The 288,358-nt window shown below is 35.3% G+C and overlaps 1 protein-coding gene, 2 long non-coding RNA genes and 1 pseudogene across 6 annotated transcripts; 2 read left to right on the top strand and 2 right to left on the bottom strand.

Moving 5' to 3' along the window:
- Positions 1-57,656: 57,656 nt before the first annotated feature.
- LOC131504259 (uncharacterized) lies at positions 57,657-61,159 on the bottom strand. Its single transcript, XR_009257887.1, has 3 exons — positions 61,047-61,159; positions 60,515-60,557; positions 57,657-59,786 (listed from the first exon to the last, which is right to left on the bottom strand). It is a non-coding gene; the product is annotated as an uncharacterized LOC131504259 (long non-coding RNA).
- Positions 61,156-271,333, top strand: LOC131504246 (cadherin-10). 4 transcript variants are annotated; one of them, XR_009257886.1, is made up of 14 exons: positions 61,156-61,530; positions 135,375-135,730; positions 197,070-197,364; positions 198,872-198,991; positions 199,409-199,576; positions 225,159-225,346; positions 227,306-227,559; positions 232,517-232,653; positions 244,953-245,074; positions 249,278-249,386; positions 254,792-255,043; positions 258,016-258,539; positions 259,099-259,151; positions 270,859-271,333. XR_009257886.1 is itself a non-coding variant. In XM_058716302.1 (12 exons), the coding sequence occupies exons 2-12, from the start codon at positions 135,500-135,502 to the stop codon at positions 258,504-258,506; spliced, it is 2,367 nt and encodes a 788-aa protein (XP_058572285.1). In that variant the 5' UTR covers positions 61,157-61,530; positions 135,375-135,499; the 3' UTR covers positions 258,507-259,068. The 4 variants fall into 4 exon arrangements, 3 of the variants coding, with proteins under 3 accessions (XP_058572285.1, XP_058572294.1, XP_058572302.1); XM_058716302.1 differs by lacking the exons at positions 259,099-259,151; positions 270,859-271,333 and having other exon boundaries at positions 61,157-61,530; positions 258,016-259,068; XM_058716311.1 differs by lacking the exons at positions 61,156-61,530; positions 259,099-259,151; positions 270,859-271,333 and adding an exon at positions 90,981-91,153 and having other exon boundaries at positions 258,016-259,068.
- On the bottom strand, positions 73,637-99,816 carry LOC131504262 (uncharacterized). Its single transcript, XR_009257891.1, has 3 exons — positions 99,587-99,816; positions 92,364-92,440; positions 73,637-74,152 (listed from the first exon to the last, which is right to left on the bottom strand). It is a non-coding gene; the product is annotated as an uncharacterized LOC131504262 (long non-coding RNA).
- Positions 271,334-286,077: 14,744 nt separating the features above from the next.
- On the top strand, positions 286,078-287,129 carry LOC131508830 (heterogeneous nuclear ribonucleoprotein A1-like; annotated as a pseudogene).
- Positions 287,130-288,358: the final 1,229 nt, after the last annotated feature.

The following is a 288,358-nucleotide window of genomic DNA, read 5'->3' as shown; positions in this document are numbered from 1 at the left end:
AACAATGTTTCAGAGTCAGCCAAAGCCTTTGCAATCAACTGTAACTTGAAAGTTACATGTGAATTTGCAAATTGAAGATAAGGAAAATGGAGGCATTGGGTCTTAAAGAATTCTGGATGAAATGATTGTCCCAAATAGAGTGAACAGCTTTAACCAGACTCTGAGGCAAAAGAGAACATACAGCTCTAGAAGAACCTGGTAGGGGGTGGAGTACAAGTGTTTTACCCTTTATTGAAAAGGGTGAGGGAGAATAGGTACCGATGGGGTTTAGAAGGATTATTGAGACAAAAGGTTGGACTCAACTGCCACACTGAAGAAGTGACATGACCACTTTTATATTTTAGGAGAAATAGACACATAAGAAACCAGAAAACAAATCATAAATTCTTTGGTTTCAGAGTTCAAGTGCAAAGATTTTCATAACCAAGCTCCTGCCTGCAGTCTGTGCCTCACCTTCCAGTCAATTCTGGCAGCCCCATGCCTCCAATTACAGTTACCTTTTACCAAAGTTAACAGGTGTTAACTTTTCCTAGTGTCTCCAGTTATGGGCCTCCACATCTATTGAGATGCTTTTTCTAGCTTTTAAAATTTCTTTTCCCTTTTCTCAAACTATGAAAACCTACTTCATCCTACAGAGCTAGCTCAAGCATTTTCTCCTCTGTGAAGCGATCCTTGACTTCCATATATACAAGTATACCCACTTTTTGATTTCCTGTCCCTACACTAGAATTACAATACCTGGATTCACTGAATGTATTTTTAACTGTTTATCCACTGCACTTAGCACAGTATCTGGCACTTGATGAAATGAAGGAAAGGAGGAAGGAAGGCAAAGAGGGGGGAGAAAGATGAAGGGGATAGGGTAGAGAGAAAAGTTACTTGATCAATGTGTGGTATTTTTCTACTGTTTCCATTATAAGGGTAGAATGCTGGAGAAGTGAAAAAAAAAAAACATTCCCATGGAAATAATTAATCTTCTCTACAGAATCCTTGAAAGATGGTCATATAGACTTTGCTTGAACATCCAGTAACTTGAGACCCATTCTTTCTAAACCAGACCATTGTTTAAAATGTTGGATTTTGGGGCGCCTGGGTGGCGCAGTCGGTTAAGCGTCCGACTTCAGCCAGGTCATGATCTCGCGGTCCGTGAGTTCGAGCCCCGCGTCGGGCTCTGGGCTGATGGCTCGGAGCCTGGAGCCTGTTTCCGATTCTGTGTCTCCCTCTCTCTCTGCCCCTCCCCCGTTCATGCTCTGTCTCTCTCTGTCCCAAAAATAAATAAAAAACGTTGAAAAAAAAATTTTAAATGTTGAATTTTTAGAGCTGACATTTGCCTTATAACTTTTGTCCATCATAACTAGTTTTTTTTCCCCCTGAAAGTATGTGGAATAAGTGAAAGAAAGTGTCTTTAGGTACTATATGTTATTCAGAGCACTTCTCTGGAAAGTTCCTATTTGATAATGCCCAGCATAAAATAAAACATTGATTAAACATAATATGAAAGCCATATTTAAAGCTAATACTGTCTGATTATTCCATTCACTACCTGATGGTAGTCATGATTCACTCAAAATCTTAAAGATGTGGCCCTTAGTTTTCTGACATTCTTTACAATATCTCTTTTGTCCTGAACTATGATGATTGTAATGTTTCCATAGATGATCTTTCTATTGCCCTTAACTTGATATTCTCTACTCCAATAAATTTCTCTGCCACCCATGCTAAGCATGGTCATACCTGAAACTCCATTCTAATAACTGATAATCCTCCACAATCTCAAATTCAAGAATTCCCTTCTCATATTTACCTGCTCCACTTGTTTTTCTAGGTGCCCAACTTCAGAATTGTTTTCTTTTCCAATAGGTTGAACAATCTATTGGTTTTTAGTACCCTTATAAGAAGAGATATCAGAGAGCTTTCTTTTATTTTTTTCTGCCATGTGAGCACATACTAAGAAGTTTACTATCCACAAGCCAAGAAGAGAGATCTCGTCAGAACCTGACCATGCTGATACCTTGGACTTCCAAGCTTCAGAACTGCAAGGAAATAAATGTGTATTGTTTAAGTCACCAGTCTATAAAGTATGTTGTTATGTACCTAAGTTAAGACAGTACAGTTCTTTAAAGAATATGGGGAGAAAAAGAAAATAATGTTTTAATTGTATTATGTTTTATAATAAGGCATAATTTTTCTTATTATATTATGCCACTATTCTATTTTTATCAAACTTTCTAAAAGCTTGCTTTTGTATCTTCTTCCCTCCTCCCACCCTTCCTTCCTTCCTTCCTTCCTTCCTTCCTTCCTTCCTTCCTTCCTTCCTTCCCTGGCCTACTTCCTTAAAGACTTTTTTCCATTTTGTCTAGAAATTCTTCCTTTCTCAAAGACTAGAGCATATGGTTGCTTATTTTAAGAACTTACTATTTCTTATCTATCCATGTGATCATTCTGCTTTTATTGCTCACAAATTTTTTTTCCAATATCAGACAGGAAAACAGAGATACCTGGTTGAAGATCACTTTACTGCTTTCTTCAGGATCTATAATTCTTAGATCTCAAATTGAACAATACTTTTCTAGGCCCATTGTAAAAACAGCAATTGCAAATTACCACTCCAAATTATCTGCATTTCATATTTGTTGTTTTAAGAAATTCATTGTGGAGAGGAATTCTTACGGATGGGTTTATTATCTGATTCAGTCAACAAAAATACTCTAATACTTATAGTTATCTCCATCTAACTAACTGAAATTTTATTATTATTTTATTGTATAAAAATATGGTGTTTATCTACAAGTAAAGAGAAGTAATTCACCAATCTTTCTTTCTATATAATTAAGCAGCAATATTAATGGATTCTCTGCTTGTTCTGTTCTCATGCTTCTATAGCTAAAAAATAAGATTCACTAAAAAAATAAGATATTTCACTGTGAAAACAGACATTTGTGTTTTTTTAATGCAATTCACCAGGATGGTAATATTTATTTTTATTTTTAATTATTTTATTAAACTATTTTATCCAGTGCTTAAAGGTTAATGAATTGAAAATTACAATGTAGAATATGAAAAAATTACTAGAGCATAACAGTGAACTGGAGATTGCAGAAAAAAGATAAGTAAACATCAACAGATTAATATATATTATCATATTTGAAGCATAATCAGTAAAATAATTTGTTTGAAAGCAATTAACAATTTCTTATTTTGGACAATTTCAAGCATTATAATCTAAATGTAATTGGAATCCCAGAAATAAAATTATGCAGAAAAATATTTGAAAGCATATTACCTAGAAACTTCCCAATTTTTTTTAGAAACCTATTTATCCAAAAGTTTGACCAATGTTAACAGTAAATACTGAGAGAGAGAGAGAGAGAGAGAGAGAGAGAGAGAGAGAGAGAATGATGCTTAGGTATGAAATAGTTAACATGTTGGAAGCCAACAGTGAAAAAAATAAAGGTAAAGAAGGGAGGGAGAAAGGGAGGGAGAGAGACAGAGAGAGGGAAAGGGAGAAGAAAGAAAGAAAGAAAGAAAGAAAGAAAGAAAGAAAGAAAGAAAGAAAGAAAGAAAGAAAGAAAGAAAAAGAAAAGGCAACCAATGAGTAAGCTATCTTAAATATAGGGAACAATATATACTGATAGCTTCATTTTCATCAGAAACAGAACAAAAAACAATAGGATAACATTTTTAATGTGGGAAAATAAAAAGTCAATCTAGAAGTCTATATCACTCTAAAATTTATTATAATTTATGTAAGTGAAAAGTTAGAGAATGTTATGCCTACGAACATACACAAGAAGAAATGCAAAATAAAAAAATTTAATTAAACCCCAAAAAGGTGAAAGGAAATGAAATGAAAGAAAGAAAGAAAGAAAGAAAGAAAGAAAGAAAGAAAGATTTTCTTTATTATTTTGTTCAATAAAATGCTGTTTATTTTTTTTTAAATTGTTGACAAAATTAGTAAATCTGTAGAGACACTTATCCAGAGAAAAAATGGGAAAATGCATTTTAAAAATAACAGGAGTGAATTTGAGGCGCCTGGGTGGCTTAGGCCAATAAGTGTTGAAGTCTTGATTTTGGCTCAGGTCATGGTCTAGCGGTTGGTGAGATTAAGCCCCTTATAGGGCTGTGCTCTGACAGCTGGAAGACAGTTTGGGATTCTTTCCCTCTCTCTATGCCCCTCCCCTTGCTCATGCTCTCTCTCTCTCACTCTCTCTCAAAGTAAATAAAATTAATAAATGACAGGAGTAAAAAAGAAAATGTTTTCACCAACTCTACCAATAAAAAAATAACACAGGAATATTATGAAAATCATAAAGCCAATAATTAGGAACTTAGAAGAAATGGTGCATTCTTTGACTATACAAATTACCAAAATTGACTCTGAAAAAGCCAATCTGAATAGTCCTATAGTTATTCAATAAAATAGATATTTAAATATTTATATTTAAATAATAAATATAAACATTTTAAAATAAAAATAATAAATATTTATTATAAATAAAGCATTTTCCTACTATGGGAAAATGTGTAGTTTTTACAGATTGCTTTGCTGTTGAATTTTTCAAACATTTAAATTATTCTTTTTTTAATGTTTATTTATATATTTTTGAGACAGAAAGAGAGACAGAGGTGGGGGAAGGAGAGCAGAGAGAGAGAATCCCAAGCAGGGTCTGCACTGTCAGTACAGAGCCCGACGTGTGGCCCCAGCCCATGACACTGAGATCACCACCTCAGCCCAATCCAAGAGTCTGATGCTTAACTGATTGAGCCACACAGATCCAAGAGTCTGATGCTTAATTGACTGAGCCACCCAAGCACGCTGAATTTTTCAGGTTTTTAAAGAAGAAATACTACAAGTCCTAGGCAAATATGTTGAGAAAATGGAGGAAGAACAGAATATTTCCAAACGTATCTTAGGAAGACAATATTACTCTGATAACAAAAGCAAAAGAACATCAAAGGAAAAAAAAAATCAGATAAATTTTGGAAAATCATGCATTATATAGATAAATGTGGTGGCTATGACAAAAAAAAGAATTGGATTGAGAAAATGGAATAATGTAGATATAAACAAATTAAAATTAGAAGTGAACCCACAACACATATTTTGTGTTCTCTGGAAGTGAGAATGTATAATTTTATTAAAAGTAGTCCAAGCAGGTTTAGAGAAATTATAAAATGGAAGATGTAGCCAACATCTTGGTCAAAGGGGGGAAAAGAGAAATCTGGGTAACAAATATTCTCATCTTACATAGTCTAAAGTAAAACAAACAAACAGACAAACAAAAAAAACACTTATCTCAAGGGCACTTGGGTGGCTCAGTTCATTAAACTTCCGACTTAAGTTGAATATGTTTGCCTCTGAAGAATGTTTGAAATGAAAGAACTTTGAAATAATTTTTAAGTTATTCTAGGATAGTTGCCTCTTTTGGGGGGATAAAGTACCCATATAGTTAAAGAAAACAGTGCAACAGTATTTCAGTAAAACTAAAAAAAAAAAAAAATGCTAGATGATAGTAGAACTAGGAGATATGCCAACCAGCCAAACTATCAATTATTAGAGTAGCAGCTATCCTTTATTTTCCAGAGTTCATGTTAAAAGGAAAAAGCATACAAAAATTATGTTGAAGATTGTTTATTCAAGAAGGTTTCAATCTAACACAGCAGGACATACTGTGTGCACATGCAAATACACGTATGCATATCCTCAAGACCATGTACAAGTTCAATATACTTTCTGACCTCTGAGTATACTGCCTCATACAGAACAAGATGTGTTACAATAGCTTATGACAATGATATTTTCAATGCAAAAAAAGAATCCCAAAAACTTTCTGTGGAACAGGTGTATATTTTTTAATAATACATCTTAATATTAAATTACATTTAAAATATTTTAATATAAACATTTAAATTACTGCTTTAAATGATAACTTCTAAATAACCTGAAAATATTAGCTTTTCAATTTTTGCAAATCCTCAAACAAAATGCATTTTGATTATGCCCCTCTTCCTAGTCACCTGTATTAAAGTGTATTGATAAGTGTTTAATTTTTTTAAGTTTTTTATTTTAATTCCAGTATAGTTAACATACAGTGTTAATTAGTTTCGTGTGTACAATGTAGTAATTCAACAATTATATACTTTACTCGGAGTTCATCTTGATAAGTGTAGTCTTTAATCTCCATCATCTATTTCACCCATCTCCTCCCCACTTCCCCGCTGGTAACCATCTGTTTGTTCTCTATAGTTAAAGAGTCCATTTCTTCGTTTCTCTCTGTCTCTCTCTCTGTCTCTCTCTCCATCTTTCTCTCTGTCTTATTCCTTTGTCCATTTGTTTCATTTCTTAAATTTCACATATGAGTGACATCATATAGTATTTTCTCTCACTGACTTATGTCAGTTGACATTATACTCTCTATCTCTATCCATGTCACAGCAAATGGCAAGATTTTGTTCCTTTTTATGACTGAATAATATTCCAGTGTGTGTGTGTGTGTGTGTGTGTGTGTGTGTGTGTGTGTATACCACTTCTTTATCCATTCATCTATCGATGGACCCTTAGGCTGTTTCCATTTTTGGCTGCTGTAAATAGTGCTGCATGTAGCCCTTTGAATTTGTGTTTTTGTGTTTTGTGGGCAAATACCCAATAGTGCAACTACTGGATCATAAGGTAGTTTTATTTTTAACTTTTTGAGAAACTTCCATACTGTTTTTCAGAGTGGCTACACCAGTTTGCATTCCCATAAACAGTGTACAAGGTTTCCATTTTCTCCACATCCTCGCCAACACTTGTTTCTTAAGTTGTTGATTTTAGCCATTCTGACAGGCGTGATGTGATATCTCATTGTAGTTTTGATTTTCATTTCTCTGATGATGAGAGATGTTGAGGATTTTGTCATGTGTCTTTTGGCCATCTGTGTCTTCTTTGGAAAAATGTCTGGTTGTGTCTTCTGTCCATTTTTTAAATGGGTTATTTGGTTTATGGGTGTTGAGTTCTATCAGGTTTTTTAAAAATATTTTGGAATACTAACCCTAAACAGCTGTTTTTGTAAGTTGTAACAGGGATTTTTGTTCATTTTGGGCAGACCTATGTTCTCAAGATTTTTTTTTTTAATGTTTATTTTTGAGAGAGAGAGAGAGAGAGATAGAGTTCATGAGTGGGGGAGGTGCAGCGAGAGAGGGAGAAGTGGGTTCTGTGCTGACAGTAGAGAGCCCAACATGGGGCTCCAAGTCAGGACCATGAGCTCATGACTGGAGCCGAAGCCAGATGCTTAACCCACTGAGCCACCCAGGCCCCCCCAATTTATTTTATTTTTAAGGAAATCTCAGAATTTCTGCAGGTGCCCTGCGAGTCTCAGGAAACATCCCACACCCACTGACTGCTTTCTAAAGAGATTCTTACAAAAGTGAAAAAGCAGCTAAACTTTAAACAAAATGAATATGTTTTACACTAGCTAAGATAGAAATCAAGTACAAAATTTACAAAAGCATTTCCCTTTATTACAAAAAATAGTGGCTCCTTTATACCTATTAGATTGTTTTTAGATAGTTTTACTTATTGGTATTGTTTTGAATTAAATGGAAAGCACTCGTGAAAATGAGGGCTATGTGTTTTCCAAGCCTGTTTATTACATAACGACCAGATCATTCCAGCATCGCTCCTGTTTGTAGAAACTCCTAGAATGACTTTTCAGGTCAGTTCACATCAAGAATCTGTGTCCAGTCAGTGCCTCCTTGTAGCATTCAAGTCCATACTTTTAATATCACTATGTGTACTTCATGATCTCTTACCTGCTTTTTATTCTCTTTCTTGCTTCCAGCCTTTCACATATGCTCTTTCTTCTGTCTAGAGTATTGCTGACTCCTTTTTATTTCTAAACCTGATAATTCTCTAGCCCCTCATATAAGCTGGATTAAATCCTCAAATTTGGTCTAGGTTGCAGATGGGTATGAATGCTGGGCTAGGTTCAGCAAAATTAGTTTCTGTGTGTTTTTGCAATAATTAACAAGCTAAGTGCCCAAATGATGAACGAAACAAGGATACAAAGGAAGAGATTATCACCCTATGTTCTCTCACTGAGACGTTTAGACATTTGGTCAGTTTGGAAATTCAAGTAAACAGAGAAAAAACTGTGTTTTTTAAAAAGCCCAGATTACTTATATGATTCACTGAAATACATCATTTGTTTGCTTCCACAGAGAGAACTTTATCGAATCCCTAAACAATTGTAACTCATTAGTCCTTATAATGAAATGTTTAATTGCCCACTTTACTTACCCTACTCTAAATTTAATAAGCAGGCGGTAAAGGGGCTTAAATTTTTATCTAGCAGAGTAGCCATCATTGGTAGGCACTCAGCAAATATTTATTTTTGTATCCTGATTATTTCTCATGTGCCTACTATGTGTCAAGTTGTTAAGGGAAAATGAATAGAGAGTAGGAAAGGCAATATCTGGATAAAATCCTATCTTCCATGAATTAAAAAAAAATGAACCACCTTTTAGGAAACAACTGATTAGCAAGAATTTTTTAAGGAACTTTTCATTTTCAATAATAGAAGGTGGAAGACAAAGGGAGAACATCTATAGACTACTGAGAAGGTCAGATTATGATTCAACTATCATGTCCCCAACCAAACTACCAAACATACCAGGCAAAAGAAAGGCATTTGTGAACAACAACAAAAATTAAAAGAGTGTACCTTTTAGGTATCTATTAGAAGGATATCATCAAAGAGTAGTCTTAATGAAAATATATTTGAATTAATAACATGGATTTCAACAAGAAAGTTAAAAGGAGAGGGGAAACAGTGGTGATGATCAATGAGTCTTGAAGTGCATTTAGTTTACAGTAAATGCATGAATGTGCAATATAAGTGGAAAGTAAGATTCTCATGATGGAAAAAAAAACATTCTCATGATGAAAAAAAACAGATAAGAAAAACTAAAAAATACCCTGAAACTAAACTAAACTTAACTAAACCATCCCCGCACAAAATAAGCAATTGAAGGAAGGGCTCTGGGAGGTGGATGAGATCAATAAAGTTTATTTCCCTAAAGGGAAATTGTCTTATTTCATAGCATTGCCCCAATAATTTTTGCTGCTCATTAGTCATGCATGTGCTTCATTGCTTAGTATGTGAGCAGAGCATTCTTGACAGAGACAATAAAACTAAATAGTAGGCACAACTTCTGCTGTTGAAAGGTTGTCAGATGATGGTGGGAAAAACACATTTTTAAATAGAGAATAGAAAAATGCTCAGGAAGCTGTGAACTTTAGAAGTGACTTTATGCATGCAAAAGGGAGACCAGGAAGACAGATGTTTTCTGGAAAGGGATCAGTATGAAGGGGGGGAAGGGTAGTAAGTGGTTAATAGGATTGAGTTTATTGTTTTAGGTTAAGTCTTAGCTCTCTGCTGTTTCCTGGAAGCATGGCTATCAGAGAAACACTACCAGCTGCCACCACAGACTCCTGAAGCTACTGTGGAATAGCAAATAGCTAGACTGTCCCTGAAAAAGTGCCAATTTGCATCTCTCCCCCCACTTCATGCGCGCATGTACACACACACACACACACACACACACACACACACACACACACACAGAGAGAGAGAACAGATTTACTGCACTTTTTTTAATTGAAAGGATGCAAATGTGTCTTTTTCTTACTATATCAAAATTGAATATGTATCTTCATAAGAAAAAAAATCACTCTTTTTAGACAGATAAACTGAAACCATCTCTTGTAGAGAAAGGATTTAGGTCTCAATGCCCTGCTGCAAACACGGTCATTAGAATACAAGGATAATTAAGCAGTTTTCAAATCCAATGGGAAAAAGTGGGATCAAATGTACCCCCAGCTGGCATGGGAAGCTGGGAACTGGCATCTGTGGTTTATAATTCCAACCCTTATGTTGTAAGGGAAAATTCTCATACTCTATTAGGGTCTATTTTCAATTGATCATTGTCTCTTTCAGTTGTGTCACTTAAAAGCCTTGTAATTAACCTTTACCTAGAGGTTTCATTTGCAGAAATGGATGGCATATTTTTGGCTGTGTTGTTTGAGGAGCAGAATGAGATCAATATAATCAATAAGATTAAAATAGAATGTATTCAAATTGTTCAATGCAATTGGACACATTTGACATATCTTAGCATATTAAAGATGAGATTGAGGAAATAAGTTAATTTCAATTTGTAATAATAATGAAAGAGCAAACTAGATGAAAAACAAGCTACCCAAGGGAAAAAGTCTTGCAGGGTTTTCTTTTGCCTCACTAAATTGAGTTGACAACTGTGCTGGGATATCTAGTCCACTTGTTATCACTGCCATCACTATCACTGGGTCACCTTGTCATACATCACATTAGTTACATGCATTTCTGTAGAAACTGCAATAATCAGTATACACCCAGACAGGTTTCACTGTCATGTCTCCAAAATATTATTGACCAAATGGAAGCAATTCAATGTATTAGCCAAGATTAGAACCTTCAAAATTCAATCAGATATCAAAACATATACACACGCGTGCACACACGCACACACATACACACACACACACTTGAAGTTTCTAAACAAATTGAGATTTAAAAAATAGCAACGTTTTGATAAGGTCAAATTCACTTACCTATTTCTCTTGTTCCCTCCTTCTCTATCACTTGGGAAAAGGTGGCATCAGAACAGCTAATCATGAAACAAATAAATTTCATGAACCAATGTTATACCAGTTCATGGGTTTTGCCAGATATTCTTCTCTTGTTTGTTATTTGTATGACAGCAATAGTGATGATGTGATGAGGAGAAATAGAGGTAGTAATGTAAGTGGGGAAAAAATCCAAAGTTCTGGATGTAATTTGCAAATAACTAGCCTCAAATGAAAAAGAAATTTCCATATGATTCATCAAATGTCATATATATATATATATATATATATATATATATATATGTACGATTTCTCTTAGTTTATAAAGTAAATGCTACAAATGCAAAAAAAGTAAAGAAAGACTTATAGTTTCTCTGCTATTAGAATGAACTGGTTTTGTGTTATTAATAGAACCAAACAGCTTTTACTAGTATCACTCCCATGTCACAACGCGTTGACACATTATGTATTTTCTAACACATTTGGAATGCTAGGTTTCCCTAGTGAATCTCAATATCTCAGAGGATGAAAACAAAATCTGAACACTGTCAGAAACTTCCAAATCTGCTCTAATTTAGAGACTCAATGGACTGCCCAATTGCCTTGAGATGTTCATTATGTGAGAAGATATAAACCTTTTTCAAGTTTTTACTTATTTAATTATTTAACTTTCATTTTTGGCACTTCGTTTCTGTTATTGTATTTGTCATAATTCTTGTTTGCTAGCTCACATAACCAAAATAAATAACAGGAAACAGGAAACTTGAATACATAGTAAAATTATTTTTTATTAATTTTTTTTTTAATTTTAGAGAGAGCACACAAGTTGGGGAGAGGGGTAGATGGAAATAGAGAAAAAGAGAAAGAATCTTAGGCAGGCTCCATACACAGCATAAGCTGGACATAGAACTCAATCTCACACCCTGGGATTATGACGTGAGCGGAAATCAAGATTCAGAAGCTCAACCGACTGAGCCACCCTCATGTCCCCAAAATACTGAAATTATTTTAAAAATAAATTATATTATAAGTTATTATATTTATCATTGCTGCTAGCTTTTTTAAACTTGTCCCCATCATTATATATATGCATACATATATAGAGAAAATTAATACTGCCTGTGTCATTATTCTTTGAACACCTGATTCTCTTTTTTTATATGAAATTTATTGTCAAATTGGTTTCCATACAACACCCAGTGCTCCTCCCAAGAGGTGCCCTCCTCAATGTCCATTACCCTTTTTCCCCTCCCTCCCACTCCCCATCAACTCTAAGTTTATTCTCAGTTTTTAAGAGACTCTTATGGTTTGCCTCCCTCCCTCTCTTTTTTCCCCCTTCCCCTCCCCCATGGTCTTCTGTTAAGTTTCTCAGGATCCATATAACAGTGAAAACATATGGTATCTGTCTTTCTCTGTATGACTTATTTCACTTAGCATAACACTCTCCAGTTCCATCCACGTTGCTACAAAGGACCATATTTCATTCTTTCTCCTTGCCATGTAGTATTCTATTGTGTATATAAACCACAATTTCTTTATCCATACATCAGTTGATGGACACTTAGGCTGTTTCCATAATTTGGCTATTGTTGAGAGTGCTGCTATAAACATTGGGGTACAAGTGCCCCTATGCATCAGCACTCCTGTATCCCTTGGGTAACTTCCTAACAGCTACTGCTGGGTCATAGAGTAGATCTATTTTTAATTTTCTGAGGAACCTACACACTGTTTTCCAGAGGGGCTGCACCAGTTTGCATTCTCACCAACAGTGCAAGAGGGTTCCCGTCTCTCCACATCCTCTCCAGCATCTATAGTCTCCTGATTTGTTCATTTTAGCCACTCTGATTGGCATGAGGTCGTATCTCAGTGTGGTTTTAATTTGTATTTCCCTGATGAGGAGTGACATTGAGCATCTTTTCATGTGCCTGTTGGCCATCTGGATGTCTTCTTTAGAGAAGTGTCTATTCATGTCTTCTGCCCATTTCTTCACTGGATTATTTGTTTTTCGGGTGTGGAGTTTGGTGAGTTCTTTATAGATTTTGGATAATACCCCTTGGCCCAATATGTCATTTGCAAATATCTTTTCCCATTTCATCGGTTGCCTTTTAGTTTTGTTGATTGGTTCCTTTGCAGTGCAGAAGCTTTTTGTCTTGATAGGTCCGAATAGTTCATTTTTCCTTTTAATTCCCTTGCCTTTGGAGATGTGTCAAGTAAGAAATTGCTGTGGCTGAGGTCAGAGAGGTTTTTTTCTGCTTTCTCCTCTAGGGTTTTGATGGTTTCCTGTCTCACATTCAGGTCCTTTATCCATTTTGAGTTTATTTTTGTGAATGGTGTGAGAAAGTGGTCTAGTTTCAACCTTCTGCATGTTGCTGTCCAGTTCTCCCAGCACCATTTGTTAAAGAGACTGTCTTTTTTCCATTGGATATTCTTTCCTGCTTTGTCAAACATGAGTTGGCCATACTTTTTTGGGTCCAATTCTGGAGTCTCTATTCTATTCCATTGGTCTATGTGTCTGTTTCTGTGCTAAAAACATGCTCTCTTGATGATTACAGCTTTGTAGTAGAGGCTAAAATCTGGGATTGTGATGCCTCCTGCTATGGTCTTCTTCAACATTACTTTGGCTATTTGGGGTCTTTTGTGGTCCCATACACATTTGAGGATTGCTTGTTCTAGCTTTTAGAAGAGTGCTGGTGCAATTTTGATTGGGATTGCATTGAATGTATAGATAGCTTTGGGTAGTATTGACATTTTAACAATATTTATTCTTCCAATCCGTGAGCACAGGATGTTTTTCCATTTCTTTGTATCTTCTTCAATTTTCCTCATAAGCTTTCTATAGTTTTCAGCATACAGATCTTTTATATTTTGGTTAGGTTTATTCCTAGGTATTTTATGATTCTTGGTGCAGTTGTGAATGGGATCAATTTCTTTATTTTTCTTTCCATTATTTCATTATTAGTGTACAAGAATGCAACTGATTTCTGTATGTTAATTTTGTATCCTGTGACTTTGCTGAATTTATGTATCATTTCTAGCAGACTTTTGGTGGAGTCTATCGGGTTTTCCATGTGTAATATTATGTCATCTGCAAAAAGTGAAAGCTTGACTTCATCTTTGCCAATTTTGATGCCTTTGATTTCATTTTGTTGTCTGATTGCTGAAGCTAGAACTTCCAACACTACGTTAAACAACAGCGGTGTGAGTGGACATGCCTGTTGTGTTCCTTATCTTAGAGGGAAAGCTCTCAGTTTTTCCCCATTGAGGATGATCTTAGCTGTGGGCTTTTCATAAATGGCTTTTATAATGTTTAAGTATGTTCATTCTATCCCGACTTTCTCGAGGTATTTTATTAAGAAAGGATGCTGAATTTTGTCAAATTCTTTTTCTGCATCGATTGACAGGATCATATGTTCTTATCTTCTATTTTATTAATATGATGTATCACATTGGTTGATTTATGAATATTGAACCAGGCCTGCAGCCCAGGAAAGAATCCCACTTGATCATGGTGAATAATTCTTTTTATATGCTGTTGAATTGGATTTGTTAGTATCTTGTTGAGAATTTTTGCCTCCATATTCATCAGGGATATTGGCCTGTAGTTCTCTATCTCTTTTTTTTTTTTTTTTTTTTTTTTTTTTTGCTGGGTCTCTGTCTGGTGTAGGAATCAAAGTAATGCTGTCTTCATAGAATGAGTCTGGAAGTTTTCCTTCCCTTTCTATTTTTTGGAACAGCTTGAGAAGGATAGGTATTATCTCTGCTTTAAGTGTCTGGTAGAATTCCCCAGGGAAGCCATCTGGTCCTGGATTCTTATTTATTGGGAGATTTTTGATAACTGATTCAATTTCTTTGCTGGTTATGGGTCTGTTAAAGTTTTCTGTTTCTTCCTTTTTGAGTTTTAGAAGTGGGTGGGTGGTTAGGAATTTGTCCATTTCTTCCAGGTTGTCCAGTTTGTTGGCATATAATTTTTTATAGTATTCCCTGATAATCGCTTGTATTTCTGAAGGAGTGGTTGTAATATTTCCTTTTTCATTCATAATTTTATCTTCTTGGGTCATCTCCCTTTTCTTTTTGAGAACCCTGCTAGAGGTTTGTCAATTTTGTTTATTTTTTCAAGAAACCAACTCTTAGTTTCATTGATCTGCTCTACAGTTTTTTTTTTTAGGTTCTATATTGTTTATTTCTGCCCTGATATTTATGATTTCTCCTATACTGCTGGGTTTGGGGTGTCTTTGCTGTTTTGCTTCTATTTCCTTTAGGTGTGCTGTTAGATTTTGTATTTGGGATTTTGCTTGTTTCTTGAGATAGGCCTGGATAGCAATGTATTTTCCCAACAAGACTGCCTTCACTGCATCCCAAAGCGTTTGGATTGTTGTCTTTTCATTTTCATTTGTTTCCATATATTTTTTTATTTTCTTCTCTAATTGCCTGGTTTACCCATTCATTCTTTAGTAGGGTATTCTTTAACCTCCATGCTTTTGGAGGTTTTCCAGACTTTTTCCTGTGGTTGATTTCAAGTTTCATAGCATTGTGGTCTGAAAGTGTGCATGGTATCTCAATTATTTTATATTATGAAGGGCCGTTTTGCGACCCAGTAGGTGATCTGTCTTGAAGAATGTTCCATGTGCACTTGAGAAGAAAGTATATTCTGTTGCTTTGGGATGCAGAGTTCTAAATATATCCATCAAGTCCATCTGATCCAATGTATCATTCAGGGCCCTTGTTTCTTTATTGATCCTGTGTCTAGATGATCTATCCACTGTTGTAAGTGGAGTATTAAAGTGCCCTGCAATTACCACATTTATATCAATAAGGTTGCTTATGTTTGTGATTAATTGTTTTATATATTTGGGGGTTCCTGTATTTGGGTCATAGACATTTATAATTGTTAGCTCTTCCTAATGAATAGACCCTGTATTTATCATATAATGCCCTTCTTCATCTTTTGTTATAGCCTTTAATTTAAGGTCTAGTTTGTCTGATATAAGTATGGCTACTCCAGCTTTCTTTTGACTTCCAGTAGCATGATAGATAGTTCTCCATCCCCTCACTTTCAATCTAAAGGTGTCCTCAGGTCTAAAATGAGTCTCATGTAGACAGCAAATAGATGGTCTTGTTTTTGTTTTGTTGTTATTGTTGTTGTTTTTTAATCCATTCTGATACCCTATGTCTTTTGGTTGGAGTATTTAGTCCATTTACATTCAGTGTTATTATTGAAAGATATGGGTTTAGAGTCATTGTGATATCTGTAGGTTTCGTGCTTGTAGTGCTGTCTCTGGTACTTTGTGGTCCTTGCAACATTTCACTCAGAGTCCTCCTTAGGATCTCTTGTAGGGCTGGTTTAGTGGTGATGAATTCCTTCAGTTTTTGTTTGTTTGGGAAGACCTTTATCTGTCCTTCTATTCTGAATGACAGACTTGCTGAATAAAGGATTATTGGCTGCATAGTTTTTCTGTTCATCACACTGAACATTTCCTGCCATTCCTTTCTGGCCTGCCAAGTTTCAGTAGATAGGTGCTACTATCCTTATGTGTCTACCTTTGTATGTTAGGGCCTGTTTATCCCTAGCTGCTTTCAGAATTCTCTCTTTATCCTTGTATTTTGCCAGTTTCACTATGATATGTTGTGCAGAAGACTGATTCAAGTTACGTGTGAAGGGAGTTCTCTGTGACTCTTAGATTTCAATGCCTTTTTCCTTCCCCAGATCAGGGCAGTTCTCAGCTATGATTTGTTCAAGTACACCTTCAACCTCTTTCCCTCTCTCTTCCTCTTTTGGAATTCCTATGATGCGGATATTGTTCCATTTGATTGCATCACTTAGTTTTCTAATTCTCCCTCATACTCCTGGATTTTTTTTATCTCTCTTTTTCTCAGCTTCCTCTTTTTCCATAATTTTATCTTCTAATTCACCTATTCTCTCCTCTGCCTCTTCAATCCGTGCTATGGCCACCTCCATTTATTTTGCACCGCATTTATAGCATTTTTAAATTCCTCTTGACTATTTTTTAGTCCCTTGATCTCTGTAGCAATAGATACTCTGCTGTCCTCTATGCTTTTTTCAAGCCCAGCGATTAATTTTATGACTATTATTCTAAATTCTTATTCCATTATATTGCTTAAATTGGTTTTGATTAATTCATTAGCTGTCGCTACTTCCTGGAGTTTCTTTTAAGGAGAATTCTTCTGTTTCATCATTTTGGCTAGTCCCTGTAGTGGCTCCAAACTACCAGGCACTTCCCCTGTGCCATTGGGAGTAACTCGTGTTGGTGGCAGGGCCGCAGTCAGACCCAATGTCTGCCCCCAGCCCACCACTGGGACCACAGTCAGACTGGTGTGTGCCTTATCTTCCCCTCTCCCAAAGGCAGAACTCACTGTGGAGTGGTGTGGCCATTGTCGGGGCTGCTTGCACACTGTCAGGCTTGTGATGCTGCTTCAATGGCATCTGGCCAAGGGCCAATTAGCCAGGGTGGATCTGCAAGATGTACAGGGGCAGGAGGGGCAAGCTTAGCTTGCTTTGCCATTGGTAGTCCCCTGCAGGAGGGGCCCTGCAGCAGGGAGGCAGGCCCATCTGATGGATGGATCCACAGAACCACGCATTGGGCGTTTGCTCAGTGCAAGCAATTTCAGTGAGAAGAACTGGTTCCCTTTGGAATTTTGGCTGGGGGATGGGAGAGGGTAATTGAGCTTGCCAGTGCCTTTGTTCCCCTGCCCAAGCTGTCCTTCTGGGGCTCCAGAACTCTCCCACCCAGCGTCCTCTCACCCTACCCACGCTCAAGAGACAAGCTTTTGACTTTAACATCCAGATGTTAAGTCCCACTGGTTGTCAGAACTAATGCAGTCGGCCCTTCTGCTTTTGCAAGCCAGACTGCGGCGGCTCTGCCCTGCCAGGTGGGCTTCCTCTCTACCGGCCCGACTCCCTCCTGCCAGTCCATGTAGCACACACTGCCTCTCTGCCCTTCTTACCCTCTTCTATGGGCCTCTTGTCTATGCTTGGCTCTGGAGAATCCGTTCTGGCAGTTTTCTGGGTTATTTAGGCCGATGTGGGTGGAATCGAAGCGACAAGCAGGATGAGGTGAGCCCAGCATCCTCCTAAACCCCCATCTCCCCCATCCCCGAACACCTGATTCTCAATAACTACACCAGGATTTTGGATTTAATAATTATCTACAGTTAGATATTTGAATTGCTTCTACCTTTTTGCAATCAGGGTTGCCAAGTACATTCACAAATATAAAATACTGTCTCCATTTATTATTTCTTTAGTAGAGGTTACTACAAAAGAAATAAAATGGTCTACATACTGAATTTTTTACTGTGCATGCTCTAATTTACTTTAGAGAAAGACAGTATGTCAAAGTGCAAAAGCTACAAAACTACATGAGTTAGGGATTTTGTACCCAGTTACGTTGTTTAGCAGTCCTATCAACTTTGGAAACTTAAACTATTTGTTTTCTTTTAATTTTTTTAATGTTTATTTTTGAGAATGCAGGTGTGGGAGGGGCAGAGAGATGGACACAGAATCTGAAGCAGGCTCCAGGCTCTGAGCTGCCAACACAGAGCCGGATGCGGGCCTTGAACTCATGAACCGTGAGATCATGACCTGAGCTGAACTCTGACAATTAACTGACTGAGCCACGCAGGTGCCCCAACAAACTATTTTAATTTCGGTTTCCTTGTCTAGTCCAAGAAGAATATAAACTCTACTGTAGAGATAACTTGACATGTCATATATAAGTGATTACCATAATGTGTGGCAAAACATAGTGTTTATAAATGGTAAATATTATTACTGAAACCTACAAGCACTGCGTTATGGTTGAGAACTTGACCTCCAGAGCAGACAGCTTGAAAATGAATACTGGCTCTTCTACTCCACTGATTATAAAAACTTAAACAAGTTTTTAATCTCTCTGTGCCTCTACTTAACAACAACAACAATAATAATGATAATAATAATTATAATAATACCTATTTCATAAGGATGCTATGTGGATTAATTGGTGGTACAGTGTAACTGAAGTCCTAGAAAAATATCCTGCACATTATGTATGTTCAACAGATATGTGCTATTACATTGTTTTTAATACTCCCATGTTCACCTGTTACCCACTTAAACCATATCTTATTTTTTAATAAAATAAGTTTTTTGCAAATTAGTCTTAGTTATAAAAGGGTAATTTCTTTTTATTTGTCTTATTTAGGTTACTGTTGTATTGAATTCTTGGAATGGACTAATTCTATACATTTTTCTCTAGAAGATGGTAATTAAAAATGTTTATGTATATGGATTCTAACCCTTTGCCCTTCATATTTTCTTGCAATTTTTCCCAAGTTTCTCATGTTAACATTGTTGATGGCTTATTGTCATATTTCCTTTGTAGATTGTCAAATCCAGGAAGTATCTTTTAATATTGCTTTCCTTTATTCAGGAAAGTGGGAGTTTGTTGATGTTCAATTTAGAAAGAGTTTACTTATTTTCAGTAGAAGTCTGAACATTATATTTTGTAATTTCATTTGCTATATTTATCTCTTTAGTGTTATTTATGCACTTTATGTGTTTAATATGTTGATACTGCATGCTTCGGACTGAATGTTTGTGTCCCCCCAAATTTATGTTCCATCCCTAATCTTCATGCCAAGGTGGGGCCCTTGGGAAGTAATTTATTCATGAGAGTGGAGCCCTCAGGATGGGATTAGTATTCCTATAAGAAAAGACAGGGGGAAAATGAACTCTCTCTCCACCATGTGAGGATCCAGCAAGAAGGTGTTTATCTACAAACCAGGAAGAAGGCCCTTGCTAGGAAACAGATTGGTTGGGACCTTAATCTTGGGCTTGCCAGCCTGCAGAATTGTGAGAAATAAATGCTGTTCATGGCTTAAACATACAGTCTATGACATTTGTTAGTGTAACTTGAGTTGAATTAAGATACTGGGGAAAGCTTAATATAAAATTTATATTAAAAGAGGCAGGTTGTATGGAACCACAAAAGACGCTGAATAGCCAAAGAAACCTTTAAAAAAAAAAAAAAAAAAAAAAAGCAGGAGCACCTGGGTGGGTCAGTAGGTTGAGCATCTGACTTCGACTCAGATCATGATCTCATGGTTCACAGGTTCGAATTCCACATCAGGCTCTGTGCTGACAGTTCAGAACCTGGAGCCTGTTTTGGATTCTTTGTCTCCCTCTCTCTCTGCCCCTCCCCTGCTGCACTCTGTGTCTTTCTATCTCTCTGAAAAATAAATAAATATTAAAAAAAAAAAAAAAAAAAAGAAAAGCTGGAGGCATCACAATTCTGACTTCAAGTAGTATTACAAAGCTGTAGTAATCAAAACAGTTTGGTACTGGCACAAAAATAGATTTATAGATCAGTAGAACAAAATATAAAACCTAGAAATGAACCCACATCTATATGGTCAATTAATCTTGGACAAAGCAGGAAAGAATACCCATTGGGAAAAAGATACCATTCATTAAATGGTCTAAGGAAAACTGGACAGCAACATGCAAAAGAATGAAACTGGACCATTCTCTTACACCACACACAAAAATAAATTCAAAATGGTTGACCTCAGGAAAGACCTAAATTTGATACCTGAAACCATAAAAATCCTAGAGAACACAGGCAGTAACTTTTTGACATCAGCCATAGTAACTTCATTCTAGATATGTTTTTGAGGCAAGAGAAACAAAAGCAAAAATAAACTATTGGGAGAACAGCAAAATAAAAAGCTTCTGCACAGAAAAGGAAACCATCAACAGAACTAAAAGGCAACTACGGAATGGGAGAAGATATTTGCAAATGACATATCTGATAAAGGGTTAGTATCCAAAATCTGTAGAGAACTTATCAAATTCAACACCCCAAAGTGGAATAATCCAGTGAAGACATGGGCAGAAGACATGAACAGACATTTTTCAAAAAAAGACATACAGATGGCTAACAGACACATTAAAAAATGGTCAACATCACTCATCATCAGGGAAATGCAAATAAAAACTACAATGAGGTACCACCTCACACCTGTCAGAATTGCTAAAATCAACAACACAAGAAACAAGTTTTGGTGATGTAGTGGAGAAAGGGGAACCCTCTTACACTTTTGGTGGTGATGCAAACTGGTGGCACTCTTGAAAACAGTATGGAGATTCCTCAAAAAGTTAGAAATAGAACCACCCTATGGTTCAGCAATTTCACTACTAGGTATTTACCCAAAGATACAAAAACATTAATTCAAAAGGGCACACACACCCTCATGTATAGCAGCTGGTGTCATTATCTACAATAGCCAAATTATGGAAACAGCCTAAGTTTCCATCGACTGATGAATGGATATATACAATGGAATATTATTCAGCCATAAAGAAGGAATGAAATCTTGCTCTTTGCAATGACATGCACGGAGCTAGAGAGTATTATGTTAAGCGAAATCAGTCAGCTGGGGAAAGACAAATACCATATGATTTCACTCATATGTGAAATTTAAGAAATAAAACAAACAAGCAAAGAAGAAAAAAGAGAGCGGGTGAGTAGCAAGAAACAGAGTCTTAATTATAGAGAACAAACTGATAGTTACCAGAAGAGAGGTGGGTGGAGGATGGGTGAAATAGATGATGGAGATTAAGGAGTGCACTTTGATGAGCACCGGGTATTGTATGGAAGTGTTGAATCACTATATTGTAACCTGAAACTAATTTTATGCTGTATGTTAACTAACTGGAATTTATTTAAAAATTTTTTTAAAAGGATCCATTTAACAAAAGCCACTTCTAAATAGTTATCTCCATCTCATATATTTGTGATGATTTCTAAATTATATTAGTCTATCTCTTTCATTCCATTCATTCCTCATAATTACTCTTAACAGTGCCACGCTATTTTGATTTTGTGGCTTCTATGTTTTTATACTACAAAAGAGAAGTCTTATAATTTATTCCTCTGTTCTGAAGCATTTAAGCTATCATACTTGTTTTTATTAGAATTTAGAAATATATATATACATACATATATATGTATAAAGGATTGTAATCTCAATATCTATTTTTCTTTCTATTTATTTATATATATTAATTTTGGAAAACAGTATATTTAAAATCTTATTGTAAAATTGAAATATTTATCAAACTTCCACAAATCCTTGAAAAAATTTATAGTACGGTGAAAATTACTGAATTCATGTTATCTGATTATCATTTGATTCTCAATTTGAAGAATATATTAATAACTTATTATAGAAATCAGATTACTTAGTCAGCAAAGCAGAGTAATTTTACCTTTCAACCAGTGTTATGAAAGACCCTATTGGATTATATTTGTATACAAAGGGTTAAAGCCCTACATATCTTCTATCCAACTGAAAAGATGGCTAACTCATGAGATTAGTCTCAGCAGAAGTGATAAAAGTAGAAATAAAACTTCAAATTTACCTAATCTTGGATAAAGAGAGATGCGTAAGTTTTGAAAAAGAAAAACCACCTGCACTTTCTTGATATCATTGAAGCAAGTAATTTAGTGGTCTTAAAACCTCTAAATAATTATCACTTATCCACTTTACCTAGGAAGAAACATACAAGAGAGCACTACATCAGATATAAATGATTTTAAGGTTATTCTTGGATCATCTCATCCACAATGTTTTAAAAAACATAATCAACAGATAAGACTTTTGCTCCAATTAGTGCTAATTTCTCACTGAGAAAATATATAAAACAATTATCTGCGTAATGTCTCTAGTTTAATATATGCTAATATTTAATGAGGTAAGTGTATTCACTCAACATTCATGAAATACCAATTTTCTTTAAATATTAATGAATTCAACTTCAAACATACTTAGTAGCAAACATATTCAACTTCCTTATTTATGTTATTTCAAAATACATAAACTATGCATATCCAGCATAACTTAATTAAAAACAGTGATCATGCCATTATCTATAAATGAAATTGTTAAACTAGGATAAGTTTCCTTCCAGAAATAAAAAGTACATATGGTCTTTATTGTGAAAATATTAAATCGTAATTCCATCTTTTCATAGTTTTAAAAACCTTAAGCCTATTTAACCCTGTACATTTATTCCAGCAAATCAATGATCACTTAGCTAGAAAAATTAAATATATCAGATGAACATACTCCAAAGCTTTCTTCTCATTTTCATTTTCTCATCTGGATTGTGAATCTGATGTTTTAAAGACAATGTTTAATTTCTGTATAACCATTTGCAAAACAAAATAATCATTCTCTATGAGTCTTACTATTAGAGAACTTTATAACAATAACCAAAATCATAGCTCACTGAATTTCTAGGATTATTGTTTTTGTAGTCAGTCTATGAATAATGTTATTATGTTGTCCAAAATAGTGTTAACAGACGGAAATACAAAGTTGCAAAAAAAAAAAAACAAACACAGTACATAATGTTCTTAGGTGTTAAGTTTAGTTCTTATGGATTTCAAAAATAGATTTATTTACATATACAGTGGGATAATTTGAATATATGATAAACTTAAATGGATAATGGCAATATATAATTTTCTTATTTTAATTTTTTTAAGTTTATTTATTTGAGGGAGAGAAGCAAGTGGGGTAGGGGTAGAGAGAGAGGGGAGAGAGAGAATCCCAAGCAGTTTCCTCACTGTCAGTGCAGAGCCCGATCGGGGCTTGAACGCACAAAATGTGAGATCATGACCAGAACTGAAATCAAGAGTCAGATGCTTAACCGAATGAGCCATCCAGGTGCCCCAAATATATAAGATTTTCAGTCAAGATCATTCTCCAAGACCACATACTGAAGACAACCTCAGACACATACGCATACAGACATACATAAAACAGATAACCCTCTCATAATAGTTACAATTAATAACCCAAGATTTAGAAAATAATCTGCTGAGTTGACCTATTTCGTGACCATTTCCATAAACCATAATCAAAATCTAAACATAAATTAGACTATGGGGATGAAGCGTCAAGCCTCCTGACCCTTAGCCGTCAGACAACAGAGAGGAGAAGAAAGTTTCTCTCTGTAATAAGCCATTCTTTTTAAAGCACAGTAGTAAAACAAGACTCCCTACTCTAAACCAGGCATCAGGGATAGAACCTGTTGCTGAGAAGTAAATGGAACAAACTGCTGATTATCACTCCTTGAGGCTATGAATGATTTGGAGGTCCTGGAAGAGGTGGTGATTGAAGCAAATGACCATGACTGCCTTGTGATTGACTCTATAGCATCCACTATCACCAAGTGACAGGGTCCCCAACATGCTTTTGCATTTCCAGGAACTGGAGTTGATTGAAGTCACTGTCAATACTTGTAGACAGAGAAAGTAAAACATAGAGATGCAAAAGGGAAACTTATCTTACATCTTGAATGAGTCACAACCACAAACAGAAATGAGCACCTGCAATGTCATGAAAAAAACTTAGTCAATACAGTTTTCTCCAAATTAAATTAAGTAATGACATAAAATTAATTTTTATTAAGTATAATTTTAATCTTCAAAAATAAATGGATGAATAATTTCTAAAGAACATAATATCAACAAAAATCATTATGAAACAAACAGGTAAAAATCAAAGATATATGTATATAATATATATATGTATACAGAATGAATACAGAAGTCAGAAATGTTAGTGTGTGTGTATGCGTGTGTGTGTGTGTGTGTGTGTGTTTTAAAAAAAATTAAGGGCTTTTAGATAAATGTAACAAGAATGTAAAAGACTGAACAGTGGGAGTAGCAATATTTCAGCAGAAATAGCTACAGAATTTTAGAATTAAGAAAGTATATGAATTCTCAAATTGAGTGAATACTCTAACTCACTCTAATACATTCATATTCTTCTATAAGCACTAGACTCAAAGAAAAGTTTAAAATTATTATAAAGAAATATGAAAATAGTGAGAGCCAGACAAGTGTCCCAAATCTTCTGCAGTAGGAAAGTAGACCTTATATCCTAAAATATTTTAAAAATCACAATCAATACTATGTTGCAACCTAGTCTGCTGTTTGCTTAATTCAGAGGATTCCATCTTCCCACATTCAGAACAAAGAGGTTCTGAATACATTAAACATGAGAATTAAATTTGTCAAAGACCATTGCATCTGAACACAGTTACCATTAGATAGTGAAAGTGAGTCTATTAGTGGCCCTGCCAGTTGAAATTCATCCTGTTCAAAGAGGAAAATGTAGGTGGAAAAAAAGAAAGTTCAATCTGAAAGAAAATAAAAAGTACTCTTTGTAATTTGTCGAGCCACATCCTTAAGGTGTTTAAATTGCTCTTTTTTTTATACTTCAACAATTAGGCATATTTCAAGGATTTGATCACTATTTAGGACCACTGGAAGAATATTTATAAGGAGAGCAGTAGCAAACTCAAGAGTTAATAATGGCCATGTGTCCTGAAGGAGTTAATATAACTTCCAAAGAAAATTTACTTTGCAGAAGACAGTAATGTTACCATTTACCTCATAGTACAGCAAGTTCACATTATTTGGTTCTAGGCAAAGGGAGAAATAAGAAGAAAATACAACAAAGAAATCATGAAGCAACTATCCTAGAGCAATTTGTCTCAAATATGTAGTGTGCATCTTAACTCTCCTTCCTCTTTGCATGGATATATCCCCTTTGAAGATATATATTTTGGACATTGAAATTAGACTGAAGAAAAACGTTAATGTATAAACAATTGTAAAATCATGTATTAGACTTGTAATCAATTACATTCAAGTGTGGGATGGTTAATTCAGTGGGAAGAGAAAAGAGAATTTTTGAGAAATCCACAGCTATGTCCTGATGCTTAAACTGCTGACAGGACCAAAAATATACCTGGGAACATCGCTTAGTACAGCTGGCAAGTCAAGGGAAGAGATATTTAAGTAGTAAATAGTAGAAGGTCACACACTAGTGATTACACACACATATGCTGGAAACCCATGGGGTGTCAGGGGGAAACATAAAGTTCAGTGGAGCTAATACAACCAAGAATCTATATACAAGCATATCATTTAGCATAGATTATCAACACAAAATAATTTCTGACCCCTGTCTTGAATTGATCTGTCCTCATAAGCAGTGAAATAAAATGTAAAAAAAAAAAGTGGCATTTCCCAATATGGTATTATTTATAGTACACAAAGGTCACCTTACACTTAAGCTGTACACTTTTAACTTGTTCTCTGCCATAGAGGGATATTTTTCACATATGTGAGTATTTACATAATAATGATGCTGTTCTAAATCCATAAGCTTGCAGCCTTTTTAGTTAATCTGTGGAGAATATGGATCTTATCTATGTTCTTCCCTGTAAACTGATCAACTCCACAAATGAAAAGAGACAGTCAGGAGCAGAAGGAGGCAGAGAGAGAGAGATGGGAAAACAGTAAAAAGGTAATTGCGATGATTCCCAGTGTGGGGATAGATACAACTTCCGAAGAAAGGTGCTCAACAATTGATGTGGTGCCCGCAAGTGGTGTTTGATAGACATGTCAAGAGTCGAGTTATTTGTCTCTTATATAAAAATTCTCATATATACCCAATCTTGTTTTATATTTTGTATATAATATTCAGCATCTGCAGATTATATTATTAATACTGTTTGCAAAGCCTTGCAACAAAAACAAAATAGACTTATTTTTAACTAGAAGACAGCTTACCCTGAAGCAGGGCTATTATCATCTTCTGGGATCCATATTCTACATTTACACTCCATTGCTGAGCAAAATCCTACACCAGCTTATGTGAAGTGGAAGTATCATTAAACCATTGGCAATAACTCCAGAGGGATGCTGGCCCCCTCTGAGTATAACAGATAAGCCTCCATGACAGAATTGATTCTCCCAGTCAATTCATTCTTCCGGTATATGTGTTCCTCATTGCTACTGTGGATCATTTACTGGATCAGCAGAGAGAGATCTAGGACAAGTCTCTACTGAGACTGTTGCTATTGTTACTGCTGTATGTGGAAATATACAAATACCATTGGCAATCTAAGGGTATCCCAGATGATACTCAAATTATGCTTTATTTTGGGGTTAGTGCATTTAAACGCTTTTGAATATCAGTTGAGTGATAAATGATTAGTGAATGTATCTGAACTCCTTTGGTTCAGGAATAAGCTTCTTGCTAGACCTTTTATGTTTTCTCACACTTCTGGAATTTGTATCATGCTCACATTTTTGTTGTTGTTCGATGTCCTTCCATACTTTTCTGCCTAAACTTCACTCATTTTAAGCTAGCAATGAGTTTTTACAATAAATAAATCTGTAGGGCTATGTCGGGACCATTAATGCATTAGTAGAAACCACTGGTCTTTGTTACTCTCCTTTCCTATGCATAATAGGCATGCATTTTAAGGAGATGCTTATAAGGCCTGTACCTTTGGAGTTTAACACACTGATATTGTAATGACAGAGATATTGATTCAAGCATCTGTGGTGGGAGGTGTTTCTGTAGATAGGCTCTTATAATGTTCCTATCTCCTCTTCCTATCCCAAGCCAAATCATACTATGTTCATGGATGCATGTTCTCTACTCCCGGAAAAGATTATTGGTTTCAATTATTTGCCAACTAATATTTTACAATTATGCACAAAATATGTCTAGAACAAAGGCTCCAGACACATAGGTGAATGTTTATTAGAAACAAACTTGTTGGTTTCTTCAAATCTGATTCAGTCAGTGGTCTTATTCATTCATTCATTTAATTTAAAAAAAATGCATCTCGTACCTACAAGGTACAAATGTGCCTGTAAACACTAGGTATCATCTAGTGAATAAATCCTAATCCATTCTTCTGGGGTTTCCAATCTACTAGGGATGGTGGGGTAGGGGTAGACAATAAGGTAGGGTCAAACAAATCAAAAGGGAATTTTAATAGTGTGGCAATTTCAATGTTGCTAAATCAATTCATATCTCATAATCCATATTCCACCTATTCAAAATTGCCTTTGATATGAACACACACAGAAATTCTACTTTGATAGATAACCTCTTAAATGGCTCAGAAAGCTTAAAACTACCATTTCTTCCTTCCTTTCCACATATGATAAAATCACAAACTATAGTCAGGTCAAACTTCTCTTTAATCTAGGATTTTTTTATCTCCAGAATGATCACAGTAGTTCAAGTGCCCTGAATTGAGGCACTAGTGTGCTAGCAGGGACTGTGATTCCACATTCACCCCAACTTCCCAATATGAACTACTCCATGAGGAAGGAAAGAAGTGACAGCAACTACCCAGTCCTGCATTATCCAACCCAGTCAGGGATTGTTCCTGAGGAAGGAAGTCACTAATGGCACATTAGCTGCTAGCTCCTCGGGACCTAATTCAGCCATACAAGTCCCCATTTATTTTTCATCCAAAGAGTATCAGAACAATTCATTTAGAAATCACAATTATATAAATTGTAGGAACTCAAGTTTATAAAAATCAGAGCAGAACAATCACCTCAGTGCTAATGTCCTAAAAAGGTGGTTATACCAGAAGCCAGAGCCAGCATGTATTGGCTCATTTCCTTCTAAGTTCCAGTCATAGAAATTGCAACTGAATTATATTGGTGATGTTAGTAAATCATAATGTTTTTCTCTTCAACATATGCAGAACCATACTGTGTTATCCCTTAATTATTTTACATTTTAAATTAAGGTATTCTCAATAATTAAACAAGTTCACTAGAACAGAGGCTCTGTGAGGACAGGTGATTTAAAAAAAAATTCATTTGCTTTTACATCCTTAGCACATAGAAAAATGCTAGGCACATGATAGGTGCTTAACATATGCTGAATGAACAAATACATCTAAGTATTTTTCCCCCTCTCCTTCCACGAGAGACGAACAATAGATTCTGAAGAAAATTCTTTTTGCACAGATTTCCACTTTCTTTCATTCTTCCCATTTACCTCAAAATGAGAAAATTAAGAAGCACACTTTAGGAAACGGGGTAAAATTACTACCACTATGGGTTTATATGATCCAGAATGCATAAGGACTCTTTCAGCTGTCAGTAACAAAAATCCAACTCCAAAGTTTAATATGCAGCTAAATTATTGGTTCACAAAGCTGACAAAAACCCAATGATATATTCTTCAGACATGACTGAATAGATGTTCCTATCATGTCCTCAGGGATCTGACTCTTTTTTTTTCCTCCTATCTCTTTCCCAGTAATGTTTTTCTTTCCACTGACCTTATTTTCCAGCAGACTTCTGCATATGGATTCAAGATGCCAGTGGCATTTCCAGACTCACATGACATTATGGCTCGAGTTTCCAGAGAAAGAAGCAGTGTGTTTCCTGATATCATTGCTCTGGTAAATGTCCAAGGAGAAGTAAGATGGTCTCAACGTAATTTACATGGAGAGGCCTGGACCAACCCCTGGACTGCTAAGCTTGGTGCTCCTGCTGATTTCTGGACTGGAGGGAAATTTCTGTAAGATTAATTGCAGCCATGAACTGGGTAGACAGAAAAACATTGTCAACCGCTCACAGCCCACAAGATGCTGCAAAATCTTATTCTTGATTTCTTCTCTTGTCACATCTTACCTCACTTTCTTTCTAGTTCCTCTCTCTCTCTCTCTCTCTCTCTCTCTCTCTCTCTCTCTCTCTCTTTTAAGATTGGTCTTAGTTTTCTTTTCCTAAATGCATTAATGTGACTTCAGTCCTGAAAGATTTTACACATGCTGTTCTGTCTATCTGGAATATTCTTCCTTGTATCCTTTTCATCCTGAGCACTTCGTATTTGTCGGCAACACTCAAGTTAATGATTACATTCTCCTGAAAGCCATTGATGGCATTCTAGTTCAGAATACATACTCCCTGTTAAAAAATGTGTCTGCTTCTTTTCAAAATTTGTCGTTATTGTGATTACTTATTTTGTAAATAGTTGTTGACTTTTGATCCCTTTACCTACAGGAGGACAGTGTTCCAGACCATCATCTTCCTCAGTGTTGCTCCAGTTTGTGACACACTGTCTGGCACATGGCAGGCACTAAAAACACTTATCAATGAATCAAATAAAGAATTGGATTAATTAAATATTAATTTAGCCTAGTCTAGGGGTGTCTACTCTAAGGGGAGAACTTTTTTTCATAAAAGGCTAGGTAGTAAATATTTTAGGCTTTTTAGCACCTACTGTTTCTGTCACATATTATTCTTTGTATTTTTTTTTTTGTTTGTCTCTCTGCTTTTTTACAATCATTTAAAATGTAAAAAAGCATTCTTATCACTAAGCCATACTAATCTGGTCACTGGCAAGACCATGGCCGTGGGTCATAGCTTGCCCACCTCTGCCTTAGTATCCTAGTAGTTCTAATTCTTCTTGCAATTGTGTAATTATAGTGAGATTTTAACTCCATATTTTTATTTGTTTGTTTCTTTCTTTATTTTTGCTTTGGTTTTCTTTCTGAAATGCACCCTTAACTTCTACTCGACATAAATACTAATTCTGTTCTCAGCAGTAACCAAGCCAGGATCATATTGGTGTGCTTTCTTTTCAAACCTATTTGTTACCAACTTTTTCTTTCTACAAAATGCCTATGCATTTCTTGTAATCTCCTGCTATCTCTGCCACACTGTGCCTTCTCCATTCTTCAGCCAAGTGCACCTGCTGCCCTGGGTTCTTATTGCTGTTTCCAGTTTTTATGCTGCATCATCATCCCCTCTGCTTTCTGCAGGATAGAGGATAATATTTCAGTAGAAGGAGAAATGTTTATTTAAAATACACTGAGTAAAACAGACATTCCTAGATTCTGACACCAGGGAAATAAGCATGCCATCTGCCCTCCATAAGGAGCTCTTTGCCTGAGGGACATAACCGTATCACCCAGGTAAGCTCTTACTACTGTGTAAATTGTACTGCAACCTACAAATCGTGGTTGTCATTCTAGACCTTCTGTTCTTTTGCTGCCCTAAGTTCTATAGTTCATTTTCAATTCTTTTTTCCCCCTACTGTATACACGTTGACACCTCTTCCCCTGGAATACAAAAACCACTAGTCTTGTGAATGGGAAACTTAGAACATCTCACCCATTAGTTTCTCAGTATGAATCACAAGATTGTTTTTTAGGGGAAAAATGGCACATTTCAAGTACTGCTGTCACATAATTAGAGGTAATAGGGGAAAAACCCAAAGCATATACATATATAGGTATTTTAAATTCCATCCCTTGTGAATGCATGATTTATAAAAATAAGTGAGCATGCTATGTCTTGCAAACTTAAAAAAAAAAGATAATCTGTCATCAGCTTACTCAAAAAAGAATCAAACTGTGGCAAAAATCAATTGCTCCCCAATATTTACTATGTGAAAACACATAGTTTAATAGCTCTTCATCCAATATGACAAATGTTAAACTAAGATAAACTTTATAAAGAATAAACTTGAGAGGACTTAATTTAATAAATTTGTATAAATGCAGACACCCATGTAAGGATCAACACAATTAAGATGAAACACGTTTCCATCTCTCTACAAATTTCCTTTATGCTCACTTCAAACCAATCCCCATCCACTCATAACTAAATCCTATTCTTGTTTCTATTTCCACAGAATTAGTTTTTCTTATTCTTGAACTTCATATAAATTGAATCATAGAGTATGTATTATATTGTTTCTGACTTTTTATCATAATGTTTTGAGATTTGTCTGTATTTTGTGTTTTAAAGGTCCAGTCCTTTCATTGCAAAATATTATTCCATTGTATAAATAAGGGATCATGAATGTATTCAATTAGTTCATCCATTACCCAGTTTAAGAATGTTTGAGCTGTCAGTTTTTGTCCCTTATTTTTCAAAAATAAATTTAATATTTATTTATTTTTTAAGAGAGAGAGAGAGAGAGAGAGAGAGTATGAGCAGTGGAGGGGCAGAGGGAAAGGGAGACACAGAATCTGAAGCAGGCTTCAGGTTCTGAGCTGTCAGTACAGAACCTGACACAGGGTTCGAACCCACAAACTGTGAGATCATGACCTGAGCCGAAGTTGGATGCTTAACTGACTAAGCCATCCAGGCGTCCCTGTCCATTTTTTTTCAATATTGATTGATTGAGAGAGAGAGAGAGAGAGAGAGAGAGAGAGAGAGAGAATTCCAAGGAGGCTCCACACTGTCAGTGCAGACCCTAATGTGGGGCTTATCTCTCAAACAGTGAGATCATGACCTGAGCCGAAATCAAGAGTCGGATGCTTAACCGACTGAGCCACCCAGGTGTACCAGTTCTTGTCCATTATTTTGTCCATTTATAGCACCTTAAGAAAGGTTTCTTAAGGCACTTTCTTAAGGCACTCATGAGAAAATTTTCTTTGGTGGGCCTAGGTGTTTATTTCACCTAGGTAAATGCCTAGGAGGACACTTGCTGCATTATAAGGTAGGTGTATCTTTAGTAGAAGATATTGCCAAACCCTTTTCCGCAGTAGTTGTGCCATTTTACATTCTTGTCCACAGTGTTTGTGAGATTCAGTTGCTCCAATCCTTGTGAACATGTGGTGCATACAGTGTTTTTAATTTTACCCAGCTTATTAGGCATGAGGTAGTTTCATATGTATTTCTCTGATGACTCATGATGTTGAGTACTGCTTACTCAGTTGCTTCTTTGCCTTTCATATAATTTCCTTTACAATTTTTAAGCAACTTTATTTTTTTATTATTGGTATTATTATTATTAATTTATAGGAAGTGTTTATAAATCCCAGATATAACTATCTGGCATACATATTCTTGTCTAACTTATTACTCATTTACTTAATTAAGTTTCAAGAAGCAGTGAAAATATTTTCTCAATAGGATTTTTATTTTAAAGTAATTTTAGATATACATAAAATTGCAAAGACAGTACGAGAATCCCCATATACTCCACATCCAGTTTCCTTTATTAATAATATATGAGTGTAGTATATTTGTTATTGTTAATGAAACAATGTCAATACACTATTACTAACTGAAATTCATGCATTTTCAGATTTCCTTAGGTTTTCTCCCCCTAATATCCTTTCTCTGTTGCAGGATTCCATCCAGGATAACATATTACATGTAGTAGCTTTGTCTCCTCATGGTCCTCTTTCTTGTGACAGTTTCTTAAGTGTCTTTGGTGGCCTTAACTGTTTTAAGAAGTGCTGGGCAAGGATTTTGTGGAATGTCCCTCACGTGGGATTTGTCCAGTATTTTTCTCATGATTACACTTAAGTTATGTATATTTGAGAGGAGGACCATGAAGAAAAAGTGCCATTTTCATCACATCCTTAGATATGTACTATCAACCTGACTTATCGTTGAGGTTGACCTTGATGAATTGGTTGAGGAAATATTTGTCAGGTTTCTCCACTGTGAAAGTTATTCACACCCCTCCCCAACTCATTCTTTAGTATATTATTTGGACGAGATTCATTAAACGCAACCAAAATTTAAGGGGTGAAAAGTTAAGGGTGCCACTCTAAAGGCAATGTTTACATAAATGATTTGGAATTCTTTAGCACTGGAGATTTGGCTTCTCCCTCATTACTTATTGATTCAATAATTTATTTTTATCAATATGAACTCATGAACAAATGCTTAATACTTTGGGTTAAAATACAACAATACTAGGGTGCCTGGGTGGCTCAGGCTGTTAAGTGCCCGACTGGTGATTTTGGCTCAGGTTGTGATCTCACCATTGTGAGATCAAGGCCCGTGTTGGCTGTAGGTGGAGTTCTGCCCTGGGTGGGAAGCCTGCTTAATGATCCCTCTCTCCTTCTCCCTCTGCCCCTCCCACGTGTCCTCTCTGTCTCTCTCAAATAATAATAATAATAATAATAATAATAATAATAATACAATAATACCTTTTGAATTTTTGTTGCTCAAAATGTTCTAGCTTTGGCTATTGGGAAATTTTTCATTTGGTCTCTGTATACTGTTAACATGGTATCTCTCTTTTTTTTTTGATTGTATGTATATGTGTTTCTAATGTATTTATCTATAATTAATATAATTTATCTTTGGAATAGTTTTAGAGTTACAGAAAAATTGAGCAGAAAACAGACAGTTCTTATATTTCTCCTTTCCCCCTTACCAAGTTTCCCTTATCATTAACATTTTTCATTAGTGACATATATTGTTATAATTGATGAGTCAATCTTGATACGTTATTAACTAGAGCCCATAGCTTACAATACAGTTCATTTTCTGTGTTGTACATTCTATTGTTTTTGACAATTGCATGATGTTATGTATCCACGATTACAGTTTCATACAGAAAGTTTTAATACCCTAAATATCCCCTGTGCTCCCACTATTTATCCCTCCCCCTGTTTTCTGAACCCCTGGCAAATTGTTCTCCTGTCTCTATAGTGTCATTTAGTTGATATGATACAGTATGTAGCCCTTTCAGATTGTCTTCAGTCAGCAACATGCATTTAATATTCTTCTATGTCTTTTGTGACTTGATAGCCCATTGCTTTTTATTATCAAATAACCTTCCATTGTATGGACATACCACAGTTTGTTTATCCATTCACTTATTAAAGATTATCCTGTTTTTTTTCTAGTTTGGGGCAATTATGTATAAACTTGTTACAAGATTTTATGCAGATTTTTGAATGGACATGTATTTTCAACTCATTTGGAAGATGAATGATTAGAAGAATGATTCCTGTGTCATATGTGAGGCACGTATTTAGCTTTGGGAGGAACTGCAAACTGCTTGTAAATAGCTGTTAACATTTTGTGTTCTGTCTGCAATGAATGAGAATTCCCGTTGCTCCATATTCATGCCAGCATTTGGTGTTCAAAATGCTGAAGAAACCTGGTTCCCACAGTCTGTCAACAATATACTTATTTGCTCACTTACAGTATACTGTCCAGGTATCAGAATTATTTTTTGTTAATGTTTATTTTTGAGAGAGAGAGAGAGAGAGAGAACAGAAGGGGCAGAGAGAGGGAGACAGAGCATCCCAAGCAGCCAGACAGCAGAGAGCCCAATGTGGGGCTTGAACTCATGAACTGTGAGATCATGACCTGAGCCAAAGTCAGACACTTACCTGACTGAGCCATCTAGGTGTCCCAGGGTATCAGAATTATTAACCAATATCTCCATGTGAAACAACTTTATCAGCTAGAGTACAATCCTTATGTACAATCGTTTTTGCTTTTAGTCTTACAGAATCCACTAATTTCCAAAATTTTCAGTTCTTTTTTTCCTGACACCTTTGGGGAGGTGGTTTAATATATTTGTAATGCAACTGGTTGTTTGGTCACAGTCCAGATACAATTCTTAGATGCCCAGACCTCCTAAATGATGTTTTAAAATTTCATACATGAGCATTTTACTTTTTGTGCTGCCATGTTCTTTGGGTTTTGATAAATGCATTATGCCCTGTACCTACCAGATCATACAGAATAGTTTCATTACTCTAAATTCCTTGTGTTTCACTTATTTAACTCAATTTCCTCTCCAAACTGCTAGAATCACCAATATTTTTACTATCTCTGTAATTTTCCTTGTTCAGAATGTCATATAATTGGAATCATAGAGGCTACAATGTAGTCTTTGAGCAGTGACTTTTTTACTTATCAATAGGCATTTAAGATTCATCCAAGTCTTTTTGTAGTTTAAAAGCTGAATTTTATTCACTAAATAATAGTCCATTCTAAGAAGGCACTACAGTGTGCTAGAAGAATGTGTATCCTGCTGTTGTCAGGTGGAATATTCTATAAATGTCAATTAAATCCAGTTGATAGATGGTGCTGTTGAGGTCAATTGTATCTTTACTGATGTTCTGTCTACTTTATCTATCAATTACTGGCAGAAAGCAGGTGAAGTCTGATTGTAAGAGTAGATTTCTTTATTTTTCTCTCAGTTCTATAAGTCTTGGCCATGTGTATTTTGATGCTTTGTTGTTAGTTGTATATAGATGTTTAGGATTGTTCTATTATCTGGGAGAGTCACCCCTTTCTCAAACTATAATATCTAGTGTTACTTGAAATTAAAATAGCTATTCCAGGTATTTTTGTTTGTTTGTTTGTTTGTTTTATTTGTTTTAGAGTTAACGTGGTATATCTTTCTCTATTCCATTACTTTAACTTGTTTTTTATTTATTTATTTATTTATTTATTTATTTATTTATACTTTTTTAACATTTATTTATTTTTGAGAGACAGAGTGAGACAGAGCACGAGTGGAGGAGGGGCAGAGAGAGAAGGAGACGCAGAATCCAAAGCAAGCTCCAGGCCCTGAGCTGTCAGCACAGAGCCCCACGAGGGGCTCCAACTCAGGGACCTCGAGATCATGACCTGAGCCAAAGTCAGTGAGCTTAACTGAGCCACCCAGTCGCCCCACTTTTTTTGTCTTTGTATTTAAAATAAGTTCCTTAAAGAAAACAAATTGTTGGTTCTTATTATTGTTTTATGCCCTTTCACAAGCTGTCTTTTAATTGGTATATTTAAATAATTCACATTTTATGTTTTTATTTTCTATGTATTTTTAGAGAGAGGGAGACCAGTGGAGGGATCAGAGACAGAGAGAGAGAGAGAATCCCAAGCAGGTTCCGGGCTGTCATTGTAGAGCCCAATGTGGGGCTTGAACCCATAGACCATGAGACCATGACCTGAGCCAAACCAAGAGTCAGACACTTAATTGACTGAGCCCCACAGGAGTCCCTAGATAATTCACATTTTAAATAATTATTGATATAATTGGTCTAAGATCTACCGTGTTGTAACTGTTTCCTATTCATTAGTTTTGTTCTTTGTCCCTCCTTCATTGTCTGTTTTCTCTGATTTTAGTTGGGACTTTTATGAAGTTTTATTATCTTCTCTTTTTGCACTAAGAAAAAAAAAAGTGTTTGCCTTAAAGTTTCCAATATACATTTTTAATTAATCTAAGTCTACCTTCAACTAACACTATTCCGCTTTATATATAGTACAGGTACCTTATAACAGTGTTTTCTTAATTGCTTCCTCTAATCCCTTATGACATTGCTGCCATTAATTTCACACATTTTTGCTGTAACACCCAAAACTTTGTTACTATTATTCCTTTAAACAAACATTCATCTTTTACATACAATGAAAATAAGAAAAATAAAAGATCTATTTTATCTTCATTTATTTCTTCCCTGACATTATCAAATTTACTGACTTACATTCTTTACTTGCCCCCTGAAGAACTTCTAACATTTCTTGCATGACTGTCTATACTCCATGAGTTCTACTGCATTTTGTTTGTCTGAGAAAATCTATTTCTCCTTCACTCTTGAATGGAAATTCTTGACATAGGATTCTAGGTTGGTATTTTTGTTTTTGTTTTTGCTTTTTTTTCCCTTGGTTTTTTGTTTAACATTTATTTACTTTTGAGAGAAAGAGAGAGAGAGAGAGACAGAGGCGTGAGCAGAGGAGGGGCAGAGAGAGAGACACACACAGACTCCTAAGCAGGCTTCAGACTCTCAATCTCAGCACAGAGTCGGGCTGAAATTCACAGACCTCCAGATCATGACCTGAGCTGAGGTCGGAAGCTTAACCCACTGAGCTACCCAGGTGCCCCTTGTTTGTTTTTCTAATAATTTAAGTATATTTGTTTTCTATCATGCTTGCATAGTTTCTGATGAGAGGCCCATTGTAATTCTTACCTTTGTTCCTCTTTACCTATGGTTTTATTTTTCTCTGACTTTCAAGATTTTCTCTTTGTCATTGGCTTTCTGCATTTTGAAAACTTAGGATATGTATTTGTTTATGTTTCTGAATTTATTTTGGTTGATGTTCTCTGAGCTTCCTAAATCTGTACTTTGGTGTCTGTCTTTAATTTTAAAAAGTTGTTGACCATCAATACTTGGAATATTTCTTGTCATCCACTCTCTTTTTCCTCTTTTTAGTAAATCAATTATGCATTATACCTTTTAAAATTGTCGCACATATCTTGTATGCTCTCTAATATTCTTTTTTTTTTCTCAATTTCTTTATCTTTTATTTCAGTTTAGGAAGTTTTGTTGACCTATCTTCAAGCTCACTGATTCTTTCATTGGCTATGTCTGGGCTACTGATGAGTCTGTCCCAAACATTCTTCAATCTGTTATAGTGTTTGTAATTTCGAGAATGTATGTCTGATTCTTTCTTAGTTTATATCTCTCAGCTGGTATTACCCATATTGAATGTTTCCTATTATTTCCATTAGAACCCTTAACATATTAATCATAGTTACTTTAAATTCCTTGTCTGATAGGGGCGCCTGGGTGGCTTGGTCGGTTAAGCATCCGACTTCGGCTCAGGTCATGATCTCACGGTCCGTGAGTTCGAGCCCCGCGTCGGGCTCTGTGCTGACAGCTCAGAGCCTGGAGCCTGTTTCAGATGCTGTGTCTCCCTCTCTCTCTGCTCCTCCCCTGTTCATGCTCTGTCTCTCTCTGTCTCAAAAATAAATAAACGTTAAAAAAATTTAAAAAAAATTCCTTGTCTGATAATTCCAACATCTGTGTCATATTCAAGTCTAGTTCTGATACTTGTTCTGTGTGTTCAGATTGTATTTTTTTCTTGCCTTTTGGCATGCTTTCTAATATTTTTGGAAAGCCAGACATGTTCAAAGGGTTCTAGAACCTAAGGTAAATAGGCTTTTAATGCAAGGATTTGTGGTATTCTAGCTAGGAGTTAGGCTGGGTTTAATGTTTGCTGAAGGTTTAGGTGCCAGAAGCTCCACATTCCTCTTGTGTTTTTGTTTGTTTGTTTATTTATTTGTTTTTGTGTGCCAGCTTCACATTGGGCTTCCCTCAGAGTGCTTGCTTTTGCTCTTATTTCCACTATGATGCATTATTGTTATGCTGGAGCCCTGCTGGTATCGGGGAAGAGAAGCACTTTAAAATCTTATGACTATATTGCAGTCTTTTAGTGGGCCTCTGTCTCTGGGCTTTAATTTTCACAACTGTTTTTGTTTAAGTGGTATTGTCCCTTCCCCTTATCTGAAATAGGAAGCCTATGGGAGATGAAATTGGAGGAAATATCCTCTCCCTGGGATAAGGCTTTTGTGAAATATTGTTACCCTGGAGTGTAGGCCTTTGTAATGGAGAATGCTTTAGGTATATTTCACAATGATTCATCTTTTTCCACTGCCAGAGCCTTGAGGGCATCTTTGACTTTTTTGGAGATAAAGTTCACAAACTTGTGGAGCACCCCCACCCCCAAGGCCATACCTTCAAGAGTTTTTCACTCTCAAGCGAGTCCACATTCAAACTCCAAAAAGTTTATCAAAATTACCTTTAAATGTTCTTCAAGTTTATGGTGCTTGTATCTATATTTTCCAGGTAAGCAAATCTCAGCTTTAAATCGCTGGATTCACCTTTCTTTCCAGATATCAGTGTGGATATGTTGCTTTGCAACCTCAGTTCTCTGATGGGGTCGAAAAAGTAATTTATTTTCAGTTTGTTAATTCAATTCTTGCTGTAAATACAGATATAATAACTTACAAGCTCTTTCCATATTGGGACTTAAACCCAAAGTCTGAATATTGTAAGTTTGATAAAATCAAATTTATAATTTTTTTTCTTTTATGCTTTGTTATTTTTTTTTTCTGTCTCATATTTTCCCTTTTATTCTAAGAAATATTTATCCACCACAAGGTCAGGAAGATTCTTTCCTACATTTTCTTTGAGAAGTTTTATGGTTTTAACATTTATGTTTAGGATTGCCATCCATCTCAAATTAATCATTGTCTGTGGAATTAAGTAAGGATTTAGGAGCTTTTTCCCCTTACATTTATCTAGTTGATGCAGCACCATTTGTTGAAAAGACATACACTGTGGCATAAGTCATGGAAATAAAATGTACAGCAGAGGGAATATAGTCAATGGTATTGTAATAGTGTTGTACGGTGACAGATGGTAGCTACACTTGTGAACACAGCACAACGTATAGACAAGTGGAATCACTATGTTGTACACCCGAAACTAATGTAGCAAATTGTGTTAACTGTATTCACATTATTTTTTTAAAGAAAAGACATTCATTCTGAATTTCTTGCACTTTTGTTGAAAATCAATTGTCTATATAAATGTGAGCTATTTCTAGTCGCTTTCTTCTGTTTCATTGATCAAGTTTACGAAACTTGGGTCAATACTACAGTGTCTTATTACTGAATCTTTGTGTTTTAATGCTTGTATTAAAGAGTCATTTATTTTTAAAACAATTTAAAAGAAGCATAAGTATTATCATTTATATTTCCCCATATATTTACTTTTTGAGTGCCTTTCATTTCATTCTATAGATTCAAGTTCCTATTCCTATCTTGTGCATTTCCCCTTTTATTAGGAAGAATTTTCTTTAGCATTGCTTGTAGTGCAAGAATTTCTTCAATATTTCTTTTTTTTAATTGTTTTTATTTTGTGTTCTTTTCTGAATGATGTCTTCATTGGATATTGAATTCTGGAAGGACGGTTACTTTTTGTTTTGTTCTATCATGTACTGGTTTATTGATGATAAAATATATACTGTCTTTCCTATCATTGTTTACTGAATATAATGTATTTTTAAGCTAATTTCAAGAATTTTTCTAGCTCTGATTTTCAGCGGTTTGCTCATATGGGCCTTTCTTCTTCCTATACATGTCTTTTGCTGATCTTAGATTTCTGATATAACATTTTGACCAAATTTGCAAGACTTTCAGTAATTATTTTTTCAAATAAGTTTTTTCTTTCCCATTCTTTCTCTCTACTTATTATTTCAGTTAGGTATGTGCTAGTCTGGTTGATAATTCTCGCAACTCACTAAGGTTCTGTTTCTTTTTCTTTTATGTTTTTGGTTTGATTTTCTCTTTTTTTGTTTTTGCCTTTGTGTTTGCCTTTGATTTTCTCTTTTTATTTCATACTGGATCTTCATTAAATTTTACATTCCTGAGTTGTGGGGCATATCCAATCTGCTATTAAGTCCATGTAATTTTTTAATAAAATATCAGATATTATAGCTTTCATATAGAATTTTTATTTGATTCTTTAGTATAGTTTCTACTTCTTTTTGAGATAATCTGTTTGAATATTATGACCACATTTTTTGTTTAAGTTCATGTACTTAAGAATTTATAAACCTGCTAAGGGGCACCAGGCTGGCTTAGTTGAAAGAGCATGTGACTCTTGATCTTGGGTTTGTAAGTTTGAGCTTTGTATTTTTTTTTTATTACTCCATAGCAAATTACCACACATGTAGCTGCTTAAAATAATAGCCATTCATTATTTCACAGTTTTCAAGGTCATTAATCTTGGTGCAGTCTACTCATGTCTGCCAGATGTATAGGGTCCCACAAGGCCAAAATCAAGGTATCAGCTGGGCTGGGCGGTTATTCCATGGGTCTAGGAAATAATCAATTTCCAAGTTCATTCTTGTCTTTGGCAGATAAGTTTATTTGTGGTTGGAGCACCAAACTAAGAACTGGCTTTCTAGCTTGTGGCCTAGGGCAACTTTCAGCTTGTAAAGAACTTCTTATATATTAGAAGCCATTTCAGGCTTTGCATTTGGCCTCCCCATCTTAAAAGGCAGCACTAGTGTTTCAAAATATTTTTTTTGTTATCCAAATCAGCAGATAGAAGACTATATGTTTACTGATTTAAATGTTAATCCCATCCAAACATAGTTTCCAAGTTGTCAAGATTGTTCACCACAAGTAGTAACCTTAAATTTATCTGCTTAATCTCTTTTCCCATGTTGTCTGCATGATATGATCATTGTTATGATAGCTCATCATATTATAGTCCTAGGAATTAGGACATAGAATCTTGGTAGGCCATTTTAGAATTCTGCTTAACACATGTCCTAAAGTTCTTGTCTGTTCATTTTGACACCCATGTTAACTCAATTTCTATTTACGTTGACTGTTTTTTCTCTTTATCTTTGATCACATTTCCTGTTATTTCACGTCTAATCACTTTTTACTATAAACTGGATAGTGTATATTATGGTGTGTAGAGACTGAATTCTGTTATCTTCCTTGAAAATATATTTATCATTTTTTCTAGTATGAAATCTAATTATTGTCTGTCAACTTAAATTTATGGAAGTTTAGTGTCATGCTTTCTCTTCTCCAAGGACAACTTCTTTAGTCCTGCAATGTAGTCTAGATTTTAAGGTGTGGCAATTTTAAGTCTTAAATGATAAATCTGAAATGTTTGCTATGTCCCTGCCTATGTTTTGAGGCTCACACTTCATACTTTATTTCTTCTATAGCTCAGTAGCTTTAGTTTTCCAATAGTTATTTTCTGACAGGCTTCTTGAAGGCTGCCTTTCACATGTGCAAGTCAGGATTCATTCAAGGATTTAAAGGAACTTGTATGCAAATTGTAGAATTGCCTCTTTTGGGTGGCTCGCTTCTTTACAGGGCTTCCTTCCTCAATGTCCAGCCAGTCTGGCAGCCAGAATTCTTCTAACAGCCTAAATAAATAAGACTGCATCTTTCTACTTGAATTCTAGTCAACTTATGCCCCACCAACTAAGGATTTCACTCAGATTAAAGCTTGAAAAGAATTTAACTTAGTATACTTCTTTAAAAGAAAAAAAAGTTTGCATACTTAAATTTCTACCTGATTTTCTTTCTTTGTGTTTGCCTTTTAGTGATTTTCTATTTCTTTTCTTCAAATAGTTAAGTTTTACTTGCTTATTCATTCAGTTAATTTTATATTTTGTCCATAGGTTATCATTCCTCTCTCTAAGGTGATTTGATTGATACCAGCTGATGCTGAGCTGTGTTGTTATTACCGAACTAGAATCTCCTATTGACATTTTACTGACAATGCTAGCACATATTTAGATGATTATGATAATAATAGTAATGATAACTCCTTAAATTGGTCCATAAATTTGGAAATTTATTTAATTTTATATGCAAACTATACATACACATAAACTTCCACATGTATTCATATGTACATACACAGACACACACACACATAGATCTTTAGTAGAAATTGAATTTTATACAACTGCATTTGGAGGATGTATTCACATCATTATATGACATTTAATTTGCACTGTTCAAACTAAGCAGAGATGCTCCTTGCCTAATCATGTGTCCTATTCAAATTGTTTATTTCTTTAAGATCTAATTCAATTTCTGTCTGCCAAATAAAGAATTCTTCAACAACCGTTAACACTCACTGATATTTAAAACATGATTTAGCACTACTTTTCATACTGACTTGGCTTTCTCACTTTTTGAGTCATATACATTACTCATGACACCTCAACTTGAAAGCAAAATTCTTCCAGATAAGTACAAAGTTACAGGCTATTTTTTAAGTGGTTCATAGTCGAATTGAAAGAACCTAAGATCTATATTCAAATAGAGGTAACTTGGAGCTCTGACCTAACACTTGGCTGTGTGACTTGACATATTTCTTAATTTTCTGGCCTCATCTTCTCCCTCGGAAAATTGTACTTGAGAGTGTTCTATAAATTGTTACATGGTCTATGTTATTCTTTTTCTAGAATCACATGTTAACATGTCAAATATACTTTGTTTTCTTCTTTTTGAATATAACTTATTGTCAAGTTAGCTAACATACAGGGTATACAGTGTGCTCTTGACTTCCAGGGTAGATTCCCGTGATTCATTGCCTACATACAACACCCAGTGCTCATCCCCACAAGTGCCCTCCTCAAGGCCCATCACCCAATTTACCCTCTCCCCTACCACCCCCATCAACCCTCAGTTTGTTCTCTGTATTTAAGAGTCTCTTATGGTTTGCCTCCTTCTCTGTTTGAAACTATTTTTCCCCTCCCCTTCCCCCTAGACATCTGTTAAGTTTCTCAAGTTCCACATATGAGTGAAAACATATGATACCTGTCTTTCTCTGACTGACTTATTTCACTTAACATAATATCCTCCAGTTCCTTCCACATTATTGCGACATTGTGGCAGGATTTCATTCTTTCTCATTGCCAATATTTACCCAAATATACTTTGTTTTCAATAATCTTTGATGATTGGATGATAATTGTAGACCCAGTGTGCTGCACACTAAAAACGAATTAGATCTGTGTGTTTCTGCCAATTGCAACAATTTCAACAAGCAAAACTGAACACTTTTTGATAAGAGTCCTGAATGATATATCCCTGATATCAACTATAAAGATTGCATAGCTATTTTGAATCATACAGAAGGTATCAAAGTGGATATACCATTATGGCTGAAAGTTTTCAATGTGAAATGAATAAGAGTGTGAGAAACAAAATTTCTAAAATTTAAAATTTGATTTGAAATAATACCGGGCTTTATCAGTTTTTGTGCTTTGCCTCAACTATTTGGATGAAATGTTTGTCTTTTAGTAAACAGATTAAGCACTGATAATTTTAGAAACTTTTTGGGGAGAATGGGGGAAGAAAACCAGGCCACTTTTATTTTCCCAAAAAATAATTATCACGCAAATCTTATTTTAAATTGTGAAATCTCTAATAACTATAATAATTAGATTGAAATAAGGGGAAAAAAATGAAACGGGTCTTTATTTAGGTTACCAAAATAAATAAGCTTATATATGATATGTTTTATCCCTAGATGCTGACTTACTCAACATCTGAAAAAGTGTGAAATAATTTGTACAAACACCATATTACAGTTAGCCTATGATTTAGATAAGAAGTTTAAGATAGTCAATTGATTTAGTTATGTTATTATAATATCCTTCTATATTTACCATAGCTCTCTATTCACTACAGCCATCTCATTGATGTATTTTTGATGAAAACAAATCTGTAAAAATTTGTAGGCTATGTCTTGGTAATTATGGAAAGATAAAACAGATTTTTCATAGTCACGTCTGTGCTTATTATAATGGGATAACGAAATTATGTTTTTTGGATTAGCGCATCTTTAATTCTGTGAGATTCTAATCAAACAGATTTATAAGCATTCAAAACAGAACTTCAGGTAGATAAACTAGTTTTGATCAATGCAGTTTTAATTGCTGAAGAACTTGTAGGGGACAATTGAAAGGGTTACAACTAGTAATTTTAAGTTGTTAATATAGTAAGTTTTCTTTATTTTCTTTCTAAAGGAAAAGGTGTACTGAATATTAAAAATTGACTGGATGTTTTTAATTGTCTCTTTATCTTTTGTTCCCATTTTTTCTTTCCTCCAAGCTCAGAAACAGCTTAGTGGGTTTTGCTAAGGATGATGATGATGATAAACATGATTTTTAACAGGTAAGCTATTTGAAGAATGGTCTATTATGCTATATTATAGGTGGGGCGCTATATAAAGTTAAGGCCATTTTCCCTTTGCCATTGTTCACCGGGCAGTAGATTACTAAAGTTACATCTGAAAAAGAAAGAAGATAAAAAAATGTTGATGACATTATTAATAGAAAAAAAATGTTATAATTATTTAAACTTTATTATACATATGCTGACTTTTAACCTTTGGTTTTATAATACTGGTAATTTTCACCTTTTATGCATGATAAAAATGGCTTTACACATTTCCCTTCTATTTCCTTTAATTACCTCATTCTGAAGTATAAATTAACTTTTTTAATTCATAAAACAAAGCCAGTAAGTTGGCCTATTATGTTCCCCATTTTGCAGATGAGGAAGATGATTGCAGAAAAAAATAAATGACTTTCCTAACATCTCACAGCTAGTTGGTGGCAAAGCCAATATTTGGACTCTGGAATTTTGCATGCAGGATCCACATTTTAACCACTTCACTCTGATTTCTAAGAGCTAATGAGCCTTTCATAGAAAAGAGCTCCAAAAAGTGCAGACAGGAAGTTGAATGATGAAATGGCCAATATACAAGAACAAAAGCTGGTATATTTTAAAGCAGCAAAACGTAGTTTTGTATTGCATAGCACTTTATATACACTGTGCTCTTTTACATATTCTCTTCAGTCCCCTAAAAGTGTCATTGAGTTGGTGAACGATTGGCAGTTTTACATTTATAATTGACCAATAATGAAAATGTAAATGAGAGGAAAAATATAAGATGTTGTCAGATGGTGATCAATTTATAGTACAAATTTTCCCTGTAATGTTCTATAATTGAAACAATATTTGGAAGACATTATCTCAGATGAAATTTTTCCTGAAGGCACACATATGGAGCATTTTCCAAATTGCCTTTGTTAAAATTTTATTGAAAACAAATTATTTAAAATTTTTATTAATATTAACCCTTCCGAAAAATGAGTAGTACTTTTATGATGATAATAATATCGAGTACACAAGCAACTAGAAATAACACTATACTTGAATATGGTCGGTTGTAAGAATGTGGTAGTGAACAAAAGTTTTACAAGTTTCTTTCATTCTTAACTCTGTGTGGGTTTTAAAAACTGAAACATAGGCAAAACAAACAAACAAACAAAAACAAACATTCCCAAGCCTATTGTTAGCTTGAGCTAACAATCTCCCACAGGTCTTCATTATAACTCCTTCCTTCATTCAGTACCAGAGATTAGAAACTTTTAGAACCAAGATTTAGATGAGGTTTCTCAGGAAAGCCGTGGAAATGAAGAAACTGGCATCAAAAATTCTTGGCTGCTTTCTAGTTTATACATGAAAAATAAAGGCCATTGGCCTCCTAAACTCTTCATTTTTGTTGTTTGTGTATTCGGTCTTGAAAAAAAAAAAGATATTACCTTAAGCTAAAACTCAGTATTATTTTTGCTTCTTTATGGACTTATTATTCTGTGCTCTACTGTACTTTTTGTAGATAAGGAGATAAACATTTCTTTGGGGAGTTGAAACATACCCTGGACCAAAAGTAATAATATTTCAAAACTCTATTTCAGAGAAAATTATCATGATGAAAGCTTCTCTCTAGTCTACATTGACCCATGTGCCTTAACCTTTGTCAAATAAGTTACAGCCCACAGAGCTGCAGTAATTCTACATAGGACATAAAAACTGGTTTTTCAATTGGTGAGGTCACAGTAAATCAAAACAAAACAGCTGAGGTCATTGGTTTGTTTGTCCCATTAATTCCATCCATCAGCCATAGGTTGGTACCCTAACCTTGGAGAGTGATCTTGAAAATGTGAATATTTATTTTCTTAAATTTGGGGAGAGGGGTAAGACAGTGTAAATGGAAATGTGCAAGTAGATCATTAGTCTTTCATAAAAAAAAAAAAAAAAAAGATAAAACTACAAAGACTACAAAGGGGGTTGGTGAGCAGTATTACCCAAAGGACTCCACATGAAGGTGCATAATTTGCACAAACGGATGTTCTTCAATATTTAATCCTCTACTTCAAACATACAAGTCCAAGTTAACAAGTGCCTTTGTCCCCAAAGGACATGTGATTCAGTGTGCTTCTAATTCTGTGACAGCATGCACAAGAATAAATAAATGCTTAAGTATTCATTTGTTTGACAGGTCTCAATTTTGCTAAAAATCAGCATGTTAATACTGTGCAAGGATTAATATTTTTTCTGACTCATTTTATTCAACTTTCAGGCAATGATTTTGGAAAGGCTTACTTCCAAGGTTCCAACAAGACCTAAGATTTTATGATTTAGTGAGTTAATTAACAATCAACATGTTATAGAGGAGGTCACATTATGTCACCAACTAAACGTTAGAAGACAGGTAATCATGCAGGAATCAGAGAACACTGTTAAATATCACAATTTGATCTTTCTGAAATGTTTGTTAAAAGACATTAGAAAATTTGTCTTGAGTTAAAGTGATAGAGAAATACTAAGACATAAAGACTGGTTATTTAACTTAAAGGTAAACGATCTTGAACAAATGTATGGAATACATTAAAATTAGTAACTTTGTGATTTAATTTGGTGAGAAAAAATAAGACATACAGAACAATCATTAATTAAATATCTGGAAAGCAAAACTGAGCATTTTTGTTTTGATATTAATAAATTTTATATGCCAGAAAGAAAATAACCCTGTTGATTAAAGATGATTTTATTAACATGCATAAAGTTGTGGTTTCCCTTGCAAGCTATTGATCACACCTCACATTAATTTTTTTTAAAAACAATGAAGTTAACAGAAGCTATTCTGCATCAGTAATTTTTAGATGGTTTCAATAAATTAGGATAATTTAATACTATTATTTTCAAAATTCTGAATTTTGTAGAATGTACGTGTTTTATTGTGAAACAGAATGGGGCACTATTTTAACTTTAAATGATTTTTTTTTTATATTTAGACATAAATTAGTGAGCAAATTTTATTATCATATTATCACTTCAGTATCTAGGCCATGGCTTAGTTGGTACTAATATTTATTATTAACTATTTACTATTTCATACAACATTCTATTTTTTTAATCTATGTGGTGCTCTTTATACTATGTGCTTATAAGAGTTCACTCAGATGTGCATGCCTACGTGCCAGCATCAAAGGTCAATATTAACATAGTGGATCTTGTAGGAACACAAATTAACCTGCAGAGAGCTGAAATGGCCAAGCAGGAAAGAACATTTTTTTGTTTTAAGAATTTCAGATATTTGATGATAACCTACCAAATACATGATCAAATTATTTCATTACTTGCCATTAAACTTATTTTCTCAGTAGATGTTTTAATGGGGGTTTATGCTAATGCATAAATGTTTTAAAATACTCCTTTGCTAGAATGTAGTAAGAGATATACACATCTAAGTTGGATTAAACTAAATATTATTTTATGTGCAATTTTTAAATTTATGATAAATTAAATTCAATTTAAGTGTAGAGACTTCATATGAGTTTGGAAAGAGTTTATTATTGAGCTCTACTTTCCAACAAGATGGCAGTTATTGTAAATGTATCAATTAAGTACAATTTATCTTTGACTTTATTCTGATTAATTCACTTTTCAGTTTAATTTTAAGCGTACAAACCTAGGCCTCCTTATTCCTAATACAATGTTCTTCTAAAATACAATGCTGTCAGGGCGCCTGGGTGGCGCAGTCGGTTAAGCGTCCGACTTCAGCCAGGTCACGATCTCGCAGTCCGTGAGTTCGAGCCCTGCGTCAGGCTCTGGGCTGATGGCTCGGAGCCTGGAGCCTATTTCCGATTCTGTGTCTCCCTCTCTCTCTGCCCCTCCCCCATTCATGCTCTGTCTCTCTCTGTCCCAAAAATAAATAAAAAACGTTGAAAAAAAAATTTAAAATACAATGCTGTCATTTTTTAATTAATGAAAACAATAATAGTCATTTTTAATGTTTGAAACCTGTCACTTTAATAGGCCCAAAGTCCTCGTTCCCACTTAATATCACCTAGAAACCAATTGCCATTGCTAAGAAAATCAAAGAGCAGAACTTTATAATATTGAAATCTCATCTCAATGAATTTGCATGTACCTTCAAAATATCATTCTTATTTAGATTCTCAAATTAGGTTTATCTAAAAAATCATTAACTCGAAATTGCTCAAGTGAAAAATGTATAGTTTGCCAGATGGTTAGGAAGACAGGTAAGCAGAAATCACTGAAGATAGGAGCTACTCGTTGAGCAGCGCAGGAGGGGGGGCATCAAGCATGAAAATGGTCTCTTCTAAACTATTATTCTGAAATTTTTCAGTCAACAAAAACAATAATAGTCATGTGTGATGCTAAAGGCAGGGTAAAAGATAAATTCAACATATGTTAAGTGTGGAAAAGTAAGAAATGTTTAAAAGTCACAAATGGAATCCATTCTTTTGTGCCTTCTAGCTTTTAGAGACTGACCACATCCTTGGCTCATCCATCTTCAAAGTCAGTAATAGTGGGTCTTTCTCATGCCACCATCCCACTGGGTCTCTTCATTTGTTCCCATATCTCTCTTTGAGCTGAAAATGTTCTCTGCTTTTAAAGACTCATATGATTATTTTGGGCTTGCCAGAATAATGCAGGATAAACTTTTCTTCTCAATATCCTTAACTTAAATATATTTGCAAAGTCTCTCTTACTGCGTAAGGCAATATATTCACAGGTTTCAAGGATTGGGGGGTGGATATCTTTGGGGGCCATTCTTCTACCAAAAACATACACTTCCTAAACTTGCTTTATTTTTACATATAGCACTTACCACCATCTGCAGTATTAAATGCTTGTTTATTTTCTTACTGGCTTTCTCTTAGTTGAATGCAAACTTTTTTGAGAACAAAGACTTTGTACATTTTCTTTACTAATGTACCCCCAAGTTCTAGAATAGTCCCTGGGATATGGGAGGCATTAAAGAAATATTTGTTAAATGAATAAATAAGTCAGGAGTATTTAATAACTAAAATAGATATTTATGACCATGAATAGTAAACTTGATATTGAAATTAAGAAATATTGCTCAAGAAATTTGTGATTTCATTTGAATATAAGAATAGAATTTGCAGGTGTAATGAAATAATATATGTCATATGTTTTTATTATAGCAATCTGGTTGCAAATTAACACATCCCTGACGCCTATCCAAGGAGTGGTAGGTTAAGTAAATGAAAATGAAACAAATCCTATATTGAAAATTTATAACCAGATGACACTTTTATTCTTTAAGAAATACAAAGCACACAACAGCACATTGGCTGTTAAGCTAGATCACCTCCCAAAGATTCCAAAACATATGCGACAGGGAGGGTCGCTGAAGCAAACAAATGAAGTCCAAACATTTGATACTGAGTAATGCATATCAATGTCTTCTAATGACATGATAATAACAATTGTTGTCAGACTTTAATTCCCTTAGGCTATGCTCATAAATCCATCCTGATTTTTATCATTTAATTTTTCATTATACTTTATTTTTGAGGAATTGCATATAAACAACATTTTATTTTTGAAAGATTGCATGCAATAAAAATCTACATATTCATTTTTATTGACTTCAAAAATGGGCATATGCAAAATTGCCTGCACTATGGACTATAAGCTAACAAGGCTGAAAGGCTAACAAGGCCCAGAGGCTAAAAGGTAATAATGACATGATAAGGATTTTCAAAAGTCTAATAATTCATATCTGCAATGTACTTCCCTTGATGATATCACACAAGCCATTTTTGTGTGAATGCATATTATGCTAAATTTAAATATACCTACCTATTGGGGCACCTGTGTGGCTCAGTCGGTTAAGTGTCTGACTCTTTGTTTCAGCTCAGGTTATGATCTCACAGTTCGTGAGTTCAAGAACCACATCAGGCTCTGTGTTGACAGTGCAGAGCCTGCTTGAGATTCTTTCTCTTCTTCTCTCTCTGCCCTTCCCTGACTCATGCTGTCTCTGTCTCTTTTAAAACAAATAAACTATATATAGCCACCTATTACATGCAGTTCACAAAGCTGTATCAATACTGCTAATACACTAAGGATTTACATTTTCTGATCTGTATGTGCTTATCAATTGCATAAGCTTTTAGGTGGCTTTTATTCAGGTATAATTTTCTTCTTTAAGAAGAAAATAGAAAAGTTAATTAAATGACAAATTATACTGACCAGAGAGATAAAGACAGAGACCCTTAAGAATGTATGTAGAACGTTATAAGAATAGTGAATCATAAAGTCATATATTAGCACAGTCCACTTTACCCTCCATCTGGCTTTTGGGTGGGGAAACAGCCCACTGTTGTGGTGACACCATCTATCCCAAGCCAGGTCCACAAGCCTCCAGTGGTGAGGCCAAACTTGGAGGCCTCCCTATCCTAGGGCTTTGATTTTAGTTCTCAGTTCTTTCCCACTTCTAAGTGCCTTCATATCCTCCTCAAGAGCCCTTCTCTCCCTGCTGCTGCCCTCCACCAACCCCAGTACAAGGTATAAGAAACTGAAAACATCTAAATTGATGAATATTGGAGTAAGCATGAATTTATTAAAAAAAAATGTCACTCATGGAATTTAAGAAACAAAATGAATGAACATAGGGAAGGGAAGGACAAATCAAATAAGATAAAAATAGAGAAGGAGGCAAACCATAAGAGACTCAACTACTGAGAACAAACCGTGGGTTGCTAGAGAGAGTTGCGGGGGCGATGGGCTAGATGGGTGATGGGCATCAGGGAAGGCACTTGTTGGAATGAACACTGGGTGTTCTACGTAAGTGATGAATCACTGAATTCTACTCCTGAAACCATTACTATACTCTATGTTAACTAACTTGAATTTAAATAAAATCTTGGAAGAAAAAAAACGTCAAATAGGACTGGAAGACTTACGATGGGAGACATGAGTGAGAGAGAAAGGCAGTTTAGGATTAAGATTGAAGAAGGAATTCTTTTTGATAAATAAAAAAAAAATAATAATGATAAGGTTTAAACATACTTTTATGATTGCCATACTGTGAATATCATGTGTATATAAACAAATTTAAAAGTTTTAGGGTTATTATGTTAATTGATATAAGTGAACATTGAAAGTCATTGAGAGTTTTGCATCTTAAGTCTTTCTTTTTACTTTGGAGGAAGTCTGTTTTACTGTACTAGAATGAAGGCAAATAACAAACATGAAGTTGATAAAGAATGCACTAAAAAATTTCCACTCCTGGAATAGTATTTACAGAACCAACTCAGGAATTTGACAAGTGATCATTCTTATGCTTTGATTTAATTTGTTTCTTAAATTTAAATTTAATGTTTTAAATTAGGCAGTTATTAGTAATTTTAATAAATCATCTAAAGTTTGTGGATGATTGTGTATTTTTTTACAAAGACTTTTAATCCATTTGTATTAATTGAGTTAGGATAAGAAATGCAAAATGTTAAGCATTATATTATACATACCCTGAGACCTTGTATGTAGTTGAATATCTACTGTATCAATTAAATGATGAAATTTATGAAATGTAAATCTTTATCTAAAAATAACACTCCTCTAATCAAAGCAAATTTGTTTTGGCCTTTGGTTTAACCAAGGCCTGAATGAGATTCAGGTATATATATATATATATATATATATATATATATATATATATACACACACACACACACACACACACACACTCTCTCTCACTTAGAGGAGGACTCTCACGGGGGCTAGACAGACTTAACTTTTGGCTCATTGTAGTAGCTGAAGTATGTTTTGCTTCATGACCAACAGCATGAGTAAGATAATGTTCTTAGGGCAAAGAGACATAACATGTCTGGTAAATCTGTCGTGGCCAGGGTTACAGGTATCTGTGGTAATGGAACTGCTTCAACAGTTGCCAGGAGGATAGGATTTAAGTACTACCATGCAAAACACAAAGGGGTTTCTTCTAAAAGTCCCTGGAATAAAGGACATTCCATCATGTTTCTAATTTCACCTCAAGCCTCACCTCATCTAGGAAATTTCTCTGACCTCCTTACCAGCCCCTCATCCTACCCACCCCCTGAAGTTAGGTTAAGACCTTAAAAGCTACTATAGAATCAAGTGTGTTCCTTCAGTGCACTTACTGCAGTGAATAATAATATAATAATTTGTGAGATTAAACAATTATTCTTGTCTCCTGTTAGAGGGTGAGCTCTATGCGGTTAAGAACTAATTGAGCTGTTGATGACCATCACATCTCCAGGGCTAAGCAAAATGTGTGGTACATTGTGGCAGCTCAATCAGCAGCTGGAGAATGAAGAACTGAATACATGAATGAATGAAATTTTACCTACTGATTTCATTGAGGCTTTATGCCAATGCCTTGACACTAGAGATCAAATGTTACAGAGTCAAGCCCAGCTTAACATGAGTCAAGTACACTTTATTGTCCTTGTTTACTAATGACCGATTTATTGATGTGTTTGTCTGTTAAATGTCAACATTGATTACTGTTCAAACATTCATCTATGACAGGACCTTTTTAGTCCATGGGTGACATCATTCTGCATCAGCATTGTTAGCCGGTTACAAAGCAGATCAGCTACAAAATCAAGTGCCCCCATGCAAAATGAAACATGGAGCCCCTTGTTCAAAAATTGTAAGAAATTCAAGAATGTACCAGCAGTGCATTAAATCAAGAGCGGGCCCCTTCTTAAGCACAGAGTTGTGTGTGACCATGCAGGATGCATACCCATAAAGCAAGCACTGTCAGTAAGAAAAAAGATGTTTTTTGCTTTCCTGTAGGTTTGGAATCTGATTTTACGAAACTCTCCCCTTCCTGTTTCCTCTCATTTTTTTATTCCCCATTCCTCATCACTTCCAATAATGTCATCACATGAAGGATTACACAGGGAGGAGTGTAATCACAAGAGGGGCTGGGGTTAGGACAGACATTTGTATGCAGAGCAAGCTAGCACCACCATTAGAGATTGTAAGAAAGGAGTTCAGAACTCCTCCTCCTTCTGGTCTCTTGGCAACTGTGGTAGGACTTTGTTTAATCAACACACTGCTGGGATGAAGCATCATGGCCAGGAGTTTTCACTGCCATTCTTCTCCCAGCATGTTGACTGCAAAATGAAAACCCAAACTGACATTCATCAGAGTTGTAATATTATATTTTGAAATCTTGAGAGTAACTACTTCTGCATTCATAACACACGTGGCAAAAATCGCTTCTTTCTTCCCCTTCATTTACTTGCGTGTATACCTCGTCGTCATTTCTGTCTCTCTCATTAGATGGTTAAATCCTTATTTAGCCAGGACCGTGCCTATAGCTCTCCCCCTCAATTTCATAAATAGCATATGTTTTGCAGCGATTCTACATATTTAAGTGTGTGTGTTAAAAATAATAAGTGATTGCATAAACAATTCTCTTATTTGTAAACCATGAGTTTTAAGTCAGGGTTTCTTTCTTTTTCTAGATTATTTTAAAGCAACTGAAGCCCAGTGATCCTCAGACTTTTGCTCTCAGAATCACCTTAAGACATTTGAAAACACAGAATTCTGGCCACTCCCATAGTTTGGAACTGACCCTCTGATTCAGTACGTCTGAGAGCCTGCATTTGTAACAAAGTCCCTTGTGATGCTATCATTGTTGATTCAGAGACTGCATTTTGAGAACCATTGTTCCAGGCAGTAAAGAAAAAATTATTCAGTGGCGTTTGCTAAAGCACAGTAAGGAAGACTTTGTTCAAGGAGGCCATTTTGATTGGTGCAGGGACCACTGCATGGGAAAGAGGACTGGGTTCAACTCAGAACATAGCATTGGCAAGTGGGAATTTAGAGCCATGGAGCAGGTGGGGGTCAGTCATGGAAAATTACTAAGAAAACAACAGATGGGGGTGGGGGTTGGGGGGATTCCTGCTGAAGGCAGAAAACAGTGATCAGACATCATCAGGGATGGTGGAATATGAGGAACCTGATCAAAAATTGAGAATGATCAGATTTGTTCACAGCCCGTTATAGAAAAAGTGTGGTTCCTAAGCTTGGTGTCCTTCAGCTAGGATGTAGAGTCACCACATGTACTGCATCCACCTGAACTCATCTCAGACATTGTCCAAATGAGATGTGGGAGAAAAAGGAAATTGACATAAATATGACAGCCATGCTGTTTCCTATGCCTTTAGCTCTGACTTAGAAGTCTCACATTTTTTGCCAAGCATCCATGAAGCTGGCAAGCTAATCTGATAGCTTATAAGGAGGTTAAATAGCACAAAATTAAGTTATTGATAAATAATAAGGGAAAGAAAGGTGAAGGAGGAATGAAATGATATATATATTTTTTTAACATTTATTTATTTATTTATTTTGAGAGAGAGGGAGAGAGAAAGAGAATCTGAGCAGGGGAGAGGTAGAGAGAGAGGGTGGGAGAGAATCCTAAGCAGGCTCCACGCTGTCAGCACAGAGCCCAACTTGAGGCTTGGTCCAAGAGATCCCCGAGACCGTGACCTGAGTCAAAATCAAAAGTCAGATGCTTAACTGACTGAGCCCCCCAGCACCCCCAGAAAGATATTTCAAAAACAAATAAAACAATATTTAACCTTTGTCTAATCTTTTTATAATAGATACTCAACTTATTTAAAAAATTGCCTTAGGGATGCCTGGGTGGCTCTGTCCGTTGAGCTTCCGACTTCAGCTCAGGTCATGATCTCACAGTCTGTGAGTTCGAGCCCCGCGTCGGGATCTGCTGACAGTTCGGAGCCTGGAGCCTGTTTCAGATTCTCTCTCTGACCCTCCCCCGTTCATGCTCTGTTTCTCTCTGTCTCAAAAAGAAATAAACATTTTTAAACAAAATTAAAAAATTGCCTTAAAAAGATTCTTAAAAAGAATCCTTAGAAATGTTTTAGTGATGATATTAATTAAAATACTGCCTGTATCACTCAGACCTAGTCTTTGCATTAACAATATAACTTAAAATAAAATATAAAATTAAAGACTATATTTTTGTTCATTAAGTGCAATTGCAGACAACATTAAACTTTTGATTTATTTTTGCCACTACTGTTTTTTTTTTTTAATTTGAAATATATTTCTTCCATTCACTTTCTTAGGCATAAACTGAAATCACAACCAGACAATGGAAAATTCAATCCTGATTACTTTCACTTCACCAATGTTTCAAAATTTAAAGTAGGCCACTAACCTTATTCGGGTATGGGTACAGTCAGATTAAGAATTTACTTTTCAATCAAACATGAGAAGTATTCAATCTATTTTGTTTCTGTCTTGCTAAGAAGATGGGATTCAATTTATTTGTAAATCGTTTCATATGTAACCAAAAATTTTTATGTTAAAAATAGAAAGAAAAAAAAAAAATCAAGCAGTGTGATTCAGATTTGATCTGATAAAATTAGGAGAAAACCAGCCCTGACTTTTACACCTAAAGTACACAGAACACCTGGCTCATAAAGGGAGGGGGCAGGAAGATCAAAATAAATTTAAGACCACATGTTCTTTCATTAACTCTTGATTGTTTTTCAAAATAATTACATTTTTTAAAAATATAACTGGCTATTTGATCCTTTAACTTTTCTCTGGTCAGTCTTCCCTCCCCTTGCTTCCAAGTAATGTGATCTAAGATATGCTGAAATACGATTAAAAAGTAACAGTAACAGAAGTTACTGTTATAAACAGGTTTCAGTGACAGTTTACTTGCAGATAACAGAAACCAGGTTAGGTGATGATGACGATGATGGCGGTGGTGGTGGTGATAATTGCATCTTGAATGTAGATGGGAGCCTACAACATGATCAGAAGGAGAAGGACTAGGTGATTGGCAAATGTACTTCCTGCCCCAGAATCACACATCCCGGGCTGTGGTGCGAACAGCTGCCAACATGGCCTCAGGTAAGGGTGACTGCAAAACCATGCTTCCTCCATGGTGGCCAGATCAACGTCTCCCCCCCTTCCCTTTCTCCTTATTTGACTCAATTTCTAATTTAAGGATCATGAGGACATCTGAAAAACAGCATATGAATCACTCCCCACCCCCCACCCTGAGCACTCACTGCCAGGGGAATGTAATTTTTAGTTTTCCAGACTCTACAGTCCATAAGGCAGACTGGAAGGAAATTAGGGGAAAAAAAAAAGTGTCAAAATACTACGCAAAATTATTCTTCCTCCAATGTATTTGTGGAGAAGGAAGTGGTATAGACATTCTCTACATTCATCTCATAGCCATAGAGAGAGAATTAGGTTTGATTAATTTCCTGTTATAATGGAAACTCATATTATCTCTAATACTAGAGATTAAAAGGAACCCAGGGAAGGGTGGCTGAGAAGCTATTGATTTTAACAAGTATGTAGCTCTTTAGTAAGTGACACCTTAAAGATTGACACATTATTTAGCAACAGCATGACAACTTTTAGGCATATAATTCCACACGAAATAGAAGGTTGTTTTATTTAATTGGTTTTAACCAAATTGAGTATTTTACATTTGCTGAAGGTGGTCAGCCTTCAGAAGATCCCATTATTATAATGACAGAATTCTCTTCAATTTTTTGAGTGTTTTATAATTATAGTAAGGCATCTTTTGTGCAACTTCTCATTTAGTTTTAAAAGTATAGAAATGGGGGTGCCTGGGTAGCTCAGTGGGTTTAAGCATCTGATTTCAGCTCAGGTCATGATCTCATGGTTTGTGAGTTCAAGTCCCACGTCAGGCTGTCAACACAGAGCCTGCTTTGAATCCTCTGTCCCCTTTCCTCTCTGCCCCTCCCTGGTTCATGCTCGCTCTCTCTCTCTCTCTCTCTCTCTCCCTCTCTCTCTCTCTCTCTCAAAAATAAACATTAAAAACCTTAAAAAATAAAAATAAAAAAAACTAAAAGTGTAGAAATAACTTGTTTCAAGTTTTTATCTGCTTTTATTTTCTTACAATGGACATGTGGCCTCTCCTTACAATGAGGGATACTTCTGAGGCACTGACTCATTGATCCCATTCATACAGATTTTACTGTCTTTTCTTTTTCTTGGGCTTTTCATTGGGCTACCATTTCTTTAAATAATAATAATAATAATAATAATCTTTATTTATTTTTGAGAGAGACAAAGAGCAAGCGGGGGGTGGGGGAGGGGCAGAGAGACAGGGAGACACAGAATCCAAAGCAGGTTACAGGCTCCAGAGCTGTCAGCACAGAGCTCAAGGTGGGGCTCAACCCCACCAACCTTGAGATCATGACCTGGGCTGAAGCCGGATGCTTAACCAACTGAGCCACTCAGGTGCCCCTGTGGGTTACCATTTCTTAACGTTGGTGACTCTAAGGCAGTTTTACCTAACTCACACAACTAGTTTGCGTAATATTTCTACAGAAAACTCAAAAGAAATAGATTTGCAGAATCCTGTTAACCCATTTACAGAGTGAAAAAAAGAAGGAATTGAAAATTATATTGTTTAATAAAACAAAACTCCTTATTAGAGGTTTTAATTTTGAAGTAATGTTCTGTTTGTTCTGTATTTTAATTTTTATTACTAAAGCTTATGTTCAATAAGATAGCATATGAGTCGCTCTCTTAAAAGGAGGGTATCAAGGAAAATGGGATAAGTTTTAATACATTCATTTTTCAAATGCTCTCTCTCTTTCATACATCTGTATCTGTATTTCCTGAACTTTGGAATACATAGATGTTTATTATTTACTACACATATTGCCTGATCATAAAAGAAAATGCAGTAACAGGCAAGACCATTGTCTCATACTGTAAAGCTTTAAAATATTACAATCATTTTGCATGGGTGCCGTTCTCCAACACTACGATGAATTTCAATTTTAGACAAAAACAATTTTTTTCCTCTAAAAAGCTAGAAAACCTATGCCAGCACTACTGCTATTTGTATCCAATTTTGTTATCTACTTCTCTAAAAGTATCAATGGCCTTGGCTGGGCAAATGGCTTTGCAGAATAAATACTATGTTCCCAAGTCTCTCTCACAACAAATTTGTGGTCAAGTATCTAGTTTCCAGCCAATGAAATCACAGAAGATTCTAAGGGAAGGGAGCATCCTTTTCTTCTTCATTTTATTTCTCTTTATAAAAAGCAGATGTGGGGGTGATCTCTCTTGGGTCATCTATATGAATTCAATTCCTTAATAACGGTTGAGCATGAAGACAATCTGAGTTTCTGATGACTACACAGAGCAGGGCAATGATACCAACTCAGAAATTTATGTAAGAGAAGAACAAACTTCTGTCTTGTTGAGAAACTATTATTTTAGGAATATATCATCACATCATATATTTTCATGAATAAAATAGCATTTCACATCTGATTTCAGCCTTTGGTTATTTTTTAAATTGGACCCATTTAAATGTAATCCAAATAACTCATCACATATGCAGTCATTTATTCTAAAACTAACAACAAACAAGCATACAGAAAGAGGCCATCATGTGTGTGTTCATCATCCCTCCCGCACTTAACTAAAGACTGTATAACATGCAAACAGTATGAGATTCTACAATTTCTCTTGACAACCAACTTTAATATGTCAATGGCAGTATTATATTGAAGACACACATGTATATTAATGTATATTAACAAATGCATTACAGGAAAAAAATTGGAGTACTTATTTTTACCTGACTGTAACGTTAAAGCATTCTGTTGAAAAAACTATGGGTAAGCAAGAGATCAGGTTGAGAATTCTAACTCGATTATCACACACATTACAGTTTTCCAGAGTTTAGTGCCCTCGTATGTGACATCAAGATTCAAAAATCGTTTTCTGCTCTAAATATCATTTTGTTGAGCAGAAATATTTTCTATTTTTTTTTTAAAGTGTATCTGTGTATTTTGAGAGAGAGAGAGAGAGAGAGAGACGATGGGCAGGAGAGGGCAGAGAGAGAGAGAGACGGAGAGAGAGAGAGAGAGAGAGAGAGAGAGAGAGAGAGAGAATCTCAAGCAGGCTCCAGTGCTGTCAGCTTGGAGGTCTAGGCTGGACTCAGACTCAAGAACCTTGAGATCATGACCTGATCTGAAATGAGAGTCAGACGCTTCACCGACTGAGCCACCTAGGTGCCCCAGAAATATTTGATATTTTAAAATAGAAAACTAGTTAGTAACATTGGTCATATAATAACATTTGGTATACTAAAACTTTTTTGCAATCTGAATTAACATCTCCTTCCCCCCATTTTTCCTCCCAGATTAAATTTCTTTCCTTTCTCATTATGCTTACTGTATAAAGGACCTACTGTTATTGCAATAATCAGATATGTGCCCAGGAGGTGGTATGACATTTCAGAAACAGTACTAAAGTGGAACTATAAATACATGTAATACATGTTATATACTTACATAAACATATTTATATAACTATTAAATATCAAGTCATTATAGTTTTAACTATATCACCACTTAGCTCTGTGACCTTAAGCAAGTCATTTAACATTTCTAAGAAGTATTGTCCAGTTTTATAAAAGTCATAGCTAGACAAGATTATCTCCACAATCCCTTCTCCAGCTGTAAAATCATTTTATAGTACATTATTATTTCATAGTATGTTTATAAAATTTATTTACTTTAAAAAGAAATCTATATGTAGCCAGAAAAATATAAAGGTGTCCATTATTTTATGGAGCTATACTGACATCCTTTGGTAAGGTTTTGGTCGAATACAAATTAATGTAGAGATAGATGAAAATAGAGAGATGGACAATCAGATGTTTGATAAATAAATAGAAACACCCAGATGTACTTACATCTGCCCCCACACACATTTGGGCATGAAATTCAAATTTCTAGGAAAAAAGAAAAAAAAAAAAAAGATTGTGTTAAGTCCGAAGTCTAAGCATTGTAATAGTATTAACTGCATATTTGCATCATGAATAAAATATTTTATCTGTAAAATATAAAAAATGCAAAGCAGATATCAGATTAAGGAGACCAGACTGGCTCACGGACGTTCCAAAAACGATCAGCCAGGTTATGTTCTCCTATGACAAGAAGTAACAACAATAAGGTATTTGGAGAATCAAAGAAGAAAGTTCACTGCAAGCAAAATTAAATAAAAAGCATAAACCTCAACCCAAATCACTCTGGGAACGTATCAGATCTGGTTGCAACGTGATCTGGCACTCGGCTAAATACTTGTATTTCAGTAGTCTGGTGTAAGGGTGGTGCAGGAATATATATGTCAGAAGAAGTATCTATTCAAGAAGAATTGCAAGAAGCAGTCCTGTTCCTGAGATTGCGTGACGGACACAGCCGGATTAGATTGGGCTGATTACCTTAGCCTTGAAACAGAGAGTCTTTCTGCCCTGCGGGGGAGGGGAAGCCTTTCATCCACTGCTCTCGTCTTGGATGCGCCCTCCCCTCGCATTCACTTGCAAATCGCTGTGTGCTAGCAAAAGCCGGCACTTCCCCACTCTCTAACCTTCCCATGGCGAGGACTGCCGCTCTATCAGCAGAACCTTTCTCTCCGCGTGAGGAAGGGCTTTTTTCCCCTCCTCTCCTTTTTCTCCCTTCCTCTTAATCAGAAGCACTGAATGAAAGCCAATCAGAGAGAGCTCGCCCCCGTTTTCTTCGGTTCCCTGCCGTCCAGAGTTGAAAGTAATGCTGAGAGAAAGCTTGAGTTAGATTGGAGTAGCATCAGTGATAGAAAATAACAGCCGAAAACAAACAAAAAGGAGACACAGTGACAATTTCTCCAGGGTTATTTTGGCTGGAACCAACTTCCGTTATCCAGAAGCTGCCAAAAAAAAAAAAAAAAAGGTAGGAAGACTTCATCTCTCCCACCTCCTCTTTTTTTTTCCCCCCCTAACCCCCTTAAGGTCTTTTATTTTCTCTCCCTGGGGATGGGGGTGGGGGTAATGTTTGTTTTTAAGTTGTATTTAGCAATTATTTCCAAATACTTATTTTAACACATGAAGAAATTAATAAGCATAAAACTCTATATATTAGATTCTAGAAACAACGGCTTTGAATATCTATGGAGGTAACGTAAAACTAGATTAAATTATATATTATGCTCAACAGTGGGTCATCATACTAGAGTTTGTGAATTCATTCACTCTGAACAAATGCTAAAAACAGATCACGGAGTGTAATTTGTCATGCTCATACTAGTTTGTCTTTATTTGAAAAATCAGTTGAAGAGATAACCTTGTTGCTGTGAACTCTCACATCATCTAACATTACTTTGCATTCCATACGAATGGATTCACTCTGCGCTTATTCGTAGTCATAGTTCATTGTACGTTCAGTATAAAGAGAAATGACAGGCAGTCGACAGATTCCTTGAAACTGTCAATGGTCACTAAGCATCTACATAAATAAAAGAGATTGGCATTCATCAGAAATAGAAGAGGCATAATTCCTACATGCACATTTCATATCTGAGTCAGAAGTGCAAGGGGAAAGATGAAGAAGGGAGACTAAATGCATGTAGTCAGCAGCATTTATTGTCTCTGCTGCAATAAAATCCATATTTTATGTGGTGTTAAATTAATGCAGCACGTTGCGAGTCTAAATGCATGGCCCCAACAAGTAACTATTGATAGCACTGTAAGTATGGGCAAAAGCAGTAGTCCGAAAGTGTTTTTATGTCACCACAATAGAAACGTACCATCTCCTCATGATTAAAAGGGGGTGGGGGGTACAGGTGCAATCAAAGACAAACATCATTTTGAAACTGCCCTATCATCTTTTGCTTCAAAAAAACGAAATCTCTTTATAATAGTGGTTCTTCATCCCAGTAAAAGCTTCTGTTATCCAAAACTGCACATCCATTACTCTCAGCTGTTTGGAGATGCATTATTTCTTCTTCTTCTTCCTTCTTAAAGGCTCTATATTAAAAAATCATCTGTCCCTCTGATGCTGACAACAGTTATACTTCAATGCATATGTTGGTAGACTTTCTTCCTCCACACCATCCCCCTCCCTATCCTTCTTTAAAATGTAGCTACAAGAGCTTCTCTGTGGTGAATAACATTTGGCAAGAGTGTGCTCATTTTTTAGGTCTGGTATGGTGAGGATTTTTAATTAGTAGAACTTTCATGAAAACATTATGTCATTGACAAGAGCTCTAGGTTCATTTTTAGTTTAAGTGATGAAGAAAACAGGAAGAGGTTGTGTCAGAGAGAAATAGGTATATAAGTTGCATAGATCATGTACCTTGTCCCTAATGCTTGCAGTGTACGAAATGTGGCACAAATGTATTCAATGTGTAATGCATAAGTAGTTTATGGTGGGGGGAGATCGGGGAGTATACAAATATAAGCAGAATGTGTCTGTGTGTTTGGGACCCATCAAATACAAATCCATCCTGATGATAAAAACATAAAGAAATGCTTCCTTCGTTTCCTTTCACTCTTTTTTCTCCCCAGCTGTCTTTAAAGTATGAGTCGATGTCTGTTTTCAGGAAATCAGACACTTTTTTTTTTTTTTTTTGGTTTCAAATACTTGCTGCTAACAAATTGACTTTCCTGGTGAATGCATATGCCTTCCCTGACTCCAATCAAAAAATAGGATTCCATACAGTTATATGCTTTGGAAAAAACCAAGCAAACAGGAAAATAAGAAAGCAACATATAATGTCTATGGCATCCACATATGTACGTATATGTAGGAGGCCAGTGGTTAAATTGCCTGGTACCTGATCAATACTTCAGATATTATTCCTAGATGTTTATAAAAACTAGCTATTTGGTGATACCAGTACTGCACAGGTATTCGGTTTAATATCACACAGTTAGATTTTTACCACACTGAGATTTTCTTTAAAAAAGAAAAAGATGGAAAATTGATTTTCTATCTAGGGAGATGTACATTTCTGGCACATTATTAAGAAAGTAGTGTAATCTGAAAGGTGAATGGCTTTTTCTTGTTGAAAAAGAGTATATTTGAAACCGAAAGGTTAATTCCAAAATACGTGAACCCTGTCCAGACTTTAATATTCAATTCGTGATCTTCATATTTAATTTCCCATATAAACAAAAGAATTGAGGCAGATAATATATTATCTAGGGGATTTCTGGACATAGGACTTATTTCCTATGTTTCTTAACCTACTTTGCAGCAAGTGATAACACTGTGTCCTCCTGGAATATGTCATTTTGATACCAAATCATTCCGCTAGGCTGCAGCACAGGAATATCATTAGCTCCAATGATGCTGATTCAGCAGCAAAGTGAACCATATTTTTGTTAAGTGTTATTATCAGGAAGAGTGCTGCATAGTAAGCAATTAATACAAATCATGGATATAAACCCAACTGTCTCTAGTCTAGCCCTTGGGTTTGAAAACTATTAGCCACAGTATATTGTTATTTCTACTCCGCACATTGCATTCTAATACTGTTACCACATTAGAAGTGCTTGTAAAATACTGAAATGAAGTAACAAAGTATAAGAAAAGAAATATAAACATTATTTGTACCAATCATAAGTAATTTTATGCAGATATTTGATCTCCAAATTTCAAGTCTATGTTTGAAAGCTCGACTTTTGATTAACCTAAAATATTATCTGATTAGGGTTTCAGGAAAGTCAGTTTACTAACCACATTATATTTAGCAGTCCTGTCTGAAATAAACTGAAGTTAAAAGTCAAATAGCAAGAATGGTGCCTTCATTCTTATTAGGCTAATATTGAGCAATAGTGATATTGATAAGGCATTATACTAAGTATAATGGACCATACCCTGTTATGAATATTTTGAAAAAAAAATCAGAGCCCAAAGAATATCATTATGAACACATATTTGAGAAATGAAAGTAAACATAGGGCAATATATTTTCCTTTTCTTGACACTTTATTCACATCAATGAGTTCACTGAAAAAAATTTATTTTGTCATAATTAAAATAATCTGAAATATACAGGTAGAAAGAAATGTCCCAAATTTAAACATTTTTAAATTTGCCCTCTCTCTCTCTCTCTCTCTCTCTCTCTCTCTCTTTTTTTTCTGGTTAAAGCATTTGGATTATGTTCAGAGAGCACTAACATAACATTCCCTGCTTTTATCTCTAATAAGTTCAACACTCAAAATTACAGATTTTTTTTCACGCATGAAGAACGAGAAGATTTCAATCAACAAGGAGTGCCTGTTTTCTAAGATAACAATATCAGCTCACGGTCACCTCCCTTCTCTTCTTTGCTTTACAGCAGCTTCACTTCACTTGACATTTTAGTATGAGACTTGGAGCCCTTTCAAATCCAGTCATAGTGTCTTTCGTAAGGGTATCTAAAGCATGAGGCCATTTTTGCCTTTGCCATATAACCTCCTTTGTCACTGCTCACTTCAACTAACTCAAGAGTCAAACCCTGTAAGAAAACATCTATCACATTAAGGTTGTAGATTGCTGGAAATGCATTATCCTTAATGTTATATGAACACTGATCAGTTAAATTATCTGACAGTTTTATAAAAACTGTTTCAAAAGAACTTTTGTTTAACTCTTTATTATCAATGCAACTTCTTGCAACAAAAAAGTAATTTGATTTTTTTTAAAGAATAGAGATGCTTTATTTTCACAAATGTCTTTACATTTTCGTCCTATTTCTCTCTTGCAATGTATGTGATGGTCTGTCCTCTGTATTGCTAAGAGATATTTGTTAAACATTACCACATGGGTGGTAGATTTAAAGAAAGTGAAAACTGGAAATTGAGTAAGAATGAATAAAATGAAATTACATGTCGCCTCATTTTAAGAAGTAAAATGTAGCATTCCTTAAAAATAGTGACAGCCTTTGGGAGTTGAAATACCTTCATATAACAATCCCTTGTAGTAGAGGAATGTAGTACAGAGTTTGCCAGTAACATAAAGCACTTTACCAAACCACGTGATCTCAATATCCTCCCCACACCCCACCCCCTTCTTTTAGAAAGTGTCCTGGATTCTCCATACTCTATCTGATGCAAAAATATACAAAGTTAAATGACCTTTGACTGCAGGACAGAATTTAGCAATAGACTGTAAGGTATAATACAACATTCCTTCACAACAGGAAATTCATCATTAAATGACATGTCTAAACACTTCAGAGCCCTGATGATGCTCAGAAATTTTGTAGTGTGCACTCATTCTCTCTCTCTCATCGCACCTCCCTCCCTTTTTCCCTCTCTCTGTCTCTCTCTCTCCCTCCCTCCTTTGTCTCCTCCCTCACTTATGGCAGTTACAAAGGTCCTTGAATGAGTTTTCCATGTGCTTTTTAAAAATGTCACCCTATATGAAATAATATTTCTGTAAGTCTTGTGATTTTTATAGCCACTACCCTGTCATTTGCTATATTATACTTTTGATTTATTACATTGTACTTTGCATTATAGCATAAAGTCTATGACAGTTCAGTTGGCTGCTTCATGTCTCTTAAAATGAAAGCACTTCTTTTAGATATTATAACACCTAGGCTTTTAAGGAATTGAAATTGGCACCAATGTAGTTTACTGCACTAGCAAGGAAAGTATGGGAACTGCAGCATTTATTAACGAAATGACTTCTCCAAAGTATCAGAATGTAGAATGCATAGACATGAGTTATTATATTCAGTACATTGGTTTATTGATTGGGAATCTTTGTTGATTTACTGTAACAGAAAATATTGAAATAGTTGGGCAGTCCTGGTTTTAAAAGTAAATTAAACATAAATTGCACTTTCCAGGAAGCGGTCTTTCATTAGACATGTTGATTCTTCTTTTTGCAAGACACGAATATTACCAGTTTATAATATAAGGATGTAAATTGATATAAAATGAGCATATGTTTTTCATAGACACTGTAAAGAACTGTCATTGCTCCTTTTTGTTTTTAGTAGAAAATTTGGGAAACGTAAACCGTAATCATACTCAAGTTAAGCAGAATCTACGGAAATTAAAATAGTCAATAAACTCAATAAAGTAAATGTTTTAACTTGGATTATTCTAGTAATTCTCTGCAATGTTCATGTAGAATTTATACATAGAAGAATCAAAGTTGAAATTTTGCATAGTTATGTAAACGGACCAAAGGCAATCAATATGTTTGACTTGGCTATTGAGTACATTTTTTGCATAATGCTAATATAAGTTTTAAAAATGTGACTGGGCCTCCTTTTGTATATAACTTTGCTCCCAATAAAATCAAGTTATATCCACTCCATTTGAAAACCATGGTAACTTTTGGGATTTCTAAAAGTAAAGAATGTTTCCATAATTCTTGAATCAGACTTCACATTTAGATGAGGTTCCATAATATTTTCGGATAATTTGACTTACAAGCATCGGCTATAAATTAGTAGTCCTTTACTTAGGTAGATTTGAAAATATTTGTACTATCTGCAGGACTTTAATACTTTTGTGTCCACCATGTAAATCTTCTAAATGTGGAATATATTTATTATTTTATTTAAATTTTTGCTTAAAATAACTAAAATATTAATATTTTACTAGCTCTAACTCATTGGTTTAAATCTTCTGCTGATAAAATAAATAATAGGAATTACGTGTACTTTTAATACCAACAGCATAGTATTTTATTTGCTTTAGCAAATACATAAAGGAAATAAACCATTGGAATAAAATAACATATATGTCAACTTATTCAATCAAATAAGCAAACATCAAGCACACAATGACTAACAATTAACCCTGGCAAGTATATATGTTTTTCCTTTCTTTCATTTTTTTTCTTCTTTTGGGGCTTCTTCCTAAATCACGGTAAGTTGGGGTTTATTCCTGCTCTGTAGTTTCAAGCAGTATTTGGTTGCCAAAGTGACTTTTTGATGTTTACTCTCTAGGGTGTAAAACCCACCAACATGCACATTTATTCTGTCTACATCTAGCTACTTAAATTTGAGTACAGTAATCCCCCCTTATGTACAGTTTTGCTGTCAGTTACTCACAGCCAGGTGTTATTTGAAAACAGATGACCCTCCAGACATCACAAGGTCAGTCGTAGACTAACGCTATGTCACAGCGCCTATATCGTTCACCTCATTTCCTTTCATCATGTGGGCCTTTTATCACCTCACGTTATCATATGAAGAAGAATGAGTATGGATATTTTAAGAGGGAGAGAGAGACCACATTCATGTAACTTTTATTATAGTATTGTTATAATTATCTCATTTTATTATTTGTTGTCAATCTCTTAATGTGCCCATATAAATTAAAGTTTATCACAAAATGTATGTATAGGTAGAATCATAGTTTGGTACTATCAGCAGTTCCCAGCATCCACTGGGGGTCTTGGAATGTATTCCCAGCAGATAAAGCGGGACTGGTATAAAAGCCTTTGCCTATGAATAAAAACCTATGGAAAGTCTTCATTTCTTGATCAACTCCTTCACCTAGGCTTCAGCTATTCTTTTGGAGATTTGTTCAACATTGCATCCTAAATACAGGCATGGACCTAGAGGCATTCTTCCATCTTTCTGCTTTTTCTTTATGTGTGTGTGTGTGTGTGTGTGTATGTGCGTGTCTCTGCGTGTATTCCTGCTGAATTGAAGAGTGGAGATTTTCTGTAGAATTTCTCTCCATGAAACAAAGGAGTTTTTTTTTTTTTTTTCCTACTGGACATGATTTTTGGATGGATGAAAGTAAAGTAAAAATATAATGAGAACTCTACATATTGTCCTTCTGTTCTAGCTACTATGCCTTTTAAAATACATGCCCTAATTTTTTTTTAACATTTAATAACTAGATCTACATTTTAAAAATTAAATTTGTAAAACTTCATTATCTTGGGAATAGGCACAAATATTCTTTTCCATACTAAAAAAAATAAATAAATGTTGGGAAATGAATAGCACTAAATTTGTTATAATAAATCATTTCTTTACTATTTTTTTTTCTCAGAACTGGATTAGCCTCCATCATAGAATATGAAATCTGCACAAAGTGAGGGGAAAACATGTTTTCTTTTTTAGGGCAAAGCCATGTGATTGTTACATGTACAATCTCTATTGAACATCCAACCCAGTGGAGAAACTAGAGAAACGATAACCATAATTTTGACTTCAGAGAAAAAAACATTATTTCACTTCACTTGATAGGTAGGGTCTAAATCAAACCCATTTCTGGGTAAGGCCAAGGTTAAAAAAAATGTGGAAAAGAAGAACCCTTTCCTTTCTAGAAGCAAAGTGTGATGTCCCATATCAACCATTGTCCTCAAAAAACTCCTTATGGAAATTTTCAATTTTTAATAGTGGCAGCAGGCTAAGCACTATGATGATGCAAAATTCGCAATAATTAATTTAACCCCCTTTGGTTTTAGGTTATCATATTCTTTTACATGCGTTATATTTTTCACTTTTATTTTCCTTTATAAATTTAAATAATTTCCTGGAATGTAAACAATAACTCTTTCAATTTTCCCCCAGCTTCTAATTGATTTCATTTATTTTGGGGGAAGTTTCTATGAGCCAGTCCCTTCGTGCCTCATCTGGAGATATAAAGATGAATCCAAATATTGTAAACATTGTACTTGAGGAGAGGTGATTCTAATATAAGATATTGACAACAAATACATTCACAGTAAATATTACATAAGTTATAATAGAAATCTTAGGTAGCTATGTTTTTTATTTTATTTTATTTTTTGAGAGAAAGCGAGCAAGCGCACAAGCAGGGGAGGGGTAGAGAGAGAGAGGGAGGCACAGAATCTGAAGCAGGCTCCAGGCTGGGAGCTGTCAGCATGGAGCCATATGCAGGGCTTGAACCCACCAATCTGAGCCAAAGTCGGACGCTTAACTGACTGAGCCACCTAGGCACCTCGGTAGTTATGTTTTCAATGTTTCAATTTTCATGGAATAGCAGTGAATTAGATAACAGGATATCATTTAGTCAGTCACCTATTCCTCCACCTAACACAAAATCTTCAGTTTTGATTTTCTATTATTTAAACTACTGAAGAAACCTTTCATATCTTGTTTCCTTCATTCATTCTTTCATTCCTCCATTTGGTATGTATTCTTAAAGTGCCTACTGTAAGCCACATACTGCGCGAGCATCCCAAGGTCCACACATGGAGAAAGAGAGAAAAACAAAACCAAACCTAACCTCTGCTACACCGAGGCATTAAATAAATAATCACATGATTTGTTATCATCACCCAGTTTGGGTAAGAAAGATGAGTACTAGGTACTTTTATAATCAATGACCTGGGGCTCTAATTCACATATTTTTTTAAAAAAATTATATTCTGGGGCACCTGGGTGGCTCAGTTGGTTAAGCATCTGATTTCGGCTCAGGTCATGATATTGTGGTTCGTGAGTTCAAGCCCTGCAAGGAGCTCTGTGATGACAGCTTGGAGCCTGGAGCCTACTTTGGATTCTCTCTTCCTCTCTCTGCCCCTCCTCTCTCTCGCTGTCTCTCTCTCTCTCTCTCTCTCTCTCTCTCTCAGAAATAAACAAACATTAACAAAATTAAAAATAAAATAAAATTTAAAAATATATTCAAAGCCACGTGACATCTTTCAGGAAATTGCCACAATGTGTTAGCAGATTAGTTCAAGATACATTTTTATGTAACCTCAGATTCATTCCGTGGCCTCCTGAAAGTGGGTTCTGAATTGGTGCTTCAGTTAGGGGCCACCATCTTGGTTGGAGTTCTATGTTATACTTCTCGTTTGCAATAGACAATTGTCACCTTATAGCACGGGCTTTAAATTTGAGACTAATATTCTCATCCCAGACATGAAGCCTAAATAACAAGTACGTATCTGAAGGCCACGTGGACCCCCAAATTCTATTGCTGAAAATTGTTGACAGAAGGTCTCACAAACCCATGAGTAATTAAAATATGCACTGGCATAGAAGCCATTGTGTTTGAAACTTGTTCACTCTGTGAAAAAGTTTCTCATACAATATTCTGTTCTTTTTTTAAATTTTTTTTTTTCAACGTTTTTTATTTATTTTTGGGACAGAGAGAGACAGAGCATGAACGGGGGAGGGGCAGAGAGAGAGGGAGACACAGAATCAGAAACAGGCTCCAGGCTCCGAGCCATCAGCCCAGAGCCTGACGCGGGGCTCGAACTCACGGACCGCGAGATCGTGACCTGGCTGAAGTCGGACGCTTAACCGACTGCGCCACCCAGGCGCCTACAATATTCTGTTCTTGTAAGGACACCCGATGAAGCTCATGTTTAATAGGGAGGCTACACAGTGATAAGCCTACATGCCAGAAGCACTGAGGTTCCTTTCTTGGAATGGTAAGATTGGCAAGGTTGCCTTTATTAGAATTTCTTTGATGGAGAAAAGTATGGACTGTGGCACCAGGCTGTCTGGCTTCAAATCCTATGTCACTTACCATATATTTAATATTTAATATTCCTGATACTTTTTCATCTGTAAAATGAGGTTAATAATTACACTTACATAATAGTGCAATTATTATAATTTTTTAAACTTATAAATGTAAAATATAATACCTGAAAATAGCTGTTCTAGTGGTATATATTCTTGTTACCTTTTATTTTTATTGGTATTATTACTACTATATGTAAATTCATGTGATCTATGCTCTTTTTTTTATAAATATTGAGTGTGCTTTATTTTAACCATAGCATACGAGTTGGACTACCACTTTAAAATTTTTGACAGTTTTAACTTGTATCCTATAATTGTAATTTTGTGCTTGAGTTGGAATGAAAAATCCTTGGTGTTTTAAGTCAGATTTTGTCACTAATTCTACTGATAACATCATATTTTTTTCCAATGATTTTTTGTTTGAAGTTTGAATCATATACTTTTCAAAGACACAGTTTATCTATTGCTGTAATTAGAAAGGGCTCATACAATCTACTATGGTATCTGGCAAGGGCTCAGTATATAACTGCTATAAATATATTCATTCCCTAATGATTGTGAAAATGTCAGTTGCATAAAGAGAGAATGTAACCTGAAAACTTAAATTACATTCTCAGAATCACACACAGTAATTGCATGATCTAGGGAACTGATGGACATGAATTTTGAAAATGATACAAGGACCCAAAAAGGGGACAGAGGAGGGAGAAAGCATTAGAAAGATAGAGACTTACTGTTGTGAGTTCCATAAGCCACATAAACTCACTCAGGTGAAACATGAACCATTTCTGAATACAGGCAGTAATGGTTCTTTTAACAGATTCTCCTTCTTGAGGTCAGAGTAATGAGAATTAGAACAAGACTGATGAACAGAGGCAGTGCATTACAGAAATAATCCCATTAAAGTTTGGATACCCATAAATCTCAAGAATAATTCTGCAGTCTGTATTACAAGCTGAAAGGTCAGTGGACTACTGCTTTCTTAGACTAGGTTCCAGAAACTGTCTGATGAAGACATAGGATCTGCTGCAAAATGTGAAAATTCTAACAGGTTTTATTTAGATAATTCTTTCTTTTCATCCTTCATATTTAAGGTGATATGAAGATCAATTCAAAATCGCTTTTTCTTCTTCTGGCTTGGGGCTGTATATGGTAATTTAAAAGGCATGTGGAATGAATTTTATGACTTACAAAAACAAACCAAAACATTGAGGTCATAAAACATACATTTCTGTGAGTCCATAAATATCTTTCTTTTTACAACTCCTTTTTTGAAATCCAGAATTATATCACAGTTTTCATATTTCAGTCTCATTTATAACCCAGGACTAATTAATGTACTTATTTTAGATGTTAACACATTGAAAGAATATACTTAGTAGTTTATTATCCATCCACATGGAAAGGTGAAATAAGTCATAATAGAGACCACTAAACCTAGTCAACAGATGTATTTTTGTGAACATAATAAAGATAATCCTCATTTTTGGTCATAGCTATATATTTATATGTATTATATATATATATATATATATATATATTTACTATTTAATCAAATTCACTGTCTTCTTATGTCATCTTTATTAAATAAATGCTGTGATTATTTAATAACAGTCATTTCTCCTGACTTCACTATAATATTTGGATAAATGTTTTCATCTTATGGATGATTAAGATGTCTGACTTAAAATATTCTGTTAATGTTATATATTTTAGTTTGGTAGATATTCTCAAAGTGTGTACTTTTAGAAGGAAGCCTCTAAAGATTAAAAAAAAAACAAAAAACTAGGCATGCTTTCTCTTTAGTTTTGAAATTCTTTATGCTAGTGAGAAAGTTCATTAACTTGTAGGTATTTTCCTTTCATTTAGTTGGAAATCAATTGAGAATCAAATTGTGCAGAATTAGAGGAGAAATTAATTATCAAAACCTAAGCAAAAGAAATGTTGTTGAATAATTAATTATGCAGGCCAAGTAAGCATTTCCCTTCAAAATCCTCCAAATTCTTTAAGGTTTTTAACCATTTGACATGTTGTTTTGAATATCTGCATTTTAAAATAATAGAAATTTTATTTCAAAACTTAATTTGAAGGTTAAAATGAGTTTATGTTTCTGAAGTATCTTCCCACTTAGAGAGTAAATTACTGCTAACATTCCTGGTAAAACTGTCTTCACCTCTCAAGAAGTAAAATAACAACATACTATGGTCTTTGGAGCCACCTTGTGGCCACATCATAGTACATTAAGGAATGCTCTCTGGTTTCAGATTCTTTTAAAAAAATCTTTTTTTTTTTTTAATTTTTTTTAACGTTTTATTTATTTTTGAGACAGAGAGAGACAGAGCATGAACGGGGGAGGGGCAGAGAGAGAGGGAGACACAGAATCGGAAGCAGGCTCCAGGCTCTGAGCCGTCAGCCCAGAGCCTGACCCGGGGCTCGAACTCGCGGACCGCGAGATCGTGACCTGAGCTGAAGTCGGACGCTCAACCGACTGAGCCACCCAGGCGCCCCAAAAAAATCTTTTTTTAATGTTTATTTATTTTTGAGAGAGAGAGAGAGAGAAAGGTAGAATGAGTGGGGGAGGGGCAGAGAGAGAGATAGGGAGACACAGAATCTGAAACAGGCTCCAGGCTCTGAGCTGCCAGCACAGAGCCCGATGTGAGGCTCAAACACTGAATGGCAAGATCATGATCTGAGCCAAAGTCTGAAGCTTCACAGACTGAGCCACCCAGGCGTCCCCAGATTATTTTCTAACTAATCATTACACCTGGAAGCATTGAAACCAATGAAAGAGGTCCCTGGCTAGTTTAGTAGGTAGAGCATGTGACTCTTGAATTCAGGGTTGTGGGTTCAAGCCCCTCCATTGGTTGTGGAGACTACTTTAAAAAAATAAAATAGAAATATTTAAAAATTTTTTTTTAACGTTTATTCATTTTTGAGAGACAGAGAGTGTGCAGGGGAGGGGCAGAGAGAGGGGGAGACACAGAATGTGAAGCAGGCTCCAGGCTCTGAGCTCTCAGCACAGAGCCTGACACAGGGCTCCAACTCATGGATGGTGAGATCATGACCTGAGCCGAAGTCAGACGTTTAACCGACTGAGCCACCCAGGCGCCCCTAAAATAGAAATATTAAAAGAAAAAAGAAACAAATATGAACATAAGGGCTATATAGTAGTACTAAAAATAGATCATTTTTACATTAATTCAATTTAATTTTTATATATCAGTGTGAGGTTGTAAAAATACCGTTTTGAAAAAATGTAAATAAAATATTTTAAACAACACTTTTGAGGAAATAAATAAGTTTTTAGATTTTTTTGAAGTTTCTTTATTTATTTTGAGAGAGAGAAAGAGAGAGAATCGCAACAGGCTATACACTGCCAGCACGTGGGGCTGGAACTCACGCACTGTGAGATCATGACCTAAACTGAAATCCCAAGTTGGTTGCTTAACCGAGGAGCCACCCAGATGCCCCAAAGTAAGATATAACTTCTAACTTAAACTGTATTTCACTGTGTCGCTGCAAGTCAACTCTAATGACTCCTTAAATGTTTAACTTTCTCAAGCAACATTTCTTCCAGCATCCTCTGGTATATAGCACAAAGAAACCAGGGGCTGCATTATTGTTACTCTTGAGTTTTGTAAAACTTTAACATAAATATGTAGCCTGCATGAGAAAGCAAACAAATGATTGTGATTGTCTTTTTGAGCTGAGCTCATTGGAAGTTTAGGGAGACAATTTTTTTGCTTTCATTTCTCCATAAATATTAGAATAATTTATAGTTTGTGTGGCATAAGGTACCTATCCACAGAATGTGAAACCTCTTTTACTAGGTTTTTTGTAACTTAACACACTTGCATGAGAGTACCCATAGTTACTGCTTCTCCTGTAATTTTAAAAGAAAATACCTGCACTTAAAAACAAAACAATACAATTATTTTCTAGAAGCCAGAAATAAGCACTTCTAGATTTTAAAATCTGGAACAGGCATTGATTGCTTATATGGTCTTACTCCTCATTGGTTACTTTATTCTCTACAGGTAAAAACGAAGCCGTTTGATTAAAAAACATTTTCTTCCCACATTGCCTGTAGCAAAAAATTTATTTCTTTAATTCTTATTTCTATATCTAGAGCTGTATCTATAACTTTCTCTCTTTCTATTTGCCTGTCTCTCTGGACACATTTATGTTATCATACTAAAGTAACACTGTTCATCATCATCATCATCTTCATCAGCAGCATCATCACCTGCATAAGACTTCAGTTCCAACATTGGACATGCGAAGGCTTAGTCACATTTACAGCCCACAATGTGAACAGGTCCTGAATTGTCTCTCCGGATCAATGAGATGATTAATTAAAAGAATAAAGCTCAAAGGGAACTGAAGACAAACTCATAAAATTACAAAATAATCTTATGAAGGTTTTCTCTGTTATGTGTTAAAGCCATAAGTTGTCCATATTTATTATTTTTTTAAACATGTTAATTTATTTCTGAGAGAGAGAGAGAGAGCACAAGCAGGGGAGGGGCAGAGAGAGAGGAAAAGAGGATAGGAAGCAGACTCTGCACTGACAGCAGCAACCCCGATGCTGGGCTCTAACTCATGAACCGTGAGATCATGGCGTGAGCTGAAGTCAGGTGCTCAACAGACTGAGCCACCCACGTGCCCCTAAGTTGTCCGTCTTTATAAAGCAAATCATTTTCTGTCTCTATTTTGAACATGTCAGGTTGCCTCTTAATGTAAAACAAGTGGGCAGAGCATATCATTTCTCATGCACAGCCCAATAGTCTGACTGAAAACAAAGATTACTTTGCTTCCCATTAAGCTATGTTCCCTCTGTCAACGAAAGTGCTTCTATTCTAAGAGATATTACTATTGATTTGCTTTTATTCTTAAAGGACTGCTAGGTTGTTTTTTTTTTCTTTGCAGTGCTATACACTGTATTATTTCAAATAAGCCTACAAAGCATTTATTATAATCCAAAATGGAGACATAAATTGAAATGTTGTGTTTAAGAGTTTAGAAATGTTTAAAATTTAGATAAAACCTTTGGATGATGTTATATTCACATTTTGTGCAATTGCTTTGGACAAAGTTTTTTTTTTTCAGAATGGATAGTAAATGGATAATCATAAATATAGAAAGAAAACATATAAAAACATCTCCCCTGGTGAGTAAAAACCAAGAAATACCCCAAACACTTTTAGCTAAAAATTTCTAGTTCCTTGTCAATTTTAGTCTAAAACATAGTATACCTACTTACCCAAGATAATTGGGTATTATCATTAATCATCATTCCTGAGACCGTTTTTAAACTTTTTAAAATCATTTTTACTTAGGGCAAATGCATTGTTTGTAAATCTAACTCTCTCCACCCCAATATGATTATTTGATGAACCTTTTTAATTCTAACTCTATAAAAATTATAAAATTGATACTTTTCCTAATTCCCATGCAACAATACAGAAGAGGTTCTAATTGTATCTTTCCTTCTCAGTTCAACCATATTTTTTAGAGTTTTACGAGGTTTGCTAGGAACCTGGGAAATAGTTATAGATAATTTGGTCCCTTCCTCAATGAGATGAAAATACGGTAGAAAAAAAGCAACATTTAAAGGTAAATACACTTATAGTTATTTAGTGTTTTGCTTGTAGGATGAATGAGGCTTTAGGGGAATGTGGATAAGGGAACATGGCAATTTAATCATAGAGGAGATGAAGGGGAGTTTGAAAGATGTTATTTGATTATTGTTCATTATTTAATTTGTTATTGAAGGTGAAACTAATGAAACGAGACATGGCTCTGTACAAATCCAAAAATCCCCTAGGTGATCTTCTCTCTCCCTGCTCTAGTCCTTCCTAAAATATATTTTTCTTAATCCATTTTTCATGTAATTATTCATTTACTAATAGTCATTGATATTTCATTATGAAGAAGGCAGTAAATTAGATACCGAGATGTTATGGAAAATAAGTGATATTCAAACTTTCCAACCTTGAATGCCTTCTGGTATTTTCCAGGAGACAATCAAAACAAAAATTACAAATAATCTGATGCCTGCAAGGAACAGTATAAGCACAGGGTACTATGAAGTTAAAGATGAGGGCATATGCCAATGTTAGAGTCTAAGAAAGGCTTGCTTCAGAGATGAAACTAAAGCGAAACCCATAAAGCCATGTCGCTCATTAGCTCGCAAGTTTTCCTGCTTATCTCTGTTTTGACAGATGCTATCAAGTAGTGGTAAATTATTCTCACTCCAGAGTTGAGCAGGTGGATCAACATAGTTTTACTTCCATCACCAAAGAGCTTGGAAATCTCGGCCAAGGATTTTAATCTAGCTAAGGCTGGGTTTCCTCATCTGGAAGATGGGATAATGATGGCTACTTCTTAAACCTGCTGAAAGGATTAAATGAAACTGTGCTTATAAAACACTTAGAGATTTGTTTTGCAATTATAAACTCCTAATAAACATTACCAGAGTTGTTACTGCTTGCTAGGTAAAATTCAAATTTTTTAACCTAATCTGATCTATTTCTTCTTTTAAATCATTGTAGCTCCTTCAGCATCCCCCCACCCTGCCCACACCTAGTGATTTGCCTCAATACATACAAAGTGACCAGCTCTCAGTTCTAGGAGAATTCTCCTTGTTCTATGCATTATTTAATTATTATTATTTTGCATCTCCCCAGCTTTATTTATATTGGTCATTCTGCCTCCAGGTTCTGCTTACAAAACCTCTTACCATTCAGATAGGCTTCAAGTGTTGCTTTTACTTGAGATACTCTTTGATTCCCCTGCTAGACAGACTCCCTAGCTTTAGAAAAGTCTTAACTCGGGGCGCCTGGGTGCAGTCGGTTAAGCGTCCGACTTCAGCCAGGTCACGATCTCGCGGTCCGTGAGTTCGAGCCCCGCGTCAGGCTCTGGGCTGATGGCTCGGAGCCTGGAGCCTGTTTCCGCTTCTGCGCCTCCCTCTCTCTCTGCCCCTCCCCCGTTCATGCTCTGTCTCTCTCTGTCCCAAAAATAAATATAAAACGTTGAAAAAAAAAATTAAAAAAAAAAAAAGTCTTAACTCTTTATTTACACCTCTCTTTTACTATGGGTCATCATCTGTCTTGAATTATTTTTTTGTATATGCCTTGTTTCTTTTTTATATGTAATTACTTTCTTTTTCTTTTTTAATTTTTTGTGTGTTTATTTTTGAGGCACAGACCATGAACAGGGGAGGGCAGAGAGAGAGGAAGACACAGAATCTGAAGCAGGCTCCAGGCTCTGAGCTGTCAGCACAGAGCCCAACGCGGGGCTCAAACTCACAAACTGTGAGATCATGACCTGAGCCGAAGTCAGACGCTTAACCGACTGAGCCACCCAGGCCCCTGTAATTACTTTCTTAAATCCAGGATCGTTTTGATTTTTATCTACAACACCAATGCTTAGCTCCATAACTCCCACATAGTAGCAAATGTATGATAAGGAAACTCATGCATAAGTTGAACATATACTATGGATTATAATTTAAAGATATACATACTACCATAGAGTAATTCAAAGATTAAGTCTTTGAGGACACAAACGGTGTTTCCTTTTCCAGTGGACGCTATTCACTATCCCTCCTTTAACAAAAGGCAATTTTCATTTTTAGAAGTATGAACCCTAAAGCAGTTTTTTTTCCCCCTCAAACTGATTAATTTATTATCTTATTCATTTAATATGCACAACTGACCCCACCCTAGACTTTTTGGAGCTATGGTATGGACTTACATATTTTATTTTATTTTATTTTTATTTTTTTTTTAATTTTTTTTTCAACGTTTTTTATTTATTTTTGGGACAGAGAGAGACAGAGCATGAACGGGGGAGGGGCAGAGAGAGAGGGAGACACAGAATCGGAAACGGGCTCCAGGCTCCGAGCCATCAGCCCAGAGCCCGACGCGGGGCTGGAACTCACGGACCGCGAGATCGTGACCTGGCTGAAGTCGGACGCTCAACCGACTGCGCCACCCAGGCGCCCCTGGACTTACATATTTTAAATTTTTGTCAATATTTATTTATTTTTGAGAGACAGAGTGTGAGTGGGGAGGGGCAGAGAGAGGGAGACACAGAATCTGAAGCAGGCTCCAGGCTCTGAATTGTCAGCACAGAGCCCTGCATGGGGCTCGAACTCATGGAGCAAGAGATCATGACCTGAACTAAAGTCAGCACTTAACCTACTGAGCCACCCAGGTGCCCCTGGCCTTACATATTTTAAAATTCTTCCTGGATGATTTGAATATGCACACCAGAGAAATCATTATAACTAGAAAATACTGTGATGTGTTTATGTCTGGAGCCGTAAATTGATCACAAACCGGTTTTAAAAGGGAAAGTTTCATAAATACATTGAAAATAACTAGTATTTTTTCTTGAAAGTAACCACCATGAAGGAGACGTTACTTATTTTAAGATACACAAATTCTTATTTGATTCTTTTCTAATTGACTCTTGCTTTATAGTCATTTTAAGCACCTATTATGTACAGAGCTTTGTATTGTACACTGAGATAAGTATAATGGAAAAAGTAAGAGATGCAGTATGTTACTGAGAAACAAAGTAGAGCAGTCAGTACTTGGGGTATGATTAAGCACTCAAATGACTCTAAAGCAGTAGGTTTTAGGAATCATTAGTATAAGTTTAAAAGGTGAAATAATGGGGAAGATAGAATTGTTATTTTCCCTTTGCTTGGAGATGTATACAATGTGTGCAAAGAGCAGCCAGTTTACCATTTTTATCACTAGGAGCAAAAACAGGAATGGACATGGAAGATTGGTTGGCCACTAAGGAACAAAGCTGTGTTTAATCTGAGAGTACTATATTTATGAAGAAACTTGCAAACAAATTACAGGGTTCAGACGTGATTAAAAAGTTCACAAGAGGTGTACTAGTTTAAAGCTGTTAAAAAACATATATTCTTTGGGGCATCTGGGTGGCTCAATCAGTTGAGCGTCTGACTCTTGATATCAGCTCAGCTCATGATCCCAGGGTTGTAGGATTGAGCCCTGAGCTGGGCTCTGTGCCAAGTGTGGAGCCTGCTTAATATTCTCTCTCTTTCTCCCTCTACCCCTCTTTCCTGCTCATGCACGTGCTCTTGCTCTTTCTCTCTCTAATATAAATAAGGAAATATTACTTTACCCTGAATTCATTGGAACAAATAAAATTAAAAAAAAAAAATAACCATGGGGTGTCTGGGTGGCTCAGTTGGTTAAGCGGCCAGCTCTTGGTTTCTTCTCAGGTCATGAATTTACGGTTCCTGGGTGCAAGCCCTGTGGCAGGCTGTGTGCTGACAGCGCGAAGCCCGATCTGGATTCTCTGTCTCCTTCTCTGCCTGCCCCTCCTCCACTCGCTCTCTCTGTCTCTCTCGAAATAAATAAACTTAAAAAAATAATTGAGCATTATGCTTGACATTTTAAATGCCTCACATGGTGGTGGCACTATAAAACCAAGTGCTTCAAAGTGAACCAAAACTAATAGCCAGCCTGAAAGTGCTAATGGAATTATGCTAATAAATAGTATGTCTGCCTCTGCCCATTCTCTACCACCAGCAGTTTTCCTGTATGTGCCCTCAAACACTGGTGTGCCCTGAGTTACCATATCATGTCTGTGATTTTCCTCCACTCCATACGTCATTCCCAATGGCCTGGTTGCTCTCTGGTGTCTTCTACTACTGATGGAAGCATAGTTTTCTCTAGTCTGTGTTTGCTCATGGGATCTGGTGTTCCAAAGCTATTGAAACTACTGATGCCGACACTAGTGAGTTAGTACCTTTGATGTATCACACAGCCTTTCAAAACTTCTGCTTCAGTCGAGGCCCATTTGTGTGTGTGTATGTGTGTTTCTTAAGAAAACAACTTGTTCTTAATCTCATAGTCAGTTATTGGCAAAACACAAAGTAGAACTTATGTCTTAAAATTCCCATCCTTGTGTTGTTTCTACCATGCTATAAAAGTAGTAAAAGGTTTTCCTTGCTATAAAATGGAAAGTCGGGTAATACCCGTTGCATGAGTTTATTTATTTTTTTATAATTAAATGAGGTAATACATGTAATATACTACTGTTGTATGATACACACTGCTTATTCTTTATATAATAATTAAAGCTGCCATAGTTCTTTCACTAATACTGATTATTTGTAGGAGATGTTAGATCTGTTATTAAAAAGTTTTAAAGCAAATGGCTAAATATTAATAAGCCTCATAATGGCAATAACTGTCATTTTTTGAGAATTTTCTAAGTGCCGGACACTGCTCAGAGTGATTTACGTCTAGGGTTTTTCTTTATCATCATTAAAGAAGAATTTTTTTATGAATAATATTATTATCTCATTTTTGAAATGAGAGAACCAAGGCACAGAGAGGGTAGATAACTTTCACAAAGCACAAAGCGAGTACGTTTGAGAGCCAGAATGCAAAGTCTAGTATGGCCCCTGCCCCTCTATTCTTACCATCTCCCCCCTGGTTACCTAAGCCATGTATGCGTTCCTGAAAGGAGAAAATACATGATCTACTTTTTTCTACTCCTGCTTTCCTTTTTGTAAAATTTCTATTTGCCAATGGCTATTTTTATTTGTTTCTTTTTCAGTGAGGACATTGGACTAAAAATAAGTGGGTTTTAGCATGTAATCGTACAGCAAATGTACCATATTTTAAGCACTGTTTTATTAATATGTACAATTGAATTATCAAAATCTGTTCATAAATTGTGTCATGGCAAAGAGAAAACTTGCATTGTACATAGAACAAGTTTTACTAAAATATCTAACCTACAAAAGTAACCATAAATTCCTTATGGATATCATGTCATTCTCTTAACATTATATTGTAGTTTTTTTCATGCCTCCAGTTAGAGAAATAAGGCATATAATAATATTCTGAAGCATATGTAGGATATTTCTGTAGTAGACATAGAAAAATGGCCACAATGGTTGGCTCTGGGTATGAGGTAAGGGAATTGATGTGTCTACAGTTAGAAAACCATCTTCATTGTACCTTGTACATTAATCAATACATTGTACCTTATTAGAAAGTATTATGAATATGAACTAATTTTTCAAAACAATATTTAGTTTAAAAAGGCTTGTCAATCATCATAAAGCCTCCTGAGAATATGAGAAATGAAAGATTCCAAACTCTTAAATTGATCTTTATAGCATAAATTAACTCATTCAATGTCTTTATATAAAGAGAGGAAAAAAACTATTAAGTGAATGTACATATAAACATCATTTACTAAGCTTTAGTAAATTGAACAGATATTACCAAGAAAACTCTCAATAACATTGTTTTTTCCCATGTGGCTCTAACCTTAAGAGGAATTTTATATATTTTTTAAAATTAATTGTTAGCAAACCATGTTGAGATTATGATATAAACCAATGTTCTTCAAACTTGATTCAGGCTATATGAATTTTGAAAACTGTGAACTTTCATATGAGAGTATGGATATATTTAATGTAATCATACACTTAAGGCAAAAAAAAAAAAAAAAAAACCCATCTTGTAACAAATTACTCTTGGGGCACCTGGGTGGCTCAGTCAGTTAAGCATCTGACTTCAGCTCAGGTCATGATCTTGCGGTCTGTGGGTTCGAGCCCCACATCAGGCTCTGTGCTGAAAGCTCAGAGCCTGGAACCTGCTTCAGATTCTGTGTCTCCCTCTCTCTGTTCCTCCCCTGCCTTCTCTCTCTCTCTCTCTCTCTCTCTCTCTCTCAAAAATAAATAAACATTAAAAAAATTACTCTTAGGGCGCCTGGGTGGCGCAGTCGGTTAAGCGTCCGACTTCAGCCAGGTCACGATCTCGCGGTCCGTGAGTTCGAGCCCCGCGTCAGGCTCTGGGCTGATGGCTCGGAGCCTGGAGCCTGTTTCCGATTCTGTGTCTCCCTCTCTCTCTGCCCCTCCCCCGTTCATGCTCTGTCTCTCTCTGTCCCAAAAATAAATAAAAAATGTTGGAAAAAAAAAAAAATTACTCATGTTATTCCAGGACCCACTTTTCCATTGTGATCATTGTCACTGTTGAGCTTCTTTTAGGTTTCTAAAGCAAGAACAGAGGTAGAAATATTATATATCTAGTGGGTTTTTCCAAGTGAGCTTTAAATGATATTGTGATGAATTATCTGAATTAATTGAAAGTTTTGCCACATAGTGAAAAGTGAATCAAGAATTTACTTTGTTCTTTTTTTAATGTTGATTTATTTATTTTTGAGAAAGAGAGAAGACAGAGAGAGAACAAGAGAATACGAGTAGGGGAAGCGCAGAGAGAAGGAGACAGAGAATTCCAAGCAGGCTCCATGCTGCCAGCACAGAATTCAGTGCCGGCCTGAATCCATGAACAATGAGATCATGACCTGAGCCAAAAATCAAGGGCCAGGTGCTTAGGGGCACCTGGGTTGCTCATTTGTTTAAGCATCCATCTTGGTTTTGGCTTAGGTCATGATCTCACGATTCCTGAGATCAAGCTCCATGTCAGGCTCTGTGCTGACAGGATGGAGCCTGCTTGAGATTCTCTTTTGTGTTCTGTGTTCCTCCCACACTCAAATGTGCTCACATTTATGCTCTCTCTCTCCCTTTCTCAAAATAAACAAATAAACACTTAAAAAAGAGGTGGATGCTTAACCAACAAAGCCACCCAGGTGCCCCTACTTTGTTCTCTATGTATTAATCTCTAAATAATTTCCATTTTAATTCTCAGTGCCATATTCACACTCAACCAATTAGTTATTGTAAACCAAAATAATCCCTTGCATAGAATTAGTAGGAATTTGAATACTATTAATTTTGTCAGTTTTGCTTGTAATTACTACTTTTGTGTTATGGTCTAAGTACAAATGTTTGTCATTTCACCAAAAAATCTCCTGCTTAATTTATACATGTTCCAGTAACATTATTCTACAAGTTATTCACATCAATGTAGCAGTAGGAATTATGATAAGAGAACACAATTCAACCTAAAAGTTCACGAATAAATCTGAAATTATCTCTCAATATTTCGTTGTTGAGTGAGAGTAATATATCACGGTGATATTTTTTTTTTTTTGCAGCTAAGATTAACATTTTAAAATGTGTTAGACCTCATGATATTCGGGATGTAACACCAAGAGACTAAGAGGCTTCAAAATAGAGCTTTCTGTGTCCCAAAACCTAGCGTGCATATCTGGTAGAAAAATAGCCTTTGGTATGTTTTCATATTTATGAATTTGTGAATATGTGTATTTGTATGCCTGTATATATATATAAGTATATATTCCAGAATCAGACAGATCTTGCTGCTAAATGTAGAGATTTAATCCAAACATTCGGAGACGATGCAGCCTCAGAGAGAGTTCAGTATCTCAAATCACATTTTCATAATGGTCCCATTTGGAAATTTCATCTCCACTGTGGGAAATTAATCCAGTCAACAGTAAACTATTGAGAATTAGTTAGGTGTAGAGCTCTGCTCCACATCAACTTTTACTGTTTAGCCCGTGTTGCCAAGACACGTGGTTCTTTAATTTTGGTGTCAAAATGTTCAAGCTCGATCACTTCAAGTACCACTAAAGACAAGAAGAGCCCTGTATGTACTTTGACAAAGATAAAAGCAGTTTTAATGGTATATTGGGCCACTTCCCTTAAATAGTCTAGAATTGATTTATTGTATGTTTTTTATCTAAACCTTTTATGAACCTATTATATTTTCAGTCCGTGTTACTTCCATAAGCACTCTATCTAATAAATAAAGTAGTTTGGCACTTCCCATTATTTGTCCTAAATTTATCTCTTTTAAACTTCAAAGGATGCCCTTAGACCTTGTGTAATTGAAGTTTGTGGATAGCTTGGCTTTCACACTACCAACCTTCTTCATGATTTAATAGATGTCAGAGTATCCAGATTGAAGATTCTAATCTTTAAGGTCTTCCTATACAAAGCTGCTTCATTTCTTTAACAATAGTTTAGTTGTCTCTCTGTGAGCATTTTCTAGCTTTGCTATATTTCTTTGAGGTAATGCAGTCAGCATTGTGTGAGAACCTTCAGGCAAGTGGATCATAGAAGTTCATAACACAAAGAGTGAGTATCTTAGAATATGAGTTCCAGTCTTGCCCTTTCCACCAATCAAGGGATCTTTAACACATGCTTTTATACCTCTTGCGTTTATTTTGTTTCCACCAAAAATTGAGCATTTAGAAGCATTGACTTCTAAGTTCCTTTGTGATGTTAGAACCTCAGAAGTGAAATTACGAAATTATTTTTAAAAAAGAAAAAAATACTTTCGGATGTGGTTGACGAGGCCGGACTAACAATGAAATAATTTAGATTTCATCTTTGTGTAGTGATTGATACGGTAGCCACATAATTTGATATACTAACATGGAAACCTTCTCATACCCCCATGACCACTCTTTTCAGTCTCGTGTCACCTCATTATAGCTTTGTTTAAATGTCTCAGAAATGGTTATGTTTTCCTCCCTCTTTCTTTAGGTTGTTTACTCGCAATTCGATAAAATAATTTTCAGTAATAGTTGGTAACTTTATATTGATTCATTTATATATTGAATGAAGCAGCGGGACAAAAATCCATACATAAAAATCTATGACCTCATGGAATTTCAGGGTGGGGATCACACAATAAAAATCTAAATGACAAAAATATTTAATATGGCTGATGGTAATAAGTGCTATGGAGGAAACGATGCAGAGGAGGGTGTTACTGGTCTAAAAGTGGTTCCTTCCTCTCAACAGGATGCTGCTTCTTTGATGGCGGGGTTTTGGTCCCTCCTGTACCTTGGAGCACCTAGTGAGCTCTCTGAAAAACAGTTGTTGTGTGGGTATCTGGCGATGTCCTGTTTTTTTCCTTCAACCTGCTGTTCTACTGTGATCATGAAGAAATGTTATAGAAATGTATTTTGCAGGGAAAAAAAGAGAGAGAACTTTCATTTCTCACTAGATAAGGTACAGTTCAGAAAATGCAAAAAATAGTTTTGAGTGATACATTTTTCATTTTCATCACTGATACAGTTGACAGTTTTGTGAAGAGGGAAAAAAAGGCACATGCTGTGAGACAAATCCCTAAAAACATATATGCGGTTATTTAAAAGTACAGCTCACCCTTCACTTGCATTTGGAATTCAGCAATGCCTTCTGCTTACTTTGTTTTTGATAGCTTTCCTTTTCTGTAAGGTAAGAGATACTCTGACCAGAGGGTTGTTTGATTTCATAAATATTTTTGTTCACATGATGCTTAAATGCCTTTGAAACAGCTCCTGCCAGATCTGTAAATCTCTCTGTTTGGGGTTTTCTTATTCTCTGTCGCTATCTTTGTATCAGTTTCGTTTCACGTAGCTTTGAGGTATTTGAAAAGAGAAGTTCTCTGATTGTTTAAATTATTTCTGATTTGAAAGAAATACTCTATTATAAGAATGCACGTTGCAGTGACATTCTCCTTTAAAATTTGTTATGCGATTTACAGGTTTTGGGCTGTCACTCACTGCACATTTGTTCTCTTATATATTGTTATTACCTTTTATCCTTATCGCGTGTCATATTTTATATGCAGTCATTAGACACTTTCATGCTCAAGCGGTCATTAGCTGTGTGCTCTCCAGCTGTTCACGACTGTGAAATAAAACTAGTTCCCCCATCGGGAGCGTGCCTGACTGGCTTCCCTGCATCTGCAGGAACCGCTGGCATGGAGTTGGCTATGAATGAACATGAAGAGTCTGCCCTGATCCGGTAACTTCATTTCCCAATCCTGTATCTTCTTCCTGGGTGACACAGAGGAAAGGGGAAATAGTACTCATTTCTGGAAGAGCCATACCTTTTTTCTTCCTCTTTTCCATATACTTGGCATTATGAGCACAGCACTCTTTGAAGCTACCTCACATTTTTATATGTCCTAGAAAGTGCCAGAACTAAGGTCAAATATGCAAGTGCAAAGCTTTATTTAGTCTCAAAATCCTTTTTTTTTTTTTTGAAATGGGAAGAATTGAATTGGTAGATTTCTATCTTTTTCATTTCTTTGAGTTTTACAAAATGGAATGATTCTAGGTAAAGCAATATTTAAAAAAAATATGTGGATGTGGGTAAAATATAAATGTGACTTTAGAGGGTTCCCCGCCCCAACTACCTGCATTTTTATGTCTTTGTAATTACAATACATGAAGCAATGTTTGGTATCTCAGAAATATTGAGAGCTGCCATATTACCACCATGAATATATGCCTCCTCTGTCCTAGAAATGTTAAGTGCTGGGCGTCTGCAGAGCAGTAAGACATCCTGTGTATCCAAAAGTTTATATTAGCAGACTTAAAATACATCATGATCATCACTGTCAAAACTAACAGGGATTAAGAATGGTGATTCATTTTCTCATTAGAAGTAAGAGTGATTTGGCTAAACACATATCTGGCTCTGCACACTCTCATCCATCCTAATGCATTCCAAATTTTCACAGCCTACCAGAATAGATGTTTTAATATCAACGGAGCTGAGTCTGTTATGGCTAGCTAGGAGAATGTCCCTTTTTCCCTCATGCTCCTATCTTCTTCTTCCTTGCAAATTCTCACAGCCCACACATGATGTATATGTGTGTGTGTATGTGTGTGTGTGTGTATTATTCATCTACCAAGTGTACTCTTGCCTACAACATTCAAAAGCTGAAAAAATTTCACCACATTAAATGAATGTTTTGTTAAAAGTCAGCTGTGTCTTGTAGAATTGTACTGACGTTTTTTCTGGAGTCTTCATTCTAACTGAATTGAGTAGCCTTCACATGGATCTCCTTGTTTCCATGCTTGCTCCACCTCAAACTAATCTCAGCCCAGGTACGTGAGATCATGTCACTCTTGTGTGCAAATGCCTCATTTGGCCTAAAAGCCAAAGACTTTGCAAGAACTGGCAAGGCCCCTCTATGGTCTGGTTCTCATTCTGTCTCCAAGCACATCTCCTGCTTTCCCAGGGCTGACACACCACCTCTGCCATTTTGGTTTCTAGCTGAGCATGTAACATTCTATTATGCCCCTGCATTGGGTGGAGCTTTTGAATTTTTATGTCCCTTCTGGAAATGTTTTCATATATGCATATAAAATATGTATATATGCCACATATCTATTTTATACATGTCTATTTGATATATTTGATTTTTACACATGTGTATTTTACATACATATATCTATGTGTGTATATATGAGGCCAGATTCACTCTTCTTTCCTTTGGGTCTTTACTCAAACACGACCCCTTCACAAACACTTTCCCTGATATCCCTATTTAAAATAGAAATCCTAGGGGGTGCCTAGGTGGCTCCATCGGTTAAGTGTCTATTATTTTCAGCTCAGGCCATAATTTCATGGTCATGAGATCGAGCCCCCGCATCAGCTCCACATTGGGTGTAGAACCTGCTTAAGATTCTCTGTCTCTGTCTCTGTCTCTCTCAAAATGACTGACGAAATAAATAAATAAAATTTAAAATAGAAATCCTTCAACACTTCCATTTTCCCAATTTCAGTGTTTCCTAAGCATTTCTCATATCCAACATACTATATATTTTACTTATTCCATTTGTTTATTGCTGGTATCCTCCCAATGAAATCAAGGTTCTTGATGACAGTGAATTTGCCTGTTTTGCTTCTGCTGTATGACTTATTTATTAGGTTTGTTTCTTTGTTTGAATCCTTCCAATAAAAATGTAAGCTCAGTACTGGCCAAGAATATCGTTTGATTTATTTAGCTGTGTCCTGTCAATTCATATGCGTTGTTTGAATGTTTAAACAAGTGAATGAATATGGGGATTCTGTAGGGTTTCTAGATGGTGACCAATCCTGGAGATTGCAAGGAGACTTAGATCACTTCTTTGGTTTTCTTTCTCCCCACTGACGCTCTGACATCCTTCAGTATTGTGGGCAAGGGCAGTTGTGGACTCCCAGGTGTGGCTCCCCTGACCTGGCAGTTCCGTCTGTCCTTGAGTAGACAGCTGATGAAGGAGGTTTCTTCCTGAATTAAACTGCATCCCAGTATTTGCTGCATGTTGGCAGGTACACCCCAGTTTCAAACTTGAAAATATGAAGTTGGATGCTGATAGGTCCAAATGTCTTGTATATTATGCTGACAGCTAGACCTTGATGATAAGATGAAACTAAAAAGAATTCTCCATAAACCTTCAAAAGTTAAAACAAACTGTCCAGAGCTAGTCAGTCAGCTAAATTGATTGCTGTTTTCTGGAATTTGTATATTTAGTCTGCACCTCTTCTGTCAACATTTTTTATGTCCAATATGAATACTGACTGGTACAGGCACGACTTACAAAACCGTGGCAATGAAAGGAGAAAAAAATCTGCTTCACCCCCTAAGTGTGGTCATATATAACTGGCCTATTCAGAGTTGATTCTCTAGAGTAATTTTAAACAATATATAAAGGTCAGGAAAGTACAACCTTGACAGGGATATGTTCTGTCCTTACCGCCCACCAAAAAAAATAGTTGGATTTATATGATTTTAAATCAAATGCAATGTTAATGTGCTGCTTCATTTTTAGAGAACTTCCTTTATTCAGAGGACAGATTTTGAGAACAAAAAGAACTCTATCACATTTTATATGTCTTATGCAAGTTTTTTTCTGATCTTAATTGATTCATAATGAAGCCTTGTTAATTTTAGACAAAATGAACAACTTTGCTTCTTAGTACTACTCTTTCTCAGTGTATTTGAGGTCTGATTGTTGAGGAAGGTTATTTACATCTTAAAAACAATATGGAGTCTTCTTTTAACTTACATAATTTTGTCAAAATGTCGTAATTATAAACAATTAACTGCTTCATTTTGAGCTGTCTGACAAAGGAAACAAGGAAAAATATATGTTCAGGAATATTAGAAAAACTTTTTTTTATGTTTACTGTGATAAAAAATGAATATGTTAACATCTGTGAGAGATTAGAGCTTTATGTCTGAGGTCAGTAAGGTAAAATTGAAAAGGAAGGAACTTACAGGTTTTTATTGAGAAGTGCTTAGGCTGATACATGTAAGTATACTGCGTTCATTTTAAGGCTAACAATGTTCCTTTTTTATGAACAAATCTCAATTATAACAAAAATCATTTTAAAAAAGCCCAGTGTGGTACTATATAAGTAGAAACAATACAAAATTAAATTATATGTTAATTTTGGATATATAAATTTTGGCAAAAATAGAAAAAATATGCATGAAAGCACACACACTAATTTTATGGCAGTGTTATATTGGTAAAGGGAGAAGAAAGAGAAGAGCTGGGATGAAGCTTATTTTGATTTTTAAGAGAGACATCTGAAGCATATGCAATGCTTTTTGACATGTCTAAAGTCTGATTTTTGGTCATTTGATTTCTCTTGCAATATTTGTTATATTTTAAAATGCAGGCATTAACATAAACATATTAAAATGTGTGGACAGGTAATATCAAATTGCATTTGTAGAACCTATTAACACTTTCTGCACTATTTTCAAACATTCCAGTTTGTATTTTACTTTCTTTTCATGCATACTGTTGAGAAGAAGAACAATGGCAGCCTCACCTTTTCCCAAAGCACTTATGGTTCCATATTCAAATACAGTAAAACCTTGAATTGCAAGTAACTTGTTCTGTGAGTGTTTTGCAAGATGAGCAAACATTGCTAATAAATTTTAACTTGATAAACAAGTGATGTCTTGCCATACAAGTAGTATGTGATGACGAACATCACATGATCAGAACTGAGCCAGTGGTTCTTCTCTTGCGCGCTTGCTGGGGGACTGTGGGGGATTGTTTCCCATGTTCGGATGCTCGGTCTCAGGCCACGAGATGTGTGGCAGAAGTCAGTGGTCTTTCGGAACATTGGAAGGTGCCCGCAACTGGCACTAGTGTACTTTTTGTCACTTCAAAGCACCTGTGGACAGTCTTGCTTTTCCATAAAAGAGTGAATTTAGGAATGCTTTGCTTCATTCTAGGTCATTGGATAGGTTCCTTGTTAAAGTTGCACAAAAAGAAAAAGATTCCATTGAACCAGCAGGTAGCAGTGATTCGGTTAGTGATAGTAGAAGTCCTGCTACGCAGTAACCCTCCCCTCTCCTGGCTCCCTCACACCAGCCACAAAGATTTTCAAAGGTAAGTGCAGGTTAATTTGTTTATTTTTCTTTATATGTTGTATTTTCTTTGTTATTTTGTATTATATTACCCTATTATAATCAGTTTTATATGAATATTTTTGGGTTGTGGAACAAATCATCTGAGTTTCCATTATTTCTTAGGGAAAAATTTGCCTCGATATACACGTGCTTTGGATTGTAAGCATCAAACATGTTTCCAGAACAAATTATGCTCGCAAACCAAGGTTTTACTGTATGTTATGTATATTATAAAATTTTATTTCAACATGAAGCATGACATAATTTGTTTCTATATGCCAATGAACATCCCATGTATCAATATACAATATTACCAATATGTAACCTTTATATTCTGAACGACTTAGTAATAAAATACTTTTTTTCCCCCTATTTAAAGACATAAAGGGAGAAATATTTATAATTTGTAAGGTCCTGGAAAATTTTCATTTAGGAAGAATATCTGATGCTTAAAAATATCAATCTTTTTAGTGAATAGTTTTTGGGGGGATTAAGGGTTAAATTGGTAGTGGAAGATTATACCCTTTGTATTTAGTGAAATTTATTTCAATTTAACATTTTCAGTCTTTTTCTCTTTGGGTGTGGGAGGAAGGAAAGATATCAAAATGGCTGTGAGTATATGTGAAAACTTCTCCAAGATGCTGTATGCTACACTCTTTTTTGTTTGTTTTTGTTTCTTTTTTTCTTAAGAAGGTAGTTTCTAATGTTCAGTGAGAAGGGTCAGTCAATCCATAATCACTTATTGAGCTTATATTATGTCTTAGATGTGTGAGGAGTGGTATGGAGGTGGATAAAAAGATAAATAAGAAACTATAATGAATTTATAAGCTAGATAGAAGTTTTAAAACTTCTATATACACACATATATATGCTTTAGAAGCTTATATATATATATATATATATATATATATACTCAGACCACAGCAGATTTAGAACTTTTTGAGGAGATTCATGAGGACATTATTTTATCATCATCAATATACCTACAAATCTAGTTAGGCACCTTTAAATTGGGATCTTGGTCATAGAGCCATATAGTTTTAGAATTGAGATCTGCTATAAGTTGCAGGCAGAGGTGATTAGATAAGGAAGGCATAGCCTTATGAAGAGTGTTAATGCCCTTGTAAGAGAGGTCCCAGGGAGCTCCCTTGACCTTTCACCAAGTTATGACACAGCAAGAAAACTGCTACTTATGAATCAGGAGGCGGATTCCTTGCAGACATGGAATCTCCTGGCACCTTGATCTTGGACTTCCCAGCATCTAGAACTATGAAAAATAAATGTTTGTTATGTAAGCCACCCAGTCTATCACAATGGTAATTTTACACCATACCAGTGTATAGAGACCAAGGCAGGATCTTAGCAATCAGTGTGTCTCCATCCCCTGTTTTATATACCATCATCAAAATGTTATGTGATTTTTCTTATATCTCCTGCTACTGCTTCAACAGTAGGTCACAGCCCCCAATTCGTCAGTGTGCAATCTCAATGTTTGTTTGGTAGGAGTTTGTTCCCCTCCTCAACCATTTTATACAGATCATGAGGTGATTTATCATATGTTCATTCAAGATCCCATCTCAGAAAAAATGAACTATTATTATAAGCGTAATTTTGGATAATTTTGAGTTAAAATAATTTAACACGGGCATGGCGGCTATAATTTTCTGGTGTCTCAAAACTGCACTGTTTGGAATGTTACTGAAGGCTGATTAGTTATAAAGCAAAAGTTCAAACAGTTAAGGAGACAACTGTGGTGGAACATGCAAATTCTGTAAAGCTAGTTGCTGAGGGGTTTATTCCCACTTACATTTTATATATTTTCAATATTTACTTCGTTTAAATGTCACTGTTAAGATTCATATGATTATAATATTTTCTGCACAAATATTAAACGGGCAAGCATGAAACCCTTTTTCATTTCTGAACTTTATACTTTTATTGAAGTTCTAAATTTGTATTAACTATATCTTTTAAACACTGGCCTTAATTTTCTTCTGACATAGTGATTTCAAGGGAGTACTGGTTTCATCTAATGGAGAATGATTTAACTGTTTACACAAGTGATCCATTAACTGATGCTGACCACTTTATAGAATTATAGATGGAAAAAAAGTTATATGGTATAGCTATCTAAGTAATACTTAAGCACTATAACGCTTTAATCGAATGTTTATTCCTGAGCACGAAACTCAATATCTATAGGAACATCTTCTTTAATTAGACTTCTTTCTCTTTTGTAGATGTTATTTTATATTGAAATCAAATGATATATTGAGAAGTATCTAGAGGCATTGCATAGTGTCAAAAATAAATTTCCTGTAGTCTTAATCATCCTCAATATGAATTTAAAAATGTTTTCTTGGCTTTTAAATTTTGAATTACTTGCAGACTTCAAGAGCTTCTGTCAAAATATTACTTTTTATAATTGTTATTCTTGCTTGTTTTAGTATGTTCTATAGAATTGTTCAGTAATCTAGTAAAACAGTCAAGGTTGAAACTAACCCAAAACACGAGTTTATTTTTGAATTAGTAAGAGTACATACAATAGTGATGTGAATTTCCTAATCCTTAAATATTTAACTTATGTCTTTAAATTTAAAGTGCATGAACACATAAAAGGTAACTCTAAGCACCCGTTTATACCTTTTAGCAAGATATAAATTAGGCCCTCTTTTATGAAATTGAATATAAATTATTTGTGAGCACCTCAATTTTAGAAAGAAAACATAGGCATAAATTATTTAACTTGAAGTACCCAGAATTGTATACTATCTCTATGAATGATATTAGTGAAGTTATAAACTATTCACTGGGTAAATTTGTGGTTTAGATTTAAGATTCGAATATTCAAAATTTCAAATTCTTATGCCTTTTTAAAAACTAATTTAAAACCTTCAAATAACAAATAAAATCTGTGATACAATATTAATAGGTAAGTGACTCCACTAATAAATTTTAAAACCCTCATGAAATGTCTTAGTGGTTCTAATGAATAAGATATTACCTGTAACAAAACTTGCCCTTAGAGAGTCAAGTTGTAAATTCTCAGGAAGCATAAACTGCACTGAAATGATCATTAAACATCTTTGCTGGAAATTTATTTAGAAATATCTCACATTTGCCAAGCGAGTATCATGATGTGTTTTTTTCACATTTTTTTCACATTTAATATGTTAAGATGGCCAGAATTCTTTTTCTTTAATAAAAAGTTGCTTTCTCATCAAGAAAAAATTAAACACCCATACTAGAAAAAATTTCATAAATAACATAATTATAACACATTATCCTGTATAGAGCATTAACCTGACAAATACCATTTTATTTCTAGTTATACATCCACAGCTTGTCTCAGAAAGGGTGATTTTGTTTGCAAATTTTACTGAACTAACAGCCAGTGAATTTAGTTCTATCTCTAAAGTAATTTATTGGTTCAGTTAACTAGAAGACCACAGATATAGGAATTCTATGTTGTTTAAAAACTTGGGTCTTTCTGGCTCTATTTACTTTCATTCACAGTTTTGAATTCTTCCAGTAATAAGGCCCCTTATGGTTGCAAAAAAAATAGCCATAGGTGGTAAAGAGAGAACGTGAGAGTGAGACAGATCTATCATAAAAATAACTGAAGAGAGCCTCTCAGAATTCTATCATTGGATCAGTCAGGAACAAGGGGGATGGGATTACTGGAACTTGTAAATTTAGCTGTGGTTAAGTCTCTCCTTGAGGTACATGGTGGGAGTGGAGTAAAAAAAAATCTGAATAAAAAATTAAATACTTAAGAAGAAGTAAAAACGAATGAAAGCTAGCTAGCTTTTGGAGATTTTCTTCTAGTTTCTGAGCATGTTCATTTCAATAATATGCCCAGAAACTGTGTACATTGATATTGGATAGGCTTGAGGTTTCACTGAGTTGATCATGAGATGAAATTAGATCAAAAGTCCATTTTAATACTTCATTTGTCCTCATTCTGGGTAGTGGATCAGAAAAATTTTTAGGTTCCTAAGTACTTTGATAAGCTTGAAAATTTTATCAACATTCTCAAAATGTCTAGCTATTTCTGTCTACCCAGTTCACAGTTAACCCAGAAAGTCTCATTTGGAAAATCTAGGTAGAAGCTATTTGTGCTGTTACCATGGTTATTATCTAGGTGTGGTCAAATAATCATTCTGAGTCTTTGAAGTGACTCAGTTCTGGAATTTGGCTGAAGAGACAAATCTCTGTTGTTGTTAGAGCATCCTTTTTCTGCCTCACCAACCGAAAGAATTCTCAGTTTCATAATTCTTGTAGACCTTGGAGTGCTATACATCTGTTTCACTCCTAGAGACTGAATCATTTAGTCACTGAAAAATGCTCTCTTGTACCACTATTAATTACAGAAATTGCATCTTGAATCTGATGGTCCATTGGCATTATTTACTCTCAACACTCAAGGGTCTCATCCATGCTGCCCATAGATATAGGGAGGCTTTTTTAACTGCAAAGTCAGTTTAGTAGCATTTTTAGCTAACAGAGGACAATCTCTACAGGACTTTTGGAAGATGCTGATATGCTATAACCTATATTTCTTAATACCCACGTTAGAAAGCATTTTTCATCGTCTTTTAAGAGATGTTAAGGAGTCAGTTGAGTGAACTACACATGATAAACCACTCTACCATTCTCATTTCCTTAATTAAATGAATCTTTTTTATATACAAAATAGCAAGGAGTTTGGGGCATCTCATAGTCTTCATTAAGTCCATATTTTAATTAGCTAATAAAGCAACAAAGCATACCCCATTATCATGTGCTGAGAATAACGCAATAATTCTAAAGTTTACGGGAAGGGCAACCATGTTAGTAAATGTTGCATTATAAAATGTTCTGCAATCCTGGGTTTATTACTTTCAGAACTTAATCCTATGTATATTTTCTAGATTTTTGCTGATACAAATCCAACAATTCTTGTAATGTTTTCATGATTAATCATGTCTTCTAAAATCTGAGTTTGTAATTATCTCTCTTGGGCACATTGGGTTCTGATTCTAAATTAGATTAGGAGGTAATTAAACATGGTGGAAGATCAACATAATAAGAATAGTTTTGCCTTGTAAAGTGACTCTCTCAAAAGAGATCCTTACTGGATTTTAAGCAAAAGCAAAAAGGGCCTTATCGCACTTGGAAGGAAGGGTTGCTTTTGCTAACCATGATCAGGGATATTTGGGAGTTTGGGGCCACTGAGCCATCTGGATCCTGTCACATTTCCCTACTCCAATATTCAGAATCTTACTTATTCTCAATTAATTCACTAGTTTTCATACTGTGGTAGTAATGAGACTGTGTAGACACCCAACTTACAATTTTATAATTGACAGGATCACATTTTTGAGTTTAGGGCTCTGCCTTAGGTCTACAGTTGTAGATGATAGAAGGTTATTTTATTAGTCATAAAATTCCCATGGTTTCTCTCTGCGCCTTGAGCCAAGATCAGAGCTTTGAGCTTGTTATTCTTCTTTAAGCTGTCAGTACAATTTGAAACAATCAACTCTTTTACAGTTCACACATTCCTCATGCTTTTTATATTGTTCTCTGGTAACAGCCACCTGATTCCTCAAAGCATTGTGCTCAGTGAGCGCTTTACTCTAGGTTACCATAGGTCATGATTTAATTAGCTGTTTTGCTACTGCAGACCACGGGATGATAAAATTTCATCTGGAATTTTTTTAGAGCCATAAGCTCTGCCAGGCCTGTTAACAGAGTCAACGTTTCTTTTATTGCCCTGAGGTCCTGTTGGCTGTGACCACTTCTACCAATTTATGTATCATTTCAATTTGTGATGCATCAGGTTTGTGGAGTCGAACTCACATGTGGGTTTTCTAACTGCAAAAGGGGCTAAGAAATCTATTCTTTGGAATTCTTTCTTAGGATTCAGGAATTAAGAGGCAGGACATTCAATCAACATTGAAAAGGTATTTGAAATAGACTTGTCAGCAAAAATAGTGACAAATACATAATACAATGATTCTTATCTTTTGGGGAAGCATTACATATTCATTTTTTTACTCATTTTTTATGAGGGTCTCATTTTTTAAAATTAATTTGTCAAAGTACTTTGTCCCTTAGAGGTATTAAATCCTCTGTCCTATATATTGCATGTATTTTTCCAAATATTCACATTGTCCATCAAAATATATACATTTGTTATTATTATAGCTTTTACATTGACTGTATTTTTGCCTTATTTAATGTATTCAGTTTTTCTTTGAAGACTTTTTAAAAGGCCATGTCTATAATAGCAGTGTGATGTTTTTATAATTACCTTTCAATTCATTTTGATTTAGATTCCATCAGGAACCTAAGTTCTGTTTTGTTTTGGGGTTGTTGTTGTTGTTTTGTTTTGTTTTGTTTTTGTTCTCAAAAAGTACCAAAAATATTTTTTCCTACTGATACGAAATTCACGTATATTTGAAAATAAGTCAAAGCTTATATTTGTCCACTATTTCTTTGATGTTATTATGTAAGCAAAACAAAGTGTTAGTAGTCCTCTTGCTCCTGGGGCTGCCTGTCAGCTGACCTAAACAAATTACATGGCCAAGATAGAGTGGGGATATAGGTGTCATTAACTCAACAAGGAGGCTCTCCTCTTTGGAGGTACATGGTAGAGACTACAGATACATTACCCTAACAGAAGGAGGAGATCAAGACTTAGAAGTGGTTGTTTAATTATTCCTTTGTAACATCTTGCATTAATTTGTGGCTGGATATCTCTCCAGTTTTTTGTTTCCTTCTGAGATTTGAAAAATATTAAATTATAATTTCGATTTTACATTTATACTTTAAGTCATTTGGAATTTATGTTGACATACTTATGCTATGAGTATCCAGTTGTATTTTATTATTTTTTTTAATTGTTTTTAACGTTTATTTATTTTTGAGACAGAGAGAGACAGAGCATGAACGGGGGAGGGGCAGAGAGAGAGGGAGACACAGAATCTGAAGCAGGCTCCAGGCTCTGAGCCGTCAGCCCAGAGCCCGACGCGGGGCTCGAACTCACGGACCGCGAGATCGTGACCTGAGCTGAAGTCGGATGCCCAACCGACTGAGCCACCCAGGCGCCCCTCCAATTGTATTTTAAATAATCAATTAGTTTCATCGGTTAATTTAGCTGAATATATGTATTTTTCCATATTTTATTTTATTTTTTTAGTGTTTATTTTTTTTTAATTTTTTAACATTTATTTATTCTTGAGACAGAGAGAGACAGAGCATGAATGGGGGAGGGTCAGAGAGAGAGGGAGACACAGAATCTGAAACAGGCTCCAGGCTCTGAAGTGTCAGCAGAGAGCCTGACGCAGGGCTCAAACTCAGGAACCATGAAATCATGACTTGAGTCAAAGTTGGACGCTTAACCCACTGAGCCACCCAGGCACCCCTTTTAGTGTTTATTTTTTGAGAGAGAGATAGAGTATGAGTGGAGGAGGGGAAGAGAGAGAGGGAGACACAGAATCTGAAGCAGGCTTTAGGCTCTGAGCTGTCCCCACAGAGCCCCACGCAGGGCTTGAACCCACAAACTGTGAGATCATGACCCGAGCTGATGTGGGACGCTTACCCAACTGAGCCACCCAGGCGCCCCATATTTTTCCATATTTTAAATTAGTACCAACTGTTCCTTTTCTAATGTGGGGCAGTAATGTACCTATTGAGAAATATCAAATAGCTAAGATCACTAAGTCATCGAAAATACCACAAATATTTTTATGTTATTATTGCCTCCAAACCAAAAATGAAGGTTTTCTTTCATAAACTATCTTGAGTTAATGCATTCTACTGAAAACCAAGGTGAGGATAAAGATAGATGGTCAGACAGACTCTTAAGATAAAAACTCTAACAGATATATGCTGTATACTATTGCTTACAGAAAGCAACTTTTTGATCTTCTCTGAACCAATATTCTTGTCTCTACCATATCCCATAGTCCTCAATTGCCAATTTTTTCCAGCTTGTCTCTATGCCAATTATTACAGAATTTACTAAGCCATATCAATCACATACTTCAGTGTAAAGGAGCTTTTTTTTTTGATATTTTCCTGAGTTTTGGTTCAGTGTGACGCAGGAGAAAGCCTAAATGTATGCCTGAAGGTATATGTAATGTTTTAGGGAATTTGGTGTGACTGGACTCTGGAGTTTTGGATTATTGGATTAGCTATGCTAGTATGAACCCTTGGAAAAATAATTTACCTGTCTGATGACATATGTATATATTTTTTATAAATTACTGATTTGGATTAGATTAACTCTGAAGTCATTTTGCACTTCAAGCTTTTATGAAAATAGCTTAGAAAGGGAAAACAGAATGATATCCTGTAAAAAAAAAAAAACAACTTGCATTCTATATTTGCATACAGATTAATTAGCAAACATATGCCCAACGCTTACCTCTTTTCAGGACTTCACTCAGCTCCTGATTTCAGTCTTCCTTTTCCTTTAAACTTGCACATTTTTTAGGGTTTGCTCTCAGTGCTTAATTAAGTTATTCATCTAAATATAAATATTAGAGGTGATGTTACAATTTTGTGGTTTTAACTGGGGACCCTTTTGCTGCTACTTCCCCGGGGAACATTTGGCAGTATCTGGAAACATTTTTGTCTGTCACCACTGAGCAGGGTGTCATTGCTACTGGTGTTGGGTGAATACAGGCCAGGGTTGCTGCTAATCATCCTACCTGGCACAAGATGGCCCCTCACAACAAAGAATTATCCAGTCCAAAATATCAGCAGTGCTTCTGTTCAAGAAAGTCTGATATAAATTCATCATAAATTCAACTTGATTTATTTGCAAGAGGCTGGATTTGCCATTCCTTTACAGTGCTAACCATGCAAAGATTTTTGACTAAAGGGATATGTGTTTTAAAAGGATGAGATAATTAAATTCAATGGAGTTATAATAATGAGAGATGTGTGTTTTTCTCAAATAACTATCTTGCTTGGATGTTCTTGAAAAAAAGAAGATATATTTATATAGATGGTAGAGGAAAAATAACACATGCACTCTGAGGACGAGTATAATCTATGGTCATTCCAGAGCATGAACTTAGCTGACATGCAAACTGATAAACACAAGAATTTGGACTTAGTCCAGTGGTTTAATAGATATGAATTTGAGACTCCTGCCTATCTAGAATCAATGAATGCATCTGAATGCCTACTAAAACATTCTGGAGAATAAATTTTATTTTGTTCCACATCTAAATTTTCACAGAACAGGAACAGTTGATTGTATGATACTTTTTTTTTTAATATAGAGAGTATTAGTTATGTCCAGTCTCCAAAATAATCGCAATCTAGGAATAGCCCCTACTTTGTACTAACTTCATTCACATTTATCAATGCTACTATTTGTTTTATATCTACTTATTTAATACTTTCTTCCTTTTTGTTGTTTTTAGCTTTAAGAAATCCCAAAGTGTAGAAGCCATACTCAGTTATTTCCTAAAAATGTAAGAAATCTTGAAAAACACAATGCTAATTATAATCCAAATTTATTGCTTAAAAACCAATTCCTAATTCTCATTAACCTTGGGAAACACACACACACACACACACACACACACACACACACACGAATCCTTCTTTTAATGACTTACGTAATGAACATTTAAGTATTACTTGGTCTGTGCCACAGAAAACTCAGATAACTGAAGTCTACTTTTTTCCCCACTATACCTGGGTATCTCTTGAAAATTACTACACATAGACCTCTCTCTTCTTTTTAACCTGCTGAAAAGACTTAAACCCATGCAATGTCATGGAATATACATTTCCTTTCAAAAAAGCATAACAGATCAAATAATTTTGGATAACAGTGCATAAAAAGAGGATGATTCTTATTGAATAATTTAAAGTAACAGAAGGCATGCTAGCTTGAAAATGTGGAAAGATAAAATTACAAATGCTAGAGCCAAAATCATAACCTCTAATTGCCAACAGATTTGGGTAATAAACATATGCTATGGCTAATCATGGTAAGGACCACTTTATGCTTCAAGGCATAATTTCCAAAACACATGACCTGCTCACCCTTCATCACTTTGTTGAATTACATATATGGATTACTTTATGGCATCATCAGAATAAAAAAAAAAGTCAGTCTAATGGAGAGGCTTGAAAATGAGAATCTGAACTGTACCTGGAAGTCAAGTGAAAGTTAGAGAGGTATGTTTTAAATTATTTGGAGCTTGATATTCGCTAGGAGATGCAAAATCCATGATAGGTACAGATTTTAGGTAAGCTCTCTAGTCTTAGAAAGACTTAAGTTATTCATTCATTCTTTGTTTCATTTGATTCGTGCTAACAGAATATTGACCTACAATGAGTTCAGTACTGCTCTGTGTTTGTGGCTGCAACAAAAAACAATAAATGCTAGTTTGCTGTACATGTAGAATGTATTTTAGGAATAGATGACAGTTACACAATAGATAGAAATAGCAATAATATCACTGTGTGATACAATCTACAAAAGAAATGAGTGAGGTGAAGTGAATGAGAATGTCTTTGAGGCCAAATTTTGAGTAAGATTGTCAGAAATTTCTGAGGAGGTGATATTTGAGTTGAGACTTGAGAAATGTTAAAATGTGAAACATGCGGGATGTGAACAAAATGCTTTCCACACAGAAGGAGCAGCAGGTGTAAAGATCCTGATGCAGAAGCAGGCTTGAATGTGTTGGTGGAAATAAATGGAAGGAGAAGAAAACCAACCAAGAGAAATAGATGAGAGATGACTTAAGAAAATAGACAGGCACGGTATTATAATGCATTATGAGTAAAGGACAACCTGAGAAGATGTGGGGAAGAGGAATTTGGGAGTTTATATCAATGGATCTGAAGTTACAGTTATAGAAGATGAAAAAGTTTTAGAGATCTGTGCAGCATAGAGTTTATAGTTAACAATGCTGCATTACGCATTTACAAGTTTAAAAGGGTAAATCTCATGCTAAGTGTTTTTACCACCCCCCCACACACACACACACAAAGACAAGGAATGCACAAAATCTTTTGGAGGTGGGAGACGTGCCTATTACCTTGTTTGCAGGGATGGTATCACAGGTGTATGCATATATGCAAATTCATCAAAATGCATACATCAAATTGTGCGTTTTTTGTATATAAAGTGTACCTCAATTTAATTTGAAAAGAAGAAAAAAGCATAGTCAAGAGTGTTTGTAAATGGACTGGTTCAGTGGCTACACTCGCTGGAGACATCAGAACACGTGAATGCCTCCAGGTGCTAAATTCCTGCAGTTGAAGATGGCATGATGGTTGAAGCCAAAGCCTGTAGATCTTTGTCAGCTGCTATTCTAGGCAATAGAAAATAAGGGGACTACATTAAAAAAATAAGCCCTGTTCTCTTGGATGTGGCTGGTAAACAATGAGCAAGCAGGTGGCAAAATAAAGAATGAAAGCCGAGATAAATACGGATCTTGTGCTATGCCTCAGTTTAAATAGTGCCCGGAATTCATCCCCAAATATCAGTCTGGTTGGCACAGAGAATTACTGCAGACACCAGTAGCCTGATAGTTGTGCCTGGTTCTCTCTTTACTGTGTCTGAAAAACAAAACAAAACTAGCTTCATCAGATGGTGGCCTCAACAATGAGAAAGTTGTGAGAGGCAGTGGCAGAGAAAACATAGTGTGATGGATTCCTCACCCATTTCATGGGCTTCTGCAATGTCATGCTGGTTCCTTTACCAAATACTTAATTTATCAACCCTCTATTATTTATTTTTAAGTTCATTTATTTTGACAGAGAGAGGGAGAGAGCACAGGCGAGTGGGGGAGGGGCCGGAGAGAGAGGGAGATGGAGAATCTCAAGCAGGCTCTGAGCTGTCAGAGCAGAGCCCAATGCAGGGCTCAAACTCAAGAACCATGAGATCATGACCTGAGCCAAAGTTAAAAGTCGGATGCTTCACCAACTGAGCCATCCAGGCACCCCAACCCTCTATCATTTAGAATTTTTTAAATTAGTGTGTACATCCTCAATTACACCGGGATCAGACACTATAGTTTCATGATCCTTATTTTTTCTGTTCCAAAGTTAAGTTGTCTAAATTCTATACCATATAATCAGGAGGAAGTGTGACTACCATTGAAAGGGTGCAAGCTAGAATTAATTTCTTGGAAGAAAAATATATTTTTCTATTTCTCTACGGTTTTAGAAAGTGAATGTATTGCACATTGTATTATGCCAGATCGCATTATTCGAACATGCCTTGTATCTATACTTGTTTACATTTTCCTACTTCGTAAATTTCCATTGCTGTGATATGGCCTCTCCTTAGAACTCACAGTTTGTTCTATGAGTAGTGACTAATTATTTTGTTAATACTGTCAGATCCACTGTGTCTGTATTATAGCCACTTACTAATATCAACCACACAATAGAACCAGAAAATACCCTATCACAATTATAAGAATATGTTCCTTAGCTGTGTGATCTGACTTCAGCCATACTCTTCTAGAATGCATAGTTTCACGTCCAAGAGACCATCTGTTAGTTTTGGTGTTTAGGTATCCCTACAAATGAATAATTCCTCAGGTTTCAAGTTACATTTGTAATTTTTCTATTCATAAGCAAATGATTCACTCAACAAATATCTACTGAATGAGTAGTTGAGTCAAGGTGTTTTCAGTGGGGATGTGAGAGCAATTGACTCCCAGTTCAAAAAGGCCTTTCTGTAAAGTCTTTCTATTCAAAAGATAGCCTGAACCTTTCATATGTATTATGTATGGTATCTTCGTAAGGGACTGGTTCTTTAATTACCAATAAATTATGTGCCCCCAAATTAGTTTATGTAAAGCCTGAAACAATCGCCAGAATGTACTGTGTTGCAACCCTGTCCCGATTCCTACTTACTGAGAATGTCTTCACAAGCTGCCTCAAATACTTCCAAGGACTTCCTTTCATTTTTATGCTAAACGAAAGCTGTATTTCATTTTATTTTTCAGTGAAGAGGATGCTTGCAAGCCAAAGAATACAGCAGAGAGTACAATGAAAACAATGAACAAAATTCTGAAAACTACTATATAGGAAAGTAAGAAGATACATAGAAAATAAAGATGATTTAATCTCTTTTTTTGTTAGGAAGGCTATAAAAGTGAATCGTACTGCTGTAAAAATGAGTCTTATCAACCACCTAGTTATTTACACTTGCTCATAGATATATTTACAGCAGAGAATACAAATGCATTGTTTTTCCTGAGTTTTTATTTTTAAGGTGATTTTACTCACCACAGCTATGGTCAAAATATGAAATAATGAACAGTTCAATGCTATACGCCTCTTTCCACACATTCTCTAGAGCTGATGGGCACCTCAATTATTCATTTGCAATTTTAAGAACCAAATGCCTCCAGTTTCGATAGAATGAACATAATGGAAAAATTACATTACACTCTTACATTTTTTTCTGTATGAAAGTGCTCTAGGATTATCTTAGATGATGACAATGATATCCAGTCAGTTCTTGCAGCCTGTCTCAAGAATAGTAGATGTGACCTACATCTCTAAGGGGTGTCTTCTCATGTCTACAAATAAGGTACTGCATGATCCTGATTCAATCACCCTTTTAGAAAGACTCAAAAATATAATGTAACGTTCCATCAGAAGTTGTCATAATCATATACATTTTTGATGACTAAGAAACTACCCTACATTTCCAAAGTTCAATTAGTGTCCTACCAATTTCGCTATATTGATTAAAAGGAATCACACCAGTAAATTTAAACAAATGAAAAAAAAAATAACTTCTTAAACTACCATAAGAAATATGTGTACAAATTTGAGGCCTGTATATTTTCTTCAATGACTTCTGAATTTTTAAAAACCGTTGTATTTGTGAGCCTTGATTTTTGTTCCAATATTGCAGAACAATAACAAAAAAGTATTTAAAATGTATACCATTAACACATTTATAATTATTGTGGTTTATCAGTTGCATAAGCACTGTCATTTTATGTCAATAAGAGAATAAATCTCTTTTTAAATATTTTTATGAATTTTTTAAATGTTTATTTTGAGAGAGAGAGTATAGGGAAGGGAAAGGCAGAGAGAGAGGGAGACACAGAATCCAAAGCAGGCTCTGGCCCTGAGCTGCTGGCCCAGGGCCTGATGCGGGGCTCAAAGTCACAAGCAGTGAGATCATGACCTGAACCTTAGGACACTAAACTAACATGCCATCCAGGCACCCCTAAACTTCTTTTGATTGAACTATGTCATTAACCGAAAGATGTTTTCTACATTCAAAGGTGGTACAATGTGAAAAAAAAATTCATCTTTGAATTGATGAGTTAAGGTCAGAGGAAATGGGGCATATAGAAAACAAATTATGCCTTTTGAAAGATTTTCTTTTTGTGGTACCTTACTGCAATTGGAACCATATAAAATATGGCATTTATTGTGGTTCAGGAAACTATTCTTACTTCCAGTGGGCCTTTGGTCACTCTGTCCCTTTACTACATACATTCGCATGATCATAAGCACCTGATACTCTTTCTAGAAAATGTGATCCTTTTTAAAAATTAATTTGTTTGAATATAATATTAGTTATATATTAGCATGAAACAAATTGTCAGAAAATTTGGCTGCTTAGAACAAAATGCTTTTATTATATTACAGCGGTGGTGGGTCATGAATCCAGGCATGACTTAGCTGGATCCACTGCTTTAGGATCCTTCACAGGCTACAAAGATGCCACGAGAGGGACTGAATAGATGGTTGTTGGCAGAATTCAGTTCCTCACAGGTTGTGGGACAGAGGGCCTCAGTCCTTTGATGGCTCTTGGCCATGGGCCAGGCTCAGTTCCTCGTCACATCATCCTCTCCAACATGGCAGCTTTCTTGTGAGCATGTAAATAGAGAAGGCAATGGAGGGAGTCTGCTAGCAAGATGTAAGCCACAGTCTTTGGAATTAATATCTCTTCACCTTTCCTGTATCCTCTTGGTTAGAAGCAAGTGTCTAGGCCAGCTTGACATTCAAGAGAAAGGGATTACACATGATTGTGAATGCCAGGAGGAAGGAATCACTGGGGACCATCTTAGATGTTTGCCTACCACAATTAATGAAAACCTATGCTGAGAAATAGGAGACAGGAATTTTTAAATGTTTCTAGTGATTCTGTTTTATACTTTCTTCCATAACTATGTTTATTGCTGTTTTACAAGGTATGAACAGTCTATTGTTAGAAAATCAGATAATAAAGAGGAAAGAAAGAGACTTTTCTAAAATCTTAGTCACTTACTAGCTGTGTTGCCTGAGACATATTATTCTTCAGACTTGTGTGATTTATCAATTAAGTGCGATTAATACTTTATATGATCTAGTTGTAGGTATCCTGTCAAGGAAAAATAATAGCTTACTTTTCAATAATTTATTGAGTGACTATATATACAAGGATCCACGTTAGGTCCTAGGGATTAAAAACAAAGTAGTTAGTCTGTTCCCAGAACAGTAAATAATCTGAAATGAGAAACAGTATTTAAACTATATAGAAACATGTCTGGCCCATAATAGTCACTCAGCCAATGCTGGCCCTTCAGAGGCTTTTTGTTCTTTTTAAATTTTCTCTTAATAAATGTTGGTTGTTGATTCTTCAGTGAGGACAAAGGGGACAATTGCTAGAGTCTTAGGAAATCAGTAAAAGAGACAGCATCTCTATTTTCTTCAGTACACTTATCTGTTTACATTTCTACACCTCTTTATCATTTCCCACCTTTCTTCCCTACCCTAAATGCACAGGAGCCCAGGAGCCCACAATCTTCTTGAGTATTTGGACTGAAGAAAATAAAATTAAGGATGAGAAAATTGCCAGGAAGTATTTATTGATGCTAGTATGAAGCATCAATGCTATACAATGCAATACAATGATGCTAGTATTTACCAGAAATAAATTAAATCAATATATAATGTCTATATTCAGGGATCATAATTCCAGTTGGTAGAGCTATTTAACATTGCCATTCAGAGAAAATGTAATGTTTTATTCATAAGTTTTTTTTAAATAGAGGCCAAACATTCATATTTATAATATGAAAAAAATATTAATATTTAAATATCTACCTCTAAATTTAATCAACTGCAATTAGCATAGTGGAAGTAAAAATACAGATGACCCTAGTCAGCGCAATTTTTAAATGGACTATTTTTTAAATGTCTTGTATATTGAAATTAAGATTAAGGAATTCAATTTCTATTTAAGAAGTTATTTAATATGATGTTATTTTCTATAGCCCTACACAGGCATCTTAAGTATTTTTGCCTTATTTTTCCCATTTATATAATTAGAAATCTAATTCACAGCTTTTTAAGAATTAACAGCATTTGTGAAAGTACCTTGCTCAGTGGTTGGAATGTAATAATTGGTCATATATGAAATTTGATTTTCCAGAACTATCTCTAGATAAAATTAGATCCTACAAAGAAAGATCAGCTAGCTAAAAATGTCCAGTGTATGCGTATCAATATGGAATATTTCTGAGTCCAAGACCCCCTTAAAATATGCTAATGAATTTTTTTAGTGTTTATTTATTTTTGAGAGAGAGAGCAAGCAGGGGAAGAGCAGAGAGAGAAGGGGACAGAGGATCCAAAGCGGGCTCTGTATGAGTCACCCAGGCACCCTGATGCTGAGAACTTTTAATGGGTTCACTTCCCTGCTCTTCTGCTCCACACCACTGTCTTCCATTATAGTACCTACCAGATGTTATGGCCTGAATTCTGGACTGGTAGGGGAAGAGATGAACAGATATCTGACAGCTAGTGGTGTGATTAGTAATTCTGATGGGTACCTAATCATGGAGGCAAAGCCAGATGACCAGGGGAATTAGGAGATGGTCAGCAGTGGTGAGGATGACTGAAGCCAGCTGAGAAATGTGTGTATGGGGAAGGATCTAGTAGGGGAGATCAGAAAGCAGAACATTGTAGGGTTGCTCTCATAGTCTTGTGGTGGCAGTGCCTGATCTGGGATACCTGTTGGTCTCTGTTGCAAAATACCTAGTCCTTAGAAACTACACGGTAATTATTTGAGGGATGATAATTTTGGTAGATAACCCCAGAGTTGTGCTGGCGTCTGATGTAGTATGGTTGGCTTATGATTGTCTGGTAGGATCCTATCATAATCTTGGGGCTGAAATCTGTGATCTCACTTCCTTGTCTTTTCTTAATCTCCCTTTTAATGTTTGTTCTGGTTCACGAATTACTTCCTCAGAACATGCTCGATTGTATAGGGCTCTGTCAGGCTGCCTTCCCACTCACCCACCTAGGCACATTCATCAGCCATTTCTATCTACCACCCAGTCTGTGCCTCTAACTCTTCCTCCTCAGTCCTCAGCCACACCTTAAGGGTGTAGACTAGAGGCCTAGAAGAGGAAGAAATTATCAGGAGTCAGGAGCCTAACATCTTTGACCACTTGCCATTCTGTTTGTTTTCCTGAGAGCGCTTCTTCAGAATTCGAAGTGATTTCCTCCTTTCCAGTGGAGTGAGAATTCTGCATTTTATCCTTAGTTCTCTCCATTCTGAGGTAAAGCTTTACAAGTTCAATAGTTACTGACTTTCAAGGCATTTATTCTACAGTTATACTAAAGAAAATACAGTTGGAAACGCAGTGCTAAATAACACAACTTTATTCTATCCAAACCCTTGGAGCCTAACACCCAAAACTTCCAGCACAAAGAACGGTGTTAAAGTAATTGGGGGTAGCATTTAGCAACATGTGTCATGAGGAATTCTTTAAATGCACAAACCTCAATAACTTTAAAAAAGCTGCATATTCAGTTTATATTGTTAATATCTCTTTTTTCCTTTTGAACATTAGGCTTGTTTAAAAGAGTGTTGTACTTTAAATCCTGATTGTATTTTACAGTATCTGGTTTATACTAAGTGCTAAATAGCTGTTCATTGAATGAATTGGTCAAGTGATGGGATAACAAAGATTTTAAATGTTTTTCACAAATATTGAGACCATGTGATGTGCACTAATACATTCTATTTTGAAATCTTTTGCTAAAATATTCAGATCGTAAGTAAATGAAGCCATTAAAGAACAACATATTGTGTTTACAGGTAGTAAGAAAAGTCAAGAAAGATGGCTCATTATGCTAACAGAATCCATTACTATTCTGTATCTTTTCTCATTACCACTGGTTTAAAATGGTATGATTTGCAATCTGTTTATTTGTAAGAATATGTCTATGTTATTAAAAAATACAAAATATTGTGTCACATACACTGTTTAGTGTACTTCCTCCTAATACTAACATTTCTTGTCAAGGATATTTCAGTAGCAAACTGAGGATTCCAAACATTGTCAGGGAGCTAAAATAGCCAGGTTGATGTTATCAAATAAAAACAAAATAAACCAAAAGAAGGCTTGTTTTAAATATAAAATCACCTTTACAAAAATATTGAGTTGATAATTTTTTATTGCAAGATAATCTTAATATTTAGATCAGGCTGAGATATACTGTTTAAAGTATTAATAAAACACTGTTATGAAAAGCATCATAGAGTATTTGCTTTTGCTTCAATATTAACAAAACTTCCATTTGTATGATCTCAGATGAAAAATTCTTCCTAGCTCTGTGAATGATTCATAATTCAATTCCTTTCAAGAAATTATTAATTTTATTTTTTTGGATATCATTTGGAAAGGTATAACTAATAGGCACCCCTAGAGAGCAAGATGTAAAATACAATATATGGAATTCTAACTCATAGCTCTTGAACTTCTCTGGGATTCACAAGAAAGTTTTAGAAAGCTTACATGTGAGTCATAAAAATATTATTCCTCATTTGTAATTTATGTTAGAAATTTGCATGTGAATAATGTGGGAACGGTAGAAGTCTTGTGGTATCTTTCATAACTTTCGTTCTTATTTATAATGCAACTCTGTCGAGTTTGTTTCCCTAGTTGCCTTTCCCTAAAATGTGCCCTTCCCTATTTTTGTCCTGTTCCATCAAATACTTGTAAATCTAAATCCCTCTGAGCATAACTTCGCACCTTTGCATCTGTCTCTAAGGGAAAATGTAATCTTCCTTCCGTCATCTAATTAGCAGTGGGAGTCTCTGTGCTGTAGGCTCCATCATAGACACAAGTGTGATGTGCCAGTGCGCTGACATCAATGAACACTTTATTAAATTACACACCCCTCTACGCAGGAACGGGCTTTCAGAGCCCTAATATTTTATGCACTATTGCACTGGCTCCCTGTTTTCTGAAACTGTGAGTGTAAGGCCAGGCTAGGGTTATAAAGTCTTGGTGAGATTATGTAGATATAAAAAAGATACATGGCACACTCTTATGTGTTAGGTTTAATGTTTATTTTTGAGAGAGAGAAACAGCGTAAGTGGGTGAGGGACAGAGAGAGCAGGAGACACAGAACTCAAAGCAAGCTACAGGCTCCAAGCTGTCAGCAGAGAGCCGGATGTGGAACTCGAACTCACGAACCGTGAGATCATGACCTGAGCTGAAGTCGGATGCTTAAGTGACTCAGCCACTCAGGCACCCCTTAGGTGTTAGGTTTAGTCTGTTTTAACAACTGATAACTAGCTAGAATTAAAGAATAACAGGAAGAAAGATGGGGCATATAATTTAGTGCCTCTTTTTCTTTGGACCACCGATGTCTCAGGAGAATAAAGCAGCCACTGATCTGAATAAAATTTCAAAATGATAAACCTTTCCTGGAATACTCCATCTTTAGATTTATAAATAGTATGTTGTAGTTAGTTTTCTGGAATGGATACTTATAAAAGTATACATTCTTAATGCTTTTAAAATTATTAAAATGTTTAATATATGATAAAGGTAAGTACAATGAAGCTAAATATCCTTTTTGAAAAATGAAATTTATCCTATTTAATAACCATCCTGACAGGTGCGAGGCGAAATCTCATTGTGGTTTTGATTTACATTTCCCTGATGATTAGTGATGTTGAACATCTTTTCATTACCTATTAGCCATCTGTACGAAGGTCTAATTTACATATAGTAAACTGATCCTTTTTAATGTAAAATTCTATGAATTTTGACAAATGTATACAGTTGTGTAAGTACCACCACAGAAAAGATAGAGAACATTTCCATCTCCCCAAAATGTTCCCTCATGTCACTTTGTGGTGATTAAGTCCCTGCAACTACTAATCTTTTGTGTTTTGAGTCTTTATACTTCTCTTTTTTCAAGAATGAAAAATTGAAAATACGACAAAAATGTCATATACATGGTTATGCACTATATATGATTTTAAGTCCACTCAGCATAATGCATTGGAAATTAATCTGTGTTGCTATATCAATAGTACCTACTTTCCTAATGACAAGGAGCATGTCAGTGTATGGCTGCACCAAAATGTCTTTGTCCATCACACATTTGAGGACATTCAAGCTGTTTCCAGATTTTGATGATAAAGAATAATGAATAATCATTATTTAATCATTTACATATACTGTAGTTTTGTGTCAACAAGTATGTTTATTTCTCCTGAACATATACCTAGAATGAGAATGTTAGATCAAATGATGAGTGCATGTGTAACATTTTAAGAAATCTCGTTTTTTTCTCTAAAGTGGCTATAGGCAGTCCCAGCCCCCAGCACAGGGCTCAGTAAGTGAATTATTGAATGAATGAATCTTTCCACAATGGTAAGGAGCCTGCAAGAAAGAGTGTTAGTGTAGAATTTGTATGTGGGCTCATCACACCCAACAGCTGTAATCTTGTCACTGGCACTGCTTGGGGTGTCTGAATTCTCCAGTGAAGTCCCTCTTTAAAGGTGGTATTGGGGGAGAGACTGGAAGGTGGCGGCATAGGAGGACGCTGGGCTCACCTCGTCCTGCTGATCGCTTAGATTCCACCCACATCTGCCTAAATCACCCAGAAAACTGCCAGAAGACTAGCAGAACGGACTCTCTGGAGCCAAGTGTAGACAAGAGGCCCACGGAAGAGGGTAGGAAGGGCGGAGGGGCGGTGCGCTACACAGACTGGCGGGAGGCAGCCGGGGAGGTGGAGGGGCAGCCTGCCGGGCAAGGCAGAGGCCCCGAGTCTGGCTTGCAAAAATGGAGGGGCAGGACTACGTGAGTTCTGACAGCCAGCGGGACTCAACATCTGGAATGTTATAAGTCAACAGCTCTGCTCTCGGAGAGCGGGAGGGTGAGAGGACACTGGGAGGGAGAGGTATTGAGCCCCGGAGGACAGAGCTCAGCTCCGTGGGGAACAAAGGTGCTGGGAAACACCATCTCCCTCCCCCACCCCCCAGCCGAAAACCCAAAGGGAGCCAGTTCCGGTCACCGTACTTGCTGCAAACATCCAACACTGTGCTTCTGTGGATCCATCCTTCCAACCGGTCTGCCTCCCTCCTAGTGCTGCAGGGCCCCTTCCGCAGGGGAACACTGATGGCAAAGCAAGCAAAGCCTGCCCCTCAAGGCCCCTGTGTATCTTGTGGATCCACCCTGGCTAATTCACCCTTGGCCAGATCCCATCGAAGCAGCACCACAAGCCTGGCAGTATGCAAATAGCCCAGACAGGGGCTACACCACTTCACAGTGAGTCCTGCCTCTGGGAGAGGGGAAGATAGGTACACACCAGTCTGACTATGGCCCCAGCAGTGGGATGAGGGCAGACATAGGGTCTGACTGTGGCCCCGCCCACCAACACAAGTTACTCTGGACAGTATGGGGGAAGTGCCCTGCAGTTGGGAGCCACCCCAGGGACTACCCAAAATGACGAAATGGAAGAATTGTCCTCAAAATAAATTCCAGGAGGTAGCGAAAACTAACGAATTGATCAAAAACGATTTAAGCAATATAACAGAATAAGAATTTAGAATAATAGTCATAAAAGTAATTGCTGGGATTGAAAAAAGCATAGAGAACAGCAGAGAATCTATTGCTACAGAGATCAAGGGACTAAGAAATAGGAGATAAAAAATGCTATAAATGAAGTGCACCATAAAATGGAGGCAGCCATAGCACGTATTGAAGAGTCAGAGGAGAGAATAGGTGAATTAGAAGATAAAATTATGGAAAAAGAGGAAGCTGAGAAAAAGAGAGATAAATCCAGGAGTATGAGGGAGAGTTAGAGAACTAAGTGATGCAATCAAATGGAACAATATCCGTATCATAGGAATTTCAGAAGAAGAATACAGAGAGAAAGGGGCTGAAGTTGTACTTGAACAAATCATAGCTGAGAACTGCCCTGATCTGGGGAAGGAAAAAGGCATTGAAATCCAAGAGGCACAGAGAACTCCCTTCAGAAGTAACTTCAATAGATTTTCTGCATGACATATCATACTGAAATTGGCAAAATACAAGGATAAAGAGAAAATTCTGAAAGCAGCTAGGGATAAGCAGGCTCAAACTTATAAAGGGAGACGTATAAGACGAATGGCAGACCTATCTACTGAAACTTGGCAGGCCAGAAAGGAATGGCGGGAAATCTTCAATGTGATGAACAGAAAAAATATGCAGCTGAAATCCTTTATCCAGCAAGTCTGTCATTCAGAATAGAAGGAGAGATAAAGGTCTTCCCAAACAAAAACTGAAGGAATTCATCACCACTAAACCAGCCCTACAAGAAGTCCTAATGGGGATTCTGTGAGTGAAATGTTGCAAGGACCACAAAGCACCAGAGACATCACTACAAGTATGAAACCTACAGACATCACAGTGACTCTAAACCCATATCTTTCAATAATAACACTGAATGTAAATGGACTAAATGCTCCAAACAAAAGACATAGGGTATCAGAATGGATAAAGAAACAAGACCCATCGATTTGCTGTCTACAAGAGACTCATTTTAGACCTGAGGACACCTTCGATTGAAAGTAAGGGGATGGAGAAGTATCTATCATGCTACTGGAAGTCAAAAGAAAGCTGGAGTAGCCATACTTATATCAGACAAACTAGACTTTAAATTAAAGACTGAAACAAGAGATGAAGAAGGGCATTATAAAAAAAATTACAGGGTCTATCCATCAGGAAGAGCTAACAATTATAAATGTCTATGCACTGAATACGGAGCCCCCAAATATATAAAACAATTACTCACAAACATAAGCAACCTTATTGACAAGAATGTGGTAATTGCAGGGGACTTTAATACCCCACTTAAAACAATGGATAGATCATCTAGACACAGGATCAAGAAAGAAACAAGGGCCCTGAATGATACATTGGATCAGATGGACTTGACAGATATATTTAGAACTCTGCATCCCAAAGCAACAGAATATACTTTCTTCTCGAGTACACATGGAACATTCTTCAAGACAGATCACCTACTGGGTCACCAAACAGCCCTTCATAAATATAAAATAATTGAGATCATACCATGCACACTTTCAGACCACAATGCTATGAAACTTGAAATCAACCACAGGAAAAAGTCTGGAAAACCTCCAAAAGCACGGAGGTTAAAGAAAACCCTACTAAAGAATGAATGGGTCAACCAGACAATTAGAGAAGAAATTTTAAAAAATATATGGAAACAAATGAAAATGAAAAGACAACAATCCAAACGCTTTGGGATGCAGCAAAGGCAGCCCTGAGAGGAAAATACATTGCAATCCAGGCATATCTCAAGAAACAAGCAAAATCCCAAATACAAAATGTAACAGCACACCTAAAGGAAATAGAAGCAGAACAGCAAAGACAGCCTAAATCCAGCAGAAGAAGGGAAATCATAAAGATCAGAGCAGAAATAAACAATATAGAATCTAAAAAAACTATAGAGCAGATCAATGAAACCAAAAGTTGGTATTTTGAAAAACAGAATTGATAAAAGTCTAGCCAGGCTTCTCAAAAAGAAAAGGGAGATGACCCAAATAGGTAAAATCATGAATGAAAAAGGAATTATTACAACCAATCCCTCAGAAGTACAAGCAATTATCAGGGAATATTGTGAAAAATTATGTGCCAACAAACTGGACAACCTGGAAGAAATGGACAAATTCCTAGGCACCCACACACTTTCAAAACTCAAACAGGAAGAAACAGAAAACTTGAACAGACCCCATAACCAGCAAAGAAATTAAATCAGTTATCAAAAATCTCCCAACAAATAAGAGTCCAAGACCAGATGGCTTCCCTGGGGAATGCTACCAGACATTTAAAGCAGAGATAATACCTATCCTTCTCAAGCTGTTCCAAAAAATAGAAAGGGAAGGAAAACTTCCAGACTCATTCTATGAAGCGAGCATTACTTTGATTCCTAAACCAGACAGAGACCCAGCAAAAAAAGAGAACTATAGGCCAATGTCCCTGATGAATATGGAAGCAAAAATTCTCAATAAGATACTAGCAAATCGAATTCAACAGCATATAAAAAGAATTATTCACCATGATCAAATGGGATTCATTCCTGGGCTGCAGGGCTGGTTCAACATTCGCAAGTCAATCAATGTGATACATCATATTAAAAAAAATAGAAGATAAGAACCATATGATTTTGTCAATCGATGCAGAAAAAAACATTTGACAAAATTCAGCATGCTTTCTTAATAAAAACCCTCGAAAAAGTTGGGATAGAATGAACATACTTAAACATTATAAAAGCCATTTATGAAAAGCCCACAGCTAATATCATCCTCAATGGGGAAAAACTGAGAGCTTTCCCCCTGAGATCAGGAACCCGACAGTGATGTCCACTCTCACCGCTGTTGTTTAACATAGTTTTGCAAGTGCTAGCATCAGCAATCAGACAACAAAAGGAAATCAAAGGCATCAAAATTGGCAAAGATGAAGTTAAGCTTTCACTTTTTGCAGATGACATGATATTATACATGGAAAATCCGATAGACTCCACCAGAAGTCTGCTAGAACTGATACATAAATTCAGCAAAGTCACAGGATACAAAATTAATGTACAGAAATCAGTTGCCTTCTTATACACTAATAATAAAGCAACAGAAAGACAAATAAAGAAACTGATCCCACTCACAATTACACCAAGAATCATAAAATTCCTAGGAATAAACCTAACCAAAGATGTAAGAGATCAGTATGCTGAAAACTATAGAAAGCTTATGAAGGAAATTGAAGAAGATACAAAGAAATGGGAAAACATTCCCTGCTCATGGATTGGAAGAATAAATATTGTCAAAATGTCAATACTACCCAAAGCTATCTACACATTCAATGCAATTCCAATCAAAATTGCACCAGCATTCTTCTCGAAAGTAGAACAAGCAATCCTAAAATTCATATGGAACCACAAAAGGCCCCAAATAGCCAAAGTAATTTTGAAGAAGACCAAAGCAGGAGGCATCACAATCCCAGACTTTAGCCTCTACTACAAAGCTGTCATCATCAAGACAGCATGGTATTGGCACAAAAACAGACACCTAGACCAATGGAATAGAATAGAAACCCCAGAACTAGACCCACAAACGTATGGCCAACTCATCTTTGACAAAGCAGGAAAGAACATCTAATGGAAAAAAGACAGTCTCTTTAACAAATGGTGCTGGGAGAACTGGACAGCAACATGCAGAAGAATGAAACTAGACCACTTTCTCACACCATTCACAAAGATAAACTCAAAATGGATGAAGGACCTGAATGTGAGACAGGAAGCCATCAAAAACCTAGAGGAGAAAGCAGGAAAAAACCTCTCTACCCTCAGCCACAGCAATTTCTTACTCAACACATCTCCAAGGGCAAAGGAAATAAAAGCAAAAAAATGAACTATTCGGACCTCATCAAGATAAAAAGCTTCCACACTGCAAAGGAAACAATCAACAAAACTAAAAGGAATGGGAAAAGATATTTGCAAATGACATATTGGACCAAGGGCTAGTATCCAAAATCTATAAAGAACTCACCAAACTCCACACTCGAAAAACAAATAACCCAGTGAAGAAATGGTCAGAAAACATGAATAGAAACTTCTCTAAAGAAGACATCCAGATGGCCACAGGCACATGAAGAGATGCTCAACGTCACTCCTCATCAGGGAAATACAAATCAAAACCACACTCAGATACGACCTCATGCCAGTCAGAGTGGCTAAAATGAACAAATCAGGAGACTATACATGCTGGAGAGGATGTGGAGAAATGGGAACCCTCTTGCACTGTTGGTGGGAATGCAAACTGGTGCAGCCACTCTGGAAAACAGTGTGGAGGTTCCTCAAAAAATTAAAAATAGATCTATCCTATGACCCAGTAATAGCTGCTAGGAATTTACCCAAGGGATACAGGAGTGCTGATGCATAGGGGCACTTGTACCCCAATATTTATGGCAGCACTTTCAACAATAGTCAAATTATGGAAAGGGCCTAAATGTCCATCAACTGATGTATGGATAAAGAAATTGTGGTTTATATACACAATGGAATACTACGTGGCAATGAGAAAGAATGAAATATTGCCTTTTGTAGCAACGTGGATGGAACTGGAGAGTGTTATGCTAAGTGAAATAAGTCTAACAGAGAAAGAAAGATACCATACGTTTTCACTCTTATGTGGATCCTGAGAAACTTAACAGAAGATCATGCGGGAGGGGAAGGAGGAAAAAAAAAAGTTAGAAATGAGGTGGGGAGCCAAACCATAAGAGACTCTTAAAAACTGAGAACAAACTGAGGGTTGATGGGGGGTGGATGGGACAGGAGGGCGGGTGATGGGCTTTGAGGAGGGCACCTGCTGGGATGAGCACTGGGTGTTGTATGGAAACCAATTAGACAATAAATTTCATATTAAAAAATAAATAACGTGGCTATAATATGCAGCATTACCATCTGCAAAGTATAGAAGTTTGATTTACTTTGTATCCTTGCCAGCACCTGTTAATGTCTTTTGAAATTTTATTTTAGCTAGTTAATGTAGTGTAGTGGTCAACATTGTGGTTTTACTTTTCAAATTTTTATTAATGGTGACTGATGTTGAACATCTCTTTATGTCATTATTTGGCATATGTATGCTGTTGTAATTGTGGAGCCTGTGCCCCTTTTTAAGTGAATTAATTATTGACTTTGGTATTTTTAAATGTATTATGGAAAATGTTTTATCACATATGTGTTTGCAATTATTTTCCCCAAGTTTATGAATTTTCTTTTCATTTTAATATGTTTCTTATAAAAGACATAATATATTTAATAAAATGTATCATTATCTATATTAAATATATAGTTATTACATATATATTTCTTTTGTCTCCATCATTTATGAAGAATTCTTCTTTTAAATGTCTTTTGAAAAAGCTTAATTGATTTGACATGTTTTTCCTTACTGAAATTGATATGTTATGCTTTAAATTTCCCTTTAAGCACTTTATTAGCGACATCCTACAAATTTTGAAATATGCTGGCTTTTTAAATTTTATTAAGGTTAAAATCAACACAAGAAGAAACAACAGATGTTGGCAAGGATGAGGAGAAAAGGGACCCCTCTTTCACTGTTGGTAGGAATGCAAACTGGTGCTGCCAGTCTGGAAAAGAGTATGTAGGTTTTTAAAAGGTTAAAAATAGAACTACCCTATGATCCAGCAATTGCACCACTAGATATTTAACCAAAGATTACAAAAGTACTAATTCAAGAGGATAACAAGTACCCTGGTGTTTGTAGTAACAGTGTCAACAATGCCCAAATTATGGAAATAGCTCGTGTCCATAGGCTGATAAATGGATTAGAAAGTGGAAGTCTTGCCATTCGTGATGATATGGATGGAGCTAGAGAGTATCACACTAAGCAAAATAAGTCAGTCAGAAAAAGACAAATACTATATGATTTCACTCATAAATGGAATTTAAGAAACAAAACAAGCAAAGGGGAAACAGAAAAAGAGGGGCAAACCAGGAAACAGGGTCTTAACTATAGAGAACAAACTGATGGTTACTAGAGAGGAGACAGGTGGAAGGATGGGTGAAATGGGTGATGGGGAGTAAGGAGTGCATTTGTGATGAGCCCTGGGTGTTATATGGAATGTCGAGTCACTAGAATGTTCACCTGAAACTAGTATTACACTGTATGTTAACTAACTGGAATTTAAATAAAAATTTAAGATAAACTAAAATAAAAAATCTAATCCAATCTAATCTAATCTAATCTACTCTATTATGGTACTTCTTCTGTGACCCAGGTCTAAGAGTTTTTTAAATTTTTAAATATTTATGGATATTCAGGCTTTTCTCTCTCATTAGTTACTCATTTAAATCTGTTATAGTTAGAGAAATATGGTATAATTTGTCTTCTTAAATATACTATGACTCATGTTACTGCCCAGAATGTGGCCTTCTCACTGCATCTTATATGTGTATTTGAAAAGAAAGTCTTTGCTGATATTATTGGGAGGGATGTTAAAGTTCACTGTTGTAATTGTGTAATTACTGATATTTTTTTATAAATCAGTTTATAAGCTTTTCAGTTTATCAGTTTATAAATTTTTACGTAATCTATTTTGAAGTCTGTCTACACATTTATTGTTGCATTTTCTATGTGATTTGGCCCTTTTTCATTATATAGTTTCTTTTTCTCTGGTAATATTCCTTGTTCTGAAGTCTACGTTATCTGATGTTAATTTAGCCATTCCATATTTTTTATAATTAGTGTTCTCATGGTAAATATTGTATATTCTTTTACATTCAACCTATCTCTATCTTACTATTCAAGATGAATTTATTTCATATCACATGTAGTCAGTTCGTACTTTGTTACCATTCTGGTACAGGGCAAGTGAAGATACTAGGCTTCATAGTGTTTGGAAGTTTACTTATTTGATAATTAACTCTAAAAATATAATGAAATTTACTATAAGCTTACTATAGTTTTCATTATCAGTTTTATTCATGGTAATAAATCTACCTAATCAAACTAAAAATCAAAATTAAAACTTTGTTCTTTACATTTATAGACTTTATTTATACTGACTTTAGCAAATGAAATACTATGTAAAGTCTACCAAAGCTATTTTTTTAGTTTCCTGTATTGGTTTATTTCTTCCAATGGCACAATATGTTTTCAATTGTGATTTTGCAATCACACTTTGCAGTTGCAAACTTAGAATGCACATTTGCACTACACAGCAGACATATACAATATTTGAGGGGATGGAATTGGAAAGGACCACTACGAACTATATGATCTTAAATGATATTTTAGTTTTTGTGTATCTTGTCATATAGTTTTATCATCCTTTTCCCAATGCTGTGGAACTTTAAGATAAATTCAGTATTAGACGTATGAGTCCACTGCTGATATGTGTGTGCGTGTGTGTATATACCTGATATAACTGACATCTCTACTTTTGCACAGTGCTGTGCTTCCCACCACACTGTGTTCTCTGTTCGTATGGATATACCACAGGTGTTTTATCTCTTCCCTTGTAGTTGTCCTACTCCTATTTTAAGAATGGAAACCAGCTAGGTTTTAGAGTTTTATCATCAAATGAAACTGCTATCATCCAAGATAAGTTATGGAAGCGATCAATGTGTTGTGCTTAAAAAAGTGAATATAAATGTTTACAAAAAGAAATCAGAAATGTTGAATGAATACAGGAGTCTTCCATTTTAAGAAATTAGGACTGGAGGCATATGCCTTCTTTGTGACCCTTTATTCTCATTACATAACTGACCTACGAGAAAATAAAAGTGAGAAAACTCAATCTCCACTCAACTTCCTTTCTGTATGTCCCACTCACCTCCCCACCCCCAGGTATCTATGATTCTTTGTTGGTGGTGGTGGGAGGCAGGAAAATAAGTTAAAATGTCCTCCAATGGAAACGCAAGCTAGATAATACTTTCTTTGATTAACTCAGTCCATTAAAAACTATTCACACACAAGAATACAAACACACGCACAAATACACAAAGCAATAAAAACATGCCTTTTTCTAAGATGCAGAATGCATGTTTGGAGGAGTAATCAAAAAGTCAGGAAGTAACACCATGTAAAAAGAATGCCACGCAGAAAATCAGAAGGTGACATGTACACAGGAAGGGGTTATATACAGAAGATATACCTAGTATCCAAGGGAGCTAGGAAATGCTGAACAGCATTCTGCTTGAAACAGTCATTTGCAGTTAACTGAGGAGATGTCATTTTATAGATTATGTCTTGATGGTCCAGAATTAGATGTACCACTTTGTTTCTGGCACTGATCTTGACTCACTTAATTCTTATTAAAATGATGCATCTTTGTGATTCTCATAGTGATTGTGACTGAATATGGGTCAAGTGTATAATTGTTTCAGGGACCAGTGAATAATCTCCTCTATTATCTGAAAGCTTATAAATTTCATTGCCTTCAGTAAGCGTAGATTTTTGTTATATGACTTTTTTTTTTTTTTTGGTATTACCCTGGATTTAAGCAGTAAATGATTCAGTAAAGCAGACTTATAAACTGTAATACCTTCTAATGGTTAAAAATAATTACAGATGTGTTTCTTCCATTGGTGTTTATACTACAAAAAAAGTCAGATATACATACATGAAAACCAAAACTTTTAAAAACAGGTGGTCATATGGGGCGCCTGGGTGGCGCAGTCGGTTAAGCGTCCGACTTCAGCCAGGTCACGATCTCGCGGTCCGTGAGTTCGAGCCCCGCGTCAGGCTCTGGGCTGACGGCTCGGAGCCTGGAGCCTGTTTCCGATTCTGTGTCTCCCTCTCTCTCTGCCCCTCCCCCGTTCATGCTCTGTCTCTCTCTGTCCCAAAAATAAATAAAAAACGTTGAAAAAAAAAAAAATTAAAAAAAAAAAAACAGGTGGTCATAGGGGCGCCTGGGTGGCTCAGTCGGTTAAGCGGCCGACTTCGGCTCAGGTCATGATCTCACGGTTCGTGAGTTCAAGCCCCGCGTCGGGCTCTGTGCTGACAGCTCAGAGCCTGGAGCCTGTTTCAGATTCTGTGTCTCCCTCTCTCTCTCTGACCCTCCCCCATTCATGCTCTGTCTCTCTCTGTCTCAAAAATAAATAAACGTTAAAAAAAATTAAAAAAAAATAGGTGGTTATAAAACTTATCATGTGAAAGACTGAGAGCTGTATTTCAGTTGGAATTCCAAGAGGCATAGCAGGGAATTGAATGGTACTGATGAGGCCAGGAACAGGGTGTAAATTTAGAGTAAGGGACAGAAATGACTAAATGTAGCCATACCTTTCAAGAAAAATTGTTAATTATTTTTATTAACTAATTTGTCATCAATTCCAACTTTCTTCCTAAAGGCATAATTCTTTAAAAAGAAGGATTGCTACTGAACCTTTGTTCTCAAAGGGACTCGGATAGCGACTTTATACTTAAAATTCAACATGACAATCATACGTTTTAAGTCCAAAGCATTCTGTGGACATTACATGTCCAAACACATTTTTGCTAACATTTTTAATAAATATTCTGTATCCGGAATGTGTATATGTCCACATGCTTTTGTGGTCTCTAATTCAGAACACTTCTGTGGTGTCAGATCTCCCCACTCCAGTGAGTTCATCTTTTCTGTGCTCAGCAAACTGGAAGCTAGCCAGGATGTCTTCTCGATAACAGTATTTCAGTGTAAGTTTTAATCATGATAACATCTATTCATTATTAAATTATGCAAGACATTTCAGAACGGTGCAAGGGAAATCGGATGACCTGAGTTGTATTTCTGGTTATGACACGAACTAATGGAGACTGAGCACATCATATAACATTACTCTTGAAACTGTTTCCATCTCTGTCAGATTAAATTATGGGAGAAAAAATTTATTTCTGAAACTCAGTTCAAAAGTACTTGATACTGGGTGACTCAGTTGATTAACCGTCTGACTCTTTTTTTGTTTGGGGGGGTGCACAACTGGGGGAGGGGCAGCGAGGAGGACAGAGGATCTGAAGGCTATGTGCCGACAGGCTGACAGTAAGGAGCTGATGTGGGGCTCAGACTCATGAACCACGAGATCATGACCTGAGCCAAAGTCTGATGCTTAACCAACTGAGCCACTCAGGTACCCCAAGTGTCTGACTCTTGATTTCAGTTCAGGGCTCGTCTTGTGGCTCATGGGTTTGAGCCCCATGCTGGGGTCTGTGCTGACAGTAATACTATTTCTTTTTAAGTATATTTATTTTATTTTGAAAGAGAGCATGCATGAGCAGGGGAGGGGCAGAGAGAGGGAGAGACAGAATCCCAAGAAGGCTCTGCACTGTCATCGCGGAGCCGGACATGGGGCTCTAACCCATATGTTCGTGCTAAGGCCAGGCACAATTTCTCCCTTAGGCACAGTAGGCACAGAGCTTAGGGTCCCCCTTACTTTGGGGGAGGGGCCCATGAAAGTGTTTTTATTTCTTTTAAAATCAGAGCCAAAAAGTAAACTTTTATATCAAAGACAATTCTTTAATATGTAATATTAATATATGTGTCCTTATATGAATGCCATTGTAAAATATGTTTGCTATTATGTTTTATCGAGGAAAAAGTCCTCAAGGGGCCCATGGAAGTCATAAGACCAACCTGGCTAAGATAGAGAAGGCTGTGGCTGAAGAATTAGATGGCTTGGACTCTGCATTATAACAGGCCTGGACCTAAGTTTAGGTTTGAGCTTAGACATCTTAAGAAATTATGTCATACAATCAAAATGAAATGATTCCATTTTATCATGCTCGTTTTTTTGTACATGAGCTTTGTACAGTTGTTTCCCTGTTTGTGACCCATTGCATATTCATGATCCGTCATTCCAATTCATGGAAAACAATTCCATCCCACTATGTTGCCAGAACTCAGTTTAACCACTGCACATGCTTGCATACAATATGCACAAGTGTTCACAAGATGACACTCTGTCTCCTCTTCCCTGTGTGTCATCTACGATATGATTTCCTGCAAAAAGATTTCTCAGAGCTTCCATGTTTGGATTCGGGGCTCTTTTCACCCATCAACACTGTTAATTCTTAGATAGTGAGAATCGTTTCAGCTTTGTTCACATTTGACAGCCTCCACACAGTAGAATGTATGGCACACAGACAGTGCTCCATGAACGTTGCTGAGAGAACAATCCTGAACCTCAGTGACTGCATCGACGTAGTGAAAATTCTTTTTTTTTTTTTTTTTTTTTTTAATTTTTTTTTCAACGTTTTTAATTTATTTTTGGGACAGAGAGAGACAGAGCATGAATGGGGGAGGGGCAGAGAGAGAGGGAGACACAGAATCGGAAACAGGCTCCAGGCTCCGAGCCATCAGCCCAGAGCCTGACGCGGGGCTCGAACTCTCGGACCGCGAGATCGTGACCTGGCTGAAGTCGGACGCCCAACCGACTGCGCCATCCAGGCGCCCCGACGTAGTGAAAATTCTAAACACAGTCCATTGAAATGTGTGGGAAAAAAATACATCCACAAGCAAATATTGGTACACCTAGTGCATTGGGATGCTTACTATAATATAGCTTAATATTTTAAGTATCTACAAAACTCACACTATGTCTTAGAGTGCATACTTAAGCATCGATACCTTTAAGACTTAAAAACATGAATAAATATTAGAAAATAAAGAAATAAACCTTTTATTGTCTTTTTGGTTCAGTTTGAAATATATGATGAAAGTACTATTTAACATTGAGCCAAGCATTGTGAAAAATAGAAAATAAATTACAATCTAGTCCCTTTCTGCCCCCAAGAAAATGAAATTTAACGCAACACTATTCCAATTTTATATTTCAGCTACAGATGCATAATTTAGGAGTTAATCCTTTTTTTATGTAATGGGCCTCCATATAGAGATAAGATAGGCTATCTCCAAATGGGCTTTTTTAGTATTGTGCAAATATTGAAGCATAAAAGTGTCTGCTTCTTTTATTTAAGCCTGACCATCTCATAAATGCATGCCAAAAAGATCTGTCTAATGATGACTGTGCTAATCCACATGTAATCCACTATATTTATAAAGTAAGTATATCTTTATGACCAATAATATATTTCCACGTTTGTACCTTTGAATAATTTTACAAATTAATGTCATGTCTCTTTGTACTTTTAGGTTTACCAGCAAGAACACAGATTGCTGTATAGCAAATCCCGATTTAGTGCATATACTACACTTTCACATAGTAGGACACTCTGAAGTGTGTTGTGATTGTTTGCACGCTATTTATTCGTACATGCACAGGTCTTCACATAAGTAACTTTGAAAGGAAAGGATCTTTAAGGGGTTTTTCCTTCTAGCTATAGAAGTTTTTCCTTGATGTTCTTCCAAGAATGCATTAAATGAGGAATGACACCCTACCTTGGTAAGGAATTCCTAATAAAATTCTCAAGCTCTTTCTCCCCATCTCTTCATTCATTGCTTTTCAGAAGCAGTTTAAGCCCTGGATCAAAGAAAATTGGGTACCAGATGGGTTTTATCCTAACATCTTTAAGTTACCCTGAGAGCATTCTTGCTACCAATTTCCACACAGTGAAATAAATCCTAGCTACAGTAGAATGAGACTTCCAGGAAGCAGCAGGTGTAATGTCACAGCTGTATTAGCACTGCTAACTTGATCGAGGATCACGTTACATCTGGGACTGTCACAGTCACTACTGAAGTTACAAAGGCTGCTGAGAGTGAAGCAAAAACTCTTGGGTGCTATTCTTTAGCTTATTAATGGGAATCTTAGAGAAAATGGCCACACTAACTTATGTGTCTCACTCACCAATGCTTCTCTTTACTCCTGCCGCATGCTTTATCGACCCACTGCACCCAGTTTTTGTGTGCTTTGTCTGTTTTTGCTAATTATCATGTTAAAATGTTAGCATGTGGCTTAGCTGGAGAAGTATATTACTGGTTTGCGTGCAGGTCACACTCTGGGGGAATAAAATTAATTTCAAAGGCTTTGCTTAGAGGGAAATTTTAATCTGAGAAGAATAACAAGGATCGGAGCTTCTTGGAATTCTGTCTGCATTTGTAACATTCCTAGCAATGTTTGATAACTTATCTGATACTTTGTGTTACGTATTTCATTTAAAAATCATATATTGATTTCCTATTTGACTGATGTTTTATGTGAGTTCTGTGATGTTGTATATAAACAGGATATGAGCATAAAACGGTACAAATGGTCATTGATGCCATGTTGTACATTTTAGAAAAATAAATTGTTTCCTTCTCATTGAAATATTTTAGAATAATAATATTCAATTCCAAAAATATTTATTGAATATTTTGTGCAATCCATTTATGTGTAACTTTTGATTCAAGACATAAAACCATGCTTTAAACCTACAATCTAAACAGAGATACATATGCAAACACATACTTAAAATAGAGTGATAAATGTTCAATTTAGAATTATATATTTCCTATGACATTAGAGCACAGTAGGTAATGTGTAATGAATGCTTGGAAAATAGGATTAAGCATATGGACTCATATTATTCGAGTCCTAAGTGTAGGGCTTTGATTCAGTTATTTCACATAGTGCTTTTTACTAGATGCATAAAATGGTATCAGATGCATAAAAAGAAGTATTTAGTATGCGCTGGCTCACTTAAATTGTATAAACATACCTGAAAAATGTTCTTTTCTTTCTCAATGTTGAAATTTCATTAGGCTGTATTGGTGCTATAAACCTCTAAAAGGATTAAAATTATTCATCCATAGAGCCTTGGATTGGGTCTTAATAATCTTCAGGATTTTCTATTGTTATAAATGGTAAAATTAAAGAAAATTTAGGAAAATGGTACATTAAAATCTTAACATAATCAGCTGACTGAAGAATGACTAATTCCTTTTATTAGCCAAGGATGGATTACAGCTCAATGGATCATCTGTGATGTGTAGAGACCTAATTAATTATTGAGATGAGTCAAAATGTCTATTATATTTTGTGATCTGCCATTCTTTGCTTACATATATAAATAAAATTAATATGTTTTAGAGAAAAATGGTTTTGATAAATATTTTAGAAGAATAATGAAAACTCTGTGATTGTAAAAGTGAAATGAAATCCAAACATTTGAAAACGTAAATCTAAAGGAAAACAGAGTTTGTAGCATGATCAGAATAATTGCTGTAGTGTACTGACTTTAATCAAATAGATCTTTCAGATTAAAAAAAAAAATTCTGGAATAAACTTGATTATTTGGAAATAATCATTATCTTCCCGCAATAATCACCTTATATTTTATTTTCCTGGAAGTGTAACAGGACACATATCTGAGCTGTGAGTCATTAAACAAGGGAAAGTCATAAACACATTCTGAAGATGACTTAGGTTTAGAGAGTCCTTCGATTTTCTATTCAAAGTGTGTAGGCCAGCCTCATTGGCCTTACAGGGGAGCTTGTTAGAAGTGCGGAGTATTGTGCCCCACCCAAACCCACTAAGTGAGAACACTGACTTCTAACAGGAGCCCCAGGAGATGTAAAGGTTTGCAAAGCACTGGTCTATTTTTTTTTTTTTTTAATTTTTTTTCAACGTTTTTTGTTGGGACAGAGAGAGACAGAGAATGAACGGGGGAGGGGCAGAGAGAGAGGGAGACACAGAATCGGAAACAGGCTCCAGGCTCCGAGCCATCAGCCCAGAGCCTGACGCGGGGCTCGAACTCACAGACCGCGAGATCGTGACCTGGCTGAAGTCGGACGCTTAACCGACTGCGTCACCCAGGCGCCCCTGCAAAGCACTGGTCTAAAGGAATTACGGGAATGCAGAATGAATGCTCAGCGATGGTTCAATGATTCTTGTGATACTCATGTGAAATTATTTTTGAGATTAAAATACGTTACTGGGGTTTTGAAAGGGCTTCTTGAAAATAAATTTATTAACTGGAAATAAAATTATATAATTTCATTAATTTTTAGCATTTTCATGGCAAGAAATAGTTTAACTTTGGTCTCAGCCCATTTGATTCCTTCTAATTATAGTTCCGTTTACAAGTATAGCTCCCTTAAATGATATTTTCATATTCTAAACTTTAGCCTTTATTTTTCACCAGAAATAACCCAACCGATTCAGAAAGACTTTTTTTAAAACATATTTTTTACTTAATTCAAGAAATGTTGGAGTGCCTAGTTGGGCGCAATTGGTTAAGCATCTGACTTGATTTCAGCTCAGGTCATGATCTCATGGTTTTGGGGATTGGGCATCATGTCTCTCTCTCTCTCTCCCTCACTATCTGCCCCTCCCCCACTTGTATGTGAGTGCGCTCTCTCTCTCTCTCTCTCTCTCTCTCTCAAAAATGCATAAATAAACTTAAAAAAAAAAGAAATGTTTACTCACACACTGATATATACACAGTAACAATTCACTAGTGAGGGAAATTCAATAAAGTATAAATAACCTAGACAAGATTCAGAATTATGTATTAGTGAGGGAGTAGTTTATGTACATAAAAAGTTACATATCAGGCTTGAAACTAAATAACCAATCAGAAATAATGTAAAAAATATATATTTTTTAAATATCACTTGGTTCCATGTTATTATCCTGGTAGTTAGATATATTTAAAATTTTTAATTGATTTGGGTCAGGGTGAAGTGGTTTTTGGAAAATTAATTTAGCTAATACCCCACGGGATATATTTTAAGTAAAAAAAAATGAAGGTTAAGGAAACCTGTTAGTGTACATTTTTTGCATGAAATGATGACATAAAATAGTGTGTTGATTTGCTTGCTCTCTGCCTCTCTCAAAAAAACAAAACAAAACAAAACAAAACAAAACACATAAGGGTTCCTGGGTGGCTGAGTTGGTTAAGAGTCAACTCTTAATTTTGATTTAGGACTCGGGTCATGATCTCAGGGTTGTGAGACCCAGCCCTACATCAGGCTCCCTGCTGAGTGTGGAAACTGCTTAAGATTCTTTCTGTCCCTCTTCCCTTCCCCTGCTCACTTTCACTCTTTCTCTTTCTCTTTCATAAAAAATAAATAAATAAATAAGTAAAATAGTGTGTTGTCACATACAATAGGAAGAAAAACAAAAAAAGCTGACCACTATGAAGAAAAAAACACAAACAAGGGTATATATTGACAGACTATGTTGGAGATGGGCTTGAATTAATGGAAGTGTCAAAGATGTTCCACATTTTGAGTTTAGTGAAAGAATATTTATTTGTGGTATTTATAATGAAAGAGCAATATGTTGAAAAGTCTAAAACTGGGTTTCTAGCTGCATAGACCATACCCAGGAAGAATTTACATGGGACAAATTAACTGTTGGTTTGTTTCATACAATCCCTATTTTTATTTTATGTGTGTATTTATGAATTGTTTATTTTTTGCAGCATTTTTAGGTTTCCAAGAAATTTAAGAGGAAGGAACAGAGATTTCTAAAATACCCACTGCCCCCCCCCCCCCATACATAGCTTCTCCCATTAACATTGCTTACCAGAATGGTATATTTTCTTACCAAGGAATAACCTATATTGATGCATCACAATTGCTCAAAGTCCATAGTTTACCTTATGGTTCACTCTTGGTGTTATACATTCTATGGGTTTAGACAAATATATAAGGATGGATGTGTAAGGTTTTGGAGGATTCTACTGGTATATCTTCTTGATCAAAGACTCTTTTCTCAGCCATGTCCAGTCTACTAATGAGCCTAATCTTTTATGTGACAGTGTTCTTTATTTCTTGCATTTCTTTTTAGTTCTTTCTTAGGATTTCATCTCTTTACTTATGTTGCCCATCTGTTGTTAATATGCTATCTACCTGATTCATCAGAACACTTAATATATTGACCACAGTTACTTTAAATTCCAAGTCTGATCATTCCAACATTCCTGCCATGTCTGATTCTGATGCTTGCTGAGTCTCTCCAGTTTGTGTTTTTTTTTTTTTGCCTTTTGGTATCCCTTGTAATTTTCTTCTTGATAGCTGGTTATATTGTACTGGAAATGGAACTGCTGTAAATGTTCCTGTAGTAATGGGATGTTTAAGTGTGGGGGCGGGGGAAGCGTTCTATAGCCTCTGATTAGTAACTGTCTTTTAGTGAGCCTATGCCCCTATACTGTGAACTTCACAAGCATTCCTCATTTTTTTTTCCCTCTGAAGGAGAAACCTGAAGGCTATATGGGATTGAATTCTGTATTTCCCTTCCCTCAGGTCAGTTAGGCTTTGATAATACTCCAAGTTAGGCTCTGGTTAACTAGTTTCCCTGCGGGCAGACCTTGTTAGGAACACAGTGTTCGGAGGCATTTCAAAATATTTCCTTCCCTGTTGAAAGCATATGGGGATTTTTATGACATTTTACTTTAGGAAACTGGTGAGTCCCCGTAGGTAAATCTCCAGGTATTGAGGAGCACCTCCCCAAACAGCATGGCTGGGTCTCCTGGAGTTTTTAATTTTGAGAGTTGTGTGCACTAAGCCTCCATTAATTTGTCAATTATAGTTCAGTTTTCCTCTACCATTACTGGTTCTAAGATGGTTTCTGCTCCTGAGTCTCTGCTGGTAAGTCTTGTTTCCTTCTATTCACATGTCTCTCTCTCCAATCTTGGGAACAGTAGTTTGCCCAGAGTCCTGTCTCTTATGGATCCAAGAAGAATTGCTGTTTTTTTAATCTGTTCAAGTTTGTGTTGTGTTAGCTTGGAGTGGTAATTTCAAGCTCCTTACATGTGAAACCAAAAAATATCATTCTTTTTTATTGTTTAGTAACATAGCATTGTACAGATATACTCTAATTTGTTTATCCATTCACCTGTAACATTTGGCTTATTTCCAGGTTTTTTCTCTTATCCATAAACTTCTGTAAACATGCATATACAACGTTTAAATGAGCATATACTTTCATTCCTCTTTTTTAAATACCTGGGAGCAGAAGACTGGATTATATTGTAGATGTACTTTTACTGTTTTAAGCATCTACCAATCCTATTGCTACTGTAACAACTTACCACAAACCAAGTGACTTAAGACAACATAGATTTATGTTGTTGCATATCTAGAAGTCAAAGTCTAAAATCAAGGTGTCGAGGGGCCGTGTTCCATCTGGAAGCCACAGGGGAGAATCCACTGCTTTCCTTTTATAGTTTCTAAGCTTCCTGCATGCTGGCTGCTGCCCTCTTGCTCAGGGCACTCAGACCCCTTGCTTCTGTGATCTTATCTCTTACTATTGACTCTGATCCTCCTGCCTTCTTCCTACAAGGATCCTTATGATTACAATGATCCCACTTAAATAATCCAAAATACTCTCTTGAAATCTCTACAATCTTTCGATTAATAACATCTTCAAAGTCCCTTTTACATAATTACAGATTCCACAGATTCCATTATCTTCCAAGGAAATTATATAATTTTACATTCCCATTAATAGTGTAGAATTGTTCTAGTTCCTCCACATTCTCACTAACACTTGTTAATAGTCACTTTATTTATTTATTTATTGAGAGAGTGTGTGAGCAAGCAGGGGAGGGGCAGTGGGAGAAAAAGAGAAAAAAGAGAGAGAGAATCTTAAGCAGCACTGAGATTCCACCTTAAGACATGAGATCATAACCTGAGCTGAAATCAAGAGTTGGACACTTAACCAAATAAGCCACCTACGTGCCCCAATAGTTAGTCATTTTAATTTGCATATCTCAGATAACGAACAACGTTGGATACCTCTTCATGTACATTTTTGCTTTCTATAGGTTAAAATGTCGGTTCAAATACTTTCCCCATTTTTTATTGGACTTTATGCTTTTGATTTTTGGATTTTGAGCATTCTTTGTATATTCTAGATATGTCTATAACCAAATATAATATGATATTATATATTGTTGGCTTGTCTTTTTTTAAATATATTTAAACATATTTTAATGATTTAAAATCATTATTAAGTAATGTAGTGTTCAAGCTCATCAAGTTGTATAAATTAAACATGAACAGATTTTTGTATCTCAATCATATCTCAGTAAAGTGGTTTAGAAATAAAAATAACAACAAAATATGAAAATATTAGGGTAATATTTGATAAAAAGTAAGCAAGATCTGTACACTGAAATCTCTAAAACATTACTGAGATGAACTCATTGATGTAGAGATATATAGGGTTTTTAGGTCAGAAGAGTCAATGTTGCTGTGATGGCCATTTTCCCCAAATTTATCTAAAGATTCAATGCAATCCCAGTCAAATCCTCACAGGCTTTTATATAGAAATTTCAAGGTAATTATAAAATTTAAATATAAAATGCAAATGTAGACATATATAGACATACATATGTAGACAAACTGATTTTTGACAAAAGCACAGAGGCAATACAGAGGAGAAAGAATGGACTTTTCAACAAATGGAGCTTGGGAAACTAGATATTCATATGCAAAACAAAGAACTTCAATTCATATCTCACACTATATACAAAACTTGATTCAAGTTGGATCATAGACCTAAGTGTTAGAACTAAGACAATAAACCTTTGAAAAGAAGACATGAGATGAATCTTCTTGATCTTAAGTTAGGCATAGATTTTAAGTTTATTTATTTATTTGAGAGAAAGAGAGAGAAAGAGAATGGGAGAAAGCACAAGCAGGCGAGGGACAGATGAAATATTGAACTAAGGTGAGATCAAGAGTCAGATGCTTAGCTGACTGAGCCACCCAGGTGTCCCCAAAGATTTTTAGATATGGGACCAAAAGCCCAATCGAATAAAGGAAAAAAAATCATAAATCAAAATAATCAAAATTTAAAACTTTTGGGAGCACCTGGGTGGTTAAGCGTCCGACGTCAGCTCAGGTCATAATTTTGTGGTCTGTGAGTTTGAGCCCCACATCAGGCTCTGTGCTGACAGCTCAGAGCCTGGAGCCTGCTTGGGATTCTGTGTGTCCCTCTCTGCCCCTCCCCTGCTGGCTCTCTGACTCTTTCTCTTGAAAATAAATTAAAAAATCATTAAAAAAATTAAAACTTTTGCTTTTAAAAATTTTATGTAATCTTGTCATCATTTGAAATGGTTTATCAAATATTTAATTCATGTAAAATATATTTTTAACATATTTTAATTATTTTAAATCAGTATTAAATAATACATTTTACTATAGACCCTACAGGAAACTTATTAAATAATAGAAACCAGAAAAATGATGAAAAAAAAATTCCATGCGTATGTAGAGCTCCAATTATTTACTAGCAATTTTCACAGTTATCATCTCCACCTGCTTATTCCCCAAAATATTGATGCTTAAACTTTTAAAATTATAGATAGTTATAATTGCATTGAAAATGATCGCCAATATATCTTATAGTTGCTGGAATATATTTTTAAAATGAAAAAAAGAGATGAAATGAGAATGTTGCTTCAATAAGTGTTAAAGCTTTCACAGAAAGTAGATACAGTAAATTATACACACTGCCCTCTAATGTTTAGGAACAGTGAAAGTTTCTGGAAATATTATCTATCATGCCCTGTTACATAAAAAGACAAACATTGGTTTGGTACATGTTCCTATTACTTAGAATCCAATCAATTTAAGTTTCTGTAATGTCAGTGCTTTGTAAGGTAAAATCATTGTATGTATCAGATAATTTCTATACTCCAAGTATAGCAATACATGATTTTTTAATACAGTTTACATCTGTCATTTTGAATGCTTCACATGCTGTAGAGAACTCCACTGTCATTTAATACACTCAAGGGAATACTGCTTCACCATTAATCTTATTTGTAAAACATGTTTGCATTAACTTTTAAATCTTCTTAATAAAAGAAAACCGAAAAGAATAAGCAGATTGCTAACAGATTATTGTGGATGAAAGCATAAATGTCAGTGTCAATGCTGGAGGACTTAGAATGCTTGCCATATTAGAGAAAAGGAACTCAATCCTTCGGTACCAAAACTACTTTTTTATAAGAAATGTTTTATCCTATTCTGAAATAAAATCCTTACCTAACAGGAAACAAACAAAGAACAATCTATAGAGAAGATTTTAAAATAAAAACAAGATTGTGAAGATTAACAGTAATATAAACAAAGAATAAAATAAAGTAATCATGATTTCAAAAATGTATTTCCATACATAAGTGTTGGAGCATAACTACATAGAAAAAGGAATGGTACTCAGATTTTTTAATCAACTTATAATATATTCATTTATTCAATTAAAATGTTTATTGATCATCTGCTGTAAGAGTCTGTTATACAGTAGCAAAACAACCCATGGGATTACAGCAGGGAGACAGAATGCATCCCGAATAAAATAAAGCACTTATAGTATATGGGTATATATGGAATGTTAGGGGAGGATTCAAGAAAGACCTGAAGGAGGCAAGAAGTCTAACCAAGTGGACCTCTATGTGGAAAAACATTACAAATAGAAGGAAAAAGTAGAAAGTTCTAGTTTAGGAGAGGAGAATATGAAGTGTATTGCAAGGTGAAAGAAGAAGGAGACTTTGGCTGGAAAGGAGTCAGTTTTAGGAGGTGACACGGGGGATTGGGGTAAAATATGAGGTCAGAGAAGTGACCAGTAGTCAAGAAATCAAGTACAGAATTGTAGGTTTTTGTAAGGCATTGGGTTTTAATCAAAGTGAGAGGAGACTTCATGTGAGTTTTTTGTTCAGATACGTGACATAATCTGATTTATATTTAATAGGGTTACGTGGGTTGAGGAAGCAAGCAGAGGGAGGGAGGTGGAGAGCAGCCTGGAATCTATGGCCCTCCCTAGTCAGGCTGGGGCGGTGTGGAGTTCTAGTCTCAGAACTTTTCTAGTGGGAGTACAGCTGACAATGTCATTCACTCCCTCTACACAGTAGTATGAATTATATTACAAATGGATCTACTTTAGTAGTGATTTTTTTCTACTTTAAGAGGGAAGAGAGAACTTTTCAGCCAAAGGCACTTCAAGTGTTTTAGTTGTTCTTGTATTGCTTTTACCTTTGAGCAGAATTAAATTGGAAGAAACTGCTGCTGTTTAAAAACATTCAAATATCATTGCATCGCACAACAGATGCATGTTTTCTGTAGCTTTAATTAAATCAATATTTTGTTTTCAGTTTTTTAATTTATGTTGTTACTCTGAAAAAATTGATGTGCAAAATTAACTTCATCCCTACTCCATATAGGGATCATAATTCCTGAAAACTGTTATAATCACAAAAGAAAAAAGAAACAAAGCTTAATATGTCCCTTCCTTAAAATTTGTCTGAAAGACATTATTTACCATGATCTTTTCATAAATTGCTGACATGTTACTAGACAAGCAATATCTTCCAAAAGTAATCATTATTTTATAAAACTGCAGGAAAGTAGGTATTTTGTTTGCTACTAATCTTTATCAATTTCATATTTAAGGTAACAGGTAACATTCATAATGTTTTCAACTGACTTTTTTTTGTTTGTTTTTTTTTTTGTTTGAAGCTTTTGGAAACATGTCCAAAACATTGATGAGATGTTGGAAACCAGTTGAAACACAGTAAAATTCAACTCAATAAAATAGGACTGCTTTCTCTTCATCCACGTTGGAAATTTTCAAGAAGTGAACTATGACAATATACCAATTTTTGCTACTATTTCTACTCTGGGTATGCCTGCCACATTTCTGTTCTCCAGAGATAATGTTCAGAAGGACTCCTGTACCCCAGCAAAGAATTTTAGGTGCACGTGTACCTAGGAGTGATGGCAAAATTCTGCATCGTCAAAAACGTGGGTGGATGTGGAATCAATTTTTCTTACTGGAGGAATACACAGGATCTGATTACCAATACGTGGGCAAGGTAAGTTTGCACTGAAATGGCAAATATTTACATTCTTTCTTTACATGTCTTAGGAAAATTTGAAGGTTATCAAGATCATCATTCTTATAAATTTTATTCTCTAAATATCCATAAAGCAATTTTTGTTTATGGAATAGAAATTATAATTTGAAAAACCACAGAATAAATAAATACAGCATGGTCAAGGTAGAAATTCACTTGATAGAATTAATTCTGTCCATTTCCTCATGGATTAAAGAAGTACTAAAATTACGCTTTTAGAATTTGTAGTCAGAAATCAATGATAGTGAGAAAACTATACGTCAATCTGGCTACTTGAAATGACTAGATAGATAGATAGATACATATGCAATGGTTCCCATCGCTCTCGATTTTCGCAGGGAGGAAAAGACATTTAAAAGTAGTTTAATATTCTATAGAATGAGAAAGCAAATGTCATTAAAAATATGACCTGAGGCCAAAAAAAAATAGCTTTTTTATAAGAAAACTTATTTCAGATATGAGTGTTATTTACTTTTCTTAAGTCTCACTGTGGGCACATTTATATAAAGGAAAAATACATAGAAGACAAGCAGGTAGAAGTGGTTTACTTATTGCGATATGTGGACAGAGACAAGTTTCTACTCTATTCACTTATAAAAGTGAGGAAAATTAGTTGTGGTTGGGAGTCGAATGAAAAGTAACAATGAATGCTTGTGTGAACTATCTTCTGTTCATTTTGAGTGTTCTTTTTTGGCACTATCTGAATGTAGTAGAAGTTAGTGTCTTAAGAAAGGTTTTGTGTTAATAGGCATGGTTATTATTTTTATGGACAGTATAAAAATATATCAAAGAAGAAAGGGAAACACTAGCAAGATAAAAGTAAATATAATCACATGTTAATACATCCTATGTTAACACTATAAAGTTATGATAGATACATTACCGTGATGGAGAATTTTGCGTTAACCTAAACTTTAATAGCTTCATCCAAACAATTAAAATGCGCTAATAATTTTTAATCCTCTAAGAAAAACTATTTTTAAAAGTTATGTAAAGTATTTTTTTCATTGATTTTAAAACACTTTGATACGTTTTTTCATGTTCCAATTATTTCAGTCATCTTTAAATGTCTGCCAATATGGCATAGATGACATTAAAGGTTAAATGTTATATCAATTATAAGGAGAAGGAAAAGTGGCAGCAATCTGAGCAATATGACCAGAAAGCACACAGTAGCAGACTTATCACAGGTCACATCTGATTGGGTGTCCAAGATCAGTGGGTTAAGGTACATTTTATGGTTGTCGTGATAGGCAACTTTTAGTTAATGAAAGCAACCACATGAAAATATAATAACAGAAATCTACACCAAAGAAACTATACAGTAAATAATTTTCTTTGGTTCTTCCTGAACAAAGAGCTTATTTGGGTTATTTGCCTGTGTTTTCTTTTACCTAGTCCATTTTAATAAGGATTTAATAAGTGTTGGTAAATTAAATTACCATTGCATTATATACTCTCTCATGATAGTCAAGTAACTTCTTATGCACTTTCATTTGTTCTCTCCCAGAAGAGTGTCAACACCTTGAGATCAAGTCCTATACTTCACACCTCACTTTGTCTTTGGCTCTTTGAATAGAGCTTAATATTTCATGGATTGAATTGACCTGAGTTGCACTGGATTGAATTCCCAGAATCATCTGGTCCTGCTCGGTTCTTTGGGAGAGGGGGGGGATCTAGTCTAGAATTTAAATCCCTATGGGTAATTAAAACTGGTAATACTTGTATATGCATCTTGATATACAAACCAAATTTTATTCTTATTTACTCTGCTTGAAAAAGGCAAGTCAGAAAACTCTTTAATAAGAACAAACATAAGGAATTTATGGGATGTGTCCACTAGTTCCTTTCTATATAATATGTGCCGAATTACTAGATCAACAGAAATTTATTATATTCTGTAGCAATAAGCTTACTTCTAATGCCCAGAATATCTATTTTTTGGTTTATATTTCAGGACCACTTTGTAGTTTGAATCATTTATTCATGTCATGACCTGTGAAATAGCTATTTAAACATTTTCCTTTTCTATAGTATAGTACTTGCATTAATTACTTATTATTTATATTGCATTAATTACTTATACAATTAAAAACCTTATTTAGATATAAACAGATTTGCAGATGTCAAAAAGGCAATGTGCAATATAGAATATTTTAATAAACATATACTACGATGGATATAAAACATTTTAAATTCCCTAAATAATCTTTCTAAAAGTACTTACAGTAAATCTAATACATATTTATCCTTTCTTTCAGAAATTTCACTTCCAGTTTTTACTACCTTTAAAGTAGGAATGTAACATTGATGCTTAATGATGTATCTAGGTTGGTTTAGATATATTAGTAATACATGTTCTAATTACTTGACATATGGAAGATAATGATAGACACCCCATTGTAGTGGGAAATATTTGAGAAGCTCAGAATAAGAAAATGGAGAGAATTACACTGATAGGGTGAAGACAAGACTGAAAGCACATGCGTGAAGAGGGAATCTTTTTTTTTTTTTTTAATACCAAACAATTTGCCAACCAAATCCTATAAAGAATAGATTGGTATATAATTTCTCAGATAAAAGCCCATTACTGATTAAGGGAAACAGAGGGAAAAACCTATTGCTTATCATTGGGTAAAAGCTGAGGGAAGCTTAGGAAAATCATATAATTGTGGAGCCTCTGTAGCTCAGTGGGTTAAGCAACAGGCTCTTGGTTTTGGCTCAGGTCATGATCTCATGGTTTGTGGGTTCCAGCCCTGTGTCCGGCTGTGCATTGACAGTGTGGAGGCTGCTTGAGATTCTCTACTCCCTCTCTCTCTGCCCCTCCTCACTCTAACACTCTGTCTCCCTCTCAAAAATAAATAAATAAATAAATAAATAAATGCACTTAAAAAAGAAGGAAAAGCATGTAATCAATGATCAGAAGACTTAGGATATAACCTTGTTTCTACTACTATTTTTCTCATAGTGGTTAAATCAACCTACTTCTCTTAGCCTTCATTCCTTCATGTATGAAATCAAACTATGATTATGTGAATGGTTTAATTTATATATTCATGTCATGTAATTATATATGTTAGTTTTACCCACATTAATTTTAATATATTCATCTTACTATATATTCATTTTTAATTTAATAATATTTTGCATTATAAAGTATATGAGAATTTTAAAATCCATTTAGAAAAAAAAGAAGAAATAAACAGAGAGAAAGAAAGAGAAAAAGAGATAGATCAGTCGCCAAATTGTCTTTGCCATGACTGTTATTAAGAAACCAAGCCAAGAGGCACTCGGGTGGCTCAGTTGCTTGAGCGTCTGACTCTAGATTTCGGCTCAGGTCATGATCCCAGAGTCGTGGGATTCAGCCCTGCATCAGTCTCCATACTGAGTTTGCTTAATATTCTCTCTCTCTCTCTCTCTCTCTCTCTCTCTCTCTCTCTCTCTCCCCACCCCTTCCCACCCCCGTCCTGGCTCTTTCTCTCTAAAATTAAACAAACAAACAAGAAACAACGAAGCCAGCCAATAATGAACTCACTCAAAGCATTTCTTTGTTCAGCTCTTGAGGATCAAAACACATTTTCCTCTAACCATTCAATCAAATACATCCTGAACCAAAATATAATTGTCGTTAAGTTATTTTTTTTTCTTTTCAGTGAGATAATAACAAAATTTGCCTTTAAGAAGTTTCCTTTATAGGATAACACCATGTCACCTCGCTTTAACTTCCATAGCAAGGGGTTTATATTTGAACTTCAAGTAATCTACTTTTGTACTATGTTGCTTTCATTTTGCATCTTTCTATAGACATATTACATTTTTCCAATTTAAGATTTGAGAATCATTATAACTATAAACTTTTTATTTAAGTATAACTTTTAATCACGGTTTCTTAATTGCCTGATTCAATCACCCTGGACAAATAATTTCAAATATCTAGGTTCCAAATATTCAAACAATATACATAATGACATTAAACTAGATACTCTTATCTATACTACACTGTCTATTAATTAACATGAATTTAAACCACAAAAAACCTAGATACTCTTGAATTTACTTTAAGCTGTAACAGATAAACAGTGGTCAAAGAAATACTAATTTTATTTACTACAAAAATTTTGTATTCATTTTATATAATAATTACTCTCAAGTGGGGAAGAGCATGTTAAAATTAGACTTTTAATAAAAAGCAGATACTGAGAAAAACCCCTAACACCCCAAAAAATTAATAACATATTTGGATAATAATAACCTGATTTTGAGTGAGCATAGTAAGACAATTCACTCCAGGAAGTGAAAATATAATAATACTTTAAAAATAATTAGGGTAACTGTCTACATTTTTTGGTACAATAAAACCATCAGGTGGTGGCAGTAAAGGGGCTGCTACTGGGATCTAGTTGGCAGAATCCAAGTTTACTGCTAAACCTCGCAATGCATAGAACAGACCTCCATAAAATTTTCTAGTTCCAAACATCAAGTGTGCTAAGATCAAGAAATACTGTCCTAGTTTGCCAGTTTTTTTTTTACATTTTCCTAAATAGCTCAATCTTTATTTTAGTTCTTTCTGGGTTCTTGCTTCTGAACCTGCTCCCATTTGTAATTTTATTTCTTCCTTCCAGAGTTGCCATTAGTATTCACTTTCTGAAACGGACTTCTCTTAAGATCTCCTCTCCTTCATGTCCTATCTAATCTTGAAGTCATGCATTTGGTTCCAGCCTCTTAATCATCCTTTTCTGTAGACTTATGGGCTCCACAAACCCCCTAAAAATGAATTATGCATTCATTCTTTCAGTAAATATCTAGAAGACCCACTACTCAGATATTAATTACTCCTATTAAGTATATAGTAGAGAAAATATAATTTCTCTGCTCACGAAGTATCTGCCTTTAAGAGAAGGAGAAAATAATAAGTAAAGCTAACGGGAAGTTATGGGACTCTTTTAATCTCTGATAGAGCACAGAACCCAAAAGCCACCAACAAAAAAATAAGTGCCAACTATCCCCCTGTTCTATTTCTGCAGTAATTGTAAGTAAAGTGGAAATGAAATTTTGGGATTTGCATCACATAAATCAATGTTATTAAAAGTCAAGATTGGAGAGCCAAGGTATATGCTTTGATTTTTTACTTGTCTTTATTTCTTTGGAGCTCTTTTGATGTACAATGCCTCATAAAAAGTGATCACTGTAAATTTCTAGAAGAAAGATCTTCCAAAAACTGAAAAAACATGATCCATGAAAGAATAACCTAACCTTAAACAGAATGCCAGAAATACCAACTGTGCCCACCATATTAGACCAGGTTCCTTTCACCCTTAATAATGTAGGTACAATCAAGTCAAACCTGTTAACAGGGGAGAAAGAGTAGTTCTAGGATAGAGAACTATCTATCTATCTATCTATCTATCTAGGATAGAGAACTAGGATAGAGAGAGGAAGCTTCCCTGACCTCCCCACTGCAGTCTTCCAGGGGTGAACAGATCTGAGTCGAGCACGTGGAGAAAATGCTACATAAGAGTTCAGAAATTGCAAACATTTTAATGGATGTTAAATATTATCTTCAGAGAGTTGGATATTTTAACGACTGTAATAATACTGTTCTTGACACTAAAAATTCCAGGTGAATATTTCTTAAAAACAATCCAAATATGACCAAAAAAGACCTACATTAAACAAACAAACAAATGACAACAACAGAAAACCCTTTAACTGTTTAATATATAGAGATCTGATTTTAGTGGGCGGGGGCAGGCAGAGTGTTGGTATATGATTATTTTCTATTTGAACCCTATTAATTACAGCCACTAAAAGAATGAGGCATGAAACAAATAACACAGTAGACAATTTTAGATAGAAAAAGTCCTGGAAGAAAGTAAATGAGGATGATGTGACAGATACTGGCAGAGACTCCTTTAGATTAGGTGGTTCTAGACCTTCCTGATGAGGGGACATTTGGACTTTTGGATGGATCAAGACATTATTTATCCGATATGCAAAGATCACAAAATAAGACAAATCTGAATTAGAGTGCTTAAGATCTTCTTATACTAATCTTCAAGCAAGAGGTAATAAAAGCATTTTTAAATAGAAGCCTGGCCTGCGGAACATTGATAATGTTTTCCAGGCAGACCACCTCTTGGTTTTTAATTCTCAAAATGCATACAATATTTATATCTTTCAATACAATGATATTTCAGCCAGAAGTTATATAGGGAAAATATGCTTGCATCCTCAAAGCTCACTATATTTTAACAAAGCAATATTTAGGAAGGTAGATGAGTTGCATTCCAGATGCATTTGCATTGAGGATGAAACTTCAAAACCAGGCATAGATGATTTGAAGATATCAAAGGCTGTCAAAAAGAATGTGTATCCAAGTTTTATAACAGAGAGAAGCCATACTAATTCATATTAACCTCAGGTGATCAGGTAACACGGATTTAAGCATTTTACATATTAACATTATAGCACGTTATTCATATTATACAGATTTTACTGTACTTTGGTTACTAAATTTTAGAATTGGTTTTGAGCTTAGATGTAATGTGTGAGTATTATATTTTTTCTCATTTAAAATATTAGGAAATAGGGTCCCTTTTAGCATTTTCAAGAAAAACATCAAATGGTAAATGTTGCATGTTAAAAATAAATGACATTTATTTACAAGATAAATGGAATTAAGTATGGAATGCTCATATATAAATAACAACCACAATCATCTTTTTACTTACAAGTTTTACTGGTAGTAGTGATAACATGTTTTCTATAATCTTCCATGAAGTTATTTGCATAACATGCTACCAAATATCAAGATTATTCATATAGGGGCGCCTGGGTGGCTCAGTTGGTTAAGCGTCCGACTTCGGCTCAGGTCATGATCTCACAGTTCGAGGGTCTGAGCCCCACATCGGGCTCTGTGCTGACAGCTCAGAGCCTGGAGCCTGCTTCAAATTCTGTGTTTCCCTCTCTGCTCCTTTCCTGCTCACACTGTCTCTCTCTCAAAAATAAACATTAAAAAAATTTAAAAAATTAAAAAAGATTATTCATAAATACGTGTGACAACTTCATTTTATAACCTTCATGAAACAACTCACACACACACACACACACACACACACACGCACCCCACCTAAACATTTACCACACTCAACTGCCCATATTGTCCTTAAAGGATTTATGGAAAGTCTACCCTTTCATTCTCCCATTTTTTTCGCCTTGAGTTACTATCCCAGAGAGGCTGTGAATGTTGTCATCTTTTCTTTCCTACCACAGCCTGACTTTTGTATATTCCTGTTTCATGTTTACTAATTTATTAGCCCTTCCCCACAGAAACCTCTTCTCTTTTCCTGTTTCTTCAGTTAGCCACATAGCACCTCTTAAAATCTACCTCCCTATGTCACATCCCTTGAAGTTACTTTTATTGGAATATATTTTAGAAAAAAGATAATTATGGGTTTATTTTCTAAAGGTTTTTTTTCTGTGATTTTAGGCCAATGAATTCACAAAGACTAGTAATAGTTGGAAGTAGATAGAAGGGCATTCAAAATAATAATAGACTGATGACAATAAAAAATGATTAAAATTTTTTTTTCTGTGCCAAATACGTTTTGGAAAACTTACCTATTATCTCAAAATATTCAAATTCAAATAAAAATTTAAAACTATAATTTAACCCATCATTTTTCAAATATAAACTTTTTTTTTTCAACGTTTTTTTTTTTTTTTTTTTTTTATTTTTTATTTTTGGGACAAAGAGAGACAGAGCATGAACGGGGGAGGGGCAGAGAGAGAGGGAGACACAGAATCGGAAACAGGCTCCAGGCTCCGAGCCATCAGCCCAGAGCCCGACGCGGGGCTCGAACCCACGGACCGCGAGATCGTGACCTGGGAGAGTCGGACGCTCAACCGACTGCGCCACCCAGGCGCCCCTCAAATATAAACTTTTAAGAAACATGATTACTTTATAATGAAGATTATGTGAAAATTGAGTAGATTTTTAACAAAAACTCGGGAGAAATCTCTGTAGATGAAAAATGTATTAAATCTCACATAAATTTGCTCAGCAGAAAGTATCTCAGCGTAATTTATCAGTAACAGGTGCATGTGTAATGGTCATGAAGCATGTGAAATTATTATTATTGTATTATGAATTTCTACCAAAGCCCTCTCATTTTCTTTCTTGGAGACAATACATAATTATATATTCAATTAAATTCTGTCGCCATTGTACTGAAGAATAATGTTCTCTTCAGGAAAGAAAATGAAAAAGTGGGATGTATGTTATTGTGTTTGCTCACCAATGTTTCACACTTGGTATATGTTCATAGATTCAGATTCTCAGTTACCTTTTATGAAAGCATGAAAAGGAGTGAATACTTTAATAAATGTTCTGAAGTGAGTTCCTAAATATTCATAGTCAAATTTCTACATTTTTTAGTAAACAATATTATTTAACCTTAATATTTTATTAATATTATTATTACTATTGCCATTATTATTATTGCGATGCTAATTGGGTAACTGTTCCATGGCTTCTCATAATTGCAACTAAAAGCAAAAATAAAGAACAGTATGACCATGTAAGTTTCTATATAGATGGGCTAAATTTAGAGAAGGGAGCAGTAATTTTGTTGGAATATAGTTCTCTCCTTTGGTTCTCTCCTTAGAACCCTAATCCACAATAGGCAAAGGGCATTTTATGTAAATTTCAGATTCCCTCTTTCAGTAAAATCCTTTCACTTCTTTAACTTCACATTTTTTTTTAAATTTTTTTTTCAACGTTTTTCATTTATTTTTTGGGACAGAGAGAGACAGAGCATGAACGGGGGAGGGTCAGAGAGAGAGGGAGACACAGAATTGGAAACAGGCTCCAGGCTCCGAGCCATCAGCCCAGAGCCCGATGCGGGGCTCGAACTCATGGACGGCGAGATCGTGACCTGGCTGAAGTCGGACGCTTAACCGACTGCGCCACCCAGGCGCCCCTAACTTCACATTTAAAACTACACTGTATGTGTTTATGGATTACATAAAACTATTAAATTTAGAATTTTAAATTCAGATGTTAACTCTCAGTCCAGTACTAAAATTATTTTATGAAGTATGAAATTTTACAAAGTAAGAGCATATACTATTATAGACCTTTTTCTAAAGGAATATTTCCTATTTTGGTGGCTGTTTAGCTTAAATTCCATCAGTGAACTTCTCAGTTCAGTATTATGTCTTCCAAATACCCAAAAACACTCCAAGACCACTGAGTTTTGCAATTTTCCTTGACACCAATTTCGCCACAAACCTACATCAAATCTAGCAACAAATTTAGTTTGTACATATGTGTTCGACTATTCTGAGTCTAGCAGAACAGAAGGATAGAGTTGTGAATCATGAACAGACCCAGTTTCTGCATCCTTGATGTCTGAGTTTCTGAAGGGAAACAATAAATAGATAAAGCAAATATCAAGGACATGACTTTTGATTAAAAATCAAATAGCATACAGGTAGAGGCAGAGAACATCCAAGGAGAAGCAGGGTGGTGGGGTGGTGAGGAAGAAGGGCAAGACTAGCATTATTATAGAAGACAAGGGAGGGAAAAAAAACTGCAAAGAATAAGTGACTAATTTTGTTGTGTAATGCAAACTCAATCAAAAGACAGGCGTGACAATTTAAAAATCAGTGTGGACCAAGGAGAGAGTTACTGTAATCATCTGAGGCAAATGGGAGTCAGTTAGTTTTGTGTTGGACAGTTTCTCATAGGCATATTATCAATTAGACAAAATAAGTGGAGAATGAGAGATATTTTGAACTGATGAAGAGCTAGTGATAGGATATTATGATGTGGAAAAAGAGGATGTGAATGTGCAAAAACAGATGAGCTCTCTTTCCTTATTAAAAATTAGAATTGAAAATATCTATCAAGGTGACAGTGAGCACCACACATAATCATAATCACTAAACAAAAAGAATACTGCCGTGTAAGTCACCAAGAGAAGTAAAACAATTAAAAAAACAACACTTTTCTTGCCGCTAATACTTACACACTTTTGAAAGCAAAAAAAAATTGATGTAAATATTATTACACATGGTTTTATGTGAGAATTACATAAGATATAGTTTATAATAATCTGAAACACACTGATATATCCTGATAATGATAACTGTAAAATTTGATTTATTTATTATTACTTAATATTACAGTAACCTCATAAGATATTTTTATTATTATCTCTCATTTATAATTAAGAAAAATATGTCCTTATTGTCTAAATAAGTGTTCTAAGGGCACAAATCAAGTAACTTGTAGAGCTGGAGTTCTAACCCAGAAGAGATGACTCCAGGGTATATAATAGCCAACATTACACCTCGTTACACCATTATTAATAATGATATTCTTGTTGTTGTTAATATTCTGTATGTTACCTCACTGAAAACAATTATATTCTTATTTAAGAAGTATAATGATAGGGGCGCCTCGGTGGCTCAGTCGGTTGAGCGTCCGACTTCATCTCAAGTCAGGATCTCGCAGTTGACGAGTTCGAGCGCCATGTCAGGCTCTGTGCTGGCAGCTCAGAGCCTGGAGCCTGCTTCAGATTCTGTGTCTCCCTCTCTTTCTGCCCCTCCCTCCCTTGCTCATGCTCTGTCTCTCTCTGTCTCAAAAATAAATAAACATTAAAAAAATATAATGATAAGTATATTAACTGTCTTTTCAGAATGATATCAATAGAAAACTAAAACTGCATGGGTAACAGGGATATTTCTATTACATCATAGAGGTGTCAAACTTATTTTGTTATGTGTTTATTATTTAATTTATATATGGAATTGATAATGCATTTACTTTGTATAAAATTTGAAGGGCAAAACAGAGTATGCAGTTAAAACTAAGACTCCCACCATGATCCTCAGGCCTTCCTAGTTCTCTTCCTAAGAAATAATTGCATTTACCAGGTGGTTTTTGGCAGTGGGTATATATTTCAAGAGACATTATGGAACTATATAACCACACATGTACGATTTGCTTTTACATAAATGGCGATGTACTTTATGCAATCTTATATAATGTCATTTTTTAACTTAAAAATATAATTTGAGAACTCTCAGTTTCAGTAAATAAGGATTTATTTAAAAATTTAGTTTCTGTATAGTTTCCTGTGGATATATCATAATTTGTTTATCATTTTCCTTTTGCAAGCAGTTATTAAAAATAATTTAATAATAACATGAACTGTTATTTCACACACTGCTGGCATATCTTCAGGAATAAGATGAAAGGTGGAGATGCTGAAGCAGTCTTGAGCGATTTTATACTTTAATTAGTATTGCTAAATGGTTCATCAATGGTGGATGAGAGTGCTTCTTCACCATTTTATCATATCTCTATATCATCATCATCTTTTAATTCTCCCAGTCTTATGAATGAAAACATATTTCTGTTATTTTAAGTGATGATAAGCATTTCTTCATGTGCTTATTAAAGTGTTTTCCATTTCTTTAAATGAGTGTTTATATCCTTTACCAATTTTTATACTGGCAAGATAGGTTTTTTTACCCTTAACTTCCTATTAACTGACCTTTAAGTTTTTTTTTTTCAAATGTAATTCATACTGAAAGTTGAATAAAACATGTATATACACTTTAATGAATAAATATAAATCAATGGAAATGGAAAATTGCTAGCCTTATGAAACTTTCTCTGTGGGTATGTTAAAAACATTTCTCCTTTATGAAGGTGTCGATAGGCTTCATGTTGTGTTAATAATGCCTTGCTTTTCTTTATACTTTGAACTTGTATGTAGCCCTTGCTAAACAAGATACTATAGTTTTTTTAATGTTTCTGAAATCAGGTATAATTATAGTTCATATATTATTTTGTGTCTTTTTTCCTTTGTTCAAATAGGTTTATAAAATTAACCCATTTTGTAAAGGATTTCTTTATATGAAGGTGTTTGGATTTAGTGAGATAATATTAATAATGAATATACAATAGTGTCCCTTCCCCTAGCTTTGGCTATTATTAATAATGCCCTTATGAACATCTAAATATGCATTCTGATACGTATGTATACTGAATAAGTTTAGAGTATATAATTAGGAGTAAAACTGCTGATATATATAGTGTGTACCTAGCTTTAATTTTTCCAGAGAGTTCCATATTAGCTTCCTAAATGTTAACCAATACATATTCTCACTAGCAGTATATGAGAGTTCTGTTACTTTGGATACCCAACTTTGTTATTTAACACCCCCAACCCCCAGTCTGGTATTTTACTTAGCATTATCCTAATTAGCAGTGAGCTTTCATTTTTGTGAAAACATTTTTCGAGTATTTTACCAATTGTTTCTTTAGGTCATCTTTTTTTTTTTTTTTTTTTTTTTTTTCCTATTGATTGCTTCATCTCCAAATCCATAATAGTTATGGAGCAGGCACCTGTTATTTCACTAGTTCACATAACTTAACAACATATCCTATGTCATGAAGCTCATGTTTTTAGTAGGAAATTCAGGAAATTAAAAAGAAACATAGTAAATATATTACTATTACAATATTTCAAAAGATGAGGAGAGCTATTAGAAAAAAAGAGATGGGGTGCCTGGGGTGCTCAGTCAGTTGAGTGTCCAACTCTTGATTTTTGGCTCAGGGCATGATCCCAGGGTCGTGGAACTGAGCCCCCAGTCAGGCTCTGTGCTAAGTGTAGAGCCTGCTTAAGATTCTCTCTCTCCTTCTGCCCCTCTCCTCCACTCTCTCTCTCTCACTCTCAAAAAAAAAAAAAAAAAAAAAAAAGGAAAAACAAGGGGAAGAATATTGGGAAATGAGACATAGAGGGTGGTGGTGGTCAGATATTTCCTCATTGATAAGGTGGTTTTTGAGCAAAGGATTTGGAGGAAGTTAAAGAGGTAACTATATATACTGAATATATATATTGAATATATATATTGAATATATATACTGAATGTATATGAAAACTCTCCAAATCAGGAAGTTCCTTGGAATATTCCAAGAAGAGCAAGGAAGTGAGTGTGGAAAAAAGGAATCAATAAACAGGTGGTAGAAGGGGAGGTCTGAGAGGTAACGGGATGCCCAGATCTCATAGAGAATAGTAGGCAGAATAGTGGCCCTCAAAGATATCCGCATCCTAATTCTCAGAATTTGTGGCTGAGTTGGTTAGGCACCAACTTCGGCTCAGGTCATGATCTCACCGCTGTGGGTTCGGGCCCCCAGTTGGGCTCTGTGCTGACATTTCAGAGCCTGCAGCCTGCTTCTGATTCTGTGTCTCCTGCTCTCTCTGCCCCTCCCCTGCTTGTACTCTGTCTCTCTCTCAAAGATGGATGGACATGAAAAAAAAATTAAGTTTATTTATTTATTTTGAGAGAGAGAGACAGAGCATGTGAGCAGGGGAGGGGCAGAGGGAGAGAGAGAGAAAACCAATCAGGCTCTGCACTGTCAGTCACTGACAGTGCAGAGCCTGATGTGGGACTCAAAACCACCCACCGATAAACTGAAAGGTCATGAACTGAGCCTAACTCAACACCCTGACGGTTACCAACTGAACCACCCAGGCGCCCCAATGAATATGTTATTTTAAATAGTAAAACAAGACTGTGAAGCTGTAATGAAATAAAGGACACTGAAATTGGAAGATTAGCCTGCTTTATTCAGGTGATCCCAATGTATCCACGTGGGACAGAGATGCAAGAGGGCCCAAGTCAGTAAAGGGACATAACAGTGGAACTAGGGATTAGGATGATAAACTGTGAAGTGGAGGGAAGGGATGCAAGCCAATGAATGCAAAGAGCCTCTGGAATCTGGAAACTGTGAGGACGTCCCTGAAGCCTCCAGTAACAGAGGAGCACTGCTGACACCTGGATTTTAGTCTGACTTCCAGAACTATAGAAAAATTAATTTGCAGTGTTTTGAGCCACTGGGTTTGTGGTAATTTGTTGCAGCAGCAATAGGGAACAGTATGTAGACAGGACCTCTTAAGTATTCTGACTTGTACTCTGAGCAAAATAAGAGGTTCTGTAGAATTTTTGGCATAAGAGTGGCATTACATGAATTACGTTTTAAAAATCTCATTCTGGCTTCTGGCTTTAACGTCGATACAACATAAATTTCTGCAGTAGTACACATGGAGTGTTGGGGTTGTTGTGTATGACTCAAAAAATTTAGGGGCACCGGGGTGGCTCAGTTAAGCATCCAACTCGAGATTTCAGCTCAGGTCATGATCTCGAGGTTCTTGAGATCCAGCTCTGTGCTGAGAGCGTGGAGCCTGCTTGGAATTCTCTCTCTCCTTCTTTCTCTTCCCCTCCCCCCGCTCAAGGGCACATTCTCCTTCTCCCTCTCTCGCAATAAATAAACATTAAAAAAAAATTTGGCCCAAGCAACTGGAAAGATGGATTTGCTTTTATTCGGGACTGTAGGATATCAAGTAATTGAGTGTTCTGAGAGAAGAAGACACAGGGCCGGGGTCAGGGGCAGACGCATATTGAAACATGTGTGAGATAGACGAGGATATGGGGGGAGAGATGAAACACACGATAAATGAAATGGAACATAAACATTCCTTGAACTGCAAGGAACACCAAGAGCCTGGAGTGTCTTAGAATACAGGTAAAGAAAATGTTTGGAGAAGAGTGTGGATTAACTGTTCCAGACGCTGCTGGAAAGTCAAGTATGTTGGGACTTTTGAATACTAACTTTAGTTTCTCCGAGATTATAGGTGAACTTGATGCTCTGCTTTCAATGATACGGTCATCCAGAATTCTTATTACAGTGGTTTAAAAAGGAATGAAGGGAGAGCAATTAGAGAAAGTACATGCCAGAAACTTTAGAGAGTCTTGCTATGGAAGGGAGTAATGTATGTAGCAGTATCGGGCAGAAGAGAATGTTGGTGGGATCAAGGGAAAAAAAACACACCTTTTTTTACTTGTCTTTCTGCACTGAAGAAAGCTCTGATGCAAAACTGAATAGATGACTTGAGACAGAACATCTTTATTTTGCTCATGATTTTTTTAAAAAGAGTTCAACATTCGGTTATTAATCGTGAAGTTTCTTAGGGTTGTTTTAAAAAATATTTTTCATTATACTAAAAATGGCCTTTTCATCCTAATGTGCTCTGTTTTTAAATCATAAATGAATATGAAGTGTTATCAAATATATTTATGTATCTATGGAACTGTTTGTTTTCCCATTGGTATGTTAGTCTAGGGATTGACTTAAATTATTTTTCTTGTTTGAACTAAACTTGTAGAGTTGAAAAAATTCATGTTTGGTAATGATATAATAGCTTTCTATTATTGTATTCCATTTGTTCTTACTTTGTTTAAAATTGTACTGTTATAAAATCATGTGCTTTTATCCACGATATCACCCTGTGAAATTTCTTTAGGTCTATTCCTATCATATTTAGATATCAAAATTATGATAATTACATAAAATGAAATAGAAAATGTTACCAATTCATATAACCTTAAATAATTTGTGTGTGATTGAATTATTGCTTTCATGACTGTTAACTAAATTCACTAAAAATTCACTAAAAATACCCTAGGATGCAGCAGTTTTATTGTAAGAAAACTTGGGCTGTTGACTTATTTTCTTTAACAGTCATAAGGATATTCAGATTCTCTTTCCTTCTTAGTTTCTGTAAATTGCATTTTTTGCATCTATTAAATATTTCTTTGAAAGAAATAAAATGATAATGATAATAAAATAAAATAAAATGATAATGCAGAAAGGAGTCCCAAAAAGACTTTTTAAAATACACTATTTTATTTAACATTTATTTTATTTGAGAGTTTCTATTAACTCCACACCCAGTTTTCCTTATTATTAAGATTTTAAATTACTATAATATGTTTGTCACAAATAATGAATGGTATGTATAGATAATTATTTTTTTAATTTTTTTTAATTTTTTTTTTTTTTATTTTGAGAGAGAGAGAGAAGAGAGAGAAAGCAGGAGGCAGAGAGAGAGGGAAACACAAAATCTAAAGCAGTCTCCAAGGTCTGAACTGTCAGCACAGAGCCCAACACGGGGCTCAAACCCATGAACCGTGAGATCGTGACCCGAGCCGAAGTCAGACACTTAACCCACTGAGCCACCCAGGAGCCCCTATGTTATTATTAATTACACTCTATACTTCATTAGGATTTCATTGTATCTTTCCTAATGACCGTTTTCTCTTCCAGAATCCCAATAGGAGACAATCCTGCATTTAGCTGTCATATATTCTTATGCTCTTCTGACTGTGAAGGTTTCTTGTATTTCTTTTTGTTGATGACCTTGTACTAATCGGATATTTTGTAGAATGTCTGTTACTTGGACTATCCTGATATTTTTCTCAAGTGTAGATTGTGGTTATGGGCTTTGGGGATTTCGAGACCACGGAGGTAAAGTGTCATTCTCAGCATCATGTCACAGCCTGGGCACTTGCTTTCAGTATTACTTATCACTGATGATGTGAATGTTGATTTGAAATCTTCCTAAGATCTCCAGTGTAACATCACTTTCCATATTGTACTCTGGAAATGAGTCACTAAAGCATAGCCCACACTCAAGGGACAAACACTTATGTTCCAAATCCTTGAGACGTAGAATCTACAAAATTATTTGAAATTGTTCTGTGTGAGAAATGTGTCTCTTCTTTCTTGTTGTTTTATGTAATAGTTTATTTATAGTCAGACAGATATGTGGGTATTTATTTTTATGTATTTGATTACAAGCTAATGTTACTTAATTTGTTGCTTGAATTCATTCAGATTTGGCCACTGGGAGCTCTTTCAGATTGGCTCCTGTGCCCTTTGACATACCCCATCATTTTGTTTTTTGAGCACTTTTTTGTTTTCTAGTACCATAAGATATTCCAGGTTAATCTGTATTTTCTGCCCCAGCACTAAAACAAGATACTGTTCAAAGGGGACACTTTTTTTAAATATGAAAGCAGTGAGAAGCTTTAATCTTCCAGAGTTTAAGTCAAATAATATCATAATCCCAAAAAAGCGCATGGCTCTGACAACAAAAAGAAAAAAAAATCAATGAATTAAGAGAAATTCTGAAAGGTGAAGGAAACTCTCATGAAAATTACATGTAATACACATCAGGAACAACTCAGTAATAGAAAAGTCATCCTCACTCTAACTTGTTATTGGAGCTACTGGATAACAACATAGGGAAATTAAATTCAATTATAACTGATATAATTGAAGAAATGGAGACGACACGTCATCACAAAGAAAAGTGAAAATTGTCCTTAGAAACAAGAGAGATAATATCTTAGAAATGAAGTTGAAAATATAAGTGAAAATATTATTGGCAGATTAATACAAAACAGGTACATGTGAATGATAGCTCTATAATTTGATTGAAATGATCAGAAATCAATACTTTAAACAATATATAATAAATTACAAGTTTTTATATTTTCAACCCAATAATTCCAGTTTGTATAATTTAGAAAGCATTAATTCTACAAAAAAAATAAAAAAATGTTTATAGAAATATATTTGTAAAACAACAAATGGAAAATCCAAACTCCCAGCAACAGGATAATGAATAAGCAATTAAGATTTGTTAAAACAATGTAAAGTTTGCTCGAGTCTTAACAAATATGCAGACTATGAAAGCACATGGAAGTATCTTAAATTAATTCTTAGAAATGTAGCAAAGGACTGCTGTAAATTTTCAGGCTGAGAATGAGAATACATTGAGGGTGAAGTTTATCTCTTTGTCTCAGGTCAGTTTGAATAACTATTAAAAATTTACTTGAAAATCGTCTCCTGGTTTACAATTATCCTTCATTCTGGTGGAGAGACTTTATTGGCAGAAGTTCAAAATGATTAATTTCGCTTCTAAGTTCTATACTGAGGTTTTCAAATTATTTACATTTAATATGATTATTGATATGTTTCGGTTTGAGTCTATCATCCTGCTCTTTGTTTTCGATCTGTACCATCTGGTTTTGTTGCCGTTTTCTCTTTTTAGACTTCCTTTTGAACAAATTGAATTTTTTCTAATTGTATATTATTACTTTTTGTTTCTGCTTATTAGCCGTAACTCTTCATTTTGTTGTCTTAGTGCAGAGGTTGGTAAACTGTGGTTGGTGGGATAAATTGAACCAAATGGTAGTCTTTTAGCTCGTAACCTAATTTATACAAGTTTTTAAAGCTATGTTTTTTAAAAAAAGAGAGAGAAAGAAGAGGAAAAATGTGATGTAGATACTCTATGTGGTTTTCAAAGCTGAAAATATTTATTATCTGTCCCTTAACACACACACACAAAGTATGTTGATCTTGTGTCCATGTTTTCTTTAGGATACTAATGTAGAAAGTCCTTTTTTGCATGGTAGTATGGGACCATAAAAATGTCTATGCAAGATGAAACCATGTAGTGTGATCTTAATGATCATTGAGGAAAATTACAACACTTCTGTTACTTTAGAGTTGCTATATTTTTGTCAAAGCTTTAAAACATTCATCTAATATTTGATATAAATTTATAGGAAATGAAAAAAAATATAAAGCTAATATTATTGAGCATGCTCTAATTTAAAAGATTAGAAATCCTGAGAATTAAAGTGTTGTATTTCTTTATTTTAAGAAAAAGTAGCTTGAATAGTGCTTGCATTCTTGTCATCATAAACTTGATACACAGTGAGCATCTTTTTTAATGCCTTGACAAGTTCTCACACTCTTTTCTCCTTGTTGTAAAATATCTTCAAGAGTTTCTTTACTCTGCAAAGGGAACTAGAGGCTGGATTGTACAAGTATCACAGAATACATTACTGCTATTCATCTCCAGCATGAATTATGCCATCTTTGTCTTTTATATTCCTTGTTTCTTTTTTTTTTTTTTTTAATTTTTTTTTTTTTTTAATTTATTTTTGGACAGAGAGAGACAGAGCATGAACGGGGGAGGGGCAGAGAGAGAGGGAGGCACAGAATCGGAAACAGGCTCCAGGCTCCGAGCCATCGGCCCAGAGCCTGACGCGGGGCTCGAACTCACGGACCGCGAGATCGTGACCTGGCTGAAGTCGGACGCTTAACCGACTGCGCCACCCAGGCGCCCCTATTCCTTGTTTCTTTAGATTTACTTACATGTTTTGCTTTCTCTTCACTATTTCTTCTTACATCTCAGACGTTCATTTAAGAATCAGTTGCCTTAATATTTATTCATATATACACTGGTGATGATATCTTCGGCTTTGTTTATCTGATGATATTTCTGGCCTTGCGTTAAAAAGTCAATTTATGTGGGTATAGAATTTGAGAATGGCAACCACTTCAGGTAACATTTCTCTGCCTCCTGCATTATTAATGAATTGTTGCTGTTGAGAAATCAGCTGACAGTCGCTTCCCCTTTGAAGATAATAAGACTATTTTTATCTGACTGCTTTCAAGTTTTTATCTTAGAGTTCTCTGGTTTATTTGCACATTTTTATTTTATTTTATTTATTTTCATATTATTTTTATTTCTTTGACAGACAGAGAGGATACAAGTGAGCAAGGGGCAGAGAGAGAGAGAGAGAGAGAGAGAGAGAGAAAGAGGCAGGGAGAGAAAATCCCACAATGGACAGAGAGAGAGAGAAGCGGGGCTCACCTGAAGCAAGGCAGGATTTCACCTGGAGTGGGATCGAGCTCACCCAATACCTGACTCGAGCTCACAAACCATGAGATCTTGACCTCAGCTGAAGTCAGATGCTTAACCGACTGAGCCACACAGGCGCCCTACCTGCACAGTTTAATCTGGCTCAAGATATCGGTGAAGGTCAGCCTGTGGTCAGAGCCTCTCCATCAGTTGTTTTTTCTTCACCTTTACTGTTTATGCATTGACTTTCCTTTATTCCTCAAGTTTTGCTTAAGATAATGTTTTCTTCGGTTCCATGATATGAGCATCTGCCTTTAAATGTTTAATTTTGGGTGTTAAATCTATAATTTTGGTCTTGAGTTGTACACCCAACATGGGCCACAAAACTGAAAAGTGAGTTTTCTCATATAGATGTATTTTCATAGAAAAATAGCTTTGTGATCTGTTGTTCTACTCACTGGTCTAGGTTTTTATTTTCCATTATATTTTGTTGCTGAATCTTGTCTCTTTTTAATTTTTTTTTAATGTTTATTCATTCTTGAGAAGCAGAGAGACAGAGAATGAGTGGGGAAGGGGCAGAGAGAGAGAGGGAGACACAGAATCCGAAGCAGGCTGCAGGCTCTGAGCTGTCAGCACAGAGCCCGATGCGGGGCTCAAACCATGATCTGTGAGATCATGACCTCAACCAAAGTCGGACGCTTAACCAACTGAGCCACCTAGGGGCCCTTCTTGTCTTGTATTTATTACTTTTATTAAAGTATTGTTTATATTCTTTCCAGCACTCTAAATTGTTTCAACCTAAGTTTTTCCAAGCAACTTCTCTACTGCATTTGAAAATGGTGTCTCTAAGAGTTTTAATGAGTTGCAATATATTTTTACCAGTGTATGTTGTATTTAGCCATTTGAATATATATTCCTACATAAGACTATTTGATTATTTTTGTGAAGTTAGAGTGTGTATTTCTTTTGTTGTGTGAATTTTCTCTCTGATTCTCTTCTTGGAAACAACTTCTTTTTTTCTTTCTTTCTTTTTTTTTTTTTCTCTTAACATCTTTTTATTCCACATTCAAGTAATTTAGCATTTATTTTCTTCAAACAAAGCCATTCTCTTACACAATTTCCTTATTTTAATGGTTCTGTTGTGATTAACACTAATACATTACAAACATCTATTTCAGACCACATTCAAATCTTGCCAGTAGTCCCAGTAAGCCCTTTATAACAAAATGATGCACCCCACAGTTATACATTGCATTTAGTTGTCATGCTTTGTTGCTTTCCTTCTATCTTCTGATATAGTTCTCAATCTTTCTTTGACCTCATGACCTTGACTTGACACTTTTGGAGATGACAGGCCAGGTCCTTTGTAAAATGTCCTTCAATTTGGGTGTGTCTGATGTTTTTTCATGACTACACTTAGGCATCTTTGGCAGGAAATCTCAAGCGATGCTGCTGTCATTGTGTCCCGTCCTGTGGGGCAAGATTTCCATTTGGCTCATTTCCATGGGCCCATTTGGCCTATTATGCTGGTGATAAGTATGATGATTGGAGTAAAATGGCATCTCCAGTGTAAAGTTACTCTTGTTATTTATTCCCTTTTGTATTTTAATTTTTTAAGACTTTATTTTTAAGAGCAATTTCAGATTCACAGCCAAATCACAGATATTTCTTATATACCTCTGCCTTCACACATGCATAGTCTCCCCATTATCAGAATGGTATATATCTTACACTTGATGAACCTATGTCAGTACATTGTAATCACCCAAAGTTCAGAGCTTACCTTATAGTTTACTGGTGACATTGTACATCCTATGGGTTTGGACAATGTATGTAATAACATGTATCCACTCTTACAGAATCAGAAGGACTATTTCATTGCTCTAAAAATCCCCTGTACTCCACCTATTTATTTCTCCCCATTCTCTAACACTGGTAACCAAGGATCTTTGTACCATAGTGTACCTCTTCAAATGCTATATAGTTGAAATAAAACAATATGTAGTTTTTCCAAATTGGCTTATTTTATTTAGTAATATGCATTTTAAGGTTTCTCCATGTCTTTTTATAGCTTTATAGTTCATTTTTTTTAGCACTGAATTATATTGCATTGTCTGAATGTTGCACAGTTGATTTATCCATTCATCTATGGAGGGACATTGTGGCTTATTCCAAGTTTTGGCGATTATAAAAAAAGCTACTGGAAATATCCTGAGTGGGTATTGGGTGGACATAAGTTCAACTTCTTTGGGTAAATACCAAGGAACACAACTGCTGGAATATCACAGGAAGAGCCTGTTGTAAGAAGCCACCAAATGGTCTTCCAAAGTGGCTCTAACATTTTGCATTCCCACCAACATGTATGAGAGTTCTTTTTGTTTCACATCCTTGGGTGTTGTCAGTGTTCTGGGTTTTGGCCATTCCAATAGATGCGTAGTGGTATCTCATTGCTATTTTAATTTACATTTCCCTGATGACATATGATGTAGAGAATATTTTCATGTACTTATTTGCCATCTGTTTATCTTCTTTAGTGAGATGTCTTTTAAATTCTTTTTGGCCTTTTTTTTATTTAGGTTGTTTGTTTTCTTGTTGTTGAATTTTCATATTTCTCTGTATATTTTGGATACCAGGCCTTAATCAGATATGTCTATTTAATCTTTCTAATTCATTTTGCTTGCTTTTCTTGGTCAAGATTTCTCTTTTGTTTACTACATTAATAAAAAGTTCTATTCTCTTTTTGTTGCTTCCTCTGTTCCTTCATTTTTGTTTCATTTTACTTTTGTCATTTTTCCTGAATTCTGTTTATATTTTAAATTTCTGTGTTATTGGAATATCTTCTATCAAGTCTTGTGTTGAGACTTGGACTTCTGTTATAGAGAAACACATTTTCTTGTGACAGTTTTTAACAATCCATGCCTGTTATCATGCGTGTTGGGCTTATCATTTTTATGTGGCTTAAAAAAACGCTATTACATTACCTGCATTACTAGTAATGCAAACACTATTGCTATTACCTGCATTATATTTGGTAATTCCATATAAATTGTTCTTACCTTGTAAAAAATATTCATGCCTATTTCATCATAATTTTGTGATGACCTTTTTTTCTGTGTGTATCTTTTGTTCCTGATTTTTTCGTTTTGTTTTGTCTTTGTTTGTTCCTTATTTTTCTTATTCTAGGATAATTCTATAGATTCCAAGCTGGTCCCTTTGAACTATCACTAAATATATATTTTTTCTGGTCCAGTTATTGTTATGAAATAAATGAAGCAGAGGCAAGAGTGCAAGGAATTCTCTGATTATGTGAATATGATGCGAGCTAGATCCAGATGTGGTGTGAGTCAGAGGCAAGGTTTTTGTTTGTTTGTTAGATTTTACTTCTTTGCAGCCAACTCATGTTGGTGGTCAAAATGTAGATTTCTCTTCTCTTTCACTCTCATATTAACATAACTTCCTGCAAACATGACTATTCTGTTTCATTCATTTTACCCTGTCTTGCATGTGTCAAAACAGAGCTTCTTTACTCTTGCCATCAACCCACATAGCCATTCCTTTTTTTGTAAATAAGAGGGTGTTGATTTTTTTTTTTTTCTTGTCATGTAGTATCAAATATTTTGTCAAACTGAAGTCTACCAGTGTTTCCCTAGCTCCTCAGCTCTGGGCATCCTCTTTTGGTGTGTTTTCTCCTGCCATTTACAATTCACTGCATATCGCTAGCCTTAGGGTATCTATCACTTGGTTTCTTCAAAGATGGGGCTGGTGTTTTGCCTTCTAGATCTCCTCAATTCCTTTAGGTGTTTTGAAAAGGAAGAGGGAGACTTTCTCTACATATTGTTATTTTTTAACTAGAGTGGTAAGGCAAGTTTCAAAAACTCATTCTGGATGTGCAGAGAAGGGTTCACTGCATTCCTCCAGCTCTACCACTTGGGTCCTTTGAAGCTCCAAATGAATTTAAGTGCTGGCCCAGCCAGAGCTCTGGAATAGTATTGATTCCTCCATAGCATCCAGGCAATGGGTTTTTTGTTTTGCTTTTTTGTTTTTCCTTAAGTCTGGTTTAGTAAAAATATGAATTTTTAAACCAGAAAAGTTTATATAAGTGTGAGTCTACCTTTTCCTGGGTTTATTATATGTATTAGTGTCTTGTTTTCAGACTGGACATAGCAGCAGTGGTGTCGAGCCAGCACATGCCTTCTTGCAGAGCCCATTTTTAATGTTTCAGGATGTGTACGTGCCAGGTGATGCCACCGTGATAAATTCAAATTAAGTGTCATGTAGTATTACGCAACCGAAATCGGCAGGCACTATAGACCAGGTCTCCTGACACTGAAAAGCTGGTTGTTGAAGATTTGCCAATTCACCTTTACATAGAAGCATTTTTTCCCACAAAGATATCATTAGAACTGAATGTAATAATTAATGCAATACATTAAGTATGTTTTGTGTCATATTGTAAATACTCAGTTCATGTTAGTAATCTCTTCCCCTTCTTGCCTTCCTGCTACTTTACCCTCACCACTGTCTTTAGTTCTCATGGAATTTCTTAATTGCTTTATTGTTCTTATACTGATGTTGACTCAGATTGAATAATAATGCTTTTCTGGCCTCTGACTTCATTTATTTTCCTGACACATAATTCCTCATATATTCCTTTCTCTGAGGCATTTTCTTTCTGCTGACCCCTGCAGGTTTTAGCATTAGTAAATCTCTTCTTAGTTTGTCTGTTTATTCTCTTGGTATAGTTAAACTGTTTCTATTATTTCTTACATCTTTTCTAACTTCTTAAAATCTTTCCTTTTGTCTCTAGAATCTTCAAGGCTCATCATGAATCTCACTACTAAAATGCACTGAAGCATAAAAATTAATATATATATATATATATATATATATATATGTTACATGCATATATATGTTACATGCATATATATATGTATATCCATGTTATCCATATATATGTATATATATATGTATATATATATATATATATACGTATATATATATATATCTCCAAATACACATCCATGTATGTATATACATACATCCACCACTAACTACCAAAGATGCTGATTATGGTGGATGCCACATAAAGAGAAAGAGGATTGGTTCTCCCTAAAAACTCTTAAATTGGATTTTTACTGATGCAAAATTCCATTTTGAGTAATACTCAATGTCTAAAAGAGGACTGAGTTAATGGACCCTGTTTCTTTTCATTCTTCACATCAAATTCTGAAAGAAACTATCAGGAGCAAGTCCTCATTAAAATGGGTAATAAGCCAACAGGACTTCCAACGAGCAGCTACTAACATACTCTTCATCTTACACGACAGTAAGCCTAGCCAGGTCATAATTTTCTTTGGAAAAAAGGAAATAATTTCAAAGCATTCACAAAAGTAAGCTTGTAAAATTGGTAAAAATTTAAATTGCCTCAAAGCACATTAAGTAAAAACTCTGAAGTACAAATATATTATGAGCAAAATTTTCTAGATTTCTCTAGACAGTTTTAAATTTTGAGATTTGATTAGATAAAATGCAAGAGCATTTAAGTAGTATAAATTATTTGCAGGAGTCAGATAACAAGCCAAGTAGTATCTATTTTGAGGGTTGCATGATGTAGCCTTTTGGAATGTGTATTAGGGAGTTCCTTGGCATGAACACTTGTGAAGGGAGATGTAAGCATTAGATCTGAACAAGGCACCTTTGTGGTGCCTTTGGTTGACCATCTGACTCTTGATTTCAGTGTTAAGTCATGATCTCACAGTTTGTCAGATCAAATGCCATGTCACATTCTGTGCTGAGCATGGAGCCTGCTTGGAATTCTCTCTCTCCCTCTCTCTCTGCCCCTCTCCCCCCACTCGTGCTCTCTCCTTCTCTCAAAGTAACTAAGTAAATATTAGAAAAAAAGAATTAGAATTGAACTGAGAGTTGGTCACTGATACATGCCCCACAGCCTTAGCCCACCTCATGGGGTCTCAGGAGCTTAAATATTCTACCAGAATCTTCCTTCATTAAAGTGGAATGGCCATATCCTTATGCTGTTACCTCTATCAGATTCTGGATGTGGGTTTCCCTCAGAAATGGTGACCTGGGTTGGGTAGCTCTCTGAAGTTGAGACCATCCACAAAGGAGATTTCATACAGCTGGAACCACATTCTGTCCTTCATGGCAGAACTGGGGCTGGCAACTCAATGCACAGACCACAGAGCAATGTGTAACCCATATTGTTTTCAGTTAAAACAAAATTGAATAGAAATATTTTATCACTATTAAAATCATATGCGGAAGTTTCTACAAATTAATGTCTCTAAGAAAATAACAGATTCCTATGCAACAGAAAATTGGAACATTTTGAGAGAAAATTGTCAAGGAAAGCATACAGTTGCTCACACAAACAAACACGGAGGTGACAGTGTCTCCCAATGAAGAATTAAGATTTGAGGGAAAAAAACACTACATATTTGAAATAAATTTATTAGGCCTACTAAATTTTTATAAAAGCAACAAATAATTTAAATTAGGAAAATGTATAGAGTCATTTTAAATATAAATGTGCACAAATACTTTAGAATGACATTAATGGTTCTAAGGAAAATCTGTTTTTGACAATAGAAATTATTTTGAGAATTTCTCCATGAGTGTTCAGAGGCATGGATGTGTTGCCTTTTAGCATATGTATAAAAAACATTGCACATCATGAATATTAAAATTAGTATGTTTGGGTGCCTGGTTGACTCAGCCGGTTAAGCATCTGACTTTGGCTCAGGTCATGATCTCACTGTTCATGATTTCGAGCTCTGCATCAGGCTGTTGTCAACACAGAGCCGGCTTCAGATCATGTCTCTCTTTCTCTGCCCTTCCCCCGCTCAAGCTCTCTCTCTTTGTCTCTCTGTCTCTCTCAAAAAGAAATAAACATTAAAAAAATTAGTCTGCTAATAAAGTTCCTAAAATTATGTATTTTATACATTCCCACCAGCAATGCAAAAGTATTTCAATTTCTCCACATCCTTGCTGAAACTTTCTTTTTCCTGTTTGTTAATAGGCATCCTAATGGAGGGGTCTCATTGTGGTTTAGATTTGTAGGCCCCTCAGGACTAGTAATAGTGAGCATCTTTTCATGGGCTTATTGGCTATCTGTAGATCTTTGGAAAAATGAGTACCAAAAGCTTTGTTCATCTTTTAATTGGAGTGTTTATTTAAAATTTTATTCATTTTAAATTATTTTTTAAGTGTTAACTGAGAATACATTCTCTATACCCAATATTCCTTTATAGAGGTAATATGTTCAATACATCAATGTTTTTCTCTTTGATTTCTATTCTGTATTTATTTCGTTTAATAATAAGCCTACATTAAAAAATGTTTTTAAGTTGCTTACACTAAAATCTAAAACTAAAAATTCAAGGTAAGGCAAACAGTAGCTATTTTTCTGGAGAGTAGATCACAAGATTTGTATTGAATACCATCTCTGATTCTAATTTTCTTTATGATTATGGAGAAACATTTAATTCTTTGGGCTTCTGGTTTGACTATTACCAAAAATGGAGTATGTGGGTGAGACCAAATCTGATATACCATTACATTCTATAATTCTATACTAACATAGTTGATAAAATAAAAACCAAAGGAAAGAAATGCACACATACAGAGTTAGAGAAAGGGGAGATACTGTTTGTGGCATATTTAAACTTTCTCAATAAATCTCTTCAAGTAAGGTGTTTTCAAATTTTTCTGCTATAAGTAGCCTATAGCAAATCACACCGATTTGTTTTGGTTTTGGTTTTTGTTTTTTTGCAAATCACACCACCTTAGCTGTAGTCTAATGAGTTTTGAAAAATGCATTTGCCTCTGCAATCACATGAAGTATAAAACATTTTCATCACCCTAGAAAGTTCTCTGTGTTCCTTCTCAGTTAGCAACAGTCAACCACTGTTCTGATTTATTCCAACAGAGATTAGTATTTCCTCATTTAGAATTTCATACAAATGAATTCATAACAGGTACTCTTTTTTGTGTGTGTTTTTTTTTTCTCAGAGCATTTTTTGAGGATTTTGTGTGCTATTGTATTTATCAGTGAATCATCCCTAGTTATTGGTGAGTGGTGTTTCGTTGGATTAGCATACCAAAATTTGTTTATCTGGGTTCCAGTTGATGGGCATTTGGGACCTTTTGTGTACATCTATTTTTTGTTTTCCTTCCTTCCTTCCATCTTTCCTTTCCTTTCTTTCTTTCTTTCTTTCTTTCTTTCTTTCTTTCTTTCTTTCTTTCTTCCTTTCTTTCTGTAAATGCATAGAAGTGAAATTTCTGGGTCATGAGCTAGGTACATAGTAAATGAGAAAATTCTACTTTTCTGAAGGGGTTTTATGTACTATTTTATACTCTTACTACTAATATATGAGATCTCCTGGATAAAATTGGCAGCTAATGTCTTAAAAATTGAGCCATTCCATAGAATGCATAGTGGTAGAACAACTTTGCATTTCCCTAATGACTGATGACATTGATGATCTTTAATATGACTTAATAAAATGGAAAATAGCCATTTTAGGTAAACCTTTATGCAGTATCTTTATGAATTTTGCCTAATATTTTATTGGGTTTTGGGACTTTTATAAATGACTCATAGGAGTTTTTTTTTTAATATTGTGGATGTAGGTTCTTTATCAGATATATAGTTACTGCAAATGATTTTTTTTCTCCAATGAATGGGTTGGCCCATTCATTTTCTTTATGTTGAAGTAAAGGTTTTAATTTTAATAAAGTCCATTATATATATTATATATTTAAATATCCTATAGAATATTCTATACATATATTCTATATTCTATATATTCTATATATTCTATATATATATATATTTTTTTCCCTTTTATACTTAGTGCTTACTGAGTACTTCCTCCCATCTAACAGATTTTTTGGTTACTGTAAGGTCATGAGGTTTTTCTTCTTCTATATTTGCTTCTGGAAAATTTATGGTTTTGTATTTTCTGTTTAAATTTGCATATATTTTTGTGTGTCGTGTAATTTATGAATAAGAGGTTCTGTCATTATTGTTGTTATTGTTCTTGCTGCTGTTGTTGTTGCTGTTGTTTTTCCATATAGAGAACCATTTGTTCTAGAAAAATTGGTGAAAATATTTTCCTGTTCTCATTGCAGTCCTGTCATGCCTTAGTCAAAAATCAGTTGACCTTATCATTGTAGTCTAATAATGAATGATCAATCCACTCCATTGATCTATTTGTATATCATTATGCCATTCTGATGTTGTCTTCCTTACTATAGCTTTAAAGTAGGTTTTGAAATCAAATAAGTGCACCAACTTTGATTTTAAGTATTTTTGACAATTCCATGTTACTTTCTTTTTTTATTTAATTTTTTGAATGTTTATTTTTGAGAGAGAGACAGAGAGAGACAGAGACAGAGAGACAGAGTGGGAGCAGGGGAGGGAAGAGAGAGGGGGAGACAGAGAATCTGAAGCAGGCTCCAGGCTCTGAGCTGTCAGCACAGAGCCCAATGCGGGACTCGAACTCATGGACCACAAAATCATGACCGGGGCCAAAGTCGGATGCCTAACCGACTAAGCCACCCAGGTGCCTCCTATGTTACTTCTATGTATATATATATATATATATATATATATATATATATATTTCCCTCATTTATATCTATATATATATAGATATATACACACACATATATATATCTTACTCTCACAAAAATATATTTAAAATATACTATTGTTTGGATTTCATTGGATTTATAAATCAAGTTGTGTAGAATTCACATCTTACATTAATCTGCTTAGGGCTATCATAGCTAAATAGCATAGACTGTTGGCTTAGACAACAGAAATATATTTTCTCACTGTTCTGGAGGCTGAAAGTCCCAAATCAAGGTCCAGCAGATTTGGTTTCTGTTGAAAGCTCTCTTTTCCTGGCTTGCAGATACTTGCTTTCTCACTATGTTCTCACATGGCCATTCTTCAGGGTGTGCATCATGGAGGCAAGAAGAGTGAGCTCTCTTTTTGAGACACTAATTTTACAGGATCAGAGCACCATACTTATGACCTTACTTAAGCTTAATTACTCTTTAGAGGCCCCATTGCCAAGTACAGCCAAACTGGGTGCTTCAGCATATGAATTTGAAGGGGACATAAACATTCAGTCCAAAACACATCTTTACATTGAGTCTTCCAGTCTATTAACAAGTTATATTTTTCTATATATTTAGGACTTTTTAAATTATGTCAGTAATGTTTTGCATATTTAAGTATAGAGATTTTAGAAAGATACTGTTACAACTTCCCCTAAGTGTTTTATGTTCTTTAATGTTATTATAAAAGGTATGCAATTTTAGTCAATTTTCCAGGTGTATTTTGCCAGTATGTAAAAGTACAAGTTATTTTGTATTTGACCTTGTATACTGTGGCCTTGATTAGTGTATTTGGCACATCTAGCATTTAAAAAATAGATTGCTTAGGTTTTTCTACACAATTAGGTTGTCTGAGTAAAGATAATTTTACCTCCCATCTCTTTTCTCTTTTCCTTCCCTTCCATTCCTTTCCTGGACAATTCATTTAAATCTGAGACAGAGCAAACTAGACATTAACTCCCAGGGTTGAAAAGGTCTTAGATGCACAGAATGATGTTTCAGAACCAAATCAGGGTAAGCAAGCATCCTTTCTTATGGCAGCCAGAAGTAGAATGTCAGAGGCTGTGCAAGGTAAGGAAACATATATAGGGAGTTGAACTGATGTGGGCAGACAGACTCAAAGATGAGTGAGGTGGGCATATGTACAGTGACCCAGCACGCACACCAGAGTAAGCAGAAGAAGGATGCCATCTGTGCTCTGGATGGACCAGTATGAGGTATCAGCCTGGGCAAGGAGGTGCATTCTACTGAGACAGAGGTGATGGTGGCAGATATGGGAGATTTGTTACAAGCAGAATTTATTAAATAAGGATAAATATTAAGGATTACAGTGAATCTATAAATCAAGTTGGGAAGAACTAACATATAAACAATATTTCAGTCCATGAACATGGATAGATCTTGTATATATTGTGCTAGATTTATGCCTAAGTATTTTATTTTGAGGGGTGCTGATGTAAATGGTATTATGTTTTTAGTTACTAATTCTACTTGTTTACTGATATTAATAGGAAAACAATTGACTTTTATATATTAACCTTATGTCTTGTAACTTCACTATAATTGCTTCTTGGTTCCATTTTTGTTGTTGTTGTTGATTCTTTCAAGTTTTCTATGTAGATAATCATGTTACCTGTGAACAAAGACAATTTTTCCCTCCCTAATCTGTATACTTTTATTTCCTTTTCCCTTTCTTGTGTATTGAATTAGCTAGAAATTCCAGTATGATGCTGAAAAGGAATGGTGAATGGGATTATCCTTTCTAGGAGGAAAGCTTTGAGTTTTGTATTATAAATAAAATGTGACGTTAACTGTAGTTTTTTCTAGATATTCTTTTTTTTTATTTAAATTTTTTTTAACATTTTTATTTATTTTTGAGACAGAGAGAGACAGAGCGTGAACAGGGGAGGGGCAGAGAGAGAGGGAGACACAGAATCCGAAACAGGCTCCAGGCTCTGAGCAGTCAGCACAGAACCCGACGTGGGGCTCGAACTCACGGACCGTGAGATCATGACCTGAGCCGAAGTCGGACGCTTAACCGACCAAGCTACCCAGGCGCCCCTGTAGATATTCTTTAACAAGTGAAAACATTTCCCCTTCTTCTTGTTTACTGAAAGTTTTTAACATGAATGGGTATTGGATTTGCCAAATGCTTTTGTCTATCTATTGATATAATTATGTGACATTTTTTATTTAATAAATTTGTGAATTTTTGATCAGCCTTACGTACCTGGGATGTACAGATTTCACTTGGTTGTGGTATATAATTCTTTTTATTCATTGTTTACTTGATTAATAATATTTTGTTGAGGGATATTACATCTATTTTTTTAAGTTTGTTTGTTTGTTTATTTATTTTGAGAGAGAGAATGAGAGAGAGAGAGAGAGAGAGAGAGAGAGAGAGAGAGAGAGAAGGAGAACAAACAGTGGCAGGGCAGAGAGAAGGGCAGAGAAATAATCCCAACAGGCACCACTCTGTCAATGCAGAGCTCAATGCTGGCCTCAATCTCATGAACCAGGAGATCATGACATGAACCGAAATCAAGACTTGGATGCCCAACCAACTGAGCGACCCAGATGCCCCTTACGTCTATTTTTTTTGAAATATGACCCCCATTTTTTTTATAATGCCTCTGTCTGGTTTTGGTGTTAAGGTAATACTGGTTTCATAGATGGACTACAAAGTATTGCCTCTGCTTCTGTCTTCTGAAAGAGATTGTAAAGAATTGGTGTAATTTCTACTTTAAATGGTTGGTAGAGCCATTTGAGCCAGATGACTGAATCACCAAATCACAAAGCTTTCTGCTCTGCAAGGTGATTAATTATTTAATTTCTTTAATATATATGTGCCTATTGAGATTCTCTTTTGCTTCTTGTGTGAGGTTTAACAGATTGTGTCTCTCAAGGAATTGATCCATTACATTTAGGTTATCAAATTTGTGGGCATGAAATTATTCATAGTATCCTTTAGTATACTTTTTATGACCATGGGATTGGTATGATGTCCCCTCTTCATTTATGATATTAGTAATTTGTGTCGTTTGGTTCTTTTTCCTTAGCCTGGGTGGGAGCTTATGAATTTTATTGAAATTTGTCATAAAACCAGCTTTTTTTTGCATTGATTTTCTGTATTGACTTCTTGTTTTAAGTATCACTGACTTCTGCTTTTTCTCTTCTGTTTACTTTATAATTAATTTGCTCTTCTTTTTTTAAGTTCCTAAGGTGGAAAGTTAGATAATTGATTTTGGATATTTTTTTTCTTTTCTACTATATACTTTCAATGCTGTAAATTTCCAAGCTCTGCTTTCACTGCATCCCACACATTTTAATATGTTTTCATTTCATTAAGTTTGCATTTTCATTTCATTAAGTTTATCATAATATTCTTATACATATGTGTTATTTAGAAGTAGGTTGTTTAATCTCCACATTTTTGGGAATATCCCAGTTATATTCCTGTTATTGATTTCTAGTTTGATTCCAATGTGATCTGAAAACAGGCGTTGTATGATTCTATTCTATTAAAAATGTTAATTTTTTTTATGGCCCAAATTGTGGTTTATTTTGATGAATGTTCCATGTTAGCCTGAAAAGAATGTATTCAGCTGTTGCTGGATAAAATATCTATAGATATCAGTTATATCCAGTTGATTGCTTGTGCTGTTGAGTTCACTTTGTCTTTACTGGTTTTCTGCCTGCTGATCCTGTCTGTTTCTGGTAGAGGGATATTGAAGTCTCTATGATAGTGCATTCATCTATTTCTCCTTGCAGTTCTATTAGTTTTTGCCTCATGTAGTCTGTTGCTCTCTTGTTAGGCTCATACACATTATGAATCGTTCTGTCTTCTTGGAGCACTGACACTTCTATCATTATGTAATGCCCTATTTTATCACTGATAACCACCATTGCTTTTAAGTCTGCTCTATCTGAAATTAATATGGCTACTCCTTTCTAATATTAACTAAAAGTGCTTTCTTTTGATTAGCTTAAGCATGGTATATTTTTCTGCATCCATTTACTTTTAATCTATATGTGTCTTTATATTTAAAATTAGTGTCTTATAGACAACATATACCTAGGTTTTGTTTTCTGATCCACTGTGGCAGTCTCTGTCTTTTAATTGGCAGATTTAGACCATTTATGTTCAAACTGATTATTGATATTGATGGATTAATACTACCATATTACTTACTGTTTTCTATTTGCTGCCATTTTTCTGTGTTCCTATTTTAGTCTTCCACTCTTCTGACTTTTTCTGGTCTTAATTGAGCACTGTATATAATTCCATTTTCTGTCTTTTCTTAGCATATTAGTTATACTTCTTTTTTTTTTCTTTAGCGGTTGCCCTAAAGTTTGCAATATATACTTACAGCTAATCCAAGTTCACTTTCAAATAACACTGTACCAGGGGCACCTGGGTGGCCCAGTCAGTTAAGCATCTGACTACAGCTCAAGCCATGATCTCATGGTTTGTGATTTCAAGCCCCACATCGGGCTCTGTGCTGACAGCTCAGAGCCTGGAGGCTGCTTCGGATTCTGTCTCCCTCTCTGTCTGCCCCTCCCCCACTCACACTCTGTCTCTGTCTCTCAAAAATAAACATTGAAAACAAATTTAAAAAAGTAATGTTGTATCACTTTCCAAATAATGAGATTTTTATAATAACAAAATAATTCTTTCTCCTATGCATCTTTTGTATAATCACTGTCATTCATTTTACTTATATATAAGCCCACATAAACATTTACATGAGTTATATGCAAAATCATAGGCATTCAAATACATTATTGGTATTATTATTTTGAAAAAAAATTTATCTATTAGAGCAATTAAGAATAAGAAAAACAAAAAGTTTTTTATTTTACCTTCACCCATTCTTTCTCCAGTGCTGTTGTTTACTTTATGTAGATCTGAGTTTCTAACCGATACTATTTTCCTTTTTTCTAAAGATCTTCTTTAAACATTTCTTGCCAGTCAGGCAGGTCTACTGGCAACAAATTCCCTCAATTTTTGTTTGAGAATATCTTTATTTCTCCTTCACTTTTGAAGTGAATAATTTCAGGGTACAGAATTCTAGGTGGTAGTTTTGTGGGTTTTTTTTTTTTCCTGTCAGCACTTTAAATATTCCCCTCCACCAACTTCTTTCTTGCATAATTTTTGAGGAGAAGCCGACATAATACTCATCTTTATTCCTCCATAGGTCAGATTCCTTCCTTTTTTGGTATTCCAATCAAACACATGTGACACCTTTTGTAGTTGCTTCACAGTCCTTGGATATTTTGTTCTGTTCCTTCCAATCTTTTCGTGTTTGCTTTCCAATTTTTGAGGATTCTGTTCGTATATACTGGCTCAGAGATTTTCTCCTCAGCCATGCACAGTCTGCTAATGATCCCATCAGAGGCAACTTCAGTTTTGTGACATTTTTTGTTGTTGTTATCTCTAGCATTTCTTTTTGGTTCTTTCTTGGGATTTCTCTCTCTCTGCTTACATTGCCCATCTGTTCTTGCTTGCTGTCTACTTTCTTCATTAGATCCCTTAGCCTATTAATCATAGTTGTTCTAAATTCCCATTTTGATTATTCTAACATCTCTAATATGTCTAGTTCTGATGCCTGCTCTGTCTCTTCAAACTGTGCTTTTGTTTTTGTTTTTGTTTTTTTCGCATTTGAGTATGCCTTGCATTTTTGTTTGTTTGTTTGTTTTCTTCATAGCTGGACATGATTTACTGGATACATAGTCCTTTGTTAACGTGATGATGAAGTGTGAGGGGAAGGGAAGCATTCTATAAGTGATCCTGTACCTCTGGACTTTGGACCTCACAAATGTTTCCCGGTTTTTTTCTCCCCCACTTCGGTCAGAATGGCTAGAATATCTTGGTGTTGAGTGATTATATTCTCCCATGTGGACGGTTAGAGCTGACTGGAGTTGGGCATCTCCACTTCCCAGGACACTTAGATCCTGTTAATACCTCAACGACTTGGTCTCTTGTTAACTAGTTTCCCCTGCGGGCAGGCCTTATTAAGAAGAATGCAGTACATGGGCATATGTCAAAATGGTTCTTTTTCTTCTTCCTCTGCTGGGAGCCGGAGGGGATTTTTCTCAGATAATTACTGTGGAAACCTGCCGGAGCTCCTGGAGGAAAATCTCACAGTACTGTGAGAAACTCCCCCATAACTACGTCCTCTTGGTGTTTTAACTCAGAGTCGTCCTCACTGCACTTCCATCCACTCATCCATTACAGTTCCGGTGGCCACCCTGGCACAGGTTCCTTTGTTGGTTTCAGCTCATGAATCTCTGATTCATTAAGCGGATTCCCTGTGATTGCCTTTCTGTCTCCAATCTTGAGGGCAGTAGTTTGCCCTACCCTGTGTCTTACCCTCTCTTTGGGACCCAAGAAGAGCTGTTGATTCTTCAATCTTTTGAGCTTTCTTGTTAAAGTTAAGATTGAGGGAACTTCTAAGATTTTCATAGGCTGAACTGGAAACAAGAAGTTTTTCTTATTTATTTATTTATTTATTTATTTATTTATATTTAAAAGCTTTTTGATGGGTGCCTGGTGGCTCAGTCGATTGAGCATCCAATTCGAGTTGGATTCAGGTCATGATCCCAGGGTCATGGAATTGAGCCCCGATTTGAGGTCCACACTAAGCCTGGAGCCTGCTGGGATTTTCCATCTCTGTCCTTCAGCCCTTCTCCCCCCACTGTGCTGTCTCTCTCTCTCTCTCTCTCTCTAATAATAATTTTAAAAAAAAGTTTTTGATTGTGAAATAAATACAAATTTATACCAAACAAACACATATTTATGAAGTGAATAAGACATAATATGAAATTTATGTTAACCACCGCGATATTTCTGCTTTCAAATTCCATATATTCTGTTGCATTCATATTTTTACTATAGATATTCTATATAAATATTTTACCATACATATAATATTAGCATTACCTTTACATATAATATATATATGTATTTACATATATGTATATGTATATATATATATACACACACATATATATATACATACATATATGTATATACATATATATATAATATATATATAGTACTTTTGAACATTAAATGATAAAAGTAATACTAGTATGGGGCGCCTGGGTGGCGCAGTCGGTTAAGCGTCCGACTTCAGCCAGGTCACGATCTCGCGGTCCGTGAGTTCGAGCCCCGCGTCAGGCTCTGGGCTGATGGCTCGGAGCCTGGAGCCTGTTTCCGATTCTGTGTCTCCCTCTCTCTCTGCCCCTCCCCTGTTCATGCTCTGTCTCTCTCTGTCCCAAAAATAAATAAAAAACGTTGAAAAAAAAATTAAAAAAAAAAAAAAAAAGTAATACTAGTTACCATTTATTGGGGCCATAGTGCATTCCAGTTATTGCTATTGCCACTTTAGATGCTAAAATTTACACAATGCTTTGCGACCCAAGGATTCCTATTTCTATTTTACCAACCAGAAACTGAAGCTTAGAGGAGCTAGGTTAAAGCTACTTATTTAGCTAGTAAGTTATATAGCTGGGATCCAAATCTAAGACTATATTACCAAGAAACTTAGATTATTTAACTATAGTATATTAGTATATTAGTAAAATGTACAAAAAATCACAGAGAAAAATGCAACTTTATTTTTATGGGTAGGGTTTTTATCGAATACATAAATTTATCAGCCTGACATTTTCAACCTGAAATTACTTTACTCTTAAAATACAACTATTTATAGACGAAAGAATTCTGAGTTTCAACTCCAATGCACATCAGCAGTCAAGATTCCTTGAAAACATGATCTAATCTCCTAGATTTCATAGTTTTGAAGGGAAAAATAACATCTCTTTATGCAAGTTGTAGTTTTGAAAGTCAAAATTAGATAATGAATATGCAACCTTTGAAAAATCCATCACACCCCATCCAAATATCCAGTGTTAATACAATTTAGGGCACATCAGTGAAAAAAACACAATAGTTTGTGACAAACAGGATATTTAATTCAGTGCAATTTTAATTATATAAATGAAAAGAAGAGTCTAAAGAAAATATTCAGAAATGGAAGTAGCAGCCTAAGTAAAAATTATATATTGGCCATGTGCTTCTTTCCCAGCATATTTTCCTAGTGGCCTGTTTAATATGCCAGAAACATCTAAGCCAAAGGAACTGTGTAGAATATTGCACAGAGATATACACACACAGAGAACTGGAATTCCAAATAAAACAGAATTTCTTTATTTTAATATAATCAGCAAAGGTAAAGAAAATTTTGCTTCTATTTCTTTTTTTTTTTTTTTTTCAAAGATTTTACTTTTAAGTAATCTCTGCATGGGCCTCGAACTCACAACCCCGAGATCAAGAGTTGCATGCTCCACCAACTGAGCCAATGAGGTGCCCTCAAAGAAAATCTTGCTTTTAGCTGAGTGGCTGCAATCATGGGTTGCTAAAGTAAAATCGTCAAAAGATGTTAAGTTAAAGACACAAATGGTTAGATGGTCACAATTTGGAGATATAATAATGAAAACTGGTAAGTCACTTAAGAGCAACGATAGGAAAGTAACAAAATATTTTTAAAAATCACACTTTAAATCATGGAAAATACAATTTATTCTCTAGCCAAAAGTGATATTGCTACTGAAATCTGGCCTATAAAATAAACAGAATTTTTTTCCACTTTATCAGTTAAACAGTTCCCAAAGAAAAATTTCAATCTTCGTTTTTTGAATAGTGCTTTTAAATTAGATCACATTTCTCTCTTAGGAAATTTAGACTGTGTTCTCAAAGCATCATTTTGCAAGCAGATTTTTTTTCTTTAAAATACAGCAATTATTGTTGTAAACTGTTTCATTGTCAAATATATCTGTTTCTGGTAATATTTTTACCACAGATTTTCTTTTATTACAATACACTATTTTTCTCTTCCTTGCCCATGATATGTTTTCAATTGACCGGAAACCTTTTGAATTTACCCTTCCAATAAACACGTTTCTCAAGATAGAGTATTGCAGTGTAAATCAGTCCAATAGTGAAATGTCTGAAAGAGGTGTTGATTGGATATTGATCTAGGGTCAATTTATGCATATTGTAACTATGCATTCATTGGTTAAAAAAAGTAATTCATTAAGAATGTTTCTTTTATGTGCCGAGATATACATTTGTATACACAGATTTGTAACTAAAAAATGTCACAACCAAATAATAAATTTCAACAGATGTCTATTCATTACTAAAATTGGCTGTGATATACAACTTGGCTAACCTGAGTTTTTGTAGGATGATTTGCTTGAAGAGTAAAATAACCAACCACAACCTATTTTCTTTATCTGTTTATTTCTACTAACAAGGGGAAAATGATTCCTACGATACCTATTTCCTAACAATATGTTTATTTGTGTGCACTAATAAAGCAAAGTAGGGAATCAAGTGAATGTTTTTATGAGAATAATTGTCCTACCAAAGGGATAAGTTAAAACAAATAATTTACACCAGGCAGTAGTCCCCACCAGCCCTCTGCCCCACTAAGCCACCCTAAGTAAAATGCTTGTTAAAAAGGACAAGGTTCAAAAAAAATCACTAAAAAAATTAAAAAAAATAAAATCAGGACACTGAATTAGATAGGACCAGGCACATGAGAAAAGATACCAGATCTTAAAACACATTAATGTAAAATAGTCCCATAACTAATGTGATATATATTACATTTCATATTAGCAGGTCACAGCAGTGTAAAAACGAAGGCTTCTCCAATATTGAACCCAGATTCTAACATTGTGTACATATTTGTAATTGTGTATTGAACCAAACTTCTATAAATTATAATAATTTGGATACCCTTACTTATAGTATTTGATTTTTTTCCTTCTCTGTTCCTTCTCCTCTTTGGATTTCTAGGCTGATATATTCATTTCTTGACTTTGACTGTTTTGTTTGTTCAGTCTGAAAGACATACTCTGAGAAAGGGCATGAATTTTAGTATCTCTTAAAATATATACTAACTCCATTTGAGGACTGAATACTGTTCAATATAAAGTGTGGTCATCTAAAATTAAAAAAATGTAGTTTTATAAATTAGTTCTCCAGGGGCACCTGGGTGGCTTGGTCGGTTAAACGTCCGACTTCGGCTCAGGTCATGATGTCACGGTCCGTGAGTTCGAGCCCCGCGTCGGGCTCTGTGCTGACTGCTCAGAGCCTGGAGCCTGTTTCGGATTCTGTGTCTCCCTCTCTCTCTGCCCCTCCCCTGTTCACGCTCTGTCTCTCTCTGTCTCAAAAATAAATAAAAACGTTAAAAATAAATAAATAAATAAATAAATTCTCCAAATTAATTATGATCTTTAAGATTTTCATCCAAATAAACTTTATTAGTTACTTAATTTCTTATAATTATTCTGTCATAGTGACTTTTCTTGCTAAACATACATAATAGTTTGGAAGAATATTTGAAACTATGAATGTTCTGGAAAATTTGGAATCCTGATCATAACTTATAATGAACTACTATATAAATATAATTATTTAAATTCTGTATGTAATCTCTGTATAACCAAATGTTCTGAGATGATAAAATATACTAGCATTGTATTAACCTAGGTAAGTTACAGAAAATGCTCCAAAACACAGTAATTTTCAACGTTACTTACTGAAAGTCTTACAGATTTTCAACACTTAAATGGTCTTTGTTTTCAAATATACTTATTATTCTCAATTTAAAGAATACAGTCTTTTCCCCAAGCTTACTTTGTTTAATATTACATAAAATTATAATAGGCACAAAAAGTACTTTTATACTTTGCATCTTGTTTCAAATAACTTGTATTCTGGGGTGGTTAAACATTTTAAGCAAAATATAAGTTTTCTGTCATAATTTCTCAAAGGAGTTAAAAACAATTAAATTCAGTTCTTGCTTGAGAAAACTGATATGCATCATTAGTTACATCTTTAATCCATTCCATTAATCTTATTTTGTTTGGTGACTATACCAATTTTTAAATAATTGTTAAATTCAGCAGGGAGAATTTTGAAATATCAACAGTTGCTTGCAGAACCTGAAGTAGTTATTTGTTCTTTTGGATGGAGATACCTCCGGCAACCTCAGGTCTTCTTCTTCTTTTCTTTCTTTTTTTTTTTTTTTAACTGACTAGAAATTCATCTCATATTCTTTTCCCTTGACTAATGACTAAAGGATTCAAGCAAACAACTTCGTTGAATATGTAAATTAAGCTATGAAATGTTAATGGTGTGTTATCTTTATTTTTATGTGGAGAGGATCACAATTGAACTTAAGCATGAAATTATATGGAAATATATTGAACCCTTTTTTTTCAGCCAGCAATCAGTTCTATTTTGCTAAAAACAAAAGAGATACAAATAAATGAGAACACGGTGGGATATAAGGATGAGTATCTAGGAATATCAAAATAGAAAAAATATCAAGACTTTCAGTTGGTAACAAAATCTAATTATAAGTAATGCTAAAAAAACAAACAAACAAACAAACAAACAAACAGAAAATTTCTACCTAAAAAATGTTCAGGAAGTTTTCAGGGCTAGAGAGCATCTACACTGAGGTGTAGAAAGTAATTGCAAAATAAAACAGTGACAGATTTTAATAACCCCACTTTTATCTGTATTCACAGTTGTAGGATATAGTACTAACAACAGAAAGCCATCTACTCCCCTCACCACATCACCACCACACTTACACACTAAAATTTTTCATAGAATTTAGGCACAGGAAATGATGTGGTTTAAGCAAACTTGAAAAGAATACCTTAAAACATAGTTTATGGTTACAATTTTTATAAAAACACATGAAAAACTTTTGAGATTAAAATTTATTAACTTGTCTTTAAATCATTTCATATATGAGAGTATATGTAAAAATATTTTTATGAACAACTCTAGAACAGAAGTGAATGTGTAATCATCAGTGTGTAACACAAGAATAAATTCTACTCAGTTAGTTTCCACTATATATGCTGCCATATAAACTATCATACATTGTTCACTATTATAGACCAGTGGGCTGCTTTTTAATAAAGGTGTATTAACTATTTTATTAAATTTTATTAATATTTTACATCTATTCTTTGTAATTTTCTAGTCATTAAGTTAAAAAAATCATCCAAGAAATTACTATTTAATGGCTAGTTCGATCAAAAATTTTGTTTAATCATTAGAGGTGAAAGAACCTTTAATAGATTTTTCAGTAAGGATGGAGCCTGATTTAGGGATTTTATTTAAACCTTATGCTGAGCTAATCCCAGAAAATAACTACATTTTATAGACTTTATTTATTTTAAGTTTTTATTTTAATTCAACTTAGTTAACTTACAGTGTTATGTTAGTTTCAGGCATACAATGTAAGAATTCAATACTTCATACATCATCCTAGGCTCATCACAGCAAGTGCACTCCTTAATCCCCATGACCTATTTCACGAATCCCCCCACCTACCACCAGTTTGTTGTCTATAGTTAAGAATCTGTTTGCGGTTTGCCTGTGTTGCACTACTAGGTATTTACCCAAAGAATGCAAAAGTATTAATTCAAAGGGATACAGGTACCCCAGTGTTTATAGCAGCAATATCTACAACAACCAAACTATAGGAACAGCCCAATTGTCCATTGACTAATGATGAATGGATAAAGAAAAAGTGGTATTTATACAATGGACTATTACTCAGCCATAAAAGGAAATAAAATTTTGCCATTTACAGCAACATGGATGGAGCTAAATAGTATTATGCTAAGCAAAATAAGCCAGAGAAAGACAAATACCATATGATTTCACTCGTATGTGGAATTTAAGAAACAAAACAAACAAGCAAAGAGGAACATTTTATAGATTTTTAAATGTGCTAGAAATCTGAACATTCTATACAGCAAAAAAATTAAAGTTAACACAACCTTGACAACCTGTTATATTTTATTATATTATATATTGTATTATATTAATATTTAGTGAATGCATTGTTTTATTTAATAATGTAACTTAAACCACACTTATTTGTAGAGCATTTAGAGCAAATACTTTCAATTTGATCCAATACAATTGCACTGTTTCAAAAAAAATAATGTTTACTTATTTTTGAGAGAGAGAAAGAGAGAGAGAGAGAGTACAAATGGGACAGAGAGGGAGGGAGACACAGAATCCTAACCAGGCTCCAGGCTCCGAGCTGTCAGCACAGAGCCTGACTCAGGGCTCGAACCCGCAAACTGTGAGATCATGACCTGAGCCAAACCCACAAACCTTGAGATCATGACCTGAGCCAAAATCAGGCGCTTAATCGACTGAGCCATCCAGGTGTCCCCTCTTTTTTACAGGTAGTTTTCCTTCAACTTGGCAATCTACTCACTCTTGGTTATTTCCTTTCCCACCTGAAAAAGAAGAAAATGAAATGATATGCCCACATTACAAACAGAGAGAATGGAAGAGATTTCAACTGAAAAAAAATTATGAAGATTTTATGGGCCACTAAAAGTGGAAGGGTCACATTGATAGCTACACCAATCACCAGAACAGAAGTAAACATGCAATAAAAGTGGTAGAGAAGAAAGCTGAGATGGAAGTGTTACTTTCAACCTTAATTTGGACTCCGTGATTATTTAAATTGCTCCTCAACAGTTAGAGGCATGGATTGGCTTTTCCTTCCTACTGCCCCACTTCCCACCTCTACTAACAGCATGAGCAAAACATTCAATCAGATATCTTCCTAGCAGTGGTTATGGCTCTCAAATTGTACTAACTACTAATAACTAATATGTGTGCCTGGTAGTGGAGGTGGGAGCTTCACTTCATGTTTCCCATCTGCACGGTTTATTTTGAAGTTCTCAATCACGATAGACATATTCTATCCTTGTTGGAAGACAACTTTTCATACATCTGTTACATTTCTTCACTTCTAGATATTAACAGCCAATTTGCTTAGATTAATTTACATTACAGAACAGTACAAATAGAAAATAGCTCCCTCCCCAGTGGTATTTCAGAATAGTAGATAAAAAACTCTCTCTCTCTTTCTCTCTCTCCCCAGTAAGGATTTGCTTAGTCCAGGGAAATAAGTATAATACTAGAGATTCCTTTGGGATTTCCTGGGTTCAGTGTCTTTCAGCTATAGCATAGACCCACTGTATGATTCTGCATCATCCCCTTAGGACTGGGGGAGTAAGGGAAACCAGTACAAACATTAAGTTTAGGCAGCCTGCTTTGCTTAGAGTAATACAGTGGCTTAATCTGTTGGGCTTGGTTGTCTTTAGCAGCCAAATCTACAGAAGCATGGCAAGCCAACCTACCAGCTGCTACCAAGCCCTGCTTAGGAACTGCTTGGCTGCTTGATGATACTGTTTGGGCTGTGTGTTGTCCTCATGCTCATCTAACGGTCAGGCTTTTAAGGAAGGAGAAAAGTCATTTAAGCCTCTAATGAACCTTTTACAAAAATGTAAAAGAATAACAAACTCTCACTAACACTTTAGGAAATCCTGTAGCACAAAAAAAAAAAAAAAAAAAAAAAGACCCTCATTTAATAAATAGAGCATCAATCTCTGAGGAAATAAGAGATAAATCAAAGAACAGTAAAGAACTTTAGAATAATTAAATTGTATTTTCTAAGAGAATGGAAAAATGTAAGAAATTTTTATAAAAAGGATCATTTGAAACAATTTTATTTCAAATAATAAAGCAAATTTTAAAAGGGATGATATGGATAAAGCAGTCAAGAATAAATCCAGAAGGTCTAATAAGCTATTACAAATCTAGAAAAAGAGGAAGAGGTAAAGGAGAGAGAGGGAAAACACACACACACACACACACACACACACACAGAGAGAGAGAGAGAGAGAGAGAGAGAGAGAGAGAATGAGAACAAAGATCAGAAAATGCAGACATAATAAAATATTAAACAACATATTTATCACCCAAAGCTGATGTCAGACACCAATGATTAAATCAAAGGGACTCCTTAAAGAATTAAAATGAAGTTATTTAATTTCTAGAACTATTATCACAAGATTTCAAAACCAAAAGGACAAGATCTTTGGATTAAGTATACCCAGAATATCTTTTTATTTTTTTACTACAATTAAATAAAAATCACATTCTGACTACACTTTTCAACAGAAAAATTGGATGGTAGAGTAACATGGCACAATTTATAAAATTTTCTGAGGAAAAAAATTTGTGGGCCATGACACAAAAGGAATTTGAGGGAATTAGAGAATATGTACAGAAAAACTAATAAAACAATTTCTACAGCTATGTAATATTACCATACATTAATATAGAATGCAATGTTCATACATAGAAGTGCATATATGTTACACTAAAAAAATGAAAGAGTGCTCTCTGGTTAGCCATTGCTGCCTAGCACCACAAAATGTAATGACTTGTCACAACAACAATGGTCTTATTTGCCATAGTTCCTGTCTCTGTCTGTCGGTCTATCTGCCTCTTTCTCTCTGTCTCTGCACTTCTCCCTGTGGTCTCTCCATGCATAGTTGGGATTCCTTAAAGCCCGATAGCTTCTCAACAGCTAGATTGCTTATACAGTGGCTCAGGGCTGTAGTCCAAGTGTTACACAGAAGACTGTAACTTTTTCACTTTTTTCCCCACTTTTTCTGACACAGCCTAGAAAATTATGCAGCCTCACCTTAGCTACATTCTGTTTGTTACAAGGGAAAAGGAATTAGGTTACATCTCTTGATAGGGATTCCAAAGAGGAGTATGGAGCTATTCTTCTTGAATATCAGAAGGGGATAGGGTAGAAATAATGTTGCAGTCATGTGTAGGAATGTTATGTGCTACATGTATATGATTTTAAGAAGTGAATTCAAATAGAAAAAAGACTTGTCTTTGGAATGTAAAGATATGATATCAAATATAAAAATCTCAACAGACAACATGGAAAATAATATTAGGAACATAACCTAGAAAGTAAAGCAATAAGCCTAGAGATGGAAAATCAGAGCTAAGTGACAATAAAATTAAAATGAAAAACAGTGCAGACCAATATCTGAATAATAAGAGTTCCAGAACAGGGAAAATGGTGGAGAGGGGATATCAATGAAAATTTTATTAGAATGTCCCAGAACAGAGATAGCAGAATGAAAGCACTTGGTTACAATGCTGAAATCTTGAAAGAAATGTACAAACGCCAATGAACAATACCATTCATTTTCAGAAATCTAGACAAACAGAAGATTTTTTAAGTTTCCAGAGAAAAATAAATCCCTGGATCTTATACAAAGATCAGACATCAGAAACACTTCAGATTCCTGAACAGCAATTCTACTAAGAAGACGATGATGGAGTAGTGTAGTTCAGATTCTCAGGAAAAATAATATCCAGTTTTGACTTCTTTGCCCAATGAGAAAATACATGTACATCCAGTATTTTGGATGTCACCTCAAAATTGAAGAGTAACAACAAGAAAGAAAGAAAGAAAGAAAGAAAGAAAGAAAGAAAGAAAGAAAGAGAAAGAAAGAAAGAAAGAAAGAAAGAAAGAAAGAAAGAAAGAAAGAAAGAAAGAAAGAAAGAAAGAAAGAAAGAAAGAAAGAAACATACCGGAGATTGGATAGGCAAAGGATTCTGGTGAAGAAAGATCAGAGGATAGCAGCTATAAAGTCTGAATCTCAACGAGTTCCTTTTGGAACGTGGTAGGGGCTCTGGGAGTTTGTCTTCTGAAAGATGAAAATTGTTTTAGCCTCAGCAGCTTGAGAGGAAATTCACACAGTTGTGGAAGAGTTTGTGGTTGAAAAAGGAAGAGAGAGAGAGAGAGAGAGAGGGAGAAAACTAAGGATTTAGGCAAATACTATTTGTGAGGAAAAGAAACTACCAATGGTAACAAAGATAATATGTTCAAAAGTAAAATTAATCATTGTGGGCTGGAGAAATAGACCTCAAATCAACTCTGTTTTAAGAGTTCACCTTAATTATATTAACAAAGAAAGTTTGAAACTAATGCATGTACAAATACTAACAAAAGTAAAGAATGATTTGCAATATGATAACAGAAAAAAGAACGGCTAAAATATAGTGAGATGATTCTATCAGTTTATAGAAAAACTCACAAGAAAATTATGAAGTAGGGTTCAGTGGAAAACTTACATTGATTATAATTGATTGATGTTGATCTGCATATATAATGAATTTTCTTCATATTACTATAATTCAAAATATCATTTTTGCACACTAGAAGCAACTATACTAATTAAAAAAAGTATGTAAAATGATCCTACTTGATAGCTTGATCCTACTTGATCCTACTTGACAGTCTCTAGAAACCTAAAACAGAATCTAATGAATTCAGATGGTAAAATTGAGCTAAATATCAAAACCAAATGCAAAATTATCTTGAAGGGGATTAATATGTCCTTAATGTATGGAAATAAAAACAATATTTGAGAAAAGGAAGTGGTCTTACGTATAAGATTATATTCTCTCCAATTTAACCTATAAATTGCAATCCCAGTAAAATACTTAGCAAGGTTCTTTTGCTCTTTGTTTTGTATTTTTACTAGAAGCAACATGCTAATGCAAAAAATACATATGGTGAAGACGAATAATTGAAAGATAATTCTTTTAATATGGTTAATAAAGGGTACTTATTTATTTTTTTATTTTTATTTTATTTTTTTAACGTTTATTTATTTTTGAGATAGAGACAGACAGAGCATGAGTGAGGGAGGGTCAGAGAGAGAGAGGGAGACACAGAATCTGAAACAGGCTCCAGGCTCTGAGCTGTCAGCACAGAGCCCGATGCGGGGCTCGAACTCACGGACGTGAGATCATGACCTGGGCCGAAGTCGGACGCTCAACCGACTGAGCCACCCAGGCGCCCCAAAGGGTGCTTATTTAAACACCTATCAATCATGAAGCTCCGGAAATTGAATGTGTTTTAGTATTTATACTATAATGGTGCCAATAGTCAAATGGAACAAAATAGGAGGTTCTAAAAACGCTTGTGATTATGTAGAAAAGGAAACGTTTTCAGAGAAGCATCAGCTTTATTGGTCTTTTGTGCTTAGAAAAGTGGGGGCTTGGACACCTGAGGAGGGTTCTGTGGTCTCTTCCCCAGTCACTGCTGGTGGAGGGCTTAAGCGGGGTCCCAAACCAAGCCAGCCAGCTCTCTCGCGATTTTCAAGAGCAGGTGTGAGAGACCTCCACTAGCAACGATGGCAGGGGTTCTGAGACTCCATCGTCCCAGGTCCGGAAACAGCAGAGACCACGGGTCGCCCAGGGTGGAATGCAAGAGAGGCCTGGCTAGGTGCTGCTTTGGCAGAGGGAGGGGCGTCTTGTCCGGCCTCTGGAACTGTTCTGAGATTGAGGCTGGGCCTGGCCCCTCATCAGCCCATCACTGGGCCTGCCCCTTGTCCGTAGGTGGGCAAGATCCTTGTCCCGGGCTCCCCAGCTCCGCCTCGTGGTCCTCGCCGCCCCACGGTCCAGGAGAATGCGGCAGCCAAGGACTCGAGTGAGCCCCGCACTGGCCAGCGTGGCCTGACTGCGTCCAGCTGGGCGTTTGGGGAGGGTTACTGAGGTTGTACTTCACCGGGAAGGTAAGCAGCACCCCCATGCAGTTGTGCAGCATGAGGAGCTGGAGATGAGGACCACTAGGGGCCAAAAAGGCAGAGCCAAGGTCTTCAGTTGGAAGGCGTTGGCCCTTAGCATCTTGATATCCAGCATGTCCTGGGCGCTGCTCTGCTTATTGGAGCAATGGTCAAAAATAAATTAAAAAAAAAAAATGCCTGTGGTCACATAGAATAGGTGACAGAGTTGGAATGAAAATCAATGGTTTAACCATATCTATTGTAAATCCTTAAGAAAAGAAAAAAAGATCTGTTGCTAATACCACACACACACACACACACACACACACACACACACACAGACATGCATAGCATTCAATGATAGCAGCGAGCTAACTGTCCAAAGAAAAGCTTTAAAAATATTAAAAGTGAAGAGACTATCCGAGGCCATATATATGACTTTGATTTAGGAAAATATTTTTTGAGTAAAAGATAAAAAGAAATTACCATAGAAGGGACTGATAAATTTGACATTAAAATTAAACATTTTCTGGGACAAAAGAAACTATTATCAATGTTAAAAGAAACAGACATGAAGAAGACATTTGTGATGGCATAAGAACAAATTACTAATATTCAGATATATACAGAATTTCTTGCAAATTAAGAAGAATATGACAAACAGTGGGAGAAACATGCAGGACAAAAGATAAGGATGCACAAGAGATAAACTGAAAGGCCTATAAAACTTAAGTGAGGAGGTGTATCTCATTCAAAGTGACAGCAAGTGCCGAAGACTGAGGTAGAAATATTTTCAACATGTTCAAGAAATAGGGAGGTCAGTATGAGTTCAAGTGGTTAAAGGGAGAATGGAAAGAGTTGAGATCAACGTTGACAGGCGAGGGCTACATCACTGGGAATGTTGTAAATTAGGGTGAGTTAGTGTTGTAAATGGGACGGGAAGCCATTGCTCAATTTTGAGCCCAGTAGTGGTGATGTGTCAATTGGCATTTTTAAATAATCACTGGCTAGTGTGTGGACAGTGGGAACCACAAAATGATGGAAATGGAGGTGGCACACTGTGTGGAACACTCACCACAGATGATGCTGATTTTTGTTGGGATGGCAGCAGTGGAGGCAGCAAGAAGCAATTGTAAATATATTTTGAAGTCAGAAAGGATTTGCTTATGGAATAAACGGGTAGTGTTAGAAGGAAAATCAATGACCCTCTAGGTTTTTAGTCTGAAAAACTGGCTTGATTATTATGAAGTTTACTAAACTGAGAGGAGTTGCTTTGTGGGGAGGGTGGAAATGAAGCATTTTGTTTAGGACGAGCATTATTACTCAAATTTTAAGTATATAATATATGGAAGAAAAAGATTCTTCAGAGTGCTGACATGGGTAAGGATGTAAGGAAAGGAGTGAAGGGACAGAGAAGGCTTCATTTGTATGAGTTATGTTTTATTTTCATGATTGTTTTGCTTAAAGCAAAAAGGATCTGACATCAATTTGGCAAAATATTGATGTTGATGGAATCCTAGTACTCAGTTGTTTGGTTTATTATTCTCTATGTTTTTCTTCATATCCCATTATGGTGGCATCCATTTTGGGGGGGGCGGATTATAGGCAGATTTATAATCCTGGAGTTGATGGTGCATGAAGGGGTCAAGATGCTAGGTGGGAAGACAGTGAAGATAAATTATGCTAACTTTGTATTGACGTATGATAATCATGCAGAAAAAATGTGCTTATCAGAACTTCACACTTCAGTGTATTGCACAAACCAGTTTAAATTTAGAATACTTTATTTTTTTTATTTTTTCCATATTTATTTATTTTTGAGAGAAAGAGAGAGTGTGAGTGGGGGAGGAGCAAAGAGAGAGAGACACAAACGGAATCTGAAGCAGGCTCCAGGCTCTGAGCTGGTAGCACAGAGCCCGATGTGGGGCCAGAACCCATGAACTGTGAGATCATGACCTGAGCCAAAGTTGGATGCTTAACTGATTGAGCCACCCAGGTGCCCCTAAATTTAGAATACGTTAAACTTCTATCCCCTCTTCTTTTTTTCTATGATGTTATTGTCATGTACTTTATTTCTACACATCCAAAGCCATTACTATTATTTCTTTGTATATAGTCAGTAATCATTTTTATATTTATTACATAATTAGAGTTCTGGTTCTTTCATTCTCTTCAGAAACTTTATTTGAGATCATTTTCTTCCATCTTGAAAACACTAGTTTCATGTTCCATTTACTGAATGTTCACTGGGGTCAATACCCTTTGTTTTTGTCTGAAATCATACTTATTTTACTTTCCTCTGTGAAGCCTGTTTTTAAGCACAGTGTAGAATTCTAGGTTGCTATTTTCTGTTACTGCTTTAAGATGTCATGTCATTGTATTTTGGCATCCATCATTTCTATTGAGAAAACAGCAATCAGGATTAAAACTTGTTGCTTTGAAGTTCATGCATCTTTTTTTCCCTAAATACTTTTCTAGTTTTCTCTGTATGTCTTCATTTAAAAATGTGACTATAATGGGATTCGTTTGCTTTTACTTTTATTTCCTTCTGGAGCTTCTCAGATCCTATTATATCTGTTGGTTGATATCTTATACCAGTTTTAAAAAATTCTTCCCCATTTTCCCTTCAGATATAATTTGTGCTGCATTCTCTCTTTTCTCTCTTTCTGGGAATCCGATTTCATGTGTGTTGCAACTTTTGATTTGATTTCACAAGCATCCAATGATCTTATCTATTTTTTCTCATATATTTTCTCTCTGCATTTCAGTTGCTATATACCTAACTTCAAGTTGGCAACCTATTTTTACTTTCTGAAAGACTAATCTTGTGTTTTACTATACGCAATCTGCTGTAAAAACTTTCTATTGATTTATGAAAGCCAGACATTGTATTTTTCATTTTAGAACGCTCTTTTGATTATTTTTATTTCCATTTTTTACCTGCTTTTTCCATTTTTCCTTACATTTTCAAATATACATTATTACTTTTCGATTTTTTCCCTTAAATACAATATGTTTATTATCTGCCATCTCCTGTTATTCTGTTTTTATTGTATAAGTCACATGATCTTACCTTTTTGCATGTATAGTAACTTTTTATTCTTATCACATATCATGTATAAAGAACTTAAAACCCCCAGAATGGGTCAGTTTTCACTAGAAAGTCTTCTTCATTTATTGGGTTATTTGGTCACCATGGATGATCATTAATTTTATGTATCAACTTGACTAAAACATGGTGCTCATTTATTTGGTCAGACACTAGTCTAGATGTTTCTATGAAAGTATTTTTAATGTAATTAATATTTATAATCCACAAGCTATAATTAAATCAAACTATTCTTCATAATGTGGGCAGGCTTCATGCAACCAGCTAAAGGCCTTAAGAGTAAAAACTGAAGCTTTTAAGAGACACTTAAAACTGTAATATAGAAACCTTGCCCGAGTTTCTAGACTGTTGGCCTGACCCAACATTACAACATCAATTGTTACTTCATTTCTGAGGTTTCTTTCTTTCACTACCAATTTCAGACTTTTTAGCTTTCACAATCTCATTAGCCAATTCCTTTTCATTCTCTCTCTAGATGGATAGATAGAAAGAAGGAGATATATGGATATAGATTTCCTATTGGTTCTGTTTCTTTGGAGAACCCTAACTAATACATTACCACAATTCAATCAGGGATTGAGGAATATAAGGGTAAGAAGCCATTTAGTAAGACTATGTTTACCACTGCTTATTCCTTTTCTGAGAGGGTGAACAATTCAAATAAGAGTGTTTCCTGACTCCTCTGCCCCCAAATTCCATAGTTCTACTCTTCAAAAATTAATCATTTTCTTGAAGCTGCTTCACCCATTGACAGAAATCTCCAGGAGAGAATGAGTGGGGTGTTTTGCCACTTCAGCTTTGCACGAAGAACAATGCATGTCCTGCTTTATTTCTCCCCATTTGTCAAGGGATCAAGCCTGTACTTATAGCCCTTAGAGGCACTGAGAATAACTGTATCTCCCTAAATAAAAAAAATATCCCTGCATTCCCTCAGATTCAATTTGACATTCCCTGGAAGGGTTTCAAAGTTCACCTATTTGCCATTGTTTTTCCATTTGAGTCTGAGAACATCAAGTCTCTAGGAATGTGGACAATTCTATTCTGGCTTTCAGAGGCTTTTAGCCTGGACCTTTAGCCATCTACAGACCTATAATTCAACAAATGTCTTATGAGAAGGCATTTGAGGACTTTCATTTCTCTAATATTTTCACTCTGTCACCATGTGAGCTCTAAAACCTCTCCTGTTTTCTTCTTACCCTCTTTTGACAGTCACAGATTTTTGCCTCCAAACCTAGCCCAGAACAGGCACATGCCCAGAACAGGCACATGCCCACAGGGAAAAAGAGCTTCCAGTCCCCAGTTCATTTTTTTACCATTCTCTCTTCCCAAGTTTTAGTCCATTCAGTTCTTGTTGTTCACACAGCAATTTGGCCTTGGCAATACGTTTTCCTTGTCATCTATGGTTGTTCTAGATTTTGTCAGTGGGAATGTTGTACTGTTATTATTGCCTAGCTACCTTATCCTACTTTTAAGTTAAATTACAGATGTTTACAATGACTTACCTTACAGTTTCAGAGACAAATTTGGATTTGCATTTCTATCCCTAGGTCTTCACTGAAAAATTTAAATTTGTCCCCTGGTAATCTATGTATGTATATTTCACTGATGCAACCTTATAGTTAAATGGAATTTGTACTAACTTACAGACCCCATCTTTTTCAATATAAAGAATAATATTTTCTTTACACACCCTTATAATGTAGACTTTTCATTATGGACTTCTAACTTCATTTCACTCCATTCAGAATATTCATCCTTGCTAAGAAAGTACTACAAAATGAACTCTCTATGCCTCATATCTGTGGCATTTGATGTTGATATTGATTTATTTCCTTCCGCAGGTAAATAACTGTGTATTATGTACTGTGAAATGTTGAATCCAAAAGAATGGAAACTTGGTTCTTATCCTCAAAGGAAATATATTTGTAGTTCCATAAGGACTTATAAAAATAATAGTTCAAAATTAATACAGATGCTATGAAATTTTATACACGCAAATACACACACACACACACACACACACACACACACACACACACTATAATTGGGCACCAAGAAAGAGAGGGTAATTCAACCTTACAAAGGAGTTTGAAATGACTATGGATTTTCAGGGTGGATAAATTAGTGTAGTGGGGAAGGAGACAAGTTATAGAGGCATGATATTGTCTGGGAACTAAGTTTCCTCATTTAATGAAGATGTAACAGTCTCTCAGTCAAATGAGCAAACCCTTTTCTGAAGAGAACATCTATCTTGATTTCTCAGTTCCTTTTTGTGTGTGGGAAAACACAGAAAGCTGACCAAGAATAGGAGTTTTTAACCCAATGGTCTGTGGCCATATTTCTGAGGCTATTTGCACTCTTGGATACTGTGTATATATAACATTGTTTTTTTGTATTTTACACACACACACACACACACACACACTTATGTAATTTCTTTTATAGGATAGCATTCATAGCCCTTTTTGGATTCTTATTTAAGCCCATGCCTCAAAATATCCAATGCATGTGAAGATCCAAACCCCTTTTCATTTTTCTTGACCAGAGCCCCTAGAGACGGCAGGCAGCTCCCTGGTCCTTCTCCTCTGGGCTCCCAATCATGTACTTGTTACTCTCTACTTTCAAGATGAAAGCACCTTTACAAGTCTGAGGAACCCAACAGCTTCAAATACTGCCTGCACAGCAAAATCTCCAAAACTTTGAAATCCTAAAAATACCACGCTTAAAATTCTCATCACTTTCTTCAATTTACAGTAGATCAATCCAGTTCAGAAAATACTTATTTAAATAAATTCCTTCAAGGCATAGCTATCCTTTAGCCCTTTCCTACCTTTCCCATCTCCTATTGTCAGCCTTTGTGGGTGAAAAGGAAGGAGGAAGGGTTCTCAGCTGCCCATGTAACCCATGCATAAGTGACCATCGGTTTTAATTCTTTTCACCTTATTGATTAGAAATGAAAATCTCTTGGTTTTAATCATTTTGCATTTACTTAACAATTTAGACATGTGTTTACAAAAATCCTGTATTATAAATCCAAGATGCTTAAGAAGACTTCTCCAAGTGGTGGGGAGGAATGAGGTATAAAATGTTGATTTCATTTTCACACCACAAGGGACTACTTTACATAATTAGGTGATTTTCATAACTATAACAAGGAAAATGTCAGGCTTCTAAAAGAATATGAACCTCCTCTAAAATATTTCCCCAATAACTCTCTTTGGAAAAGATAAACTGGGGGACCAGGGTGGCTCAGTTGTTTGAGCATCTGACTCTTGGTTTTGGCTTAGGTCATGATCTCACAGTTCCTGAGTTCAACTCCCGCATCTACTGTCTCCCTCTCTCTTTGCCCCTCACCCACTTGTTCTCTATTTCTCTGTTTCTCTCAAAATAAATGAACATTTTTACTTAAAAAAAGAAAGAATAAACTAATACGTCAGACAGAATGTGACTACGGTTTATTATACATATCATTTAAGTTCTTGAAGCAACTAATGTTCTGTAAACGTGTCTATGGAAAACTTAACTGAATCCCTTCAGTGTCATCTTGGTATCTTTACAGTACTAGCAAAGGAATGTACCCAAGTTAAAACACTTTAAGATGTGGGTTAGCTATAGTTCCAGCAGGAGAGGTCATGTCTTCTTGAATTTTATATCACTTTCTGCAAAGAAAGCTAACCTGTTGCAGGGCCTTGAGTAATTTCTAATGGCTTCAAAGAGTGCACCCAGAACTATAAGATGATTCGAGATTAGACTCCCCACTCAGGGTAGTCCATAATCAAAAACAAAACAAAAACAAAACAAAACAAAACAAATAAACAAACAAACCCACACAACTTTCAACAGGCTGAACTCTTGGAAGACCAAATGAGAAAAGGAATCCTTAGTTATTGAATCCAGACTCTACCAGAGTTTTTCCTCTTGAAGGACATTCTCTAGAGAACCAATATGGAAAATAAACCACTAATTTTGTTTTTTTTTTACAGACCCTAAGCTATGCAGACATCATTATCCATCCATCATTTAATCCTCTATACTTGCCTCTGGTCCAAGAATAAGATAAATCATATATTTGGTGTATTTTTAAATTCTAATTGTTTTTATAATCCATTTCATTGATAAGCTTTAATTTCTCCTCTCCATTTCTATTTTTGAAGGAAAAATTGTTTCATTGGGATTAGTAAAAATTGGCCATATTTTTCCTACATCACAAATATTAAAATAATGCCCAGTTTTACTCTGTAAACCCCACATAATCCAAATAAGATTTGTCACTCCTCTTCCCTTTTTTTACCCATTCTCAACAAAATGAGTAACTATGTATTTATTTCTGACCATATTGTATTTACTTGCTTTAACATGCTTTTGGCTGTTTTCTGATGCTAGCCCATCTTTACTATGACTATTTTTTTTGATGCAAATTTGAAGTATTTGATCCAATGTCTTATTTTCCATTTGATACTATACTACTCATGAGAACAATTAAAGCAAAATGCTAATAATGTTACTACCAGAATAGCACAACGAAATTGCCACATCCTGTATTTAAAAAAATATATATATAGAATATATTAGCTGTTTGAAGGACTAACAGGCATAAAATTATCATTATTCATTAGAAAATATATTCAATAACTTCTGATACTTTTAAGTTAATGCACACACACACGAAAAATTGTTAAACTCATATAACAAACGTTACAGTCCTATAAATTCATCAAAATGTATCCTTCAAAGAACTAGTCTAACTGATATAAATATAATTCTAATATAATTTTACAAAGAAGATTCAAATTTTCTCTACTATGTTTTTTCAGTTTTTGAAATAGAACCAAATACCAACAATTACCAGTATCCAAAAAGGTATCAATATTCAGGAATGAGAAAGAATCTCACATAGCAATATACATTTCCCTTATCTGGCAGGAATCATAGCTTTCCTGGCGGTGGTGACAGATACGTTTTTTTGCTTTTTAAAACTTACTCTTCATTTTCCTCCAGACAAGGGTGAAACTATAGGTAAAAACCTTTTATCAGTTATTCTTTTGGTAATAAATTACTTAAATTCCCTGAACTATGTAGACACTTTGATTATTTTTTTTATTTCTTTATTTAATGTGAGGAACTGAAAAATAAAAATGAACATAGTAAGAGATAAAGATTCCGTGAACATAGCACCTAACCAAAAGTGTAATCTTAATTTAACTTCTGTGTCATAAAGAAAATAACTGATCATATCTCAGTTTCTTCCTCTTAAAAAAAAAAATAGATGACCTTAAACTAGATAAGCTACAAGGCCCCTTTTAGCTTACAGACTGTTTTAGACAAATATCTTAAGATGAAGCTTTACATGAAATATTAAAAAATTATCACAGACCTGCCACATTTAAAATGAACAGGCTTGGGGCGCCTGGGTGGCTCAGTCGGTTAAGCGTCCGACTTCAGCTCAGGTCACGATCTCACGGTCCGTGAGTTCGAGCCCCGCGTCGGGCTTTGGGCTGATGGCCCAGAGCCTGGAGCCTGCTTCCGATTCTGTGTCTCCCTCTCTCTCTGCCCCTCCCCCGTTCATGCTCTGTCTCTCTCTGTCTCAAAAATAAATAAACGTTAAGAAAAAAAAAATTAAAAAAAAAAGAATAAAATAAAATGAACAGGTTTTCAGTAAATAATTTTTGGTTAAAATATTTCTTTAAAATCAATGGATTGCTTAGTTTTAATTACTAAGCTACTCAATACAAGCAAATGGGTTATATAATTAACTGCATCTAAACAGAAAAGTTAAATAATAGGAGAATGACTTTTAAATGTGCAACACAGTAGCAGTTGTTCAAGTTTCATTAATTGTCATGTATCGTGCCACGTCCTTTATCTGCTTGTGAATTTACAAGGAACACAGCAGGTTGTGAATTTTTAATAGGCTTTCCTCAAGGAAAGAAAAGGTCAGCATTAACATAAAATTCTTCTTAAAGATTTGTGGCACAAATGTTTCACACAGGAGAACAGGTGTTACCAGAGGAACTAAAGCCACAATAATCTGACATTCTTTCTATGTTTAAAGAAAACTTAATGTTTCACATAATAAAATAACACAAGGTCAAATCAATACAAAAGTTATTTCAGAGTGGATGCTGTAAGTTACTTGGCACATGATCCGTAATCCTATTTCTCAGTAACAAAAACCACTAATTTTGTTCAATTAAATATTTGATCCAAGTATTGATACCTAACATCCAAATAAAAAACTGGAAGAGTAATGAGAAAGCTATCATTGTCAGGACTAACTAATCCTGGTCTGATTTTTATTTAGTAAATGAGTTGTAGTCTGAAATAGAATTTTATCCCACACAAGAAATAAGAAACAGAGACATTATGCCAGGGAAAGGGTGGGGAAAATATACAAAAGAAGAGGTAATTAGAATAAAAAAGAGAAATTTAAGAGAAGAGAGGGCACTTAAGCAGGATGGTATAATTAAAGAATTTTGTCCACTGGTCTTGTTCTGTAACTGCTAAGGAATCAGTAACAACAACATACCTGCTGTAAGTTAACTCTTGTCTCTCAAGGGTTTCAAACCAGCGTTTCAATCACTCAGGTTTCAGGAGGTCTAGAAATGTCTCTCTCTGCCTTATAGTAAATATTTGTTGTAGTTTCTTTACTGGTCCAGTTACCAAATATGTTTGGTTAAATAATATTTTGGTAAACGTAGGCCAATTTTAAGCCCCCAAATATGATCATTTTGGCCCTTTATTCTAATGTCAACATTCCTTAAAAAAGAAGATACTTTGCAGAACCTGGGTGGCTCAGTTGGCTTAGCACCGACTTTGGCTCAGGTCATGATCTCACAGTTCGTGGGTTCAAGCAGTGCGTCAGGCTCTGTGCCGATAGCTCAGAACCTGGAGCCTGCTTTGGATTCTGTGTCTCTCTCTTTGTCCCTCCCCTGTTCACACTCTGTCCCTGAAAAATGAATAAACTTAAAAAATTTTTGAAGAAAAGATACTTTTTTTTTTTTTTTTTTTCAACGTTTTTTTATTTATTTTGGGGACAGAGAGAGACAGAGCATGAACGGGGGAGGGGCAGAGAGAGAGGGAGACACAGAATCGGAAACAGGCTCCAGGCTCCGGGCCATCAGCCCAGAGCCTGACGCGGGGCTCGAACTCACGGACCGCGAGATCGTGACCTGGCTGAAGTCGGACGCTTAACCGACTGCGCCACCCAGGCGCCCCGAAAAGATACTTTTTTTAATGCAATCTCTCTAATGGTTTAAGAAAAAATGCATTGTAAACCTGGCTTCTTAAGACCAAAACTTATAAATGCATAGGTCTGATTTTTTTCTGTTAAATATGAGAAAATTAGAAATCCTTTTCATTCTGATTCTCCAAATCACTGTCCAGCTTCTAACCCTCATCTCTTTGATCTCATTCTACCATGTTAGATTTCCTAATCCAATGGAAACTCCCACAGTATGTGATCCAATTCCAGGATTTATGTTCTCTTTCTGTAGTATAAGTTAAGGTAAAAATCCTGCTGTGATTCATATTCTAAAACTGAACTTCAGAATAACTAAGAGATCCCCATTCTAGCATTTTCTTTTGCATGTCTAACTGATTAGAATGACAGAACCGGTGTTAATGATTCCCATCTTGTTGTATATCCTTTCCCACTCCGAATCTACATTCATATTCATCTAGTGTTCTGTACACTTTGTAAAATGCAAAAAAAAAAAAAAAAACAAATCCAAGTTTATACCTCTAGTCATTCTTTGGTAGTTTAGGTGTTAGATGCTGTAGGAAATCCACACACAGCAGTGGGCCTGTGAATTTCTCTTACACACAGCATTTGGATTTTCCATAGCAATAGAATGGAATCATTGATTTACCTTTAGAAGTACTTGATTCCTATGAGAGTAAACACATATTCCTCAATTAAAATTGTTGAATGGATAGGCAGTAAAAATCACAACTGTTTACCACAAATCACAAAGTTATCTGAACAAATGATTGATAATATCATAATCTTTTCTTGAATTCTTTCGATTCCCAGGCAGAATAAGAACCATGCAATGCTTGTGTGCTGTGTGGAAAATTGCCACTGTTGCACATTCATGTCATTGGAAAGTTTCTTGGAAGCTATGTGTGTTTTCAATTACTAAAAAGCATCAATCTTGCAACTTATTGAGAGTGGTTCCCTGGACAACACAGTCATATGTTACTTCTGAGGTCTTTTTAGTTAAAAGCAGACATTTCTTGAGTTTTTCAACCTTACCTTATTGTTTGTGAATAGCTAAAAAGCAGTAAAAAAATATTTGTCATCCGGCTTCTCTCTTTCTTTAAAGTACATGTCCATTTGGGTTTCTTTCCCGATATATCTATAATAATGAGTTATTTGTCCAGGAATCAGAAAAAATGACTTTGATCCAAATTTGATGGCTAAAGGCTAATTACTAAAAACCATTAACTAAAGAGAAGACTGCCTTTATTTATTTATTTATTTATTTAATTTATTTAGAGAACGAGCACCTGAGAGTGGGGGAGGGGCAGAGAGAGAGGGAGAGAGAAAATCCCAAGCAGGCTCCATGCTGTCAACATAGAGCCACACATGGGGCTCGACCTCAGAAGATTATGACCTGAGCTGAAATCAAGAGCTGGACACTGAACTGACCAGGCACACATGCGCCCCAAGAGCAGACTGCTTTTGTAGACCCAATAACACCAGTAATACAATATATTATCTGTATGTGTGTGTTTTAAAACATATATTTAACCTAACAGTTTTATGTTCATGTAAAAATGTTGTCACAGCCAAGTCATTGACATAAGCTCTGAAAAAGAAAAAAAAGCCTTTCAAATAATATAAGCCTGCTTTAAATAGAAAATAATCAGTTTAATATTTCTACATGAAATTAGATGAAAATGTCTGTTGATGTAAATAAATATCAAGCATTATTTAGATAAACATCTAACTAATTTTTGCGTAATTGAAAGATATTGTCTTCAGTTTTTAATTTTTAGGCTGCACATCAGTGTGTCTATTCTACCTTACGACTACATTTTATATGAATACTTAAAAAAATGTTTGTGATGATTCCTAAATTATAATAAATGCCTTCTAGAAGTTTAGAAAATCTGCGTATTGTTTTCATATTTCTTATCTGCTGAAAGAACAAAATAAAAATTGTAAACATAATCTCTTATTGGAAATAATCCAACTGTGAGCCCAGCATAGAAACTGCTTATCGGTTGGGTGGTTCAATTAAAGAAAAACTTATAATCCTTGTGTTGTACAAAGCCATGCTTGGTCCCTCCTACATGTTAGCCCAGGATGCAGGGTAAGAATTCCATGGAGAGCAGGGGATATTCACATCTAGAGCCTGCACATCTATTCCCAGGTAATACTCAAGGTACTTGGGACCCATTATTTCCTGCCCAAACATCCCTGAGCTTGCTTCTAGGTCCAGGGAAGCTCTCTCCTCCATGTCAGTCACCCAAAGACCAGACTTACCAACTGTTATATGCATCCCTAACCTCTGGGGGCAGTCCTAAGGAGTATCTGTTAAAATACAATATAGATGGAATTTGCCCACGAAAACCTGGAATCCTAGATAGCATTTACACTGGGATGGGTTGTGCACTGGGCTGAGATGCCCACATGAATGCCTGCAAAGCTCTTTGACGTGAGTGGATTCTGGATGATTAATGTTGTGGGCATGGGCAAAGAAACAGACTTGCTTAGCATTGTCTTGTTCCTGCACAAAAGTTGTTTGAGGTTTTTAGGAAGATACATTTGGCAAGGTAGGAGACTATATAAGACATATATGATTGTAGAATTTATTAACTTGGTTTATAATATTAGAATACATAAATATCTATTTGTACTCTTTCTGAGTTTCAAAAATAGCTGTGGGCAGTCTCTCTCTCTCTCTTTTTGTATGAACCAAAAAATAATGCATAGTGCTTCTAACATAGGAGCTATACCTCGTACACCTTTGCCTTTCTTACAGTTAAGCTATCACTAATTCTCCAATGGAAATGCAATAACTAATAGTAAGTTTATAGGAATTTCCTAAATAATAGGAGAATAAGAGAATTTTCCGCTCAAGAAAGAAATGCGAGAAGAAATGTTTACAGAAGCATATCAAGACCAACGACATAGCTTTGTCAGGATTTAATTGCCTATGAAAATGGTTATTTGCAAAGCAAAGTAAAGGGGGGAACTGTGTTTGGTTTATTTTTATTACTTTTTCCCATTTAAAGTAAAAATCACACTGGTATCTGAAAGGCTAGCCTTGCTGTTTAAGATATACAGGTGAGTGTGTTCATACTTATTCAAGTCACATTTCAAGAACTAAGATAACTGACCCCATTATTCAGTGATGGGACATGAGAGACTGTTTGAATTCTTTCAGCATTATGTACTTTTAGGCATTATCATGGATATGCTCTTTTTTATTTCCCTTAGCTTCATTCAGACCAAGATAAAGGAGACGGATCACTCAAATATATTTTATCTGGAGATGGAGCAGGTACTCTTTTTATTATTGATGAAAAAACAGGTGACATTCATGCCACAAGAAGAATTGATAGGGAAGAAAAAGCCTTTTATACTCTGCGTGCACAAGCTATTAACAGAAGAACTTTGAGACCAGTAGAACCAGAATCTGAGTTTGTGATCAAAATCCATGATATCAATGACAATGAGCCAACGTTCCCAGAAGAAATTTATACAGCAAGTGTTCCGGAAATGTCTGTTGTAGGTAAGTTCATTTATAGGAGTTATTGTGGTATGTAAAAAGTATACAAAATAATTACCAGAAATTTTTAAAATGCTATGATCAATTAATTGACATTTTTGAGTCCCTCCTAACAGTACTTATTTAATTTCCTCATGTCGGAAATGAGTTAGAAAAAAAAAGATGAATCATTTTTTCCATGCCGTGGATTTGTAAATCTTTGCAAATAAGTAGATATTTCCTTTAAAAACCAATGAAAATATCATTAAAATTTAGTAGAAAATTATGAAAATATAATATCTTTGTCACATGGATTTGTATAACAGCTAGGTAAAATTCTGACCCCAAATATATTATAAGCACTTTTAGATAAATATTGATGTAATATAGTCTTCATATACATTCTCTAGGTATAATTTGCCTAAAGACTTTGTCTGGTTTATCTAAATGATACAAAAGGTGAAAATGATTAGATTATCTAATTCATATTATTTTAAAACATATTTTTCTTATAAGCATAATCCTGCTGATATAAATCTCTTATTCAAACAAACTAGTGGAAATCCACAATCACATACTGATATACAAATACAGATTTAGGCTGTAGAATCTGTAAGATGGAAGGCATGAAAAAGCTAGAAGTATAACACTCAAGATAATGGAACTTTCTTTTTCAATGGAAATAAACAGAAGTTGTTATTTGTAAGCAAAGAAAGTTAAGATTGCCTTATTTTTTTTTATTAAATAGAGAATGACAAAAAACAAACATCAGGAAACAAAGGTAACATTTTTTTGGAGATAGATATTTAGATTTGGTAGAATAAATTTATTCCTCAAGCATGGGAGAAGTCATATAAACCAATGCAATAATTCTGATTCTTTTCTTTTAAGTTACAATGGCACATTTTCAACTCTGCATTTCTCAAAAGCATTGTTCTGGGATTATTATTTAATATTTACTTCACTAAATCCCGAGGACTTTGGCAATTGCTTTATGACAAAGCTCTTTTTTTTATATCTTGAACTTTATTAAATAGCTTTTAATAGTTCATGGAACTTGGGATCCTCTTGGATTGTTTCTAAATTTAGAATTTAATCTATTCATAAAATTGTATTCTAGAGCAGATGTTAATTATTTTTATAGTCAATTAGTGGAGAGGAGGAAAGAGGAGCACACTTACTCCTTTGTGATCGGATATGCCCTTTACATGAAACAAATCTATTATGTGAAAATGAATTTTAATATCAAACCTCATCATATGTAAAGTAACTGCATTTATTATAGTCTGATACATTGTAGCATTATCTACAGGTGCATAAAAATATACCTGTTGGCTAATTAAATATGTAACTGAATTCAGAGTTTTCCTGTAATAACACTATATGTATGATTTTCATGTCAATTATATAGAAATGTTTCTTTAAGAGGTCATTATTAAAGCCAAAAATCATTCAAGTCTTCCATGAAAACCAGTGCTTTTGCTCCTCCTTCTGGTGCTGTGCAGAACTAAGCTGAATTTGGATACTTCAGGTACTTCCGTGGTGCAAGTCACAGCTACAGATGCGGATGATCCTTCCTATGGGAACAGCGCCAGAGTTATTTACAGCATACTTCAAGGGCAGCCATATTTCTCTGTGGAGCCTGAAACAGGTCAGGAATCGTGAATCAGTTGTTACTTTAAGTCATTATGATCTTTTCAAGTAGAAAAAAGGTGGGAACAATAAGACAAGCATTAACGTTACTGCTTACAGAAGAGGGATGATATCACACTTAAAGACTTGAGAATTTAAGTGAAATGATTGAGTGAGCTAACGGAAAGAGACCTGGCTTTATGTTTTTTGCATATGGGTTTAGGTCACTATATAGTCAATATGGTATTCTTTATGTAACAGAAAAACCGCACAAATTGTAAAATATTTCCACTGAATCACTTTCATGATTTCTAGACAATTAATAACAAAAATATATTCTGTCTTTCAAAAAACCCTAGATGTATAATATGTGGTCTTAATCAACTAATATTTGAAACTTTAATGAGGATAACAAAAGTTTTTTTTTTTCTTCCAGGTATCATCAGGACTGCTTTACCAAACATGAACAGAGAAAACAGGGAGCAGTACCAAGTGGTAATCCAGGCCAAAGATATGGGCGGCCAGATGGGAGGCTTATCAGGGACCACAACGGTGAACATCACACTGACAGATGTAAATGACAACCCACCTCGCTTCCCCCAGAGTAAGCTGCCTTTAATGGTCTTTCCACATGGCCAAAGCTTTAGACTAAAAAGAGAAAAGATATGGAAAAGGTAGTTGTCAATCATTTAATTTTAAAAACATTGAAAATGTGCTACAAAAGTGAAGAAAAAAAAAGGTCCGTATGCTGATGCATTCACTGTTACTGAAATGTAAAAAAAATATATTTTGGATATATTTCATTTAGAAATAGGGATCTATGGATGATCACAGAACCTGTCCATAAATATGCTCTGCATCCATGACTACAATCCAAGAACTATTTTTTTCAGTTCGCAAAAAGAAATGATGTTTTATTGGAAAACAAAGTCATACTTCTACAATGAATGTGTTTACTTCCACCTAGAATTTAATAAGAAGGATCTTAACTTGAGGGTAACATTTTTCAATAAAATATCTAATTTGTCATATTATGAGGACTTAGAAAGGCTACATAGCCAGAACATAACAAACTATGCAGACTTACATTTAATATCGCTGTGTCAGACTTACAGTTACTCTCTCTGTGTTTGGAATGGTAATCATTCTAAAACATTTTGTATTCCTGACCTATTTAGTTATAAAACACTAAATCTATTTAGTGATAATGTCATGTATTTGGATCTATTTTTGTTATAAAATGAACTCTTCAAGTTCTCAAAATAGATCAAGAATAGGTTAAGAACCGTTAGCTTCTGACCATATAACACATGCATTTATTCATGTGTTATACACATGAATCCCTTTTTTATACAAATTTGTATAGACATGCAATTAGAGTGGGTGATGTTAGATCTGAATGGGCAGCCCAAGTATGAGACAATTTCCTGCTCATTGGAAAAATCCTATACTTTAAGATGGAATTTTATGTTGTTAGAAATGTGGCATAAAATGCAGGTTGTAGTATCTTTGTCATTATTTTTTAGCATTTTTTTGTGTGTTCACTTCTAAGTTGATCTCCCAATTCTAGTTTGATTTTTGGCTTACATACTTTTGGGAGAAATTATTAAAATGTAGTTTTTTGTGATATTTATATTTTTACACTAAAGACTATAATGCAGAAGGAATAATGATCTAAGAATTTGTTGCATTATTTTGACTGTTTCAAAGAAATTTACCTCTTTTCCATGTTATTTTTATCTAACTTTGATGAGTAAAAATAGTGTATGATTTGAATTGATTTGTCTAAAATCTTGTGTGTAGAAAAATTATAACATTCACGTAGAATATTTTTTGAGCACAGTAATCACTTGTTTATTATTCATGATGATTCTTTTGCTAAATATTAAGGAATATCCCCATTAGGTCTGCCATTGTGGTGTTTGGCTCCAAACAGAGAAAAGGGTATTTCTTTATGCTCTTTTCAAACAGTCAGACTACAGCTCCAATTACCTGTAGCATCAGCAGGAGAAAGGAAAATAATAATCCCTATTATTTCTTCTCAAATCTGAAGACATGCTTAGTGACATTAAAATTCAAATTTCACATTTTGTATATATTTCTGACCACCTCTTAACCTGAACTTGTTACCAGGAGAATTAACATGCAAATCCAGTAGAATAAACCATAACTAATTACTCACATTATCCACGAGAGGCAAAAATATTCCTTTACAAAAGTATTTTTTAAGTCAATAATAAATGACCACTAAGAGGACTATTATATTTTAAATGCTCAGGAACATATATACACATGTCAAAAATGCAGTTCATTTAAAAATGATAATCCGATAAAGGAAATTAATAGATTCTAATTAAGCACAAAAATCAGATATTTGAAAGATAATAATGTCCAATGAAAATTCATTTTATTATTTTTTCATCTACTATGCTACCTTTATTAATTCATTTGATAATTTTTTCCTTTGCTTTTGTTGAGTCAGAATTTATGATTGGCATCTGACAGATACATTACACAAGCCCTGATATAATTATAATAGTAGTGATGATGATGATGATGATGATGAAATATTGATAATAAAAAGAAGCAGCAACATAACACATTTTCTGAATAACATGTTTTTTGGACATTGTACCAAGTTATTGATTGACCTACTGTTATTTGATCACAATAACTCATTTAGGTCAATATTATGATCCCCATTTTACAAATGAGAAAACAAAAGTTCTAGATGTTAAGACCAAACTCCAAGTAATGCAGAGTAGGGTTGCAATCCATGTCCAAATCCAGATGTATAGCACAACACATTTAGAGGAATTGTAGAGCACCTTGTATCTTGCCTCATTATTTTTTAATTATAGCTAGAAACATAATTTGTGGATTTTTATTTTCTCAATTATATTTTCTGCAATGAATATTTGCAACCATATCTTACTATTGGGAACATTCAGTCATGGCAATTAGAATACCACTTGATAACCTCAGTCATCTAATATCCAGAAAACTAGTTTTTGATTTCCAATATCATTTCATTAAATAGCTAAGATTTGGAGACAGTTCCACAGTTTATGAAGTCTTTCATATGTGGCATAGCATTGAGAACTCAGAACTAACCTATGTAGATCCCTTGTTAGTATTATTATACTCAATGCATGGAAAAAGTAAAGGAGATTCAGAGTGGCAATGATAAAGACAACAAACCAATGCTGCCTAATTGAAATATAATGCAAACCAAAATTGTGCGCCACGTACGTAATTATAATTTTTATCAGCCATCTAAAAAAGTTAAAAGAAACAGGAGAATATATTTTAACCATATATTTTCTTTAGCCTAATAGTGTCCTTTAGATATGTCAATATAAAACTTAATTCAGGTATTTTCTATTCTTTGTTACCATAATTCTTTGGAATACCCACTTAGATAATGTATTTTCCAGTTGCGTCAAGTCTCAATTCAGACTAACCATATTTCCACTCGATCACTGCATGGAGTGATTCTGCATGAGTCCCAGCGCTGTCTTCCTCACTTAGTAGCTTTTTCATGTTGGTCAGTTAAACCAACCCTTCTGTTTTTCAGTGACAACGAATAAACTTGGATAGCAGTGCGTACTCCATGGTAGAGTGTAAGACTAAATAATTCAACACCTATGAAACACTTGACCCAGTGGCTGGCACTAGCGTATTTATGTGTTAAGTAATGTTGATTTGTTCATGTGCTGCTCTATTACTATTATTAGTCAATATTATAAAAGTGGCCTCAGAACTTAAACTTGCATGCAGATGGGCTGATCCGAATTCCGTATTTCCCAATATGGTCCATCTGTGAAAGATAAAACTCTCAGTCATTTGGAAGGGACAGTGAAAGATGAAAACTCAGATGTCCTGCTTCATTGTTTAGCTTATTTTATTGTGTGGATCTATAACAGTCATTCCCCATCAGGGACAATTTTGCCACCCCAGAGAACATTTGGCAATGTTTTGAGACATTTTTGCTTGTCTCAGCTGGTGGCTTCTACCAGCATCTATTGGGTAGAAGATAGGAATGCTCTAAACATCCTTACAATTCATATGACAGAGAATAATTTGGCCCCAAATGCCAACGGTGCTGCAGTTAGGAAACTTTGATGTGTTATATGAGGATCTGTTCAAGTGAAATAATAAATTTATTTATCTGACAATATTTATTGAAAACACACCGTGTGGCGCCTGGGTGGCTCAGTTGTTTAAGCGGCCAACTTTTGATTTTGGCGCAGGTCATGATCTCACAGTTGTGAGATGGAGCCCCCACCTCAGAGCCTTCTTGGGATTCTCTCTCTCACATTCTCTCTCTGACCTTGCCCCACTTGTGCATGCACATGCTCATGTGCTCTCTCCCTCAAAGTAAATAAACATTAAAAAAAAAATGCTTGTACCAAACACTATTTTAGAAATTAGACCTATGAATGTTGTCAACAAAGGGTCCTGGTTTTTATCCCTATGACCTTTCATTACAGTAGGTGAGGTCATAACTTATCAGACATAAGTAAAAATATATATATGCAAGGCGTTGACTCAGTCATGGATAAAAAGAGGAACATGTGTGTGCCAAAGGGAAGAGTAGGGGAAGATCTCATTCGGGAGGGGATATTTTATCCAAACATGGCAAGATGAAATAAACTTAGCCATATAAAGAGATGTGAAAATCCACCAAGCAGAGTTAACACCATGTGTGAGACCCTGAGATTGGAAATTGAGTGATTATGTCAAGAACCAAAGATGGTGTAGCTGGATCATACCAAACAGGAATAGGTTGGTGGGAGATTAGATTAAAAAGCTCTACACTCCCAGGAGCATTGACAATAGCAAATTTTTATTGATATTAACAAACATATAACTGTGTTCCTGACCTAAGTTATCATCACGGTCCTGTGCTTTTAGAAGTATACAGGTAGGGGCGCCTGGGTGGCTTGGTCGGTTAAGCGTCCGACTTCGGCTCAGGTCATGATCTCACAGTTCGTGAGTTCAAGCCCCGCGTCAGGCTCTGTGCTGATGGCTCAGAGCCTGGAGCCTGTTTAGGATTCTGTGTCTCCCTCTCTCTCTGCTCCTCCCCTGTTCACGCTCTGTCTCTCTCTGTCTCAAAAATAAAATAAAAACGTTAAAAAAAAAAAGAAGTATACAGGTAGGTGAACATTAATATAATATGGGTGCCCAGCTTAGTGTGATTCTAAAAGAGAGGCAATGGATTAGAAGGTTAGGGGGCACCTGAAAACTGAGTTCTAAAAGTATTTTCTGTTCTTTTGCTCTAGATACTAACTTGTATTTTTCAGTCTCAAAAAGATACTCTATTGAATTTTTTCACAATCTTGCGTTATATCAAGTGACATAATTTTTAAAATAATAAGGGAAACAAATCTATTGCTTACCTTTCACTGACAGGTACTATGTTTGTACCTAAGCGTATGAACATTAATGTCTTGATTCTTGATTATGAGTCATATATTGTCTAGCAATAGAGAGAATATTTCAATAGGAAATCATGTGTAATGAAGGAACTATGCACAGAATGCAAGGGGTATACAGAATAGTAGCACTTATCCAAATTGGGGGGAGGGGTGAAGGTATGAGTACATCATTTACCGTGGAAGCTTTTTGGGGGAATTTATCTCTTGATCTAAGTCTTTTCTTAAAACTACTGTATGTCATAAAGATAAAAAAAAGATGAAGAGTTCACAAAGCTGGGAATTAGCAAAATCTAATTTATGAAAGGGCATATTCTGTGCAGGAAAAACAAATGATAAAGGACATGCTTCAAAGTGGTGATGAAGATTCTTTGGCGATAAAAATGATAGATGCTTTTTTTAAATATATATTTTTGATGTTTATTTATTTTTGAGAGAGAGAGAGAGACAGACAGACAGACAGACAGACAGAGTGTGAGTGGGGTAGGGGCAGAGAGAGAGAGGGAGACACAGAATCCAAAGCAGGCTCCAGGCTTTGAGCTGTCAGCACAGAGCCCAGCGTGGGGCTCGAACTCACCAACTGTGAGATCATGACCTGAGCCAAAGTTGGACGATTAACCGACTGAGCCACCCAGGCACCCCTGAAATAATAGATGCTTTTAATGTTTGCTTTTCTGTAGCTTCTATTTTTATATGTTTTTGTAACTTGATAATGCCAAAACAAAACAGAATAACAATGGAAAGGACAAAAGTGACAATTACTTCCAAAAAGTCCAATTAAATCAGCACTGGATAGCAGCTATTGGAATTTACATAATGGGAGTAATTGCAGATGATCTTTCCCAATTGGTTTTCATTGAAATTATTTTGTAAGAAGCTGGAGGATATTAAGTTGAGGAATAAAAGAAGAACAGGAAGAAGACTGAAAAAATAATGCCTGTACTTTAAGAAGTAAGATGAATAAGAAAATAAAATAGACAAACAATATAGTAGTTAGAAAGAAATCTTGAATTAAGTGTGGTTTAGTAGGTAATTTCTTAAAGTCTCCTATGGCCCAGTCACAAAGTGGGAATTAGGCCACAATGGCCAACAAAGGACCTGAGCTCCTAGTTGAAGATGCAGACAATAAAGTGATAGCTACAGGAACATAATGTGATGTCTGGTTGTGTGGTAAGTGTTGTGAAGAACATAAAGCAGGTAAAGGGCTAGATAATGGCAGGGGTGCTATTTTAGGGAGGATGAGTAGGGGAGGCTTTTCTAAGGAGACCTGAGTAATTTTAGGAACTGAAAATGCATACAATTAGACAATTTAGCTTCCCTAATCATAGGTCTTACATATACAATACTTAGAGGGTTAACAGTTAATGAATAAGGTCAGGGGCCCACAGGTGGCTCAGTCAGTTGAGTATCTGACTCTTGATTTAGGCCAAGGTCATGATCCCAGGGTCATGGGATCGAGCCCCATGTCGGGCTCTGTGCTGAGCATGGAGCGTGCTTCTCTCTCTTCCCCTCCCTCTACTCCTCTCCCCTGCTCATGCTCTCAATCTCTGTCTCTAAAATAAAAGTAAATAATTTAAAAAATGATAAAAATAAATAAATAAATACAGTCACATGTGTAAAATGTCTTCAATAGTAACTGCAATATATAATAAGTTCTTGATAAAACTCAATTTCCTCCTCTTCCCTTTTCTTTCTTCATGAGTGTATCTAATGTTTCTGATCTCATTCCTTTCCTGTCTCTGATGTTGTGCTGCTGTTCTTTGTGGCCAACCAAAGATTAAATAGAAGTGCCTTAAGCCTGGAGAGACCTGTAACCTCAGTGGCCAGAACAAAATGAATGTGCGTACCTCATACAAACGAATTAATACTTTCATGAATGAGGACTCCAGAGCCTGTTTTTCTGCTCTCCAACCAGTCAGATGCTCAGTGGTCCTTGTATGGTGCTGTTTCATTGTGCTAACCCAGAACATATAACACTTCCTCACCTGAAATCTAAGCTCCTGGTATCCTGCTTGAATACTTTAGTCTTTTTCATTCCATATCCTTTTTTCTTTCCCTAAAATAAGAAAAACAAAATAGACTCCATGGAAAAGGTCTATTAAAAATATTAAATTACTGCAACTTGATCTCTGTGGGATTTGGAAAAATCAACTGGGACAATAAGATTTATGTCCAATGACTTTAAAAAAAAATCTCTGGGAAAATGTTATAATAACTGATTTTCATCCTGACCAGAGTAAATGATTAAGAAATATCTGATCTGCAGAACCCAGTATCTTTGCCTTGATATAGCAGAGAATGTTATATCATAAGACTCTCAAATCCATTAAAAACAAAAATAAAACAAAACAAAATAAACATCTAGAAGGTAGGTTCAGGATTAGGGAAAAAGCATTTACAAAAGCACTTATGCAGATGGTTAGGGTCCCAGCCAGCCAGCTGGTGCTGGGGACTTGGATCTAGTTCTTGAATGGGACAGTAGTTCACTAGAACTCAAGAAGAAGGAAGGCAGCTAAACCTCTGAGACCCTGGCAAAAACTCCAAACCACAAATGAGACAAGTCTAGGGCACAGCTCAAGACCACAGCTCTTTATTCACATTTAGCTGCTTTCCCACACATCCTATCACAGACAACAAAAGACAGAGAGAGTAGATTATTTTCGCATCTCCTAACTGTAGGTGTGAGCTCCTGAGAAAACCAGCTCTCATGGAACCATGCCTCTAGTCTACTTAACATTGAGTCACAGACATGTTTGCACCAAGCTTAGGTGGACAAGTGGGAGTCAGAAACCAGTAACTAGTACATTTATGCAATGTTGAATGAGCTGAAATTCTATGAAGGGGAAAAATTTATAAAATGCAAACAAATTGGGTGATAGTTTTATTTGTATTTATTCTTCATTCTCTTAAGTTTTAGGGCATTATGTGTGTAGATAATCATCAAATCTATGAGAATTTGATATGATGTTTATTATGTCAGTTTCCAGATCTATCCCAAGTACACTCAAAAGAGTGAATTTATATTTGTTCACTATATTTTTTGCCATGAATTATTAAGGACAGTAACAAAAATCAGTTCATTGGGTTGTTAGTTCTGAAAATTGACACAGAATTTCTCCCTTATAGGAAAGTTTTTTATTAAGATAAATAATAGGTAATAAGACACTTTCAGTGTACAAATAAACTTAATAAGACTCTAATTTTCTGAATGTTTTAATACCGTCTCTTTATATGCTCTCAAATTGTATCTAAAGATTATACACAACTATAGCCAATTGAGAAATAATAGCAAACAATTCTAGAATCACTCAGAGCCCTAAAAAGATATCATATGTATATTTATGTATTTTATCTAAATGACCTAGATTGGACACTGACTGACTTTAGTTAGCCCGTTAAATTACATAAATATGGATTATCCAGTTTGCCTAAATTTCAAAAAAGCGGTATAAAAATAATAGTAATAAGCACAGTGTTATAGCATGTACTGAGAACTATAAAATACAAAAAAAACCTCATTAACTCTTCACAATATCTATATAACATTATAACATAATTGCCTCCTCCTTTTTATTAGTTAAAAAAACAGATATGTGTAAACTTAAGTTACTTGTTCAAAGTTCTATAACTGGGAAATAAATTAAAGTCAGATTGGGGATCAAGGTTCTTTGGCTCAAAAATCTACACTTCTAACCACTACACCAAGAAAGAAATTGGTACATGAAAGACTCTCTTCTTTATCTTCCCTGGATCATTTTGCTTTTCATTAATTCCATAATTCACTACTTGTATGTAGATTACACAGATAACTTTAAATAAGGTATACTAAATTCTTGAAATGTCTATGCATTTGCTACAAATAGGGAAATGAAACCTTTATAGGTTGGTGCTTTTGCAATTCCCAGGGACCAAACATGAGTGGCTGTTTTGTTTTGTTTTGTTTTGTTTTTTGGTGGGATCCTTATACTCCTTGGACAGATAAATAAACAGGTTTGCATCAGACAAGGTCTTTCAAGGAAATGTCTCTATGATATACGTAGGGATTTAAGACCTGTATATTCAGTGAGCTGTGAGACTACCGTAATCCCTGCCTGGTACAAGAGAGATTTGATTTAATAAGTGCTGATTTTTCCTTTGTAAATAGAGTCAACCTCTTCTCTACTGGGGATTCTAAGGTAATGTAGGCCTCAGGCTGATCTGCATATTTTAAAATTATCAAGCACATTTCAACTAGAGCACATTTCAACTAGAGCAACAGTCAGGTATGTCCCAAGGAAGATGCTTTAGCCTGAGAAAGAAGGAATGAAATTTAAAATATCTCTTTTTCCCTTTTTCATTGTCTAGGGAAAAAAATACCTTTATATTCCTTAGAACTGTTCTATAATTTTTATTGGTTAGAGATAACTATGATTTTTACTGTGACCACCAAAATATTTGTAGGATTCTTCCCTATGGTTCCAATGTCTACAGTTTATAATAATTACAAAGAAATGGTGTTGTAAAAGCATTCCTTGATTTATAAAATGTTGAATGAAGTCATACAGTGTGGGCAGGAACTATGCTAGTAAATAATAATAAATTAATAAAGAGAGATACAAGATACAGGATACATCCACAAATGGTTTGTATTTTGAAGGGTATAGACACAAACTTTCCCTTTCCTGTGTTCTCTCTCTCTCTCTCTCTCTCACACACACACACACACACACACACACCTTTATAGTTTATCTCACACCCCATGTCTTCTTTACTTCTTTTCTTGCTTGTTTTTGCGCATAGATATAGGTTATGTGTATGTATGGATGTGTAGTTATAAGTATACATGCTCATATATGTATGCACACACATATGTATGTTGACATGTATGTTCCATACCCACCTACAATTGGAGAATGGTGCAATAACATCCATACTATAATTACCAACTGAAGTCTAAACATCAAATGATAAACTCTTCAGATGTAAGTGGATCAGGAAAGAGAAAATTATATAAGAGTTCTCCATGTAGGAAAACAAAGGAAATGAGTTCTGTTTGGTATGGCTGGACCTCAGGGTTTGCAGCAGGGATTATGAGACAAGAAGGAAAATGTATGGGCATTGTTAACATCAGGAAAAGGGATAGATGTAAAACTAAAATGCCATATAGATTATGCAAAGGAATAATTATGCTAATTATTCTGGCAGCAATGAAGCACACTGCTTGGATCACAAGAGCAACAGTTGATGAGAGTCTGGACCAATGCTGAGGAGAGGAGGAATTTGAGACACATTTAAGTGGGTGATCCAATGGACTTGGTCATCATGTCGACAAAAGTTTTGAAGGAGAAAGGAGAGGGCAAAAGAAAAAGCTGTTTTATAGCTTTTTACCAGAAAACATTGTTTGAAGAGAGAGACAGGGATTTCAGCTTGATTTGAAGATTTTGAATTGAGTTTCAGATATCTAGGAGTAGTGAAAAAATATGTTGATCCGAGGTACACACATGACATATAAGTGAAAACAGACATGTATGATCTCAGCCAGGCTAAATGTTTAGAGGGACATAACTGGGGAAATGCACAATACTGCAAATCTGATGAAAGATATAAATTCCTCAGAGGAGTAGTGTGCATGGAAATTATACAGAAATCCACTTGAAACTCCCCAGTTATTCCATGGAGAGTTGCCTTCGACTAAACCATTTGGCATTTTGAAAAAATGGGATTCAAAGTTCCTTTGTATCCTTCAGAGCAAAGTTGAATAATACCCCTGGATGAGTATAGATATAAATACTTAGATACAAACTAGCTGTGTAAATGTTTGGCTGTTACAGAGGTTCTAGTATGCCTATTCAGGGACACATTGCAAACATAGGGGCCACCTAATACAATGTTAATATGCTTATGAATGACTAGTTTAAGGTTATCTTAACCTCTCCATGTCCTATGTATAATTTTGTTTCTATACATTGCAATTGTGTGCATTGCATTGATGCCAAACCTCGGAGATGATCTCAAAGATACGTATCCAGATGGATTTCCAAGTCCCCGGGAATCAATGGGCAGCTTTTCTTAAAGCTTTGTCCTGTAACTTTCCTCAATGAACAGGAAACTAAGACATCATGCAGCATCTTGTTTTGCTCTAATTTAACTTCAATGCCCAAAGCTAAGCTGGTGATCACGTCTCCAGTGCTCACAAATTTAGGTTTCTGTCTTTCCTCTGGTGACAGTCTTCAGTTCCAGAGCCTCATTCCTTTGTCAGTCTCTGGTGTGACTTTCATCTCTCCTCTCCTTTCTCCTAAATGCCCATTTAGCGTTGCATAATTTCCTTAACCACTGTGCAGTTTTCTCCAAGGAGCTTTATCTCGTTTTTAATTTCTTCCTGTTAAGCTCATTAAAAAACATCTTTTAAACATTATACAATGGAATGGTTTATAAACGTGCATAATTGTGTCGTTTTTCTTAAAGCAAGTGTTTGAGATTATTATGCAGGGTAGAGATGTTACAATAAGATTACACACAAAGCAAATAAAAAAAATTAAACTAATGTTAAATTATTTTGTTGATACATATATGTGGTGCTTTTTTTCTTTTTTTCATCACAGTGCTAGAAATGCTGAGAGTTCTTACGTAAATGTGAATAGCAACAAGGGCAAGGAACAAAGAAAAAAGACAAATTCTATCTCTTTGAGCCTTACTGTTTTTTATCAACAAAACAAAACCGCAACTATTTCCTGCCAAGCTCAAAACCTGAGTTTGCCCTTCCTGCCCTCCCACTGGTGTTCTGGCATCTCTTTTGTTGTTTCTGAGGATGTCATCTTGTCACATCTCTTACTTGGCTTATCTTATGTCTTTCCTCCAGAGTCTCCTACATTGAGCTGTCAATTGTTTCTAATTCTAGTACACCAATCTGCAGCGTTTTTAATATTCAAGTGCAAAGGTCCTATTGATCAAAATTTTGGTAAAACAGTGACCTGGAATGTTTAATCTGAATCTTATAAAATCAGAAATACATCAAAATTGGGTGAAATCTTTAATAATGAAAATTCAGATGTGATGTGAGGTTGTCAATAATGGTCTCCAAGTGCACTTCCCATACGTTTTGCCCAGTCCTTACAAAGTCTCTGCAATATTATCTTTTAGATTTGTACTTCTAACCACGACTTTCCATATATGAGACACAAATGGCAATTTCCCCTTGCATTCATGCCTTTGTGCTTAAGTCGATAACCAAACTAAGAACATACTCCAGGAAGAAACATTTATCTGCTCTAAACATTAAAAGAGAAGCAAATGATTCACTCTGACACCTGGGAATGAGTTTAAAACAACTATAAATTGGAATTGATAGGAAAGCGTACCACATAATTAAAGCTCCATCAACTGTAAGAGTAAAAATAAGGAGCATGCAAATAGATGTCTTTAAGGAAAAATGAAATGTTAGATGGATGATAGGAGCTACTGTGCTTTTGTCAACGGACGCGTAACAATCTGCCTCCTTCCGATGTCTCTCTTGCTCCCAACCCCTACATGATAAACACCCTTGCAGACTCCTAATGAAAATAATTTCAGTTTGTTTGACAAACTTGGATACTTGTGTTCAGCAGACTACTCTTGGAAAGGAATTATAAAATAGGAATGAGTAGTTCTTTCACACATTTAAAATATAGAAATGCAGTCTATTAACTTTGAAATAGACCCAGTGAATCTTCTCCCTAAATAAGTTTCTGCACATAAACATAATTCCAGAGAAAGCTTTCCAGAGAAAGTATTGTCAAATTGTATATGTTGGGCACTGAATAACTAGTTCTTGAACAAATTAATTACTAGAGCTGCCATAGAATTAAAACAATCATGACTGCATATATTGTATGTGTGCATATATCATACTATTTGAATTATTTAATAGAGAGCTAAATCTATACTATTTTGATGAATGGGCTCCATCTTAATTGTGGCTTTTCTGGAAAGTATGAGACACCTTGAACATACTTTTATTAACATTTCAGGGGTAAATAAGTATATGTATGTGCCTGTATGTACACACATATTCCCAACTCACCTACTATATGTGTTTGTGTTGTGTGTGTGTGTGTATGTCCCTTACAACAAACTACTGTGGAATAGAACTGAGATATACATACTAGTTTAGTCTTATTATAATATGAACCAATGGAACATGGTCACTTCCTGTTTAAGTCTCAGAAGGTACTGAAAATTAACACGGATAATGCTTACTCTCCTCAAAAGGAAATAAATTTTGCAATGGAGATAGTTCCTTCACCAACCAAAAAATAAAATGAAGTGGGGCGCCTGGGTGGCGCAGTCGGTTAAGCGGCCGACTTCAGCCAGGTCACGATCTCGCGGTCTGTGAGTTCGAGCCCCGCGTCGGGCTCTGTGCTGACAGCTCGGAGCCTGGAGCCTGTTTCCGATTCTGTGTCTCCCTCTCTCTCTGCCCCTCCCCCGTTCATGCTCTGTCTCTCTCTGTCCCAAAAATTAATAAAAAACGTTGAAAAAAAAAAAATTTAAAAAAAATAAAAAAACAAAAAATAAAATGAAGTGATAAATAATTTTGGATTCTTGACCAGAACTATAATGACAAGTTTAAAGCAGGCAGATTTTCAGAATCTAAGCATGTGCCTAAAAATACAACCAATCTCAAAAATGCCCAAGCTAAAAATAAAAAGTGGGAGAACAGATTTCCAGAGGCAATATTCAGTGAAATCTGTGTGACAGTAAAATTAATGAAACAATAAAACGTTTTATTCTTTTGTTCTGTCTCTGTCTGTTAAAAGAAGACCCATGATTAGGAAACCTTTTACCAGAACCTGATAATCCCTAATATCATCAAGAAAATTTTCTACTTAAGGTTTTAAAAAATATTTTGCATCGAAGTATTAAGTTTATATATTTTTTTTAAAAAGGAAAATAAGCCACCTCTTCCATTCTTCCTCACCTGTAGCTCTAATCCTCACAGAAAACAACTTCAAACTGTAACTTTTTCAGTTCATCTAGGTTAAGCTACAATTCTTTAAGCAATATCTTATTATTTGTTGAAATATTTTTATATCTCACCTTTGACTTCCTTTCATGATTAGTGAAAATGGAACGCAGTAACATCTCAATCCATTCTCCCCTAGATGTAATTATATCAGTTTTTTCCCCGTTGCACTATCCATTATCTTAGCAAATTTAAGTAATGTGATTAGGCTTACTTTATCCACTATTGCCAATCTCTCTCTGTCTTTCTATCCCAACAGCATTTTCACAGAATCACTACATATATATATATATATATATATATATGTATTTTTTTAATTGTCTTAAAAAAAAAAAAACCCTGCAAGTTTCAAAAGGAGCTTATCAAAATACTATGCTATGAACTATGTAAAATGTTGACCATTGTGCCACCTTTTTAAAAATTTTTGTTTATTTATTTATTTAGACACAGCAGGTGGGGGAAGGGCAGAGAGAGATGGAGAGAGAGAATATCCCAAGCAGGTTCCACACTGTCATGGGGTTCGAACTCATAAACTGTGAGATCATGACCTGAGCCAAAAACCGAGTCAGACGCTTAACTGACTGAGCACCCAGGCGCCCCTGGGCCAAAATATTTAACAGAGCATATTCTGGCTCTCAAATGTTTCTAAGACAAAGCCAGACATTTTATTTCCCATGCAATAATTTCAGCTATTGAATATGAGCGATCCTCTTTACCAAAGTTGTATTTTTCCAAGATATTACAGCTTTGAGCTTTTCACGTGCTCCGTGTACAGCTGCTCAAAACTCGTTCGCGAGCAGCCCCATAGCACTTAGCTTCGTTTTGGCAGCGTTCGGGGTTGCACACCTAAAGCCCTCTTATTCCCCTCCCAACATGGGCTGGCTAATCTCTACAGCTCAGGAAATCCTGCCATCCCAGACTTTCCTTTTTTTACTTTCGTACTTTGGATAGAAAACTGTCTACATCTCATGTATTCCCATATCTTGATTTAGCACCTTATTTTCCTGGAATACATTCTTCATTAGGTTCTTTCAAAAAGCCCAAAGGGAGAGAAATTTGCTGAGTCTAAAACTATCTTTATTGGGTTATCACATTTGATTAATATGCTGGCTGGGTTGAAAATAATTTCATCATCAAATTTTGATGACATTGTTCAATATTTTGCTAGGATCAGGGGCTACCTTGAAAGGTCCATTGACATTTTAATCCATGTCTTTTTTTTTTTTTTCAACCACACAGTTGCATATGAGTTTTCAATTGCATATACTTCCTTCCATTTATCCTCTAGCCCTCAAATTCCCACGTTGGATAATCATAATCTTCAGTTTAACCCATCCATTATTTTTTAACTTCAACTATTATATTGTAAATATATACTGTATTTGGCTCTTTATCAAAAATGCCCAGGCACTTTTTATAGTTATTTTCTGGTGAGATTTTTATGACCACTTTTACTTCTTAAAGCATATTGAATATATTTTAAAATATTTTTATGTGATGGCTCCACACTCTTTTGTTGATCTACCTCCAAGGTTCTATTTGTTTCATTTTTATTTGCTTTTGGAATTTTTTATATCAGTGTTTTGTTTTCCTGGGATACTCATGTTTCCTTGTATTGTTATATGTATTATTGTTATTGTATATTATATATTTATATTAATTTATAAGTAATTTTATATTAATATTGCATAAACACAATAATATATAATTAATATTTATATAAAATATAGCATATATTATGTATTATATTGTTATAGATAATATATAATATATGAATCCCAAATATATATAATGATATGAAATAATATATAAATATATTACACATAATATGTGATTATAATAATGTATAATGTATACACTATATAATATATAAATCTCAAATATATATTTGAACTTTGTGAGACATGTTATTGAATCCTAACTACCAACACTTATTTTTTTTTTAACTTTTTTGAAATTTTTGAGAGCGAGAGAGACAGAGCGTGAGCAGGGGAGGGGCAGCAAGAGAGAAGGAGACACAGAATCTGAAGCAGGCTCCAGACTCAGCTGTCAGCACAGAGCCTGATGCAGGGCTCGAACCCACAGTGATATTAGGACCTAAGACAAAGTCGGTCACTTAACCCACTGAGCCACCCAGGTCCCCAGTACCAACAGTTTTAAGTGATGCTTTGTTGTGTATATGAGTTTGCTTGTTTGCTTCAAATTTTCATGTATGTTATAATAACTACAAGAGAATATAAGTAGTACCACTTTGAATCATTACAAGGACTTTAAAAATAGTTTTCATTTATATGCATGATCCTCAAATTTTGTTATTTAATATATATATTCATATATACATATATAGATAATTTATAAGTATACACAGAGCATTTACATATCCATAAAAATATATTATTGATTTTTATTGTTTATAGCTTATAACAATAATATCACACTGTATATAATTTTCTGATACATTCTATTTCCATTTATTATTATGTATTTAAGATTCATATATTTTTTTTCACATAACTATAGCTCACAGTTTTCACTTTTGAATTTTGTTTGCATGCATATTATGTAACAAGTTTATTATTCTCATGCTGTTTGACATTTGGGTTCTCTTCCTTTTTTTTCCTTTCTTTTTTTCATTTTACAAATAGTGTTTCTATATGACATTTCTGCAACTATTCTCATATGCCTTGCTGGGCTTTGTTTATGCTACCATTTAAGTTTGCATTATATATTCCCACGTGTTTCCTGTTATGGGTTGAATTGTGTCCTCTAAAACATATATTTTTAAGTGTTAAACCTCAGTATGTCAGAATATGACCTTATGTAAAAATAGGGTCTTTACAGAGGTAATCAAGTTACAAGGAGGTCTTTTAGGGTTAGGGCTTTAATCCAATATGACTGGTGTCCTTATAATAAGGGGCAATTTGGACATAGAGACAAACATTCACAAAGGGAAGACAAGGTGAACACCCAGGGAGAAGATGTCCATGTAGCTGGAATGATGTCCTTACAAGTCAAGGAACACAAAGGATTTTGGGCAAGGCCCAGAAGCTAGAAGAGGAAAAGAAGGATTCTCCCGTACAGTGATCAGGAAAAGCATGGCCCTGCCAGATATTTAGATCTCAGACTTCTAGGCTCCAGAACTGTAAGCAAATTTCTGTGGTTTTGACACTTTGTTAAAGCAGCCCTAGCTAATTAGTACATTTCCCAAAACCATGGTGCCAAAATTAACACCCATCAGCTCTGCGTAATAGTTCCCATTACACCACATACTTTGAATACTTGGTTTTGTCAGATTTAATTTTTGTCAATTTAGTAGGTATAAAATGGTATCACATCATGGCCTTAATTTGCATTTGCTTGATTAAAATCCAACATATTTCTGTTTATTTACCTTTCTTGTTTCCTCTACTGTAAACTGTTCACCATTCATATTCTTGACCAATTTTTCTGGTAGTTTATGTGTCTTTTCTTATGGATTTTAGACATACTATGTTTTTCAAAGTGAAATTATTCTCTTCTCTTTGTAACATGTTTCACTTTCTCTATATTGTCTGTTATTTAGAGAAGTTATTAATTAGAGCATAGGTTGATTCATCAACCTTTTATCTTATGCATTGTTAATCGTTTGTCCTATTTTAGAAATCTTTCCCTTGCTAAAGATTGCTAAAATATTGGCCTACATTTACTTGTAAATTAAAGTTTTAGAAACAACTTGTGTGTGTAGTGTGTGTGTGTGTGAGCTGAAGATTGTTGCAGATAACCAAAAAGACACTGTCTCAGAATTTTTAACTAAAGTTTTTGCATATGGAAAGGAAATTGAAGAGGGACCTTTGCAGGATAAAGTTGAAAATTGGAAATAACCACATCTCTGTGTAACCTCCCTCCCATGTAACTTAAAGCTGTCTTTGGCAATAAAATAATTCGGTTAATATATAGATATGCCTTAGTATTTTGTAGTTCAATAATTATTCTGAAACATGAAGGAAAAGGGGAGGAAACTTACGATGTTAATTCAAAGAAGTCATAAGGCAGAGATACCTGTAATACTCTGACAGAGCTGAATTAACCTTCATTAGGAAATTTCAAAAGCTTATTTATAAAGATTGTTGACAATATATTCCATTAAAATATTAAAGAACTATTTGTTTCCTAAGAATGTATATGCATATAAGTACATACAAATACATATGGATATATATACACACGTATATGTATTTATATACGTATGTACTTATATGTATGTGTGTTTCTATCTCACCAGGCATTTGATATGTTGTTCTATATCTTGTGGCACTTACTCCATCATTTTCCTTCTTTTGTGACTTTATGAGTCAAATATTTACAACTGTATTTTTATTCAGCTATAATATATCTTTCCAGGGCTGGTAATGTCTCTCGCTCTTGTAAAAAGCGCTTTGAAAAAGAAAGGTATGGCAAGAGGCAGTGAAGAAGAAGGATCCCCCCAGGTAGCATAATTTCAGTGGTTTTCTTATCCATACACAGATTCTCCCTGGAGTAACTGTAGAATGACTTGTAATCCTTTACCTTTGTGTTGATGGATGCTACAGTGTCATCTTTCTCTTCTAGCGGTTAAAACTGCTTATGTCTGTAAAAAATATAGTTCTTCAGGATCTTATGAACCCACACTAGGAATGTAAAATGTTGTCAAAGGTGGTTTGTTTTTAGGTCACTTTTTCCTGCAAAACACTAATCCTAGTTAATTGTGGAAACAATTTGTTGTTGCATAACCCATCTGTGGATTACGTGGAGTTTGCTAGATGTCCTTCTTGCTTGAAGAGGCCATAAAAATAATGCTCAATTTTGTAGAGATGGTAAATATCCTCAGGCCAAAAGGGGATTTCAGTTTTCTACTTACTTTTGTAGGTTCTCATTTTCTGTCAACTTGGTGCTTGCCATTTTTTAATACCTTCAAGTGTATATTTCTATCTCAATTTATGATCCACAAATATTGTTTTCCAGTTAAACCGAATTATCTAGCTTCATTGCCAGAAGCCTGTTTTAATGTCTTTCAGTCAACTAAATTATTATTGTATTATCAATGATCACGTTTTCAAAATGATGGACAGTAGAAATAAGTTGATTTTTGTGTTTTTCTATGATCCCACTAATCTTTGATATCTCACTTAATTTCAGTCTGAAGAATTCCTGATCTCACTTTCCATTCCTGTGACTTACAACAGCAAATCTCCAAGAAAATTTAGTTTATATTATGGAAAACGCTTGTGACCAGTGTTTGGGCATTAGGGTTGTGTTTCATGCTAGTGGAATAAAATTCTACGCCTTTTCAGAGACAATGATTAAAATAAAAATGTACAATTAGTTTATAAGTGTGAATTTATACATAAAAATTTGTGTAATCAGTTTTAATATTATGGTGTTTCTATGAAATATTTTTATTCTGTTATAGCACAGGATTTTCTTTTAGGCTTTAAAAACTTTAAAAACACTAATATTATAAACTTAGAGCACTCTAAATTCATTTTGAAGGATACAGATATTTTACTTTTAAAACAAATATCAGGGGCGCCTGGGTGGCTCAGTCGGTTGAGCGTCTGACTTCAGCTTAGGTCATGATCTCACTGCTTGTGGGTTGGAGCCCCATGTTGGGCTCTGTGCTGACAGCTCAGAGCCTGGAGCCTGTTTCGGATTCTTTGTCCCGCTGTCTGTCTTCCCCTCCCTCGTTCATGCTCTGACTCTCTCTCTCTCTCCCTCTCTCAAGAACAAATAAAACATTAAAAAAAATTTAAAAAAATATATCAGTTAACAAGTTAAAAAAACAATAAATTCCTGTTATGTATATCTTTTTATCAAAGATATAATTAGATTTCTTATTTTAAAGGCAAGTAGTTCCTTTTCTCCTGGCTTTTTTGACACATTTACACATTATGAAATAAGAGTTATTTCATTTATTATAAGTTTTGAATACCTCATTATATTTAAAATTATGGTTCTATCTCCATTAAAGAAACTAGGACTGAGGCGCCTGGGTGGCTCAGTTGATTGAGCTCCAACTTCAGCTCAGGTCATGATCACACAGCTTGTGAGTTCAAGCCCCACATCCGGCTCAGTGCTGACAGCTGGGACCCTGGACCTTGCTTCTGATTCTGTGTCTTCCTCTCTCTCGGTCCCTCCCCCACTCATGCTCTATCTTTCTCTCTCTCAAAAATGAGTAAACATTAATTTTTTTTTTTTTTAAAGTAAAAGAAATTAGGACTTACTTTGAGACATGGCTCATTTAAGGCTTGGTCAGGGAAACATAAGATGAACCTGTAACATTTTGTGATGCCAGAAATTAAGGAAGCACTAAAAAAAGATAATAATAATAGTGCAGGCACCTGGCTGGCTCAGTCAGTAGAACATGCAATGCTTGATCTTGGGGTCGTGAGTTCAAGCCCCATGTTGGGTGTAGAGATTACTTAAATAAAACATTTTTAAAAGGTGGCAGAGGCATGTTGAAAGTCATCATGAACAACCTAAAGGAGCACCCACTGACGAAACCTGTAAGAATTGGTGCAAAAGAATACCTAGGATATTATTGGATTATAATGCATACTATAAAATACGTGTCCTGGAGTCTATGCTGATAAAAATAGACAATAACAGAAATGCATGGGGAGAAAGAGCAGCTTTTCCTTTCAGAAGAATTCCAAATAATAAATATGGAAATAATGAAGAAAATAGAAAATCACCATTAGAAAATCACAGTATTGGGGCGCTTGGGTGGCTCTGTCGGTTAAGGGTCTGACTCTTGATTTTAGCTCAGGTCATGATTTCATGGTTGTGAGATAGAGTCCCGTCTTGGGCTCTGCACTGGGCGTGGAGCCTGCTTAAGATTCTCTCTCCCTCTCCCTCTGCCCCTCCTCTGCTCTCTCTCTCTCTCTCTCTCTCAAAAGCAAACAAACAATCAAATAAATGAATAAGAAAATCACAGTAGTAAGTATTACAGGTAAGATCACTCATCAATGTTAAAATTAGTGGGCAGATTTTTGAGGAGAAACAGAATATTTGCATAATCTTTAAGTATATCTCCCAAAACATGCATTAATTGTTTTAAAAATTACTGATTAGTAATGGAGGAGACTGTTAGAAATACCTTCTTAACCAAGGGATCAAGACATATTGACATCGCATGCCTCCTTTTATATGCTATGCTGAGAACAGATCACTTCTGTGTTCTGTTAACAACTATGCAAAACCTCAATGAAATCACGAAAAAATATAAGACAGGCTGAGATTGGAAGACATTTTACGGAGTAACCAGTAGTTTTTTAAAGTGTCAAGGTCACAAAGACAAGGAAAGACTGACACTCACAGATTGGAGGGAGTAAGAAAACATGACCACTAAATGCAAAGTAGGATCTCTACAAAGACTTTAATAGAAAAGCTGGTGAAATCCAAAGTCTGGAGTTAGTTAATAGTAAAGTGATTAAAATAACATTTCTCAAAAACTAAATGTAAATGATGGTGAATTAAACATTAAAAATGAACTTGCTAAACATACGATTAGGTGTGGTGGATCTTGACTTTTAACCCACACTGTATAACCATTGGACTCTTATCTGGTGTTAGTATCAGGGTTATATTGTTCTTATAATGAGTTGCGAAAGAATCCTCATTTTTCTTTTCTCCAAAAGACTTTACATAAGAACAGAAAATAAAGAATTTTCTGTTTTGTGAATGTTCCTTAAAAATATTTGACCTGTTGGGGCACCTGGGTGGCTCAGTCAGTTGAGCATCTGACTCTTGATTTCGGCTTAGGTCATGATATCATGATTTGTCAGATCAAGCCCCACGTCAGGTTCTATGCTGACAGTGTAGAGCCTGTGTGGGATTCTCTCTCTCCCTCTCTCTGTCCCTCTCACTCCCCTCTTTCAAAATAAATTAAAAACAATTAGAAAAATATTTTAAAAAAGAATAAAAAAATATTTGAGCTGTTAGTATTTAGGAGGATAGATCATTTTAAATATTATATCATATATTAAATCATATTTTAAATCATATTTTATTTTCTCTTTAGTAGCTTTTGTACATTTTTAATTAACTTTAGGAATTTACCTAAATATTTAATTTTATTGACATGTAAGTGTTCATAATATTCTCTAAATTTCTAAATCACTACATTATCTGTATTTGCATTTCTTTAAAATAATTCTTAATACTTTTTGCCCTATCTCCTCTTTTCATGAACCATTTTGCCTTATACATTTATTTCGTGGATCTTTTAAAACAACTAACTTTGGGCACTTTTATTCTCTTTTTTCTACACTAGTTTTCAATGATATTACTTCCTGTTTTTATCTTAATTATTACCTTATTTTTATTTGATGGCTATTATGTCTTTCTTTTCTAAGTTCTTATGTTTAATGCTTAGCTCATTAATTTCATATTGTCTTTCTTTGTATTAAAACACACAGAGTTATAAATTACCTTCTCTAGGGGCACCTGGGTGACTCAGTCAGTTAAGTGTCCACGATTTGATTTCGGCTCAGGTCAAGATCTCATGATTCATAAGACTGAACCATGTCTGACTCTGCCCTGAGTGTGGAGCCTGCTTGGGATTCTCGCTCTCCCTCTCTCTCTGCCCCTCCCCTGCACACACTCTCTCTCATTCAAAATAAATAAATAAACATAAAAAAAAATTACCTTCTCTAAGTAGAATAATTTTCTCTGTACCATGTTTCAATTTCTTTTCACTGATTTTTCAATTATTTTTAGGTCTCTATATTTGTATCTTATTTGAACCATCAGTTACATAGGAATTGTTTTCAATTTTCTTTTAAATTTTTAAGAATATGAGTATTTGGGAGTTTTCTTTTTTTGTATTAACTTCTGTCTTAATTGTAGGATGGTCAGATAATTTAATTGATACAGATTTATTAAAATTTATTCAAACATGTCTGATAACTTAATTCTTGATCAATTGGGATTCAGTGCTTCATGCCAGCTTTAAAAAATCTGTATTCTCTAGATGGTATGTGCAGGTTTCACATACATATCAATCAAATCATTCATATTATTTTTATTTATTTTGTAAAATATTCCATGTATTCCCTATTCTTGGTCTGGTTAACTGATCATTAATTGAAAACAGCATTAATGTGGCTACACTTCACGTATACTCTAGATCTGAGAATAGATAATCATGATACCGAAGATTTTAACAGCAAGTGGCTTTTAAAGACATTATAAACTAAATGATGAAATTTAAAAAAATATCCTAATGTCAATAATAAGTGCTTTCAGTAGAACAGTGATATTATTTTTGTGTTTTAGAAAAGCTGCTTCTGCTACAGTGTAATAAATCAACTTACTGAGATGCTGCTTCTATAAAATTTAATATTTTAAAGGAAGTTGTAGCAGTAAATAGATTAGAGTCAGTGATGTTCTGTGATAGAAAGATTGTGAAATAGATATTTTTCAAAAGAACAGTTAGAGGTTTCCTGGCAAAGAGTTGTGTGGAAAATCGAAGTAAGAGAAGCATACTGGATAAGTCTAAACCTGAAAGAGACCAGTGCTGTGGGGAGTATTAATTAAGAGAAAGGATGACAAGACAGAGAAGCAAATTTATGGAGAGCCAGCTTATGTATGTTTTATAAGTTCAATGGGACCAATCAAAGAATTTTGAAGCTCTGAGTAATTATCAATAGGGTTATTGTTTTCGTAAATAAAAGCTTGAAACACACACAAAAGAACATTATTGTTTTCAAAAGGACAACATGACTACGGTGTATAATAGCATCTGAGATTTTATTGAATTTAGTCAAGTAAAGGAGCTTGTAGACAAGTTAGGAAGTTTCTCATTTATCTAATACACAAATAAGTATATAGTGGCCACTGCGTTCGAAGAAAGAGCTTGAGAAAGTAGTGGTGGAAAAATACAAAGTCCCCGTTTCGCATGACGTCTTCATGGTACATAAAAATAAATAAGTAAATGATGCAATGATTAGCTGTTGCAAGTACTAGGAAGAATGATTGGGTGTAGTAATTCCGATAAGGCTATTTTCAATAAGGTTATTGCTGAAAGCTTCTGAGGGAGTCACAGTTGAGCAATCGTCCGAAGGAAGTGAGTGAGGGCCATCTGAATACTCAGGGACAGGAAATTTGAGAAGAAACAGCAAAGGTAAAGAGTGCCAGGAGGACAGTAGCCAAGGAATGAGTTGAGAGTTGCTTTCAATAGTGTTACCAAAAATAGATGCAGAGAAAAATGTAAAAGAAAAATTAAAAACCACAAAATATAAAAAACGAACAGGCTGAAACTCACTGGGGAGTGGCAGAAGCAGAGTCCTGGGAAATGACTTCCCAAACGGAGCAGATAGACGTCCCTGTGTTAGGGCTTCCATAACAAGGCACCATAGACTGGGTGGCTTAAACAACAGAAATTTGTTTTCTCACGGATCTGGAAGCTGAAAGTCCAAGATTGAGGTTAAAGATCAGCAGGGTTGGTTTCTTCTGAGGCCTCTGCTTGGCTTCGAGATGGCTGTCTTCTCTGTGTCTTCACATGGTCTCCGCTCTGTGCCTGTGACCAGATCTCCTCTTCTCAGAAGGACACCAGCCATATGGGATTAGAGCCCACCCTAATGATCCCATTTAGCCTTAACTACCTCTTTAAAGACCCTGCCTCCTAATACAGTCACATTCTATGGTACTGAATGGGGGGTTCAGGCTTCAATATATGAATTTTGAGGAGCACAGCCCCCAAACACTCACTGTAACACTGTAACAGTGCCATTTTCTCAGATTTGATAAATTGCATTGTGATTAGAAGAGAGTAGTGGGGGAAGAATTTATGTGAAGGAGATAGCATGTGAAAAACGGAGAGAGAGATGTAGGACGTTAACTTTTGACAAGAAAACTTTGTAAAGTCCAATTTGGTGCAAAACTTTCCTACAAGTGTCTAAAGGAAAAATACACTGGGAAAGAATATACTCAGGTAAGAGCATGACTGGCTGAGAGGCCTGGGCTTTATTATATACATGAAGGAGAATTACTTAAGGTTTATGAGCATGAAGTGCTATAATCAGAAGAGGGCTTCAGGTCAATTAGTCTGTCAGTAATATATAATTTATGATCACAAATTTATGAGATTTATGTTTATGCACATAAATCTCATCAGCAGTAGAAGTTGTTCCCACTGGAACCACATAGATTCTAGATGCACCAGAGGCTTAGATAAATTCTCGTTTTGCTCTGCAATAGAGGGAATTTGTCAGAATTCAGTGTTTCACATTGACACTGTGAAGGGCCACAGACTATTCTTTGTTTCTCCTGTCACAAATTTCTAGAGATAGGATTCCTCCCCACTAAAGCTGATTTCATGGAATTTTGTAATGTTCTGTCCTTCAGCTGAAAGAAACTAAGGTTAGTTAACTAAATAAAACCAAGAGGAAACAATTAAATATACATATTCACTGTGTATTCTGAGACTTGTTGTGATTTTATAAACACACACAGGTACGTATCTGCACTCAAAGCTGATCTCTAGTTATCTGTGCAAATGCAAAAAAAGACAATGTGCTTATTTTTAAAACGGAGTTCTTAACATGATTAAAGGATGGTACTCACTGTTTGTTATCTGCATAGACACAAGCCCCCTAAATTCCTCTTTTTCCATTCCTAGACCTTAATGCACACTATGTGTCTTCAACTTTTTAATCAGTTAACATATGATGTAGAGTTTAAGACTTATAATGAAAAATCTCATTCATATATATATATATATATATATATATATATTTTTTTTTTTTTTCCAGACACCATCCACCTTCGAGTTCTTGAGTCCTCGCCAGTTGGCACAGCCATTGGAAGTGTAAAAGCAACTGATGCAGACACTGGGAAAAATGCAGAAGTAGAATACCGAATTATTGATGGTGACGGGACCGACATGTTTGACATCATAACTGAGAAGGACACACAGGAAGGCGTTATAACGGTGAAAAAGGTGCCCATAATCAGTATAAATGAGCATCTTCCCATTTAGCAAATAAGGCTTTCGCTATGTGCCATCCACTCATGCATTGTCCATGAAGAGATGCCACTCTCATGGCCAAATGTAATTTATATCATGCACAAACATGAGAGACGAGAGCCGAAAATCTCCTTGGGCGTTTTGACCAAATGCTCTTGTCGACTGAAACGTGAGACCTGAGTTTTTACAAACTTTAAAAGGCAAATTAATATATGGATGACTGTATTTTTGAGCCATGTTAATAAAAGCCCCCCATAATAACATTGTTTTCTTTTAGAAAAAGCAGTTAATAGCTAATAATGGCAACATATCATCACAGTTGGAGGCACAGAAAGTAGCATGAAGCAATAATTCGAGCTGCTAATAAAAAAGACACAGCATATTTTCAAAGATAATTTAATTGTTCACATTTTCCCTTCTGCTACATAAATTAAACTTTTCTGCTAACATATGCTCAGTGATTCAGTTGAAAGGTAACTAGGTTTTTCATTGTAGCGTCAGTATGATCATTATAAGAAAAAAATTAAGGCCCCGTGACAGATCCCAGTGAAATGTCCTGAAAACTCTATTTCATTAAGTAACCATTGAAGAACTGAGGAATCAAAACTATCCGCAGATTCTGTTGCAAAGGCCAAGGTACACAACGAAATGTTTTTATTTTTTAAATTTTTTTTTTCAACGTTTTTTATTTATTTTTGGGACAGAGAGAGACAGAGCATGAACGGGGGAGGGGCAGAGAGAGAGGGCGACACAGAATCGGAAACAGGCTCCAGGCTCCGAGCCATCAGCCCAGAGCCTGACGTGGGGCTCGAACTCACGGACCACGAGATCGTGACCTGGCTGAAGTCGGACGCTCAACCGACTGCGCCACCCAGGCGCCCCAACGAAATGTTTTTAAATGGACAGTGACCAGGAAAGGAGGAAGCAGCTTCTTTGTTGTTTTTCATGACTGGCAAGTAATAATAATGCAAATAGAATTTACTGCTTATCAGATAAAAACAGGAAGGTTGAAGGAATCTCAAACCACAATGTCTTTTTTCTGTTTACAAAACATACCTTTCGGAGGGGTAAGAAGGGAGGAGCTTGATTTCACACTCGTTACAGTTAAACTACATCAATATTTAAGTCAGTTTTTTTTTTGTTTATGCATAATATAACCTAATTACTAATTTGCTATCAGAATTTTTCTCTCTTCTCTTTACTCCAGGTTTTCCTGATCTTCAATGTTTCATAAAACTATTGAAAATTTTGTATTAGTCTTCAAAATTACATAAGGTTTATGTAGTATCATGAGCCCATTAAACTGAATGGAAATATCATGACATACATGTAAAAAGAACTAAATTTTCTACTTACAGACATTTAACAGTAATGCACACACATGCACACATGAACACAGACACAATCTACCAGCCATTTAAAAAAAAAAAATGTTTATTTATTTTTGAGAGAGACAGAGACAGAGCTTGAGTGGTGGAGGGGCAGAGAGAGGGAGACACAGAATCTGAAGCAAGCTCTAGGCTCTGAGCTGTCAGTACAGAGCCTGAGGCAGGGCTCGAACTCACGGATTGTGAGATCATGACCTGAGCTGAAGTTGGACGCCCAGCCGACCGAGCCACAGGGCGCCCCTCAGCCCATTGTTTGTAATGAGTCACCACATTATAACATAGGTTTTAATGTTCTTTTCAATATTTCCAATATTTAAAATCTAATTTTCCTATGTTCTGAAGTATTACACATTGAATGCATAAAAAGTAATAATCGAACCTTATCTGATATGTAAAGGTATATTATTCTTTTTATTACTTTTAATTATTTTCTGTTAATAAACAACTTGACAAAATTCAACCAGGCTTTGAAAATCACACTGTAACTTGAAAGGAACATATAATCCAATTTCCCTCATTCTAATTTGATGATTTACTTACACAGCCACTTGACTACGAGAGCCGAAGACTTTACACACTGAAGGTTGAAGCAGAAAATACCCATGTGGACCCACGTTTTTATTACCTGGGACCATTTAAAGATACAACGATTGTGAAAATCTCCGTAGAAGATGTGGATGAACCTCCTGTTTTTAGCAGATCCTCCTACCTGTTTGAAGTTCATGAGGATATCGAAGTGGGCACGATCATTGGTACTGTAATGGCAAGGGACCCAGATTCCGCTTCTAGCCCCATTAGGTAATTATGCCCATGTTGCCGATGAAAGAAAGGGAATTGAAATAAATGTAGAGAGTAAGAAATTCTATTTATAGCATTTAATGCACTGAAATATATGAGTCTGTCTGTAAGTTGTACATCAATCTGAGGAGCACAAGTGTTTAAAGTAAATTGTCTCTGAATGTTTTGGGGCATGGCGTGCACAGCTTTATAATTTTCTCCACTTCAAATCATGCCTTTTAGCCTAAAACCTAGCTTGTATCATCTGCCTGTATCTTTTAAGGTATTTGTTCTTCTGATCCCAGTACAGATAAAGGACACTGTGTCAGCTGTGCTATTACAATGTAACTGAATCACTTCTTTGTGCTTTCAGTTATTAAATGAGATGAGAAGTTGAGAGTTGTAACAGTTAAAAAGAATATGATTCCAACAATGTTACAATTCAGTGAAAATACATTTTAGAAACTCCCATGTACTCCTACCATCAAAGAAGGGAAGGTTTTTGTTTGTTTTTGTTTTGGCTGTTTCAAAAAAAATATTTGTAAAGAAAATAGAGCATTCCAGAAAGATCAGAGTAATTTAATTTCACTTTTTATTTTTGCTTTGCTTTCCTATGGCAGCCCAAAAACACATGAAATATGATAAACACATACAAATGAGAAAGACTCAAAGTTGTTATTGATTTTGTTCTATCATTTTAAAAAGAAATACAGATATCTATATATAATATTTACCGACAAAATGGCCATTTTAAACCATTAGTATATCATGTGTTTTGTATTTCACTCTTTTCCCTAATTCTCAACAGGTTAATTATGCCTCCCCCTTGCTCCACATGGACTAGTCAAGTAAGAGTTTAAATGATGATTACACAATTTCCAAGCACACTCTTCTTTGATTCCAAAGTATACAACAGCAGAATAGAAAAAAATCTTGTATGCCATGTGCCTCTAACTCAACTCAAACTTAAAACTGCTACAGGTTCTGCCATACCTTCAAGTGAAGACATATTATATATAATATATATAGTAAGTAACTTGAAATAATATATTATATATATATATATATAATATGTCTTCATATATATAACATATATAATATGTGTATATTTATACATATATATATTAGTGCTTGATTTACATAACTTTATCTAAATATTTTTGTTTTATTTTCATGTTTTTTTTTTAATTCTAGTGTAGCTAAAATACAGTGTTATATTAGTTTCAGGTGTACAATATAGTGATTCAACACTTCCATACCTTACTCAGTTCTCACCAAGATAAGTGTACTCTTAATCCCTTTCACCTATTTCACCCGTCACCCACTCCCCCCACCAACTCCCCTCTGGTGACCATCTGTTCTCTAGTTTTTTGGTTTTTCTCTCTCTTTTTCCTTTTTTTCCCTTGTTCATTTCTTTTGTCTCTTAAATTACACATATGAGTGAAATCATATGGTATTTGTCTTTCTCTGACTTACTTCACTTAACATTATACTCTCTAGATCCATCCATGTGGTTTCAAATTACCAAAATATTTTCTTCCATTCACATACAGCATCACAAATCACATACATGGCAATCATGTACAGCTCTCATCTGCCAGCATGAATTCCCCATAATTGCCTCTTCCCCAATCCATTTGTCTTCATTGAAATGGATCCATTCTTGGATATTTTTAACTTTGAAGGCTTTATATAGCCAATATACATACTTAATTTTACCTATTAAATACTGTCCAAGCATTTTCTTGGCCTAGCTCTTCATTGACTTTAACAGGCTGTGTTCTGTGTTCCTGGTTTCAAAGTAGCCTTTTTCAAAAGAAATATATTATGTCTAAGGAGAATTCAATTTAAATCCAGGGGTGTTAAGTGGCAATGTAAACTATTACCCAGACAATGAAAGAGATTTTGCATCCTCTTATAGATTGATGGTTATTATATGTCAAAATATGTCCGTGGATTTTTGAAACAAAAATAAAATATATAATCAGAATGCAAGTCTAAGAAACGACTCCATTTATGTCAATCATTGCAATACAATTAATGATGTTATTGCTTATTAATGACAAAGTCTATGTCATAAAGGTTGTTGCATAATTGAATCAATGCTAACTTGATATAGAAAATTCAACTTAATATTTTGAGATATTAATCTTGATAGACCATGTAGTTTAAAAATATACATGTGTGGGGCGCCTGGGTGGCTCAGTCGGTTAAGCGGCTGACTTCGGCTCAGGTCGTGATCTCGCGGTCCTTGAGTTCGAGCCCCGCATCAGGCTCTGTGCTGACAGCTCAGAGCCTGGAGCCTGTTTCAGATTCTGTGTCTCCCTCTCTCTCTGCCCCTCCCCCGTTCATGCTCTGTCTCTCTCTGTCTCAAAAATAAATAAACGTTAAAAAAAATTAAAAAAAAATAAAATAAAAATAAAAATATATATGTGTAATCAGAAATATAATAGTTTTACTAATGCAATGTATTTATGGAATAGATAGGACTGGGGACATTTTAAATTGTTTATGTCATATAGTGTAGATGTTAATATAATAATCAAAGGGCTTTACTTAAATGTTTGTTCTGGAAATGATTTTAAAAAAATAAAATGAAAATTAGCACACAAAATTTGCCAATAGAGAATCAGAAAATATAATTATGTCATGTTTGAAAAAGGACTAGGATCTCTCTGTATCTTTAACATAATCTTACATAATTCCTAAATTTTTAATTATTTTTAAAACCAAATTATAAGAAGTAAGATGAAACACACATAAAATTATATGACATGGACAATAATGCTTAATTTTGATCTACATATTGCAACTTCACGGCATATTTCTATAGAAATAAGAAAACTTATTTGCCAGAACGTCAAGGAAGTCAGTTGTTCTTTTTCTCATTTAACAAATACTTGTGGATCCCCGTATCAGATATGAACATATTTCTCAAGGAGTTCTCAGTCTGTTAGGGAGGAAGATTCAGTAAGAGAAATAATATTCGTTGAGTGCCTACTCTGTCAAGAATGATGCTTGATTTTGTCATCTTTGATTTCCTGTTTGAGATGTAACTCACATGCTGATGTTGCAGGGAATTACAAATACAACGTGGTAAGTGGCAGAGATGGGTAGTACAGGCACTTTTGTATGGAAGGTATGTTGAGTCTTTTAGAGTAAAAGAACTTTGTCAACTTGAGACAGAATTCATGATTTTTCCAGATATAGAGATTCAGTGTTTTACAAATTAATGTGTGACTGGGAAGACATGTTGTTTGCATGCAAAACTGAATTCACATTTTGATAATAGAGAGGGCTAGAGCTTATTGAGGAGATTTGTTAATTATTGTCCTGTTCCATTTAGAACTGATTTAAAATAAAAATCTACAATAAGCAATCCTCAAAAGTAAAATCACATTAGCTGTATTGACAAGATATGTCATTCCTCTAATGCAGTTTATTCAAAACCCAGCATAAGGATTATAAATTTAAATGGATTTTTGGAAATATTATACAAGTTTGGAACATCAAAAGAGAAAATAGTTTTATGACACTTTAAAAATCATTTTGTATTATCACTCACAAAACACCACTTAAAAATTATGTTTCATAAAAATATTAAAATAAATGACAGCTGTGGCTTAGGAAAAGAAATGCCAAAACTGAATGTTACTTTAGGACTTGTTACCTTTATTTTGCTTTTTTTTTTAACACGGAGCATTAAATATAACTTGAGGATTATGCTGGCTAACTCAGGCACTATAAAGCATGTGTAAGCCACTAGTATTGTGAACCGGCAGGAACCAATGAGGGGTATAGCTAGCTTAAATCTTGCCTGACAATCCCCCAAATAATGGGATTTATGCCAACTATATCAACCTGATTGATAAACCTGGCAGTAGGCTTTAGAATGAATCCCAACACAATGCCTTTAATCAATTTGCAGCATAGTTGGTTTTTTATACATATACCAAGACTTTATTTGGTACAAATGTGTGAAAACTCCTTTCCCAAAATTTTCTGTTTTTTTAAACACCTCTTGTCAAAATATATGCATTTTTTTAATGATACATGTGGTTAACAAGCTCAAGCTTCATGGGTATCATACCATGAAGTTACTGAATATCATCCTAAATTGGTAATCTATTATTTAAAAAATTTTTTTAATGTTTATTTATTTTTGAGAGGGAAAGAGACAGAGCATGAGTGGGGGAGGGGCAGAGAAAGAGGGAGACACAGAATCCAAAGCAGGCTCCAGGCTCTGAGCTGTCAGCACAGAGCTGGATGTGGGGCTCAAACCCATAAACCGCAAGATCATGACCTGAGCTGAAGTCAGATGCTTAACCAACTGAGCCACCCAGGTGTTATGATAACCTACTCTTTTAATGAAAATAATATTGTCTCCAATTTCATCACTAAGAAAAAGACTATGCTTCTGGGAATTTTTCTTTCTTTCTTTTTCTTTCTTTCTTTCTTTCTTTCTTTCTTTCTTTCTTTCTTTCTTTCTTTCTTTCTTTCTTTCTTTCTTTCCTTTCATTCTTTCTTTCTATTTTGTTTTTGCATTAGATCCTTATGATAATTCCCTAACAGAATTCGCCGCTTCTGGCTAAAGTCAACTGGTATTGTAACCACCTGTAATCCCAACTATCTTGTAGGAAAAGTACTTCACGTTCCGTTGAATATGGCAATAGGTAGTGATTTAATAACACAAATATTCAGAAGACCAGCGTTTGAATGTGGAACAAAGTGGCAGCTCCTGCCTCCGGAAGAAGAGGGAGGTGGAGATGGGTGTGTGTGTGTGTGTGTGTGCGCGCGCGCACACACGCACCAATGCACACAGGTGTATGTGAGATAAATCAATGAAACAGTCTTCGTTCTACATCAGTACTATGTACTTGTATGAACTTATGATATGTTACTGTGTGTTCGCATTACAACATTTTCTCCTACAAACCGATAATACTGCCATGTATTTTTCTTTGCTTTTTTTGTTCAGATTTTCCTTGGATCGCCATACTGACCTTGACAGGATCTTTAACATACATTCTGGAAATGGATCCCTTTATACTTCAAAGCCACTTGACCGTGAACTATCTCAATGGCACAATCTAACTGTTATAGCTGCTGAAATCAGTAAGATGACATTTGTGTATATAATATTTAACATATAGTTTTAGGTTTTATTTTATTTTAAAAATAATTCCTTCTGGGGCTGGGTGGCTCAGTTGGTTAAGCGTCTGACTTCAGCTCAGGTCATGATCTCACAGTTTGTGGGTTTGAGCCCCACATCCAGCTCTGTGCTGACAGCTTGGAGCCTGGAGCCTGCTTCAGATTCTGTGTCTCCCTCTCTCTCTACCCCTCCCCCACTAATTCTCTCTCTCTCTCTCTCTCTCTCTCAAAAATAAATAAACATCGAAAAAATAATTCCCTCTCATTATATGCATGAATTGTAATTTTAGTCTGTTTTTAAAAGGCTTCTTAACACCTTTAATTCTTTTCAATAATTTATATATATATATATATATATATATATATATATACTGAGGCATCGCTACAGGTATCCCAAATCAACATTTAATATTGACTAATAAAAATTATCTAGAATTGGACACCAAATATATCCTCTTTGGGGGAGAAATAAATGCATTAAATTTATTGCATGGACACTGTAAATTAAAATCGATGCTAAACATTGGGTGTGTACCATTTAAAAAATTTTTTTCAGTGTTTAGTTATTTTTGAGACAGAGAGAGAGAGAAAGAGAGCATGAGCAGGGGAGGGGCAGAGAGAGAGGGAGGCACAGAATCCGAAGTAGGCTCCAGGCTCTGAACCATCAGCACAGAGCCTGAAATAGAACTTGAACCCATGAATCATGAGATCATGACCTGAGCCAAAGTCGGAAGCTTAACCAACTTAGCCACCCAGGCACCCCAGGTGTGTATCATTTAACAACATACATGTAGGTAGGTATTATTATTACTTCCTTCTTACAGATGAGGAGACCAAGATATTGATAATAATAGCTAACATTAAGCACTCTGTGCCAGGTATTATTCTAAAAATTTTATATTAATTTTCTCCTACTCATATTTTTATTGACTTTATGTATCAGAGAAGGAACTAAGGCTTCAAGGGTTTTGGAAACTTGCCAAAGTCCTAATACCAGAAGTAGTGAAACTAAGATTTAAAACTAGTCATTTTGTTTCTAGATCCAGTATTTAATTCTATACCTAATTTACAAAATTTCATCCCAGTAATAACAGGGAGAGCCAGGATTCAAAATCATATCTGTATCTAATTGCAAAGGTTCTTGCCCATTCAAATGACCTGCTACATAATTTTCAGAGCCCATTATAAAATAAAAGTGTCAGATCTGTTGTTAAAAATAATTAGGAGGGGCGCCTGGGTGGCTCAGTCAGTTAAGCGTCCGGCTTCGGCTCAGGTCACAATCTCATGGTCCGTGAGTTCCAGCCCCGCGTCAGGCTCTGTGCTGATGGCTCAGAGCCTGGAGCCTGTTTCAGATTCTGTGTCTCCCTCTCTCTCTGCCCCTCCCCCGTTCATGCTCTGTCTCTCTCTGTCTCAAAGATAAATAAACGTTAAAAAAAATTAAAAAAAAATGATTAAGATGTTTAACATGGCAACAACAGAGCCTTAAAATAAGTGTGGGGCCCTTCTTGAGTAAGGCCCTGTACAATTGCATATGAAGCCAGCTTTGTCCACTCAAGCAAACTTATTCGTGGTTTCTAATTCCTGTAATGTGATTTACATGGATAAAGCAACTCTTTAACTGTTTTAAAAAGAAGCATTAATTAGTTACTGAATCATGGGGAAAAACTAAGCCTATAAATTCCAAATCTGAAATACCAGGCTGAATCCACAAACACATATCACAGTGAAGTTATTTGAAGCCACCATTCCAGGATTTGGAAGGCAGAGCCTTGGGGCCAAATTGGCAAAAGTCTCAGAAGGACGGAACTAGGCTGGACAGATCATTAACAATGAATTCAATCAAGATAAAATGGTAGACTTAGCTTTGTCCTTAAATCTGGCTCTGAAATACAGATTAACTCCACCATCCAAATGACCCAGTTTTTTCTGTATTGTGATATAAATGGCTGTGCCTTTTAAGGCTAACCGAATTTTTTTTTTTTTTTTTTTTTTTAGTTTTTATGTTCAGGAAAGCTTTTACTTCCATTACCTATCTCCATATTACCATGTTGTCATGTGTCTGACAGGGTCCAATCTGATCATTCCAGAATCATGATTGTTTGTGCTTTCTCCTTGACTCAAGATCCTAATTCAAGCCTAACGAGTTAGGAATTGCATTTTCCATTTCAGATACTTTGAGAAATTTAACTTCTAAAGCTAGTTGAAATAATTACGATTCTGTAAAAAGCAAAGCCAATTATGTTCTTCTTTTTAAGAACTAAGCCTATTTTTTGCCCTTAAGTGAAATCAATTTATGGAGTAGCTGCTGGAAATGCCTACCTGCCAAGCCACAAGCAGTCAGGGGCCCATTATGCTGTTCTGGCTATTAAAGGAATAAGGGAGAGAGGGAAACAGCATATATAGGAAATTGTTTTTCCTAGATTTTAAGCACTGGGTTTGTGGTAAGTGTGCATTACACCAAGCCCTAAGCAGGACAGAATGATGTTTAAATGGACTTCTTACCAATGCGATTTCAGGCCCTGCCTCTAACAGTTTAATTCTACATTCCACAGCAGTGTAGCACATCATATGGCAAGCACTGCTCCAGGTAATTATTTAGTGCGCTATACCGTGAAAAAACTTCCCTTTTTCTTCTTCAAAAAACATTTTTAAACGCCATTTGGAGAATAAAAACCCTAAAATTAAGGTCACACTTGGATTGTAGAAATCTGTTGTAGACACTAATGAGTTCCTCTGCCCACATCTGAAAATTTGGCTATAATCATCGCGATACATTCTGAGAACAGGAGAGCGAAGTTCATGAGCAAAGAACTCCATTTTCTATACGTGGTTCCTTGACAGTGGAAATTCTTGCCCTAAGCAGGTAGAAAAGATACATCTTTCTAAAGCCTTGGATTTCTAGATAACAATCTAAGCTTTCCTTTTCTTGGGTATGGAAAAGCCTGTTGAATACATAGGAATGCTCTCACATTTTAAGATCCTTTATTGCTGATACATTGTTGCTACAGGGGAGTGCGCCTGGATGACTCAGAGAGAGACCCAGGTGGCAAACTATGCCAGCTACCATTCTGTATGATGACTCTTGGAATGCTTTATGTTTTTATTTGTACATAAGCTGCAACATCTATCTGTAAAAAGATTAGTGTAAGCACTGTTGTTTGAATAGGTGACTCTGGGCCTGATGCTTTATAAGCACATTTATCCCTGTGGATTTAGCTTTTGATTTGAAGAGACTGGAATTGTTTGTAAAGAAGCTGGAGAATCTTCATATGGTGTCAGGCAAAGGACTAACAATGCAGTTGTTTAGATCTGAAACTTTTCTGTCTCTCTTGGCTTCTGCAGCATAGTTAGAAAGTGAATTGCTACCAGCAAGACTTATTTTTATGTCAGGACTCTATATTGAAAGAAAATATTTTGCTTATGTCTACTATTTAAGTATATGAAAAAGAACATACTAGAAAATATGGAAGAATCATCCCTTCCCACTACTCCTCATAGCAACAAATAACTCTAGGTAGATTGAGGATTATTTGCAGGTGAACACTTTGTAGGTGAACTCTGGCTATTTGCAAATTGTTTAGGACTAAGGGAGGTAGGAAAAGAGTGGAATGGACTGTTCTTTTTTATCTCCTCTCTCCACTTCTCCCCACACATGGTCCTCTTCAGACCTGTATGAACTGTGGGAAAACTAGTTAACACATTTTTATTGTGTGAGTGCTTTGTGTGGAGTAACATAGCATAAGCTCTCAAGAAATGTAAGAAAATGAAAAAGGTATGATGGTGATAATAAAGATGATCTTAATAATAATAATCAACATGTATTGAGCAATTAACCAACAAAGTAATCCTTTTTTTTTTTTTTTGGATAGTTTTCATGCATTAACTCCATAGATTAGAAGTTCTATTTTGATTTATACTGAGTAAATTGAGGCATTAAAGAGATGGAGTAAATTGGCCAAAGTCACACAGTGAGTAAGTGGTGAATCTGGGAATCAAAGCAGCTGTGTTCCCAGGGTCTGAACTCTATAACCACCTGACACACAAGAAGTGAACAGTAGGTAGCAATACATTAGTAAATATGAGATCAGAACCTGAGAATGGAATATATATGGTTTAAAAAGTGTAAGACTGGAAAAGAGTGTTAAAGAGAGGATGCCTTTTAAATTTCCCTCGAGAAAAGGAAGGCAGATAAACACACTTCAAATAGATGTAGAACTCTGTTTGCTTCCTTCGTATGACTTTAACCTTGTAAACGGTCCTGCTGAGTAATCAGTTCTTAAGCATTATTTTTAAAAGTGCTGATTTCATTATTTTAGTAACATCATAATTACATGGAGAGAAAGGGGAAGAAATAAATTCTTTTGAATAATAATATACACCTTATCTGGATATGACAATAATTTTTACTCTTGTATTTGAAAATCATTGAGATAAATAGAAAGATAAATTTCACAAAGGTAAATAATACTATCCATAAACCCTGTGGGTAAGAGGCCATTTAATAACATAGCTATTGTCCCTCACCTCATATGTTATTTTTTGTTTTGCTTTGTTTTTATTTGTTATTTATTATTCTTATTATTATCATTACTATTAGTTTTAAATTTACATCGAAGTTAATTAACATACAGTGTAATAATGATTTCAGAATAGAATTTAGCGATGCATCACTTACATGTAACACCAGTACTCATCCCAACAAGTATCCTCCTTAATGCACATCACCCATTTAGCCCATCCCCCACCCAACACCCTGCCATCAACCCTCAGTTTGTTCTCTGTATTTAAGAGTCTCTTACGGTTTGTCTTTCTGTTTTTATAGTATTTTGCTTCTCTTCCCTTATTTCATCTGGTTTGTATCTTAAATTCCACATATGAGTAAAGTCATATGATATTTGTCTTTCTCTGACTTATTTTGCTAAGCATAATACACTCTAGTTTCACTCACGTTATTACAAATGGTAACATTCCATTCTTTTTGATGGGTGAGTAATATTCCATTGTTTACATATACCATCTCTTTATTCATTCATCAGTCGATTGACATTTGGGAGTTTTTCATACTTTGGCTATTGTCGATATTGCTGCTATAAACATTGGGCTGTGTGCCCCTTCGAAACAGCACACCTGTATCCCTTGGATAGATGCCTAGTAGTGCAATTGCTGAGTCATAGGGTAGTTCTATTTTTGGTTTTTTGAGGAACCTCCATACTGTTTTCCAGAGTGGCTGCACCAGCTTGCATTCCCACCAGCAGTGCAAAAGAGATCCTCTTTCTCCGCATCCTTGCCAACATCTGTTGTTGCCTGAGTTGTTAATGTTAGCCATTCTGACAGGTGTGAGGTGGTATCTCATTGTGGTTTTGGTTTGTATTTCACTGATGATCAGTGATGTTGAGCATTCTTTTTCATGTGTCTGTTAGCCATCTGGATGTTTTTTTTCTTTGGAAAAGTATCTATTCATGCCTTTTACCCATTTCTTCACTGGATTATTTGTTTTTGGGTTTTTCAGTTTTATAAGTTCTTTAAAGATTTTGGACACTAACCCTCTATTTGGTATGTCATTTGCAAATATCTTCTCCCATCCTGTCAGTTGCCTTTTAGTTTTGCTGATTGTTTCATTTGCTATGCAGAAGTTTTTTATCTTGATGAGGTCCAATAGTTCATTTTTGCTTTTGTTTCCTTTGCCTCTGAAGATATCCAATAAGAAGTTCCTGCAGCCAAGATCAAAAAGGTTGTTGCCTGTTTTCTCCTTTAGGATGTTAATGGCTTCCTGTCTTATGTTTAGGTCTTTCATCCATTTTGAGTTTATTTCTGTGTATGGTTAAAGAAATTGGTCCAGGTTCATCTTTCTACATGTTTCCATCCAGTTTTCCCAACACCATTTGCTGAAGAGACAGTCTTTTTTCCATTGGATATTCTTTCATTAATTGGCCATATATTTGTGGGTCCATTTCTGGGTTCTCTGTTATGTTCCATTGATTGGTGTATCTGTTTTTGTGCCAGTACCCTATTGTCTGGATGAATATTGCTTTGTAATATAGCTTGAATTCCAGAATTGTGATGCCTCCAGCTTTGTTTTTGTTTTTTTTTTTTTGGTTTTTGTTTTTGTTTTTTGTTTGTTTGTGGTTTTTTTTTTTGCATTATTTTGGCTATTCAGGGTCTTTTCTGGTGCCATACAAATTTTAAGATAGTTCTAGCTCTTTGAAGAATGTTGGTGTTATTTTGATAGGGATTTCATTGAATATGTAGTTTGCTTTTGGTAGTATCAGCATTTTAACAATATTTGTTCTTCCAATCCATGAGCATGGAATGTTTTTCCATTTTTTTGTGTGTCTTGTTCAATTTCTTTCATAAACTTTCTATAATTTTCAGTATAGTGTCAGTGTATAGATTTTTCACCTCTTGGTTAGTTTTATTCCTAGGTATTTTATGGTTTTGGGTGTAATTGTAAATGGGATCGATTCTTTGATTTCTCTTTCTGCTGCTATATTGTTGGTGAATAGAATTCAACTGATTTCTATACGTTGATTTTATAGCCTGTGACTTTGCTGAATTCATGGATCAGTTCTAGCAGTTTTTTTGGTAGAGTCTTTTGAGTTTTTCACATAGAGTATCATGTCATCTGCAAAGAGTGAAAATTTGACTTCTTTCTTGCCAGTTTGGATGCCTTTTATTTCTTTGTGTTGTCTGATTGCTGAGATGAGGACTTCCAACACTATATTGAATAACAGAGGTGAGAGTGGATATCCTTGTTGTGTTCCTGGACTTATGGGGAAAGCTCTCAGTTTTTCCCCATTGAGGATGATATTAGCAGTGGGTCTTTTGTATATGGCTTTTGTGATATTGAGTTGTGATCTTTCTATCCCTACTTTCTTGATGATTTTTATCAAAAAAAGATGCTGTATTTTGTCAAATGCTTTCTCTGCATCTGTTGATAAGATCATGTGGTTCTTATCCTTTCTTTTATTAATGTGATGTATGACATTTGTTGACTTGCAGATATTGAACCAGCCCTGCATCCCAGGAATAAATCCCACTTGATCGTGGTAAATAATCCTTTTAATGTATTGTTGGATCCAGTTTGCTAGTATCTTGTTGTTTTGCATCCATGTTAATAAAGGAAATTGGCCTGTAGTTCTTTTCAGTGGGGTCTTTGTCTGGTTTTGGTATCAAGGTAATGCTGGCCTCATAGAATTTTTTGGAAGTTTTCTTTCCATTTCTATTTTTTGGAACAGCTTCAAAAAATAGGTGTTAAGTCTTTTTTAAATGTTTGGTAGAATTCCCCTGGAGAGCTATCCAGCCTTGGACTCTTGATTCTGGGAGATTTTTGATTACTGATTCAATTTCTTTACTGGTTATAGGTCTGTTCAAATTTTCTATTTCTTCCTGTTTCATTTTTGGTAGTTTGTATGTTTTTAGGAATTTGTCCATTTCTTCTAGATTGCCCAATTTGTTCTCATATAATTGCTCATAATATTCTTTTATTATTGTTTGTATTTCTGCAATGTTGGTTGTGATCTCTCCTCTTTCATTAATGATTTTATTGATTTGGGTCCTTTTACTTTTTGATCAAACTGGCTAGGGGTTTATTAATTTTGTTAATTCTTTCAAAGAACAAGCTCCTGGTTTCATTGATCTGTTCTACTGTTTTGTTTTTGTTTTTTGTTTTTGTTTTTAATTTCAATATCATTGATGTCTGCTCTAATCTTTATTTTTTCCCTTTTTATGCTGGTTTTGGGCTTTATTTGCTGTTCTTTTTCCAGTTCTTTTAGGTATAAGATTAGGTTGTGTATCTGAGACCTTTCTTATTTCTTTAGGAAGGCCTGGATTGCTATATACTTCCCTCTTATGAACACCTTTCGTGCATCCCAGAGGTTTAGGGCTGTTGTGTTTTCATTTTCGTTGGTTTTCGTGTACTTTTTAATTTCCTCTTTAACTTCTTGGTTAACCCATTTATTCTTTAGTAGAATGTTCTTTAGTCTCCAAGTATTTGTTGTCTTTCCAGATTTTTTTCTTGTGTTGATTTCGACTTTTATAGCATTGTGGTCTGAAAATATGCACCATATGATCTCGATATTTTCATACTTGTTGAGGGATGATTTGTGTACCAGTGTGTGATCTATTCTGGAGAATGTTCCATGTGTACTCAAGAAGAATGTGTATTCTGCTGCTTTGGTATGAAATGTTCTGAATATATCTGTTAAGGCCATCTGGTCCACTGTGTCATTCAAAGTCATTGTTTCCTTGTTGATTTTCTGTTTACATGATTTGTCCATTGCTGCAAGTGGGGTGTTGAAGTCCCCTACTATTATGGTATTATTATCAATGAATTTCTGTATGTTTGTGATTAATTGATTTATATATTTTCCACGTTGGGGGCATAAATGTTTACAATTGTAAGATCTTGGTAGATAGATCCCTTAATTATGATATAATGCCCTTCTTTATCTCTTGTTACAGTATTTTAAAAGCTAATTTGTTTTCCATAAATAAGTATGACTACTCAAGCTTTCTTTTGGTGACCATTGTCATGAGAGATGATTCTCCTTCCCCTTACCTACAATCTTCAGGTGTCTTTAGGTCTATAATACGTCTCTTGTAAGCAGCATATAGGTTGGTCTTGCTTTCTCATCCATTCTGATAACCTGTGTTTTTTGATTGAAGCTGTTAGCCCATTGACATTTAGAGTGGCTACTGAAAGATATGAACTTAGTGCCATTATGTTGCCTGTAATTGGAGTTTCTGGTGATGTTCTCTGGTCCTTTATAGTCTTTGTTGCTTTTGATCTTTTTTTGTTTTGTTTCATCTCTTCTCTCAGAGAGTCACCCTTAAAATTTCTTGCAGGGCTGGTTTAGTAGTCATGAACTCTTAGTTTTTGTTTGTCTGGGAAACTCTTTATCTCTTCTTCTATTTTGAATGACAGCCTTAGTGGATAAAGAATTCTTGGCTGCATATTTTTCAGATTTAGCATGTTGGATATATCCTGCCCCTCCTTTCTGGCTTGCTAAGTTTCTGTGGATAGATCTGCTGCAACCCTGATGTGTCCTCCCTTATACATTAAAGGATTTTGTTCCCTTGCTGCTTTCATAATTCTTTCTTTGTTTGCACATTTTGTGAATTTGACTATGATATGCCTTGCTGATGGTCAGTTTTTGTTTAATCTAATGGTAATTCTTGGTGCTTCTTGGATTTTGATGTCTGTGTCCTTCCCAAGATTAGGAACTTTTTCTGCTATAATTTTCTCACATAAGCCTTCTGTCCTTTTTTCTCTCTCTTCATCTTCTAGGACTCCTAGGATTTGTATATTATTCCTTTTTAATGCGTCACAGAGTTCTCTAAGTCCTGTATTGTGCTCTTTTGACTTTGTTCCCTCTTTTTGTTTCTGCTTCATTATTCTCCATAATTTTATCTTCTATGCGTCTGAATCACTGCTCTGCTTCGTCCATTCTTATCATCATGGCATCAACTCAAGATTGCATGTTGGATATAGTATTTTAATTTTGTCCTGACTAGTTACTTCTTTTATCTCTGCAGAAAGGGAAACTATGTTTTTTTTCAACCCTAGCTAGTATTCTTACTATCATGGTTCTAAATTCTAGTTCACACATTTTGCTTATATCTGTGTTGCTTAAGCCCCTGGCTGTCATTCCTTTCTGTTCTTTCTCTTGGGGTGAATTCTTTCGTTTTGTCATTATGGAGGAAGAAAAAGAATTAATAAAATAAAAATTTTAAATTAAAAAAATTATAAACAAAACAGAAAAATTAAATAAAGGTAACTAGATCATAGATGTGTTTTGGTCTGCTTGTTGAAAGAAGCTTGGTAGAATAGAGAAAAAAGTAGAGAAAAGATAGAAAAGAAAAAAAATTAAGAAAAGTTTTAAAGATTAAACAATATTTGTATAATAAAATATAACAAAATGAAATAAATAATAAAATAGAATTTTAAAACTACAAAAAATAGTAAAAATAATGAATATAATAAAAAAATATTCTTGCAAAAGAGAAAATAAAAATAATTTTGTGTCTTTCTGTAACGAAGAAAAAGAAAAGAAAAAAAACAATTTCAAGAAAGACAGAAGCAAAAAAAACAACAAAAGAAAAACAAAACAACAACGAATAAATAAATGAACCAGCAAACAGAATGAAACCCAAATGAAGTTAACACTCAGTGTCCCCTAGAACTTGAGCTATGAAGCACTCTATATAGTCCATACACAAAGCAAGCAGAGAGACTTGTGCTGGTTGTCTAGGGGATGTGCTTGGAGGATGCATTTGTTTGGGGCTTGGTGTAATGGCTCCATTCTCCACTATGTGGAGCTACTTAGTTTACTGGGTTGGATGTGCATGCATATGCATGTGCAGGAGAGGTGGAAATGGCCTCACCCAGCTTCCTAGTCTGTGGCATAGGAACTTCATGCTCTCATGAAGCCCCTCCTTTGTCTCAGGGCTCCTTCCACTCCTTGCCTCTACCCTGTCCATGTCCAAGCCTCAGCCTGCCAGGCAGCACCTCCCTTCAGAGTTTTATCTCAGGTGGGGCTGTGTTTCAAAACCCCTCTCTGCAGAGACCCCTGTGACTTGGGCCCATGCCAACTCTCTGGGAAAGGGTCTTGCTGAGCAACAACTGGGTGCCTGCTTGCCCCAGAAAATGATTGTGTAATTACACAGTGACGCTTCTCCCCCATGGCACATGAACCCCTCAGACCTCGCTGCCTGCTCCTGGGTATTGTCACTACTTCCTCCCCAGAGCACCAACAGGCACTAAGCACCAGAATTTCAGACTCTGTGCTCCACTGTTTATATAATCCTAATGGTGTTGAAATCCTTTCCTTTCTCCCTGTCAATGGTTTTGGGGAACAGAATTCTTGTTCGGTCCCCTGTGAGTGTTTTCACTCTTTCTTTCTCTCTCTCTCCAGCAACTTTTGGGGGAGTGCTTTTCTTGCATGATCCCGATTTACTGCACTCTCCCCCTTTCTCTATCCTCTATCTGAAAAAAAAAAAACAGCTCCCTACCCTCTGTGGCTTCTCTCTCTCCCACTTCACCTTTCCACATTCCTGAATTCTGAATTCTGCTGAATTCTGTGGCTCAGGTTATGCAGATTGTGGTGTTAATCCTCATAACAATTTCCTAGGTGTGCAAAATGGTTTGGTGCTGATTTAGGTGCATTTCAGGGACATGACAAGCTGAGGGTTTCCATCCTCCTCCACTATCTTTCTTAGACCCCTGCTTTCCTTTGTTTTTAGCTATTTACTTCCTTTGTTCTTTTATACTGATCTTCAGTTTGACTTTGCTGAAGTCCACATAGAAGTTCAACTATATCCAAAGACTAAGATTTTGACATCACAAGGGTTGATAAATAGAACCTGAATTTAAGATGTCAAATCACTCTTAGATATCAGTACACATTCCTAGAAAATCCCATTGTTGAGATAATGGAATTATGATTAATACAAGATTGTTACTCCATGCTATGTTGTTACCTCATGTCTGTAAATAGACATTAATATTTTAAAATTCCACTTACAAATTAAGACAATTTTAATGCATATTTTTATGTGAAAACTTTGATGCTGTTGATTTTTAAATTTGTAGGAAAAAAAACAAAACATTATTATTACTACCAAACTAACTTTATTTTACAAAATTCAGCCTGGATTGTTGAAGTTGTACCAGTAACAATTAATGAAAAATTCAAATGCTTATATTTTACTGTAAATTTCCATCCAACTTGTAAAATTAGTAGCTGTATATTAAAATTTCCAAAAGAAGAATTGAGAGTCGCTATTGGAATACATTTTAGTGATTAAAGTAGTCAGGAGGGTAAGTTGTAATATAAAAACTACTCATTACGAGCTTATGACTATGGGCTAGTTAATAATTTATTTAAAATTATTTCTTCAACCAAAAACTTGCTGAAGCTTAATATAATACTGTATGATAAAGATTTAATAACTATTTGTTCTTATTTTACATATTTTGGACAGTCAGGACACAAATACAATATGAACTCATTTACACTGGATTTTGCTTTTGAAAAGATTTTCCAAAATAATAGTAGTACTCTTGAGGCCAATAATAACTGAATTTATGACTACTTAATTAGGCTCTGTAGTGATTTTCTTTATTGCATTTGCTCATTATGTTAGTAAAATGAACACGATGCTTATTTTTATGTGAGCACTTAATATCCACAAGATGCCTGTATAAATTAAATCTGGTGCACAAATGTGTCTTCCTAAACAAATTTTTCCTTTCCCTTTTCTAGACAATCCCAAAGAGATGACTCGTGTGGCTGTTTTTGTCAGAATTTTGGATGTTAATGACAATGCCCCACAATTTGCAGTGTTCTATGACACTTTTGTATGTGAAAACGCCAGACCAGGGCAGGTGAGCAACCATAGGACTTAAAAGCTTTGGAATATTTTAGTGGCTTCTTAAATATTTTCTTTTCCTAATCTTAAGAAGAATGAGTAAACAGAGATAAAAACAATCATATAAGTACCAGCAATATAATTTTTTTAAAGGTTGATGTTGGGGTGCCCGGTGCCTGGATGGCTCAGTCAGTTAAATGTCTGACTCTTAATTTCTGCTCAGGTCATGATCTCATGGTCATGAGATCAAGTCCCTCATTGGGCTCTGTTCTGGACATGGATGCTGCTCAAGATTCGCTCTCCCTCTCCTTGTGCCTCTCCCCTGGTTATGCTTCACCTCTCTCTCTCAAAAAAAAAAGCTGATGTTTTTAGAATTCAAAAATGGTCTGAATGACAATATAGTGAGTTTCATATTTCTTTTGTGCAGTTAAAAAGAAAATATAAGACATTATTGTTGACACAACAGTTAAGGTGTAAGAAGAAATAACTTTCACTTGTTAAACTTTCAAGCACAAAAACAGGGAGGAAAAAAAAAACTGCTCTTTCTTTAGATGAATATTGTAACTGCTAGAGAAATGGGAGATGGAAGTTAGAAAAAACACATAGACAGATACATGGGATCAGCTAGACAGTGCATCAATATTCCAATGAATGCAAATGATTTGAAAGCAGACTGTAGGATTCACTCCTTAGATTTATACTTGTATTTCATCATTATAGCAACATTAGAGTGCTTAATGACTTAGTTTTTGTCCTTTAAAACATTCTTTATACATCAGCTTTGTTTATAACTCTTTAAGTCTTTTCCTCAGTGGACTCATTTTGTTGTTTGCAAAACTCCAGTGTATATGGCTGAAAGAAATGCTCTTAATTGGTTTGAGTGCTATCTTCACAGAAGGAAGCTGCATGTTATAAATAATAATTGGGAATCAAATGTGTTTTATTAAAGGAAGAGGACCCATCCCAAAACTGTATTATGTTTTGACATCATTTGATGCTCTTTATAAACATCAATGTCATTGTTACATTTTTATGCAAATTACATTGTGGAATAACACAAATTCTTCCTTCTGAAGATTCTAACAGGAATTCAATAGCCTGTCTATTGTTTGAAATGGCAAAATTGCTGCAATTGCATTCATTTTTTATTTGAAAATGTTATGGAAATGTTTAATTTGGAATATTTAAATGACAAAGCTACTTCTGACCTACTTCTTAATGAAACAGTGTTTGCCCTGAAAATACTATTCCAAATAGTCCTCTGCTTGGCAGGCTCAGCATGATATAAGTTGAAGCCTTTTCTCTAAAGAGATAAATTACCCACTTTGCAACTGCCTTATGCATTGCTTTCTCTATGGTTATTCTATTTGATTTTCAAGAGATATCTTTTCAGAGCATTTGAATCATTTTAAATACTGATTTCCAAATGTATTCAAAATATACAAAATAAGGGATTATGTTTTTTTTCTTTATGCCTCTTTTAAAAAAAAATATATCTGGTTTAGTAACTTTATATTTTTATATTTTTTGACTTTATATTTTTTGGACTTTAAAAACCAATAAATAATTATATATTATATGCATATAATGTACATATATGATATGTATATGATATGTATATTATATTTTATAATATATATTATAATATATATTATGATATATATTATAATATATATCATAATATATAATATGTATGTGTATGTGTGTATATATATATATATATATATGCCCATATGTATATGGTACATATGCCAAAACAAATAAGCACACATATACCAAAACAAAATACAGTTGATTCTTGAACAGCATAGGGGTTGGTTACTTTCTTTATAACATTTAAAGAAAATATACCAGTGAATCACTAATTTTAAAATCAATGATGCTATCATGTTTTATTCAAACAACATATTTTAATTAAGAATTTTTGCATAAGGGGCGCATGGGTGGCTTAGTCAGTTAAGTGTCCAACTCTTGGTATCAGCCCATGTCTTGATCTCACGGTTCGTGAGATTGAGCCCCATGTTGGGCTCTGCGCGGACAGTGAGGAGCCTGCTTGGTGTTCTCTCTCTCCCTCTCTCTCTCTGTGCCCCTCCCCCATTCTCTCTCTCTCTCTCTCTCTCTCAAAATAAATAAATAACTGCTAAAAAAAATTAAAGAAAAGAAATTTTGTGTAAGGAGACCTGGGTGGCTCAGTCGTTTAAGTGTCTGACTCTTGATTCCTGCTCAGATCATGATCTCATGGTTGGGCTCTGAGCTGAGCATGGAGCCCACTTGCGACTCTCTTGCTTCCTCTCTCTGTGCCCTTCCTCTGCTCACGGGTACATGTGAGAGCATGAATGTATATGCTCTCTCCCAAAATAAATGAATAAACATTAAAAAAAGGAATTTTTGTGTGAACCATTATAATTTCTTATATGTAAAGATGTGACCATTTTGTTCTCTGTAGTGTATTATTTTGATTTGTAAAAATAAACTGAAATTATAATTTGTAAGCATAACTGAAAATGTATATTTATTATGAAACATTATAGTTTTTATTTTAAAAGGCCTACTTTTAAAGTTTTAGCTCTACTTTTAAGTTTCTATCATTTTGTCTGTATGTGTGCCGACATATTAATCTTAATGATTTGTATAAACATAAAAATATACTTAGTCTACTATCTTTCTTGATGTTATTTCATTTGTCATTTTTCCCCTCAACTTATTCTTATAAATCACTATTTAAAAGTATAATCTTTTAGACTGCCTGACAAATAAGAGTCATTCAAGAAATGTTTTTATAACTGAATTGATACCTCTTAAAGGGTATTAATTAATTCTTGTATAAACATCTTTCTCTTTAATTCCTTCACATATGTACCATTTTTAGTTGTGTATTGGATGGCTAAGCCATTAGCAATAAATCTTTGATTTCTATTCAATCTTAAATTACCACTAAAGTTTCATTAAATAGTTATGTTTCATTTTAAAATATATTTTAAAATTATTCGAAGTTTATTTTTTTGGCTGCTTATTCTTAGATAATAAACATTTATCTTTGATCAAATTATATTTCATTTATCATTTAGAAGGAAGTGGTTAAGGTTGTAAATAAATAGGGAGTACATAAAATTTATCACATTTTTATTTTTATAAGGTAATCTAGAAGAAGACTAATTCAATACAGAAGAGTTAAAATAATTTATTTTTCATAATTACTTGATATAATGTTTTAAATTTGAAATCTCTTTTTAAATAAAAATCAGTAGCAAATATTTTGATCAAATATAGACACAATGTTAAAATGAGTCAATTTATTAAAGTATATTCCTTTTAGTTAAGCATAAATTTGACCATTTATATAAACATCAATATACAAGTTAACAACTTCTGAAGCTCTCTTGCAAATTAAGATACGCAAAAATATATATAAAATGTTATACATATAAATTAAAGACAAAATGGGTATATATGCAAATATTACATAGCTATATGTTATATATATATTTAATAATATTAAACATATATGGTCAAAGCACTGATCTGATTACAGTATAAGGTGTTACATTTTCTTCTTTGTTACCATATAGCATCTTATATTGTCTCTTATCCTTAAATAAGTCAGAGATGATCTTTATAAAATAACCATTTCCCATAGTATACATATATTGAATTAAAAATATGTAATATTATTTACAGTGCAGATGAAGTGAGCCATTACTGCTAAAGTAGACCATAATGTTTAAGTCCTTCATTTAAAAAGTTTTGCATAATATTATCTATATAATCTCTACTTTCTTTGAATAATTTTCACTTTACTTTTTTTGATAAGGAGAAAAGCCATAATCACAATAGTTTTCTGAATTTTTCTTACATTAGATAAACTCTTCCAGATCAATGTTTAAAGATGTGTGAAATAACCTACTCATTTCAAATGCTAAATTAATAAGGATGCAAAGAATATAATATTACCAGTTTTTATTTTGAAGAAATGGATAACATATAGGAGAAATTGAGAAGGATGGACAGAGAGAAGCACGGAGGGAAGTAGAGAGACGAGGACTCTATTAAAATTAAAGTAATAACAACAAAAAAAAGATGGAATAAGCCAAAGATACATGCACAAGGAAAAAAAAAACTACCTTTAAATTTAGACAAAATTGGATGTTAAAAATTACATATTGTTAAGCAGGTTATACCCATAGAATTTGATAAATATGCATTTTTCTCTTTTCTCCAGCTAATACAGACCATAAGCGCAGTAGACAAAGACGACCCTTTAGGTGGACAGAAATTTTTCTTCAGTTTAGCTGCTGTCAATCCCAACTTCACAGTACAGGATAATGAAGGTAAATTTTAGAACACGGTCATTATGATTTAAGGTGACATTTACAACTTTTCCCCAAAGTAGCAATTAACATGTATGGTGTATTAATTTATTGATCTGTGTTACAAAATGTTTTCATAAGGTATTTAATCAGATTAATTTCTTGACAGTGTTCATTTTCTCAAAATCTCAAAAAAATAGTAAATTATTTGAAAGAAATCTCTACATGAGTACTAATGAAAAGATTGGATCTTGAAAACATTAGAAAGGCTGGAAATAATCAGACACATGGGGTAGAGAAATGAATGACTCAGTGAGACCCTTGTGCAAATTTCAATGATACTTAACAGCAACAGATTCACCAAAGCCAAGAAGGCATGGAATATGGGTCAGAAGAAAGAGAAGTAACCATATTAGCCTGTGAGGGTTTAAGTGCAAAAGCAGTTGCAAGGACAAGATATACTATTCTTTTGTATAATATGTAAATATTACGATGTCTCTGTGATCAAAAATACTGAAATTACATTTCTTGCATTCCCAAAAAGAGCAAAAACAGATTTTTATAGGAAAAAATATGAAAATAGTTACTATTTTTAAAAAGTTGAACAGCTTTATTCTTTGAAAAATATATGTGGTAATTATCTTAGTCTAAAAATGTGTAGAGCTTAACCCCCCCCCCGCAATAAGTATATGTTAAACTAACAATATCAGGTGATCTTTCCAAAACGGCATACATATTTTAGAGTAAGTGTAAATATGGTTATTGTTAAAATAAATGTAATAACTACCTTACTACCTTGGCATATTTGGAAATACCTTCATAACGATGTAGCTACACTGGTAGAGGCAGGTGGCTATATCACCTCTAGGTGGCTTTCAGAATATCAGAAAGAAGTTGAAGATAATGGATAGTTTTACATTAACCCAATTTTTATTTGAAATATTTGATATGGTAGAAAATGCACAAACCAGTTGAAGAAAAGGCACCCACTGGTAACATCTGTTTACTAAATTGGAATTTCTGAAATGTCTGTTTTGTATCCCTCTGAACGTCTAAAATAATTGTGATGGGAAAAATTAGCCTAGGGTTGGCAGATAAGACACAAAATGTCCACTCTCATCTGCATATCAGTAAAACAACACCCATTATTTTATTGGCTGAATCTGGCATCCTATATATGGAACGTAGACTGGACATCCCTAATACTGAACTGGCAACATCATTCATCTTTCTAAGCGTGTTTTAATTTATGTTCCTGTTAAACCAAGCCCTGGCTCCCAATAAACCACCTCTCAATTTTGAAAAGTATTAGAGACTTGAAATAGTGTTACCTTATCACAACATTTCACAGTTACTAGGTAAGCACCTTTAGGCTAATCTTAATTCAGTTCTCACAAGTAGTGGCATCTTCCTATATTTGGGAGAGTTCCTGATCTTATGAGTTACTCAGAGCAAGCATTGAAGCCTTATAAATATACATCTGAACATGTCACTATATAGAACATCACTAAAGTCAGATGGAATATAGGATATAATCCTGCATAAATTCACTAATTTGTTATCGTGCATTTTGAAAGAAATTCTATTGAGAAATGGAATTGCTCTTCTTGAGAAAATACCCTTGTGTTTATCTATATGTTCAGCTTAAAAAACTTTATGGTATAAGTTTTTAAAATTTAATTTCTTGCTTCTGTGATAACACACTTGGAGCTTTTAATTGTTAAGATTCCCTTACTTTCCACTAACATAGATTGAAAGCATAATTATATGATGACTTTTTGAATATTTAATAAAATGGTTTGAATAGAATGGCTAGTTTAGGGCAAAATGACATTTTGTTCTTCAATATAATAAAACTATTGTAGATAAAATTAACATTTAGAAACTTTGGAAAAGTTAAAAAAGGGAAAGGCAAGAAGATTCTAAATATAACCATACGCTAACTCCTGTTGTTTTTTGTGTTGTTGATTTTAGCCATTCTGACAGGTGTGAGGTAATATCTCACTGTAGTTTTAATTTTTATTTTCTGATGATCAGTGATATTGAGCATCTTTTCATGTGTCTGTTTGCCATATGTATGTCTTTTTTGTAAACAATGCCCATTCTGATCTTGTGCCCATTTTTTAATTAGATTATATGTTTTTTTGGTGTTGAGTTTTGTAAGTTCTTTCTAGATTTTGGATACTAACCCCTTGTCAGGTATGTCATTTGCAGATATCTTTTCCAGTTCTGTAGGTTGCCTTTTCGTTTTGTTGATTGTTTCCTTCGCTGTGTAGGAGCTTTATCTTTTGATGAAGTGCCAATAGTCTATTTTTGCTTTTGTTTCTTTTGCCTCAGGAGACATGTCTAGTCAGAAGTTGCTGTGGCTGATGTCAAAGACGTTACTACCACCTGTGTTCTCTTCTAGGATTTTTGTGCTTTCAGATCTCACATTTAGGTCATTCAGTCTTTAATCCATTTGGAATTTATTTTTGGGTTTGGTGTAAGAAAGTGGTCCAGTTTCATTCTTTTGCGTGATGTCATCCAGTTTTCCCAACACCATTTGTTGAAAAGATGGTCTTTTCCCCACTGGTTCTTTCCTGCTTTGTCAAAGATTAACTGACCATGTAGTTGTGGGCTCATTCCTGGGTTTTCTGTTTTGTTCTGTCGATCCATATGTGTCTATTTTTGTGCCAGTACCATACTGTTTTTATCACTACAACTTTGTAATGTAAGTTGAAGTCTGGAATTGTGATGCCTCCAGCTTTGGTGTTTTCTTTCAAGGTGGCTTTAGCTATTTAGGGTCTGTTGTGGCTTCATACACATTTTAGGATTGTTCTTCTAGCTCTGTGGAAAATGCTGTTGGTATTTTGATAGGGATTGCATCAAATGTGTAGATCGTTCTGGGTAATATAGAGATCTTAACAATATTTGTTCTTCTAATCCATGAGCATGGAATGTTTTTCCATTTCTTTGTGTTCACTTCCATTTCTTTCATCAGTGTTTTATAGTTTTCAGAGGACGGGTCTTTCACCTCTTTGGTTAGGTTTGTTCCTAGGTATCTTATTGATTTTGGTGCTATTGTGAATGGGATTGATTCTTTAATTTCTCTTTCTGCTGCTTCGTTATTGGTGTATAGAAATACAACAGATTTCTGTCCATTGATTTTGTATCTTGTGACTTTACTGACTTCATGTGTCACTTCTAACAATTTTTTGGTGGAGTCTTTTGGGTTTTCTATATGGAGTATCATGTCAGGTACGAATAGTGAAGGTTTTACTTCTTCCTTGTGGATTCGGATGGCTTTTATTTCTTTTTGTTGTCTGATTGCGGTGCCGAGGACTTCTGGTACTATGTTACACAACAATGGTGAGAGTGGACATCCCTGTCTCATTCCTGACCATGGAGGAAAAGCTCTCAATTTTTCCCCGTTAAGAATGATATTAATTGTGGGTTTTTCATATAGGGCCTTTATTATTTTCAGGTATGTTCTTTCTAAACTTACTTTGTTGAGGCTTTTGTCATGAATGAGTGTTGGCAATGATGTGGAGAAAGGGGAACCCTCTTACGGGATTGGTGGGGATGCAAACTGGTCCAGCCACTCTGGAAAACAGTATGGAGTTTCATCAAGAAGTTAAAAATAGAAGTACCCGTGGTACAGAACTTTTACTACTATGTATTTACCCAAAGAATACAAAAATACTATTTCAAAAGGATGCATCCTAGTGTTTATAGCAGCATTATCTACAATAGCCAAATTATGGAAACAGCCCAATCTCCTCTGACTGATCAATGGATAAAGATGAAGTGGTGTATATATATATATAATGGAATATTACTCAGCCACAAAAAAAAAATGAAGTGTTGCATGGGTGGAGCTAAGCTAAATAAGTCAATCAGAGAAAGACAAATACCATGTGATGTCACTCATATGTGGAATTTAAGATACAAAACAAAAGAACAAAGGGGGAAAAAAGAGATAGAGAGAGACAAACCAAGAAATACATACTTACACTTAACTATAGAAAAGAAACTGATAATTGCCAGAGGAGAGATTGGGGGGGGGGGGGGAGGGTGAAACAGGTGATGGGATTAAGAAATGCCCTTGTTGGGATGAACACTTAGTGTTGTATGGAAGTGTTGAGGCACTATATCGCACACCTGAAATTAATACTACACTTTATGTTGACTAACTGAAATTTAAATAAAAACTTAAAAAAAGAAAAACATATATATCCATATGCCTATAAATACTAATTTTAGTGTAGGTTTGAGACTGGAAGAATTATATCCTAATACTTCTTGGAAGAAAAGTCAGATTTGCAAAATTATCAGGGTCACATTTTTTATTTTATTTTTTTAATTTGCAGGTGTACATCTTCTATTTTGCTAATCTCCTTTCCTAGCTTATGTAGTTAACTGATGTAGTAGAAATAACTTCTTACTAATAATTTAGGAAATGACAGTTTTATAGTCAACCACTATACCTGCAATAAATTATCACCGTTCTTTTTCTGTCCTACACGATTTGAGCAATTGGCTAACTCACTCCCTTCCCTGCATTAGCATTTTACACAAGCTTATGGGATTGGCTAAATAAGACTAAGTGCATTGGATAAACAGAATAGAAAATTATCCTGCAAGTATGTAATGATTTTATTGAAAAAATACTGATTATAGAAGGCAAGGATAAATCTTTGTTTATTAACTGTACCACCTCCATTTAAGGATACTGGCTGAGTTACCAGATAAAGAAAATTTCAGTAGCAATATACTGGGTAGTAGAATGCTAGTGTTTATTCAATCCTTACATTTCTCTGTGCCTCTGTTAGGCACCCCATATCAGCTGTCTGCCACCAGTACTTTGGGTTATATGTTATATTCATTTTAATGGGGGGAAATTAAAGTTCAGAAATATAAATAACTTGCTCACTGTTGTTCATATATTGGGACTCTTGAAGGGTTTGGAGTACATTGTTGATTTTAAGAGCGCAACTACACTTAAAATTTGCCCATTCACATTTTTCTTCATGAAATTAGATTAGTGTGTGCTGTGTGTGTGTGTGTGTGTGTTTGTACGTAAATATACATGAATTTATAAATAAAAAAACATTTACTATGATTTTTTCTTCGTACGCATATGTATGTTTTCTGAAAATTCTGAAAACTAATATGCTATCATCCTTGCAATCCTTCTCATAAAAAACTTGCCATTTTAAAAGCATTATCTGAAAATTAGTTGGAAATCTAATAAATAAGCATAGTATCAGATACCTCCAGCTATCTAATCTATCTTTTAGTTACACTGCATACATTTTATAGGAAAACTGACAGTAACTTTATAATTTACATGAACATCTTTTTACTTATATGTCAAACCATCAGTGATCAAGATGAGAGAAAGGTACTATCCCAAGCCATTTTTAATACTTTCAAATTTATTTTAGATAATACTGCCAGAATTTTAACCAGAAAAAATGGATTCAATAGACATGAAATAAGTACCTATCTCTTGCCCGTGGTGATATCAGACAATGATTACCCAATTCAGAGCAGCACAGGCACGCTGACCATCCGAGTGTGTGCTTGCGACAGCCAAGGCAACATGCAGTCCTGCAGCGCTGAAGCTCTGCTCCTCCCTGCGGGTCTCAGCACAGGGGCCCTCATCGCCATTCTCCTCTGCATCATTATTCTGTTGGGTAAGAAACGTGTGTGAAAATATGATTATTTCTACATTGTATATTTGTAAATCAGAAATTCTGTTATCAAAATAAGTCTTCCGGGCGCCTGGGTGGCTCAGTCCTTAAGCATCAGACTTCGGCTCAGGTCATGAGTTCGAGTCCCACATTGGGTGAGCAGAACCCCCTCTTTGTGTGAGCCCTGTTTCTCTCTCTCTCTCTCTCTCTCTCTCTCTCTCTCTCTCGCTCTCTCTCCCTTGCTCACTTTCACCTTGTCTCTTTCAAAAAAACCCCAAAACTTTAATTTAAAATAAATAAATAAATAAATAAATAAAATATCTCCTCCCAAATTAACTCCAATATTTAAGACAGACATAAGTTAACCATAGGATATTGTTAAATTAAAATATTTTATCTGGTCAGATAGTTATTACATTTTTTTTTAAATAAGGCCGAAAGAGCTATTCGAAACATTTTTCAAAATCATACAATTTCTGAGTGGCTCAACGAAAGCAAGACCCTTTGCTGTTAGTTGTAGATAGATTTTTAGTAAATCTAAAGTTTATTTCCAGTTTTTTTGTTCGTATTATGGCTGGATGGAGGTCTCACTATCTTACCTTTTCATTGAAATAATGTTGAAATAGGCCTTTACCTGGTTCATTTTCCCTACAATAATACTTGATTTTATAACCTAGAGCAAATTGCTTTTTAACTGCCTTTGAATGAAAAATCTGATTAAGTTTACTCTCCAGTTGCATTATCTTAAAACTATTGTGCGTATTCCTATGACCCTAATCAAAAAACATTGTATCTGACATTTTAAGAAGCAGTAAAATGAACTTGGATGTTGGATCCAATCTTAGTAAGTTTCATTATCCTCATTATTAGAACATTTTTTACAGGGTAGGGTCGTTTGGTTGATAATAAGTAATCTAAGGTTCAAAATCTTTACATCACAAGTTTATGTGCGTGCATGAATATATGAATTTAAGCAAAATAAAATGTCACATTTTCTCAAAGACTTGAAGAATAAACTTTTTTTTTTCCACTTAATGCTGGCCTATTTATTTTTTAACCACTTTGAAGGTCAAGAATACTTATCAATGGATTAAAACTTTATTTTGTGTTGCATTAAAAAAGTCCCTTGTTTGCCCTTTCACACAAGCTTGAAGGCAAGCAGCCTGACAGTCCTGTGTTAATAAAGAGAAAAAAAAAACAAAACTTCACATAACAATATAATTCTCTTAGTTCAGGCTGCTGTAACAATACCATAAACTGGATGGCTTGAACCACACACATTTATTTCTCATAGTTTTGGAGGCTGGAAAGTCCAAAATCAAGGCACTGGCAGATTCCAAATTTGGGGAGGGCATACTTCCTAGTTGAAGACGGCCATCTTCAATTGTATCCGCACGTGGCAGACAGTAATCATCTGTTTGTTGCTTTTTATAAAAGCACTAAGCACTATTTCAATTCATGAGGGCCCCACTTAATGACTTAATTACCTCCTAAAGACCCCACTTCCAAATACCATCACCTTGGGGATTTAGGCTTTAGCATGAATTTTGAGAGGACATATTCCATTCATAATGATAATAAATTCCATCTCCTATAAGTGTATATTCTAAAGAATTTAAATAAATATAGATATTTCACTGTACATATATCTGGTAAAAGATTTTCTCTCTCTTTTCTTATCTAATTGAATTCACTTCTGTTTCCCCAAGTCATCATTTTAAAGGATCATCTCCAAAATGTTTGTGGATACTGAATGAGGGTGGGAAAAGTCATACAACCAGAGGGAATCTGAGATTAATATTCTCTCATCTTTTATGCTATTGCCATTATTATGGTTAGTAAAATTATTGTCTTATTATTATTTGTCACTTGTCAGGGAAGTAGGGAAATGTCCTTTTTGAGTGATACACATTTCTTTTTTTATTTTTTTTAATGTTCTTATTTATTTTTTGAGACAGAGAGAGGCAGAGCATGAGCAGGGGAGGGACAGAGAGAGAGAGGGAGACACAGAATCGGAAGCAGGCTCCAGGCTCCGAGCTGTCAGCACAGAGCCCAATGCGTGGCTCGAACTCACGAACTGCCAGATAGTGACCTGAGCCAAAGTCGGATGCTCAACCAACTGAGCCACCCAGGTGCCCTGAGTGATACACGTTTCTATCTGTACATCTACAATTGTTTAAGATGTATCTAGCTAAGGTTCACACATAGTTTCTGTAGGTAATTCAGTGTAGAAGCTGGAATTCACTCTTTGCCATCTTGTGGTCCTACAACTTATTTTTGGTCTCACATAAATACATACTTTCATGTAATACCTCAAAGATTGCTAAACCAAGAGTGTCTAATCAGGAGGTCACTTCCCCTCCACTAATTAAGACACTGTAAGAAAAAAAATGCAAGAAAAAAAATATTTTTCTTTTAACAATGTAACAAAAAGAAATCTATGTAAATCCATCAGCAAAGCTATTTAACCCAAACCAATACCTCCATATCTTGCAAACAATGCTGCCTTTTTAATATTGTATAAGGATGTGAAAACTATGGGCATGTTTTTGTCCTTAATTGTTTTATTTGAAGCTGAATTCAATGTCTGTCTATTTTTTATGTAACACCTTATGTCACTATTCAATGCAAAATATAAATAATGTCTGTACAATCAGGAGCTAACTTCAAACAGATCTTAGGGAAAAAAAATAGGCAAAATATCTCACTGTATTTGAGAAATACCCCAGATGGCTTTAAAAATAAATCGCAAACACTGCAATTAAACCACCCTTCCTGGCCAAATCCTCAACAATCTCCTCTCCCTTCCCCCCACCCCCCCACCCCCCAAAGGGATGGAAGGACAAAATTAATCTGAAATTCTAGCCTGTCCCCGAAAACCTAAGTAACTTAAGCTCCTTTCCAGTGCTTCCACTCGTCATTTATATAGTGTTTTTAGATGGACCGCTAATGAATCTTCTTTTCTTTTTATCAAGTTATAGTAGTACTGTTTGCAGCTCTGAAAAGACAGCGAAAAAAGGAGCCTCTGATCTTGTCTAAAGAGGACATCAGAGACAACATCGTGAGCTATAACGACGAGGGTGGCGGAGAGGAGGACACCCAGGCCTTTGATATCGGCACCCTGAGGAATCCTGCAGCGATCGAGGAGAAGAAGCTTCGGCGAGACATCATCCCGGAGACGTTATTCATACCTCGCAGGACTCCCACGGCCCCGGATAACACAGACGTCCGCGATTTCATTAACGAAAGGCTGAAAGAGCATGATCTCGACCCCACCGCGCCCCCCTACGACTCCCTGGCAACCTACGCCTACGAAGGGAACGATTCCATCGCGGAGTCTCTGAGCTCCTTAGAATCGGGGACCACTGACGGAGACCAAAACTACGATTACCTCCGAGAGTGGGGCCCCCGGTTTAACAAGCTGGCCGAAATGTACGGTGGCGGGGACAGTGACAAAGACTCTTAACCTAGGCTATCAATTCCGTTCCAACAAGAGGAGGTAACTGGACGGGCACCGTCCCCCCCTTCACAATATTTGATATTCAGGAGAGTTTTCCTGCCACTCAGCACAATTTTTTCCCATTTACTTCTTAATTTGTTCATTAATTCCATTAATTCTTTCCTGTAGGATGTCTCATGGAATATATGCGAAATTTTATTTAATCACTTCCAAGAGCCAAAGCTATGGAAATTCAGTGTTGTCCATCTTAGAAATAAAAGATAATTTCAGAAACACGAACAGGATAGGAACCTCACAAGCCGCTTCTGTTAGATACACGTCCTGCCCTTGCAAATGAAGCTTTTATAAAAAATAAAAAAAAAAAAAGGTGAAGAAAAACATTTAAGGTATATCCTGTTCTGTACATTAAATTAAAAAAAAAAAAGTACATGTGGTGTTAGTAGGTGTGATATGCAACCTGGTATACAAACGTTTGTGCAATTTCATTTCATCAAATTCTATCTGCTAATGTTTTATATTTATATTTTTGTATTTATTTTTAAAAAAAATAAACAAGTTTTTACAACTACCTTGTCTCCAGCTTCATTTCTTTTCCTAGGAAGAAGAAGTTTCTTCATGGACTGTCTTGGTACAAAAGTCCACTGAATGCAGGTAAGGGCACAAAGTCATTATTGTTACTTTGGGACATCTAAACAAGTTAATAGGATATAGGTATGAATTGTTTTTCCAGTGAGTTTTGTTATGCTCTGATACGTGAAAAACTTGTCAAATTAAAAGTAATAGTCATGTACCATTAAGCCGATTTAAAAACATGGCTGTCTTTATGCTAAATATCCCCAGACATCAGCAATACAGTCATTTCATTTTGTTCATATTCATTAAAATAATATCTGAAAGAATATAACTTTTTTTATTTTTGTATGACATTTGTTCTTTGAGTTTTATAGGTAAGAATAGTTGAGACAGATTTCATACTGAAATAATCCTTTAATGGAAAATATACTTGCTTCCCATGGTGACTTTGAAAATGCTTAGTTATGATAGTAATAATGCTGAATATTCCATTAAGATACAGCATCGTGATTATGTCAAGTTTTCAAAAAGGCGTTATAGATTTATTTGTAATTAAGTCTGTTTTTCTGTCAATGAATGATTCAATAGAAAGGAAAAAAAAATACTGGCAGTTAATTATCTGGTGTCCCTGAGATTCACAAAAGCCAACTGCCACCAACTGCTCTCTTGTCTCTCAAGCTCCAAATATGATTTATTTATAAATGGAGCTCTCTGTTGGGCCTACACTAGGAAGGCGCATTCCCTGCTGAGGAAATCATAAACAATACCAAAGATTTGTGTGCTTTCCAATTAGTGAAAATGCTATGCTTTTGGAGTGAGAGTACAATATTGACATATCCTTAGTGCAGAATTATTTATTTCAGTCTTCTTGGATGATATTTCCCCCCCAACTTCCAGGCTGAAAAAGCATACATTTCACTGACTACAGACAGTTTGTGTGGTAATATAATTGTGAATGAAAACCACCTATGTGGTCTAGTTAAAATTAGTCACATTACAAGGCTGATACATCAGATCATAGTAAAACCTAACTTGGTTCACTTATTGTATTTCAAGATGCCATTCATATACCCAGAAGGCTGACTAAAAAGGACAGAGTTTATTTATTTATTTATTTATTTTAATGTTTATTCGTATTTTGAGAGACAGAGCGTAAGTGGGGGAGGGGCAGAGACAGAGAGGGAGACACAGGATCCGAAGCAGGCTCCAGGCTCCAGGCTCCGAGCTGTCAGCACAGAGCCCGACACGGGGCTCGAACTCACAGACTGTGAGATCATGACCTGAGCTGAAGTTGAACGCTTAACCAGACTGAGCCACCTAGGTGCCCTAAAAAGGACAAAGTTTAAAAGGGAAAATAAATGAAATAAAACAAAAACTACACAGAAGGAAAAGAAAATCCTGAATGTCCTAGGATCATTCATTCAAATAAAATCAACAAAAATTGGAAAAATTAGAAGAAAGTATATTTTACAAACATTTCACAATAATTATGATTAAAAACATAATATTCATTTGGTTGAAAATTAGTTTATAAATTTCCAGCATTAACTATTTTTATTAATATTGGATATCAGTAATTGGAATTCTTGATCTGAATATTTTTAATTATCCTCATCAGATAATTTCAAACTGACATTAACTTGCTCTGTCACTTTTTTTTTTATCATCCAATTTTAATAAATTTAAGAATTGTAGCAGTGATCTCTAGTATCATCCAAATCAGGTTTCCAAAATTATCGTTAAGGAGATTGATCAGCCGGGTTTTCTGCCTATATCCTATGTTGTACAGAAATCATTTTTCAGAGTTCTGAAGCAGTCCTTGGTAACAGATATCGTATTATTTTTTGATAATGAAGGTTACATGTTAAATTTCTTGGAGATCCTGAAATGAAAAAGTACCCCTATAATGTCCTGCTCAGACTCTCTCAGTAGTCTCCCTTACATGATGCTCTGTTAAGGAATGCCCAATACATAGGTTATTATATGTCTAAGTTTTTGTTTTTATATTGCAAATGGGGAAAATGTCTCTCAGTATCATGATATTGATTACATCAGATAACTGTGGGTTTTTCATTTATTCATCCATTTATTTTTTCATTCATCAAATATTTTGAGCATCTATTATAAAAACCAAAAGGTGTTCTAGACCCTAGGGAAGTAATAATAAATTATACATGATTTTTATGTGTATAATCCCTCTATTACTGAAAATGCAAAAAAATGGTAAAATAGTTATCAAAATACTCAGTATTTATAATAAAATACTTAACTTCCACTGTGATTAACTTTTTTAAACACAGAGAAAAATTATTCTGCCATCCTTTATCATGCTTGAAATATTCGGATAAGTGAAATAAAATGATTTATAACCTTTAGTCATTAGAAATGGTGATTAAGTCAATCAATTCTCAATTGATTTTATTTTCAACAAAATATGAAAGAAAGTTTATGCAATGATAAATTAATACTCTTAGGCTGAGTGTCTATATAGTCAGGTAGCTATGTCACACAGTGAAAAGAGTTCCAGTGATTCCTTGGGAGACTTAAACATATAAATTATGAACAATTAGATGTCTAAGATAGTCTCAAAAATTTTAAACCCCTCAGATTTCAGATTGAGAATTACGAGTATCTGGTTCATTGACTAACACATCTACCTAAGTGTCTGTATATGTCTTCATTATGCCTTCGCCAGCTACACCCCCCTTTGCTGGCCTTTGTTGTCTTGCTTAGGCTGACCATAGGCTGCAGCTCCCCTGCCCTGTGGACTTGCGCCTGGGCGGGCACCCGTAGGGGGCGCTGCAGGAAGGCCTGGCCAAGCTCCCTGGTGGCCATAAATGGAATCTCCCTGACTCAGATCTGCCCGAAGTGTAGCCTGTTCCGACTGAGTTTGAAATACAGCCGACCTTTGGTCTCCTTTTATCATCTGGTCGGCTGGCGGGACTCCCCCGTTGCTTTGAAAGAGTGCAGTGAGGAGTTCAGAACTTCCACTTGGTGACCAGGTTATCCTGCAGGATGTGAATAGTGTGAGGCAGCAGCTAGTCGCATGGGCTGTCTTTCCCCTTTTATGCCAATGATATGCTCAAACCCAAGACTTTGCAGTCATTTTGGACCCTGCTGTTTCTTGTAAAGCCCACATCCGAGAAGGTGGTTTCACTTCATTTGTAAAACATACACGGGGTCCCACCACTTCTCTCCATTTCCATCATTCTACCCTAAACCAACACACCTTTTCTCAATTACTAGGAGCAATTAACTTCCTCACTGGTCTCTCTGTTGCTACCTTGCCCCACTTACACTCTGCTGTCAGCATTGAGGTCTAAGAAATATTTTCAAAATCCCATTTGGAGGTTCCCCGGTTCTAAACACTACTCTTTTCATTTTAGTCAGAGTAGAAAGCAAAATCCTCATTTTATCCTTAAAGCCTTTGCAAAGAACATTCTCCCATTTATTTCCTGTGCCGCAGCAGCTGACCCTTTGTTGTTTCTGGCATTCCTGAGTTCACGCTGACCATTCTCTCTTCCCCAGCTTGCGTCCCTACCTTGTCCAAATTCTTTAGTAAATGCTAGTTTTAAACTGAGGTCTTACTCTGTCCAACCTACTTGAAAGTTATAGTATTTCCCTAGACTGTCCTCATTGCTCTGATACTGCATATGTTTTCTAACACTACTAACTTTGCTACATGACGTAATTGTTTACTAAGATTATTTTCTGTCTCTCTCAAATAGAATGTAAAATTCATGAGAGCATGGATTTTGTGTTTTGTTCTTTGTGATGCCCAATAAACAGAACTATATCTGTTTAGGTGCTCAATAAACATTTGTTGGAAGAATTAATAAATATTGTACTATTGGATTTATCACATATTATACTTAATTTTAAACATGTATATGTATATATATACATATATATACATATACATATTATTTGCATATGATATTTCTGCCTCCTTCTTTAAACAGTGAACTACTCAAAGTTATAGGAGGAGTCTCAGTGACTTTTTTATTCATTTACTGGAAAGCTTTTTCCTTCCAGACTGGTACTATCCTGGGCCATCATTTTAAACGTAAATGTTAATTAGCCAATGATTATTTTGGGTAATTGCTTTAGGAAATTAGAGATATATCTTAAAAGACACACAGATCTGAGAAAGTCAAAACATTTTAGATGAAGTAACATTGCAAATGTGTTTGGAACATTAGCGAAGTACCAAAAATTAGGATAGTGGGAATTGACATAAAATGAAATAAGTGCTAGAAGCACAGATGACTCCTTTTCCAGGATTTGGTCTGGTGTGACTGGGGTCTGAGTCATGATTTGGGGGACCTTAATAGTGCTGTGAAAAGGCCAAATAACGGGACTGTTGATCAGGGAAGGTTTTGAGAAAGATTATAATGAAAAAGAATGTTGAAGGAAAACTGCCATTTTCTTGCCCAAAGGCACTAGGGTTCAATATTTGAATTTATTTACTTCTTGTATTTTTATTTGTTTACTTCCTATAGGCCATAACTACTGGGCATAAAGAGATTTTTATTTTATTGATTGCTTGTAGTAAATTTCACTTGTTGCAATTGCCAGAAATATACCAAGTTACTGTTATGCAAAGAGGATAGCCTTCAAACTTACCTAGAGATTCTAGAGACAACCTTGAATCAAGAACCCACAACAAAACCAAAGAAATGAGCCAAGGAATTGATGTGAATGAGCAAAGATGCTTGCTTTGATAGTTAATTTTTTTAAGTATATGTATACACATACTTTTTAATTTTTTTTTTCAACGTTTTTTATTTATTTTTGGGACAGAGAGAGACAGAGCATGAACGGGGGAGGGGCAGAGAGAGAGGGAGACACAGAATCGGAAGCAGGCTCCAGGCTCTGAGCCATCAGCCCAGAGCCCGATGCGGGGCTCGAACTCACGGACCGCGAGATCGTGACCTGGCTGAAGTCGGACGCTTAACCGACTGCACCACCCAGGCGCCCCGACACATACTTTTTTATGTAGCAACCAAAACCAAATCCAGCAAAACAATATATATATTAACATATATTAATATGTTAATATATATATATGTGAAATATTGACATATGTTAATATGTTAATATATATATAATTTCTTTGTCCACTCATTTATTATACATGTTATAACTTACATCCAATTCCTCTGATAATCTCACTATTTCTTTAAGACTATAAATACAATATTTACCTCTATGCTGAATTAGCTATTTCCTTTTCAGGTATGGAAATCAACTAAGCAAGACAGCAAGGTAAAAAAGGCACTTTTCATAATTCTAATTAGTAGGAGCAAAAACAAACAAAAAAAGGCAAATAAATATAATTTGTTCAACCTTATTTTCTACTATTATTATAAATGGGATTATTTTAAACTAGGCATAAAGTAGCACACTGAGTCATCTTGATTAAATTAAAGGATTTGTATAAGAAAGGATTAACAATTTATAAGAGCATAATAAAAGACAGGTAGCCAGTTTGTGAAAACTCTTTTCCAGCTGTGGAATTATCCTGAATTTGGAACATGACATTTGCAACTCCACAGGAAGGATAGCACAGCGACGTCATCCCCAAATTATCTGAATAAACCTCCTCCACAATGTGAAATATTTAGAAGCATTCCTAAGGTTCTTGCCATGATCTTTGCCTCTCTCTTTTCACAATCAAGAGGATTTCAAATGAGTTTTTAAACCAATGTGTGAAATCCATGCCATTGTGTTACAGTTTATATTTATTTCCATTATCCCCACTACAAATATAGCCTAAAATAAGTCTTTTCTAAATAGTTTTGTTAAGGCTAATACATCTTTGAAGAAAAAAAAAAAAAAAAAAACCACAAAAAACAGCCAGACTTAGTGACTGATTCTACTTCTGGCACATTCTACTTTTCTTTTAGAAGAGCAGGACTTTAGCTTTGCAAGTTATTTGTTTGAAATTATTATTTATTTTTTCCAGTTTTCTTGGGATATAATTGACCTATAATATTGTATAAGCTTAAGTTATACAATGTAATGATTTCATATATATATATATCATATATTTATGTGAGCTATATATGTCTATATATATGTATGTATATACATCTTAACTGCATAAATTTCATGCTCTGTTTCTTCAAAGAATAAAATTTTATTATAGGCAGAATTTGATTCTGCATTTATAATAATTCTGAGCATAGAAAATACTCATTCAGAAGGGTGCAGGTACTTCAGAAGCTCCAACATATGGAACATTCTCTTGGCAGATCCATATAATTTAGATTAAAGCAACTCCTTGATTTTTAGGTTTCATTTGGCTAAACACTTAAATCTGATAAAATGCTAGTTCTGAGCAGCGCAAGCAACACCTAAGTAGGTACTATACAAATACTTGTTGAGTGATTGATTAATCTTGGCATTCTAATACTTTGTTTTCTAATTTTGGCACCGTGGAAAATGTCAGGTTCCATGCCTTCCCTACCCTCAACCAAAAAGGCAACATGTTTCATTCATATTTGAAAAAGCATATTCTAGAAATGTCACAGTAACCTTTTCAGATGACAGTCTCTGCCTAGGAATTCTTGACAGCAGCTATGCACAATTATGCCAACTATATATTGAAACGTTCTTACATCATCTTCCCAAAAGTGATAGCCTGAGCACACAGCATTTAGATTAACTGGATGGAAGGAAACCCAAACTTGCACTCTTTTACAAAGTTTATTTTTGAGACAGGAATGGAAAAAAGTGAAATTCAATTTTTGGTTTATATATGGGCAAAGTGAATCATATTTAAAGATATTTAGAGGTAATCATATCATGTCTCAGTCTCCCTACCTGTGAAGCTAAAATCTCAGTGCATTTACTAACATTGAATATTGAGAACAATTAATTTTGTATCTTGATACATTTGTTAATATACATTTTAAAATTTTGTTGAAAAGTAGGAAAAACAAGGATGAACACAAAGGTTATTCTCCAAATCATCTAAAATATAATGATGCATTTTTTGAATGGTGAATTAATAACGATAAATTAAGTACATAAAATGCCAACGATTAGCAATATCTTTAGGGGGTGACTGGGTGGCTCAGTCAGATAAGCGTCCAACTCTTGCTTTCAGCTCAAGTCATGATATCACAGTTCATGAGATCAAGCCTCTTATTGGGCTTTGTGCTGACAGCACTGAGCCTACTTGGGATTCTCTCTCTCTCTTTCTCTCTCTGTCCTTCCCGTATTCTCTCTCTCTCCCAAATACATAAAATAAACTTAGGGGAAAAAAAACAACGATATCTTTAATGTGTGTGCTTGGAAAACTTACTCATAGAACCATAAGGCTGTGTTCTATTTACCATAATAGTAATGACTAAGATTATAGAAATGATGATGATGATGATGATGATGATAGTAATTAACATTTATGTGTCTATTAATATGTCAAGAATTATTCAAAGTTTCTAACATATACTGACACATTTAACTGTCACAATGACTATAAGATAATTACTAATAGTGTCTCCATTTTACATATTAGAAAAATACATAAAATCGTGCAAGTTTCTACTCTTTTTACATAGTGGAGCTGGGGACACAAGTGACTCAGCTCTAAGTTAGTACTCTTAAACCCAAGCCTATTATTGGTGAATATAAAATAATCAATCCTGATATGTTAGGGTAGTAATGATAGGGAGATTTCTTTCAGCAGTGTTGTTATGGGGGATGAACTTTTTAATAAATAAAAGTAGTAGTTTTTAACCACACACATTTGGCCTGAGCTTCACTACTGATAGTGGCCCATATATTGTCTGGGCCAATAAAATCTGTATGATCATGATCTCTAAGCAACTTGGTAAGGCTTTGTCCCCTTGGGCTCTCTGATATAAGAGAGGCATGTTGTACAATACACCCTCAATCGTGTGGTCAGTGTGTGGGAAAATTAAAATGTTGAGGGGAGCGTTTATTTGGTAGGTGGATGTGAATGATGTCCTCTCTAATGTCAGAGGTGTTAAGGTTCCCTGTAAGTACTAACAAGGGAGTCCTTAGAGGAGACTGGAAGTAGGGTGGGGGAGGGGTTGAAAATCTGAAGACCAAAAATTAAGCTATATTAGAGTTTGGGGTAAAATATCTGTCCATTTGGGGGATCATTTATCATTTAAAAGCTTAAGGAGCATATGTTTGAGTAGACTTTATGCCTCTCTGTAAGTCCAGCTGCTTGGGGCTAGTAAGCTAGGTGGAAATTCCATGAGATTCCAAGTTCTATAGCCCATGATGGAACAGCTTGGGAAATGAAATGAGAACCTTAGACTGAATCTATAACATCTGGTGGGCCTGAGAAGATGAACACATACCTGATTAAGAAGGAGTTTACATGACGGGAAGCAGGATTTCTGGAGGAAGCAATCCAGGAATCCCGTGAAAGTATCAATGATGGCAGCTGCATACCAACCAGCCACCCTGGAGGGTGCAGTGGTTCAAAAACATCAGTTTGCTTTCTTGACTAGGGTCTGTAGTGCAGCAGCACATTTCCCCACTTGGGAGCCTTCCAGATTTTGGGGGGGAACAAAAATGGGCAATTATTTACCACCACATTGGCTAGAGCCAGAGTGAAGGGGGATCTGCACCTGTATGCCCAGAGAGTTCCGTTACTCCCATATTGCCTGATGTAACAAGGGTCCACTCTTCTAATAGGTGTATCCCCTCTGGGGAGAACAGTACTTTCTGGATTTGTGACTGACTCTCTAGGAGGTGGCTCATGTGGGGCCTTGGAACCAGCATGCAATTCGGATAAGGAGTTTGCAGTGTTCTTACAATGTGCTTCTGGTGCTTGCTGGCACGTGTGCACAAACACCTGGGATCACAATCGGCCCTATGAGTTGGCTGTATCTTGAGAGACTTCCCTTGAATCATGACATTATCGTTTTGTCATTGTCCAGACCAACTTGTGAGCCCACTGGCTACCACCCGGGGATCAGTAAAAAATGTGTTCTTTGGAATTTTATTTTTAGGGCTTGTTGCAGAGCCAAGCTCGCTGCCACCGATTCTGTCAGTTTTGTCAGATGGGCCAAGCCAGGAGGAGGCATCCTCAACTAGGGACATGCCACTAGCAGGACGAAATGATGCAGTCTCCCAGCAGGCTACATCGTGCAAGATGGTGGCACTGCTCTTATTGAAGAATACTGACTCCCTTTCCACGTCAGCCAGTTGGCCTCCAGTTCTCCTGACTGCTAGAGGGGCCCCTCGTGGGAATACCCACCTCAATGTCAGTGGGCAAGAGGCTGAGCATGGGAGATGCTACATCCTCCTATTATCTAGAAAAGCCCTTGACACCAAATTAACTCTTTCCCGATGGCACCCCATTCCTTTTTAACAGTGAGACCTCAGTAGCCATGCTGAGGCTATTGGTTTGCATCCCTGACCCAAGGCGGTTGGGGACTTGTGTGAAGCAGTATGAGCTGTGAGACTGATAGTGCCTCTGTCTGTAAAGAGTCCAGTGGGCTGTCAAACTTTGTTGTTTGAGTGATATGTACCTGGCTGCTATCTGGAGAAGGCGTTTCATCCAGAACCTCGTGGGCAACCAGATAGAACCATGTTTAGTCCCCATGAGGTGGAGTCACACCTGTGGCTCAACTCAGAAGTCTGAGCCCCGAGGGAGTCAAGGCAGGGCCTGCTGTAAGGCTTGCGCGGCCAGCTGCAAGGAAGTTTATTGAGGTTCTCACCAATGGAAAGACACTGATTTGCAACTAAAACCACAAGTAGACTTTAAAAAAAAATGTTTATTAATTTATTTTGAGAGAGAGAGAGAACACAGGGGAGGGGCAGAGAGAGAATCACAAGCAGATTCTGCGCTGTCAGCACAGAGTCCAACGTGGGGCTTGAACTCAGGAGTGTTGAGATTATGACCGAAGCAGAAACCAAGAGTTGGATGATCAACCAACTGAGCCACCCAGGCACCCCAAGAGCATGAGTAGACTTAGGTGGAATGAGAAAATGTGTAATGTATTGCTTCTCAAAAGTGAAGAGATCTAATATGTGCTGTGCCCACCGCAAAGCTTGTGAGTTGATATTTTACAAGGAGGAGAACTTTGACGCCCTCAGGTTAATGCTAACCCCTTGAGGTCAGCTAACTTCAGTGGCTGCTCCTTTGATCTTACGCAGGACAGAGGCCCATCCTCTCTACTATAAATAGTGTTAGCAGCTGTAAGTCTGGGAGAGCATCCTCAGAAATCCCACAGAGTGGAATGTCTCCAGAAGCTAGCTTGACTTGAAGTCAGCAGATTTTCCTCCCCAGCATGTCCCAATTGACCTCCCTGGAATTGGGGAGGCAAGATTTTAGGACTGGCCCCTAGGCCTTGAGAATGTAGAACTGGAACTTTGGCACATTGTTCTGCTGTCACCCTGAGGAGTACCTACTCCTTCCATGGGCATTATAGATTTAGTGAGAAGCTTTATAACTTCCTCATAAGTTCTAGGGGAGCTGACACTAGGTGTTTCAGCCATTTGTATTCAGCTATTAGACCTTGTGACACCAGGGATGGGACCTGTGATATTCATGCGGTCGGGAGATGAGGTATGACAGCAAGGTATGCAGTGAGAGAGAGAGACCATGTGCCCCAGCCACTCTCGCCTTTGTCAGGGGCCCTGCCTTCCTGAGTAGTGAGGGTGTCCCAACCATACTGGTTAGAACTCAGAGTCTTGGTGGAGTTCCCAAACACAATGGCCAGGGAAGGGGAATCTCCCTCTCTGTCTTCTAAGAGCTCTGCCTGGCACCTTTTCACAGTAGCCCACACTTGGGCTGGGGTTGGCATTCTCATGTCCTGGCATTAACTAGTGCACCAGGACCCTGCAAAAATCTTAGTCAATTCTCACAACAGACAGCAGCTGGGTTTGTGCTTAGAGTCAGGAAATATACCCAAGACCTAACAATGTTTTGGGAATTTTACTCCACAAGGTGTTAATAGGTGGAAAGCACATTCTTGGCCCCTCTAACTGGCTCCAATGATCACTACTCTGAGATTCAGGAGGATTCTTGTGCCTTTTTTCAGAACTTGTATTTGGGGATGAGAGTACAATGTAAAACCCTGCACAGTTGGTGCAAAGCAGCCAAAAATAGCACAACTGAAGGCCAGCAAGCAGTGGATCCTTCTCATATAGAATTACCCACCTGGGAGCATCAGTCAGAAAACCAATTTGCATCTGAAAGGCGTTCTCTGGGGTCTATAGCAAATGTGACTCAATCTGCCCAGTTCTCTTGGTGAAACCAATCATTGTGACTTTGTTAAATTAGCATTTGTTGTGTAAAGTGTCCAATGGTGAGTCAGGGAACAACAAGGGAAAGTGAAATAAAGTTCAATTTACGGGTCCTGCAGGAGGTACACATTACACCTTGAGGGCCCATAAAAGGGTAAGAGAGGGTATAGGCAGGAGTGGCGCAGTACCTGGGGCACAGGCTTTTATCAGGGTCCACAGGGGAAGTGCTTTGTGGTTCCTGGTCTAAGGCCAGATTGGTCAATTTAGATTGAAGGAGTCAGGTCTTAGTAAGTTTATTAGATGTCCAGTACATGTTGACACAGAAAGGGAAGACCCTGGGAGGACGGAAAAATATTTATCACAAGGTAGTTGGGGGAGTCATATCAGGAACTTGCATGCACTTGTGCCTTATGGGAGAGGCTAATGTCGGTTCAAGTCCCCTGCAGACTGCTTGGTCACACAAACTGGTTGCCAAGGCAGCAGTATTATGGAGTAGTTTAAACTCTCAACAATGGAAGTCCTTGAATTCTCATCTCTTCTGTTTCAGGTCACTACACAATCCTTAGCCTGCAATTGTCTGTCGTGATTTGCAAGCATTCCAAATATGGTGCTTAATGGAAGGTAGATCTGGAAAAAGAAGAAGGAAGACACTGACATACTTTGCTTTACATATTGCTGGTAGCTAATTATCCATATGAGCTCCAGAACTGTCCCATTCTTACTCTGCCATATGGCATCGGCTGTGCTTGCTTGTCTTAGTGAGCCAACAGTAGGGTAAGATGCCTCTTGTCAACTTGCAAAGAAACAACAATACAGGTAATATCATTTCTCCAGCCGGTTCTGTCATAATGTGTGCCCTCTTGTCTTCTCCCACACAAGGGCAGTGGCTGCTCCAGTGTTGGGTTCTATTCCTTCCATTCCTCCCACATAGGCTTCTCATATATTCTCACAAAGTTATCAACATTCAGTGGTATTATTAAGGCCAGTTCCATCAATCTCACATTCTCTCATGGGAGCTGATATGTGTTTTTCCTTTGGTCAAAGCTTGCTCGTTGGCTTAAGTCTTTCTTAACATTCTACCATCTTATATCTTGGTTCATAGTGTCTCAATTATTTTAAAAAAGTGTATTTGAAATTATAGGGAAAGAACAAGATTAAAGGAAACGTTAGTTAATACTTGCTCTTTTGTTTTTTGCCGATGGAGAGAAAAAAGAAGCAAAGGCATATTTACTTACCAAGGTTTTAAGTGTGTTTTTGATTTAGACTGTAATTATTTAGAATATTTAGGACAAGGAAGAAAAAAAAAACCCACATTATTCTGTTATAATAAAGAGAAAGAAACTCCTTGCTTTTTTGAAAATAGTAATGTACAAACCAAATTTATCTCCTTAAAATAATCTGCATGAATCACCAACATATTAAAAATAAGCTTTACCTAGGTGTGGAGGAATAATGACTATAATATATAAATATATAAACATGCTTTTTAAGATGTAGTTGAATATATTGATATTCACATAAACTTTTCAACATGTGGTTGAATGAAGAAGATCAGGCTTTAAAATGTACTAAAATATATATTGAATTTTCTTGTTCATTTTTAACTATCTTTTTAACATTTACTGATGTATTCTGGGAGACATATTACCTATGTTACATATACACACACACCTGTATATATGTAGACACTTTCATACCAAAATATATATATATATATATATATATATATATATACATATCCTCTTATATTGCTGTTATGTGTATACATATAAAACTGTTTTATAACTACTTGTAATTATATATTTATATAATTATATAGATATCATAATGTGGTTTTATATATAATAATTCCTTATCACAGTTTTTTGGTATAGATCAGTAGTCACGAATTAAAATATCTTGCTTTCAGGTGGACTGTTTTCTTTTTTAATAAGGTGTGTTCTACGTATAGGACTTTGGGAGGGGGGCTCGCCAAATATGTGAAATATGTAATCTTCACCCCAGTTAACCTGTAGAACATTTTGATCACTGCTGTATACTTATCAGGTCATATGCCAGTGAATCCATACTCCCCAGTCCTCCAGTGCAAAACACATTTCTGACTTCTGTCACCATTACTTAGTTCTGCCTGTCTAGAGTTTAATATAAATGGAATCGTGCAATATGTACCATCTTGTGAGTGGCCTCTTTCCCTTACCACAAAATTTTGAAATTCATTCCTGTCACTGCATGCATCAGTTGGTCCATTTTATTACTAGATATGAACTGCATGAATGCCTCAGTTTCTTTACCCATTAATGGATAAAGACATTAATGGATATTAATGTCATTTTTCCCTTTTGATTACAATGAATGAAGCTTTTATGAATATTCTCTTGGGAGTAACTGCTGAGTCATATATTTAGTGGGTTGGAGTTGATAGGTCATACACAGTAAAGGTCTTGTTTATAAGAAACTGCCGAACTATGTTCTGGAGTGACTGTAACATCTTATAGTCCCAGAAGAAATGTATCTGAAATTCAACAGCACCCATACTCACTAACATTTGATAATATCAGGCTTTAATATTAGTCATGAAAGTGAAGTGCTTTTTCGTGGTGGTTTTAATTTGCATCTCTCATGAGCACCCTTTCATGGGATTCAGAAGTCTCTTGCACATTTTATAAACTGTAGTCCTTATTATTGAATTGTTAGATATATGCATACATATACACACATGCAAACACAGATATAGATAATTCTGGATACAAGTTTTGACAACCTCACATCTATTTAGTTTTCTGCCAATTTTTGGATTACCTTTTCATTTTATCAGTATGTATTTTGAGGAGGAGAAATGTATAAATTTTATAAAGTCTAGTTTATCCATGATTTATTCCATATTTAATAATCTTAGTATTTTTAAAAGAAATCTTGATCTACTTAGAGGTTGCAAAGATATCATCCTAAGTTTTCTTCTGAAGCTTTATAGTTTGAACTTTTATATTCAGTTCAATTATCCTTTTCAATTTAATTTTTATCAATCATTTGAGGTAGGGACATTGATTCATTTCCCCTCATGCACATTTTCAGTTGTTTTAGAACATTTATTGAAGAGAAAAGCCTTTCCCCAGTTAATTACCATGGTGCTTGAATTAAAATTTAATTGATTATATCTGTTTATGTCTATTTCTGGACTCTCTATGATGTTCTGTTGATCTATTTGCCCACCACTGCATTTTCCTAATTATTTATACTAACTATGGTATTAAAATTAAGTAGTGTAAGTCTTCTATTTTGGTCCTCTGCATTTGTGTGTCCATTTTAAAATCAATTTGTCAATTTCTATAAGAAAGCCTCTTGGATTATTTACAGGGATGGACCTTGAATTTGTATATTATTTTTGAGAGGACTTATGTATTAACAGTATTTACATTGTGTATTAACAGTATTTAAATCCTTTAAATTTATGATATAAACTATCTGTCCATTTATCTAGACCTTCTTTAATTTCTCTCTGCTCTATTTTAAAGTTTTCATTCTAGTGGGCTTACTGTTATTATATATACATATATATGAATTTTAAAAATTATTGTGAATGGTGGTGTTTTTAAATGGTAATTTCCAATAGTTTACTAGTATACTAAAATATAATCAAGTCATTCAGATTGATTTGAACCCTATGATCTTGCTAAATTCATTTATTAGTAATCTTAGAGCTTTTCCTGATTAACTAGTATTTTATATAAAAACAATCATGTTTTCTGCAAAACAAATTTTTTTTCTTCTGTTCTTGTCAGAACTAATTTTTTTCTTTCCTTTTTGCATTGGCTAAGAACTCCAGCAAATACTGAATAGTAGTGAGAGCAGACAGACATCTTTGCTTTGTTCTCAATCAGCTTAATTTGTAGTCTGTTTACTAAGTATTATGTTAGCTATAGATTTTTCATGGAATATTTTATCATGTTAAAGATGTTTACTTCTATAACTAAGTCACTGAAGGTGTTTATTATGACTGGTTTTTAGATTTTGTTAAATGCCTTTTCTACATCTATTAAGATGATCATATCGATTTTATTCTTTAATCTCTTAATGAGGTAAGTTACACCGATTGATTTTGAGTGTTGAACACATTATTCTAAGTTATTTACAGTTATCAACTCATTAAATCCTCATACCATCTCAGTGAAAGAGGTACTGTTAATTTGCCCAAGGTCACTGAGATAATAATTTGTCAAAATAAGATTTGACACTGTAAATTTCACACCTGAATCTATGCTGTAACCACTACTGTATTTAACAATCTTTTCTAATCAGTCAAATGCATACCATCATTTATTACTCTCATAGAAAATACATACAATTCAAATCTATATTACAATAAATTTGTGTAAGCATTCTGAAATTTCAAATGATGCAACAGCTCTTTCTAAAATCTCCTCTAGGTTTGAGTATTTGGGGAATCTCTAGGCCCTCCTCTATTACCTCTTAAGCAAGAAAAAACAAATGTTTCGTCTTGGCAGATATCCTTGTTTCTGTCAGTGTCACTTGGTGTAATGATGAGGAAAACAATAATATTTAAAGACTCACTGTCAGTTTGGCAAGCATTTAAACATGTGATACATTTTTAAAATTTAATGATGATAATTTTTTCAACGTGAAAAGTTAAAAATTGTAACAAGTTAGCCCTCCTGAACACTTTCACTGAATTTTTTAGTTCCTCGGGCCAGTTATCTACTGCAGTATGTGAACTCATTTTTTTCTTTTCGATAATAGTAATGTCAAACATTGCACAAGATTAGAAAAAGTATATATAAAATTGAAACAAATAACTACATTTGTATTTACATACTAGATGAAATAATGTTTTAAGTTCTTCTTATATTAATCTTAACCATTAAGGGATATTAACTGCATTAAAATGCAGTAATTTTAATTGTTTTTAAAGTATAGTTACAAGATATTTATTTCTGTAATAAATGATACTTGACTTTCTGTAGGATGCTATTTCAAAGTATAATAATATGCATTATTTTATTTGATCTCTAATTATTCCTATAACTGGTAGATTCTGTTTCATACTTATTATACTAACCATATTTCAAAGGCACTGCCTTCTACTGATTTTGAAGTTTTATTCTCCTACAGATTCCTTTTCCTGAGTAATTTTTATCAATCTTTAATCCATAACGATGAGTTGCAAATCAACTGATTCTTGGACATCACTACATGCTGGTCTCAACTCCTTAAGAATTTTGTTCAAAGGTCATGGTTTCAAAGATGGGATAAAACTGTCACCAGTCCCCTCCTCCAGTCAAATTCCCAACCCCTGATGATTTCTGCCATCTCTGCAGCTGTTTCTAACAGGAAGCACCCTGTGTGAGGGCACTGTGCTGTTCCCAGTCTGCCAAATACTGCTTCAGTGTCAAGGGTAGGAAGTTTCTCTTCCCATGTGGTGCTCAGACAGGCCCTTCGTGCCAAAATAGATCAGGGCCCCCACATGAGAAACTCTAAGCAACCTATAATTTAATTCATTTGTATGCAGCCATAGACTAGTGTGGCTGAGTCCAGAAAGAAGATGTAAGTGAACTATAATATATATTCCATAAAACATGCTTTCCTCAATTACTCAGGCATGGTATTTGGCATGAGTTACCATCATATACCATAACCTTTCTCAGGTAAGTTGACCCTTACAAGGACATTTCCCCTCTTTTCCTAGATTTCGTTTCATTTGGGATCTATTTAATATATGCTTAAAAAATAAGTTTTCTGGTAGAATAGATAAAAAATGCCTATTTATCTGCAGATTGTGAGAATTTCATAAAAAAAATATAACTGGGCTCCATTTAAATAGTGTATACGAGTCCTCCTAGCAAGCAAAAGTGGTAAAAGCCTGATCCAAAATGGCATCGCTACTTTAGAAGACAGTTTGGTCTTTCCTTATAAAATAAATTTACTTTTACCATCCTGAAATCATGCACTGGGTATTGATCCAAGTGTGCTGAAACATATGTCCATACAAAAACCCCAAATTGCCAAAACTTATAAACAAGTAAGATGTCCTTCAGTAGATGGATGTATAAGTAAGTATGGCTCAGCACTAAAAAGAAATGAACCATCATGTCATGAAAAAACACAGACAATCTCTAAATGCACACTACTAAGGGGAAGAAGCCAATGTGAAAAGGCTGCATAACATATGATTCCAACTATATGACATTCTGGAGAAGACAAAACGATGGAGGTGTATAAAGGTCAGTGGATGCCAGGGATTGCGATAGAAAGGAAAGGATGAATAGGTGGAGAACAGAGGACTTTTTGTGTGGTCAAAGTATTCTGTATGACACTATAATGGTGAATACTTGTCATTAGACCTTTGTCACAACCCATAGAATGTACAAAACCAAGAGTTGACTCAATGTAATATAAGGATCTGGGGCAATTATGATGTGCCAGTGTAGTGTTATTGATTATAACAAATGTCCCATTCTAGTCAGGGGGTACAGATAGTGGGGAGAGGCTGTCCTGTGTGGGACAGAAGGGTAAATGGGAATTCTGTACTCCACTCAATTTTGTTGTAAACTTAAAACTGCTTTAAAAAATAAAGTCTATTTCTTTAAAGTGCTAAAGCCATTTCAGCCAGAGAAGGTATCTTATCTGAATCAAATACACATTAAGTGGTGGCTCAGCATGTGAGGTGTCTGATAGACCAAACTCTCAGCAGTACCGTATCATCACTGGAAATGTAACAAGGTAGAGACAATGGCTTTTGCTAGTATTTTGTAGAATGAAATACTACACATACTAGGTTAAATCACATAACATTGGCAAAATCTGACATTTTTGACCAAGAAAATACTATTAATTTTATATGGCTCAATCTGACACTGGAAAGTTAACTCTGATTTGTATTTTCTACTGTAGGGTGAAGCACCAATGCAATTTCTTAGGTTGGTGCTGAATAAGAAGAGTCAAAAAAAGGGTGTGTCCAGTGGACTGTTATATGTGTTTCTGAGGAAGTTTGTTGTTGTTGTTGTTTTTGTTGTTGTTGTCTTTTCTTCAAGAAGTATATGGGAAACCTAAAGACAGAGATGAAATACTTAGAAAACAAGAGGGAAGGTGAGTTTTAATAATGGTACCAAGAGTCCACTTGCTCAACATTTAGTATCCATAATCAATATGTATTGAAGAAATATCTGGAGACTATCTTTCTGAAGAAGCATCCATGTGTGTACACTAGTGTGATTAGATGTTTCAGTTGAGGTCTATGCAAAATCAAGGATATTAGAAAGAGCCTGGGGAATCAGAGCAAAGAACTCCAAATTTAATGGATTCCAGGATAAAGCCAAAAGAGATAAAGCTGAAAATCATGAAGGATTTTGTGCTCCATTTAGGATGATAGTTCATTCTCCAGAGGCATTGGAGATTCGTGGGAAAATGAGATCAGATTTGCATTTTATGAAAAAAATTATCTGTTGTGAAATAAATCCATTATGGGGCACATTAAACAAGGCAATGACCACCAAAATGAATACAATGGGCCAGTCAGGAAACAGTAGATGTATAAACAAACAGTGATAGTGAAAAATAGACAGTGAAGGAAAATTTGAAAACATTTAATATAAAGTATTAGAAGAAAAAAAAACAGTTACAACAAACAGATTATGAAAACCTTACTGGATAGTTTAAATGGAGGAAATAGGATTAAAGAGGAAATGAAGACTAAAGTTTTGTGTAGGGAGAGTGAGGGAATATTGTTGCCATTCCCTGAGGAAAGGAAACAAAGAATCAAATAAAGAAACACATTTTCAAATAATGACATCTTTATTAAAGCAACAAATTATGTAAAAAAAAGAGTACAGTGTTCAGGGTATTGAAAGATAAATATGGGTTTACAACATGAACAAGAGGTAAAACACTGGAAAAAATAATAAAGTGAGAAATATATATACTCTGTCACTTAACATTCCATGAAAGGTAGTTCACAGGTAAGAATAAACCTATAGATGTCTAACAAAACAACAAAAAATGACGTCACTTTACAGAAATACTGAAGGGAGTTCTAACATTTGGAACATAGACATGTTCACATCTCAAACCTGAAGAAACCATGACCCAGAGCATGTACAGCATATAATTACTGCAAAAGTAGGAGTGGCATTAGAGTGTGCCAAGCTAAGTCAATGCTCCTAAGATGGAGCAATGGCCTTGGAAACATTTGTTGTCAAGGTTACTAATGGCGGAGATACATTTGGAATGGCTAGACCATTTGAGTTCTTCCCATTTTGCTCAGAACTCACTGTAGTGGTACTTGGTCTAGAGCTGGAGCAGTGTCATTCCTGAGAATGAAGAGATTAGAGAAATGTTCTTAGAAGCTAATTATGCCCAGAAGGGGATGAACAGTTCATATCCAGAGGACATGACCTTGGCACATACTTCTCAGTAGGAGCAGTACATGCTGTCCATCTTGTATAACATCTAGGAACAGACTACAGCAAATGAGAACAAGAATAGGATTTCCAAGTATTACTACTACCACTACTGCTGCTACTATTAATAATAATGATAGTGATTAAACAAAAGTCACCCAATATTAGAAAAAAACCCTTTTATAATGAGACTAAAGCAACAAAGTAAAACAATACAATTAAACAAGAAACATGGGAAACAGAAGATTTTAGAAAAGATATAATAAAGAATCTTCAAAGATATGTATTTGGAAATTACTTATCTAAAAAAGATTCAACCTATGAATTTGTAGATTAAATTTTTATTTTAGAATCATGTAAATTATGATTATTTATAGCATATTGTCTGTTTAAACTATTTGTCTTCTTTTAAAGCAGACATTTGTAAAATCCTTTTATAAAGTAGTTGCCTTTACTTTATAGTTTTTTGAAGCCTCTTTTCAGTTAGAAACATGTCTAAGCATTTTGAAAATAATGTGCATTGCATAAGAAAGAAATGGACCTCTTTTGGAATATAATATCAAGACATTCAACAAATCTTGAATTTGAACTTTTATGTTCTTTTAAGACTGCATATTTTTAGTTAAAATGAACAAAATCTTATAGCTCATGCCACAGAGTTTTTAATGTGAAGTTGTCCAAAGGTGTAAGAATGGAATTAAGTTTTATATTGGCACCGAAATTCTGTCTTTATTGACTGAGAATATAAAGTCCACATTCCAGCTTGCATGTGCATTCCAACTTGATTATATTAATTTCTCTCTTGCTACGTGTAAGTTCCTTGAGAATAGGTACCATTTTTTAATTTAAGTTTTCTTCACAGAAATTGTATAAAGGACCTTTGTATAGTAGACATTCCAACAATGTCTTATGAATAAATAGAAAAATATATTGTTTACAAACTTCCTTAAAATATTTTCTGGGTGAACAATACAACATCTTCTACAAATGAGTCTTTAAGAGAGTAATTACAACATTACTGTGTTAATTTGTTACACAAAACCAATTTTTTAAAGAAATAGTGTTCTAATCCCATCAACTGTAAAACCAGTGCCAATTGGAAAGTGTTCAGGAAGCAGGCCACTTCAACATTTTCAAAGAGAAAATAGCAGAAAATTTCTTCTTTCTCACACTACTCTTTCTCGTCTTAATTCTTTCCACATATGTGAAGATATCAAGGAAGTTTTTTTCTTTTCTTTTCTTTTTTTTTTGTTAATTACTAGGAGATTGTCTGACACCTAGTGGGCACTCAGTAAATGTTTGTTGAATTATTACAAGAAAGAAAGTTGAGAAATACAAGAGAGAAAGAAATGAGGGCAACATCATTATGTAAAGCATCTTAAAATGCCTTAAACTATAGATGTGATAGGGAGAAAGGGCTGGCATCTTAGAAACTTCCTGGAGGCACTCTTTGAGAACACTCTAGAGGCTAAAACAAATCTGAATTTTTAAAACTAAGAGAAGATTCAGAATAAGACACACTAATCCAAATATGCACATTCATTTTAAGACTAGGATACATTTATAGAAAAAATATATATTTAGGATTGAATAAAATAACCTCATTATAATTTGTGATTTATCCACATAACTTAATGATTCAATATAATAAAGAAAATGTAAAGTTTTGATTGAACAGAATATATTTTATATTTCACAGACTGTTATTGAGTTAGCAATTCTATGTTTATTTAGAGGCTTAAAATTAAGAATATTTACACTACACAAAGAATTAGTAAAAGAATAGTGAATAAAGAAGTTAACATTTCACCTAGAACACATTAGGTAAGGGTAACTAGAACAATAAAGTTCTAACATTAGAATATGCTGTATTTAAAAATATCCTTGGAGCGCCTGGGTGGCTCAGTCGGTTAAGCATCTGACTTCGGCTCAGGTCATGATCTCACGGTCCGTGAGTTCGAGCCCCGCGTCGGGCTCTGTGCTGACAGCTCAGAGCCTGGAGCCTGCTTCCGATTCTGTGTCTCCCTCTCTCTCTGACCCTCCCCCGTTCATGCTCTGTCTCTCTCTGTCTCAAAAATAAATAAACATGAAAAAAAAAATTAAAAAAAATATCCTTTTAGGGGTGCCTGGGTGGCTCAGTCGGTTAAGCTGTGACTGGATCTTAGCTGAGGTCATGACCTCATGGTTCATAGGTTCATTCGAGCCCTACATTGGGCTCTGAGCTTCCAGCCTGGAGCCTGCTTGGAATTCTCTCTCCCTCTCTCGGCCCCATCCTCACTCGTGCTCTCTCTCTTTCTCTAAATAAATAAAGAAACTTAAAAAAATTAAAAAATAAAAAAAATCCTTTTATGTACAAATGTATATTTTCTATGCTTCTTTAAAATTGAGGGTTATAAATAAAGTTATCTGTGCATTTCCATTATTTACTACAATGGAATGATTATTTTTTACAAAAGTTAGTGAGCATTCTATTTCCCTTTCTGGAATGTTATATGCTAGCATTACTCAAATTTAAGGTCTTTATAAAAGATAATCCTATGTATTTACCCATTGTGCTGCTCAAAGTTGCTGCTAATCCATTGATTTTTTGGCCTGAAAACCGTATACAGATGCAAAAATGAATCACAAAGTGACTCTAACTGAGAGGAGAGATGTTGTGGTCAGTCATTCATGTGTGCACCAGGTATGTGAACTGCCAAGCACAATTTCACTGGACACCTATGTGCCCCTAAAAGAATCTGACCTGTTTGTGATGTGTCCAATGCTGCAAAGACAGACAGAATTTCAGGGCCTTGAAAGTGAGTACACACTTTGGAAAAAAATCAGAATATAACATATAAATCCACACCTGTTCTTCCTTCCAAATAAATTAATATTCATTACAGTTTGAGCAGAGTATGTACTTCCAAAGTTGCTATAATTAACTAAATTTTAGTTAATAGAATTTGAACAATTTTTGATTATAAAATTTTAAGTTGTAGTACAATGTTATATAACTACATCAAAATATTAGAAAGCCACCTTATTTTCCTGAATTAAAAAATAAATAAAGTATTATATTTATTATTTTATTTTATTATTTATTTTAATTCAGGAAAATAATTCCTGGGCTAGATGCCAAAAAAAAAGAAAAAAGAAAAGTACAAAAGACTAGTTTGTTTGCCCATTTCGGTATGAAAGGAAATTAATATATAGATATAGGAATGATATATAATTTGGGGTCAGCATTGAGACAGACCAAACAGAGATATGAATGAGCTCAGGGACAACATTTTACTTCACAGTTATAGTTACACATTATATGACAGTCAACCTATTATCTCATACTTATGCTGACTATTTAAAAGGATCCAAAAGTACATCGCAATATTTTATACTCCTGATCAACCATATGCATACTTATACTAATAAAATGAGGAGGCCAATATTTATTCATTCAGTGGTGGCTTATTGTCCAGTGCTGAGGACCAAGCACTCTGTGAGCTGCTAAGCTGGGTCAGACATGGGTCCCCATCTCCAGGAGGTTGCTGTGGAGTGTGACAGCACTAACAAAGCTGTGCCCTATAGAGGCACAAGGAAAGATGACTAAGTGTGCCTGGAAACTCAGAAGACTTCACAAAGAAGACACTAGTCTATCTCAAACTTGAAGGAGGAGTTGGGTGCTGTGTGTGGATAAATGTGGAAAGACATTTCACGCAGCAGAGATGATATTTGGAAAGGAAGGAGGCCAAGGAACAATGCTTTTTTTTTCTATCCAAGATTTTTTTTTTTTTTTTCCACTCAGGGAGGTAACAGGTTGATCTTCGCAGGACTCAAACTTACCTGATTCAAAACAGACCATTTCTTCATCCCCACCATCGCCCCTTTTTGGAATCACTGTACCAGTCACTTAATCATTAAAAATAAACCACAGGATGGGGCGCCTGGGTGGCGCAGTCGGTTAAGCGTCCGACTTCAGCCAGGTCACGATCTCGCGGTCCGTGAGTTCGAGCCCCGCGTCGGGCTCTGGGCCGATGGCTCGGAGCCTGGAGCCTGTTTCCGATTCTGTGTCTCCCTCTCTCTCTGCCCCTCCCCTGTTCATGCTCTGTCTCTCTCTGTCCCAAAAATAAATAAAAAATGTTGAAAAAAAAATTAAAAAAAAAAAAAAAACCACAGGAAATAATTTTACTCTCCTTCTGCTTCCTCATTTCCCTCGCACAGTCATAGTTGTCACATGGATCCCTTCTTTCCCATATCTACTCCTATTAGGACATGGGACAGCTGATGGGTGACACATTCTGAATATGAAGTCATATAACCAGGGGTTTGAATGCCAGTTCCAGCTTCCACTATCACTACATCTCCGACATGTCATACCACTACATGTCATACCACTACATCTTCACATGTTGTCACCTGAGTGTGCTAAACCTTGGTTTCATTAGCCCTATTGCGACGGTTCATCTTATGTGTCACCTTGGCAAGGCTATGTTCTCAGTTGTTTGGTCAAACACCAGCCTGGATATTTCTGTGAAGTTACACATATTTTTAGATATGATTAACATTCACAATCAGTAGATACTGAGTAAAGCCTATTATCCTCCATAATGTGAAGGCCGACCAGTTGAAGGCTTTAGGAGCAAAAATTGAGGTTTCTGGAAGGAGAAGGAATTCTGCCAGAAGATTGTAACATAGAAATTCTGTCTGCATTTCTAGCCTGCCACCTACCCTGCAGATTTTAGAGTTTCTAGCCCCCACAATCACGGGAGTTAATTCCTTAAAATAAGTTTCTCTCTACCTCTTTGCCTCCCTGTCTGTATCTCTGTCCTCTGTTTGTCTCTTTTTATCTCTCTCTCTCTCTCTCTCTCTCTCTCTCTCTCTCTTTCTCTGTGTGTGTGTGTGTGTGTGTGTGTGTGTGTCTAAAATATTGGTTCTGTTTATCTGGTATGGGGTACAAAATTATTTTAGATAATATTTTTGTTTTATTATCAGTATTATTATTCTGTTTTATTCTGTAGATAGAATGGATGAAATACTCCATAAAGAGATTTCCTAGCCTGCAGTGTTTTCCCCTACCACTGACTTCTCTCCACAGCTGCTGGAATGATCTTCCTATGGAATGAAGCCCTACTAATCATATTAGCAATAAGAATAATAACAGTATTGATAGTTGAAATTTGAGTACAACTCAGCACTATGTTCACCACATAAATTTTATTATTTTATTTAAACCTGAAAAACCCATAAATGGTACATACGTGTGTACATATTCATCCACACATTTCAAATATGAAAACCAGGACTTACAGCTATCGAGTAATTTGTCCAAGGTGAAGCAGCTGTTAGGGTGTGGAAGGAGAATGTAAGTCACATTCTGCCTTGTCCCATCACCCACCATTTAACCGTACTTCATTCAGTGTCCCTTTCAAATTTAACATTTAGAAGTCCCCCCCCCGCCCCGCCCAGCTAAGCCACCTGCCCCATACATACCCTTCCTTTTCTTCAAATAATATTTTTCTCCCTCTGCTTGAAAAATCCATGAACATTAAGATATCTGGGTTTTTTTTTTTTTTGGTGCCTTTCCCCTATTTCCTACCATACATCTGGCAAACTGTTCCAAATGCTGTAGGACTCTGATTAAAAGCAGCTTTTTCTGGGAAAGCTTCCCCAACAGCCAATCTACCTGAAGATGGGGTGTGTCTTCCTCTTCCTCTGTGTTACCAAAGTGACACACACGTACCTCTGTTATAGTATTTCTTATATTCTACCTTGGCTATTTTCACCTACTCCTTTAGAATCTGTAATACATAAAGTCAATACAAGGACGTGACCTATTTAGTTTTCTATTCAATTACCTACCTGAGTATCGGACACTTAGAATGCATAGTTGAGACATGAATGCACAAATGAAGTAAGTTTGGGAACAGATGAGGTAAAAGGAAAAAAAAAAAAGTCTTGCTTTTTTAAATGCCAGCAATGTAGTGATTAAAATTAAATTTTAATAAATTATTTTGAGTATATAGGCTAAGAATGTTGATAATAAGAATTATGTTAGGCAATGTGAAATACAATATAATTTCTTAATTTAATTACATCTGAAGGGTTTTATATCTTCCTGAATTTACAGATTTTGAAAAAAAAAAAAAGAACTATTTAATGACTTAAATTGATTAGATATTCTAGAACTTTGGAAATCCACAGGATAAGTATACAAATTTCTACTTAGCTTTATATCTTTGACCCAGGAGTCAAAAAGGAAAAAAAATGAAAATTTCTAACTTCAGGCAAAAATAAGCATCCCACTAATTATTATGAGTCAATTATATTACATAAGCATGAAATTCTGATAGCAATGAACTACATTATGCATGCCTAATGATTCCAAAAATGGAAATGGATTTGCACAAATACAAGGACTCTATAGCAGTTATAAAAGAAAATACAAAAATAGATTGCTATCAAACAGAACATCAGCATGTAAAGTGTGACAACTGACTACCTCTTCATGTGGTACAAATTAAAAATCTCTTACATGTGAAAAAACACAAGGATGTTTTAGTATGAATGCACATAGTGATTTGAGATTATTCAGGCAAATAAACTTCTAATTTCCTTTTAACTCCAAGTGATTAGTTAAAACATAAATGCATGGAACAACTAATAATAAAGGAAAGTTCTCTGAGGTGTTGTCAAGAGTGTGCTTCTTTTCTTTAAGTTTTAATTTAAAAAAAATCCCAGATTCAGTCTCTGAAATTTTGCTTTCGTCCCTTGTTAGGCTTAAGGACATACCATGTCCTGAATATGCCTCAGTTTTCTCATCTGTAATATGAAGATGAGAATAATTCTTTTCAGATCTCACAGAGCTGACATAAATGTCGAATATATTAATCCCTATGAAAGTACTTTGAAATGATAAAATACAATGTTGACATTGCTATTATCAACATTTATATTTCTATGATTTTTGACCAAAAGAGATGTGAAATGATCCCAGAGCATAAAGTATAAGGGATGGGGAAATCAAGCAGATAAAATCATTTAGTGACTGTTCCTGGAAAATGTGTTTCTAAACCTGGATCTACAAGTATAATCCATGCTAAATTTTTAGACTAGTACTGTAGAAAGTATACTTGGAGGGGAAATTTTTTTTTTTTTTTTTTTTTTTTTTAAGTTGAGTAAGTCGCTTTCTGCCCCTGGACACTGCTGAGGAAGCATCGTTAAAGTTTCCCCTCCCACCACCTTCATATCTAGGTCTGTCTCCCAAAGGGCCTGAACAGCTGTGGAAGCTTTTCATCGGAGGTTTGAGCTTTGAAACAACTGATGAGAATCTGAGGAGCCATTTTGGGCAATGGGGAATGCTTACAGATTGTGTGGGGATGAGAGAGCCAAACACCAAACTCTGCAGAGGCTTAGGGTCAGTCATGTATGCCCCTGTGGAGGGGGTGGATGCAGCCATGAATGCAAGGCCATGCAAAGTGGATGGAAGAGGTGTGGAACCAAAGAGAAGAGAATAATTGCAAGACTTCATGCCCACTTAACTGTGAAAAATATTTGTGTTGGTGGCATTAAAGAAGACACTGAAGAACACGTCTAAGAGACTATTTTGAACACTATGGGAAAATTGAAGTGATTGAAATCATGACTGACCAAGGCAGCGGCAAAAGGAGAAGCTTGTCTTTTGTAATATTTGATGACCATGACTCTGTAGACAAGACTGTCATTCAGAAATACCATGCTATGAATGGCCACGACTGTGAAGTAAGGAGAGCTCTATCTGAGCAAGAGATGGCTAGTGTTTCATGCAGCCAAAGAGGTCCAAGTGGTTCTGGAAACTTTAGTGGTGGTCGTGGAGGTGGTTTTGGTGGGAATGACAACTTTGGTCATGAAGGAAACTTCAGTGGGCGAGGTGTCTTTGGTGGCAGTCGGGGTGGTGGTAGAAATGGTGGCATTGGGAATGGCTACAATGAATTTGGTAATGATGGAAGCAACTTCGGAGGTGGTGGAAGCTATAATGATTTTGGCAACTGGAACATTCAGTCTTCAAATTTTGGACTCATGAAAGGAGGAAATTTGGAGGCAGAAGTTCTGACCGTTATGGTGATGGAGGCCACTACTCTGCCAAACCATGAAACCAAGGTGGCTATGGCTATTTCAGCAGCAGCAGTAGCTATGGCAGTGTCAGAAGGTTTTAATTACTGCCAGGAAACAAAGCTTAGCAGGACAGGAGAGCCAGAGAAGTGACAGGGAAGCTGTAGGTTACAACAGATTTGTGAACTCAGACAGGCACAGTGGTGGCAGGGCCTAGCTGCTACAAAGACATGTTTTAGACAATACTCATGTTTATGGGCAAAAAAACACTAGGGCTGTATTTGTGACTAATTGTATAACAGGTTATTTTAGTTTCTGTTCTGTGGAAAGTGTAAAGCATTCCAACAAAGGGTTTTAATGAATTTTTTTTTCGCACCCATGCTGTTGATTGCTAAATGTAATCATCTGATTATGATGCTGAATAAATGTTGTTTTTTTGGGTTTTTTTTTTTTTTTTTTTTTTTTAATGTGCTGTGTAAAGTTAGTCCACTCTAAAGCCATCTTGGTGAACTACACCAACAGTATGAAGTTAGGATTCCTTCATGGTGATGCCAGGTTCCAGCTGACATGTATTTGCAACCCACTTGGTCACAGAAGCCATTGTCTCCACAAACATTGGTGTGGTTGAACTGACAGTTAATGTGTTGTGACCTAGAGTTCACCATTAAAAGGGTCATCCAAGCAAAGTCCTGGAATTTATTTGGTTGTTAATATGATTGTTGGCATATCCTATGCAATATGTCTAAATTGAATTTATGGTATCAGATAAAGCTATAGTTTGGATTAAAGCTTGTGTATCATCCATTATTATGTGTTATGAATAAATGATTTAATATTCTTTTAAAAAAATAAAGAAGAGTAAGTCATGAACTTCTCAGATTGGCTGATGTAGTCCAATAATAACTAAAGGACTGCATAAAGCTTAAGTGAAACTGAAGCAGTTCATTTTCAAGGCATCTGATAAGGGAGTAAGACTCAGAGACAGAGTGCAAGCCATGAGTGTTGGAGAAAGTCAAGGTCTAAATTCAAGCCTTCTTACCAACCTCAGACACAAGAGCTGGGATTGAGTTTGAGGTCTCAGATGATTCCTGAATAAAGCTGGAGAATGAAAGCACTAAGAAGTAGTTTTTCCTGACATTTTCATTCAGGTTTTTAAAGCACAGACCTATTTATTGAAGGTGAAGAAATAAAGAACTATTTCCTTCAAGTAATCTGTCCATTTCTCCACACTTTTTTTTCATATGCAAGTGATTCTTAAAAATAATCCAGTGGCCTTTGGGAGGCATACGGTTTGTAGTATGTGGGGTAGTGGCTTCTCTTGTATCATTGTATGACTGCCATTGTACCACCCACCCTGGGCATCTGGGAGGAGAAAGACTTGACCTTCATCTGTATGATCTGAAGAAACAGGATGCTATGCACTAGATTGCATCCCCCAACCAAATTCATATGCTAAAGTCCTAGCCTCTCTCCCCCCAAACACACAATATGATGGTATTTGGAGATGGGGCCTTTGGGAGGTAATCAGGTTTAGACAGTCAAGCGTCCTCATGATGGGATTAGTGTCCT

The sequence above is a fragment of the Neofelis nebulosa genome, chromosome 1, assembly GCF_028018385.1.
Source record: "Neofelis nebulosa isolate mNeoNeb1 chromosome 1, mNeoNeb1.pri, whole genome shotgun sequence".
NCBI lineage: Eukaryota > Metazoa > Chordata > Mammalia > Carnivora > Felidae > Neofelis > Neofelis nebulosa.
This window is presented reverse-complemented; position numbering and strand designations above follow the sequence as displayed.

Excerpts from the sequence above, each read along its gene's own strand:
- LOC131504246 (XM_058716302.1), top strand. The coding sequence starts at position 135,500 with ATGACAATATACCAATTTTTGCTACTATTTCTACTCTGGGTATGCCTG. Across the intron at positions 249,387-254,791 it reads CACAGTACAGGATAATGAAG|ATAATACTGCCAGAATTTTA; the intron begins GTAAATTTTAGA and ends AATTTATTTTAG. Across the intron at positions 255,044-258,015 it reads CTGCATCATTATTCTGTTGG|TTATAGTAGTACTGTTTGCA; the intron begins GTAAGAAACGTG and ends CTTTTTATCAAG.